Genomic DNA, 288,358 nt, shown 5'->3' with positions numbered 1-288,358 from the left:
TGCCCAACATTTCCAGCAGAAACTAGGGTTGGAAATTGTACAGTGGACAGAGGCGGAAGCAGAAAGTTCCTTGGCCATGCCAGGGTATTACAGCTCAGCTCCAATGCAAGTGAATGGGAACCAAGCTACAGTATATGGCACCTGAAACTTCATAGTGGATGGAGGCTTCTGCTTCTTACCCTGTCCACTGTATAGTGGTATAGTGGTGGTGCCGGTGGCTGCCCAAAACATCTGATCGATGGGCTCTCTGCTTGTTGGACTCCCACCAATCTGGTATTGATGACCTATCCTGATTATGGGTCATCAATATCTAAACCTTTTCAAATATATGCCCTCATGAAGCTCTGTCCAGCAATAACTGCTGATAACTGTTGGTTAGAGAAGCCAAGTTCCTGGCAATCAGCTGATTACCACCCTAAACTTTTTTTTTTAGCTGCACTACCAAAAACAGGATGGTGCTGCTTCTGAATAAAAAAAAAGCAAACTTATTTTCTAATCCTGAAGAACCAATTTAAAGAAAGCAGAAAACCTCTTATTTATCATTTGGGAGGATCCATGAACTTGTCCCTCAAAGGCCTTTTTGGGCATTCTTGGCATTATGCAACCTGTATCTTTTTGTTACACCTTATTTAGATAATTCTGGAAGCTTCCCATGGAACCAACCTCAGACCCTCCTATTTAAGGATAGAATCGGCATTGCTCTTGTACAGTCCCTCATCATCGTGTCACCAGGAGGGGTGGTTATGTTTTTTATAAATGGCAGCCATTGGATTCCCCCCTACCTTGCCCAATGGATCAAGTAGACATAATGAAGTACATAGAAACCCAACAGAGGCAAAAAAAAAAACTAGGATACGTCAGATGTTTGGGATTTGTGGATCACAGGTGATGAATAGCTGGAGAACCCTCTAAGCAATGCTTTTGATGTCGATTCCACCCATGTCATTCATATGTAGCGGAAAAGCCCTTCTGTTCGTCACTCTGATCTTTTTTTTTGTCTCGGACTCTATTATTACACATGTCGAATGTCTTAAAAGTAGGTCATTTTTGTGTTGTTTTTTTTTTAGTTTCCGTCTCTCTCTTTTTTTTCCCTCCTAATTATGGTCCCTACAGGTGTGCACCTGGAACAGGTCCACTTACTACCAGATTTTGAATGGAGCTAAACAAAGATATACCTAGGAAGCGTTATGGATTTTACTCGGCCGCTGTGTCAGAGAATTAAACTAATAAATATCCAATATTGGAACCAAACCCAAGGTTCTAAAACATGTGCGACACTCCTGCTCCAGCGGGAAACAGTTTCTTTTTCGGTTCATGTCGTTCCTGCCCTCACAGTGTTTGCTGTGCGTAGAAAAGCATGCACGGAGCAGTATACAATGCCATCAGTTGTCTGAGAAGCTGAATTTTGTAGTGGGTGGTAGGTAGGAATTACAAATCCGATCTGCTTGAGTTAATTCAAAACAAGGATTAGGGTTAAGTTCCAGAATCTGTTAATCTTTCTTTACAGAGGTAAACTTTATAGTGCTGCCATCCACCCTATGGTTTATAGTGAGTGGGAACAATGACCCAATTAAACTCCAGAAAGGAAGACGGGGGGAGGGGAGATGCACAAGTTTACTGATTGTTACCCAATACACAGGATTTCTTTCATTCTTAATGATTTGGCTTTGTGTCATAGATGCTGAGTAGACAACATGACCATTCATTAACGTGTGTCCTAAATAAGCCACTGATTGCAGGAACGGCGGGTCGGCTTATTTGCTTTCCTAATTGGCTGTTGGTGTTTTTGGAGGACTGTCAACATTTTTACATCTGCTTAGAGGTAACTGTTAGGTTAGATCTTGATTACTTGAGACACCGTCTCATGATTGTCATGTGGTTTTGCTTAGGAGTAGGGTTAACCTATTTCATCTTATAGGAGTTCTTCATTTTCACAATGAATTTTTTTTGTCCAGAGTACCCCCAAACACTGCATATTTTTGCCCCTATACCTGTTTTTCATGTCGGCTCTTTCCTTCCCCTGTTCTCGGCATCATTGCACCCTGGATGTTTACATGCAGAACTTCCTGCTTTCATCAGCTTCTTGCTGGGTTCTCTACCCAATTCCAGCATGGTTTGCTGCAACTGATGCACGGTACCCTCTGCGGTAGTCACACCACCTATGCCTCATCTCTCCATGTTAGGGTGGATCATGCTGGGTGCATAAAGCCCTGTGAAACATTAAAGCGCAAAGCATGCTGGGATTGGTTAGAAAATACAAAAGGAAGCTGATGAAAACAGGAAGTTCTGCTTGTAGACATTGAGAAACGGGAAGGAAATTGCTGTATATGGGGCAACAATATACAGTGTTTGGGCAAATAAAAATGACATTATGAAACTGGAGAACCCCTTTAAAGCGATTGTTTCACTATACAAAAATGATCACTTATCCACAGGATAGGTGATAAATATCTAATTGGTTGGGTGGTCATTTTTTATAGTGGAAAAAAAACTTTAAGGACAAATGCACATAGCCATAATATGGTGTGAATTTGTATGGAAATGTCTTCAGGATGCCGTAGACGTACATATTGTATAGGCTCTGCTGTATCTCCATATGAATTTGTGGCATGCTCCATTGGACACCATATGTACAGAGTTATTCTAACCTGCAAGAATTACTACAAGGGGAGACTCTCTCAGTCCATATAGCACTGTATGGCAGTAGCATGGAGGTGGTGAGGTTCTGTATTATCAAGCCGTATGAATGCACTGGATTCTACACTTTTTTTTGAGACTTATCACAAGTAATGAAGTTTCCAAGAATAAAATGCTGTCAGCTCTGCTCCGTGTGTGATATTTCCTTTAGGGTGGTTTATGCAAATAAAGCAATGTATGGGGATAGGGAGTCCTATGCATTGTATGGGCCACTTCTTCCCAGGATTAAAAGGTTATCTGATTGGTGAATGGACTGACATCAGAAGAATGCACCACGAATTAAAACTTTCCTTTTCAGACTTTCCAACCACCCAAGATGTGCATTATATAATCCCCTAGACTATAAAGACCCGCTGTGTGCTGTGGCTCTTTTAGACAAGAAAAAAAATAGCTAAGCCCTGAAGTAGGCTCATTAAAAATTGTGCGATAGAAAAAGCATTGTATGAAGTTTGGAAGTGACCCCTTAAAGATTAACCTTTGCATGATGACACCAGTGATAGGTCTTTTAAACATTGGGATGATGGATAGACAGATGATGTGAGCAATGGAGAGTGGTCATTTATACCTCTTGTCCAAATACCTGCATTGTCCTCCAGGGAATCACACGGCTGTTTTACACATGGTGGCAAAACGTGGAGATTACAAGTATGACATAGGTGTGCAGACCAGGTTACTCCAGACCAGGGTGCTTACAAAATTGTTTTGTTATCAAATGTTATGTCATTTTATGCCATGTATATTCCCAGTATGGATTATGCATGGAAGTGACGGAGTTAACCAACTCTGATAACACCCCTGCAGGAAGTTAAAGTGTGGATCCTGGATTCGATCCCAAGCTCAGGCTAGCGTGTTGAAAGAGTCTTTGGGAAGATAGAGAGGAAAGAGTACTATATTCTAGTTTGAATTGTTGGAACCGTGTTTTGATAACGTTGGATGTATTACAACTCCCATTCTGAACTTTAGTAAAGAGAGACTTTTGTTTGGCCTGATTACTGACTCCCACATCATACGCTGGCTATTGCACCTTATACCTCCTACATTGTACGCGCACCAAACCTGTAACATCAAGGGCACACCAATCACCATCAGATGGGAGCCCCGAGCATCAGGGGTGTGCTCCAAGGGAAGAACTGGGTGCACCCTCCTGGTCACTGCCTTGGCCCTAGGGAGCATGGGTGCAAGGATTGCCACAGCTGATTGACTGTTATAACCAGAGTCCACTACCTATTTCCATCTTCCCAGGCCATGACAGATGCTATAAATTTGTAAGCAAAAAATAAGATTTCAGCACACTACATATGGGCGTATTTTGGATCTGTAACATGTAGATCACATACAGTGAGGAGCAGAAGTATTTGAACACCCTGCAATTTTGCAAGTTCTCCCACTTAGAAATCATGGAGGGGTCTGAAATTCACATTGTAGGTGCATTCCCACTCAGAGACAGAATAAAAAAAAGAATTCAGGAAATCACATTGTATGATTTTTAAAGAATTTATTTGTCTTGCACTGCTGAACATAAGTATTTGAACACCTGGGAATCAGTGTTAATATTTGGTACAGAAGCCTTTGTTTGCAATTATAGAGGTCAAACGTTTCCTGTAGTTCTTGACCAGGCTTGCACACATTGCAACAGGGATTTTTGCCCACTCCTCCACACAGATCTCCTCTAGATCTGTTAGGTTTCGGGGCTGTCGCTGAGCAACACAGAGTTTCAGCTCCCTCCAAAGATGTTCTATTGGATTTAGGTCTGGAGACTGGCTAGGCCGCTCCAGAACCTTGATATGCTTCTTACGGAGCCACTCCTTGGTTATCCTGGATGTGTGCTTCAGGTCGTTGTCATGTTGGAAGACCCAGCCACGACCCATCTTCAATGCTCTGACTGAGGGAAGGAGGTTGTTGATCAAAATCTCACAATAAATGGCCCCATTCATCCTCTTCTTAATACAGTGCAGTTGTCCTGTCCCCTTCGCAGAAAAGCACCCCCAAAGCATGATGTTACCACCCCCATGCTTCACAATAGGGATGGTGTTCTTGGGATGCAACTCTTCCTTCTTTTTCCTCCAAACACGACGAGTGAAGTTTAGACAAAAAAGTTCTACTTTGGTCTCATCTGACCACATGACTTCCTCCCATGCCTCCTCTGGATCATCCAGATGGTCATTGGCAAACTTCATACGGGCCTGGACATGTGATGACTTGAGCAGGGGAGCCTTCTGTGCAATGCATGATTTGAAACCGTGACGGCATAGTGTTCTACCGACCGTGACCTTTGAAACTGTGGTCCCAGCTCTCTTCATGTCATTGACCAGCTCCTCCCTTGTAGTTCTGGGCTGATTCCTCACCTTTCTTATCATCAGTGATACCCCACGAGGTGAGACCTTGCATGGAGCCCCAGTCCGAGGGAGACTGACAGTCGTCTTTAGCCTCTTCCCTTTTCTAACAATTGCTCCAACAGTTGATATATTTTCACCAAGCTGCTTGGCAATTGCCCCGTAGCTTTTTTTTTTTCAGCCTTGTGGAGGTCCACAATTTTGTCTCTGGTGTCTTTTGACAGCTCTTTGGTCTTGCCTATGGTAGAAGTTGGCATCTGACTGACTGTGGAGTGGACAGGTGTCTTTAAAGAGCTCAGACAGGTGCTAAGTTAGATTAATGAGTGGAATAGAGGTGGACTATCTAAAGGCACTGTAACAGGTCTTTGAGAGACAGAATTCTTGCTGTTTCTCAGGTGTTCAAATACTTATGTTCAGCAGTGCAAGACAAATACATTCTTTAAAAATCATATAATGTGATTTCTTGATTTTTTTTTTATTCTGTCTCTCAGAGTGGGAATGCACCTACAATGTGAATTTCAGACCCCTCCATGATTTCTAAGTGGGAGAACTTGCAAAATCGCAGGGTGTTCAAATACTTCTGTTCCTCACTGTATACATTGCTTATCGAATTCTACAGACCCATATTGCTCCTCCAAAGATACCTTATGAGAATCCATAAATTGCTGCATTCTCCAACCTATGCACTTAGAATGATAAACTGGTCCATACAATGGGGACTGCCATGTACATGAGGCCATGAAATGAGAATACGGTTTTAATTGGAGCATTTGAGGCATGTCAGAAGATAGCGTAACCCTGGGTCTATGTACCAGGCGCCTCTCTAGCCTCCAGAATGGCTCACTACAGCTCCAATTCAATTGATCTTAATTGACAAAGTTGCAAAGATATGATAATTTTTTTCACAGAGATGAGTCAACAATTGAATATTTGCTTGGGAAACCTGTACAGGAATAGCACCCCACTGACAGTAATCTCCTGTAGAGAAAGGACTGATGGGTCATGGTTGCCATTGCCAGGAACTTTGTGCAGTGCAACTTGCAAGAAGTACCGCAGAGATCTCTGAAACTTTGGGAGAAGGTGGGTGCCAGACTGGACAAAAACTTGGTGTTGACCTCTCATCTTTTGCGTTGGGGCTGACGAGCTTCTAGTTGTTCCATTGTCTCCCCTCCATTATCACCCTCTCCATTAACTCTGGACAAATCCCCCACTCCATTGGTTGCTAACAATGTACGTTCTCGAAGAGAGCAGACCTGCAGAGATTCTAGCCCCCCCAATAGTAAATGAGTAGGGACCAACCATAGCTGGGACTCCCACTCTCCTAAGAACACATGGCAGCCAAAATAATCTTCCTTCTATGGTACATACAACCATGAGAGGATTAAAGAGGCTTTCCAACAAAAAAAAAAAATGTTGGCCATGGCTTGGAGAGGGTTGAAACAATGAAAATAACTGATAACTATCTCAGCAATCCTCCACCATGCCCATTCCATTGCTGCCTAGTTCCTTGTTGGTCTCTAGCTCAACAACAGGAAAGGTCCACTAAGCCAATCGCTGGGTGAGGTGGGTCACCAATAAAGCCAGTGATTGGCCGAGCAGGTATTTCTTGTGTGTTAAGATGGGACCAGGAAGTAGAGAGCAGCGAGGAACCGGGCAGCATCGGAATGGGAAAAACAGGTAATCATTGAGTTGTTTCCCCCACTGGAAAATCCATTTAAAGAGGTAGTCAAGATTTTTTTTTTTTACGTTGCCCCTTAGCCAGTGGTACCTACAGAGCAATCCATACATCCTGGACTGGGCTGTCTCCATTAGACTTCCTGTCCCTGACAGGGGAGCCCAACGTATCCTCTGTATTGCTAAATCTTATTTCCAGGGGCCGTGACCAGACATCGCAACTGCAAAATTCCAGACTGCAGCCAAAGAAAGTGCATTCCTTCTGGTGCTCACACTGAGTTATGGCCGACTCTACCGACTTGTTAGAACCCCTTGTACAACAATATAGATCAACATGTTCCTGGAGAAAGGAACAAAGTGTTCCCATGTCAATTCTTTCTGAGAATTCTTTGCTCAGCAGGTTCATTAAGCTGAAAGTGTTCAGTAATAGACCGGTGTGGTCCATGGTAGTGCTTCATTGATTGCCGTCTATTTTAATAACCACTGACAGCTTTATCAGCCTTCACCACATATACAAGCCTTTTATTATTTATGAAATTATCGCTGAAAAATAACATTTTTATGAACATTTTTTGCAAAGAGGGGAACGCTAACTAGTATGGTACTAGCAAGCGAGAGTCATTGGTATTTTAAAGATATAAGGACCTTAGCATCAACACATTCTTTCAGGCGTGGACTCCGAACTTAAAGTGGCCCTTCAAAAAAATTTCAAGGGCTATTCCCATCACAGACAATGGGGGCATATCGCTAGGATATGCCCCCATTGTCCGATAGGTGCGGGTCATATCCTAGAGATATTTCCCCATTTTCTTTGATGGGAATGCTTCTTTAAAAGTGGCCCCATGTTGTTTGTGAGCATGGGAGTAACTACCATAGCGGCAGACCAGGCGACTGCTATGGGGCCCAGGGCAAAGGGGGCCTAGTCTTAGTTGGGATCATCTCCTCTTCTACTGGGGGGGGGGGGGGGAACTTGGTCAGGACTCTACCCTCTAAAGGAACAACTTTTAGCAAATGAGGCAGTGGAAAAAAAGGCCCAAGGGTCACTGAAAGGTGTTTAGGAGGAAACCCTTCTGTCCTGTGTGGGGGGCCTGGTTGGATCCTTGCTATGGGGCCCTTACTTCTCTATGTACGCCACTGTTTGTCCAAATTGACAGAAGTATAACACGAGAGGGCCGAGACAACATAAGTAGGAAGGGCCAGCAATACCATAATGCAGCACACAACACCACCCCAGCAGAACCAAATACCACAATGCAGCACAAAATACCTCCACCCTTGTCACAGTATTCAACTGTATCGCTGTTCAGAAGACACCTGTGGCCAATGTACCTCATGCTCCTACATAAACTAATGATGAGCCCATCAGATTGTTATGTTTCTGGTTTTCTGGCTAGTGGCCATGAGGAGGGCTTAGGTGCCCCCCACACACACACACAGGGCATTGCCTCACCGGGAAATTTCCCTGTAGGGTCTATGCCCAGTCAAATCAATCCCCCAAATCAAATTTTCTGTTGGAAATACAATTTTTATAGGAATATAAGTCAACTATGGTATCAGCATGTTTTTGAAGCATGGAAGGACCATAATGCTGATCTTGTCCTTAGGTCGATTCAAATTTAGGACCCCGGTGCTGCACTGGCCTACATAGAAAATAATGCATATATGCTAAAATAAAGTGTCCCTATAGTGATACCATAGAATTCACTCATCCTACTCTGCACCTTTGTAAGATGAGGTTGTGTTTTTAGAAAACAAATTCAGTGCCAAAAATAGAGAATTCCACATTAATTTAAAGGGGACCCCTTTCAGGACCCTCCTCTTTAATGACACGTAGAGCAGCTGCAAAGATTGCCTTTTGTATTTTAGGACTCCACAGGCACAGTGGTGTGTCTTCAATGCAGGAAAAATGACTGGGCTCCACAGCAAATTTATGAACGCCCCCACCCCCCACACATCATGCTGTATTTCATTCTTATTCGGAATCCCTGTTACCAGGCTGTCAAGTGCACTACACACATTCCACCACTAGATGGGGATAGCACCACAGTATATATACTACAGTTCAGGCCTAGTGAGGGAGTGGGAGTTAGAGTGTGGAAGCAGGAGGAGATGGAGTAAGGGGGCAAGGGGGAAGGAGAGTACCCCCTCCTCTCAGCTCTCTCTTGGGCTCCACGGCCCAGAGGAGCACATTCATGGTCTAAGTGTCAAGCAAGGAAAGCAGGCAGAGGTGAAGTCTTTATTCTACAGTCTACTCTTCCGGAGTGCCAAGTGGATTTTACTAAGTTTATTGTGGAAAGACAAAGGAGGACAATAGCCATTATTCTAGGCTTTAGGCACCTTTGTAATAAGGTGAAGGTTTATTAGCTTCCGGCAGCCTCACCATCTGTTGTATCACTTGTGTGTAGAAGAAACGGACTTGGATCACCCTTACTGAGGATTGGAGAAAGGCAAAGAGCTGAATACCAGTGAGTACACAACTACCTACTAAAGCCTGAGACATAACCACATATACAGCCTGTTACTGGAATTTTGTCACATTCCACCTACATGTTCACAAGAAACTGTTTCATAACTGGATGTAAAATTGCTGCCAAGAACCTGGTTACAGTAAAGTTCTCAGTTGGATTCAACCCTGCCTTCTATCTCCATACTACAACCACCACCATCATCATTTTGCACTATCAAGGTGCTGGCGTCACGACATTACCTAAGTCAGGGGCCCAGCCACACAAGCACTCAGAAACCCAATCACTATCAAGGGCACCTCGATCACCACCTGGCCGGTGTCCCCTGTAATGGAGTGTGTCCCGGAGAATCCAGTGCTGTTCTCCCCTTCACTACACGGTTGGCCCAGGGGGGCATCTGCTAATCGTGAGTACCCGATAAACTGTTGTACCCTTCGGCCCACTGTGAACCTCACGTGGTCTCCCCTTGCGGACCGGCACGTTGCAAGAGCACTCTCTCAGACCAGGCCCGGCAGCCACTCCATCCGTTTCCTACAGTGTCACTGCTTATATTGTCATTGTATAATACTGTCCAGGTGGTCCCAACAATAAAATCTTTTAGTACTCCTCTTGGATGGGCCCCTTCTGAATTCGGGCCCCAAAGCAGCCGCTTCCCCTATAGCTATGCCCCTGGCCCAGTGCTGGACCTCTTCTCTTCCAGATAATAAGAACCTGCTTTTTCATGCACTCACCACTAGGAGGAGCTCAGTGCAAACAGATGATTACAGCTTCCATTTCAGAAAATAGCAACTACGCATTGAGCTCCCCCTAGTGGTGGCTACAGGCAGCCAACTTTGTAATAGATGGGAAGCAGGAGAGTTATCAATGTATTTATGCCAGTTATCTGGTATAAATACATTAATATGGTGGTCAGAAGCACCTGGTTCACTTTTTCAGACACAGAAGATGGATAAAGTGGGTGGTACCAAAGGTAGCTTTTTTATTACAATTTTTGAAATTAATATTTTGTCTGTCTGTGATTGATGACGCAGATGTCCTGGGAAACTGGGTGGGGTGTGGGAGGCCCATACTAAAATTTGCTATGGGGCCTTGGAGATCTGTGTATTCCTCTGGCCAGGCATTACAGGGATATCCCACTGATTTTAATTCTAATTTCATTTTCCCAGTGGTGGCACTGTACGACAACTGAGCAGCCAGATTCCCTCATAATTATAGCTGAATGTTGGGGGTCCCAGGAGCAGCACCAAAATGATGACAAGATGTATTCCTGATTTCACTGATGATGCCTCCATTGAAATGCCTGCAGATTGGACAGAGACATGTGAAATCTTCTCTATTGAAAATGGAAAAAAAAGTACATTGCATATATACTTATATACAGTATGTCTACACTTCTTATTTATATAATTTCCTAAGATAAGATATGAAGATATAGGAAGCATTAGCTAAAGTCTATGTCCACCTCTGCAGCAAATGTTCTACATGCTTCAATGCATGTAAAGTGAAAAATAGAACACATTTGCAACTGTTTTTAGAGATGAGCGAATTGATTCTGTTGATTTGGAATTCGTCTTGAATTTTTTAATTTTTTAATCAGATTCTGACAAACCGGAACTGAGAAGGAGAGAAGTGAAAATCAGTTTTCCTTCCAAAAGGAAAAGAAAATGGAGTCTCTCACACCAGTATATAGCTCACCCTTTACGAAAGCTGAGAAAATTGGTCTAACTAGCTGAGAGGCCTTTGTCGGGAGTCTGGGGGTACTCTTTCTCATTGTAGGCCAGCAAACTCTCTTCCGGGTTTCTTTTTTTCTCGCTCAAATCAAATTTTTGGGAAAAATTCAGCAAATCTGACCTGTAACGAATTTCAAGAAATTCGCTCATCTCTTGACTTCAAGGATGGAAGATTTCTCCTCAGGCTATACACTAAACCCCTTCCTTACCAATAACCACTCTGACACCTTCTTGCTTGGTAAAAATGACCCTTAGGCCAACTTTATTGTACATAAAAATAACATAATAACAATAATCACTTTAAATACATCCTTCAACATCATGAACCACAGTGCCGTAACAATGATCCTGGAGGGCAACCCAAACAAGCGGTATCTTCCGTAACCATCTCTCCTTATACTTCAAGATTACCCTTGGCTGCACTCACCAACCCAAGGGCACCAAATCCTTGAAGTATCCAAGTATCTCCTCCTGTAGACCTTTTAGCCCAAACAGGAGCCCCATCCTCGGCATTCACAAACCACATGAGATACAGGCTCCAACATGTCCTGCATCTCTTAAACCATTGTATTGCTCCCCCAGGATCTCATATCCATCAGCCACCAGAAGACCACTGGTGACACCTCACCTGTGGGCGTCCTGCCACACCCGAAGAGCCGTCTCCAGCCCCTCCTGGATACCTAAAGCCCACATATCAATACCTACATCATTCAAATGCACGCCATCAGATCTCAAGAATTGAGGCGACGCCGCCTCCAATTCCCGATGGCGAACAACCACACCACCTTGTCTGCGTACAAAACGCCCCACCTCCTTATTTAACTTTGCCCGGGCCTTGTTGATTCGTTCCACCGACCTCGCAAAACGCCAACTGCTCCTCGCAACCACCTCCGACCAAACCAACAGCAAGCCCGGAAAATCCGACACCAAACGCAATACGTCCAACTTGATGTCCCGAATCACATCTCGCGACCGACGTACCCCCAAATCATTGCCCCCCGCATGCAGAACCAAAATGTCTGGCGAGCGATCCAACAAGACATTCGTATGTATTTCCGGCAGGACCCGCCCCCAGAGAAGCCCCCTCACACCAATCCACCGGACTTGCAGCTCCTCCATTGGAAAACCCAACTGACGGCCGTCCCGCCAAACATACGCTCGCAAAGCCCCCCAGTAAACATACGAATGCCCAAAAATCCATGCAAGACAAGGTGCCGCCCCTGTAAAACAAACAAAATCGCACTCTTTCAGGATTGGGGCTGCGATTGAGGCTTCCAGGTGGGGGCTGGAAAACCCGCAGCCGACAAACACTTCCTAAAAACAGCCACAAACTGGAACCGAGACAAACACGAACCGTCCACATGAACCAGCAGCACACCCGCGCCACCCGGCCGCAATGCCAAAAATTCCCTGACACAACGCACTGGGCACACGACCGACTCAGCAAGCGGCCTCAGCCATACCACCACACCCTTACCAACCTGATCTGTTTTAGACTTGCGCAGCAAACATCTCAAAGCACCATCCACCAGCACAACGTCCTCCCACAACAAACCGCCCCCACCAGCTCAGAGATCCGAAAAGCCCCAAAAAAGGCCAATACAAACGCCGCCCTAAACAGACACACTTCATACACCGATTTACAAACCAACCCCGCTGCCTTCCACAGCAACTGTAATATCCCAAAAGAAACCGGCCTTCTAGTATCCTTCCTCACCACACTATGACGGTAACCCTTCAAGGCCTGCCGCACCAGGAAACACTTAGACACATCAGCCAAGCCCCTCAGGCGCAACCAGAAAGCAACAGCCGCTACCCTCTTAGACACCACCGAAAACGACAAACCTTCCGCAAAAGACCGACTTACCCAAAATATCAACAACAACCTAAAATCATCAAAAGAACTACAACCACCCGTCTGTCCAATCAAGTCCTCCCACAACGCCCAAACCGAGGAATAAGCCAACCACGTACCTCTGCTCAGAGATTGTCTAATCAGGCCCGCCGACACCCCAAGGCCACGCTCCAGAGCCACTGGGGGCAGGGCAACCCTCTGACCTCGGCACCCGGCGCCAGGCCGCGGAAACGATCCCACTGAAAGCGAGAAAGGGAATCAGCAAGTGAGTTATCCAATCCCGGCACATGCACCGCAACAAAACATGCATTCAACTGCAAACCACGTAAAACCAAATGCCGCAGCAAGTTCAAAACCGGGGGCGAATTCGCCGTCTGGCTGTTAATTGCCTGAACCACACCCATGTTATCACAATAGAAGCGAACCCGCCGATTCCTAAGCAAGTCCCCCCACAACTCAGTAGCCAAAACAATCGGAAAAAGCTCCAGCAATACCAAATTAGTAAGGAAACCGGCCTGCCTCCATTCCACCGGCCAAGCACCCGCACTCCACTGACCCGCACAAAAAACCCCATAGCCAAAGGAACCCGACGCATCAGAGAACAATTCCAGAACAGCACTATCAACCACCTCTCCCATCCACACAGACCGGCCATTATATTCCGACAAAAAATTCTCCCACACCACCAAATCCTCCTTCACCGCAGCAGGCAAACGCAAATAGTGAAAAGGTGCCGCAACGCCCGCAGTCGCCAGGGCCAAGCGACGACAAAACACCCGCCCCATCGGCAAGATCCGACAAGCGAAGTTCAATTTACCTAGAACTGACTGAACCCGCTTGAGCTGTACCTTCTTAGCCCTCCGCAAGAACTGCACCTCATTCAACAGATCCGACACCTTATCAACAGGCAGCCGGCACTCCATGGCCACACTGTCAATCTCAATCCCCAGAAACTTTATAACCGTGGAAGGGCCCTCCGTCTTATCCGCCGCCAACGGAATACAAAAACGAGCCGCCACCCTCTCCATAGTATGTAACAAAACCGAACACACCCTCGATCCAGCCGGACCCAAGAACAGAAAATCATCTAAGTAGTGCAAAACCGAACTCCAACTCGCTTCCTGCTTCACCACCCATTCCAAAAACGAACTAAACGCCTCAAACAAGGAGCACGAAATCGCACAACCCATCGGCAAACAACAATCAACGTAATAACAGCCATCCCACTGAAAACCCAATAAATGCAAGCTATCAGGGTGAATAGGCAACAACCGAAAGGCGGCCTCAATGTCCGTCTTCGCAAGTAGAGCGCCCTGCCCGAAACGTCGAACCCACCGCACTGCCTCATCAAAAGAAGTGTACGACACTGAGCACAACTCATCCGCTATACCATCATTCACCGAAGCCCCAAGCAGATAGGACAAATGATGAATTAGCCGAAACTTATTAGGCTCCTTCTTGGGCACCAAACCCAAAGGAGAAACCCACAAATCCGGCAACGGACACTCAGCAAAGGGGCCAACAACCCTGCCAGCAGCAATCTCCCCGGCAATCTTGTCCCTCACCACAGCGGGATAGCGCAATGCCGAAGACAGATTCCGCAAAGCCCGACTGACACCAGCCAAACCGCATGGAATAACAAAACCTTCAGTAAAACCTTTCAACAGCAACTGAGCCGCCTCCCTATTTGGATACATCCTTAAATACGGCTCCATCTCGTCCACCTTCACCGGCGTCACCCCTCTTCTGCACAACCTCGGATCCCTTACCCTTACCCCGCTTAAAGCATCGGGACAAGCTATGGGCACCGCCACACCCGGAACACTCATGTTTGTACCGGCAGTCGGACAAGAACCGGCAATGCCCCTCATTGTACTGCCAACAACAACAACCCCTCCTGCTACCCCCAGAAGACTCCGAGGCCGAGCCACCCCCGGCCCCCCCACGAAAGGGCTGAGGACCCCCTTTCGGTGCCGCCATCAATCGCATCCACAGACCAATATCCTTATGGTCCCAACGAATGCTAGGCCTGACCGCCTTCCGCTGCCGGAACTGCTCGTCATACCCAAGCCACGACACACCCCCATAAGTCCGATGTGCCTCACCTATAGCATCCATATAACAGAAGAGAGCCGAGCATTGCTCAGGCGCCTTCTCCCCAACCACACTAGCCAGAATCGCAAAGGCCTGAAGCCAATTCTGAAAAGTACGCGGAATCAGCCTGTACCGCCTCCTCTCCTCCTCCTCCTTCTTGCTCTCATCCGGCCTCCCCCTATCCAAATTAAATTTTTCCAAAGGAAGCAACGCAAAAATCTCCACATACTCATCCCTCCATATCTTATCCTTAATCTCCTGCTTCAAGTGAGACCCCAGCGGCCCCTCGAAACATACATAAATCTCCCCTTTCGCCGCATCGGCCAAGCGAACACCATCACCCACATCCTTCGCCACCGCTCCCGACCCAGATGCCTGAGTACCCCCTCCAATACCACCACCTGCCCCAACAGGCACCAGCGCCGCACTCTGCTCCCGCTCAACAGCCTGCACCGGAGCCCACACAGGTACTGGAGACCCCGCAGGCCCGGAACCTAACCGAGATAATAAAGACACCACCCCTGACAATACCTCCCGCACTAAAGCATCAGACCCCCCCACATTAACACCAACAGAACCCACATCCCCCCCAACATGACTTTGACCCGCCGGTCTCTCATCTGGCCGTCCCCGGACATCATCACCGGCAGCCGCAGAACTCATCACAGACGTCCTCAGTGGCGTAGACGAACAGCACGGCACCGCTAATTCCCTCAGAGGGACATCCATGGCGCCTGCCGCCAAATCTTCACCCGGCTCCACCTCTCCGTCCTCCAACGGCGACATATCCTCATCTCCCTGCTCCTGCAAGAGACCGTCGTCCTGGAATTCACACGCCGGACCGGCCGCAACACATGGCCGCACGCTTCCATCCTCCATCCTCCCCCTCAGCACCCGCTCTCCAGCCGGATTGCCGGAAGCCGCATCGCGCAACGACCGATCAGGGGACCAGGCAACCACCCTGTCCTCATCCATGCTGCCATGTCGCCGACCCACCGCCAGGGGCCGCGACGCGCTCACAATGCGCTCCCCTCTTCTGCGCACGTCAGTCCTCCCGCGCTCCAGCCGCCGACCGGAAGCCGCCGGCCGCGGCGCAGAAGACCTCGCAGACCCGCTCCCAGGAAGGCCCAGGCCGCCAGACCGCCCGACCGCACCATCCCTCCGGACCACAGGTAAGGCCGCCAGGGTACGCTCACCACTCCGGACCGCCTCCGTTGAGACGCCCGCTCGCCCGCGCTCCCTGCCTCTCGTCGCCTGGGAGACGGGACCAGGGTTAACCCGTCCCTCTCCCGCCGCTCCACCACGCACAGAAGCAGTCCTCCCGCTGCGCCTGGGAGCACTGCTGGGAACAGACACCGCAGGCTGCAGCGGAGGGTTCACAGTGGGACTCCGGAGACGCCGGCGCACACGTGGGGTAGATTCCGGGCTCAGCCGCTCCGGGGGAACCGACCTCCTAGCCCTGGAAGGCCGCTCTGACGCCACCGCCACAGGAGAAGGGGCAAGAGCCGCCTGAATGGTCTCATGCAGGCGCTCCGCACCATGTTCTTGCACTGCAGCCCTGACCGCTGCCAACAGATCCTCCAGAGACGACATCCTGCTGCTCAAACACTCTGCCTTGCACTGACCCTGCTTACTCAAACCACTCCCCCACAGCCTATATACTGCCCGCGAAAACCTCTCTCCTCCCCTTCAACCAGCTTCCAACCTTAACCCTTTCCTAGCCTGACGACTTCCACCCAAATCAAAGCGCACTCCGCTATATCTGCGCCTCGCTCCATTGCTATTCATCCTGTTGTTTTCTGTTTACTGCTTCTATGCAGACCTATGTATCTTTACGGTAACAGACTGCAAACAAACACTGTGTAGTCTGAGCCTGCAGTCCCCTACTCCTCGCTAACATACTGTACAATACATAGCTAGCAAAGAAATATAACATAATTGTTCTCAAAAATAATAAGTAAAATACAGCCCTACTGTCAGGGACGTAGGTATAGTGGAAGCAGGGGAAGAGGTTGCTATGGGGCCCAAACTTAGAAGGGGCCCACCTAGGAGGAGGACTGAAAGGTTTATTTTCATAGTCCCCTCAACAATATTAGGGCTTGTTCACACGACCGTGTGAAGCCCATGCCCGTGCTGTGGACCGCAAATCGCTGTCCGCTAAGCACGGGCACCTGCCGTGTGGCAGCCGCATAGGGATTGTGGCCCCATTCACTTGAATGGGTCCGCGATCTCTCTGTTCGGCAAAAAGATAGAGCAAGCTCTATCTTTTTGCGGTGTGGAAGCACGGAACGGAACCTCAGAAAGCACTCCGTAGTGCTTTCGTAATGTTCCGTTCCGTGGTTCCGTTCTGCATCTCCGGATTTGGGGACCCGTTGAAATAAATGGGTCCACATCCGTGATGCGGAATGGCCACGGAACGGGACCCGTGCATTCCGGATATACGCAAATGCGGTCCGCAATACGGGCTTCACACGGTCTTGTGAACGAGCCCTTATACAGTGACATTACACTCACCTAAAGAATTATTAGGAACACCTGTTCTTTTTTTCATTAATGCGATTATCTGGTCAACCAATCACATGACATTTGCTTCAATACATGTAGGGTTATGGTCCTGGTCAAGACAATCTCCTGAACTCCAAACTGAATGTCAGAATGGGAAAGAAAGGTGATTTAAGCAATTTTGAGCGTGGCATGGTTGTTGATGCCAGACGGGCCGGTCTGAGTATTTCACAATCTGCTCAGTTACTGGGATTTTCACACACAACCATTTCTAGGGTTTACAACGAATGGTGTGAAAAGGGAAAAACATCCAGTATGCGGCAGTCCTGTGGGCGAAAATGCCTTGTTGATGCTAGAGGTCAGAGGAGAATGGGCCGACTGATTCAAGCTGATAGAAGAGCAACGTTGACTGAAATAACCACTCGTTACAACCGAGGTATGCAGCAAAGCATTTGTGAAGCCACAACACGCACAACCTTGAGGCGGATGGGCTACAACAGCAGAAGACCCCACCGGGTACCACTCATCTCCACTCAAAATAGGAAAAAGAGGCTACAATTTGCACGAGCTCACCAAAATTGGACTGTTGAAGACTGGAAAAATGTTGCCTGGTCTGATGAGTCTCGATTTCTGTTGAGACATTCAAATGGTAGAGTCCGAATTTGGCGTAAACAGAATGAGAACATGTATCCATCATGCCTTGTTACCACTGTGCAGGCTGGTGATGGTGGTGTAATGGTGTGGGGGATGTTTTCTGGGCACACTTTAGACCCCTTAGTGCCAATTGGCCATCGTTTAAATGCCACGGGCTACCTGAGCATTGTTTCTGACCATGTCCATCCCTTCATGACCACCATGTACCCATCCTCTGATGGCTACTTCCAGCAGGATAATGCACCATGTCACAAAGCTTGAATCATTTCAAATTGGTTTCTTGAACATGACAATGAGTTCACTGTACTAAAATGGCCCCCACAGTCACCAGATCTCAACCCAATAGAGCATCTTTGGGATGTGGTGGAACGGGAGCTTCGTGCCCTGGATGTGCATCCCTCAAATCTCCATCAACTGCAAGATGCTATCCTATCAATATGGGCCAACATTTCTAAAGAATGTTATCAGCACCTTGTTGAATCAATGCCACGTAGAATTAAGGCAGTTCTGAAGGCAAAAGGGGGTCCAACACTGTATTAGTATGGTGTTCCTAACAATTCTTTAGGTGAGTGTATATTAAGTGACATGACACACAGAACATACGTGTAGAAAACGGATGGAGCAGCTGCTGGACCTGGTCTGAGAGAGAGAGCGATCTTGACTAGCCACGGGAGTGGGGGTTGCACGGGAAGGGCGGGTTGTGAAGAAGTTGCTGGGGGGAAGCCCATTAAAAAATTTGCTGTGGGGCCCAGTCAGCTCTAGTTACGCCACTGCTTACTGTGATAGCTTTTCAATGAAAAAAGTTAGACTGGGAGGAGGACTGAAGCAGTCACTGGAATTGGCAGGGTAGAAAAAGGGTTAAGCATAGCTTTTTTGGTTATTTTAGCACATTTTCAGGGGCTGCTTGAGTCTTTAACTCAGACAACAAGATTGTTTGCATATAAGTTGAAGATTCCTTTAAGTATTTTAATTGGAATTACCCTTTAAGCAATTAGGTGAGAGAGTGGCGTAACTAGAAATGACTGGGCCCCACAGCATATTTTTGAATGGGGCCCCCCTCCCCCAGTAATTTTTTCACAACCCCTTCCTTTAATGCCACCCCAATTCCTGTGGCTAGTAGAGATCGCTCTCTCAGACCAGGGCCGGCAGCTGTTCCATCTATTTTCTACACTGTCTATACTCTCACTGTATATAATTTCATTATGTAATACTGTTGAGGGGGCCCTGGCAAAATCTTTTAGTGCTCCTCCTCCTGGATGTGCCCCTTCGGGGTCAGGGCCCCAAAGCAGCCGCTTCCCCTGCTTCCCCTATAGTTACGCCCCTGAGGTGAGATCATTTCCAACCCAACTAACCACATAATGACTTGAACTCCACATACAATTTAGGCCTCTTCCACTTGAACGTTGTGCATCCATTCCGTGCATTGGGGACCACAATTTGCGGTCTCCAATGCACCGGCAACGTCCGTGGGGGGCACCGGGGGCGGATCAAGACCCATTCAACTTGAATGGGTCCGTGATTCGTCCGCACCGCAAAAAAATAGAACAAGTTCAAGCACACTCCGTAGTGCTTCCGTGTTGTTCCGATCCGTGCTTTTGTTCCGCATCTCCGTGATTGTGGACCTATTCAAGTGAATGGGTCCGCATCCGTGATACGGAGTGCACACAGGCCGGGCCACGGACACACAACGTTCGTGTGCAAGAGGCTTTAGGCAGAGGATCTCAATACCGAAAGCAAATGGATCTGTTTTGATTTTTCACATCAGGATGCATCTGTTCCGCTAGGATGTGGTCGTGTGAAATCAAAACAGAAAAGAAAACAGACCGGTCACTAAATACATTAAAAGTCAATGGGTGACGGATCCGTTTTTTAAGGCTCCTAAAAAAACAGATCCGTCACAACTGACTAAGGCCTCATGCACACGACCGTTGTTGTGTCCCGTGTCCGTTGTTCCGTTTTCCGTGATTTTCTGCGGACCCATTGACTTTCAATGGGTCCGTGGAAAATTCAGAAAATGCACCGTTTGTCATCCGTGTCCGTGATCCGTGTTTCCAGTCCGTGAAAAAAATATGACCTGTCCTATTTTTTTCACGGACAACGGTTCGCGGACCCATTCAAGTCAATGGGTCCGTGAAAAAACACGGATGCACACAAGATTGTCATCCGTGTCCGTGATCCTTGTCCGTTTTTTTCCTATCATTTGCAAGGCAAACTTGACTTTTTTTCACTTTCCTTCATGTCTGCTGATCCTCCAAAAATCAAGGAAGACACACGGAAACAAAAACGGAAACTGATCACGGAACCCCGTTTTGCGGACCGTGAAAAAATACTGTCGTGTGCATGAGGCCTAACATTGTTTTCATTGCCGGATCAGTTTTTTTTCAAGTTTTTATGACCGGACACAAAACCGCAGCTTGCATCAGTTTTGTGTCCGGTCACAAAATGGAATGCTGACGGAACGGAAGAGATCCTGATACCTCATGCAGAATGCATCAGGACTAAACGTAAAAGGTTTTTTTTCCGGTATTGAGGTCCTCTGGCAGATCTCAATACCGGAAAACAATAACGTACGTGTGAAAGTAGCCTTAAAAAAGTTCTCAATGGTCTTACAGCAACATGTGACAATATATCGCAGCTTCCTGGCTATCGCTGTATCAATATGCAAATGGCGTTATTATAAATTCCATCTCATTGAAATAGAAATGAAACAGCAACACAATTTCTTCAGCATGGTTCACTAACCCCGTTCACACTTAGTTACTGATGCTCAGTGGGAGGCTGCTTGTGCCAGCTCCAGTCAGCCCTTGATGATTATGGAGGATTTAATTATAATTGAAAAAGCAAAAAAAAAGCAAAAAAAAAAATCTAATCCAAAAATCAATTCTGCATACAATTTAATAATATATGGCAATTTAAATGATATATCATGTAAAGTGAAATGGGTGAATTATGAGCCATGTGTCACAAAAGAGAGCTTCGCGGTCAGTTACTTTTTTTTCAAGGGAACGTCCATTGTGATCAGAATATTAGCAGCAGTAATTGCTAGTCAGCGCAATGTTATATAATTGCCGGCCACATGGGATGAGCAATTTCATATTGTTTGTTGATTGATTTTCCTTATAGTTAGGATTCATGGAGATGAGGCGCCATAGCAAATTATTATCTCTAATATCATTTAAGTCATTTGCATTGAACTTTAGACGCATGAAAGTAAATTTTGTACTATTCATTGAACTGTTCTGTCCAGACCTTTTGCAAAATTGGCATCACAGCATCAAAGATAGATAGTACATGGCCCTAACAGGGCACCTAGAGAAGTCTATGTGGCCCCGTTGTTCTTTCATGTGCCTCCGTGTAGCCTTACAGTACCTCCATATGCCTCTGAGTTTGGATGTGCCAAAATCATGACATGTTCCATCTATGTTTGCTTGGGTTTCGATGAGTTTTTTGGCTACCAAAAAATTTGCCTCTAATGTATATGAGGTATAGACAGGGTTAATGTACAGACCATTGTGGAGTGAAATCAAGAAATTCAGACCTAGATGGGTATTACTATATGGGACATTGATGACATATTACTAGATTGTGCCATCAGTGTCAGATAGGTGCTTGTCCCACCTCTGGGTCCCACTCCAACAGGCCACCCGAAGTGAAGGCATAGAAACCTTTCTGACATTGATGAACTATCCAAACGAGTTTGGTTAAATGAGTGTCACTCTTGAAGACCTGGTACTTTGGTGCATTAGTTGAAAAGGCAAAGTGTAATTCTTAATTTCCACTGTGGTGGAGGTGCAGGGTACATTTAAGACTTTCTGAATGGTTCCACCATAGACTACACCTATATACAGTACCAGTGTCACGGCCTTTGTTGTGTGCGCCGTGACACGGGTGCCATGCTTGCTGCTGCCGGTGGCAACGTGTTGCTGTTATGGCATGTGGTGGCAGTGTCTTGGCTTTGGCTGTGTGCGCCGTGACATGGTTGCCACGCATGCTGTTGCCGGGGGCAACGTTGTGGCTGGTGTGTGCACTTCCCCTTTAAGTTGTAGCCTTCCCCTGTCTGGTGCAGTAAAGGTTAACTACCTTGCTGGGTGTGGTCACTAGGTGCTTCTTATACCTGTGGCTTAAGGTCAGGAGTCCGTTGTACTCCAGCCTTGGTGTGTGCTGGAGTTATGCTCCTTGTCTGGATGTTCCATCTTCCAGTGTGAGGGCCACCTAGTGGGACATCGATGTCTCCAGCGATGTCATCCCATTCTATCCTCCATGTTCCCCTACCTTACCTGTGTGGATGTTTGGTGTGGGTTTATGTTCAGGGTTTGGCGTCTCCTCTTGTTGTTGTTACATGTCTGGTAAGTTGGCGTTTTATGTCCAGCATGTATGCAAGTCGTACCCTGTTAGTTGTGCCTCCGGAAGGGGGCTCCATGGTTCCCCGGAGGGGTGAACCAGAAGCCAAGTCTGGGTGCTGTTGCTGGAATGCTGGTTCCTGTGTGTCAGTACGTACTGCATCCGCTTGGTGTTTGGTTTGCAGTATGCTTGTATGGGTTCCAGTTTACCTTGGTGTGGTGTTTATCTGTCATTCCACTTGGCTTCCTTTCCCTGCTGGTAGGCCATTTGAGACTCCTGTTCATCCGTGTCTGTGAAGAACAGGTTGTCTCTCCCCTACTCCTATGTGAGGGATTATCAGGGCGACTCAGGGCCAAAGGTATCCTGGGTATGAGCCGTCCTACCATCCAGGTCCGCTCATATGGTGAGGAGTTAGGGTGAGGATTAGGGGTGCTGTAGGAGGTGACCTGCTCCTAGCATTCTGGCCTAGCTGCTTCCCTATTATACCTTACATTGTACGGTGGGGGGTTTCCCCCACTCCCCACCGTGACAACAAGTGTTAGCCAAAGAGTAGCACCATCATAGTATCAAAGGGGTTGTCCAGAATTTTGATGTTGATGTCGGTGGGGGTTGAACACCCAGCCCTTCCCTCCTGACAGCTGTTTCATAGTAGCTCCAGCAAAAGAAGTCAGGGATGGAAAATCCATCCTTCGATCTCTCATTGAGTGTTGTATATAGGAATCAGAAAGCGGCAATGCGCTTCCTTCTCCAATCTCCTTCTCATGTGATCACTGGGGGCCAGGAGCCTGCAAGGGCTCTGCAGTGATGTACAACGTGTCAAAGGGCTGTATTCCCCCTGTAACTTGGGCTAAAATAGCTGACCCAGTTATAAGAGAAATCAGCAATAAAAAAAATATATATATCTAGTGTTCAGCAAAGTGAAGCATCCGAAGCAGATGTAGAGGAGACAAGCCCGGGAACGCGAGATCACCTATAATGCTGTATAGCCAGCCAATCTGCAGGTAGCCATCCCCTGTGATGTCACAGCTAGGCACAGCCCTATAAAACCCTCATCCTGTTCAGTTGCTGCCATTTTTCTGTGAGCTTAGCATAGGCAGAGAAGTGACAAGATGCTCATGCACTAGGGACAGTATTGCTGCAAACTCTTAACAGAGAGTGTAGGACAATATTGGAGAGGAAGAGTGCAGGGAGAGCGTAGGAGACTGCTGAACTACAGACTCTGCAACAATTTATCGCAGTGTACATACTGTAACGGTGCAGTGCACCAAGAGTCATATAGCTAATCCATTCTGTTAGCTGTAAAGTTACTGTGCCGTCAGTATTACAAGCAGGTCTAATTTATCACCATGTACATAACTATGTAGTGCACTAATATTCATAGCTAATCCATTCTGTGCGTCAGTATTACAGGTCACTGTTACCGTCGGGTCTAATTTATTGCCATGTACATAAATGTGCAGTACACCAACATCCATAGCTAATCCATTCTGTAAGCTGCAGAGTTACTGTGCGCAGGTCTAATTTATCATTGTGTACATACGGATGTAGCAGGGTTAACACACATGCTTTATGAGACATGTTAACTAAATGCAACTAAATGCGTTAAAGGGGTTGTCCAAGTTATATTTATTGATGACCTATCCTGAGGATAGGTCATCAATATCAGATCGGCTGGAGTCCAACACCCCCGCCGATCAGCAGTTTGAAGAGAAGGCGCGCGCCGTGCCAGCGCTGCCTTCCCTTCACTATTTACCTTCTAGTCGTGGCATCTGCAGCGGTGAGCAGGTGTAATTACACCCAAGCCGTCCCAATTATTTCAATGGTACGGATCGTTCCCATACACTTGTATAGAAGCGATCCGTACCATTAAAATGAATGGGACGGCTTGGGTGTAACAACACCTGCTCACCGCTGCAGATGCAACAGCTAGAAGGTAAACAGTGAAGGGGAGGCAGCGCTGGCACGGCGCACGCCTTCTCTTCAAACTGCTGATCGGCAGGGGTGCCGGGTGTCGGACCCCAGCCAATCTGATATTGATGACCTATCCTGAGGATAGATCTTCAATAAATATAACTTGGACAACCCCTTTAAGCAATTGCTTTTCAATGGCTTTTGTTTCAAGATAACGCTATGAGTTAAGAGATTTGAGTTAAGAGTGTGTGTGTTACCCCTGCTACATCTGTAAGTGTGCAGTGCACCAATATTCATTGCTAATCCATTCTGTTAGCTGTAGAGTTACTGTGAGTCAGTATTACATGTCACTGTGACCGTTAAGTCTAATTTATTGCCATGTACATGTGTGCAGTGCAGCAACATTCATAACTAATCCATTCTGTTAGCTGTAAAGTTACTGTGCGCAGGTCTAATTTATCGCCGTGTACATAACTGTGCAGTGCACCAATATTCATAGCGAATCTGTTTTGTTAGCGATACAGTTGTTGTACACTATGGCCAACAGACAGTTGCGTGGGCCCTTCAAAGGAAAAGGCAGTGGTAAAAATGATGCTGTATTCAGCAGAAGAAGGGGTGGTGGTAGCAGCTGCAGCAACAGGCCAGAGCTGTCATTGTCATCCAGCGGTCGTGTTTTGACCAATAATCCAACTGTACTGGAATGGTTGACTTGCTCTTCACAATCATCTCAAGTTACAACAGATACACACAGGAATCGGTGGGTTCCTCTGACACCATGCTTAGTTGGCATCGCCCAGGAACTGTCTCTATGCCCTCAACTGACTCTTGCTTTTGCTGCTCCGTCTGTTGGCCAAGTAATGGTAGCCACCGTCTCTGCTTTACAGCGACAATGATGACGTTTTTGAGGACAGTCAACAGTTACAGACCAGCACAGACTTGGAGAAGGGGTCCGCTGCGGACTCTTTTAGGCTTGCAACTACCGACCTTGACAGTCAGGATGGAGCACATTTTCTGAGAAGTCAGGGACGTGCGCAAGAGACAGGGGAGGGCGACTCAAGTGACTTGCAAACATGTGTAGATCATGATGTAGCCAATCGCATGTGGGAGTGAAGAGGGGGCATCATCTTCTTAAGGGGGCAAGGCTGGCAGCATGCCCATGAGACAGCAGGGTGGAAGCAAAGGGCGATCTGGAGCCAAATGCAGGAGGGGTACACCGTCTGCTACTCAGGAGACTACCTGTGAGGAACACACTGGCAGTACACGGGTTCAAAAAAGCAGCAGCACGCAGTGGTGGAGGGAGAATGCGATACTCGGCAGTGTGCGAATATTTCACACAGTCACTGGGGGACTTTAGCATGGCGCTATTCAGGATTAGTGATGGCCTTGCGGTTCGCCCGGAGGTCGGTTCGCGGCGAACTTTGCTCGTTTGCGATTCGCAGAACATGCAAACATATGGCGATATTCGCGCCCGCCATATTCTTTTACATTGTGAAGAACTTTGACCCATTACACATCCATCAGGTGGTACAGGACAGCCAATTGAAAAGTTTCAGCACATGGACCCGATCTGTCCGCCATTTTACATTCAGTCTTTTGTCAGTGTAGGGAAAGGTTGCTGTGTGGAGCAGGGACGGACTGTTAGGGACAAAAACGCTATCAAATAAGTCCACAAAAGTCCTTTTAAGGACTGGTATAGGTGTACTATTGATAGGTGGCAGTACGGAGGGGTGTAATACACTTATTTATATATATACACATTTGATCGCATTTGCGAACCGTCCTGGCAGATGTTCGTCCATCACTATTCAGGATGTGAGGCACGGCCAAGGTGCTAATGTGGGTACGACGGACCTGTGTCAACACATGGAGCGTCACCATAAAGAGGCGTAGGAAAACCGTGCCACCACCGCAATAAAATAATAGGACCTCTGCGCCTATGTCCTCCTCATCTTCCACCATGTCCTCACCGTCCCATCTAGGCACAGTTCTCAGTGGTCCTCCATCATATCACCTATGCGAAGCGCGGCTATGTCACGTTGTTCTGCACCTCGTCCGCCTGGGCGGACGGAGCCACACAGTGAAGAAATCGAATACTGGCTGTCTCCTCTCCAACTGAAGATAGGAACCATGGTTACTGATAACAGGAAGAACATTTTGTCTGTGCTGCATCAGGGAGGGCTGACCTATGCGCCCTACATGGCGCACGTCTTCAATCTTGTTGTCACCCGGTTCCTCAAGTCTTTCACTGGACCGCAAGAGCTGTTAAAAATGTCCAGGAAACTGTGCATGCACTTCAGCCACATGCACACGAACGTATTTTCTTTCCGTGGTCGTTCCGTTTCTTTTACGGACCGTATACAGAATGGGTCCGCAAAAAGAACGGAAGTTACTCCGTGTGTATTCCGTTTCCGTATGTCCGTATTTCCGTTCCGCAAAAAAATAGAACATGTCCTATTATTGTCCGCATTACAGACAAGGATAGCATTGTTCTATTAGGGGCCAGCTGTTCCGTTCTGCAAAATACGGAATGCACACGGATGTCACGCGGATCAGATTTTTTCGGACTGCAAAATACATACGGTCGTGTGCATGAGGCCTTACACGTCCTTGTTGAGCTGCAAAGGAAAAATGCTTTTTTCCAACATCACCTGATGTGCTAAGTTTCCACCCATTGGAACTCCACGTTCCAAATGTTAGACCACTTGTATGAGCAGAGGAAGGCGGGATGAATTATGTCATTCCACTCCTTCACATCCTGGAGGCGATACTGAGAAATATTATTGGCGGGGGAACAAAAGACGTGGTGCCTACATCTCACGGCCACCTGAGCCCTGAGAAGGATGAACTGGCAGTGGAGGAGGATGAGGACAAGGAGGAGGACATAAACACCCAGGAATTTTATACACACCTGGGTGGTTTATCTGCCCAAGAGACAGGAGAGGAGCAGGAGGATGACGACATAGACGACACAGATGACCCGACAGACCGTGGCAGTATGGAGTGAAGATAGAGGCAAGGAGGCCCTCCGAGTCCCTTGCGCAAATGGCCAGATGCACGCTGTCGCGTTTGCATAGTGACAACCGCGTTGTCAGGATTCGGCAGAGGGATGACTATTTGGCTATCCACATTGTTAGATCCTCGCTATAGGTCAAAAATTGGTGTATTTTTTAGACCTTCTGAGAGGGATGCAAAAATGAACTACTAGAGACATGCTGTGTAATCAGTTGGTCGCCACGTACGAGCGTCATCTGTCGTCCTTAGGAAAGTCTGACTCTGTTCTAACACTCCACTGCCATGACTGGTGTGGGAGGAAGGAAGGGGGCGCTCCATAAGCAGCAAGTTAAGTATGGAGTCTCTGATGACCAGTTTTCTTCAGCCGCCTTCTGAATAAAAGGAATATATAAAATAGAGGCAGCTTCTCTGAAGGGCTAATTTACAGGACCATATGAAATATCGGCCATATTGTTTCCAGAAAAAAAAGGGTATATTTAAATCTTTGTAGAGTTCCATAAATATGTTCATATTTGGTCAATACTGGATCTGTCTTTTTACATTCGTACAAATGCAAAAAATTGTCCTTTGCACTCCTAATACAGATGTTTTTTCTAATCTCTATTCAAGCTGGTGTTTTTAGGCATTTTTGAGGGGTTTGCAGTTTTTCATACTTTTTTTTTGTGCTTTTTTTTTACTTATGCCCTAAAAAGGGCATAAGTAAAAAAAAAAGCACAAAAAAAAAAGATGCCAGCTCCACATGTTGCATGTAAAATCTATGGGAAATATTAAATGCAGGACAAACAGGCATTATTTTTTTGTAGTCATCACCCATAAGGTGTGTTTTTGGGGGCAATGGCATTTTCTTCCAAATCACTGTATGCGCTAGCATTTTCTCCCCATATTGCCTGGTATTTTCCTTCCATATACTTCCACCATTTTTTGGGGGGTGAAGAGGGGGGGTTATTGCGTCAAAACCACTTTTTTTTATGATGGTTTTGTATAAAAAAAAATTATTCATCAATTTTTTCCAATACAGCCGTATAGAAGAAGTGACATCATGGGGAGGCACATGCTTGCATGCGAAAATGCCATTGAAAACGCTGTGTGGTAAAACACACTATATGGGTAGACAAAAATGCCTCAAAATCAGGGCTGGCTCCAGGATCATGTGGGCCCTTGGGCGATAAAGTCTCAGTGGGCCCCCTTACACAGTGGTAACTCTCTTGAATACAGATAATACAGTAGATATCACCTGCAGTCCTATGTAACAGCATAGATAACACAGTCATGGCTATCTGAGTACAGAAAATGTAGTAGTGTTACCTGCAGTCCTATGTAAAACCACAGATAACACTAGTGCTGATGATGTGATAGTGTTACCTGTAGTCCTATGTAAACCACAGATAACACTAGTGCTGATAATGTGATAGTGTTACCTGTAGTCCTATGTAAACCACAGATAACACTACAGCTGATAATGTGATAGTGTTACCTGTAGTCCTATGTAAAACCACAGATAACACTAGTGCTGATGATGTGATAGTGTTACCTGTAGTCCTATGTAAACCACAGATAACACTAGTGCTGATAATGTGATAGTGTTACCTGTAGTCCTATGTAAACCACAGATAACACTAGTTTAGATCATGTAGTAGTGTTACCTGCGTCCTTAGTGTGCCTCCCAGTGCCTCTACCACGGACTCCATGCTGGCGGTGCTGCCTCCTCTTCCTTCTTCATCTTGCCCCGCACAGAATGTCCTGATGCAGCTGCGTCAAGACAAAGGGAACACTGTGGGCATGGTAATGGTGTCACACACACAGGGACACACACACGGGGACAGACAGACACACACACGGGGACAGACAGACACACACACACACGGGGACAGACAGACACACACGGGGACAGACAGACACACACACACACACGGGGACAGACAGACACACACGGGACAGACAGACACACACGGGGACAGACAGACAGACACACGGGGACAGACAGACACACGGGGACAGACAGACACACACGGGGACAGACAGACACACACAGGGAAAGACAGACACACATGGGGACAGACAGACACACACACACGGGGACAGACACCTGTGCGATCATCAATCAACTTCTATCTAATGTGTGGTTACCTTAAGGGGGCATTAAAAGGGAATTCCACCTTTAGTTATGCTCCAACCTTTTGTTACCTTTATAATATGACTCCCACTGATTCCCAGTACTGAGGGGACATGGACTGGGGTTTAAAAGGGAATTATCAACATGTACAAAAAGGTGGTCTAAACCGTAACCCATTAGGCACTGGCTAGACTGTGGGATGGAGTCTAAGCAATGCCTCAGGCCTTATGCACACTGCCATTATGCGTCCGGTCCCCAATGCACTGGCAACGTCTGTGTGGCGGCCGGGACAGATTGAGACCCATTCAACCTGAATGGGTCCATGATCCGTCCACACCGCACAAAAAATAGAACATGTTCTATTTTTTTGCAGTGCGGAGGCATGGACAGAAACACCACGGAAGCGCTCCATAGTGCTTCCCATTGAGCGATTGAGGACCCATTCAAGTGAACAGGTCTGCATCCGTGATGCCCACGGCCGGTGTGCATGAGGCCATAGACACAGAAAGGGGCTCACACACAGGGACAGACAGACAGACTGACACACACAGGGACAGACAGACTGACACACACACAGGGACGGACAGACAGACAGACTGACACACACATCATGGCCCTCAGAATACACCCGGATCTGTATGATAAACCCCCTTAATTGCACCAGATTCCATTCCACTTGAACCCCACTGACCCCTCATATTTGTGTTCCACCTGCACACTCATATCTGAGCTCCATCTGCTTCCCCTCACTTTTAGTTCTATGTTCTCCAGCAGCACATCCTACCTTCCACACAGCCCCTCCTCCTTCCACAAGCTGCTGCTGCCGTCAGGGTTTGTCATGTGACTATGGAGGAGCATGTGACCAGTGATGTCACAGACCTCCTTCTAACAACTACATTCTAGCTTAGAATCGATCTACCGAAACTCCATCTACCCTGTTCTGAGTTCTGGGGCCGCTTACCCCAGCAGTGCACATGGCGAAAATTGTCTGCATTGCTGGGGTAAGCGGCCCTAGAATTCAAAAAGGGCAGGACACAGCTGCAGGAGTGAGCGGGCACAGTGGCCCCCCCAGGAGCAGGCATTTTTCAGGCTTTTTTGTGTGTGCAGGAACCCTGATAGTTGCAATTACTTTGGGTAATTCTCTGCTGCAGATAATGCATGATGCAATTTCATTTTTATGGATTGCAAATTTCTGACTATGTGTCTGTGCAGAAAAATGCCCATGTGACCTGAACCATTGATTATGATAGGGTCAGTATAAAAACCATATTGTTGTAGACTATGATGCCACATAGACATAAAAAAAAATGAGTCATGTGAATTAGAACTTCCAGCTGTATCCACTTCCAGCACATATTTAAAGGGGTAGGAACTTCTGAGGTATGTGCCCTGGGTGTTGATTGCAAGGGGGTGCACCAATTAGCCGCATAGATTGGGCTATGGTGCCAAACTAAATCTTTCCCAAGGGTTGGGGCTCATGCACACGACTGTTGTCGGACGGTGCCCGTATAGCGGCCCGCAAACAGCGAGTCCACAATGTATGGGCACCGGCCGTTTGTGCACTGCATCTGTTCACTTGAATGGGCCCGCAATCCGGAAGGTGCGGAGCGGAACGGAGGCACGGAACCTCACTAAAGCACTACCCATTGCTTCTGTGGTTTTCTGTCCATGCCCCTGCACCACACAAAAAATAGAACATGTTCTATATATTTTTTTTTGGCGGTATGGACGGATCATGGACCTATTCAAGTTGAATGGGTCTGCATCTGCCTGCGCCAGCCATACGGATGGCGCCCATGCATTGGGGACCGCAATTTGTCGTCCCATATGCACGGAACGGGTGGCATGAGCCCTTAAGGAAAGTCTGTCTCTGTCATCTCCTGTGTTTGTCTAAAAAAAATAAAATAAAAAAATAAACGTGCCAAAAACGACAGTAAAAACGACATCAAGACTGCACGTGTGAATAAAGCCTTAAGAGACGTGATAGGTTTTGTATCAAAGTTCCAACATCTGCAAACCAGATGGATCGGCATAACTACATGCAAGTAGAAAAGAAAAAAACAACATAAAAAATTATTTATTTTTATTCAAAATCATGGTAAATATTGATTTTAGAAGAAAAAAAATTCAGTTTTTTTTTTTAAAGCTTACACAATGACATATTTAGCAAAGCAATAAATTCAGTTTATTTTCTGGTAAGGTTTTGATGCGTTATAAATTCTTCTTGTTGGGATATGGCATACAGGCTCGGGAAAGGAATTCTTAAAATTGAATTTCATGCTTGCGTGTGTCTCTGTGATCTGCAGTGTGTATGATCTCTGAGTGGAAAACTCCTCTGAAAGTAAATGGATTACCCTTTTCACTTGCACTCTCTGATGTCTTCTCAGAAGATATCACTCCTGCACTCTGTGATCTTTAACCCACTGCAATCGACTTGACAAGCGTTGAAATGAGAGCCTCTGGGTGGCGCCCTACGCCTTTCTGGCCCCTTTTTAAAAAAAAAAAAAAGTGCAGCTCTGTAGATGGTGGGTGCAGCATTACAGCTGTGTAATGGCAGTATTGACAGTAAGCACAAGCTTTCTTTATGCCGACTGTACTGTAAATAGCATTTTATTGTGTATGATTATGTTTTTATTCCTCTGGCGTGATTCTTATTTCAATATGTATTTATATTTATTTTGGATGTGATTATAAAAAAAAAATTTGAAAATACTTCATTATTAAACAACTGTAAAATGTCAGTGTTATCACATTTTTTATCAGCATTTTTTTAGTGTATTTACTAGTTTCTGTTGCTCAATTAGATCCCTTGCACTGATTTACAAAAAAAATAGAAAAAATCACCAGATTGATAGTTTGCCTTCTAAACACATTTAAAGGGGTTGGTTCATCTGACGAATTGATGTCATATCGATAAGATATGCCATCAAATCACACTGCGGGTCCCACCTCCTCTGGCAGGGGCGTAGCTAATGGCTCATGGGCCCTGGTGCAAGAGTTCAGCTTGGGGCCACCCTTCCCTCAAGTGCTTTGTGGCCAGGGGCAGGAAGGGCACCCCCTTGAGCCAGAGGTGTAACTTGACCAGCAGTGCACTTTCTATAATACCTGGTGTCTTCTTATGCACCACAAGGGTCTTTGGGCCCCCTCAGGCTCCTGGGCCCGGTAGCGACTGCTACCTATGCACCCCCTATAGCTACACCCCTGCCTCTGCGGACTTGCTCCTATCTCCAGAACGGGGACACCCAAAGTAAAGGAGAGCATACCACACATGCGAAACATTCTCTCTATTATGGGAGTTTAGAAAATAGCCAAGCGACTATTTTCAGAAGTCCCATAGAAGGTGAATAGAGAGTCCACCAGGCAAGGTGGCCCACCACTGCATTCATCACAGGGGTAGCATGTTGGCCCAGTGGTTAGAACTAGTGCCTTGCAATGCTGGGGGCCTGGGTTCAAATATGACCAAGGACAACATCTGCATGGAGTTTGTAGGTCCTTCCTGTGTTTGCGTGGGTTTTCTCTGGTTCCCTCCCACACTCCAAAGACATATTGATGGGGAACTTAGATTGCGAGCCCGATGCAAAGCTCTGTGGAATATAGTAGCGCTATATAATAAATAAATAAATATGAGACTGCTGGAAATAGCCAAGCCAGTCTTTTTGACTCCCATAGCAGTGAGAAGAGGATGGCTTTGCATGCTCTGCTGCTCTTTGTTCACTTCAGGGGTCTTGTTCTGGAGAAAGGAGTGGGTCCCAATGTTTGAGATAATTTTTTCTACAGATTGTTATGTCTAAGATGAGAAAACCCCTTTAAGGTATGTTCCTACTATAATTTTTTTTTCTGCCTGGATTTTGGCACATAATCCACCCCCCATTGCACCGTAGTCAAACTTTAATGGGTCACAGAATTTTTCCAAAACTTTCCATAAGTCATAGCAACATATCAAAGGTTTTCATCAGACGGGGGCCGGAGTGCTGAGACTTCCCTACCTCTCCCGGATCATCACTAGAATGAGGAGAGAGAAGCGCTCTCTCTCCTCACTGCAGGAGATGGGCTCAATAGAAAGTCTATAGGCCTCTCTCGATTCCGTCTCCAATCAGCGAGAAGAGAACATACCATGCACACACTTCTCTCTCCTTGTTCTAGCGATTAGTGGGGGTCTCAGCACTCAGATCCCCACCGATCAAAACCTTCAATATATGACATATCAAACATTTTTGAAAGCTCAGTGACACTTTTCTGGATAATTCCTGGATGAAGGGAAGCCAACGTTTTTTAAACAGTGCAGAACATGTAATCCACCTATGCAGAAGGTTTAGTACAATAGTCCTATTAGAGGACAGATTTTTTTTTTCATAAATGAGCAGAAAGCAATAATTTTAGTTTAAAAGACGTTCATACACAAGAAAAAATTATTGATAAATATTCTTTGCTGTTTGCTCGTTATCGTTCTCCCCTAGATCATTTACACTAACAACTGGCAGATTTCTGATTAGATGAGATGATGTGGCAGCGACTAACAAGAATCTTTCAGTCGGGCAGCTTTGTCCAATCCATTGAAATGAAACAATTTTTCACTCAATGTTTGATTGCTGGCCGCAGGCCATTACATGCAATAATAATTTCTCAATTTAAAACAATTATACCAGAATTCAAATGACAGTCCATCCAGTGTTGGACTGTAGTCCCTTTGGCCCACCAGAGCAAATGAGGGACCACCCTCATATATGACCTAAGAACCCTGTTATAGTGGGTGTCCATTATTGTCAGAGCTTGGGCCCACCGGAGGATCCTCTGGTACCAGTCTGACCTGAGTCTAAATTTCCTGTAGGCTCTTTAGTCTTTTTGTTTATCTGCCAAAAAGTCTTAAAGGTGTTGTTTCAATAATACAACCTCTATTTAAAGGGAAGCCCTCCTGGTAATGAGCGGATTCCCACAGGAGCAGACTAGGAACTTGAAGTGGCTTTGGAAAAAAATCTAAAAGTGACCCCATGTTGTAGGCAGGTCCAAATTGACAGAAGGCTGTGGAAACAAGAAAGCATGGAAAGCAGTACCTTAGTGCAGCACAAAATACCAAATTGTGCTGCCCCCGCTGCACTATTCCACTGTATCACTGTCTTGAGAATGCCAATATAGTTGAATTCAGGAGGTGACCTATGGCCACCAGCCAGGTCTATAAGTACCTGATTTTTCTACCAATAACTAATGCTAAGAGTATCAGATTGGCAGCCGTGAGGAGGGCTTGGGTGGCCCCCTAGGCATCAGCCCACCGGCCAGTCCGCCTCTAAAACCAGCGCTTGAAAATCACATCAGTCACCTATTATCGCTAGGGAAGCTGTGGTCAGCCACAATTGCTTGTTTACTCTGGCTCATGTGGTTCCCCTCCATGTTATATAAGGAACATTGGCTCTATTGTGGCAACATCTAATAAGTTTAAGTCATGATTTGAAGTGATTCTCCAGTCCTTTTACGTTGAAAATGTCACTATATCTTGTGTCCTCCACTGGAAATATGGCTCCTCCATGGCTAAGATCTGGTCCCCTGATTCTATCTTTACAAAATGGCCACTGGAATCTTAGTTTGTTGATGATGAACCTGCTCTATGCAAGTCTAAAACATTCCCTCCTCCCTCCATTGCCCTGGCATAAACCAGCATTGATGTCATCTCAGGATATACTCAAATGTTAGCTCGGGACATGAGGGTCACTTTAATGCACTGGTCTCCAATTGTGGCTCTGCAGCTATTGCAAAACTACTACTCCCAGCGTTCACGAAGAAGCCACAGCTGGGAGACCTCTGATTTAAGGGACTGACCTGCCATAATTTTAGACATGATGCACACCAGTTGTTTACTGGTCCCCACAGTGTTTAATATCTTCAGTACTTTCTATGTCACGACTTCCAATGGTTTCTTGTATATCTGTATTCTCCGGGGCATCATCACTGCTGATGTACCATCTAGAGATGAGCGAATTGAAGTTTACGAAGTGGAATTTGATCCGAATTTCCTCACGAAAAAATTTGATTCGCACCAAATCCGAATTTCCTCACGCTTCGTGGTAACGAATCGCATTTTTTCCTAAAATGGCTGCTGCACGTGTTAGGCCAGAGCAAGGAACTCTGGGAACAAGGGATCACCCACGATGTCATGCATGCAGCCAATCAGCAGCCATCCAGCCCCTGTGATGTCACATCCCTATAAATGGCCTCAGCCATCTTGGATTCAGCCATTTTCCAGTGTACTTAGTGCAGGGAGAGACATCACCAGGCGCTAGGGACAGTGGTAGAGAAGACTTTCAAACTTTTATTTTGCTGTATAAAAGTTTAGGGAAAGGATAGGGAGGAATCATTCCACAGTATTGAAGCAGAACAGGGTTCAGTAGGGGGAGGTTACAGCCTGGGTAATAGGAACAATCCTATTACACCTTGCTGCACTGACTGAAGATCCAAATTGCCAGCATTTTTTTGGTTTGTATTAGTGGGGAAAAAATATATATTATTTGCCATTCAGCAGTGCAGTTATATGTTCTAAAGCTCTTTTTGGCGTGTATTAGTGGACAAAAAAAAAGAGCTTAGCCGTTGTGTGGTGAAGTGTGAAAATTACTGACTTTTTTTTAGGTATTTTAATTTCCCTTTTATTTATTTATTTGATCTAACAGTATGTCAGTGCCAGGCCCTGCACAGGGGAGTGGCAGAGGCCTAAATGTTTCTGGGGCAGGCACAGGTCGCAGCAGAATAAGGGGTCGTGGCAGTAGGAGTCACAGCGAGAGGCCTAAGCTCCCGGTGTCATCTAGCGGTCGTGTCATGACCAGCAACCCAGCGGTTGTCCCAAGTGACATCAGACACCCCCAGGCCAAGAGTTGGTGGGTTCGTCAGACACAACCCTTAGTTGGAATGCCCTGGGAGCAGGCCCTGTGACCTCCCCTGTCCTCAACCTGCTTCTGTCCTTTTCTGTTCCCTCAGCCATAGAAGTATTATATGCTGTGGGCTCAGCTCCACTATACAACGAAGACGAGCTACTAGAGGACAATCAGCAGCTACTGGCCAGCCAAGATGTGGAGGAGACATCCGCCACTTCCTCTAATAGGCGGGCAAATAGTGATGAGGAGAGTAGCGTGGGAGATGGTATTGCGAGTGGTCCAGAGACCGTTGAGGAGGACATCAGTGATGTGCAGACAGTACTTGATGATGATGATGTAGCAGATTGCACTTGGGAGCTGGGTGAATTAGGGGCTTCATCATCATCGGGAGAAGAGGGTGGCAGCTTGCCCTTGAGGCAAGGGCAGAGCCAGCAAGTCACTAGCGTGGCAGGGAGTCAGCAGGGTGCCAAGAGTTGGAGGTCGGGAGCCAAACGTGCCCAGGTTAGACCACCCGCTTCGCAGGAGCCTACCTGCCCAGAAAGTAGTGGTGCAGAGGTTCACGGAAGCAGCGGCGGTAGCAGTTAGTCAGTGCGGAGTGTTGGGGGTAAAATCACCTACTCGTCGGTGTGGCAGTTTTTTCAAGTGGTGGACTCTGCACCTTTCAGAGAACTGATGGCTTGTGTCGAGCCGAGGTGGAGAGTCCCAAGCCATCATTTCTTTGCCAAAAAGGCAGTACCAGCCCTGCACACATATGTAGAACAGAAGGTGGGCCAGTCCTTGAGCCTGTCAGTGTCTGTCAAAGTGCATGGCAGCGCTGACGTGTGGAGCTGTAACTTCGGTCAGGGACAATACATGTCCTTTACAGCCCACTGGGTGAATGTGGTTCCTGCCCAGCCACACCAGCAACTTGGCCAGGTGACGTCGCTTCTGCCTCCACGTTCTCACGCTGTTGGTCCTGCAACAATGTCCGCCTCTGCCTCCTCATCCTCCACTGTGTCCTCAGCCTCCACTGCAAAGACAATTCTGACAGTTCCTGAAGTCTTCCACCCATCTGAAAGACATCCTAAAAATGGGCAGGAAACTTTGCATGCACTTCAGCCACTCGTACACCGCAAAGCACATCCTCCTTGAGCTGCAGAGGCAGAACAGCATCCCCCAACATAGGCTGATATGCGATGTTTCCACCCGTTGGAATTCCACCCTCTATATGTTGGACCAACTATACGAACAGAGAAAGGCCATAAACGATTTCTTGATGATCCAAGCGGACAGGAGTACTCCCCTGTGTAACTTCAATGTCAGCCAGTGCCAGCTCATGCGTGACATCTGCCGTTTGCTCAGGCCCTTTGAGGAGGCCACATTATTTGTCAGTCGCCAGGACTACAGGATGAACAACGTCACTCTACTGCTTCATGTCCTGGAACAGATGCTGGTAAATCTGGCTGGTCAGGGAACTGTAGACGTGGCGCCTAGATCTCACGGCCACATGAGCCCTGTGGGGGCTGAACTGGAGGAAGGGGAGGATATTGGAGCACAGGCAATGTGTAACAAAATGGGTGTTTTTTTTACAAAGGTGACAGGAAAGGAGGAGCAGGAGCAGCCAGAGGAGCTACATGGCGATGAGGAAGATGAGGCAGAGGACACAGACACACCGTGGCAGTATGCAGTGGAGATGGAGGCAGGGAGTCTCTCCGAGTCACTTGTACAAATGGCCCGATGCATGCGCACTTGCTTGCGTAGTGACAGCCAAATTGTCACCATTCGGCAGAGGGATGACTTCTGGCTCCTTGTTGGACTCTCGCTACCAGTCCAAAATGGGGGGCTTTTTTTACACCCGCTGAGAGGGAGGACAAACTGAACTGCTATAGAGACATCCTATGTAGTCAGTTGGCCGCTGCCTATCTGCGCCATCGTCCATCCTCTCGCAGGTCTGACCGGGGGGCCCTCTGCACTCACGTTCCACTGCCATGGCTGCTGGGGAGGGGTGGGGTGGCAGGAGCAGTACCAGCTCTATCAGCAGCAACTTGAGTCTAGAGTTGATGATGAGCAGCTTTCTTCACCCGCATAGTGAAGAAACTACTCACCAGCAGGTAGACATAGAGCAGAACCTGAACCATCAGGTGGTGGCATACATGGACAGCACCCTGCCACCCAACAATGAAGATCCGCTAAACTACTGGGCAGCCAAACTGGATTTGTGGCCACAACTGGCCGATTTTGCCCTTGAAAAGCTGTCCTGCCCTGCCAGTAGTGTGGCATCAGAGCGGGTGTTTAGTGCGGCGGGGGCCATAGTTACCCCAAGAAGAACTCGCCTGTCAATCCAAAATGTGGAGAGAATGACCTTTGTCAAGATGAATCAGCCATGGATCAGCCAGGATTTCCACCAACCAATGCTTGATGCATCAGACTAAATCATCCATGGTGCCACACCAACACTTTGACAAAAGATACTGGTTTCTTCTGGATACCTGCCTCAGCTACTATTCTGATGCTGCCACCCACCTGATGCCACACATCTGATGCCAAGTGCTTCTTCTTTCACCCACCATCTTTAGCTGGGACTGTTATTGCCACCCACCTCCCCACTCTGTCACTGGGTTACTCTGTGGTCTCCTGATGCTGTTGCCACCTCCACACTATGTCACCTTGCCACTCTGTGGTGCTGCTGCTTCCACCTTCACACTGTCATTTTGCCACCCTGTGTCCTCCTCCTGATGCTGCTGCCACCACCGGCATACTCTGTCATTGTGCCACTCTGTGGTCTTCTCATGCTGCTGCCACCACCTCTACACTGTCATTCTGTGGCATCCTGATGCTGCTGCCACCTCCACACTGTCATTTTGCCATTCTGTGGCCTCCTGATGATGCTGCTGCCACCTCCACACTCTGTCATTGTGCCACTCTGTGGCCTCCTCCTGATGCTGTTGCTGCCGCCACCTCCACATTCTGTCATTGTGCTACTCTGTGGCCTCCTGATGCTGCTGCCACCTCCACACTGTCATTGTGCCACCCTGTGACTTCCTTCTGATGCTGTTGCTGCCGCCACCTCCACATTCTGTTATTGTGCCATTCTATGGCCTCCTGATGCTGCTGCTGCCACCTCCACACTGTCTGCCATTCTATGGCCTCCTGATGCTGCTGCTGCCACCTCCACACTGTCTGTCACAGTGTAGGGGGAGGAACACTAAAATGACAACAGTAGGGAAATGACCAGTAACTAGGCATTAAGGCTAGGGAAAGGGAAATGGTGACCACCTAAGGAAACCCTAAAACTAGCCTTGATTCCTGTCCGTATGGATAGACTCTGAAGGTGAGAATATTCATACATCGTAAACCTAGGCCCTAGTAACCCTGAAAAGCCCTTGGATTAGTGACAGGGTCTAAGACTACTGATTCCTTCCCAGATGAACGAACCAGCGTCTCCCTGAGGCCTAGTAAACAACAAGCAAATGGGAGCAACAAAATACCAAGAGAAGTACACTTATCTTCAATAGAAAATGGATGAGCAGGAACTCAGATGAGGACCACACACCAGCTCTTCCAACTACAGACTAAATAGAGTGACTCCAGACTAAATAGAGGAGCAGTAATGACCACAAGCTACACCTGATACAAGAGGTGTGATCATTACCAACAATAACACTGCAACAAGTGAAAACAGATAGGCTGTTAGATAACCTGTGCAGACAGTCTCTCAGATCTTCTAACCTCTGTCACTGGAGGGACCGTGACACTGTCATTGTGCCACTCTGTGGCCTCCGCCTGATGCTGCTGCAACCTCCAGACTCTGTCATTGGGCCACACTGTGGTCTCCTCATGCTGCTTCCACCTCACCACTATGTCATAAGGCCACTCTGTGGACTTCTCATGCTGTTCCCACCCTCCCCACTTTATGACTGGCCCAGTATTTTGCCTTTCGGCCTGGCGGACATCATCATTTATTTGACCCTTCTGCTGATCTTTCAGAAGAAAGGAAAAATAAGACGCACAATGGATCCGGTCCATGTAACAGCTGTAAGGCCTGCATGACATGTTCCCTATTTTGCATCAGAATTGGCTTGTAACTAAGGAGTAATTGGGTTGCTCCACCGAGGGTAGTGTGGTAAAAGTGCAACTGCTATTGGTACACCCAATCCAATAGCTAAAATTGTATAAAATATAAATATTAGCAGGCATACTTACAATTAGAGTAACGTATTATTGAATATATCAAATAAAATATTAATTAAAATATCTCACACAAATGGAAATAAATATGATAAATATGCACAAAGAACAATAATGCACGAAGAACAATAATTAGCAGCGTAGGGATTAAATAAGCAGCAAATAATTCATTAGCAGCATAAAGGAACAATTAGCAGCATAGAGATTCCATATAGCAGCATATATTCCTCCAGTTCCATATAGTTGAGTATTCAAATTAGCAGCATAACTGGATAAAAAACTTCCAGATCCAAGTGGATCAGTGATTCAAATAACAGGGTGTCAGTTCGATCCTTATAATATGGGACCACTAAAACGTGTTGTTGTCTGTAGTGATGGACGAACATCTGCCGGGACGGTTCGCGAACGCGATCAAATGTTCGCGAACCGCAAGTTCGGGGCGGGTCCCATTCATTTTAATGGCAGGCGAACCTGAAAAACCTTCAGCTCATATTTGCACCCAAGAAATAATTACTAGAAATGCACAAATAGTCCCATAACATGGACAGTGACATACCAGATGTATTATTCGAATTTACGATCTCCATTAAAAATAATAATTCAATGCAAAATATCGGCAATATAATTTTCACTTACGTGGATGCGCAAATGCAGTATACAGTACCCAAATGCACTATAAAGAAAGTATATTGGTATATAACACCCCGCTTCAATCAGTTTTTTGGGGGGACGACTGGTATATCACACCAGTAGAAATTATTTGTTCCAATAACGCTTGTCCCTCTATATACTTGTAGTATCGCAGCAGAACCGCACACAACTGCCGCACAATACAAATGCACTATAATATACTCTCTAACATAGAAAGTATATTATAACATTGTACAAGGGAGGCAAGCCTTTAGAAATTGCGGAACGGATGCGGACCCATTTTACGGACGTGTGAATGGAAAAGATATCCTTCAAAATGAAAATAAATTAAATTATTAAATTTAAGCAAAAAGCATAGATGTGGTAGGCAATAACAAGTGCTCGGCGGCACTAAATCAGGTGCTCGGCGGCACCAAATCAGAAACCATATGTCCTACCACAATCCGGGGGGTTCCAGTGCACATCCATGAATCCCGGAAGGAAAGCAAAAAACATCCATCCCTGGGCTAGATGATGATGTGGTATTGAAGGACAGGGTGGGCAAAGAACTGTCCCTGGTATTGCCCTACAGGGGTAGGCTATTCTGGCCCTGATAGCCTAACCACAGCCCACCCGCCCTGATGAGAGCGACCCCGTCCGGAACCTTACCCTATATAAAAATGGCCCTAGTAAGCCCCTAGGCCCTAACTTCCAGGTGATCACTATATAGATCTATATGTTTTTGACTCATTATAAAAGTATAAATATATCGCACCCCTCTGTGTATCACACATATAGATAGCACACCTATACTAGTGCTTAAAGGGACTTTTGTGGCCCTATTAGCTAGCATTTGGTGTCCCTAACAGCCTGTCCCTGCTCCACACAGCAACCTCTCCCTACACTGGCAAAACACTGATTGTAAAATGGCGGCCAGATCGGGTCTATTTATAAGGTAGGGGGTACGTCCATGTGCTGAAACGTCTCAATTGGCTGTCCTGTACCACCTGATGGATGTGTCATGGGTCAAAGTTCTTCATAATGTAAAAGAATATGGCGGGCGTGAATTTCTCCATATGTTTGCATGTTCGGCAAATCGCGAACGCGCAAAGTTCGCTGCGAAACGACCGCCGGGCGAACCGCAAGGCCATCTCTAGTGACAGGGTCCCGTTCTTGAGACAGCAGCAGGTGTCAGAGGTAGGAACCTAGACACTGTAACCTGGGGATGTGCCATAAATTTGGAATAGAGCGATCCGGAGACACTGTGTTAAGATGATTCTGCGAATCAATTCGCTTATGATTTGGTAGCCAAAAGCAGGAGTGGGTACAAAACACAGAAGACATGCAAATATTCCATTCACGTGTCATCTCTGTTTTGGATCCTGTCATCTCCTGTTTTTTTTTGGCATTAGCAATACTGATGGATTACTGACCAAATGCTGACCGAGTGAAGGCGGATGCTCCACAGACAGGATCCGTTTTTTGGGGGTTATTGTTCTGACGGATCAGAGGAAGGGCAAATTAATCAGTGACGTCAACACAAACTTACTGCTGACACCCTCTCCACTCTGTCGGGGGGGCTCTACTTGTATAAGCGTTTAATAGAACAGGTTCTGTAGACATCTATGTGGAATCAGCTGACGACGTTGTAAAAGGAGTGCGCTTCTTCTTGGCGCTAACATCGACCTGCAAGACTGAGTTCACACTTGAGTTATTTGGTCAGTTTTGGCCCCGTGGCTGCCCAAATAAGTGAAGTGTGCAGTGATTCTAAGAGCGACGCCTGTCATCTGCATGCCATACGGACTCACAGTATTGTTTCACTACCACAGCAGACTCCCTATGTGTGTTACTGCAAGGCACAGTGTGTTACACCACTATAAACGGTCTCTGCAGCCAGAAAATATACATTTTTAATGCGATTCGCCACAAATAAATTTGGATCGAACCAACTTTTTTCAAAAAATTAAGCGAAACAGCCGAATTGAATTTTTGGGAAATTCGCTCATCTCTAGTACCATCCTTTGTAGAATGTCCTTCATCATGAAAACCTATTGTGTGTCCCGTTCAGAACCTGATTATAACGCAATTCTAATTTAATTTAGATATTTAGCAAGTTCATAGTCTGCCATTATGAAGAAACGCATCTACATTGCTGTTGCTTACACCTGATACTGATGCTGGTTGAGGATTTTCACAGGAATAGTTTTCATTGCCAATGTCATACGTGAGGTGAGATAAGGAGCAACAGGCAACCAACAGCAGGAAACAATATGACTCAACATACAGATAATTTCTATGGAGACTGATGGGACCAGTAGCATGTGCAGGTGTTTAAACTGAGAAAGCTTCACAATATTAGATGCAAAAGCTGCCATTAAATGAAATTCATGGTCAGTCAACTGTAGGGGTTGTCTGGTTTCAAATACCCTATTACATCATCCTCAATTAATGTTTAAAATGCCCAAATTATCTTTTTCCAGTAAAGAAAGGAAAGCAGTGCCTCTGGTGCCACCAGTTAAAAGGTAGGGATCTGAATAACTTACGTTTATTATGGTGGTACAGTTCATCTTGATCTGGGGGATCTGACATGTCCTTGAGATACATGGATGCACCTTGAATTAAATGGACACCATTGCTACATTATCCCTGTGGTGGCACTGCAGGGCAATTGAACACTTCATGATGGGTTGCTTCAAAACTCATATGAGTAATGCTACTGATAATGAACATTTGCAAGGAATAAAAACATTACTTGTTGGGTTCCCCAACTCATAACAGATGAGTAATGGGATTCCCAGAAGTATGAAACAGTAATCAATTTATCGTTGGGGGAACCTTTTTTATAAAACTGGATTGTCCACATTGGACTGGACTATTTAGAAAAGTAAGATGCTCGGCACTTTTCCTACCAACTGTTCCCTGTGGAAAGAACAATCTACCCGTAAAGGTTAGGTTACTTTAGAAAATTCCACATGCATTGTGTAATGGGGCGCCGAAGGCGCACTCTGTCTCCCATCAGCCGCAGACCTGCTGCTTAGCTTCGGGAGCGAGGATCTGTGTTTGGCCTCGTTCCCAGGGCGGCTTTGCTTACTGGGAGGCTCCCTGCTCCTAGGTCTGCCTTGAGCGCCGAGCTGATCACTCAGTGCTCGACTTGCCTGGCCACGTCACATGACCCTCACTCCCCACTATAAATACAGGCAACCTGCTGGCTACAGGTCGCCTGTGATTTTGGTCCTTTAGGCTGTGTATTATTATTGTTATCTAGCTTACCTTTGGATTTGACCCTTGATCTGCTTCCTGACACTTCTTCTGCCTGCTCCCTGAACCCTGACGCTACCTCTCAGTTTTTGACCTCGGCTTGCTTTTGGATCTGTCTCTGTCTCCTCCCTCGTACTGACGTGACCTCCTAGACTGACCCCGGCTAGTTGACCCGCCTCTCCCTTCCGTTTTTGGTGGTACCTTGCTAGTTTCACCTCTCTGTCCGCTGTAGTGCTACCTCTCATTGGCTGTCCGTTCCCTGCTGTTTCTATCTCTCTGCTTGCACTTACTCAGGTCAGGGACTGTCGCCCAGTTGCGCCCCGTCACCTAGGGCGGGTGGTGCAAGTAGGCAGGGACAGGGGACCAGGTGGCAGCTCAGGGGGTGCACCTCCTTCTTAATCTTTATACCCATGACGCTACCCCGTGACACATTGCTGGTTTGACTTACGGTATTTCTACTTAACCTAAGTTCTGCATATATACAGACGTGGACAAAATTGTTGGTACCCTTTGGTCAATGAAAGAAAAAGTCACAATGGTCACAGAAATAACTTTAATCTGACAAAAGTAATAATAAATTAAAATTCTATAAATGTTAACCAATGAAAGTCAGACATTGTTTTTCAACCATGCTTCAACAGAATTATGTAAAAAAATAAACTCATGAAACAGGCATGGACAAAAATGATGGTACCCCTAACTTAATATTTTGTTGCGCAACCTTTTGAGGCAATCACTGCAATCAAACGCTTCCTGTAACTGTCAATGAGACATCTGCACCTCTCAGCAGGTATTTTGGCCCACTCCTCATGAGCAAACTGCTCCAGTTGTGTCCGGTTTGAAGGGTGCCTTTTCCAGACTGCATGTTTCAGCTCCTTCCAAAGATGCTCAATAGGATTGAGGTCAGGGCTCATAGAAGGCCACTTTAGAATAGTCCAATTTTTTCCTCTTAGCCATTCTTGGGTGTTTTTAGCGGTGTGTTTTGGGTCATTGTCCTGTTGCAAGACCCATGACCTGCGACTGAGACCAAGCTTTCTGACACTGGCTAGTACATTTCTCTCTAGAATTCCTTGATAGTCTTGAGATTTCATTGTACCCTGCACAGATTCAAGACACCCTGTGCCAGACGCAGCAAAGCAGCCCCAGAACATAACAGAGCCTCCTCCATGTTTCACAGTAGGGACAGTGTTCTTTTCTTGATATGCTTCATTTTTTCGTCTGTGAACATACAGCTGATGTGCCTTGGCAAAAACTTCGATTTTTGTCTCATCTGTCCACAGGACATTCTCCCAGAAGCTTTGTGGCTTGTCAACATGTAGTTTGGCATATTCCAGTCTTGCTTTTTTATGATTCGTTTTCAACAATGGTGTCCTCCTTGGTCGTCTCCCATGTAGTCCACTTTGGCTCAAACAACGACGGATGGTGCGATCTGACACTGATGTTCCTTGAGCATGAAGTTCACCTTGAATCTCTTTAGAAGTCTTTCTAGGCTCTTTTGTTACCATTCGGATTATCCGTCTCTTAGATTTGTCATCAATTTTCCTCCTGCGGCCACGTCCAGGGAGGTTGGCTACAGTCCCATGGATCTTAAACTTATGAATAATATGTGCAACTGTACTCACAGGAACATCTAGTTGCTTGGAGATGGTCTTATAGCCTTTACCTTTAACATGCTTGTCTATAATTTTCTTTCTGATCTCTTGAGACAGCTCTTTCCTTTGCTTCCTCTGGTCCATGTCGAGTGTGGTACACACCATATCACCAAACAACACAGTGATTACCTGGAGCCATATATATAGGCCCAATGGCTGATTACAAGGTTGTAGACACCTGTGATGCTAATTAGTGGACACACCTTGAATTAACATGTCCCTTTGGTCACATTATGTTCTGTGTTTTCTAGGGGTACCATCATTTTTGTCCATGCCTGTTTCATGAGTTTATTTTTTTACATAATTCTGTTGAAGCATGGTTGAAAAACAATGTCTGACTTTCATTGGTTAACATTTATAGAATTTTAATTTATTATTACTTTTGTCAGATTAAAGTTATTTCTGTGACCATTGTGACTTTTTCTTTCATTGACCAAAGGGTACCAACAATTTTGTCCACGTCTGTATAAGTTATATATATTTTTCTGCATTTATTTTAGAAATGCTCTTTAAATATATATATATATATGTACAGTATATATATATATATATATATATATGTAAAACTTTTTATGCAGGTTGATATTAGATTATTTTTTTATCTCCACATGGTAGTTACGGTAGTGAAACTGGCTGCCTAGATAGTGGGAGGTCTTTGATCCACCATATTTGTAAGGGAAGGTGCATGGCCCTGGCTCGTCAACTCAGGCACAGAAGTGTGTGGCAATGTGACCCACCTGGGAGGAATCCAGGGAGTGTTTATAAGGCGGGCCAATTACTGTTGACTACTGGCAACCGCACACAAGTTATGTTTTCTACAATTTGCGAGCCTCTATGTCTTATTCCACAAGCCTAATCTACCCGTGGTCGTACAAAGCACATTACTTGGCCCTAATGCAGGGGTCGCCATAGGTCTGGCACCACTAGGACATTTAGGCCCCACCAATCAGCCCACAAAGCATCAAATGCTTGATTCTTGATCATATGCTTTATGCACCCTTAAAAAATATTCATTTGTTTGCATCACTTTTCCCTCTGTAAATGCAATATCCCAGATAGGGTCTCTACAATTGTTTATTATATATTATATTGTCATATTATGTTTCTATACCATTCCTCCCTTCATGGTGGGAGTGGGCTGGTCCTACTGCCTTCCAGGAAGGCGAGCTCTAGAGAATTCTATGGAGAGTTAGTTTGGCAAGCCTGGAGTGAGGAAGCACATCCATCTTCTCATGCTCCAAGTGCCTTGGTACTAAAGACACAGCTTGACTGTAAGGACCACTGATCCAGGGAGACTGCAGGGTCCCGGGCCACAGAAGATCTTCAAGTTACAGTGATTACAGACAGCAGAGAGATCAGCACTGCAGCTATACAGATTATGCTGCAGGTGAGGGGATAACAAGTTAATACACCCATCACCACAGTTTAGGACAGGCACATGCAAAAGCCTGCATTTCACAAGTGGAGACCTATAGCCACAAGTGCCAGCTTATTAGTGTTAGCAAAGGGAAATCAGGAGAGTGAGAAGGACTACTCTAGAGTGCTATTGTCTGCCATCATACCTGCCACCATACCTCATCATCTGAAGATAGAGACATTGCATCTTGTACAATCATACAACAGCTGTATGTACTGTAACTCATCTTTCGCATTCAATAAAAAAAATGTATATGCAGTGACCCAGTGGATCACTGCAAAATAGTTAAAGTCATCAAAGAGTGCTTCTTAAGAGCTAACTGTATGCTGAAGAGTTAATGTTGAGATTTTTGTTAAAGTACTCATTTTCTTATGCACTATGTATCCCTAATGGTTGTCTTTTGGCAGTAAATAATTAAAACTAGCAGTCTTAGTCAAGTTGCCTGGGTGATGCGCTGGTCCAACCCCCTAATTAGTGAGCCTTTTTGCTGAGCAGGCCGAGAGTAGGGACTTGTATCTGTGAGCTACTAAAAAGTAGGCCTAAAGAGAAGCCTGGTGCAGGGAACCTCGATCCCTGAGACTACCCTCTGAGAGAAAAATACTTTTGTGGAAGGTTGAGAACCATTTCAAGGCTGTACTGAAAAAACTGTATAGTAATTGCTCGTTTATGGCAAAAGACTTTACTGCTTGTGAAAAGGGTATATTGCTTCGACTCCCACCACTCTTTGAAAACGGACTGGCCATCTGATCTAAGATCTGCCCCCCGCAGCCTGGGAATTGCAGAAAGAGTTAATGAGAACAGAATTGCATGCCTGTGATCATTTGGGAAGATTGCAAAGTGTTCTGAGAGTGAGATTCAGCGAGGATTACTACCATCATTGCTGACTCCTATACACAGCAATTGGGAAAAGACTACTCTCTGATATACTGTATCTCAGAACTGTGCTTTTTACTGCTACATGTACTGCAACTCCCATCATCTATTCAGTAAAGAGAGACTTTATTTATTCCAACCAAACTGTCATTGACTCCACCATTATTCACCAGCCCTCTGCTGTCCTACCTCGCACTGTGCAAATAATCCTCCATCAAGGGCCCCCCGGCCACCACCAATCAGCAGACCACAAAAGTCCAGGGTGTGCCCTGAGGGAAGAAAGAATGCTTCCTCACATTACTGCATAGTCGAGGGCAGGGATGCCCAACCTGCGACCCTCCAGCTGTTGCAAAACTAAAACTCCCAGCATTCTCTGATAGCCGAAAGGCTGTCCAGGCATAATGGAAGTTGTAGTTTTTTAAAAGTTGGAGGGCCGCAGGTTGGGCATCCCTGATCTAGGGCAAGGACGGACTGAGAACTTAAAGTGGTCCTAAAAAAAAGTTAAAAGTGGCCCATGTTGTAGGTGGGTTCAGATTGACAGGGAGAGGGCAGAAGAAGTAGTCAGGGCCAACACACGTGGGCAGGGGAAATAATACCATAATGCAATATAAAATACTGCCCCAGCAGAACCAAAAACCACAGTGCAGCACAAAATACCGCCACAGTATTCAACTGTATCACTGCCCACCAGGACAGCCATATGGATGAATTCAGAAGAGCGTCTCACCACCGGCCAGCTGCCTAAGTACCTTATGTTGCTTGCATTACTTAATGCTGAGAGTATCAGATCATTATGTACTCGGCACTGACCGTGAGGAGGGCGGCCCCCTGCGCATCAGCCCACCAGGAAATTTCCCTGTAGGGTCAATGGCCAGTCTGCCCCTGGCCTAGGGGGCACAAGAGTGAGGATAGCCACCGTGAGAGCTTCCAGCCCCATCATTGCCGCTACCACAACCTCTCTCTCCTCCTCCTCTCACTTCCTGGTCTCACTGCCAAAGGGGGCAAATGTCATCATAATGATTGTTCGTCCTTTATACAGTTTGCATCATCCTTTGTAATATCATCGATCCGTAGCTGTCATGGCCTTGCATTGGGCTTTGTAAAAAGGCCCTTATTTTTGCATTGCATGCTGCTGACTGCGCTGAATAGAAACATAGAATGTGTCGGCAGATAAGAACCATTTGGCCCATCTAGTCTGCCCAAGAATATCACTGTAATTTTGGCAACTGTATGAAATTCTATGGCCCAATGCAAGGCGATAAAAACTGATTGATGATATTACAAGGGATAATGCAAACTGTATAAAGGACGAACAATCCTCTGATATTTGCCCCCTATGGGCAACATATGGCACTATATTGTATAACCAATATGCGCCATACATGGGGGGCACAATCAGATGGTAGCACACAGGGCATTATATGTACGCCCAGCCATATTTTTATTAATCTTTCTAATACTGAAAAACAGATGATCACCTTAAGAACGGTGAGAAATCTTTTTTTGTCTTTACCTTTCTGAATAATTCTGTATTTCCACTCAGTCCTATGACAAATACTGTCGCAAGTAAAGAGGCAAACAGCAGACAGATGTAATTAAAATGTTATTTAGTTAACAGCTGGTAATAAAACATAGAATTTCCTCTCGCTGGATGAAAGAATTGTCCTACTTTATCAATCGCAGGCATAGAAGGTGCCTTTGAATGGAAGTTGAATAAGATATTTTTTTTTTACGACTGTAGCAAAGGTTTTAAAAGGACTGGGGGGGGGGGGCTAGTTACAATAAAATAAATTATGTTTTTTTCTGATAATTTGGGAAGCCTCCCCCTAGGTTAACCTGTGAAGTCATTGTCTGAAGCTGTTTATCAGAGTGGCGGGAGAGAGCAGGAAGTATCGGGAGGGCAGAGGGTGGCCAAGCATGTTGAGGCAATAAATGCACACACTTGAAAAAAAACATCAAACATCTGGAAAAAACGAGGGCTGGTTGGCTGATGGATAACATTGACTGCTTGTTAAAATCGAAATTCATGCTAAAGGATGAGGAATTACTGAGTATTTTATTTAACCTAAATGCAAACATTTATTAATCGATTGCTTGTGTATTTATCTTAATTGACCCCAATTTTTTATAGGAGTAGTAAGGTAGCATGGTGAGGGTGGTTGCCCAAGGCGCCAAGCTGCAGGGGGTGCCAGGCTGCCAGGACACTGTTAATAGGTAACAATGCCATTCACTCTGTGGCAGGTAGTGCACTGAGCGCATCTTGCCAAGGGGTGTAGCTATAGGGGGTGCAGAAGTAGCAGTCACTACCAGGCCCAGGAGCCTGAGGGGGCCCAAAGACCACTGTGTCACATAAGAAGACACCGGTATTATAGAAAGTGCATACTGGTAGAGTTACACCTCTGGAAGAGGTTAGGGAAAGAAGTTGGCTTGGGGGGCCTCAGGCAGCACGAAGGCTATGTGCTTTCCTGTCCCTGGTCATAAAGCACTGAGGGAAGGGGGCCCAAGCTAAACTCTTGCACCAGGGCCCATGATCCTTTAGCTACGCCCCTGGATCCTCCCGTTTCCATTCAGTGATCATTCAATGAAAGGTGCTGCCTCAGAGTGAATGGGATTCAGTCTGTTGGAAGCCACACATGGGCATGCATGCACATGCGCAGTGATGAGTCACCACACTGCGAGCACCTGGCTTTCTCATAGGCCACACCGCTGCCCCTTCTAGGCCAAGAAATCCAGTGCCGAGCAAGAAGAGCAGACATTAGGTACAATCTCCCAGCCCTGCTCAATGAGTGCAGATAGGTATTTTATAAGTTAAGGGGTACACCCACTGGCGGTGCCCAGAAGGGGAATTTTAGTGATGGAAGTGGGGGACTGTCGCCAGTGCCCAGTCATAGGAATTTTACATAAACTTTGAAGTATCAGTGGGGCTGGAAGGGGGCCATCTGGGCCTAAATAGGAATTTAGGGTGTGACTGGCTTATTAATAGAGGATTATTACTGTGGAGTCTGCATAGTTACTACTGTTGGGGCCTAAGTGAAGTCTGCACAGGGATTGGTATTAGTAAAATTCCCATGGGCCTGCTGTGAAGACTCCACTTAGGACCCCAACGGTAATAATTCTCCATATTAAGCCATTCCGCTTAATGAATGCCCCCGACCAGCCCAGGAAAATGGAGCCTAAATGAGGATTGGGAATAGAACCTCTTTCGCAACCTCAATCGTCAGCGGAGAAGGAGAGGTATATGGAAAGAAGCCATCAGTTGATACCACTCCATACACAGCTTGGACATGTGGGGCATGTTTCTATAAAAAGGGATGTATCCACAGGTTGGGGGGGGGACACAATACTTGGCTTTCCCTGGGCGCTGGCAATGCACGCTATGCCACTGCAGAGGAGCCATACAAAACATACTAAAATGTGCATTTGGACTTTGGCCTATATTCATCTCTGGGAACATTTTTGACATTGAGATCATTTTTGGCAGTCTTTCTACTTAGCAGTGTTGGACATGGCTGCTCCATTAACACTTCTGGTCCCATTTGCTGGGGCAAAAATCTTGCCAGCCAGGACACAGAACTTTACAGTGGCCGCTGCATATAATTGGATGCAGTGATCACACGATCACTAGGTGTCTCCTGGGACAGCAGAGCTGCTGAGTCCTAGTAGGCACGGATCAGCTCTGCCAGTCAGGCTCCTATCGATGAGACCCCACTTACAGTTCAAAACTGAACAATAAAACATTATTTTTTTAAATGATGTCTCCCAGAGGTATTTGCCTCTTGGGGACATATTATTTAACACAAATATAGACAAACGTTATGTTAAAAAATTTATAAAAAATGTACTAAAAAAACAACAACTCATATAGTCATGATACAGAAAAAATAAAAAATGTATGGCTGCTGGAATGCAGGAAGGCAGAATAATAAAACTGGTTAATAAGGGTAAAGGGGTTGTGTTATGTCAAACACTACTGGTGGCATATCGCTAGAATATGTCACCAATCTCATATAGGTGCAGGTACCACCTCTGGGACCTACTCCTATCTCCAGAACAGGGCCCCCGAAGCAAAGGAGATATCATTGCGCATGCATGGCACGGTCTCCATTCATTTCTAAGGGAGTTCCAATATTAGCAGAGCGAGCATACTCAGCTATTTTTGGAACTCCTAGAGAAGTGAGTGGAGAGCACACCACCCATGTACAGCCACGTCCCCATTCACTTCTTTGGGAGTGCCGGAAATAGTCAAGCCAGTGTTCGGCTGTTATCAGAACTCCCATAGAAGTGAATGTAGGGTGGCTGCACTCCTTTACTTTGTTGGGACTGTTTTTGAGATAGGAGCAGGTCCTAGAGGTGGGCTCGCACCTATCTGACATTGATGGCATATCCTAGCGATATGCCAACGATGTCTGAGATGAGAGAAGCCCTTTAATATGGATGACCTATTAAACACTCAGAAACCGATCAGTGGAAGATGTTGGATGCTTTATCCCATAAAGCAAATGTTATAATAATCTTTATAAGGATGCCTCAGTGGAGAATAGTTGTCAGCAATGCAAGCGAGGCCTCCGGCAACGTAAGAAATTAGAAGAACTTTAAAACGGGAGACTCAATTGTGGTCCTCCAGTGTGGAGGACAAGAATGCCATGGCCTGAAGGATAAACTATGGAATGCTGCATAAATATACATTAACTTAGCAAAGGTATGTATTACCAATTAAACCACCTTTCGATGCTAAGATTTTTAAGATTACGACTTCAAAAGGGTTGCCTGGGACCAACTTTTTAAAATATTTTTTTCCCAAAGCTATATTATCCCACTCTGTAATATAAGTTTAAATGTCCCTACCGATCCAGGTCTGTTTATTAGGACTGCCAAGCAGAAAATTGGAACTATTGGCAACTTTTTGCTTTATAAGATGCACTAACCCCCACCGAGACCGGCGCTGTCTAAAGCAGGAGAGGTAAGTTGTTTTAAAGATAAAGATTGGGGGTCTTATTGGGGCGGGGGTCTGATCTGAGGTCTAATAAAGATTGGGGGTCTGTGGAAGATTGGGGGATGAAACTGAGATCTGTTGAAGATCGGGAGTCTGAGTTAGGGGTCTGATGAAGATCAGATCTGAGGTCTGATAAAGATTGGGGGTCTGATTGTGGGGTATGATCTGAGGTCTGATAAAGATTGGGGGTCTGTGAAAGATTGGGGGATGAAACTGAGATCTGTTTAAGACCGGCAGTCTGAGTTAGGGGTCTGATGAAGATTGGGGATCTGAACTGAGGTCTGCTGAAGACTAAATGTCTGATTTGGGGGTCTGATGAAGATTGGGGGTCAGAACTGAGGTCTGTTGAAGACTAAGGGCCTAATTTGGGGGTCTGATGAAGATTGGGGATCTTATCTGAGGTTTGATGAAGATCAGGGGTCTGATTGTAGGGTCTGATCTTAGGTCTGATGAAGATTGGTTGGTCTGATCTGAGGTCCTGATGAAAAATATTTTTTCCCTATTTTACTCTATTAAAACCTAGGTGCGTCTTCTGATTAGGTGCATCTTATAAAGCAAAAAATGTGGTAATATTTACTTTGAAACGATTATTTATAATAAATCATAGCCCGAAATAAGTTGATGTTGACTCATCATCTGCAAAACCAACGCTACACCACGATGATGCATATAGCTCCAGCATATTCCACATCACGCACATCTTCCCTGTGCCCAGTGGGGTTCACAGCCTAATTTCCCTAGAGTCACTCTTAGGAAACCAGTTTAACTAAATACATTGGCAGGACGTATTCTGGTGAGCATTGGGTTTGCTCCCAAAATGGCTGCGTCCGCTGTGTAAAGCTGACGGCAGCATGTTAACATAATCTAGCAATTAAGGTGGGGTCGCTTACGCTTAGCACCTGATTTAAATGGTCGCTGCCCGATTCCTTCTTCCTGCCTTTCTATCTCCATCTACTGTATGTATCAAACCTTTAATATGTTTGTTGTTCTAAATTCCCTTCTAGATAACTGCTTGAAGGAACTGAGCCGCTGAATGACAGCGTCGTGCAATATGGAATTGTTCCTGGCTCTAATTATCCTTTTTCCTTCTTGACTTTAGTATCACATGTAGCCATGTGTAGAATCATAAAATAATTATGCAGTGTACAAGCTTTCTGGGAGCGTGTACCACTGTTTTCCTAATTCTTTATCGCTCTCATTGATCGTGGCGTGTGTGCATTGATCCAAGTCAGCCATCTGGTTAGGCAAGATAAGCATGGTAGTGTCTTTGCAATGTACTGTCACTCAGGGAGGGGGTACGTTTTGGCTGTAGGGAATTATAGGGGCAGGATTAGCCCTCTTCCTATGAGTAAACTGAATTTTAAATGCAACTTTGCAGCTGCGTGCACCATTTCGCTAACTTCTATTTTTACCCGTGGTGTTTATTTTCTTCTGCCAATAAATAGATCCAGATGTACGTAGGGTGGACTATAGGACCCCCAGCCCCGACGCTCTGTGATATGACCTGAAATGTCACCGATGGGACGGATAAAATGCATTATTGTGCGTGGAACAAAATAAATTCTATCAAATCAGTAGGAAGTTAACTCTTAAGTCTTCCGTCGCTCTTTCTTCTGGATTACTGGGGAATTATTTTCGGCTCTGAAATTCACCCAGTGATTTTTCCATTTATAGCAAAGCCAAGACGATGAGACATTGTTTTAGAAAATGTTTGTCTTTTTCAGGTCAATCATTTTTTTTTATTCTATCCTGCTATGCAAAACATGATTGCCTCCATTGTCTGGTTCTATGCTCGGAGTGTGTGTATGGGGGTGCGGGGAGGGGTGGGGGAGATCTTAAAGCTTTTCCACCAAAATCGAACAATTCTGTCAAAAAAGATTAGTTCTATTTTGTCTGCTGGGTACTGACTATTCATGAATGTAAAGAGAGAGGAAGGGTGTCATGGTAAGTCGCTAAGGTGCCCGGATTCTGGCTATTGATTTGAGGATCTGGAACTTACAAAAGAACAGCCGAAAGAAGAGGAGCAAAATGGTCCGCCATGTGTTGTGCTCTACCTACTTTGGTTGCCTATTTATTTCTTTTGTTATTGCAACTTTTATTGTCAAAGAGCCGGAAAAAAAAAAATGGTTAGACGGCGGCTCCAAGCTGCACAGAGCAGAAAAGGGGATTAGCCTATCACTGGGATCATCTTACACTGAATCAAATTCCTTTCACGATGTATAATTAGTAAGTACAGTCTTGAATCTCATGTATGAGAAGCATTAACATACTGTAGGACACCAGCAAAAATACAGAGTCAGATGAACATTATACTGCTGATAATGCAATGCTAAAAGTATTTATTTCTTTTTTCAAGTCTAAACGAAGAATGTAGTTGTATATGTGTGTGTTACTCAAGCCTTTCATATGGAAGAGGTCAATTTCTTACACTGCCCATTGCAGAAGCACAATCCAGATTAGTCATGTGTATAATAATTACAAAATACTTCCCATGCTCTATAGATGGGAACTGGGAACGGTTTGAAAGGTTCTTGTTAATTTTGACATGAATATTTGTAAATATAACAAAATAAATAAATAATTACATATTAGTGAAAATGCATTACAGCAATACTTATAGCAATTAGCATTTATTAGGAGAAAACAAACTCTCGAAATAGTCCACTAGTAGAACACAGGCTACCATAAATGGCAGCTTTAATCTGTTTCTAATGACACTTGGCTGCTGTCAAACTCCCTGTTTCCCTTCAAGGTTATCACAGACAAGGTTAGGCATTAGAAAATTGTTGGGGCAAACACAACTTCTCCCAGCCTCTCCATACACATGCACTTTTGCCTAGGCTGAGCATGCATGTGTCCTGAAGGAGGAGAAGGGTCTGGCAGGAGGACAAAAGGATTTGCAGTCAGAGGAAAATTGAGAGGTTCCCATACACATTCAGTGGTCAGCTGGTACTGCTAAAGTCCTCTTTACATGGGCTGATTTTGCAGGCAATTATCGGGAATTAACCATTCATTCCTGATATTTGCCTGCTTGTCATAAGAGGTGAAATTTGCATTTACATGCAACAACCATCTCCTCTGCGTGGGGCAAAATGATCGCTACTGCAGTCATTCATCACCCTCAAGAATCATTGTCTCTGGACAGCAGATCCCTCTTTACACAGGACAATCTGCTGCCCAGAAATGATGACTTTGGTGTCTGCATCGGCAATGCTTTCAAACGATGAATGAGCATTTGCTCATTCATTAGGTGATCAGAAGCATCTTTACACCAGACAATTATCAGGAACAAGCGTCAGTGAGGTGGACGGAGAAATAAGGCAAAGAACAAACAGCAGGTGGCGCTGTTTTATTGAATAACTTGGTGGATAGACTAATTGTTCAAATACATGTAATTAGAAAAGTATTCAGTTCTAGGTGCTGGTTTAAAAAAGGTAGATTATTTTTCATGGCACAACCCCTTTAAGTCAACATTTGTCTCATGTTTATGCCCAGCTTGCCATGTTCACAGAACAGTATTTTGGTCAGTATTTTGCATTGGTATTTGTAAGTCAAAACCAGGAATTCAAAAAACACACAAATATTTCTATTATAGGTCTCATACCTTGGCCAAACAAAAGCTGGTGCAAAATACAGATGAAAACACTGCCATGTGAAAGGTGCTTTCGGCTTGTTATGCTGCACTTTTTTGTGGTTGAAGAGTTCAATGTGATTTTTTTTTAGTATGAAGTGTTTATAGGTAGAGATCTTTTTTAAATTAAATGGGATCTCCCATAATTAATGTAAAAAATGAAAATCCGACATAATATAGTACACGACAATCTCTTTCTAACAAAGCTAGAACTGGCCCTGTACCTCACATGGATCCATAGTTTCTACCATTCATTGCTCCAATTGCTCTGCTAGATCCTCTTCAGGCTGGCAGCTCAGGGGGCATGTCCTTTCTCAGGACGTAAATCTTTTCTGCTGCAGCTCTCTTCTTATCACAGCCCAAGAGGTGTGTCCAGTCTTATGGAGTTTGTCCTTTCTGCTGTAGCTCTCTCCCTGTAGATGTCACAGCTTCTAACAGTAGATATGACTAGTAGCAGGTGAAGTATGGAACTGAGCATGTGCGACCATCTCAGTAGGTGGACATTGCACATTACTATACAGAAAAAACACTAGGAGGAGCCATTATAGTGAAGTAAAGCGAATATCTCACAACTCAAGCATTTTCGTAACAAAGTAAATGACAAAAGTAACTAGTTTTTCATCTTGAATTATATTAGAAAAACATTTAATAGTAGCACAATCCCTGTAAAAGCATTTTAGCATTGTAATTTTATACTTTTACCATTGTACAAACATGTTTACACATTATGACTGTTGCGTCCAATGAGAAACATTTTGCAAAACTAGTGATCACACTGATTATTACTAGAATCAAATATACACACTATGACGATCATAACCAGTTATTTTAGTTTGTCGATACCAGTGTGCAAGGTGTTCGTACAAAGGAGTGTGTAATTTCACCTGTTTATTCCCCCAAAAAACTGTTGCAAATTTGCTACCTTTTAAAAATCAGTATACCATTGACATTATTTCATTAAATTGGCCTCATAATAAAATGTCTGGTAAACTGCAGAGTGGAAAACGAAAGACCTGTACATTGTCATCAGTAAATGAGAATGTGAGTGGCTGTACTAGAGCAAACAGCACTAGCAGCACAGTCGGCACCACATGTCCAGCCAGTAGTAGTAATAGCAGCAGGCCACAGTTCTCCCTGGCTTCCGGTAGGTGCCAGATTATTATTGAGGACAAAGAGGATGACACTGTGGACTGAAAGGTCACATCCCAAGCCTATGGTGGCAAACAGTGTCTACACAAACCATCAGAAGGCGTTTGCACAACATTGAGCTAAAAGCCAGATACCCAGGTACAGCTCTTCCCTTGACCTCATGCCACCGTTCTCAAAGGCTATCATGGTGCACAGCAAGAGGGCAATGAAGGCTGGAATGGAGGTCTATCCTCTTCAGAAATGAGTCCGACTTTTGTCTTGGGTGCATTGATAGCTGGAGATTGGTCTGTAGACCACGTGGGCAATGCCATGAAGAGGCTTTCATAACGGAAAATGACATTGGTTCTACTCCTGTGATTATGGTGTGGGATGGCATAATGTATGGTAGCCTGACCCCTATAGTCTTCATTTCAGGTACACTAACAGCTCTGCATTACATTAATTTGGTCGTAGAACCAGTGGTCTGGCCATTTGTCCAAAGTGTCCCTTGAAGTCATTTTTCAACAGGACAACGCCAGGCTGCATGTTGCTCATGCTACTGTGAGCAGCCTGTGTAGCCTAAACATACTACCATGGCCTATAGCATCTCCGGACTGGTTTCCTATTGGTCGACAATTGCAAAGGAAGATGGATCTTCATGATTTGTGTGCCCAAGTGCATTCAGCGTGGCAGAGCATTCCTCAGACAATCATTAATTAAACACTCTGATAGCATGCCAAGGTGTATAAGTGCATGTATTTCTGCATGTGGGCTCATTCTCAATTACTGAATAAATCAAGATGCTTTTAATATTTTGTGTCTATTTTTTTTATCATTTGCATATCATTAACATGTCTATCAATCCTGTGATTTCCATAATTCCACAACTGGTCCTTCTTTGTGTTGCAATTTCAGTGTTGAGAAGTGAACATTAGAGGTGTGAAACTCTCCTGAGGAAAAAATGACTGTAGTAAAGGGATTGTGAAAGCAGAAATATTAAAGAGGTGCATGCTTACCCATGCATGTTATACAGAAGAATGCGAGTCTTGGGGCTGTTTTTGTAAACTAAAGGTTGACATTAAAAGAACTAAGTACATAAAAGCCACTGACTTATTTTTGCAAATTCTATAAAATTGTATTCATCTCCTGCAGCGTTCTCACAATAACCATACTATGCGGCTACGCTGAGATTTGTAGGAAGATTTTATACTCAGTTCCTATTACAATTGTGTTTGAAATAATGAATGAGTTTTATTTCAGGTCCCGTGATCCACAATCATGCCAGTCCCATCACAATCAGTGCATTTGGAAGACATGCATCCACTATGTACGGTCACATTAAGGCTTAAAATAAGCCATATTCTGCTGGCCAAGAGACTGAAATCAGCTACTGATATAAGTAATAAGTTGAGTCCAGCAATCCACGTTCCAAGTGATCCGAAACATTTTTGACGGAGTTGATGTCTGGACCCTATGAAGGTCAGTCCTGAAATTCAACAACCAGAAAACAAAATAAAAACTGGCCCAGATTTACTATCGAGGCACAGCTGTAGGGGTTGCAGAGGTAGCAGTCGCTACCAGGCCCAGATGCCTGAAGCGGGCCCAAAGATCCTTGTGCCGCATAAGAAGGGACGTTTCAATTTTTCCCTCAGGCAGCACAAAGGCTATGTGCTTCCCTGCCTCTGACCACAAAGCACTGAGGGAAGGGGGGCCACGCCGAACTCTTGCACCAGGGCCCATGAGCCTTTAGCTACGCCCCTGTCTACTATTGTGTATGCTCCTAGAATCTTACTAAAAAGAGGTGCAAATTGGCCCAATTTTGCACAACTATAGGGGTTTCTATACTTTTTCCAACTTGCGCGAATAGAAGGTCGGGCATAGTGTTAAGTGTGCGGAGCTTAGCTGGTTAGGGTCATGCCCTAAGATGTGCTGTGTGGCACAATTCTGGTGCAAAATTGTGTCTCAAAGAAAGCCAACTAATAGTTGGTAAAGAGCTTGACAAAAGTTTATATCCCAGCACCAAATGTATCATCCAGCCCGAGCCCCTGTGGTAAATCTGGTGCAGATCTACATAGCCAAACTTATACCATCTACAGGATCAGTACATCTAGACCATATGTGTAAATGGAAAGTCACATCTCCCATGTACTCACAGCAACAACATCTTCCCTGAGGTTGTTTACAAGAAAAAAGCCGATAGAATCCTACGTGAAATACCACCCAACCCCAAATACCACGTGTACACTCAGCCTAAGGTAAGAGAACCTGATGCTAATGCTACATAACACCTCTGAACAATCCTCTGCTTTTGGAAGTTTCTATATAATCTTGCAGTCCTGTGATGGAAGCAAGCACTTTTTTGGAGATAGATAGATAGATAGACACACAAAAATGGCAGCACTGGAGAAGAAAAACAAAAAAATCAAGTGCAAGCCAAAGGGGACAACTATATCCCAATAGGTGAAAAAGCAAAAAGGTAGCACAATCTCTCCTTAGATAGTTAATATGATATAGATCAGGGATGCTCAACCAGCGGCCCTCCAGCTGTTGTAAAACTACAACTCCCACCATGCCCTGCTGTAGGCTGATAGCCGTAGGCTGTTCAGGCATGCTGGGAGTTGTAGTTTTGCAACAGCTGGAGGGCCACAGGTTGAGCATGCCTGATATAGATAAATATGAGACAGATTTAGATTTAGATTTCCTTAACTTTGAATCTGTGAAAATGCTCGTACATGCCCTCATTATCTCCCGCCTAGACTACTGCAACATTCTCCTCCTTCCATTCAGCACTCTCGCACCCCTCCAATCTATCCTCAACTCTGCTGCCCGACTAATCCACCTCTCACCCTATTATTCCTCTGCCTCTCCCCTTTGCCAATCCCTTCACTGGCTCCCCATTGCCCAACGAATTCACTTCAAAGTACTTACAAACACATACAAGGCCGTCCATAACCTGTCCCCTCCCTACATCTCTGAGCTACTTTCCCGATACATCCCCACACGCACTCTCCGATCCTCACAAGACCTCCTTCTCTCCTCTCCTCTTATTGCCTCTTCCCACAATCTCCTCCAGGATTTCTCCCGTGCATCCCCCATACTCTGGAACTCGCTACCCCAACATATCAGACTCTCACCTACAGTGGAATCCTTCAAAAGAAACCTGAAAACCCACCTCTTCAGACAAGCCTACAACCAGTGACCCTGCTGCCTCTATACCACCGTGACCAGCTTTACCCTCTTCTACTGTGTCCTTCTCCCATACCATGTAGATTGTAAGCCCTCAGGGGCAGGGCCCTCTCTCCTTCTGTACCAGTTTGTAACTCATTTTGTTTATGATTAGTACAATTGTCTGTGTTATGTATGTGCACCGCTTATCATATGTACAGCGCTATGGAATGAATGGCGCTTTAATAATAAATAATAATAATAGATATAGATACATATGGGATAGATAGATTTGGATAGATACGATATGATATAGATATGATATAGATAAATATGAGATAGATAGACAGATAGATATAGATATAAGATAGATTGAAAGTATCTATCTATCTGTGAAGTTGCTCCAAGGAAAGCATCATTGCATGGCAGTGTGGCCGGTACATAACCGACAATCGTGACTGCAGTCGGGAGATAAAGCCAAGTTAGCACTACACAACGACACCCTAAGGTGAGTAGGATATTTACCTCCTACTATCTAAAGTTCTACCTTTCTCTAGAAAGGTATTGAGACAGATAGATAGATAGATAGATAGATAGATAGATAGATAGATAGATAGATAAAAAAAAAGAAATTCCACGGCACTTTCCAAAAGTAGATACGTGTTTATTTCACCCGATGCAACGTTTCGGTTCTCCCTTTTGAACCTTTCTCAAGCAGTGACAAATTCATGGTGCAAATAACATATATTTATACCACACATGTGATTATTGGATAATTAAAACAATCAAGTACAAAAATATAAAAAGTGCAGGATTATAATATTAAAAATACATATAAAACAGTGTATAATATGATACATATATTGTGTATACATTCTTATATGAAATATCCAAAATGTGCACAGAATTCATAAGTGATCCATAATTCATTAATTACAAACAAATGTGAATAACCCCTGGAAACGTTGCATCTGGTGAAATAAACACGTATCTATTTTTGGAAAGTGCCGTGGAATTTCCTTTTTTATTTATGGTTTGACGGGAGGATCACCGCCACAGCCGCTGGCACCCCTTTTTTCTACTTTGTTCTACTATTGTTTGCATTGCTGCCCGGCCGCTTTGACTGATAGATAGAAAGATAGATTCCAAAAATTCATAAAATCTTATAACACATCTTATGATAAAATGACCATATAGCCCCGTTATTAACAAGTCGGCCATTTATTAATTAATGCAAAGTTATTCTTAGCTTCTTTGTTGGAATCGCTATGTGTTCAGATTGAAGACGTCTCTATCTTTTTTTTAAAATGCAAACCATTTTATGGGCTCTATTGACTGCGACTAGAGATGAGCAAATTTAATATTTTAAAAATTCCATCACACTTCGTTTGTGGTTAAAGCAGAATTGCGTTATGGATTCCGTTACCACGGACCAAACTCAATTCTATGGCGGAATGCATAATGGAATGCCTTTAAAAGCATTCCGTTATCCATTCCGTCATAATAGAAGTCTATGGGCTGCAAAACGGATTCGTCCCGTTTCCGTTATGCAGGGGAGTCCTCTCCGGACAGATCCGTTTTGCAGGCCATAGACTTCTATTCCGACGGAATGAATAACGCATTCCATCATAGAATTGCGTTATAGGTCCGTGGTAACGGAATCCATAACGCAATTCTGCTTTTACCACCAAACAAAGTGTGAACAAATTTCATAACACGAAATTCGCTCATCTCTTAACTGCGACCAAAAATCCTTTATACTGTCAATTATTTTAATCTGTCGGTAGATTGCGAAAGGTAACGATTATATTTGAGGAATAAAAATATCATTCTATTTGAGTATGGTTCTAATTATACTTCATGACAGGTCAGACAATGAGACAAAAAAACAGCAATTATTTACCGGCACCGCAGAGCATCGCACTTAAAGGAGGGCTAGCCATTCACTAGAAATGCACTGTTAATTGGGTAAACAATGTTTTTATTTCATTGTATGTAAGTCCAATACCAGAAAGAAAAACTAATTTAAGTTTCTTTTAAAGGAGCCAGAGAACATTAGCGAAAATTAATTGAAGCGCATTGAAATTGCAGTGTCCATAAACAGAGGCTATTATCTCTTAACGAAAAGGGTGCTGTAGCTTAAGGATGTTTTATCTGTTGTTTATTGTGCTATTATAATGTGGCAATTTACCAGCATGGAGCAAATAGGTGCCATATGGAATTATATATTTTCTCAATTTATATTTCAATATCTATCTGCATATAAATGATGTACAAATCGGAGAAATAACCCTTGCACTGAAATCATTTTTTTTCCCAGAAATAAAATTACTTTTTTTCATATTAAGCCTCCTATTCTGTTCTGCATCATTTATTTGTACAAACTAAAATCTACTGCAGGATTTCCAGGGTGTTAATAATGATAATAAATGTGACAAACTGGATCATTCCCAAAAGTGTAGAAAATAAGGGGTTACCAGATGTTTGACTTCAGTCGGTGAGTTTCTTCTCCGAGGGGAAAAGATCAATTATAAGACTTAAGTTAACTAGAAACTGGTTAATATAATGATAGTATGGTATATGCTACTGTTACTACTTGTTTAAAGGGGTTGTGCAACAATTTCTTTCTTTTTTTTTGGCAAACCCTTGCACTTGGCTGGCCAAGCTTACATATTGGCTTTCCAGCATCTAGCTCCCCACTTCCTGGACTGCGATGCTCCACTGAGTTCCCTCACTAAAAACTTGCGGTTTGATGCCTCCTGCAGCCAATCACAGGTCACGTGACCCCTTGCATCATTTAACCATTTGTCATGACATAAGGGGAGTCGGTCCCTGCCGTGCCAAGATATTGGCTGCAGGAGGCGTCAAGGAGGCACTGGCCTGGAAAAGAAGCAGCGGGGAGCCAGCCCCAGGAAGCAGGTAAGTAAACTTTCCTTTACAGGTCCACCAAGTAGGGGGGTTTCCAAACCCTCCCCCATTCTTGCACAACCCCTTTAAAGGGGTTTTCTGAATGTTTTATACCGATAACCTATCTTCAGGATGGTGATTAATACCCGATTGGTTGAGGTCCGACTCTGGGGACCTCTGCCAATCAGATCCTCACAGCTTACCCTAGGTCAGTGACATCATGTTCATTGGTCACGTGGCCTATTCAAGTAACTGGGTCCGAGTTGCTATACCAAGCATCAAAGCGGCCTCCCTAAACAGCTAATCAGTGGGGGTGCTGGGTATTGGATCATCACCAATCATATACTGAGGACCTATCCTGAGGACAGGTCATCAGTATACAACACTCAGAAAACCCTTTAAGTTCTGGTGTATATGACCTAAGAGCTGTGGCACCCATAGAATTATATAGGGTGTTTCTGTACCTTTGTAGGTCTCCAATTTCATATAGAGTTAAATTAGGGTTTTCCATAAGGAATGCAATGAAAAAACTCGTCAGCATGGCATGCCCCATCAGATGCAAAACTGTTGTTTATTCACCAAGATAGCGTGATGTTTTGACCAGAGTTAGTCTTTTTCAAGAAAAAGTGACGCACGTGACTCCATCCATGTGGAAGTTGACAGACGGGACCAAAAGGCTGCAGAAGAGAATCAGGGAGTTGGAACACAGCTAGGGGGAGCAGGTGATTTCTCCACAGGTGATCCAGGCTGGGTGCAAATTTAAAAAAATCCTGGACAACCCTAAACCTCATAATATATTGGCCCATCATCTGATATTTCTTAGGAAAAAGAAGCATAATACGAATTGAAGGTCTACAAAGTTCTTGGCTGGCATCAAGCATAGCAACCAGATACCAAAGTATGACATGTGGAAGAGCTAGTTGTAACTTACTAATTGTATTATGGAGTTTTCCAGACATTTTTCTTATCTACTAATGCACTTAATTAACTAATTGTGATGGTAAATGAGTAATGAATGCTGAATTTCCCTGTTCGCAAAAGTAAAAGGAAGTCTTTATCTTATCTGTTATAGAACTGAATGAATGTCTCCTGGACTATCCAATTATAGAAGAACTTGTAGTGGAGGGGATTACTTTGGTGCAATTATGTTGGGTGGGGTGGTGGCAAGGAATGTGATAATGTGTTTAGAACTTTGTGTGGAGTGCTGGCTAAGTATGTGTTGGGATGGCCACCATTAAGTCCACACTAATTGCAAATGGTCTTACTTTGTTAGTTTATAGGAAGGGTCTTCGTAGTCTTGACTGCTCCTGTGCGGATCACTCTCACTGGCACCATTTGGTAGAGGGCCTCTTGGGTTAATTGATGGTTTGAAGTTCTCAGTAGCTTATTTACTTAAAGATATTCATGTCTGGATACAAAGAGAATTGGATAAACTGGTTTGGCACAATCAGTGCATTGCATGATCACGTGGTTGCCCTATAACCGCCAACAAGCAATTTTTGTAAATACATGGACTATTACTCATAGGGAGGGGATGGTAAGTGAAGAAATACAAGATGTGTACCTGCCGAGGATTGGAATGTTAAATAAAACTCAATCCTTTGGGATGGTGTAATCACTTAATAGGGTATCAATGTAATAGTACAGCAAGTGCAAGACTTTGGTTGGAGGACGACTTGAGTCTTGAGTCAATATTGTGAAGAAACCTAAAAAAACAACACACTTGTTGAAAATCTGTAAATACCCCTCAGTGAATTTGTTCATACACAATTGTCATAAACGATTAGGTAAGACCAACAACAGACATTAGAATATGGTGGTATGATGCGTTCCCTGCTTCATTAATCTTTAGACCAATTATAATGCAGTTAAAAAAAATATATTACATGATGTCCTATTAGTGTTTCCCTAAAGGGGTTATTCCATTAGGACACTCCTGTCCATGTGCTTACTAGGCTATATGGATGGCATAGAGGGGGTCCTCCGTTAGGTCCCCCTCTATTAGCCAGAGTGAGAGCTGCCATTTGTATCACATGGACAGCCGTTCTTCTAAATAGTATCTATATAATATTGCACTAGGCAACCCTCGTCTTCGGCCCCTGGTTTTTAAAAAATCAGTGGCTCTGAGATTAAAGGGGTGGCCAATGATGAGTCAGCCCATTTAATGATATCTGTTTCTAAAAAAAGCTGGTTAACATGCTTCTTTTACAGTTCTCACAGAGCTTTCCTAAAGTCCAGAAAAAGAGATTTGCATGGTTGCAAGATTTACTATTCAGGAGATTAGGAAAGGGTTTTAGAAGTCACATAACCCTTTCCACTTGTTACAGCCTTTGGAAACCAGTCATAAAAAAATAATAATTAGACATGACTACAATTATTATATTTCATCCTGTATCTGTTTGCATTTGTTGATCTTAAACCAAAAACTGTCATCTATAAGCATACTTGTATTCAAAAACTTTTATATTGAGACCTCTGGATGATGGAGACTCTAATCTAGCCCAAGGTTGCCTAGTAAAGCTGACCAATTACATCAGGTTAAAGTCACCCGGGTCTGCCGAATTCGAAATAGCCCCATGATCTAGTCCAGGATGGCCAACCTGCGGCTCTCAAGCTGTTGTAAAACTACAACTCCCACCATGCCCTGCTGTAGGCTCATAGCTGTAGGCAGTGTGGGTTTGCTGGGTGTTGTAGATTTTGCAACATCTGCAGAGCCTCAGGTTGGCCATCCCTGATCTAGTCTATATAGGTGCAGTGTGGTGGCAGATTTAGGAAAGAAGGAGAAGAAGGATCGAACATGTTGAATGTTAACAATTTCAATCCATTGTTTCTCTTGAAGACTCATTAAGCTCTAGTGTATTCCTAATTGGAAAAAAAAAACATGTGAGCAGCTTAAGCCTTCATGTTTACGTAGGGTTGAATGTTGATTTAGGTTACTTGCATCATCCATGGCAAAAATGTAACCCACCTTAGAGTACAAGAAGAAAAGAAATGAGCTGTGACCAGTACTAAGCAGACCCTATAACTAGAACCTACTCTTCTTCATGTGTCAGTTGAGGCACGGTGTCCTCTCAGGCTACAAACCCAATTAAAGATCTGACATGTTGAATTTTAATAATCATAGTCCATTGTTCCTCTCGAAGACCCACCAAGCTGTAGCTTATTACTCATTGGAAAAAGCCTGTGGCCATTAGTGATGAGCGGCAGGGGTCATATTCGAATTCGCGATATTTCGCAAATATTTTGTAGAAAATTTGGCGAATATTCGCGAATTTGAACATTCGTTATATTCTACGATTTTTTTTACTCGAAAAATTGACAAGGTATTGATCGCGTAATATGCAAATTTTCATAATGCGAATTTTCCAATTGCCGAGAAAAAACATGATTCCTACCTGCTTCTTGCTTGTGGGCCAATGAGTCATAGCACTAAATCGAATATATTTGTTTTTTCAAATATTCGTAATATTCTAAAACAAGAATATATAGCAATACAGCAAATATTCGAAAAAAAAACTAATGTAGAGCAATTTAGCTAATATAGTGCTATAATCTTTTTTTTAATAGTTGTAATTTTTTTCCAATCTGAACTTCAGATGAGAAAAAAATTACAACTATTAGTCAAAGAAGATTATAGCACTATATTAGCTAAATTGCTCTACATTAGTTTTTTTTGAATATTCGCTATATTGCTATATATTCTTGTTTTAGAATATTACGAATATTCGAAAAAACTAATCTATTCGATATAGTGCTATATATTAGTTTTTTAGAATATTCATTATTTTTCCCCATTTAAAGTCATGATTCCTCCCTGCTTCTTGCTTGTGGGCCAATGAGTCATTGGCCCACAAGCAAGAAGAAGTAAGGAATCATGTTTTTACTCGGCAATTGAAAAATTTGCGATAAAAATTTGCATTACGAAAATTCGCAATAAAAAACATGATTCCTCCCTGCTTCTTGCTTGTGGGCCAATGAGTCATTGGCCCACAAGCAAGAAGAAGGGAGGAATCATGTTTTTACTCGGCAATTGAAAAATTTGCATTATGAAAATTTGCAATAAAAAATCGCGAATATTCAAAATTACGTATATATCACACTATATTCTAAATATTCAAGAATTTTCGAATTACCTATATTCGTGATAAAAATTCAAAATTCGAATATTCGTGATCAACACTAGTGGCCATCTCAAGTATTCAAATTTACAGAGGGTAGAATGTTGATATAGGTCACTTGCATCATCTGTAACAAAAATGTAGCCCACGTTGGATGAGAAGAACTGAAATTTGCTGTAACCAACACTTAGCAGACCCTATTACTTACTTTACTTCATGGTACCCTCACTAAGGCTACAAACCTAATTCTAGATCCATAATAATGTAAGAATTGATGCTGTCTCCTGACCGAACACCACTCATGGAGATGGGAGTAGGTCATTAGCACTTAATGTATATGCTCTAGTCATAGTTTCTTTGTCTTTAGCACCTGTATAATCAAGCAGTTGTACTGGGCAAATATAATGGCTATCTATCAAAACACATGGGTGGGAAAAGGGACAGTTCTACTGTAAATCAGCATAACTGGGGGGAGGAGGACCAGTAGTGGCCTGTACACATTTACAGCATCTGATTACAAAATGGTTGGTGGCTTAAGCAATTGTTTGAGGCCCATTCCACAAACCTCTTGTTTACTGGTAACAGTTTGAGATGTGGACACTGTTACTTTAGCTGTTAATGGCTCTAAACATTAAGGCTAACAGATTAGGCCTTGCTAAACATTAAGAAAATTGTCCCAAACAGAGATAGGAGGGAATCCGTATTTCATTTGCATAAAGCCAATTGTCTACTGACAATACCTTTTGGGCAGTCTAAATCACTGGATATTGTGTGGAGGCTATTCAGTTTTCCAGAGGGCTCTCACATTATGCAAAATGAGACAAAAAGGCAGAAAAGGATAAACGGATACTTTTAATGCGTATGGTAATTAGATATATATTGAAAGTTAATTAGATGAAGTCTGAGTTTTATTATAAAAGAATAATATCCATCACTAGTGTAGATGCTAAAGGCTGGGATTGACACTTAAAGGGCTTTTCCAGCTTTGTGCACTTTAGTAAATTTCAACCCTATCCTGCTGTACCTGTTGCTAAAAACCATACTCCATGAACCAACAATCAGCCACCTGTACACACCATACAGAGTCCACGCTGGGAGCTTCAACTCTCCCTGGTGAAAGATGGCAAAAACCATACTCACCTGTTCTCCGCTGCTCCATTCCGGCTTCCTAGGTCCCTGATTCCCTTCTGTGGTCTTCCGATTCCCATCCGGTAAACTTGGGGTCATGAGCTGCCGCAGTCAATGACTGGCTGCAGTGTTGGCATATTCCTAAGTAACCCTATGTGACCCAGCAGTGAGATGCTGCTTGAGGACACATCACCCTTGACACTAGTCATTGGCTCCATGACACAAGTAGCCACATTTATCCAGAGAAATTTACAGGACAGGGGGGCAGAAGAGAAGACCACAGAAGAGAGCCAGGAAGCCAAAATAGAATGGGTGAGAACAGGCGAGTATGATTTTTTTTTTTCAACAGGTATAACTGGATGGGCTTGTGATTAACAAAAAAACTGCAAAAAGCTGGACAACCCCATTAAAGTTGTACACTGTAGTCTACCATGACTAATGAGAACACTGGAATAATGGTAATTATGAAACAATTCAGTTATTTTTGAGTAATAGTCATTGTTGTGTCACATATATTCTCATAATTTGGCCATCTGCTATGTCACTTTGCTTTGGTTGCAAATTTGGAATACATTTTGTTAATTTTTGCATTCCATTTGTCAGATTTTTCTGTCCAAATGGCATCATCTCATTCAATCAGTCAAAAAACAGAAGAATGCCCAAGATGCTCCAATTGGCCTGAAAATTAATGTTTGATATTCTGAGGTCTCATGGGAGTCATTTTTCACCTCTTGTTTCTCACTTAAAAAATAAAATAAAAATATTAATATTTTTCTTTTTTTTTTGCCAAAATTTGTTCCAAATCAAATTTCCTAAATTTCAGTTTCCGATACACCTTGAATTATTACAATATTCAGGTCAAATCTGATTAGTTTAGAATTGATTCACCCATCTCTAATCCCCACCCAACATTTCCTAGCAACCATCCCTAGAATACAGAGCGCATATTTGATGTGGGTTTTTCATGGACCCATTAATTTGAGTCTTGCATCAAAATCAGACCAAAATAGTGCATGCTATGATTTCTCTGCACAGACCAATGATCTGTGAATAAAATTGGATATGTGAGTTGGGCCATTGACTTTAACGTGTCAGAGTTTAATTTGTGTGCTGTCCTTTGAACAGCACACGGACATGAAAATTGGTTGCCCGAATGAGCCCTAACATTTTGTAGATTTCACATTAAAAATACTCAGGCCGGGAGACAAAAATACTTTTAATGGATATTTGACCTAGAAAAATGGTCTTCTATAGCTCCCCAGATGTACTTCATAAACCCCATGATTGGTGATATAAAGCAGGATGGAATGCATTGTATTTTTTATAGTTTCAACCCACTCCCAATTACTGATTATGGGGCACATATTGAATATTGAAAGGAATTAAGAAGGTTGTCTCATCGGGTCAACCTCAGTCTATTTATTATACAGGGAGTGCAGAATTATTAGGCAAGTTGTATTTTTGAGGATTAATTTTATTATTGAACAACAACCATGTTCTCAATGAACCCAAAAAACTCATTAATATCAAAGCTGAATATTTTTGGAAGTAGTTTTTAGTTTGTTTTTAGTTTTAGCTATTTTAGGGGGATATCTGTGTGTGCAGGTGACTATTACTGTGCATAATTATTAGGCAACTTAACAAAAAAACAAATATATACCCATTTCAATTATTTATTTTTACCAGTGAAACCAATATAACATGTCAACATTCACAAATATACATTTCTGACATTCAAAAACAAAACAAAAACAAATCAGTGACCAATATAGCCACCTTTCTTTGCAAGGACACTCAAAAGCCTGCCATCCATGGATTCTGTCAGTGTTTTGATCTGTTCACCATCAACATTGCGTGCAGCAGCAACCACAGCCTCCCAGACACTGTTCAGAGAGGTGTACTGTTTTCCCTCCTTGTAAATCTCACATTTGATGATGGACCACAGGTTCTCAATGGGGTTCAGATCAGGTGAACAAGGAGGCCATGTCATTAGATTTTCTTCTTTTATACCCTTTCTTGCCAGCCACGCTGTGGAGTACTTGGACGCGTGTGATGGAGCATTGTCCTGCATGAAAATCATGTTTTTCTTGAAGGATGCAGACTTCTTCCTGTACCACTGCTTGAAGAAGGTGTTTTCCAGAAACTGGCAGTAGGACTGGGAGTTGAGCTTGACTCCATCCTCAACCCGAAAAGGCCCCACAAGCTCATCTTTGATGATACCAGCCCAAACCAGTACTCCACCTCCACCTTGCTGGCGTCTGAGTCGGACTGGAGCTCTCTGCCCTTTACCAATCCAGCCACGGGCCCATCCATCTGGCCCATCAAGACTCACTCTCATTTCATCAGTCCATAAAACCTTAGAAAAATCAGTCTTGAGATATTTCTTGGCCCAGTCTTGACGTTTCAGCTTGTGTGTCTTGTTCAGTGGTGGTCGTCTTTCAGCCTTTCTTACCTTGGCCATGTCTCTGAGTATTGCACACCTTGTGCTTTTGGGCACTCCAGTGATGTTGCAGCTCTGAAATATGGCCAAACTGGTGGCAAGTGGCATCTTGGCAGCTGCACGCTTGACTTTTCTCAGTTCATGGGCAGTTATTTTGTGCCTTGGTTTTTCCACACGCTTCTTGCGACCCTGTTGACTATTTTGAATGAAACGCTTGATTGTTCGATGATCACGCTTCAGAAGCTTTGCAATTTTAAGAGTGCTGCATTCCTCTGCAAGATATCTCACTATTTTTGACTTTTCTGAGCCTGTCAAGTCCTTCTTTTGACCCATTTTGCCAAAGGAAAGGTAGTTGCCTAATAATTATGCACACCTGATATAGGGTGTTGATGTCATTAGACCACACCCCTTCTCATTACAGAGATGCACATCACCTAATATGCTTAATTGGTAGTGGGCTTTCGAGCCTATACAGCTTGGAGTAAGACAACATGCATAAAGAGGATGATGTGGTCAAAATATTCATTTGCCTAATAATTCTGCACTCCCTGTATTAAGGCATTAGGACTTTTCATAGGGAACTCTGCCCCCTGCCCCCCCTACATAGGATTCCCTTTTATTAAGGTGTCCATACCCAGTCAATAGCTGTCGGCCAACAGCCATCTTTCCCCATTCCCACATACATGTATCTCATACACATTAGATTTTTGGCTGAATCCACCATTCTTGGCCAGCTCAGCTGACTATACACCTGCATGCACTAATATGTATGGGGGCCTTTAGATAGAGAGGAGAGCTGCTGCAAAAGAATGCTCTTGTCCTGGAGGGCTCATTGTAACCATATATCACATTATTGCTTGGTTCTCCATTAATTTTAGGATAAATGTGGGTGTTACAGTCTACTAGGACATTTAAACTGTAGTGTGCGGTCTACTGCATTCTCTAGTAGCACCAGATGACTTTACTGCTGAGGCTCTTGGGGTTCTTCCTTCCAGCCAGTGACTCAACAGTCTCATCCTTTGCTCTCTATGGACCAAAGAAGACCCAAGAAGGAGATCCTGCTGACCAGGCAATGGGAGTCACAACATAAAGGGGATCAAGCAGGAATTTAAATAATGGGCCAAAGGAAAACACAAAAGCAACTTGCATTTTTTGTTATATTTGAATTTCTACTCCATATAAAAAATGAGAAACTAGTTTGTTTGGGATCTCAAAGGTGGTATGCTTGTTAAAGTAATGATTTTGGGCCAATTATCGGAAGCAAGCATTCATAGGAATGCTCATTCCTAATAATTGGCCCATATAGTTGGGCAGCTGATCCACCTACATTCATTTTGCATCGTCCTGTGAAAACGAACTCCGATGGAGGTGTTATCATCCATCGGTGCTCACAGTGCCCAAACATCAGGCAGTGTAATAAGACCTTAAAGAGGATGTGTCATCAGAAAGGGACCTATGGTTTAAATCACATTTTTATGTTAAACATATATATATATATATATATTTTTTTTTTTTGTGTTTGTTTGTTTTTTAATTTTCCCTGCCATCATCTATATTAAAACATGTATATAATCCTGCAATTTTCAGACTGGCCACTATGCCTAAAATATGTTAACACTTCCTGTCTTTTGAGAGCAGCTCCATCGGCCATAGACACAATGGACAGGAGCTGACCCCATTGACTTTTATGGGAGAGTTTTCTAGGCATGCTCTATTAGCTGTGCAGAGGTCAAGAAGGAGCAGTTAAGCTGTGATATCATCTATTGTGAATGGTGTGTCCTGTGTTATCTATACTGAGGTGTTACTTGTAATTGTAATTCTGTTTGGTTGCGATGTTTGTACAGAACAGGAAATCATAATCTGTTATTAGTCCTAGTGTCAGTGTGAAAATTGCAGTATTATATACATTTTTTAAAATATAGATACATTTTTAAAATGAAAAAAATATGCTTTACATAAAAAACGAGTTTAAACAATAAGTCATTTTTTGATGACACATTCTCTTTAAGACTACTACAATTTAGCCCCTTCTCTACTTTTGCTTCTCAATTATTTGAAATTATCAACCGTGTATTAGTGCAGTGCCTCTCCACTAGGGGCGCTGTTTCATTGGAGCCTGAGCTTATAGGGAGAGAGTCAGTTTCGAAAAGCTTGATCATGAATTCTTTCTCTACTTTCTACGACATCTCTTTTCTGAAGCAAGATTGAGGAATTTTTTGGAGACATTTTAAAAACAACAACATTGATAAATCTGCTTTCAATTAACTTGGCAGGCTAGCCGTGCACAATTTCCTATTCACTTTTCCAGATTGGAGAGGTGGAAAAATACTGCACCGATAAGAACAAAAATTAGCAAAGCCCCTAGCAGGATATTGTAAAATTCTACCCATATAATTGATGGACGGGCGCAGCACTCAGACCCCCACCCATCAAAACTTTTGGTATGTCCCTATGACATATGAATAGTTTTCCCAAAACTCTGTGACCCTTTAACACTTCAGGTACCTGGAAAAAAAAAAGCAAAAGGGAATTGCAAAGAAAAGGTTTGGAATATGGAACATAATTTGGTCAAATCCACAATATTTCCCAATGTTTCTATTTACGATAATTTCCTGCATAATCTAATCTATTGGTAAATAAAAATAATAATCCTAATGATAATAAAAGATAACAAGTTTTCTAAAATCTCTTGATATTTGTACAGCAAATCTCCATCATCCAATATTAGTGTAATCATTGCTGAGTTATGTCACACGAGAGATCATTACATCTGCTCACCACTCTGGTAATTCTATGCGAAGCATATGTGATTTTGGCATCCGAGAAGATAGTTTTCGACATCTCATTATTAAGGTACTGGTTTTAAGCCGTCCTTTTGAATTCTACAGTCTTTTTAATAGGATAACATTAGCTTAAGCGTTTAAACCCTGGATCATATAATTGGTGGGTCCTGTGGGTTCTGGACAGTGCAGTCAACTGGAAAACATGAAACAGTCCTAACATCTTCCCATGGTCTTCAGGAAGATCAATCATCGAAAAAAGAGGATAACGTCAGGGAATGTTTTATAGTACAAATCGGAATTATATAGTAAAATCCCAATGATTTTTTTACTATTAGGAAAAACCTGTCACAGTGAAAATACAGAGCAATCTGCGGGCATCATGTTATGGAGCAGGAGGAGCTGAGCAGATTGATAGATAGGTTGTGGCAAAAGATTCAGTCTAAGTTCTATTTGATGTATTTAAACCTCTGTTCTTTTTGGTCTTAGGAGTCCAGTGGGCAGTCCTACTCAGTGATTGGCAGTCTTCCCTGTATGACTGTGCAGTCAATCACTGAGCAGGACTGTCCACTGAGTTTATCAAAACTCAGTGAGCCTTTAAGAAATTGGGGGTATATGAAGATATTCTAGGGTCCCCTAGATATCTATGGTGGCCTTATTATGGCTATAGTTATGTGCATATGTAATATAGTATAGGTCGTACCTTAAGCTGACCATACACATTCAATAGCTGTTGACCGAACTATGGCTATATCTCCCGACTCCCTCCTGGATTCCCCACACATCTCCATCGCTGAGCCAAACGTGTATTCTATGAGAAGATTGGAGAAAGACACTGCCAGAAACCTCTGGTGGTGGCAACCCCTCGGAAGAACAAAAGGATCGGGTGTAAAATATTAATTTCCCCCAATCCTTATCTCCCTCAACATCAACTTTGGGGGAGTATCGGGAGCTCCCCACACACTTTAGTGCGTCAGCTGAACCCACCATTTACGGTGAGTTCAGATGACAAAAGACTAATGTGTATGGTTAGCTTAAAGGGGCTATCTGACCCCTGAAATGCCCCAGCCCCTCACAGACAATGTACTTACCCCGCTCCCCGTCACCCGCGTCACTTCTGAAGGTCGCACAGCCACAGCTGCATCTCCCTGTCGCACGGATGAAAACATCCGGCATCGGGGGGGGCAAACAATGGCAGGCGGTGATGGGGACGAGTCTCCCTACCGTCACCCGCGATGCTAGGGAGGCTCATTCCCGTCACCGCCTGCCATTGGCTGCCCCCCCAGCGTCGGATGTTTTCATCCGCTTGACAGCAAGATGCAGCGGAGGCCGTGCGGGCTTCAGAAGTGTTGCGGGTGCCGGGGAGTTAAAAAAAAGGACAAAATACTGCTACATGTAGCGATAAATTCTCCAACCAAATGCTAGTATTCTCAATGGACACCCATTAGTGTATGGGATCTGTCAGGCCCTGGCATTGTCCAGTATATGTTGGATCTGCAGTTTCCAGTATTCTGTTCCTATGCTGAATGGAATACCGGAATTGTGTTATAAGTGTACGTTTAGCTAGTGGAGGCAGACCAAACAACTGGTATGGGGACCGGGGAAAGGGGTCCTGACACTGAACTTTTTTTTCCGATGTGAAAACACTGCATTTTCATGCACTTACCACTAGGGAAAGCTTAGTGCAGACAGATGATTACAGCTTCCATCTCAGTCAATCGTAACTGCATAAATTCCTATTCACTGAGCTCCCCCTAGTGGTGGCTGCAGGCAGACAGCTTTGTAATAGATGGGTAGCAGGATATTTATCAATGTACTTATGCCAGCTGTCTGGCCTAAATACATGGAGAAATATGGTGTCCAAAACGAGTGTCATATTTATGAAGTAGCTGTTCTACTTTACTGACATCAGAGGTCAGATGAAGGGGGTGAGGGCAAGGGTGACTCTTTTCATGAATTTTTTTTTCAATTCAAACTTTGTCCACGTTTTTATCAGAAATCAGAATTCTGCATGGCCTAGGAAACTGGGTGGGTCAAGACTAAGGGCTGTATTACACCAACAGATTATCTGACAGATTTTCTGCCCAATCATTGGTCAGATGGCCGTTTACGCAAACAGATCTTTTGTTATACACATCAACTATTGGTCTGATTGGACAGAAATTGGTCAAATAATCTATTGGTGTAATGCAGCCCTAAATTTTGCTATGGGACCCTATGAGATTAGTCTATGCCACTGTACATAGTCTTTATGTACATTTATGGAAAAAAAATGGTAACATAAGAATTGTCTGCTCTATTATTCTCATGTTTCGTTATTTTAAGCCTCTACTAAAATACGCCATCCTTCATAAAAGATTTTTTTTTTTTTACATATATAAATGATAGAATTCATTTAAAAGAGAAAGGCGCTGAGGACACAATAGCTGGCAGGCTGCTGATATTTGCTAATTTTCACTTGCTGTCCCACTAATCAACTTTAACCATGCAAAAAGATTTGCAGCTCATTCAAGAAAGCCTTGTTCAAATGCATTAGAATTGGAAATGTATCCGGGAAATAAGAAGAAAGGGATGTTCGCTAGACACAGGGGCCTCATGCTGCTATGAAACAATACAATAGTCTAATTTTCTGAGTTTTAGGACAAACTGCTATGCGGATAATGTGAATGTGAGAAGTGAACTAAATGTAGCTGTTATAAATTGTAGAATGGAATCTTTTGAATTCTTTTCAAGAGATCCAGGGGGTTATTTATTATGTTTGCAAAGCATAAAATCTTCACAAACTCACAGACGCTTTTCTACATGGAAGAATATGGTGTATTAATTGGCTAATTTAGGCTACTTTCACACTTGCGCTTGTAATTCCGGTATTGAGATCTGATCTCAATATCGGAATTAAACGGATGCGTTTTGATTTTGCACATCAGGATGCATCCGTTCCGTTAGGATGCGGTTGTGTGAAATCAAATCGGGGAAAAAAAACGGATCCGTCACTAAATAGATTGAAAGTCAATGGGTGACGAATCAATTTTTTCAGGCTCCTAAAAAAACGGATCCGTCACCATTGACTTACATTGTTTTCAGTGCAGTATCCGTTTTTTCCCGTTTTTATGACCAGACACAAAACCGCAGCTGACGGAATGGAAGACATCCTGATGCATCCCAAACGGATCTCTTTTCATTCAGAGGGCATGGGGACAAAACATAACCGTTTTTTTTTTTTTTCCCGGTATTGAGATCTTCTGCAGGATCTCAATACAGGAAAAACACAATTCAAGTGTGAAAGTAGCCTTAGTATGCATGAAAAGTAACATAAGTAAATATTACTTTCTTTCTCCATGTGTGTAATGGTCATGGCTTTATACATGGCATATACAGTAATGGGAACTCTCATGTACACTAAAGACTTCTGTCGTAACTATTCAATAAATGGGTTGTCCCATGAAAAATATTAAGCTTTTTTCAAACCAGCACTTCGATCTGAATACTTTGGTAAATGCATGTATTTAAAAGTTTCATATAGACACAGATTTATTCAATACATAAATGTATCTGTATAGCACCAACTACAGTTTTTTTATTTTCCTTATTTCTCTGTCCACCTAAGTTAACATTGCTGAGGAGGTCGCACATGCTCAGTTCCATCCTTCAACTGCCACAAGCTATATCTACTGTTAGAAGCTGTGACAGGACACACTCTTTCACCCTGGGTTCACAGCTGAGCGTTCGCGATGGAGCGCTCTGTATGCGCGATTGTACGGGCGTTTGCAATCGCGCATACAGAGACAAGCGAACGCCTATTGTCGCGCATTCCCGGAAGTCTATGTACGGGAACGCGTGACAAGACGCCCCAAAGAAGCTCATGTACTTCTTGGGGCGTCGGGCGTTTTACAGCACGATCGTTTGCGCTGTAAAACGCCCAGGTGAGAACCATTCCCATAGGGAAGCATTGGTTTCTCCTTGTTGAGCGTTTTACAGCGCGTAGGAACGCGCTGTAAAACGCTCAGGTGTGAACCCAGCCTCAGTTGCCAGCCTGAAATAAGTCTAACAGAGCAATTAGGGCAATGAATGAGGAGACCTCTGGATCTATATGAGGTACAGGGCTGGTTCTAGCTTTGTTAGAAAGAAATTGTCATGTACTATATTATGTCTCATGTTATTTTTTACGTTAATCATGGGAAAACCCAGGGACATATCTGCCATGAGGAGAGATGAGCATTTCACCTCAGGCAGCGAACGACCTTCCTCTGAGGGGGTGTCAAATTACTGCAGGGCACAGGAGCCTATAGCTTCCACCCCTGCTGTTTAGCCTCATAGACCAGAGGCCACTAGGCCTGAAGCCTAAGAGGCAGTGGTATGGTGCAGGAGGTCACAATGACAGCTATGACCTCCTGTGCTGGGTCAGTTCTGATGTGGGCATTCAAAATAACTCTATTGCACTGCCTGTGACCCAACGCAGGTGGTCGTGGTGATGTCATCACGATGGCTTGCGCCAGGACGAAGCAACTCAGGCCACAGGCTGGAAGAGGCCTGTGGCCTGCATCTCAGACAGCTGTGAGGAATAGGAGTCAGGTCAGTATATATAGGCACTACTTCAGGACATTGATACATACTGGAGCATTACAGGATGGGCATTATAATACAAGGGGGACTCTATGGGGGCAGTAACACAGACCAGAGCACTGCAGGATGGACATTATAATACATGAGGCACTACAAGAGGTATTAATACAGGCCAAGGCACCACAGGGGTCATTATTTTATAGGGGCATTACAGAGAGGGACATTATAACAATGAGGACTCTGCAAGGGGGCATTATAATACATGGGGCTCTACAGGGCTCCATACCACTGCAGGTGAGGTTAACTGCAGGACAGTGTTATAACTACAGGGGACATTATAAATTCAGAGGACATTGCAGATGGAATTATAACTACAAAAGGCACTGCCAGGGGAATTATAAATACTGGGGGTACTACTGGAGTTTTATAAATACTGGGCTTACTAGAATGGGCATTATAACAATTAGAGCTACTACAGGGAGCATTATAAATAACGGGGCCACTATAGGGGGCATTATAACTACTGAAGACACTATAGGGGCCTTATTATTACTGTGGGCTTTATTGGGATGCCTAATAGATCAGCCTTATTACAACTAGGGGCTATAAATGGGTGCTTTATAGAGGGGCCTTATTTCTACTGGTGGTATTATTACTACTGAGAGTACCGTGGGGGCATTATTTTTATTGGGCACAATATAGGTGGCATTGCTACTAATTGGGGCACTCTTGGGAAGCATTATAACAAGGGGGGTACTGTAGGGGGCTTTATTACTATTGAGGGTAGTCTGGAAGTACTATTACTATCGGAAGGACTATCTGTATGGCACTATGTGTTATGAACCAGCGGGTGTGAACCCACTGGGCCACGTGTCCTCCCTCCTCTAGGGGCATTGTCTAAGTAAACCCCTGGATCTTCACAATACCCCTGATGGTGGGGACAGACTTTTCCGAGGGGAACACCAGGTCGCTACCTCATGAGGAGGATAGGTGTAAGAAACAGTCATGTAATGTCTCTAAGTTTCATTATCCTGGTAAACTGTGTTAAAATGTAATGTATAATGCTATTTCAGTAATACAGATAAATGTAAATGCCTGCAGTGTTCGTTTGGTCAGTAGATGGCAGCATAGGACCAATTTGCATTGAAGTTTACCATAGAGAAAATGTATTAATGTGATACTGGCTCTTTAAGGCAGCAGTTAAGTGTTGAAGTGACACGCCCCTTATGATGTCAGCCTGCCTCAGTGTGAGCAGGAAGAAAGAGGAAGAGAGACTGGAACTATAACGGCTGCCATCTTGGCAAGAAAGAAAACAAGTTCTGTGCTGTGTAAGACGTGTGTGGAGATACTAAAGGACGTTCCTGTGCAGCCAACCTGTGTGAACTTCAGTCTAGAGACGGATGGAGTATAAAGAGACCGTGCATTTAGTGAAGCCAAGTTAAAAGGACTGTGTGCAGCAACTAACCTGTGGAGCCGACATTGGGCTGAGTGGATTGCTCCAAACAGTAAAGAGACTCACAGTGCTATCGAGGTACCGGACAGTAACTGTAAAATTCTGGATTATATTCATCTGGTTTTCCGGCCTGCTGAGGAGGACTTCTTTGTTGCGGATCCTGCGCTGGTTAAAGGAAAAGGACGACATCGGGCCCCACCGTGCACTTCCACAAACTGTAAGAGGTCCACTTGGACCACTGGGATAAGGGGGGTGCGCACCCGCTTGAAAGTTAGGGTCAGTTAGGGATAGTTCCTGGGACTGTTATTTCTTAGTGTCTGCACTGCGAATACGGACACAGCAAAGGTGAAAATTGTTGCAGTATCTGACTTGTATTGTTTATACTGTTTTGAATATTTTGCTTGTCTTTATCTCTGTAACTTCACTGTTAACCTGCTTTTATTAATTTATAGTAAATGCAATTTTCTTAATCTTGACCTCTGCGTACGCACTCTTTTCTGGTTGCGGAGTCAAACCACCTGCCTTGCTCTCGGTTCACATAGGCACACGAGACAGCTGGTTCAGGCAGACCAGGATGTACCTGAGATAGGTACCAGAGGTGCAGGACTGAAGGATGAGACAGAGGCGTAGTGAGACAGGCAAAAGGTCAGTACAGGCGGCACAGGTCAGGCAATCCGGTTTGGTAACAGGAGAGTCAAGGCAAACAGGCAGGGATCTAACAGGTAGCAGAGTCCAGGAATACAAATACGAGTCAGGAACACAGGCGAGAATCAGGAACCTTAGCAGGACAAAAGGACCTTGACACTGAGGCTTCTGGGAAGGGGGGGGGCTGAGCCACTTATATATGCGCAGGAGGGCTAGGATTGGTCAGCGAGGTCACATGACCTAACCCATAAAGCCCAGGAAGTGACGCGCACCGGCCCTTAAGGAAGTGCTGCCAAGGCTAAGAAGAAACTGTGGAGCGGATCCCAGAACAACAGCACCCACACAGACAGAGCCCAGGACTGCAGCAGTGAATGGGAAGCACCGGCCGCAGATCACCGCTGAACACGGCGCCTGGGACCGCGGCGGTAAGCAGCGGAACAGCGGCGCACCGCAGCCGCTGTTACAAGATATCTGTGTGCCAAACTCTGCAGAGGCAATACATGACTGAAAGAAGTTATCAAGGTGGTCTGGTCCAAATGGAGAAGATGAGGAAATAGAACATCTATATCAGAGGAGCTGTCACTACATGTAAGAGGTATGTAATATCCATCCAAATATGTCTTTAACAATAGGGCTGGAGGGGGGGTTGGACTAGGTGCAGCAATGGATAGCCCCCTTAAAGAAGTTGTCTAGCAAAAACTAGAAACAGCACCACTCCTTGTGCATGGTTTGTGTCTGGTCAGTGTGTCAATCAAACAGAACTGCAATGCCCAAGCCATCCTATGGACTCATGTGGTGCTGTTTATGGAAAAAAGAGCATATGCTTCTCCTGTACTGCAGTTCTGCCCCTTTCAAGTGAATAGGAAAAAGCTGCAATGCCAGACAAGCCATCGGCAAAAGTAGGGTAGTTTCTGGGGAAAAAAATGATGCTTTTTTAACCTCAAAAGCTCTTTTAGTACACATTAGTCACTGGGTTCTCTTTTTTTCTTTTGTGCAACGGCACCTTCACAAATATTAGGGGACTGTCATGTACGGGAGGAGTGTGTGCCACCCTGAGCTCCACCCCCATCTCTCTCCGTGCCTACTTGCATGGTCCGCCCTAGGCGACGGTGTACAACTTGACGGCGGTCCCTGATCTGAGTGCGTGCAGGGCCTTAAAGGTAAGAATACAATAAAGAAGAAAACAACAAACAAAGTCACAGGCAGGCACTGAGCGGTTAATCAAATATCAAAGTCAATACGAGCCAAGGTCAGGAGCCAGGAGGAACAACAATACAAAAGGGAAAAGCAAGATCAAGTCAGACTAGATGGGCCAAATCGGCAGACTAGATGGGCCAAATGGTTCTTATCTGCCGACACATTCTATGTTTCTAAGTCAAACTCACGCAGGGGTCAAAGCCAAGAGGTCACATCAAATGCATGAGGTAGCAAGAGCGAGGTCAAAATACGGAGCCAAGGTCAAAACATAACAAACACTAACAGACGATATGCTGGTGAATGAAATAGGACCAATCACAGGCAACCTGTGGCCAGCAGGCTGCCTGTTTAAATAGCCCTGGCTGGTGAGTCACATGACGTGGCCAGCGTCACGTGACTCACAGTACACAGCCCAACACAGCTGAGCACCGATCATCATTATCGGCGCTCAGCTCCTCTGCTGCTCGCCTGCTGCCATGGAGACGAGGATGCAGGCTGCGTTCTTGATCCTCTCCTTGCGCAGGGCGCCGGCGGCGCTGCGAAGGAAGCACGCGTCACCGGCCCCTTGTTACAGGGACAGATGGAAGAGACGGTGCCTGCACAGGGTTTAATTGTAGCTTGTTGCCATGAAGACACATAGTTATGCTTAGGTGCTGTATGTATTTTTAACCACGATTGTTTACAGGGTTGTTGTTTTTTATTTCCACTGCATTGAAGCAAAAAGGTCATAGCAGGATATGGAGCAGCAGAAAAAACCCATCTCATGCCATGTATATGTGATATCTGCTCTTAAGTGTTCAGTATTTAAGGCTCCCATGTAAATTATTAAGAAGACTCCTGTTTCATCGTCGTTGCCAGCTCTTGCAGCTCTTATTTAGTGGCACAGAGCAAACATAGCTTGAAGTGAGAGAGAAGCGCTAGCAGCTACGGTACAACATTAGCTGAATCCCTTCCCCCCGCTCTTGTCACTTTTTCTAATGGCCTTCAAGATATATTTTAAATGCAGATCATAAACGCCATATCCGCGCCACAGGCTGTTTAATTTAATGCGGAGAACATGGAGCAGGAGTGTTTCATGTGCACGCAGATCTCCTGCCTACAGAAAGCTTTTATAGGCATGCAGAATTGTGCAAAACACAAGCTGATTACGCTGTGGGGGCCATTCAATGCATATCCACTACATTGGAGATTTACATTACAGATGGGCACCATTGCCTATAATAGAATATTATGACATGACAAGGGTCTTTTAGGCTCATCAGCATGGTGCTTTTCTTGCAGGGTAATTACCATATCACAGCTTCAGTTATTGGACAAGTGGAGCTATGTCTACCGAAGGATAAAGGTGGCCATACACATTAGATAGAAGCTGGTTGATGGTCGGACAGCAGTTGAACAAACAAACATCTGGTGAACGATTGTTTCGAAGACATGGCCATACACATTTTAGTCCATATTGGCTATTACAGTTGTTCGAACTGGCCATACACTTTCAATGAAACTGGACAATGGATGAAAGACCTTTCTGGGAACGTTCTTTCAAAGGAACACGTGGTTTCCCAAATTGACTTGTGTTCACACCTGAGCGACAGGGCAGGCTGGGTCTTGCTCATCCGCATTAGACCAGCTGGTGCTGTGTTATCTGTTTCCCTGCATTGGTGTGGATATATGTTTGCCAGTTGGGAGGTCTTATATTAGGTAGAGTTTTCCCTCCTGTTCACATTTCAATCAAGTTTCAATAAAGATGTAGTTTTACTATTTCCTTTTACAACGTTCCTTTGGTCAGTAAATGATAATTGAAAAAGGTGGAACGTAAACCGCTATTTATTTGTCAGTGAACGTTCTTTCAAACTTGAATCTGACCATCGGATGAAAATATTGAACATGCCAAACTTCTTTTCAGACAATAATGGTCTTAAATTTCATCCTGACAAACCTTTATTTTGGTTAAAATAGTACATTTTGATCAACTTTAGACTAATGTGTATGTCTACCTTAATAAAGGCATTGCTGGTTGGAGGGCACAGTATCTCAATGCAAAAGCTCTTCTCATCTGATCCTCAGACAAGGAGCTGCCTCTTTTCATACACAAATGAATGCAAGATGAGCGATCCTACAACGGAAACTGTAGACCAAGCACCATTGGCCATAGATGGGAAGGTAGGATACAAACACAACTAAATGCTGGGCAATCTCTTACACCAGGAAAAGAGCTGGAGGAATGCTCTCATGGTAACCTTACCAATGCAAACAGTGCCATGAGAAATTAAACACATGTAGTATTGTGATTTTGGTCCACTGCAGAATGTATTGACTTCCTCCACCCAGAAAATTGAAAAGATTGTGGTCCATATCATATTAATGTTCCTGTTCCCGAGGCTATCTTAGAAGCCTAGAAGAACTGCCCTACTTCATCTAGATGTGGGATCACTGTCTGGATATCCAGATCTTCAAGATGTTTAGGAGTAGAGCCCAAAAATTACCAAGATATCGTAAAGCTGGACAGCCTCAAAAAAGAAATGTGGTTTGGCTTAGTGCTAGTCAGGGAGAGCTGTTTTAGATGGTCAGCTCCGCAGCAGGCCCTCGACAATAATTTTTTTCCATGGTCAGATCAGAAGCAGGCCCTCGCCCCTAATGTTTTAGATGGTCGGCTCAGCAGCAGGTCCTTGCCCGTAATGTTTTAGATGGTCAGCTCAGCAGCAGACCCTCACCCCTAATGTGAGGTCTGCTGCTGATCTGACCTTCTAATACATTAGGGGTGAGGGTCTGCTGCTGAGCTGACCATCTAAAAAAAATTAGGGGTAAGGGTCTGCTGCTAATCTGACCTTCTAAAACATTACGGGTGAGGGTCTGCTGCTGAGCTGACCATCTAAAAAATTAGGGGTGAGGGTCTGCTACTGAGCTGATCATCTAAAAAACTAGGGGTGAGGGTCTGCTGCCGAGCTGACTCTCTAAAACATTAGGGGTGAGGGTCTGCTGCTGATCTGACCTTCTAAAACATTAGGAGTATGGGTTTGCTGCTGAGCTGACCATCTAAAATGTTATGGGCGAGGGCCTGCTGCTGATCTGACCATGGAAAAAAATATCTACTCTGCCTATAGTCCATGGCGCTGCTGTAAAGCATATATCTACATGTCGTTAGCAGTATCTTAGGCAAGATGGCTTGCCCCATAGTGCTCAGGTGCTCGAGTAGAGCACCTCGGGATGCTCGGGTGCTCTACCTGAGCACAATGGAAGTCAATGGGAGATCCCGAGTATCCCTCAGTGTTCTACTCGAGCACCTGAGCACTTTGGTGCTCGATCAACACTACTCAAAACCCAACCGATCAATGTCTTTGATATGTCTCTGTGACAAATCAAAAGTTTGCTGAAAGCTGAGTGACCCTTTATTAACCAAAGTTCTATTTAAGTTTATCACCTACATTTTTTTGCAAACCATATACTGTTAGATTTTTTATCTCAGATTTTTGCAGATTGTAGATTTATTTTTTGTTCTATCGTCTGTGTCTGATTATGGGGCCAGCCATCTTGGCTAAGATACTGCTAACGACATGTAGATATATGCTTTACAGCAGCCCCATGAACTATAGGCAGCGTAGATAAGAGATTTTCACTGACGTCTATGGGAGAGTTTCTAGACATACTCAGTGACCTGTGCAGAGGTCCTTGTGTAGGGAGGGGGAGGAGATGAGCTGTGACCATCAGTAATTGTGAATGGTGGATTCGGTATTATTTACATATAGGTGAAACCTGTCTGTGATGATAATGAGATGACTGCTGAGAAGTGAACAGGTAGTATTTTTTTGCCCTATAAGACGCACCCCCCCCCCCCCATGGGGGTGGGGGGAGTTAGTGCGTCTTATGTGGTGACTATATTAAAAAATGTCCGCCACTTTGCATGTGGCCTCTGATGTTACCTGGCTGCCACTGTGGATGCTGGGAGGCAGGGATCGGTCCCCGCTGCAGATGGTGGGATGCAGGGGCTGGTCGCCTCTGCGGGTGCTCTGTGATAGGGACCAGCCGGCCGCAGCAAGTGCTGGGTGGTATGAACCGGCCAGCCAGAAGATGCGCTGTTATGGAGGAGGAGGAAAGTTGATGGGAGTGTAGGAGCAGGCAGATGAGGGGTGGAGAAGACTTCTCTGTCACACATAACTGCTCCGTCTCTCAGTATTCACACGAGCCTGCTCCTGACTATGTGCACTCAGAGCTGTGCCCTGAGAGCTGTGCCCTGCCAGAAAGTCATCCCTAAGGTACTGTACCCCTAATGACCCCACTCCTAATAAGGTGACCCCCCAGAAATTTCTGTCAGCGGCAGATTCCCCCATAAGTTTGTCAGCAGCAGATCCCCCCATAAGTTTGTCAGCAGAAGATCCCCCATTTTTAACACACCTTTTGTTCAACATATATTTTTTCCTATTTTCACCCTCTAAAACCTAGGTGCGTCTTATGGACAGGTGCGAAAAATATGGTATTAACCTCATAAATCTGACTCTCACTTCCTTCTGGGATTCTCGTCCCCACCTATCCCTTGGTTGAACTTGATGGACTTATGTCTTTTTTCAACCGTATTAACTATGTGAACTATTATGGCCAGAGTGAAGACTACAGTATTTGAGATTTTTTATTTTTTTTATAGACAGTGAAAAGGAAAAGAAGAAAAAAAAAATACCAAAATTAAAAAATAAAAACACAAGGACGATTTCTGATGACATGTTCTCTTTAACTTGGCTAACAATTCAGAGGTCTCTGCAAATTCTGCTTGTAAGTTAAACAAATGATAAAGAAAGCGGAACGGTAATTGAATCAAAGGATTGGATTATATTTATGGGGCAACACTTGACTAGGTCAAAATGACTTGTAAGTAGAAATATACATTTTACAGAGCACTTCACATTGATTAGGTAATGTGTGAAAAGAAAAACAAAAGAATCTGAATGTTAATAACTGTCATTTGCATTATATAAACATTGAGTTTCCGGGAGAGGAGCACATTATAAAAACCCACTGTCTGTTTTGGTTGCATCAATGAGCAAAGTAGCTGTCTGAATATGTGTGTCAACAGTGTAAAATTATTATTGATGTAGTCTCCGTGTCTTCAGCTCCTCAAAGCAAATGAGATTGCTCAGGCCTGAGCAGTGTGACACTTCACTTGGGAAATCTAAGTGGGTCACTTAACCTCCCGAGTTACAAAGCCACAGTTCCCTTGTTAAACTAGTTATTTTTTTTGAGGGTTGCACAATTACAGAGGCGATGGATGGGCGCTTTTGTCTTTTCTGTGCGGGCACAGCAAATGTAATTGTTTTACTTAGAACTTATTCACTGTTCTATATATACAGTCAGGTCCATAAATATTGGGACATCGACACAATTCTAACATTTTTGGCTCTATACACCACCACAATGGATTTGAAATAAAACAAACAAGATGTGCTTTACCTGCAGACTGTCAGCTTTAATTTGAGGGTATTTACATCCAAATCAGGTAAACAGTGTAGGAATTACAACAGTTTGCATATATGCCTCCCACTTGTTAAGGGACCAAAAGTAATGGGACAGAATAATAATCATAAATCAAACTTTCACTTTTTAATACTTGGTTGCAAAGTTAATTACAGACATCACCTGACGCTGGGTTTCATCCCTGGTGATGCTCTGCCAGGCCTCTACTGCAACTGTCTTCAGTTCCTGCTTGTTCTTGGGGCATTTTCCCTTCAGTTTTGTCTTCAGCAAGTGAAATGCATGCTCAATCGGATTCAGGTCCGGTGATTGACTTGGCCATTGCATAACATTCCACTTCTTTCCCTTAAAAAACTCTTTGGTTGCTTTTGCAGTATGCTTTGGGTCATTGTCCATCTGCACTGTGAAGCGCCGTCCAATGAGTTCTGAAGCATTTGGCTGAATATGAGCAGATAATATTGCCCGAAACACTTCAGAATTCATCCTGCTGCTTTTGTCATCAGTCACATCATCAATAAATACAAGAGAACCAGTTCCATTGGCAGCCATACATGCCCACGCCATGACACTACCACCACCATGCTTCACTGATGAGGTGGCATGCTTAGGATCATGAGCAGTTCCTTTCCTTCTCCATACTCTTCTCTTCCCATCACTCTAGTACAAGTTGATCTTGGTCTCATCTGTCCATAGGATGTTGTTCCAGAACCGTGAAAGCATTTTTAGATGTCGTTTGGCAAACTCTAATCTGGCCTTCCTGTTTTTGAGGCTCACCAATGGTTTACATCTTGTGGAGAACCCTCTGTATTCACTCTGGTGAAGTCTTCTCTTGATTGTTGACTTTGACACACATACACCTACCTCCTGGAGAGTGTTCTTGATCTGGCCAACTGTTGTGAAGGGTGTTTTCTTCTCCAGGGAAATAATTCTTCGGTCATCCACCACAGTTGTTTTCCGTGGTCTTCCGGGTCTTTTGGTGTTGCTGAGCTCACCGGTGTGTTCCTTCTTTTTAAGAATGTTCAAAACTGTTGTTTTGGCCACGCCTAATGTTTTTGCGATCTCTCTGATGGGTTTGTTTTGTTTGTGCAGCCTAATGATGGCTTGCTTCACTGATAGTGACAGCTCTTTGGATTTCATCTTGAGGTTGACAGCAACAGATTCCAAATGCAAATGGCAGACTTGAAATTAACTCTGGACCTTTTTTCTGCTCATTGTAATTGGAATAATGAGAGAATAACACAGACCTGGTTATGGAACAGCTGAGAAGCCAATTGTCCCATTACTTTTGGGCCCTTAACAAGTGGGAAGCACATATGCAAACTGTTGTAATTCCTACACCGTTCACCTGATTTGGATGTAAATACCCTCAAATTAAAGCTGACAGTCTGCAGGTAAAGCACATCTTGTTTGTTTCATTTCAAATCCATTGTGGTGGTGTATAGAGCCAAAAATGTTAGAATTGTGTTGATGTCCCAATATTTATGAACCTGACCTATATTTCTATGTGAAAAATATTTCATGCATATTTTAGTTAATGGAGTTTTCAAAGATTTAGAGGATAGGTCCTCAGTATCTGATTGGTGGGAGTCCTGACACCTGGGACCTCCGTTGATCAGCTGTTTGAGAAGGCATCGTTGCTCGTAGTACCGCCAAAGCTTTCTCTCAGCTCACAAGGCACAGTGCTATACATTGTATAGTGGCTGTGCTTGGTATTGCAGCTCTGCCCCCTAGACCAAGGATCAGCAACCTTCGGCACTCCAGCTGCTGTGAAACTTACAACTCCCAGCATGCAAATATACTTTGCTGTTCTTCTAACTTCCACAGAAGTGAATGGAGGATTCTGGGAGCTGTAGTTTCAGAACAACTGGAGTGCCAGAGGTTGCTGATCCCTGCCCTAGACCATGTGACAGATGAACGTGATGTCGCATGGCCTAGGCACTGCTGCGAGAAGGCTACTGGAGGCAACAGTGCCTTCTCAAACAGCTGATCAACAGGGTTCCTGGGTTTCGGACCCCCACGGATCAGATACTGATGACCTATCCAGAGCATAGATCATCAGTTTAAAAAAAATCTCAAAACACCCCTTTAACTGAGCCCGACTAATCATGTTATAATGTTTTAGTTTTTTTTATAATTTGACCATACATATTAAAAATTCAGGTATACAAATGGGCCACTGAAGCTCACAAAGAAAGCTGGCATTTCCTGTTTTCTTCAGCTCACTTTTCATTGTACTGTGTAGACAGGGATAGGGTTAGCGGAGTCATCTCATTTTAATTAGAATCTAGAGGGATTAATGATAAAAGACTGCTCTATTGTACCACTATAAGCCTATATAAACTAGGATAATAACACTGTACAAACAGATAAGCATCTGTATGCAGCTCCCCTGTTACTCCCTGGTCTCTGGGGAAATACTCTGGGACTGTCACTTCCTGGATACTGTATTAATCTATGGAAACTTTCCTTGTTACAACCATGTTCCAGTGCTGTACTCCAGTTACACAGTCATATTGCCATTACATCCTCATGGCTTATTTAACTTTGTTCCTCCTTTGGTAACCTGGTGCCTACTATATTATCATATCAAGCAGGTACTGCTATGGCCTCATGCACACAATTATGGATCTGAGTCTGATGGGCATTTTTTGCAGATCGCACATGGATCCATTAGTTTCCATGGGTCTGCAAAATAAAATATAAAAATAGTAAATGGATGTGATTCGTAATCCAACATCTAGACTGTTTATTGGACTTGCCTCTATTTTTCCTTCTTGTCAAAAGGGAGTCTGCTGTGGTAGTAAAATAATACTGTGAGTCACTATGACATGCCGATGACAGGCGTCGCTCTTAGAATCACTGCACCTCACTTATTTGGGCAGTCACGGGGCCAAAACTGACCAAATAACTCAAGTATGAACTCAGCCTTACAGGTCGATGTTAGCGCCAAGAAGAGCGCACTTCTTTTACACCGTCGACAGCTGATTCCACATAAATGTCTACAGAACCTGTTCTATTAAACGCTTATACAAGTAGAGCCCCCCGACAGAGTGGAGATGGTGTCAGCAGTAAGTTTGTGTTGACGTCACTTGACGCCCTTTTTTTGCCACTAATACACAACAAAAAGGGCTTTAGAACATATAACTGCACCACTGAATGGCAAATATATTTTTTCTTTTGCCACTAATACACGCCACAAAAGGCTTTAGAACATATAACTGCACCGTTGAGCGGCAAATATATATTTTTATTTTCCGCTAATACAAGCCACAGAAGGCTTTACGATAGATAGCTGCACCGCTGAACGGCAAATATATATTTTCTTTTTCCAATAATACATGCCGCAAAAGGCTTTACAACAGATAACTGCACCGCTGAGCGGCAAATATATTTTACTTTAGCCATTAAAAACATGACAAAAAGGGCTGTAATTTTAGCACTTTACCACACAACAGCTAATAAGCCCTTTTTTTCCCCACTAATACAAGCCAAAAAATGCTTTAGAACATATAACTGCACCGCACAAGGGCAAATAAGACGTAGAAATATTTCCTTGTAATAAACCCTGTTAATGGCTGTATCAAACAGCACTTGCACCCCAATAACAAGAACGGTTTGCTGGATTTACAGAGCTGTATAATAGCAATTTGGATCCGCAGTCAGTGCAGCAAGGTGTAATCGGATTGTTCCTATTACCCAGGCTGTAACCTCCCCCTACTGAACCCTGTTCTGCTCCAATACTGTGGAATTATTCCTCTCTATCCGTTCCCTACAAAATTGAATAATCTTTCCCTGCACTTGTAAATCGTTTTTTTAGCACAATGACGTTTTTTCTAACACTGTCCCTAGCGCCTGCTGATGTCTCTCCCTGCACTAAGTACACTGGTAAATGGCAGACTCTAATATGGCTGCCGCTATTTATAGGGCTAGGGCTCTAGCTGCTGATTGGCTGCATGCATGGCATTATGGGTGATCCCGCGCTCCGTTCCCAGAGTTCCTTTCTCCATAACCTCACACGCGCAGCAGCCATTTTAGGTGCGAATCAAATTTCGAATTCCACTTCATCAGCTTCGATTCGCTCATCTCTAATCTAGAACAATAATTCCCATTCATTGCATTGGCCATAAAGCACACACACTGTGCTGCATTGCCAACAAATTGTGGGTCCTCAATATGGGCAGCGAATTGATTCTACAGATTCAGAATTCAACCCAAATTTTTTTAATAATTTGAATTCTATAGAATCAGAAGTGATTCTGCAGCCTCTCACTACTAGGGTAGTGGCATACCACAAAAGGGTTAAAATGTATTTTTATGAGACATATGTATGTAATGTGTTTTTGGTGCATAAGGTGTTAGTAGGCCGTTCATTGGTATCACTAGGTAGGGCTGCTCTCCCTATAAAGTGGTTAAAATTCAGTATTAGAAGACTTATGTATATATGATAATGAGACCAAATGCAACGTCACAGCCCTGATCAAGAGAGAAGCAAAGGTAAAATAACAACAGATATATTTTAAAGGCATTCCAGAGTTAAGTGGAGGTAATGTAGAAGCTCTGTGGAGGTAAACTGCCTGAAAGTAATTACAGGCTCTACAGCAACTTGTTCAGGAGATAATAATCTTATGGTGCCTCGACATACATTGGAAAGCAGCCTGGAAAGCTGTAAGAAGAATACCATATTCCAGTGATGACATTGCAGAAAGCATAACTGTGAGCAGGGCAACTTGTACACAAGGTTCAGAATTTAGTCTGACATTGGGGGGCTGCCCCATAGTTGCCTCAAGTGAGGTGTTGCACACCTAATTCTGGATGGTTGTTCCTAAGTCAGCTACAACCATGCAGTTTGAGAAAAATTGCTTTGAAGAGACATCTTGAAATCTTGGCCTATTAATTACATTTGCAGCTGTCTAACCTGTGAAAACTCTGGAAATTGCATATTATGTAAGAACTGCCAGTCAATGCATGCTGAGAACTGTGACTAATGAATCTGAACTTAATTCTTCAATAAATAACAGTTTTACTGCAAAATTGCCTCATCATTGGCTCTACTGCTGCAGGGAACCCTACTTTGCACCTCACAATTCCTCACCATCAAGGGTACCCCAAACCATTATCAGGCAGGAGAACCCCAAGACCAGGATGTACCCTGAAAGGAAGAAAGGTGCTCCCTTCCTATCACAGCATGGCCCAGGGGAACGTCAGAGTAACAATTACAACCACCATTCTTGCTACTATCACTCCTTATCCTCTCATCTCCTGGGCTCACTAATCTATAGAATCACTTCTGAGAGAGAGATAGAGTGAGGGAGAGAGAGTGATGGACTTTTGATTCAGGTCAAATTGATTCGGGTCTGAATCAATTTAGACACAAATCAAGCTTACAGAAATTTGCTCATCTCTAGTGGCCAACCCAGGGAAGTTTTTACACATACAAAATAACTAACTGCATAATGTGAAAAAAAAAATTAATTCCATAAAAAAGTGGATAAGAAAAACAAGGAGGGGCTCTACCAAAAAGGGAAAGGAACATCCACATAATAAAAGCAAACAGGGACCATTGGAACTACTAATGCACCAATTTTCTGGCATAATTTTTTTGGGGGACTTTTTGCAAACGTACACATTTTGCATAAGAGTGGGTGAGACGTTAAGCTAGAAAATTATAGCACAAATCTACGCTGGTATAGATTGTGTTTGCGTCTTTACAGTTTGCAACATTTCACTCCAACGCTCATCGAGTTTGGACTGGCAAACGAAATGCAAGAGCTTTCTGCGACACATATCTCTACACACTGAGCATTTTGAGTAAGTAATTGGAAATAGACTTCAAACTGCTTGGTGTAAATGCTGTTTCTCTCAAGTGTCTCCTCTAGCTCCATAACGAAGTGAAAGAAAAATGTTTGGTTTCCTCTGAAATGGACTCGACTTGCAGAATGAATGCAAAGGGAGAGCAAATGGCAGCAGATGGACGGACAGTAAATATCGCTCTCGCATTGCAGGAATTCCATTAAGGATTTTTCTCCAGCAGCAAATATTTTAAGTTGAGAGCATAATGCTGCCATTACCTTTAAGATAGTAATTGTGTCTTCGCAGTAACCATGTGACAATTCAGTCTTCTTTTTATGTCCTCACTTGAAAGGAAAATCTTCTCTGGTCCATGATAATCCCTGCACTTTAAATGTGAGGAGGACCCGGTTTCTCATAAGAAGTGCCCTAGAGAGAAAGGACTTCAAGTGCCGAAGAGAATGATGTGAAAACAACACTGAATCCTTCATATTGTAGTGCAGGCAACGCTGGAACATCACCATCGCTGACTCTTATTTTATTATCATCACTTGCATTTCCAAGAAAATGTACTGTAGATATGCAGTAAAATAGAAAAATAAAATTTGTACTGCCCCTTGTAAGCCCCAAATGACATTGAACAACTGTGTATTGCAGCTTTAGCCCACTTAAAGGAGTATTTTGGTAGCAAGAATTGATATCTTATGCATTGGATAGGAGATAACTGTTAGACCTGTGGAGGTCCGACTACTGGGACCCCCAATGATCACAAAAACAGGGTCACATTTCCCTAATTTAAATGGAATGATGGTAGAACATGTGCACCACAGCTCCATTTAAACTCTACGGGACTGCTAGAGATGACCGAGTGCTCTACTCGGCTATATGAAAAGTACAGCATTCTGAGTACGACCAGCCTGCAACTGGTTGTAAAGATTTACCAGGCTGCAGCACTCTCACGAGTGCCACTGCTACTTCAAACAGGTGATGGGCAGCAGTGCCAAGAGTCAGATCCCAATGATCTAACATTGATGGACTGCCCTAAAGAGAGGGCATTAATTTTGTAAACCTGGATAACACATTTAAGGTCTCCAATAGGATGTTTTCTGTTCAATTTCAACTTTCCCATCCAGTAGTGGTGTCCATGTCGACTTGCTGTGCCTTCAACGCAAAATAAATTACAGTAAACAGTTATGGCCCCTAAGTGGAGATCAGTTAAGACCAGCATTGCATACACCGATCTTAAGTTGTGCTGACATGAGATGCCCAGAAATGTCAAGAGGTGCATATGTGCTACGGAACTGCGCCAGACTACCTCCCATCGGTGCTCAGTCCACTTTGCAAAAAAATGGCTAGGGTGTCAGAAAAAGCTAAACAGTCACAAATTTTGTCACAAACGCAACTTGCACTAAAATTTGCGACTTTCCTATACCAGAAAACTGGCATAGAAGCTTGAGAAATCTCCATCAGAATGGGGGAACGGGACCCTTGTTCTTGTGATTGGTGGAGGTCCCAGCAGTCGGACCCCCAGTGACAGGGGCGTAGCTAAAAGCTCATGGGCCCTGGTGCAAGAGTTCAGCTTAAGCCCCCATCCCTCAGTGCTTGTTGGCAAGGGGCAGGGGAGCACATAGCCTTCCTGCTGCCTGAGGCAAACGTTGAAAGGGCACCCCCTCATGCCAAATTCTTAACCTAGCCCCTTCCCTCCAGCCAGAGGTGTAAATTGACCAGTATGCACTTTCTATAATGCCAGTGTCCTATGTGGCACAAGGGTCTTTGGGCCCCCTCAGGCTCCTGGGCCCGGTAGCGACTGCTACCTTTGCACCCCCTATAGCTACACCCCTGCCCAGTGATCAGTTAGTTATCCCCTATTCTGTGCATAGGGGATAACTTAAAAACTTAGCACAACCCCTTTAACTATTGCTATGGTCCTCTATACATGAACTTACTATGAGCCTCACAACACTTTCTGCTGATATCCATATCGGAGACCTAATATGCAGTCAAACCATGGCTTTAATCCTTAAGTAAGCTGGAGTTTTATACATCAAATTAACCGGACTTTGCATAAGGCTTCTAGGCTCAATGGTAACGCGGCGATGTGCTATTGGAAAGACTATCAGATAAATTCCCTCTTATACAGTGTAAAGTCTTTAAAATATCAGATTATCTGATTGTCACAGTGTGGCAAGGATTGAATGGATTAATTGATTTGCTTACATATGCTGTCCTTTGATTGCAAATGAAAATGCTGTTATATCAGTCAAAGTTTTCTAATGACACATTCAGCTGTGTCGCCTTTAGCAAGAAAATACTGAGATACAGTAGATCAGTTACTGCCATATTGTGTAAGGATTTTGTACTGAAAATCTGAGACAATTCATAGCATAATGGAGGTTTCAGATCTGCAGCATACCCATTACAGAACTGCTGTGGATATTCACAAAGGGAGAAATCTGTGGCAAATCTGCAGCAAAATCTCTGTGTAATTCAAGGAAATTTTGGCTGAATTTGCACAGCAGAATACCTGTGCCATGTCCAGGGGCGGACTGCCCATAAACCCTACAGGGAAATTTCCCAGTGGGCCGATGCCTAGACGGCCACCTAAGCCCTCCTCTTGGCCAAAGGCCAGGTACATAAAGATCTGATGCTCTCAGCATTAAATAATTTAGGCAGCATATTGTGCTGCACTGTGGTACCTGGTTCTGCTGAGGTAGTATTTTGTGCTGCACTGTGGTGTCTGGGGACACTTTTAGTTTTTTTTCCATGGTCACTTTAAGTTCCCAGTCTGTTCCTGGACATGTCTGAACCCAGCCTTAAGCCTCAGGCACATAACCATATACGTTTAGCTCTCCACAAACTGTGGATCTGCAAAATACGGATACCGCCCGTATGCATGCCGCAATGTTTCAAGGGAACAGTCTATTCTTGTCTGCAAAATGGACAAGCATAGGACATGTTCTATAATTTGTAGAATGGCCACATGGATGCTGGCCACATTGTTTGCGGACCCATAGAAATGAATGGGTCTGCTTAGATCCGCAATGGATCGGACATTGACCCAAAATACGGTCGTGTTGCATGAGCCCTTAAGCTTCTCTCTCGGGAGTCAGGAGATCACCATGAACTAATACGTATGGGGGCCTTTAGACTGGCCATACACATTAGATAGCTGTTGCTGAAACCCATTTCTCCCAATCTGACCAGAGTGTGCATGGGTTCTGAATTAGAACACCTCTGATGGTGGATTATCTCCTCTATGAACAAAATGATTGGGGATATTGACATACAACAACCCTATCCTTCTGTCCCCTGACATCAGGGAAAGTTGAGACACCCTCATACACAATAGATAGTTCACAAAACTTGACATTACTGGCCCAAAGCACTATTGAGAGATTCTGATAATATGTCCTCATGTTGTTTGATTTGTCTCATATTCATTATTGACCTTGTGTGGATTCAAATCCCCAATTAGAACAAGTTCCACTTCCAACCTGACTTCCAGGTCTATGCCAATGATGGAAACAACTGCGGCTCCATTCAGACTCTTCCTAGCCATGGCTTTGGGGCTTGAAATAAGGTAGATCGTCTGTTCTCGAGATCAGTTGGTGTCCAACTAGTTGGACATCCATCAATCTAGCATTTCTCACCTGCCCAGAAGACAGATGATACATTTTTCTAGCTGGAATACCCCTTTCATTTAGTAAAAGGTTATGGAAACTTTATTTTAATGAAAAACAAAGAATTTTACATATGTTGGTGGTTACTCTAAATTAAAAAAGTTGCATTAGGTTTCAGTTTGCAATCTTCATTCCCTCATTAATTTTCAGACCCCCTAATTTTCAGTTTGCAACCTTTTCTTAGTTTCAGACTTTTCACATGTGGATGTGTCCCTCCCAGTAGGTAAGAGCCATGAAAAACAGTAGCTCTGACAAATTTATGTTAGGTTATGCAACACCATCACACACTCTACAGAAGCAAAGTTTTTTTATGAAGACTATTTAGAAAGTTTCTTAAAGAGAATCTGTCAGCTCTGAAATACCCCCCAAACTAGAGTAAGTGGTAGAGTAATTGATACCAAATCTGGTTTTGTAATTGTTATCTTCATACTACTTGCATTTAAATGCTGTGTTCCAACAAACCAGTAGTAAAATACATTGTGAGGACTCCTCTTTAAGTCCTCTCCATTATGTGCATGAGCATGGGAGTCCTCTCAATGCATTTTACTGCTGGTTTGTGGGAGCACAGCATCAGAACACAAGTGAGTACGAAGATAACAAATACAATTGTACAATCAGTACAACTTGCACTATACACTGCTTACTCTAGTTTGGGGGTGTTTCAGAGCTAACCGATTCCCTTTAAAGGGGTTGTACACCTTTTCAGGGAGTTTTTGCAACTCCCCCTTACTGGTCAGACCTGCAAAGGTGTTATCCTCAGCTGCCACACTGGGGTCCACCAATGTTAACTTACGGTTTGACGCCGCTGCAGCCAATCGCTGGCTTTAGCTGTGACCTGCTCCCTTGAGTCACGTGACCAATTGACATGAAGCAAGGGTAACAGATCTCCACAAAGGGAGCAGATCACCATTGCTGTCAATCCAGTGATTGGCTTAAGTGGTGTCAAAGTGAAAATTGACATCAGGGGACACAAGCAAGGCAGCCGAGGCTGAGGAGTAAAGTAGCTGGAACCCAGTAGTGGGGAGCAAGTAAGTATACATCCCTTTGCAGGTCTGTCCAAGAGGTCGGATTTGCCAAAACCCCCTAAAAGGTAGGCCAACCCCTTTAATTTTACATTTAAGAAGCAAATATTTAAACATCAGTCTAAAGAGGTCCATAGCCTTTAATTGTGAGAACAAAAAGTTTTTTTTTTGTCAATTTTACTAGGTTCTGCTGTGAACCTCCGAACTTTGTGGATCTAATGGAAGATAGTTGGGTTCAAAGCTAATGCTTTACGTTTGTGTTTATAGAATATATAGTACTAGGGCCTAAAGAGTCAGAATAAGGTTTTATTGTATTAGATTGAATGATAACTTTATAGCTCGAAAACTGGTTTTGTGTCGCTGAATAAAATTTGCACACATAAAATACAATCAGAAAAATTCAATTATGTAGCCACGTACCGGTAAGTAATTTCACTCAGCAAACTTGATTTATACAGTTATTTTTTTGTTGCTTCGTAGCTTATTTATCATAACTAATAAATCCACAATTTATAAATCATGTTTAGAGAACCCCATAGTTAGAGTTTGAAAGTTCTGAAAAATAAAAATCAGTTTTCATTTCACTTCCCAGAATCTGCTCTGCTCTGCTCTTGGCTCTTCCCTGACGCCATTTGGAAATCAACAACAGTTGCCTCCAACAACTCTGTAACCAAAGCCAAGAGGAACTGAACTGAAAACAGTATTCACAAACTAATCATATAGGGACATGAAATGAATGATACCAGTGATACTAAATGGCACATGAATTATTAAATGTACATTTAAAGACTATATATAATTATTATTATTATTATTATTATTATTGAATCCAGACACATTTGTAAACTTTTCTATAGATTAACCAAAATGCCATTAAAAGTATCAATGAGGTTGTCTTCTTTAGAAATCTCATATTTAAAAACCCTATTATACAAGGATAAGAAGAAATATAGAGGATACCCCATCCAGGATTTGTTATAAAAATAGCTCATTAATTTCAATGGTACCTGTGTAATTCCTTCAGTTCAGTTGTGGTGGCATTGTAGGGGAATGGAATACCTAGTGCTTGGCTCCAAGCTGATCACCGGGGTTCCAAGCAGCAGTTCATCTTAAAAAAACGCTTACCATCTGGTGATTCTTCAAATAAAAGGGGATTGTCCAAAGTGGTGACTTTTGGTTTCACAATAGTCAAAGTAAAATCTTTTTTAGGTGGGGCAAAAGTTGTGTAGGCAATTGCAAGAATCCTGACATAGTAAAAGGAAATATTGTGGTTCATGCAATGAATGCAATGTAACATTGTATCAGGGCTAGTTTAGGGGGTGGACAGTTTTCTACAGGGAGCCCCATGGTACATGGTTCCAAGCATGGATACCACAGAAGCAAACTCAAACAATACATTCTTATTAGAGATGAGCGAATCGAAGTTGACAAAGTGGAATTTGATCCGAATTTCTGGAAAAATTAGATTCGCACCGAATCCGAATTTCCTCACGCTTCGTGGTGAAGAATCACATTTTTTCCTAAAATGGCTGCTGCACGTGTTAGAACAGTGTAGCAAGGGACTCTGGGAACGAGGGCTCACCCACAATACAATGCATGCAGCCAATCAGCAGCCAGCCAGCCCTGTGATTTCACAGCCCTATAAATAGAATCAGCCATCTTGGATTCAGCCATTTTCCAGTGTACTTAGTGCAGGGAGAGATGTCAGCAGGCGCTAGGGACAGTGGTAGAAAAGACTTTAAAACTTTTATTTAGCTGTATAGAAGTTCAGGGAAAGGATAGGGAGGAATCATTCCACAGTATTGGAGCAGAACAGGGTTCAGTAGGGGAGGTTACAGCCTGGGATAATAGGAACAATCCTATTAGACCTTGCTGCACTGACTGGGGACCCAAATTGCCATTATACAGCTCTGTAATTCCAGCAAACCGTTCTTGTTATTGGGGGGCAATTGATGTTTGATACAGCCATTAACAGGGTTTATTACAAGGAAATATTTCTACATCTTATTTGCCCTTGTGCGGTGCAGTTATATGTTCTAAAGTATTTTTGGCTTGTATTAGTGGGAAAAAAGGGCTTATTAGCCGTTGTGTGGTGCAGTGGGAAAATTACAGCCCTTTTTGGCGTGTATTACTGGCCAAAAATATATATATTTGCCGTTCAGTGGTGCAGTTATATGTTCTAAAGCATTTTTGGTGTGTATTAGTGGCAAAAAAAAAATATTATTTGCTGCTCAGCGGTGCAGTTATATGTTCTAAAGCCCTTTTTGGCATGTATTAGTTGCACAAAAAAAAGTTTTTGCCGTTGTGGGAAGTGAGAAAATGACAGCCCTTTTTGGCGTGTATTAGTGGCAAAACATATATATATTTGCCATTCAACAGTGCAGTTATATGTTCTAAAGCCCTTTTTGACGTGTATTAGTGGCAAACAAATATATATATGCCATTCAGCGGTGCAGTTATATGTTCTAAAGCCTTTTGTGGCGTGCATAAGTGGAAAAAAGTAAGGGCCTATTTGCCTTTCAGCAGTGCAGTTATATGTTCTAAAGCCTTCTTTGGCGTGTATTAGTGGAGAAAAAAGGGCGTGTGTGGTGAAATGAGAAAATTACAGACTTTTTTGGGGGTATTAATTTCCTTTTTATTTATTTATTTGATCTAACAGTATTTCAGACAGAGAAGTGCCAGGCCCTGCACAGGGGAGTGGCAGGGACCTAAATGTTACTGGGGCAGGCACAGGTCGCAGCAGAGTAAGGGGGCGTGGCAGCAGGAGTCGCAGTGAGAGGCCTGAGCTCTCGGTGTCATCTAGCGGACCAGCAACCCAGCTGTTCTTCAATGGTTGACTCGGTGATCCACAACGTCCAAAGTGAAATCAGACACCCCAACCAAGAGTCGGTGAGTTCGTCAGACACAACCCTTATTTGGCATGGCCCGGGAGCAGGCCCTGTGCCCTCAACTGTCCTCAACCTGCCTCTGTCCTTTTCTGTTCCCTCAGCCAGAGAAGTATTATATGCTGTGGGCTCAGCTCCACTATACAGTGAGGACGAACTACTAAAGGACAGTCAGCAGCTACTGGCCAGCCAAGATGTGAAGGAGACATCCACTGCTTCCTTCGCTAGGCGGGCAAGTAGTGATGAGGAGAGTGGTGTGGGAGATGGTGTTGTGAGTGGTCAGGCTCCTGACCCAGAGACCATTGAGGAGGACATCAGTGACGTGCAGATAGTACTCGATGATGTAGCTGATCATACTGTGAATTAGGGGCTTCATCATCATTGGGAGAAGAGGGTGGCAGCTTGCCTGTGAGGCAGCAACGGCGCCAGCAAGTCACTATTGTGGCATGGTGGCAGCAGTGGGAGGTCGGGAGCCAAACGTGCTGGGGTAGACAACCCACCCGCTTCGCAGGAGCCTACCTGCCCGGAAAGTAATGGTGCAGGGGTTCACGGAAGCAGCAGCGGTAGCAGTCAGTCAGTGCGGAGTGTTGGGGGTAAAATCACCTACTCAGTGGTGTGGCAGTTTTTTGTTAAGCTGGAGGAGGTGCCAGAGGGGGTAAACATGGCCATTTGTAGAATCTGTGGGCAGAAGATGAAGCGTGGCCACGGTGCCAATGTTGGCACCAAGACCCTGCGTCAATATATGCAGCATCACTATAAAGTGGCCTGGGAGATCCGTGGCTCCGATGTGGTGGTCCAGCCTGCCGCAGCAACCGCTGCATCACCCAGTGGCACGCCGGGATTTCAGGCAGTCAACGCTCCACCACCTCAGCCGAAGTGAGATGTCTGTCCTTCCCATCATTTGCTAGTCCTAATACTCCCATACCTCCTCCTACTCCTCATCAGTCATTCTGTCCGCAATCGATCACCGAAGCAATTGCCAAGAGACAACAGTATGCGTGCACTCATCCAATGGTGCAGAAGCTGAATGTGCTCCTGGCCCAGTTTCCGGTGCTGCAGTCCCTTCCTTTCCAAGTGGTGGACTCTGCACTTTTCAGAGAACTGATGGCTTGTGCCGAGCCGAGGTGGAGGGTCCTAAGCCTTCACTTTCTTTGCCAAAAAGGCAGTACCAGCCCTGCACATGTATATAGAACAGAAGGTGGGCCAGTCTTTGAGCCTGTCGGTGTCTGCCAAAGTGCACGGCAGTGCCGACATGTGGAGCTGTAACTAGTCAGGGACAATACATGTCCTTTACGGCCCACTGGGTGAATGTGGTTCCTGCACACTCACACCAGCTACTTGGCCAGGTGACGCTGCCTCTGCCTCAACATTCTCACGCCGTTGGTCCTGCGACAACGTCCGGCTCTGCCTCCTCATCCTCCACTGTGTCCTCAGCCTCCACTGCAGGGACAAGTCTCAGTGCCCTTTCAGCATACCACATGTGCAGGGCACAACGGTGTCGCGCTGTTCTGCACCTCGTTTGCCTGGGCGAACGGAGTCACGCAGGGGAAGAACTGCTCCGTGTATTTCATCAAGAAATTGAATCCTGGCTTTCTCTGTGACAACTCAAAATCGGAACCATGGTGACCGACAAGGGGAAGAACATGGTATCGGGGCTGCATCAAGGAGGGCTGGGCCATGCGCCCTGCATGGCACACGTGCTCAATCTGGTTGTCAAGCGGTTCCTGAAGTCTTCCACCCATCTGCAAGACATCCTAAAAATGGCCAGGAAACTTTGCATGCAGTTCAGCCACTCGTACACCGCAAAGCACAACCTCCTTGAGCTGCAGCGCAGAATGGCATCCCCGAACATAGGCTAATATGTGATGTTTCCACCCGTTTCAATTCCATCCTCCATATTTTGGACCGACTATACGAACAGAGAAAGGCCATAAACGATTTCTTGATGATCCAAGCGGACAGGAGCACTCCCCTGTGTAACTTTGATGTCAGCCAGTGGCAGCTCATGCATGACACCTTCCGTTTGCCAGGACTACAGGATTAACAATGTCATTCCACTGCTTCATGTCCTGGAACAGATGCTGGTAAATCTGGCTGGTCAGAGGACTGGAGATGTGGTGCCTAGATCTTACAGCCACATGAGCCCTGTGGGGGCTGAACTGGAGGAGGAGGACATTAGAGCACATGCAATGTGTAGCAAAATGTGTGGTTTTTATACACAGGTGACAGGATAAGAGGAGAGGAGCAGACACACCATAACAGTATGCAGTGGAGATGGAGGTAGGGAGTCCCTCCGAGTCACTTGCACAAATAGCCCGATGCATGCTCACTTGCTTGCGTAGTGACAGCCGAATTGTCAGCATTCGGCATAGGGGTGACTTCTGGCTCTCCACCTTGTTGGACCCTCACTAGCATCCAAAATTGGGGCCTTTTTTACACCCGCAGAGAGGGAGGACAAATTAACTACTATAGAGACATCCTATGTAGTCAGTTGGCCGCTGCCTATCTGCGCCATAGTCCATCCTCTCACAGGTCTGACTGGAGGGGCCCTCTGCGCTCACGTTCCTGTGCCATGGCAGCTGTGGCCGGGTGATGGGGTAGGAGCAGTTCCAGCCCCATCAGCAGCAACTTGAGTTTAGAGTCACTGATGAGCAGCTTTCTTCACCCGCCTAGTGAATAAACTACTCTCCATCAGCAGCAGCTAGACCTGGAGCAGGTCAGAACCATCAGGTGGTGGCTTACTTGGACAGCACCCTGCCACCCCACATTGAAGATCCGCTGGACTACTGGGCAGCCAAACCTGATTTGTGGCCGCAACTACCCGAGTTTTCTCTGGAAAAGCCTTCCTGTCTGGCCAGTAGTGGGGCATGAGAGAGGGTGTTTAGTGCGGTGGGGGCCATAGTTACCCCAAGAAGAACTCGCCTGTCCACCCAAAATGTGGAGAGACTGACCTTTGTCAAGATGAATCAGGTGTGGATCAGCCAGGATTTCCACCCAACAATGTCTGATGCATCAGACTAGATCATCCATGGTGCCACAGCAACAAAAGAGACCAGTTTCTTCTCGGCTACCTGCCTCAGCTACTATAATGATGCTGCCACCCGCCTGATGCCACATATCTGATGCCAAGGGCTCCTTCTTTCACCCACCATCTCCAACTGTTACTGGTATTGCCATCTACCTCCCCACTCTGGTAGCGGGTCACACTGTGGTCTCCTGATGCTGTTGCCACCTCACCACTCAGGTCTCTTGATGCTGATGCTGCCACCTCCACACTGTCATTGTGCCACCCTGTCTTCTCCTCCTGATGTTGCTGCTGCTGCCACCTCCACACTGTCATTGTCACGGTGCTGCATTGTCTGATGCTGCTGCAAACTCCACACTGTCATTGTGCCACCCTGTGCCCTCCTCCTGATGCTGCTGCTGCTGACACCTCCACACTGTCATTGTGCCACCCTATGGCCTCCTCCTGATGCTGCTGCTGCCGCTACCTCCACACTGTCATTGTGCCACTCAGTGGCCTCCTCCTGGTGCTGCTGCCACCTCCAGACTCCACCTCACCACTATGTCATAGAGCCACTCTGTGGACTTCTCATGCTGTTCCCACCCTTCCCACTTCATGACTGGGCCACTATTTTGGCTTTCGGCCTAGCTGACATCATTATTTATTTGACCCTTATTCTGATCTGTCAGAAGGAAGGAAAAATGAGATGCACAACGGATCCTGTCTATGTAACAGCTGTAAGGCCTGCATGACATAGTCCCTATTTTGCATCAGAATTGGCTTATGATTTCGTAGCCAAAAGCAGCAGTGGGTACAAAACACGAAGACATGCAAATATTCCATTCACATGTCATCTCTGTTTTGGATCCACTCCAGTTTTTTTTTTGCTTTAGCAATACTGATGGATTACTGACCGGATGCTCCCTGGACAGGATCTGTTTTTTGGGGGTTATTGTTCTGACGGATCAGAGGAAGGGCAAAATAATCAGTGAAGTCAACATAAACTTACTGCTGACACCCTCTCCACTCTGTAGGAGGGCTCTACCTGTATAAATGTTTAATAGAACAGGTTCTGTAGAAATCTATGTGGAATCAGTGAATTGGTGTAAAAGGAGTGCACTCTATCACTCTATAGTAGGGTCTTGGGCCTCTGCGCAGTTCGTTATATCTGGCGCTAACATTGACCTGTAAGGCTAAGTTCACACTTGGGTCATCTGGTCAGTTTTGGCCCAGTAACTGCCCATATAAGTGAAGTGTGCAGTGATTCTAAGAGCTACGCCTGTCATCTACATGTCATACTGACTCGCAGTATTGTTTCACTATCACAGCAGATTCCGTGTGCGTGTTACTGCAAGGCACAGTGTTCTACACCACTAAAAAGGCTCTCTGCAGCCACGAAATAGCAATTTTTTTACGCGATTCACCTTGAATAAATTGAGATTGAACCAAATTTTGGGGAAAATTCTACAAAACGGCCGCTCATCGAATTATTATGGTGGTGTACGGTGGAATTTATTGGAATATGAACTGCAGAATTATGTAAGAGCTATAGGGCAGTATTATGAGCATTCTTTAAGGAATAATTATGTGGATACTGCATATTTGGGCACATATATGGTAGTCTAATGTGGGCTGTATAGAGCCGTGTAGCTGGCCAGCTAAGACATGTCCTAGGTTGCTAACATAGCTTATATGTTTATATAGCTAGACCTGCCAATAACCTTATTATAGTTCCTATGTTTGTGTGTTAAAGACAAAAGCTAAATTATTTACAGTGCCTTTATGTTTGGATGTCATGTAATAGTTATATTTTGTGTCTACAGAAGCAGAAAAAGATAATGTAAGGTAAGCTCAATGACACAGCAGACATAACAGAAAGCATAGAGTTAAACTTGTTGCTAAGCAGGAGTCTTGGCCAATCCTAGCTAGCTTCACACAGCCCAGGAGTTTTGACCAATTACAGCCAGCCTCACACACAGCTTGTGTGGGGAAACTCCCCTAGCAGGAGCTGCTGGAATCATTATTCACCAGAGAGAGGAGCTGAACAAACACCCACTCCACTAAGAGCTGTGTTTTATGGAAGCTTGAGGCCAAAATAGGTATTTAAAACAGTTATATAAGTTCATATTGTTAATATAGTGATTAGAACTGTATACCGAACTGGTTACATGTATGTTTACTTACAGTTCCACCATACAAACGAACTACTGAGCCATACAATCATACAATCCAAACTAATTGCATACAAATGCAAACGGCTCATACCAGATCATAAGCAATTGTATAGAGCAAACTGCAAACCAAGTAGAGCAAGTGAACTATTGGTTAACCTCAGATATACCTCTCAGAGAGATCATAAAGTGCCTAAATAACTTAAGTGAGAGTACAGATACTGACGAGAGAAATATATCCACCATTTTATGTTGAATGACAAGATTGAACAGTTGAACCACCATCTTATGCATACCGCCATTTTGTGATATCTTTTCAACACGTGTTATGTACATGGACTATCTGCTGCTGAAGCGGCAGTGTTATATATGAAGAAAAGTGGAAGTTAATAAAGAAGTTATTTAAAGCATTTGGTGTGCTCTTTAAACCTACTGTTTCCATAGAACGGAGCTAGAGGAATTACAGAGTAATAGACAGTTTGGTTAGACTCAAAGTCAGAAATATAAACATTCTTCTAATGCCACAGCCCAAAAGGCACTTCATACAGTTTTATGTGTCCTGCAATTAAAGAAATAACTGTTAAAAATTGCAAAAGACAGGTGGTGCTACTTTGTTTGTGACCATGAAATAAGGGATATTCTCAGCTCAGGCATTGATGGTATATCACTAGGATATGCTATCAATGTCAGATATGTGTGAGGTATCTCCAGAACAGGGTTACTACAAAATAATAATTAATGTAATGTTGTATTGTTAAATGAAAATTTGTATACCTAATTCCATTATAAGGACAATTTATGGTTAACACCTTGGCTCATCCTCTTAGGTTGCCAGAAGATGGATCTGGGTCCACCCCCTGGTTAGTCAGTGGGAAGTGTGAGTCAAGCTGTGCTACAGACAGGACCTAGATGTGTAAGGTCCTCAGAACTAGGCCCAATCTCAGAGAACATTCATCTCTAAGACTTCTACAGCCAAGGAAGCTACTTTGTCACCAAAAGTGCTTCAAAGAGAAGGAAATCAATAGAACCAGTAGAATCTTTAAGGCCATCCAATGGAGTCAGTCAGCAAGGTATTGTGCATGTTTGAGGCAGAGAGACCTTAATGCTGTAAAAGGGGGAACATTGCTAACATACCCTTTCACACTTTGAGATAGTTTGGCTAGCTGTATCTGAAATCTGCACCCCTCAGCCCAGGAATTTGCAGAAGCATTTAACATGAACCTCGTTGCATGCCTCAGGTTCTGCAGAGAGACTTTAGAAACAGAGAGAGAGAAGAGTTCAGAAACCTCCAATCATTGTTGCTGTCCATATATTGCTATTGGGAGAAATTGCACTGTGATCTACTTGAAACTGTGCCTCGTTATTGTTTTATGTACTACTACTCCTATTCTGCACTTTAGTAAAAAGTAAGATTTATTTACACCAACTGGCCTGGTTACTGACTCTACCATTCGCCGGCCACTGCACCTCCTTTCCTGCCTTGCACACAGACTAAAACCTAACAATAGGACACCCCAGCTACCACCAGACAGGATCCCCAGTACCAGGGCATATATACCTCAAGGGAAGAAAGGGGGTGACTCTTATGACACTGCAAAGCCCTAGGGGGAGCTAGAGGGAGAGACTGCCACAATGAACCATGAGTACTACTGTTATCCTCAAGGCCACAACTACCCATTCTCCTTGATGCTCCTCACTGCAAATGTCCCCACCCCTTGAAGTTAAGAAGAGCTCACTGCTCTCAATGTCAATGTCTGAGATGGGTAAACCCTTTAAATCAAGCCTGCATTATATACAAACCAACTTTGCCAGAATTCAGAATTTTCATGTACCCATTTACCTAAAATGGTAGAAGAGTTAAACAAGGTTCATGATGTCTGGTGATCTGAGATGATTTCTATCTTGATGAAGCATTGAAAGATTTAATTTAATTTTTTTAAATATTCACTCATCTATATTATGCAGTAGAATACAAAAAATATGGAATTTTTTACTTTATTGTTTCATAAATCGTGCAGTACACATGGATAAGCACATTCTGGGAGCATGGACTCTAAGATGATACTTTGGCTACGTAAATGGCGGGATAAGATTACAAGAACATAGTGAATTTATTTCAGTTCCTAACACAGTTGGTGCAAACCTCCATCTTCCCTTTGCAGTGTCCATATCTTATCCCTTTCAGACTTCTATTGTGTTCCATGCAAAGATCTAAGAAGTAAGACAGTCTTTTTTTTCCCCCACCAGTATGCATCAAAGTTGGGACTTAGTTAGGGATTCCTGCTATAGGCATCTGCTACCCCATTTCACAGGGGGCTCAAGAGGAGAGGGCTGCTGTGTGGCTGAAAAAGACTCTCATTCACTTTGGAACTGCCAGCCTTTACTTCGCTGTCACACTGTCAAGCTCAATCAGAAGGCAATGAAAGTGATATAGCAGCTAAGCTTTGCAGTCTAGCCTTAGAACAAAAGGAGTCTCGGAGCCTGGTACAGATTTCACATTCAATTTAACTCTTTGGAAAAGGATTTCGGGAGATACATAGTCAAGAGTTGAAAAAATAAGAGTTGGGACTACTATAAAAGCTAAAAGTATTATCCTGGCTTAGATAAGCTACAAAGATAGGTTGATACTATTTTCTACCATAAACCACATTAGCCGGCATTACACGTTGAGCTTTCTTTCCTCGTTAAGTTGCAAGGAGATTTGAGAGGAGTTTAACAGCTACATGAAATGACTCTTTCATGATTTTAGCTTCAACAGTCATTTAAGTCGAACAAGGTGCATGAATAGCAAAGACCCAAATCATGTTCAACAAATCTGGAATTAGAGGGTTAGTCTCAGTTTACTTATTAAGAATTTAGTTGAGTAAAGGATTTTAAGGCTCAGCCCTTTGTGTAGGTGACAATGAAGCACATCACCACTAGAATTTTTTCTTGTTGAAGTTCAAAAACAGTAAGATGTGTTTTTACTACGGTCTTAAGCCAAGCAATATGTTTTTGGTTTACTGCTCTATTTTTTATGGACAAAACCATGTATACGGTTTCTTTAGCAGTGGTAGATCACTTATATAAATAATATTGTCACATAGCTTTTAAATCTTAGTGAAAACTCTGTGGTAGGAAAATTGTAATTTACCAAAAAGTTCTGAAACATTATTAAGACTACTTGTAACAGTATTATTAGGCTGTATCCACACTGGGGTTCCACCAAGCTTTCCAGGACTTTTAAATCTTTGAATAGTGGCAAGTCAACAGACTCAATCGGTGATGCTTTAGGTTCATCAGACAACAGACCCATCAGGGTGTTATGATGGGTGCCATGGGGGTAGCATGGACAGAGTCTTAGTAATTTACTCACTAAAACGCTATCTAAGCCAACATGTATACAAGAATTCAAGGTATTCTAGTGTGAGTGTTACCACAACATAATCCCACCAAATTATATTATGCAGTGTGAGTCAAAAGTCAGGGACCACCCAAATATCTGTAGGCACTTTAATGCTAGATTTGTATTCATCTGGTACTTTTCACTCACATTTTCAATTTCTTCATAATCTTAAAAGCTGCTACTTTTAATATAACTTCATTTTTATTTTTAAGATTTTCAGGCAGTTCTTGATTTTTATACACAAATTTATTTTTATTTTATATCTATTGTACAGTTGTTCCAGCTTTTTTAAGCACCAAAAAACATCACAGTATAGAACTGTTCCTTTGAAGCCTGAGACTCCAGATTTTGAATTTGAAAATGGACTTTGTATATTCTTGCTATGCTTGTGTAGATTTATACCGTGTACTACAGCTGCATGCAAAAAATAACTGCAATTCGCTTACCGCCTTTGCCAGTCCTTGATGCACAGATCCTTAGGAGAAGCAAATCCACTGTAGAAACAAAGTAGTGGGTCCAGCACTCGGGTCTTGAATATAACCATACATTTTTTATTTTAAATATTTTTTTAAAAAAGGCCAAAAGACTGGCACACTGCAGGACATCTGCCCAGACCAGTCTGATGTGGGGACATGTCCTGCTGTGTGCAATTATTGGACTTTTTTTATATTTGAAATAAAAAATGTATGGTTTTATTCAAGACCCAAGTGCTAGACCCACTACTTTGTTCTACAGTGGGTACTACAGCTGGCCACAAAACTATCAACTAAAATTGTTCATTGTTTCACTATTAATTTGGACCCAGTAATATATGTGCAAGCAAAAAGAACCTAAAAAAATTGAAAAACTTAAGGTTGGTTTAGAAAATCAGTATGTAGATATATGTATCTCTTCATTTTTCTCACAAACAATTCAAAAATAAATAACTGATTGTGGACTTTTATGGCTCTGGTATAAGATATTTGTCTCGGATGGACGTTTCTACAGTGTATTTTTTAGATTGAGGCAGGAGAATAAGTGTCACATACCCTTGAAGGCTCCTCTACTGACTGTTTTTGTGGTCAAAATAACCCTATAAAAGTCTGACAGGGCTGCTCATGATACCCTCAAATTTAAGGTAGAACATATGACCAGTTTCTTATTATCCCCAGTTTCATGAATAACCTGTTTAATGTACCTTTTAGCTATCCTTATCAAGGTCCTAGATGTACAGAAAGTAATTTACGACAAGAAGGTTATTGCTACAAATGACTCTTGTAAGCCCCTGTGTGAAAATTACCCTCTGGAGTTATAGCATAACAAAAACAACCCTATACTATAAATGCTTTATTGATTACAGTATATAGCCTCAAGGAGAAATCCTGAATACAGATTATGTTTTATTTTCACATTATCACCACAATGCAGAATGGAAGACCATAGACCATTATTACATTTGTTTCTTAAAAATATTTGAACCCAAAATGATCCACCCACCCATGCTTTCCCCACCAAGAACCAGAGTATTGCTTATCATTGAGATATCTCTGGGTCAGTCAAACATTTTTTAGTTACTATCACTAAATATTGAGACCCTGGTTCAGGGATCAGCTAATGGAGGATGCTCAGTTTTTTCTTGAATAGTCCATTCCATTAATTAGGACTCCAATTGTTATCACCATCTTCATAATTTATAAGGGGTTTATAGCTGCTCTGTACCCCCTACTTCTGGGGGTCGCTCTCCCAATCTGTCATATATGGACTTTCTCACAGTAGAGTACTTTGATGTTGTTTCCAATTATGTTATTGCCATCAGCGTTTTGGGAATGGATTTTTTGTTCTTCCGACCCATACTCAATGCTTGCAAAAATAAATGTGGATCAATGCGTAGATATATACTGTGTGATATCGTTCCAGACATGGATCCCAACTAGAAATAGCTTATTCTTTAGATGATACCCAAGGTCTGGATCTATATCATATGTTTCTCAAAATGTTACAATTTTAAAGCGTTTAGGTTAACAAAAGTATTGTATTATATATAGATATTATTAAAAAAAAACAGGTATATAGCGGAATCTTCACAAAGCTATGATAGGCATCATAGTGTTGACTTAGGCTCTAGAATACGTCAATGTGAGCCATATCTCAGGATGTGTCTATAGCATCCTAAAACCTGCGTGTGTTTGCATATGTCTGTGTGTGTCTATAGGATTAGGAAAATATGTTAACTGAATCCACAGTCGCCAATACAAAATAGCAAAAAAATTAAACAATTCAAAATTTCCCCACCAACATAAAATGCACCTAAAAAGAAAAGTAAAAATCAGAGCAACATTAAGCACATTTGGCAAATAGGAACATAAAACAGTCACATAGTTAATCCCCGTGCTAATTATTTGTCCCAATTTTTTGTTGTGTTTTTTATTTTTTATATTTTTTTTAGTTAATACAAATGAAATGTTTCTCTTGGTTAATGACAAGTTTGATCAAACAGTTCATAAACTGATGGATTGTCTTTGAAATGAATTCAGAATAGAGAAAAAAAAATGACATGATATGAAGTTGGCAGAAGGCTGTCTCTAGTGGGAACAGATGCCCAACAAATTTGGCGAGTAGTTTTGTTCTTTCTATCTGTTGCAGTTCACAATCCTAATGAATGTAATGTTTAAATAACATGAATAAAGATCGAGGGAAAATGAATTCAACTCCGGTTTGAGCAGCAGAATAAAAATGAGCAAACTGTATTATCTACTGCCACCTAATCTGGGTTGAATTTCCTCTGTATCGTTTATTGTTTGTTGAAGATTCCCTTTCTTCGTTCTCCTTCGCCCATTGACAAGGTCTTTTGAGATGAATATGAAAAGATAGATTTAAAGGTTATGGTCAGGGTCAGATGGTTGCAGATGTTTTGTGTGAGATTGTTTGGTTCTCGTCCTGACTCAAGCGTACCATGCGAATTACCACATGGGCAGCAACTGTCTGTGGTTTTTTTGGTTTTCTTTTTTTTCTTCTTATTTATAACTCTATCGATCCTTGAGAACACAAACAAACAGGGGACTTAGGATCTTCGTTCTTGCCGGACGCACTAATTTGCTTCTGCAAACAGGTATATAAACCTTGCTAAGCTGGCACGGTATTTTACCAAAACTTGTCTATATGCATGGATTGTCCACACGTGGAAGTAACCTAGGAACTGTATCCTAGTCAAACACAATTTGCAAGGACATGGTAATAGTTACATGCTTATTTCATCTTAATTCCACTTTAAACAAAAAAAATTATCTTATTGTAATTTTTTTATGGCCAAGCATACAATACCAGCCACAGTAAAAAAAAAAAAAAATAGACACAAATACTGGGATTTTGGGCAACTGTGCGCTACCATCTGTGCCTTATAGAATGGTAATTTTCGACTGCTGGCATGTAATTCAGTGAGAAGGGAACAGAACGCTAAAAGCTCTTGAAGTGTTTACAAGAACCTGAAAAAAAAGTGGTTCGAAAACTTTCATTTGATAAAATTCTTCATTTAGAAATTAAAATCGCGTTACTCTTAGGGATCTGCATTTCTTTTCATAAAGCATTAATATCATTACTTTCTTGTCATTTCTTTCTCTATGGCGCTATATCATTAGTCGGTTATTAGAAAATTACAGAGTGTTGCGGCAGCCCAATAGGAATGCTTTTTAGATACTGTGTATTAATGTCTAGTACATGATAAGCAAGCACTTTCTTTAAAACATGGTGATTTTGCAATACTAGTTTGGTTAATGGCCTGTCTACAGCGTCGCTGATCAGCTAAGTTCCCTAAGCGATTCTCTGTCTTGAGTTGACCTATAATTAGTTAGATTTGCTATGTTGATTACTAAGCAATGGGATTATGAATAGTGCCTAATTAGACGATCCAGAGGGGCTTTGTACTGGAGGAGGACTAGATAGTCCTGCGTCACAATGCTGTAGGAGTGGCAACATAAAAGATGTTATGCGATCAAATTGTCATTATTAGAATAATTCTAGGATTAAACAGTTGTATAATCATGGATAATGGATTATGGATCATGGTTGTGTAGATCTGGTATGGTTCCATACTTTAGGAAATTAATTAAATGAGTTTTCTCGGGGGATACATTAATTTTAAAAGGGCCAGAGTGGGTTAAAAATAAAAAACAAGAATTGGTCACTCTCAACAATGCCCCGCCACAGCCATTTTCATACTGCTCAGGTCCCCGTTGCTCTCTACTTCCTGGTCGCGGAATTAGAGATGGCCTTGCGGTTGCTCGTTCCCGATTCGCCGAATATGTGAACATATGGCGATGTCCGCCGGCACCATATTCTTTTGCATTGCGCCAAACTTTGACCCATAACACATCCATCAGGTGGGACAGGACAGTCAATTGAGATTTTTCAGCACATGGAAACACCCCCACTCTATCACAGAACTCTATCTGGCACCCATTTTACATTCTGTGTTTTGCCAGTGTAGGGAGAGGTTGCTTTGTGGAGCAGGGGCAGACTGTTAGGGACTCCAAACGCTAGCTAATTGGGCCATAAAAGTCCTTTTAAGGACTGGTATAGGTGTGCTATCGATAGGTGTGATATACTGAGGGGTGTGATATATTTATAATATACTTTCTAACATAGAAAGTATATTATAGTGCATTTGTATTGTGCAGCAGTTGTATGCGGTTCTGCTGTGATGCCGCAGCTATATAGAGGGACGAACGCTATAGGAATAACTAATTGCAACTGGTGTGATATACCTGTTGCCCCAAAAAAAAACTGATTGAGGGGTGTGATATACCTATAATATACTTTTTAACAAAGAAAGTATATTATAGTGCATTTGTATTGTGCAGCAGTTGTGTACGGTTCTGCTGCGATACCACAGGGATATAGAGGGACAAGCGTTATTGGAACAACTATTTGCAATGGGTGTGATATACCTGTTGCCCTAAAAAAACTGATTGAGGGGTGCGATATACTTGCTTCCACAAAATAATGATTAAGGGGTTCTAGATACATGCTTCCACAAAATACTGATTGAGGGGTGCGCTATACCTGCTTCCACCAAATATTGGTAGAGGCCTGCGATGCACCGGCTTTCACAAAATACTGATTGAGGGGTGCGATATACCTGCTTCCACCAAATATTGATTCATGGGTATTATATACCTGTTTCCTCAAAATACTGATTAAGGGGTGCGATATACCTGCTTCTACTAAATACTGATTAAGAGGTTCTATATACCTGCTTCCACAAAATACTGATTGAGGGGTGCAATATAGCTTCTAACACCAAATATTGATTCAGGGGTTCTATATACCTGTTTCTGCAAAAAACAGATTGAGGGGTGCGATATACCTGCTTCTACAAAATACTTATTGAGTGGTTCTATATACCTGCTTCTACAAAATACTGATTAAGGGGAGCGATATACCTGCTTTCACAAAATATAGATTGAGCGGTGCGATATTCCTGCTTCCACCAAATATTTATTGAGACCTGCGATTCACCGGCTTCCACAAAATACTGATTGAGGGGTGTGATATACCAGCTTCCTACAAATATTGATTCAGGTGTTCTATATATCTGTTTCCACAAAATGCTGATTGAGGGGTGCGATATACCTGCTTCTACAAAATACTGATTAAGGGGTTCTATATACCTGCTTCCACAAAATACTGATTGAGGGGTGTGATATACCTACTTCCACCAAGTATTGATTGAGGCCTGCTATACATCAGCTTCCACAAAATACTGATTGAGGGGTGCGATATACCTGCTTCCACCAAATATTGATTCAGGTGTTTTATATACCTGTTTCCACTAAATACTGATTTGGAGTGCAAAATACCTGCTTCTACAAAATATTGATTAGGGGTTCTATATACCTGCTTCCACCAAATACCGATTGAGAGGTGGCTAACCCCGCTCAATTTGACAGTTGGCAAAGTGGTGTGCAACAACGGTGCCAATCTGCTGAGCGCGCTGAAACAGGGCAAAATGACACAGGTGCCGTGCATGGCACACGTCCTGAACTTAGTCGTGCAGCAATTCGTTGCCAAATACCCTGGGGTCCAGGACGTCTTGCGGCAGGCCAGGAAAATCTCTGGCCATTTTAGAAGATCTTACACGGCCATGGCTCGCCTTGCTGACGTTCAGCAGTGACACCACTTGCCTGTCAGATGTCTGATTTGTGACAACCCGACGCGCTGGAACTCTTCCTTGTATATGCTTGATAGGCTGCTCCGGCAGCAATGTGCCATTAACGACTACCTGTACAAAGCGTGCATTGTGTTGTGCTATTGATCAAGCCGCCGAGGAGCAGGAGCTGGAAGATGAGGAAGTCTCAATCAGGGCCATTTTTAACGCAGGACAAAAGGGGCAGCTGACCTGGGCCCAGTTGCTCCTGGGGGGCCCAAGGCAGCTGCCTCTTGAGCCCCGCTGGCCACTGCCCACAAGTCCGTACTAGTACATGGGTGTTGTAGTGTATGTAGCAAGAGCCGGAGAGGCAGCTCACTGGCGCTTGTAATGATAAAAGCGGCAGCCATTTCCCGCATCCTCAGCACCGCATCCAGTCACATGCAGGGCTCTGCTTCTGAGGGGATTCTTCAGCCTCCAGAAACTTTCCGTCAAGACTGGGAATTTACAATAAGGAAGTGTGAAAGAAGAGAAATGACAGCCCAGGACAGCCAATCAGAGACAGGGAAGGGTTGTGAGAACCACTGGAGGAGCAGAAGGGGCGGGGTGGGAAAGTCTCAACTTGTGACAGAAAGGAGAACTATGCACATTGGACTGAGGAGTGTGTATAGCTGCCCTGTGATGACTGAGGAGTGTGTATAGCTGTCCTGTGATGACTGAGGAGTGTGTATATGTCCTGTGTGTACTGTATCATATGTATATAGCTGTCCTGTGTTCTGAGGAATGTATATATGTCCTGTGTGTACTGTATCATATGTATATAGCTGTCCTGTGTGGACTGTATCATATGTGTATATCTGTCCTGTGTGTACTGAGGAGTGTGTATAGCTGTCCTGTGTGCAGGGCCGTCTTTACCAAGGGGCAAAAGGGGCAGCTGCCCTGGGCCCAGTTGCTCCTGGGGGGCCCAAGGCAGCTGCCTCTTGAGCCCTGCTAGCCACTGCCCCGGGTGTCAGGCTGTCAGCTCTACCAGGAGTCCAGGCATCATGATCGTACTGTGTTAAAGTTGTGATCTAGGACCTAGCAATTACTGGTCACATGGCTATGAGGTCATCACAGGTCCTATCAGGAGTGCTGCAGAAGTTAACTGTGGAGCTTTTTTGTGTGAAGATTACATCAGAAAAAGGTGACAGGGGCTGTTATGTTAATATACTGTAAACTACTGTATAGTGGGGTGCTGTATACTGTGGGGGGCTGTATACTGTGTGGGACTGTATACTGTGTGGGGCCTGTATACTGTGGGGGGCTGTATACTGTGTGGGACTGTATACTGTGTGGGGGCTGTATACTGTGTGGGGGCTGTATACTGTGTGGTGGGCTGTATACTGTGTGGTGGGCTGTATACTGTGGGGGGCTGTATACTGTGTGGGACTGTATACTGTGTGGGGTGCTGTATACTGTGTGGGGGGCTGTATACTGTGTGGGGGCTGTATACTGTGTGGTGGGCTGTATACTGTGTGGTTGGCTGTATACTGTGGGGTGGGCTGTATACTGTGGGGGGCTGTATACTGTGTGGGACTGTATACTGTGTGGGACTGTATACTGTGTGGTGGGCTGTATACTGTGTGGGACTGTATACTGTGTGGGACTGTATACTGTGTGGTGGGCTGTATACTGTGTGGTGGGCTATATACTGTGTGGTGGGCTGTATACTGTGTGGGGGCTGTATACTGTGTGGGGGTAGTATACTGTGTGGTGGGCTGTATACTGTGGGGGGGCTGTATGCTGTGTGGTGGGCTTTATACTGTGTGGTGGGCTGTATACTGTGTGGGGGCCTGTATACTGTGTGGGAGCCTGTATACTGTGTGGGGGCCTGTATACTGTGGGGGGGGGGGCTGTATAGTGTGGGGGCCTGTATACTGTGGGGGGGCCTGTATACTGTGGGGGGCTGTATAGTGTGGGGGGGCTGTATAGTGGGGGGGCTATACTGCTGTACTGTATACTGTGGGGGTCTGTATAGTGGAGTGCTGTACTGTATAGTGTGGGGTGCTGTATCGTGTATTGTTTGGGGTGCTGTATACTGTGAGGTGTTGTATACTGTGGGGTGCTGTATACTGTGGGCTGCTATACTGCTCTACTATATACTGTGGGGTACTGTATAGTGTGGGGTGCTAAACTGCATACTGTGTGGTGCTGTATACTATAGGGTGCTATACTGCATACTGTGGGTTGCTGTATACTATAGGGTGCTATACTGCATACTGTGGGGTGCTGGGGTGCACTGTAACACTAGTGTGAGCTGAGCCCTGGTCTCCTTCCTGCAGAGCGGTGCCCACTTCCAGCCTGAGCTCATCTGCCCAGAGCACTGATCCTGAGCCGCTGGAGTCTTCAGAACTGGAAGTATTTACAGTAATTCACTGGACTCTACCAGATGTGTGGATTTTTTGTGTGTGTGTTGTGGTGGAGTGCGTGATTGCCTGCTAAGGTGTGGGAAGGCGGGATCCAGGGGGCCCAAGTAAATATTTGCCCAGGGTCCAATCAATATTAAAGACGGCCCTGCCTGTGTGTACTGAGGAGTGTGTATATATCCTTTATGTACTGTATTATATTTATATAGCTGTCCTGTGTGGACTGTATTACATGTACAGTGAGGAGCAGATGTATTTGAACACCCTGCGATTTTTTTGTAGGTGCATTCCCACTCTGAGAGACAGAATAAAATTAAAAAAACAGGAACCCTAAAGCACAAACACACACGCCCCGCGCACGTCTGTATGTATGTATGTATGTATGTATATATATATATATTATATACACACACACATACACAGGCTGGGCCTCACCCTAGCGTTGCCGTGACTCCGCCTCTGCGCCTAGGAACAATATATAGGGGGGAGGGCACATAATATACCAGAGTCAAAAATGGGGGGGGGGGGACACTAATAATTTTCACCATTTAATCATACTACTGACAAAAAACTAAATTAGTATATATAAATAAGATTACAAAATATGAGAGCATTGCGGTATGCAGGGATACCTTTTTATTGTACTAACCTAATACTTAAAAGACAAGCTTTCAAGAGTTTTCCTTTGTTCCTCGGTATTGCTTCAGACCTGAGAAAGAGAGAAACATTCTCCAAAACTTTTCTTTGGAATTTAAAGCAGTTTCAGCACTATAATAAAAATAGATTACTTACAAAAGAAGCTATTCAGTCGTCTGCTGTGCCGTCCTCTGCTTGCTTCCGCGGATCTTCCCCTCCTTTCAGTCTCCTCAGTGCACAGGTGCACTGTTATGGGGGATCTGTGGATGACACAGTGTTATGGGGGATCTGTGGATGACACACTTATGGGGATCTGTGGATGACACAGTGTTATGGAGGATCTGTGGATGACACACTGTTATGGGGGATCTGTGGATGACACACTGTTATGGGGATCTGTGGATGACACAGTGTTATGGAGGATCTGTGGATGACACACTTATGGGGATCTGTGGATGACACATTGTTATCGGGGAACTGTGGATGACACACTTATGGGGGATCTGTGGATGATACATTGTTATGCGGGATCTGTGGATGACACATTGTTATGTGGGATCTGTGGATGACACACTGTTATGGGGGATCTGTGGATGACACATTGTTATGGGGGATCTGTGGATGACACACTGTTATGGGGATCTGTGGATGACACACTGTTATGGGGGATCTGTGGATGACACATTGTTATGGGGGATCGGTGGATGACACATTATTATGGGGGATATGCGGATGACACATTGTTATGGGAGATCTGTGGATGACACACTTATGGGGGATCTGTGGATGACACATTGTTATGGGAGATCTGTGGATGTCACTGTTATGGGGGATCTGTGGATGGCACGCTGTTATGGGGGATCTGTGGATGGCACGCTGTTATGGGGGATCTGTGGATGACATATGACTGAGGAGGGCTATCAGGGGACATTATACAGGGGTAATATAACTGAGGGGCATCAGGGTAAATTATACAGGGGGTAATATAACTAAGGGGTATCAGGGTACACTATACAGGGGTAATATAACTGAGGAGGGCTATCAAGGACATTATACAGGGGTAATATAAGTTATATTACCCCTGTATAATAATGTCCCCTGATACCCCTTAGTTATATTACCCCTGTATAATAATGTACACTGATACCCCTTAGTTATATTACCCCGCCCTGTATAATTTAACCTGATACCCCTCAGGTTATATTATATAACTGAGGGGTATCAGGGTACATTATTATACAGGGGTAATATAACTAAGGGGTATCAGGGGACATTATTATACAGGGGTAATATAACTTAGGAGGGGTATCAGGGGACATTATTATACAGGGGTAATATAACTTAGGAGGGCTATCAGTGGACATTATACAGGGGTAATATAACTTATATTACCCCTGTATAATGTCCTTGATAGCCCTCCTCATGTTATATTACCCCTCATGTACCCTAATACCCCTAGTTATATTACCCCCTGTATAATTTACCCTGATACCCCTCAGATATATTATATAACAGAGGGGTATCAGGGTAATACAGGGGACAACAGAGGAGGCGTAGCACTGTTGGACAGGGGGGGTACATACTTCTTTTTTTATATGCCCTCACCTCACCAGCTAGCAGGCGGCCAGGCGCGAAGGGTACTCAGATGCAGCATGACGTGACGTCAACTCAGCCTTCGCCGCACAGCACGCACTACCTCTCCGCCCCCCTATGTGAATACTAGCCACCGCCCGCTGGCAGCCCACAGCCAGGTATTGTAAATGAAGTGACAGATGTGACGGGCGGCGGCAGCCAGCAAAACAGACCGGGGAATCAGCTGGGGGGCAGTGAGCACGGAGGTGACGAGCCTATTAGGGTATGCCCAGCCACCCAGCATACACCGTGCGCACGCCTATGGTTCTTGACCAGGTTTGCACACACTGCAAGAGGGATTTTGGCCCACTCCTCCACACAGATCTCCTCTAGATCTGTCAGGTTTCGGGGCTGTCGCTGAGCAACACAGGAGTTTCAGCTCCCTCCAAAGATGTTCTATTGGATTTAGGTCTGGAGACTGGCTAGGCCACTCCAGATCCTTGATATGCTTCTTACGGAGCCACTCCTTGGTTATCCTGGATGTGTGCTTTGGGTCGTTGTCATGTTGGAAGACCCAGCCACGACCCATCTTCAATGCTCAGGGAAGGAGGTTGTTGCTCAAAATCTGTCACGGCTGAGGATGGGGGAAACCCTCAGCCAGTGCGATGTCAGAAGATGGATGGTAGCTGCTAGGCCAGGACCACAGGATCAGGGAGCAGGCCACCTCCTATTGCGTCCCTAATGCTGACCCTGACTCCTATCTGTATGAGACAACCCAGATGGTAGGAGGGCTCATACTCTGGAATCTAGGGTCCCTATTAGCCCTAAGGAAATCCCTGGACTTAGGAGCAGGGTAAGACGACCTGTTCCTCTAGGACACGGACGAACAGGAGTCTCACTGGCCAAGCTGCAAGGAAGGGGGAACATATACAGACATATGGATAGGGCAGGTGAACTACACCAGTTCCAAACCTAACTGCCACAGCCTCGCTGACTGGAACCCATGCAACAGTACTGGACACAGCACACCACAAGGACATCCTTGGACACAGCACACCACAAAACACACAGGTAACCAGGACATCCAAAGCTGCAAAAACATAGAAAGGATAACAACATCAACTTAACATCATGCATAAACTTTTATGACCACAAGGGTGGCCCTCACTGGCAGATGGTATAAGACCAGGAGGATGACTCCAGCTTACAAACAAGGCTGGAGTACCCCTCAGCTACAGGTCTCAACTGAGGCTAAATAGCCCAGTAGCCATACCCACACACAGACACACCCAGTGTTCACACAATAAGAAGGGAGTTAACCCTTCCTACACCAGGCAAGGGAAGACAGGCACTAAAAGGGGAAGTGTACAAACAACTATCACACTGCAGCTGTTACCGCCGGCAACGACATGCATAGCAACCATAATACAGTGCAGTCGTCCTGTCTCCTTTGCAGAAAAGCACCCCCAAAGCATGATGTTACTACTCCCATGCTTCACAGTAGGGATGGTGTTCTTGGGATGCAACTCATCCCTCTTTTTCTTCCAAACACGACAAGTGAAGTTTAGACCAAAAAGTTCTACTTTGGTCTCATCTGACCACATGACTTTCTCCCATACCTCCTCTGGATCATCCAGATGGTCATTGGCAAACTTCAGAAGGGCCTGGACATGTGATGACTTGAGCAGGGGAACCTCCCGTTCAATGCATGATTTGAAACCATGACGGCGTAGTGTTCTACCGATAGTGACCTTTAAAACTGTGGTCCCAGCTCTCTTCATGTCATTGACCAGCTCCTCCCTTGTAGTTCTGGGCTGATTCTTCACCTTTCTTATCATCAGTGATTCCCCACGAGGTGAGATTTTGCATGGAGCCCTAGTCCGAGGGAGACTGACAGTCGTCTTTAGCCTCTTCCATTTTCTAACAATTGCTCCAACAGTTGATCTATTTTCACCAAGCTGCTTAGCAATTGCCCCGTAGCCCTTTCCAGCCTTGTCTCTGGTGTCTTTTGACAGCTCTTTGGTCCTGTCCATGGTAGTAGTTGGCGTCTGACTGACTGTGGGGTGGGCAGGTGTCTTTAAAGAGCTCAGACAGGTGCTATTAAGTTAGATTAATGATGAGTGGAGTAGAGGTGGACTTTTTAAAGGCGCAGTAACAGGTCTTTGATAGCCAGAATTCTTGCTGTTTCTCAGGTGTTCAAATACTTATGTTCAGCAGTGCAAGACAAATATTTATTTATTTATTATGTTTCTCAGAGAGGGAATGCACCTACAATATGAATTTCAGACCCCTTCATGATTTCTAAGTGGGAGAATTTGCAAAATCGCAGGGTTTTCAAATGCTTCTGCTCATCACTTGTATATAGCTGTCCTGTGTGTACTGAGGAGTGTGTATAGCTGTCCTGTGTGGACTTTATCATATGTATATAGCTGTCCTATGTGTACTGGGGAGTGTGTATATGTCCTGTGTGTACTGTATCATATTTATATAGCTGTCCTGTGTGGACTGTATCATATATATATAGCTGTCCTGTGTGTACTGAGGATTGTGTGTAGCTGTCCTGATATATTATACATATTACTTGTTTTATGTGAGTAAGGGTGCTGGGTGGTTGAAGAGGGGGGGGGGGGGTTGTTCTGTGTTGTGGTGGAGGGCGTGATTGCATGCTAGGGTGTGGAAAGGCGGGATCCAGGGGGCCCAAGAAAATTCTTGCCCAGAGCTCAATCAATATTAAAGACGGCGCCCTGGTCACAATGATGAATGAAATCCCAGGGAGGGCTACTCCATCTGAGACAAGTCAGCAGGAGTCTGAAGAGGAGTCATAGGAGGATGGTGGCTGTGGGGGGGAGGAGGAGGAGCAAGAAGAGCAAGCTTTGAGGGAGACTTTAAACTTTTTGAGGATCCCTGATGTTGTCCATGGCTGGGGGAGGTGACCTGAGGACGAAATTCTACTGGGCGATGAGCAGGAGCCAGGGCGCTACACCGCTTCCAATTTAGTGCAAATGGGGGCCTTCATGCTCCAGTGTTTGAAGAGGAACCCCCGTATAAAAAGTATTAAGGGCAAGGACAATTTTTCAGGTGGCAAAGTACTTAGAACCCAGGTACAAACACAAAATGGCGGACATGTTACAAGCATCACAGAGGGCTGTCAGAATGCAGCATTTCCAGGCCTTGCTGCGAGAGATGCTGCATTCTGATGTTGCGGGCGCTGGCAGAGGAATTTCCACCCACAGCGAAAACAGGTGCGGGTACCAATCCTACCGTGTCCTGCAAGAAGAGGGCGGTTTGAAGATGTGTTGGTCACTTCGGATATGAGATGATCATTCTTGCAACCTAACCTGTCACTGGCGGCGGTAGGGAAGCATGCACCCCTGACTGCCACCCATGCCTCTGCCCCTACCTACTTGCACGATCTGTCCTAGGTAACGGGGCGCAACTGGACAGCAGTCCCTAACTTAAGTAAGCGCAGGGGAAAACAAAAGACAGGACAAACAGAACACAAAGCAAGTCAAACTAGCCAAAGTCAAATACCAGGAAGTCAAATGAGTACAAGGGAACAACAAGAGTGAGTCCAAACACAAGCCGGAAGTCAGTACCAGGAGATCACGACAAGCAATCGGGGATGAGCAGAAGCGAGGTCAAACGAGCAGAGCCGAGGTCAGGAATCAGGAACACAATACCAGGAATACAGATAAAGACCATAATCACAGGCAATCTGTGGCCAGCAAGCTGCCTGGTTAAATAGGCCTGGCTGGTGAGTCACTATGATGTCGCCAGCATCACGTAACTCACAGCAGCCCAACTCAGCCAAGCACCGATCATCATTATCGGCGCTCGACTCCCCTGTTGCTCTCCTGCTGCCATGGAGACGAGGATGAAGGCTACGCCTTGCCATTCTCCTTGCAGAGGTTGCCAGCGGTGCTGCGAAGGAAGCACGCGCCGCCTGCCCCTTGTTACACAACCCATCGACAGCCGCCCTTCGGATCCAGCCTCAGAGAACGCCTAGACCGACAAGTGTCTGACTACATTGGGTTAACACGGAGGAACCCCTGGACTACTGGGTGTGCAGACTTGACCTGTGGCCAGAGCTGGCACAATTTGCCATGGAACTCTTGCCCCTTGTCGAGTGTCCTGTCCGAAAGAACGTTTAGCGCAGCGAGGGGATTGTGACCGATAAGCGCACTCACCTAGCTCACAACAGTGTGGACTACCTCACATTTCTAAAAATGAATGAGGCATGGATCTCGGAGGAATTCAACACCTGTGACGACCACGTGTAATTGAATTTCCTCATACCAGCCCACACATATGCACCACCACCCAGAACAAAGAATGGTCCTTGTCTTATGTATATACAGCGGCATAAAAAGCCTTTTCTGTCAGGTGAATGCCTAATTCTTGGGGCCTGTACTCCACTAGCCTACAGTAAAATTGTTATTTAGTGACCGCCTAATGTACCTCCAGCCACATAATCACTTGTTCTTTTTGTTCGGTAAATGCCTAATGTTTGGGGCCTGTACTCCACTGGCCTGTAGTTAAATTGTTATCCACTGACCGTCTAATATACCTCCAGCCACATAATCACTAGTTTTTTTCTGTCTGGTGAATGCCTAATGATTGGGGCCCATACTCCACTGGCCTGCAGTAAAATTGTTATCCACTGACCGTCTAATATACCTCCAGCCACATAATCACTTGTTTTTTTCTGTCAGGTGAATGCCTAATTTGTGGGGCCTGTATTGGCCTACAGTAAAATTGTTATCCAGTGAGCCGACTAATGTACCTCCAGCCACATAATCACTTGTTCTTTTTGGCCGGTGAATGCCTAATTTTTGGGGCCTGCACTCCACTAGCCTGCAGTTAAATTGTTATCCACTGACCGTCTAATATACTTCCAGACACATAATCACTTGTTCTTCTCTGTCTGGTGAATGCCTAATGTTTGGGGCCTATACTCCAATGGCCTACAGTAAAATTATTAATCAGTGACCGCCTAATGTACCTCCAGCCACATAATCGCTTGTTCTTTTCTGTCCGGTGAATGCCTAATGTTTGGGGCCTGTATTGGCCTACTGTAAAATTGTTATCCAGTGACTGACTAATGTACCTCCAGCCACATAATCACTTGTTCTTTTATGTCAGGTGAATGCCTAATTTTTAGGGCCTGTACTCCACTGGCCTACAGTAAAGTTGTTATTCAGTGACCGCCTAATGTACCTCCAGCCATATAATCACTTACTCTTTTCTGTCAGGATGAATGCCTAATTTTTGGGGCCTATACTGGCCTACAGTAAAATTGTTATCCACCGACTGTCTATATCTCCAGCCACATAATCACTTGTTCTTTTCTGTCCGGTGAATACCTAATGTTTGGGGCCTGTACTGGCCTGCAGTAAAATTGTTATCCACTGACCGTCAAATATACCTACAGCCGCAAAATTACTTGTTTTCTATCAGGTGAATGCCTTATTTTTGGGGCCTGTACTCCACTGACCTACAGTAAAATTGTTATGCAGTGACCGTCTGATGTACCTCCAGCCACATAATCACTTGTTCGTTTCTGTCAGGTGAATCCCTAATTTTTGGGGCCTGTACTGGCCTACAGTAAAATTGTTATTCAGTCACCGCCTAATGTACCTCCAGCCACATGATCACTTGTTCTTTTCTTTCCGGTGAATGCTTAATGTTTGGGGCCTGTACTCCACTGGCCTGCAGTAAAATTGTTATCCACTGACCATCTAATATACCTCCAGTCACATAATCCCTTGTTATTTTCTGTCCGGTGAATGCCTATTTTTTGGGGGCCTGTACTCAACTGACCTACAGTAAAATTGTTATTCAGTGACCGCCTAATGTACCTCCAGCCACATAATCACTTGTTCTTTTCTGTCAGGTGAATGCCTAATTTTTAGGTGGTGTACTGGCCTACAGTAAAATTGTTATTCAGTGACCGCCTAATGTACCTCCAGCCACATAATCGCTTGTTCTTTTCTGTCCGGTGAATGCCTAATTTTAAGGGCCTGTACTCCACTGGCCTACAGTAAAATTATTAATCAGTGACCGCCTAATGTACCTCCAGCCACATAATCACTTGTTCTTTTCTCTCAGGTGAATGCCTAATTTTAGGGGCCTGTACTCCACTGGCCTACAGTAAAATTATTAATCAGTGACCGCCTAATGTACCTCCAGCCACATAATCACTTGTTCTTTTCTCTCAGGTGAATGCCTAATTTTAGGGGCCTGTACTGGCCTACTGTAAAATTGTTATCCAGTTACCGTCTAATGTACCTCCAGCCACATAATCACTTGTTCTTTTCTGTTCGGTAAATGCCTAATGTTTGGGGCCTGTACTCCAATGGCCTGCAGTTAAATTGTTATCCAGTGACCGTCTAATATACCTCCAGCCACATAATCACTTGTTCTTTTATGTCCGGTTCGCGAACATTTAATCACGAAAGTGCGTTCGCGAAACGTCCCGGCAGATGTTCGTCCATCACTACCTGGCATGACACACAGGAAGTAGCAGGAAATACTTGCTCTGTCAATCACTGGATGAGGTGGTTCACCACTGTGGCCAGTGATTGGCTGAGCATGCATTCCAACAATTTCCTGTGTGCCAATATTGGACAGGAAGTTCAAAGAAATGTGTTTATTCCCTACCTCTGACGAAGCCCTTTCCTGGCGAAATGCGCGTCGAGGTGCAGCTTTGGTCAGACACTTGGTGCCTCCACATATTATGGGTAACACCTTCTTACACATGCCACTGTTGCTCTTTTATGATTTCATCATCCATTGTGACCTGGTTTTCTGCTCTACCATATAGGCAGGCCACGGCCGCCACTCATTGTGGTGGGCGACCATGGTATGTGTGATTAGGTGATTCCATGTACACCTGCGGTATGCATGTATCTACATGTTATTTTGGGTGAATCTACATCTCACCCACTTGTCAGTACGGTATATGTGAGGGTGGGGGTTTACGGCTCCGATACACGGGGCGTCCCATCCCCCCATTGCCTTGTGCCTTTGTCATTGTATGTTTACTTTATGTCTTAATAAACTACATATATTTTATATCAGTGTTTTCCTAATTTTTTGTGGGGTTATTGGTTTGGTTCTTTTTGGTTATAGTAATTTATGCTAGACCCCAGTGTATTGTATGCACTATATTAGAGTTTTTCTTATCGGTTGGGCTGGTGAGTACTACCTATTTTTTTATTCTTAACCCATTTTCCTCCCTTGGAAAACCCTTTTAATTCTCAAGTAGTATAAAGCATCGCCTGGTATCACCATGCTGTGGCACACAGAGTGTCTACAGATCTATAATACACATTTATAGAGACTCTATATACTGTCATACATGATCCATGTGCATGGACCATACTATCCAAACTTGCTATTTGCTAATAAATATGGTAGCAAAGACCAAGTGTTGCGTGGTCAAATGCATTAATAGCGGCATCTTAAAGTGCAATATATTGTAACACATGTGCTGTACCCCGGAAGGAACAGAGAGGAAAGGTGGGAGTTGGAGTGGCTCTGGCTGCAATAAATATTCACAGTGCAAATTATCACAGTGATGCTTTCTAGGGCTGGGCATAGGAAGCTACACCCTCTCTTTTCTTTGGGGCACACTCTGATGTTGGACCTCCTGCCTGCTGATAGTTGTTGCACCCTTGGTGTTGTGGGTTTGATGCAGGTGTAAGGCAGGAAATGTAGGTGCAATGGTGCTGGAGTTAGTAACGAGGCCAGTTGTAAAAAATAGTCATCTCTCTATTGCTAAAGTGCAGAATGGGAGTTGTAGTACATCTAACAGTATCAAAGCACAGTTCCAAACAATACTCAATGCAAATCTTTTCAGATAGCAATGTATGGGTATAGACCAAGATGGAAATTGTAGTACTCCTTCCCTCTATCTCTCCAAAGTCTCCTTCTGTAGAATCTATGGCTGGCAATATTATTCTTGCAATGGTAGCTGTATCTCCCAGCTGAGGGGTACTGAATTAATATATGGGGTCCCAGACCGTGTCCGAGAGTGAAGGATGTTTTAAAGATGTCTCTCTCACCAAAGTAAAGTCTTTATCAGCCTTAAACAGCAAATACCTTACTGACTGACTCCAATGCATGGCCATGATGATTTTGGACCTTCTAGTAGACATGTTTTTTTCTCAGAGTTAATGGTTCTCTGGAGTTCAGGCCTAGAACTCTGAGGAGTGAGCACATGTAGCTTCCTCTCACTTCCTCCCACTAGCACTCCAGTAAGCGAGGGGCAGATCTAACTCCCTCTCCTAGTTTTCCACAGGGGCAGAGTCAGGATTATTAATCCCAACTAATCCATGCAAACCTCTACTGATGTATCACAAGGCATTAACATATTAAATAACATTACATAACAAAAACAGTTACCTAATCTGGGGTACTGCACATGATTTTTCAAGAGGTCCCTTACTGGGTTGGTGTGATTATGGAGTGTGTAACGCAAGAAGATGGCCCTTGTTAACCTGTCATCTTATGTTCTTGTTGTCAGGTCTATGAAACTTTTACAGTTTGACTACGAGTGGCCACATTGGATTTTGGCCTTATTATAGACATACTGTATCTCTCTAAAGAGCAACCAGCCTAAACCTCTATGCAAATTTGATACAGTAGGAGGTCACTGCAACCCCTATTTCAATTAACCTATATCAATCCCCAGTTAGCTTATTTCCTCTTCAAGCTGAGACCTGAGATTGTGTTCAGCCTAGAAAAACTAACTTAGACCATTTTCTGTAGACCATTGCACCTTTTCATGAAACAAACAAACAAACATGGCAGATGTAAACCAAAGGCAGATATCTACAGAGAAGTTAAGTTCCCATGTTGGAGTTTGTCACTTGTTGTTGGGTGCAGATCTGCATCTTATGGCACTGATGTCCAGAATGGTCAATGGTCAATAACAATTAGTTTGGAAAACAACTGTCAGAAGTCTCTGTGTGACTTGCTTCTGTTCTTTCCATTTTTCAAAAATATTGTTCTACTGCAAACAAGTAGGTGGTCTGTTCAATTGTAGGATTATTACAGGAAATAAATGTCTATATGTAACAGCTACACAATAGATTTGTGTTGCAGGCTTAAAAAAATCCTTAATGAGGCTAAAGGTGACACATGAGGAACTTAAAGGGGTTGTCCAGTGGGATACATTGCAGAATTGTTTAATAAAAAAGAGCAAACTCATCCTCAATGATTCCCCGTCAATACTTTTCAGACACTTAGTGAGTCTTTGCTGGTTTCCACTTCCTAGCACCAACTCGATAGAAAGGAAATGGCAAGTCACCGCTGCACATCTAACCGTCTGGTAAATCTGCTCCCCAAACAGGGTTTGTGCTCTGTGTGTCTCCTATGTCGGGGCAATAAGAGGGCATAACTACAATGTAGTGGTGCTAAGGGGGCATACCTATTATGTGGGGGCAATAAGGGGGATTTCTACCGTGTGGAGGCACTAAGGAGGCATTTTACTGTGTGGGAGCACTTAGGGGGCATAACTACTGAGTGGGGGGGGGGGGGGGTTGTATGGTGAGCGTGGGTGGTCTTGACTAACCATGAGACAGGGGGTTGCAGGGAAGTTTCTCTTGGGGGGGAATTACTAAATTTACCATGAGGCCTAGTCTTTTTTAGTTACGCTCCTGGTCTAGGGCTCCACCTTCTTGCACCACTAAACTCCTCTCCATCACCATGCTAACCTCTGCCATGTCAGCCCACTAAGCCCAACTCGCATACTAGCATGGGCACTTCTGCTATTATTCTAAAGCTGGGAAGGGCACCTTGTCCCACTGTAAAGCTCTGATGTCTGCCTCTGGTTTAGATGATTTTAATTTTATTTATTTTTTTCCAAAAAAACACTATTGGCCAGCATGGGTCCCCCTAATCTATGCGGTCTAAAGCATTTGTTTGGTTTGTATGGTGGTAAATATAGTTACATAGGTACACAGGTAATTTAGTAAGTAATAGACAGCAGTCATAAAATGTGATCTTGGGTCAGTGTAGTCCAATTGTGGGGCAGGGGGGTGTAGAGATGGTTAGTTCTTCCCATATTTGAGTTAAACACTGCATCTGAGCAATCACTATTTTATACCAAACATACACCCAACGCAATAAAGAAAGAAATCCCTCAACACATTTCAATCACACCGCACAAGAATTGTCTTATTTATTTGACTTCTTTCCCTGTCCTTCTCCTCAGAACAATTACAACACAGGATTACTGTAACCGAGAGGCGGATATGAAATGTATTATCAATAGACTTATTATTTGACTTTATTATCATTAAGGAAATTATTCAGAGTGTCTAGAGGTTGAAGAGAGCACGAGAGTGTTTCCATTTAAATATGACAGCTCCGCTCAGGTTATTTCAGCTCATGACAATAGCTTTCTCTCGCTTTATCTTCAGAGGAAGCTGCCTTGAGCTCACAATCAGAAGTGAATGGAGGTGTCATGACACAGGATTAGCAGTAACCAGATACTAAATCAAATGTTCTTGATGGGAAAAAAAAAAGAAATAAGGAATGTGACAAGCATCCTTATTGTGATCCAGCAGCATTTTCTGTAGGAAGTCATTTATGGAAACCCATTGATGGGATTTATAGCTGATTATAACTTGAATTTGACAACTGATCCCGGGTTATCAAGAGAACCTTCTCCCTTACTGAATCTGTCTCATTTCCCAGGGATAAAGAAGTCACCAGGTTATAAATGAGGGTTACCAATACCAAGGATATGCGGGGCGTCTTTTTTGTGTTTAGCCATTTTTGTTCTACAACAAATGCATGTAGACCTATCTTGGGTTTCCTCAATAGGTTCTCTTAGATTAAAAAACATGGATATTTTTAGGTGCATTTATTTTTGGGCATTTCAAGTGATGGGCTTTGGCAGCTTATTCTCGAATCATAAAACTAATGTTAGGTTAAGATGAGAAAGACCCAACCCTGGGAAAACACATCTTCAGTAAAGCTAGATCTTGACTGCCAGGGGTGGACTGAAAGCTTAAATTGGCCCTGGAAAAAAAAACTAAAAAAAGGCCCCCCGTTGTTGGTGGGTGCAAATTGACATAACCTGGGGCAACACAAGTAGGCAGAGACAACAGAAGTAGTCGGGACCAGCAATACCATAGTGGAGCACAAAATGCCACCCCAGCAGAACAAAATATCACAGTGCAGCATAAAATGCTACAGATCAATTTGGGAGGGCACCTGTAGCCACAGCCAGGCACATAAGTACCTGATGCACCTAGAATTAAATGCTACTGAGAGCATTAGATCGTTAGGTATCCAGCTGGCAGACATGATAGAGGGCTTGGGTGGCCCCCTGGGCATCGGCCATCTGAGAAATTACCCTGTAGGGTCTATGGCCAGCCCATACCTATTGACTGCTATTTCCTATACTCCCTATAAGACAATATACCGTACATATAGCATTACTGTCTCAGTACTTAAGAAGTTGGCATACACAAACATAGGGGCAGCATACAAGCTCCATGCAGATATTGTCTTTGGTTACATTCAAACCAGAGTCAAACAAGCAGGGCCACCATGTTTGGAAAGGTCAGAAGATCAAAAGAAAGTAGTGAGCTGGTGGGCACTGCTACCTGTTTATTTATCTGCCCATGTGGAAAGCCAGGAGAGTTAGCGGGCGATGACAGCATTAAATAGGAAATTATTTTCTAGGTAAGGTGCTGTATAGTATTAGCAAGTCACGTTATCTCCATCCCAATTCAAGCACACATCCATTCCATTGCCATGGCCTTCCACAACTAGTTTTGTGGCTTCTTGCTTTACTGCTGTTCAATATACTGTTAAAAGGGGGACGGGGCCCAGCCTTCTCTTTTCTATGTGGTCCTTAAAGGGGTTGTGCCTTTTCTACATTTTTCAAACCAGCACCTGGATTGGAATACTTTTGTAATTGCATGTAATTAAAAATTCTGTATAGCTACTGAGCTATTCAATAAAATGTATTTGTATGGTGCCACCTGCTGTTTGTTCTTTTCCTTATTTCTCCGTCCACCTCACTAAGGTGGTCAAACTCTCTCAGTTTAAACCTTCAACAGCCACCAGCTACTGTTAGAAGCTGTGGCAATTACAGGGAAAGAGTTACTGCAGAGTTGCCAGCCTGATATACAGTCAGGTCTATAAATATTGGGACAACTACACAAATCTAACATTTTGGGCTTTATACACCACCACAATGGATTTGAAATGAAACAAACAAGATGTGCTTTAACTGCAGACTGTCAGCTTTAATTTGAGGGTATTTACATCTGAATCAGGTGAACGGTGTAGGAATTACAACAGTTTGCATATGTGCCTCCCACTTGTTAAGGGACCAAAAGTTATGGGACAATTGGCTTCTCAGCTGTTCCATGGCCAGGTGTCTGTTGTTCCCTCATTATCCCAATTACAATAAGCAGATAAAAGGTCCATAGTTCAGAGCACAAGTGTGCTATTTGCATTTGGAATCTGTTGCTGTCAACTCTCAAGATGAGATCCAAAGAGCTGTCACCATCTGTGAAGCAAGCCATCATTAGGCTGCAAAAACAAAACAAACCCACCAGAGAGATAGCAAAAACATTAGGCGTGGCCAAAACAACTGTTTGGAACATTCTTAAAAAGAAGGAACGCACCGGTGAGCTCAGCAACACCAAAAGACCCGGAAAACCACGGAAAACAACTGTGGTGGATGACCGAATAATTATTTCCCTGGTGAAGAAAACACCCTTCACAACAGTTGGCCAGATCAAGAACACTCTCAAGGAGGTAGGTGTATGTGTGTCAAAGTCAACAATCAAGAGAAGACTTCACCACAGTAAATACAGAGGGTTCACCACAAGATGTAAACCATTGGTGAGCCTCAAAAACAAGAAGGCCAGATTAGAGTTTGCCAAACGACATCTAAAAAAGCCTTCACAGTTCTGGAACAACATCCTATGGACAGACGAGGCCAAGATCAACTTGTACCAGAATGATGGGAAGAGAAGAGTATGGAGAAGGAAAGGAACTGCTCATGATCCTAGCATACCACCTCATCCGTGGAGCATGGTGGTGGTAGTGTCATGGTGTGGGCATGTATGGCTGCCAATAGAACTGGTTCTCTTGTATTTATTGATGATGTGACTGCTGACAAAAGCAGCAGGATGAATTCTAAAGTGTTTCTGGCAATATTATCTGCTCATATTCAGCCAAATGCTTCAGAACTCATTGGACGGCGCTTCACAGTGCAGATGGACAATGACCCAAAGCATACTGCAAAAGCAACCAAAGAGTTTTTTAAGGAAAAGAAGTGGAATGTTATGCAATGGCCAAGTCAATCACCTGACCTGAATCCGATTGAGCCTGCATTTCACTTGCTGAAGACAAAACTGAAGGGAAAATGCCCCAAGAACAAGCAGGAACTGAAGACAGTTGCAGTAGAGGCCTGGCAGAGCATCACCAGGGATGAAACCCAGTGTCTGGTGATGTCTATGCGTTCCAGACTTCAGGCTGTAATTGACTGCAAAGGATTTGCAACCAAGTATTAAAAAGTGAAAGTTTGGTTTATGATTATTATTCTGTCCTATTACTTTTGGTCCCTTAACAAGTGGGAGGCGCATATGCAAACTGTTGTAATTCCTGCACCGTTCATCTGATTTGGATGTAAATACCCTCATATTAAAGCTGACGGTCTGCAGTTAAAGCACAACTTGTTCGTTTCATTTCAAATCCATTGTGGTGGTGTATAGAGCAAAAAATGTTAGAATTGTGTCAATGTCCCAATATTTATGGACCTGACTGTAAATCTAGCAGAACAATTTAATTTCTAGTCATACCATGGAAGTCCTCTGTGAATGCATGTTATAGGGAAGAATTCAATGCAGAGTTATTCCATGCTATTTGGATATTGACCCATGTTTTGTAAAATAAATAGTGAATGAATTGACATCCTAAATCTGTGCTAATGACTGTGTCAAGTGGCATAAACTGCAATTATCTTCCCATTATATGTCATAAAAAAGCTTGCAGGATATGTCTACTGACTGGAATACAAGGGTGAGGATTTTCACATACTTATCTATATGCCGACAGACTGTTCAAATGTAAGTGATCTATAACCCAAAACAATTCACTCGCCCCGAGGTATTTAGGTGTTTTGTGAACTTTGAGCTTTGAAATTTGTCAGTTTTTGTCATTATTTGCAGGTCCAGTATATTTTGCTTCCACCCTTACATGGCTTGTCTGGTTCTACATGGAATCTTGCAATGCCTAATTTGTCTGCATATCAATTCCTTGCTGTTCAGAAGTCAGGACACAAATGTATGGATTCAGCACAGAGACTCACTTCACTGATGGGGTAGAAGATATATAATCAACTTACCCCTTCCTGGTCAGCATTTAAAATAATAGGTTCAGGTTTTGGACTGGAAAGGGTCTCAGTCTTGGAAAAAGCCAAATCTCATCTAATTGTAGAAAATGTGTTTCGGAGGGAACATAAAGGGTTGTCCCATTTTGCTGCTTACCCGGTCCCCGAGGGTCTCATCTCTACATGCAGAAAATGCCTGGAGATGCCAGCACAGCCAATCATTGGCTGAGGTAGGTCCCCACTGTGTCCAGTGATTGGCTTGGCAGGATTTTCTGCATGTTGAGCTATGACCAGGAAGCGGTGACCAGTATGTAAGCATTGAAATGGGTCAACCCCTTTAAATAAGAAAGGGCGAGAGTTGAGTTTAACAGATTTATATCAATTTTAACCCAATAACTTTGTTACTAGGTAAGTACTATTGTTACGGCAGCAGTCGGTGCCCACCAACACTCCACTCCTTACAGTGGGCATTGCTCAGCCATTTCCCCACTTCAGGTTTCTGGCAGTTCAGACCCACTGGCTCTCCTTCTGCCCGGTAGGCTGGTTGTCTGGCTTTGAATCGCACAAACTCTGCCTTCCCTGACCTCAGCCTGTCCCTAACTACAGTTGTGCCATACCCCTCAATGTTTGGCACCCTTGTCTCTTGACCCCCGTAGGTCAGCAGTCTATTCAACATGGACTAATCCAAGAGGTGGCAGCAAGGTGGCTCCCCTGCAGTGGAGTCCAGGACCTTGTATAAGGGTTAAAGGGTGAAGATTGGGGAGACCACTTAGATAACACCCTTAGGAGTAGCCTCAAGTCAAGTCTATTCAGTAGACACATAGGATCCACATCTACTTTGTAACAACTATGACATTTCACAGAATTCTTCTTGGATTTGGACTATGTGATATATTGTAGCTAGTTTCATTTATAATCCAGAAGCACATAGAACCTGTTCATTGTTTACATTTATATGGTGCTTAAGTTGAAAATATTATTCCAGCGCAACACTTCATGCAGTCCAGTAGGGCTCCCTCAAACAAGCTGCTCCAAGATCAGTATCAAATTAATCATCTTACTCAGAGCATGAAACAATTATAAATTATGGATGAATGACCATTTCAAATAGATAACTGCATTTCTTTGAATGATTACATAGAGCACAGTCATAGCTATAGCCATGGTATGAAGCAAGAAAGTGAAATGAAATTCTAAGCAACATGTATATGGATATATAAAGTTCTGACCCTAGAAGGGTCTACTGAAAATTTTCTGTTAAAAAAAATCTAAATTGAATGGGGTTGTTCAATTTAAACAACACTTGTCCAATGGTGGTTTCTTATGCTAATCGAGTTAGGTTGACAATACTGTTGACCAAATGCTTGTGTGGCCGGTATTATTCTTGACTCCTAAATACACATACATGCTCGGCTTTGGCAAGAGTGCACGTGTTCTGAATGGGAAAATGGGAGTAAACCACTGCCAGACACCACTGGTGGCAGCTGATCTTCCTTGAGAAAAAGGATTGATGCATCTTTCTACATTTTTATATGTTGAGGAGAGTCTACCATACACATAAGATAATCAACCAATCATGCTAAAAAGGTTGGATTTGATTGACTTTGATCGAATATGTAAGAAGGTCTGAAAAAACATTACATGGTGTTTATTGAAATAAGCAGGCTGTGCAAGTAATGCATGAAAACAATAGCCCTTATAGAAAGAAAAGCTTTCTTCATAACATCTCTATTCTTTAGACAAAAGAAAGGACTCCCTTTCTACTACCCAAAAGTAGCCTACCCTGATAATACTAAAAAGGGTTGCACAGAGTAGATAAAGGACATAGTTTGGGAAGGTGGCTTGCTTTGGTGGTTGGGGACTTATGAATTGTACTATGACATCCACAAAACTCTATGGAGCCCTACTGTGTTATGGAACAGGGAGTGTGGATCCAGTCTGCCAACTAACTGGTTTGGCTTTGGGCTAAACCTTAAGGTTATTCCAGTGCTCCCCTGCTATTCAGCCTTTAACCCCTGTACTGGGATATGGATTTCACTGCAGGGGAGCAACCAGACCTCTACTTTTGGGATAGTCCCAGTATAGTTGGGTGCTTTAGGCACACAAAGCACATCAAAGCAGCACCAAAAATGCAGGTATGGTCTGAATGGTGACTGAGGCTTTAATGCTGGTTCTGGGGTCCGGGTGTCACCGCCAGACATCTGAGAAGCTCTGACAGACGTTCTTCAGAACCTCCTGCTTGAGGTTCTTTTGTTTTGCTTTCATTTTGTCATCTAGTTTCCCTCTCTCAGCTGTCATCTAGTTGCACTGATTGCATCCCTTTAAATCCCCTCCCATACTGCATCACTTTGCAGTTTATACAACTTCCTGGAGTGTGTACATGCTGGATGCTACAACTGATGCTTCTACAGATAAGTCTGTTCATTCATTTGTGTTTTCCTGTTTGCTTGATCCTAGGTGACCCTGACTCCCTCCGTATTTAGTGTAGGGAGCCGGTGGTCGTGTCCCCTCACTATTATAGGGTGTTCAGGTGCCATACAGTCGAGGAACGAGGGTATGCAATCATCTACCATAGAGATTTTTGCATAGGCTGAGCAGTAAGGGAGAGAGCTAGGGCTGTTACAGGGCTTACCTTTTGGTTCCTTAGTTTTGGATCAATTCAGTTGGATCTTGATTTGTGTCTTCTAGTTTTCTGTAACACCTTCCATGACATTGGGAAGCACACTGGAAGTGTAGATGAATGCAGACACAGGAAAGGCTGTCCGGCAGGGTAGTAGTGCAGACAAAGGCAGGGCAGGCTGGGAGATAACACAAGATAAATGCAGATAAATCACAGAGGCAAAAGATTTCTCAACACCTTAGCTGGTCACCAGGAACCTAATGCTCAGGTATCCCCCAGCTGTAAAGGGTGACTTAAAAGCCCAAGGAAGGTTGGGGAAGATTTAATAGTGTGCTCTGTCCCTTTAAGAGGCCAGGGATGAGTGTGCTCCCTAAAGAGACTGGAGCACAGGGCAGAAGCATGGGGGACGCAGAATGGTTAGTAGTGTTGGTATCATGCCCGCAGGGGAGAACAGGGTAGCAGCAAACATAACCTAACACTGTACATTCTTGTAATGTATAAATGTATGCATATTGTAACACAGTGGGTGTGGAGCCACTGTTTCAGTGAATGTATTTGGATTCTGGCTACTCCACATTAACTAAAGTACCCCCTCTGGTTTTCACCCTTTAGCCCTATACAGGAATCTGTTCTTTGCTGAAGGGGAACTACCAGGCAACTACTTCTTAGGCTAGTCTCTGTTTAGTGATTGCTGACCCAGGCAGCCAAAGAAAGCGATGCAAGGCACTAAGCAGACAGGCAAAATTGTAAACAAGAGGTGCAGGGCAGGCAGTTTGTTCAATCCAGGTAACAGGCAGAGAACAGGGCAGGAGAAAAACAGGAGAAACTCTTTAAAGAGGCAGAGTTCAGGCACCAAAGATCAGACAACATAATGCACCATTTCAGGGCTAGACTAGCTAGGAACCTTAATGCTCAAGTACCTCCCCATAGGGGAACCTACCTTAAATAACCCAGGACATACAGCCATGGGCTGGGGATGGATTTGGCCAAGCATATGCCATCCCTTTAAGCCACTATGAGAAAGCCGTAAAGAAGCAGAAAATGGCAGGCAAGAGGAGGAAAGGTTGAAAGAGCTGAGCAGACAGAACCTGAGAACTCAAGAAGCCATGGCCATCCCAGAAAGTCATGCCAGCAGGCATGGACCATTAATATGTTGGCGCTGAAGGAGGGGTGAGTGTTCCAGTGGCTGCACCTTCTGGGAGTTTGGGAATACTGGTGGGCACGGACTGCCAACATTACACTTATTCTCAATGCTATTGATACTATCAAAGCAATTTGTTCATCCATAACATCAGAAATAGATATGGTTACCACTTTGTATAAGAACTGTGCTAGTAGTTCACATATACAATCTTCCATATGCTTCCTCGACAACCAAATTTTTTGTTCTCTAGTCACGGATGGTGCTGTTTCACTTGAAGAACCACTTAAGTCCTTAGTTTAATTGTTTTTCAGAAAAATAACTACAAATAGCTCTCTGTATTAAACTGCAATTTCATCCAGGCACAGATAATGCAGCTAAAAGAATACATCCACTATAAAACTTAAAAAAATAGCACAAAAATATGTCTCCGAACATTCAGTAAACTCTATTTCCTGAAACCAAAGTAATTAAAGATGCAAACTTTAATATATGTTCCCAAGTAACAAACATACTGCTAGATAACACATCCACAAATGTGAATGGCTAATTATATTTTGCATACTTTCAGCAAAGACAATTAGCAAATAGCTTTTATATGCAAAATAAATGAAAAAGTAATTAAGATTCACTAACCAGTGCCACAATATCAAGTCTGTTGTCTTGTGATTCGTCCCTAACAAACATAATAATTATGCATTAATTGTCATATAATTAAAACAGCTCTGTCCTTTAGGAAACTGTCGACTGTAACCTGACAAGAGGCAAAAGTTCCTTGTATTTGTAGACGGGATAATTACTAATATTCATTCAGGAAATACGGACTTGTTTTGATTACAAATATTGTTCTTTTCTCTCGCTTTTAATTGTTGGAGTGATCAAATAATGCAGAATTTTGCATAAAATTGCAAGGACTATATTTGTCTTTCCTTCATTAGTTTCGGCTGATGTTGCAAACCAGCACATCTGTTCTTTGTTGGTAAACCTCGTAATTTGTCTCTGATATGGAATAACAAAAAAGGAGCAATCCAAACAACTAGGAATTGTGCATACATCGATATGGCTTTTTGTATTCAAATGATTTGTCAAGAATAATACAGTAAAAAAAAGGAAAGAAATGGGTAAAAAAATTTGTTGGATGAAGTCATAGTGTTTTAGTGCATTCCTGTGATATTTAAAGGGCATCTGTCAGCAGTTTTGTACCTATGACACTGGCTGACCCGTTACATGTGCACTTGGCAGCTGAAGGCATCTGTGTTGGTCCCATGGTCATATGTGCCCGCACTGCTGAGAAAAATGATGTTTTAATGCATGCAAATGAGCCTCTAGGAGCAACTGGGGCGTTGCCATTGCACCTAGAGGCTCTGCTCTCCACTTTGATTGTCAGGGCCAGGCAGTGAAAACATAATTACACCTGCTTAGCCCTGTCAATGAAAATTCAGAGCGTGAAGCAGTTGCAGAGAGAAAGCAGAGCCTCTAGGTCCTGCATTTACTGGTCCTGTCTCGCACCCAACCAATCCATCTACCATCAAGGGCACCCCAACTACTATCAGGATTGAGTACCATTACCATGGTGTCCCCCAAGATAAGAAAGGGTGTGTCATCCATTCACTTCACGGCCCTAGGGAGCGCCACCACCCTCAGAGCCACGACTACCACTCCCATCCTTCACATACTCTTCCTGGACCAATGCACTTCAAGTGGCTCCCTGGGGAAAGCGGGCATTTGCTGGCCTGCTTCTGTGCCAAAAGTCAATTGGGACACCTGATGCATCTATAATAATAAACTGGGTAGTTTGTTAAAGAAGTTGCCCCATGAAAACTATTCTACAGTTTTCAAACCAGCACCTGGATCTGAATACTTTTGTAATTGCATATAATTAAAAATATAGCATAGCCGCTGAGTTATTCAATAAAATGTATCTGTATATCGCCACCTGCTGTTTGTTTGTTTTATTATTTCTTTGTCCGGCTCATTGATAGGGAGAGAGCTGCAGGAGAAAGGACACGTTCCATGAGCTGCAGCAGAAAGGACACTCGATTGAGCTGCCAGCTTGATATAAATCTTGCAGAACAATTGGAGCAATGAATGGGAAGATCTCTGGATGCATATGAGACACAGGACCATTAGAAAGAGACTGTCATGTACTATATGATATCTGATTTACATTTTTTAAATTAATCACGGGATAACCCCTTTCAATTTCCTACCCAGTTTTTAATATGGACGTATAGGCTGGATGAGATGCTGTATACCGCCTATTTGTATGTAGTACAGTCTATTTGTGCAGGGGGTGGGGGCCTATTTTTGCTTAGAGACCCATCCTTGCTCAAAGGCACACCCTTGCTCAGAGGCCCACCCTTGCTCAGAGGCCCAACCTTGCTTGAGGGCCCACCTGGGAAGTCACCTGTTCTCTTGTGGACTAGTCTGAGCCTGGCTGGTTCTCTTGAGCAAGCATAATGCAGCACATATAGGGCATAAAGAGGAATCGTTTCACGCCAGTAGCAATGTAAAGTGATAAAAGGCAATAGATTTATGAGCGTGCAGAATGTCACAGTGAAGGTTACTTACAGCGCACATTATGTAAAAGAGACAGGATCAAATGAGTGTCCATTGTACGCTATGAATATTACATTATAATCAATATTCACCTGGGTTCTGAGCCAGGCTCATGTCAGTCACAGCAAGTGATATATAAGGAAAGGATCTTTACATTTAATGCTCTCATCTGCAGACTACACGCTACCCTGACCAATGATGAGGTGCAGAGGTGTAACTTCAAGATCTTGGGCCGCAATGTAATATCTGCAACAGTGGCAAAGGATTTTGGAGCTGGGGCCTGGATAAAACTGCTAACTCTGCACCCCCATAGTTACACCCCTGAGGCTTCTCTCTACGTCGGCAAATTGTGAAAAATGCCATATTTTAATATTGAAAAAGAATTCTAGTTCTTTGTCAAAAAAAATTCCCTTGTCCCTCAGAAAACAACGTTTTAGGAATGTTTAACTAGGATAAGAGTTTTAAAAAGATGGTAAAGAAATTAAAGGGGTTTTCCAGGAGTTTAATATTGATGGCCTGTCCTAAGGATAGGTCATCAGTATATGATCGGTGGGGGTCTGACCCCTGGCACGCCTGCTGTGAGCACTGCTGCCTCTTCCTTGACCACTTACACCTCCTTCATCAATCACAAGTGCAGTGACCTAGAGGGGAGGTGAGGGAAGGAGGAATGGTATTGGCTATGATGATGGTAGTGGTACTCATAGTTCACTCCAAAAAGACCTGAAATCGACTGCTGCAGTCAGATTTGCAATATCTCTTGTGGTTCAAATGTTTTCAACACAGAAAGTTAAAAACTTTTGAGCCTTCAGTTCTGTGTTTAGCACCAGGGACAACACATTGAACATGTCAAATAGCTGTGCATCACAGGGAACATCCCCAGTTGTTGTTGCAACTTTCTGGTCTTCTTTTATATGCTACATGACCCCCTTCCCATTAGAAAAATTTGCCCTTGATTCAATATGGCGGCTTTCAAAATGGCGGCCATGTTCCGGGCATAGCCTAAAAGATAGGCCTCCTCATCCATTACTTGCTGGGGTATTCAGATATTTCATTTTCCCTTTCATTTCTGAAATAAAAGTGTATCCTGTGTGTGACGAAAGCACCTTCGTCACTGGGAGTTGCCACCCTCTTGCCCTGTGACTATGGCCCCTGGGACACTACTTGGGCATATTGGATTTCAAAGGCTCTGTTTCTGCCCCGTGGACTTTTTACTGGAACTATTTGGGGCATGTGACCATGTGCACGGTGGGGCAAAAATAAGACTTCCAGGAAATATCTGAACCCCTGAACCAATCTGGGTTATTTTTGGATAGGTTGTTCACCCAGATCGAGGCTATCAGAGGATGTAACTTTTGTGGGGTTTTGAAGTGTTTTCTGTGTTTTGGGGGAAAATGTGTTTTCTGCCTGTGAGTGATTAAGTTAGCCCATTATGTTTGGTAATTGTATCACAGGCAAAGCCTATTGTGTTTTGGTAATTGTATTTTGTTGATTGCGTCAAAGACAATGCCTATTGTATTTTGTTGAATGCGTTATAGACAGAGGGAAGGGGGTTTTGTGTGCAATTGCTGGGAAGGTTTCAATACTGTAAATGCATGTGATTGGCTAATATATAAACTGTCACAGTATTCTACAAGGTCCCCAGGGGGAGTGTCCCTTGCTAGGAGAGCTGCAAAAAAGGCTGGAAAATAACCCATTAAAGAGTTCCTGTTTTACATTCAACATAGAGCCTCGTCTCATGTGTGTGGGGATTGCTATATGCTGTACACTCCCCTGGCTATAACTCCTAGTTCTTGTAAGAGCTGTACCTGGTTCCTGTGGTGGTTACAGTGTCGAGCAGAGTGCTTGGAGCCCTTGGGAAGCACTAGGAGCATCCATCAACGAAGGTACCCAGTCGGGGTGCCAGGAGATCTATTACACTGTGAGTTTTAACTCACCCTGTACATCTTGTGTTGAAAGTAGTGACCTACTATGCTGTGCAATACCTTCCAAAAATTTGGTTGGACATTTAAGGCTTATTATATGGAAGATCCACTTGGTTCATGCATTTCTATATTCTTCAACAGTCATACAAAAAAAAATGGACAAGTATAAGAAATAACTAGAAAAGCTACAATTTCTGGGGAAATTGTGTGAAGTTTTCTTGCCTCCACCACTAGTCTGCAACTGGAGTGGGCGGAGTAACTGGGTGGAGTGGCTTGAGTAACTGTTGTGTGGTTGGAGTTGGTGGAGTAACTGTGGAAAGGTTGGACTGGGCAGAGTAACTTTATGGAGTGGGCAGAGTAACTGTGTGGAGAGTTTCGAGTGAGTAAAGATAGTAAACATTACACTAACCAATTGATTGATAAAATTTAAAAAGTGCACATGGCAAGCTTGATAGAGTGAGAAATGCATTTCAACTTTTATTTATTTATATAGCACATTTAAAATGTTGTTGCCCAAAGTGCTTCACAGTTACATTAAAACATTAATTTATAAAAACATTAGCAGCTGATTTGTGTAGGTGGGCTTGAAAATGAGGGAGTGGTGGCAGTTTAGAAATCATGTCCTGATTTTTCAGCTTACACTCTAGCTTTTGTCACTCTGCTGGCTGCTCACACACCTGGGTTTCTATGGCAACTCACTCTACAGCAAGGGCAGAGAAGAGCGGTTAAAAACAAACGGTTCCAACTTGCTCACTTCACTGGCGGTTGCCATCTTCAAACGGTTGTAGTTTAAAATATATATAAATATTATAAATCCTACAGTGAAGAGCTTTATATTGTGAGAATCACAAGACCCAGACCTACCTTTTAATGCATAGTATGTCTCTAAAATATTAAAAATGAAGGCACAGTCGCAGTTTAGAAATTGCCCTTCAAATTTGAGGTGGCTAGAGTGGAGTTTCAATGAATGTCAATGGGCGACGTGAGCTGCAAATATTGTGAAAACTATCAGGACTATGGCTTAGCCGTGGACATTTTTAGTGGCAGCAGGGATAGCTGAACGTTTTGATATAAGATTTGTGTAGGTGGGCTTAAAAATAATGGAGTGGTAGCAGTTTAGAAATCATGTCCTGATTTTTCAGCTCACACTCTAGCTTTTGTCAGCTCCCACTCTAGTTTAAAACATTCCGCCATTCATTCCTAAAGGACCAATTTTGCCACAAAAACGCAGATATTTTGTGAACCACTCAGCAAAGCGTTCCACAAAGTAATAGCATACCAATCCTGAACAATCTGCACATTTCGGTAAATTACTGTCTATGCAGTGTAAAAACTGTGGGAGGAGTTAGGGTGGTAAATTTGGCTATAATAATAAGAATATATATGTGAGATAACAGTAAGTGGTCTTGCCATGCAAGAACACTTATTAAATAATGAACAGGGGCAGACTGGCCATAGACCCTACAGGGAATTTTCCTAGTGCCCATAGGTCCACCTGAGCCCTCCTCACTGCCGCTGGCTGGGTACATACTACTGGGAGAATTCTAGGGGGTCATTATTAGTGGAAGTCCAGGCAGCATGCTGAAGGTAGGGCTGGCTTGATGTTGTGGCCCACATCTCACCTCCTAAGCCCCCTACTCCATATCCATATTAGAGTCAATTAGAGGAACAGGAGGACAGAACATTACAGCTATTGATGGCCACCAAAGAGGGAAAAGGTTCTGGGGGGGGGGGGGGGTATTTTGTTCAGCCCTGTGACATATATTTCTGTTGGATGGTATTCTGTGCTGCCCTATGGTATGTATTGACCCCATCTATTTGTATTGCTCTACCTGCTCTCAATTTGGACCCACCTACAACATTGGGGCCACTTTTAGATTTTTTCAAGGCCAGTTTAAGTTCCCAGTCCATCCCTGATCATGAGGCAATCTACAAAACTAACATGGAGGGAGGAACCACATAGATGATTTCTGTAGATTATAACAAGCCTTAATTCACACGATGTTTGAAGTATAACTTTGGTGCGCACACCTTAACAATGTTGCTATATACTGTATATACTCCAAAAGTATGCCTGCCAATACAGTTGCATAATTTGGCCATTGACTCCCATTAAAGAACATATTGTGCATTAGACATGTTTTCTGTCAACTGAAAAGTGTTGCCAAAAAGGTAGGGGAACGTAAACCAGAGAAATGCATGCCAATGGGATAGGCCTATGGCATATGTCTGGGCACTTAATGTCAGTGGCACATTAGACATCTACAATGGAAGCATCAAAAGTAAATGCAAATGTAAATGTAAATTTTAGTCTAAAATAATACAAATGCCCATTGTAAAGAGGGATATTTCACAAGTAAAGGGGTCAAAGGAATTTGGGGTCAAAAGTAGGGGCACATAGAAGGTATGCTATACACTTCCACCAAGAAAAATTCATGTTCATAGTATTTATAGTCAACATTAGTTTCATCCCATTGCATGCTTGCCTGATGCTTTCAGCAAACACATAGAACTGAATGTCTCAGGCATTATGCAGTTGTACTTAAAGTGTAATTGTTGTTTCAGTATAGTTTTTATATAGTATAGGGACAGGGATGTTAAACATTTTTTGTAATATACTTTATTAGGGAAAGATTGTTCTTTGTACTAGAAAACTGTTTATAAAGAGTCTTCTTAGCAAAGCTCTGAGCCACTTCGAGAATTCGTGAAGATTTAGAATATAGTGCTATATATTTGTATTCGGGAATATTCTAGATTTAATTTAATCTGAACCCATGATCCCTCCCTGCTTATTGCTTGTGGGCCAATGAGAAGGCTGCAATGTCTTTGTCTGAGCTTAGCAACATCCCTAGCCACCAATAGGAAAGTTGCCGACCCCTTACTATATAAGAAACTCCCCAGCAGCCATTGTATGCAGTATTTTGCAGTTCTGAGAGAGACAACAGTGTCATTGCTGTGCTCTGTGCTTTGCTGTGTCATTACCTTAGATAGTTAGTTAGCTCATATATATAATACAGATAGTTAGTGGGGGATAGTCAGTCTAGGTTAGATTGTGATATAGTGTAGCTGATCGGTTCCAGTGCAGGGTTGTAGGTAGTGTGATTAGGTTCTGCTGTCCATACATACATGTTACAGACATAGTGCTGGGATGTCGTGAGTTCACAACAATACTTAGTGCACCAATCAATAATATGTAGTCAGACCTGCTAAAATGTGAAGTTGCACGTATTGCGCCAAAATATGCGCATCATTAATTGCCGATTTGCACAATCTCGAATATATACTCTGCATATAAAGCTATTGTAATGTTCTGCCGTGCTAACCATTTTCTCCAGTCTCAGGAAACTTCTAGCAGCTTGAAAAATGTGGCAAAAGTGACCCATTCCTGTATTGCGCGTGCAATACGCGCATATTACATTGCCGATTTTCTCAATCAATAAAATAATGGCAAATTCGCAAATTTGCAAATTTATGAAGCTTTTTCGCCAAAATATTCGCACATATTGCAAATTCAAATATTGCCCCTGCCGCTCATCACTAGTCTTCAGTTCTACTGAGCACTGAAGACACCTGTATGTAAAAAGTCAGACAGGGTAATAGGCAGAGAGAGTTAGGGAACGTGTCAGAGTCAGGGACTGAAGGAGCAGGCTGGAAGCCTCTGTATGTAACACTCGGGCATCTTTAGCACTCAGTGGAACTCTGAAGACTGAAGAAAGACTCTATTAGGCACCACTCAAAAATTTGCTAAGGAGACTGTTTACACTTTGTTTTCTAGTACAAAGCAACATCTTTCCCTAATAAAGTATATTACAAAAGTTTTTAACATCCCTGTCCCTACACTACAGGTCCTTCTAAAAAAATTAGCATATTGTGATAAAGTTCATTATTATCTGTAATGTATTGATAAACATTAGACTTTCATATATTTTAGATTCATTACACACAACTGAAGTAGTTCAAGCCTTTTATTGTTTTAATATTGATGATTTTGGCATACAGCTCATGAAAACCCAAATTTCCTATCTAAAAAAATTAGCATATTTCATCCGACCAATAAAAGAAAAGTGTTTTTAATACAAAAAAAGTCAACCTTCAAATAATTATGTTCAGTTCTGCACTCAATACTTGGTCGGGAATCCTTTTGCAGAAATGACTGCTTCAATGCGGCGTGGCATGGAGGCAATCAGCCTGTGGCACTGCTGAGGTGTTATGGAGGCCCAGGATGCTTCGATAGCGGCCTTAAGCTCATCCAGAGTGTTGGGTCTTGCGTCTCTCAACTTTCTCTTCCCAATATCCCACAGATTCTCTATGGGGTTCAGGTCAGGAGAGTTGGCAGGCCAATTGAGCACAGTAATACCATGGTCAGTAAACCATTTACCAGTGGTTTTGGCACTGTGAGCAGGTGCCAGGTCGTGCTGAAAAATGAAATCTTCATCTCCATAAAGCTTTTCAGCAGATGGAAGCATGAAGTGCTCCAAAATCTCCTGATAGCTAGCTGCATTGACCCTGCCCTTGATAAAACACAGTGGACCAACACCAGCAGCTGACATGGCACCCCAGACCATCACTGACTGTGGGTACTTGACACTGGACTTCAGGCATTTGGGCATTTCCCTCTCCCCAGTCTTCCTCCAGACTCTGGCACCTTGATTTCCGAATGACATGCAACAGTCCAGTGCTGCTTCTCTGTAGCCCAGGTCAGGCGCTTCTGCCGCTGTTTCTGGTTCAAAAGTGGCTTGACCTGGGGAATGCGGCACCTGTAGCCCATTTCCTGCACACGCCTGGACACGGTGGCTCTGGATGTTTCTACTCCAGACTCCGTCCACTGCTTCCGCAGGTCCCCCAAGGTCTGGAATCGGTCCTTCTCCACAATCTTCCTCAGGGTCCGGTCACCTCTTCTCGTTGTGCAGTGTTTTCTGCCACACTTTTTCCTTCCCACAGACTTCCCACTGAGGTGCCTTGATACAGCACTCTGGGAACAGCCTATTCGTTCAGAAATTTCTTTCTGTGTCTTACCCTCTTGCTTGAGGGTGTCAATGATGGCCTTCTGGACAGCAGTCAGGTCGGCAGTCTTACCCATGATTGCGGTTTTGAGTAATGAACCAGGCTGGGAGTTTTTAAAAGCCTCAGGAATCTTTTGCAGGTGTTTAGAGTTAATTAGTTGATTCAGATGATTAGGTTAATAGCTCGTTTAGAGAACCTTTTCATGATATGCTAATTTTTTTAGATAGGAAATTTGGGTTTTCATGAGCTGTATGCCAAAATCATCAATATTAAAACAATAAAAGGCTTGAACTACTTCAGTTGGTGTGTAATGAATCTAAAATATATGAAAGTCTAATGTTTATCAGTACATTACAGAAAATAATGAACTTTATCACAATATGCAAATTTTTTGAGAAGGACCTGTATATTAAAAATAAATTGAAACAACAGTTACACTTTATTGGCTGTTCAATGTAGCCAGTAGTGGCCACTGCAACTTGGTGGTATTTATGAAATCCTAACATGAGATAGTACCCAAGAAGGACAATCAATCACAAAGCTGTGCCATCTGAAAAAGTCTCTACTTACTGCTCCCCATTGTGACCTGCTCCCCAATTACTGGTCACAGTGGTGACCCACTCCAGCCAGTGTCACATGTTTGTGTTGAGAGGGAGCAGGAAGTAAAGGATGGCGGCCGACCCATGAAGCATTGTAACTGGGTTGACAAGAAATTGGTCAGGGGAGTATTACCTCTTCTGTTATTTTAGAACATTCTAAACTGTTTTATAACTTTTTCCTGGCTGGACAATCCTTTAAACACTTAAATTTTGGTTTTATTTTAAGAATCATGGGGGGTCTAACAGATGTGTAACCTGTGCGAATGGACTTGAACCCAAGGCTTTTGGGTCAATATGAATATTAATAGACAATGCTTATCACTGATATTAGATTACTTTATGGAGCTGTTATTTGGGCACTGTATGGTGCTGATGCCTAGGCACCACATAGTATATTATGTTTTCAGTGTATGGTAGTAGGAGGCAATGTATAGCATATTTAGTCAACCATAATTTGCCAATATACGGCATTCTTGTTAGGCAATATTCTGTATATAGGCACAATATGGTGGAGTTATTTATACAATGTATGTCAATACTCTATACAGAGGAAAGGGGTCACCAACAGAAAGTACTGCAAAGAGCATCATCCAACTTAAGGCAGGCAATGGCAAGAATATCTAAAGGTTTACACTCATATGCTTGAGTTTGTGATAGCTATAGGGAAGAGTATGAGATCTTGTAAACCCTTAAACCAATTATATACTCTGAGGCTACTGGTGCATTGACAGCAGGGTGCATAAAGAGCCTGTCTAGGTTGCAGACTCATCCATATTACTTAGCTGAGTAAATTATTGGAGAACTGTCAACATTCAGAGGTAACCATCATTTCCTGAGAACACAGAGCAATTGTAACAGCCCTGGAAAGGTGAGAACTTGCATTTCATTGCCTCCTGTTGCTTCTGCCTCACTTCTCAATGTTGTTTAGCTTTACTTAGCAGGGAAACAAACACCAAAATGAGTTCCTTAACTGATGCCCTCTCTGACAAATTAAATAAAACAGTGCCTGCTGGGAAGGAATCCATCCCGCGGGGTTCATGTCCCCCTCCTATAACTATTGTATTTAAGATTCTCTAGACGGATGTGCATAAAACTGTTGCAGAGAAGGGTGCAAAATTGTGATCTATGCATCATGTCTAATAAAACTGGCCAGTGAAAATGAGTTCTTATGCAGAGGACCATATTATTGCTTCATACAATCTGAGTATAGAGCCATTATATGATGCCTGTAGAAGTCTATGGAGTCTAACAATCTACAGTGTTCAGCTGTGAGCCTGAGGTCCAGGTTCCTATGTTGGGTGGGTGTTGGTTAAACTCCTAAATGGCATTCACTGCATTTATTATATTTTGGCAGATTTCGCAAGAATTTTGATTTCCTTCCTATGTGATGTTGAAAGGGTCATAAAAAAACCCTCAATGGATGGTGGCCTGGCAGACATTACAAAAAAAGTGCTCTAGAGGTAAAGATTCTTCTGTCTACTTCCTGCCAAACTTGATGACTTGGGACAATACCTATCAAGCAATCATCCTAAGGTACCTTAAACAGGTTATCCAACCCCTATAATGACCTCCCAATGCCCGGACCCCTTGTATCAAAACATCCAGCCACGGGGGGAGCAGTCAATGGCAGGCCACGATGGGAGTAAGACAGTGTTGATATTTCTACTTTAGTTTCTCCAATAGTGAAGAATTTGTAGAAATTCTTGAAAAGTTAGGACACAATGGCTTCCACCAGTCTGCACAACAACTGTGGTACCGTTAAAGAAGCCATGGCATAATGGCTTCCACCACTCTGCATAGGATACAAGTCCACTCAAAGAATGATGATACAGAGAATACTACCACTCTTCATAAGGTATGTGTACACTTTAAAAAGCTTCTCCAGGAATTAAGAAAAGGGAAATACTTAAATTACTTTATTATAAATATATTCAAAAATACCTTTCATTAGTTATAATGGCTTGTTTTGTCTAGGGAGAATCATTAGGACAAAAAAATTGCAGTTGTCCTAATGTCCTAATCACACAGGAAGACAAGTTACTTCACAACACTGAGCTAAAGAGCTGCCTCATCCCCTTCTCTGCTCTGCTTGTCAGGAATTATGATCCTGAATACAGCTGATAAGATCTTCAGCTGAATCTCTGTAGGAATGGAGTACATGAGGAAACATAAAGTACAGAGAGGACGGACAGGACAGACTAGGGAAATGTGGGGCTGTGGTAATGGAGACTGCATACAAGAGCTGCTGCTCATTATCCACATCCCTACCTCCTCTCTGTACTACATGTCTCCTCATGAACTCCATTACCACAGAGATTCAGCTGAAGATCATATTAAACTGTGATCAGGAGTCATAACCCCTGACAAGTAGGAGAGGAGAAAGGGCAGCTCTTTAGCTCAGTGTTGTGAAGTAACTTGTCCTTCTGTGTGATTGGGACAGATTCTGTGTGTACTAATAGGACGGCATCCATTTTATTTCCCCTGATTATTGCTCCCCAGACAAAACGAGACAAGACATTATAATTAATGAAAGGTATTTGGGAATATATTTATAAAAAAAGTAATATTTAAGTATTTTAATCTACTTAATTCCTGGAGAACCCCTTTAAGAACCATGACACAATGGCTTCCACCACTCTGGATAAGGAACATCCAATACTAACACATTTCAAATTAGCTGAATATGTGCGACACCATATAACGTAATGAAATTTTAATAATAGAAATAAATACAACATAAATCAAACATCATATTAAAATATATCAGCAAATGCATAAAGTGCTATGACAGAAAAGAACTCTCATGCAGGTAAAATAGGTCAGATATCATGACTCTGCTATAGATATGAATATGCTAAATAAATAACCCAGGCCAGACTTGGCAATAATATTTAATCCACAGCCTACTTCTACAATAATATATATTCTCCTCATAAGATGCCCAAACTTGGTGTAAATAAATCACATGAACAAGGAGGAAAACATAATCCAATCCATAAGCATCCACTTAGTTAGCCACCAGACACACATAGGCAAAACATTAGTGTATATACAGTCCTGATCAAAAGTTTAAGACCACTTGACAAATGGCAAAAAATCATATTCAGCATGGCTGGATCTTAACAAGGTTCCAAGTAGAGCTTCAACATGCAACAAGAAGAAATGAGAGTGAGACAAAACATTTTTTGAGCATTTAATTAATTGAAAATAACGATTAAACTGAAACAGGCTGTTTTTCAGCTGATCCAAATTTTAGGACCACATGCCTTAAAAGGCCAAATCTGTGCAAAGATGTGGATTCATTGTCATTTTCTGTCAGGTAGTCACACGTTGTTATGGCAAAGGCAAAAAAAACTCTCCCTTTTTGAACGTGGTCAGGTTGTTGAACTGCATATGCAGGGTCTCTCACAGCGCGCCATCGCTGCTGAGGTGGGACGCAGTAGGACAGTCATTTGGAATTTCTTAAATGATCCTGAGGGTTATGGAACAAAAAAGTAAAGTGGAAGGACCCAAAAAATGTCATCAGCATTGAGACAGAGGATCCAATTGGCTGTCTGTCAAGAGACTGGACAATCCTGGACCCAAATTAAGGCCCTTACTGGTGCTGACTGCAGCCCCATAACCATCAGACGGCATCTGAGACTGAAGGGCTTCAAAAACAAAAAATGTCTTCAAAGACCTCATCTCCTTGAACGCCACAGAACTGCTCGTTTGGACTTTGCAAGAGAGCACCAAACATGGGACATTCGAAGGTGGAAGAAAGTTTTATTCTCTGATGATAATTTTTTTTACCTTGATGGTCCTGATGGTTTCCAACGTTACTGGCATGACAAGCAGATCTCACCTGAGATGTTTTCTACGCGCCACAGTGGAGGGGGCGCAATAATGGTCTGGGGTGCTTTTTCCTTCAGTGGAACAATGGAGCTTCAGGAAGTGCAGGGGCGTCAAACGGTTGCTGGCCATGTCCAGATGTTGCAGAGAGCATTCCTCATGATTGAGGGCACTCGTCTGTGTGGTAACGACTGGGTTTTTCAACAGGACAACGCTAAAGTACACAATGCCCGCAGGACAAGGGACTTCTTCCAGGAGAATAACATCACTCTTTTGGCCCATCCTGCGTGTTGCCCTGATCTAAATCCAATTGAGAACCTTTGGGGATGGATGGCAAGGGAAGTTTACAAAAATGGACAACAGTTCCAGAGAGTAGATGGCCTTCGTGCGGCCGTCTTCACCACTTGGAGAAATGTTCCCACTCACCTCATGGAAACGCTTGCATCAAGCATGCCGAAACTAATTTTTGAAGTGATAAACAATAACAGCGGAGCTACTCATTACTGTGTTCATGTTTGGAAGTTGGATTTCTGTTTTGTGGGGGTTTCGTGTTTTTTTTTTTGGAGGTGTGGTCCTAAACTTTTGATCAGCTGAAAAACAGCCTGTTTCGGTTTATTCGTTGTTTCCATTAAATTGAATGCTCAAAAAATGTTTTGTCTCACTCCCATTACTTCTTGTTGCATGTTGAAGCTCTACTTGGAACCTTGTTAAGATCCAGCCATGCTAAATATGATTTTTTGCCATTTTTCAAGTGGTCTTAAACTTTTGATCAGGACTGTACATGTAGAAGGGAGATCAGAAACTCACCAAAACCTGCAGGGAGCAACCACCCCGACGCAACTCGCTTCCTCTTGTGATTTATTTACACCAAGTTTGGGCATCTCATGAGGAGAATATATATTATTGTAGAAGTAGGCTGTGGATTAAATATTATTGCCAAGTCTGGCCTGGGTTATTTATTTTGCATATTCATATCTATAGCAGAGTCAGTATATCTGACCTAGTTTACCTGCATGGGAGTTCTTTTCTGTCATAGCACTTTATGCATTTGCTGATAGATTTTAATATGATGTTTGATTTAGGTTGTATTTATTTCTATTACTAAAATGTCATTACATTATATGTGCGTTGGTGATTGTTTGGTAATTCTTCACTCTGGATAAGGGACAGGTGCACTTGAAGATCTATTGTACGACAGCTTTCACAACTCTCTGAAGAACCATCACACAATGGCTTCCATCAGGGGTCAGCAACCCCCGGAACGTGTGCCAGAGATGGCACGCAGGCCATAGTATTCCCTTCATAAGATGCACTGCATCTTATAAAGGGAAAAGCAGTGGCATAGGAGTAGTAGTGGCATAGGTGACAGCAGGGGATGGTGGAAGGTTGATAGTGAGCTTGTGGAATGGGGGAAGCTTTGTGACTAAATCGGGGTGGGTTTAGGATGGTCAGCCTGCATGTGACTGCTGGGGGTTTGAAGGGACAATGTGGAGCAAGCTTCTGACATCTTTGGGGTGTGGGAGAATGGTGAGCCTGCATGTAACTGCTGGGGAAAATGGGGGGGGGGGACAAGGTGGAACAAGCTTATGAACAAGCTTCTGACAACTTTAGGGGGTGTGGAGGATAGTGAGCCAGGGGGACCTAAAAGTCTCTTCATATGAACTAAAGCTGGATCGTCTTTGCAAAGAAAGTCAGGAACAAGGGTCGCATTGAGTGGTAAGTTAAACTGATTATTTGTTTTTTGTCACGTACAGTGTTATATGACTTTTCTGTACTGCCTGGCACGCTGAGCGCTTCAACTTAGATTTTTTTTCTTAAATTGGCACTCCATCCGATAAAAGGGTTGCCGACCCTTGCGTTACATAATCAGCTACCTTGCTTTATGATCCATGGCACAATGACTTCCACCACTTTGTAAAAGGGACAGGTGCACTTCAAGAATCATGAAACAATAGCTTCCACCGCTTTGCACAAGGGACAAGTGCACTTCAAGAATCATGAAACAATGGTTTGCACTATTCTGAATAAGAAAGGAGAGAATTTGAAGAATAACTACTAGTGTTGAGCGAACCTGTGTTTTAAGTTCGGCGTCTAAAGTTCGGGTTATCGAAGAATCGCGTTATGAATTCTAAATTCCGTTATGGTCCGTGGTAGCGGAATCCATATTGCGATTCTTCGATAACCCGAACTTTAGACGCCGAACTTAAAACACAAGTTCGCTCAACACTAACAACGACACAATGACTTCCTCCTCTCTTCACAAGGGACAGGTACAATTCAAAGGAGTTCTCGGGGATTTTAATATCGAAGGCCTATCCTCAATACTGGTCATTAATATTAGATCTGACCCCCCGCCGATCAGCTGTATGAAGAGGTCATTTTTTACACAATTAGCAGTGTTATTGCACAATTAAATGTCTTGACCTGAGAAATTCAGGGATTGTAAGGAGAAGATGGATCGTCCTTTGATCCTCTCTTTCGAGTTATTGTTTCATTAATAAATGAGCGTGTCATTTGCTTCACCAGAGGGAACACATGCCTTACAGGCTTTTTTTCCCCCTCTCTCTCTCTTTTTTTTGTTTAGGTTTTATAAAGATGAATTTCCAGAGCTCAGAAATAGCCATGGATTAAGAACTTAAGCCTGACAGCACTTCAGGGAGTTGTGGGCTTAAAGTGGTTCATACAGGTCTCCAAAGCACTTGTTTACCAATACGGAGAATCAGCGACCGTCTGCAGCTGCTGATATCGCATTACCAGTTGCAGAGACAGTAGCAGAGATAAGAAATCGCACAGTTTCAATAATTACTCCTACATTTCTTTTTTTTTTTTTCTTTTTTTTGTTTCCCCATATAACGGCAATGTCTGGATCTCTTCCAAATAAACAGATAAGACCAGTATGAAACTTTTATCTTTTAATGATGACAACATTCATCTGTGTTTTGCTGAAAGTTCCCTGCTGTCAATTTTTAACCCATATTTTTGGTATTCCAATAAAGTGTAATTATACACTAATAATTGAGCTTAGTTTTAATCTTCAGTTCAGGAAAGCGGAGCAGTAAGTGGTTTCTGTTGCAGTTGGTGGGTAGATAGTAAATTATCGCAAGAGTAATAATTAGGTTCAGCAAGGAATTAGATATGGGTGGGTATTCTTCACAAACTGATAAAATCTGAAGAACTTAGCACGATTCTCTTCAAATGTAGAATATCTATCTATATATAAATAAATCTAAATTCTAAAAAATCTGAATTCAAGCAGCACAAAAAACATACAAAAGATGGTGTGCAAGCAGCCACGGATATGACCTCAGTCCAGAACAATAAAATGAAGAAATTCTGCAGTAGTTCAAATGTGTTGTCCTTTATTCACCAGAAAATCTATCTATCTATCTATCTAGAGAAAAACTTGAAAATGGTATAAGCAGCACAGCAGTCAAATAGATACGGTGTGCCATCGGCTGAAGAGGCAATCCACCATTATCCCATTATTATCTGTTGATCTAGCATCTCATTCGGTTCCCCCACTATACTGTTAATGAACTTGGATTTCTCTTGTATTGTTTCAATGGCAAGCTATACATAGTCTCTGTTACACATAGTCACATCATGTGACTGCATCACTAGGGTGATGCTTGCGGTTCAGAGTGTGTTCCATGTGGGGCGGGATCACGTGACCCAACAGCGCGCAGTCGCATGCGGGTATTGCTGGGCCGCTGGGTAATGCGCTCCTCAGGAAAACACTGGTAACCTGAGAGCATGCGCAGCACACAGTATATGACGCTGAATATAGAAACATAGAATGTGTCGGCAGATAAGAACCATTTGGCCCAATATACTGAATACTATGGATAGCCCCTGGCCCTATCTTATATGAAGGATGGCCTTATGCCTATCCCATGCATGCTTAAACTCCTCCACTGTATTTGCAGCTACCACTTCTGCAGGAAGGCTATTCCATGCATCCACTACTCTCTCGGTAAAGTAATACTTCCTGATATTACTTTTAAACCTTTGCCCCTCTAATTTAAAACTATGTCCTCTTGTAGGAGTTTTTCTTCATTTAAATATTCTCTCCTCTTTTACCTTGTTGATTCTCCTTTATGTATTTAAAAGTTTCTATCATATCCCCTCTGTCTCGTCTTTCTTCCAAGCTATACATGTTAAGGTCCTTTAATCTTTCCTGGTAAGTTTTATCCTGCAATCCATGTACTAGTTTAGTAGCTCTTCTCTGAACTCTCTCCAAAGTATCAATATCCTTCTGGAGATATGGTCTCCAGTACTGAGCACAATACTCCACATGAGGTCTCACTAGTGCTCTGTAGAGCGGGATGAACACCTCCCTCTGTCTACTGGTAATGCCTCTCCCTATACACCCCAGCATTCTGCTAGCATTTCCTGCTGCTCTGTGACATTGTCTGCCTACCTCTAAGTCTTCTGAAATAATGACCCCTAAATCCCTTTCCTCAGATACTGAGGTTAGGACTGTATCACTGATTGTATATTCTGCTCTTGGGTTTTTACGCCCCAGGTGCATTATCTTGCACTTATCACATTACATTTTAGTTGCCAGATTTTTGACCATTCCTCTAGTTTTCCTAAATCATTTTCCATTTGGTGTATCCCTCCAGGAACATCAACCCTGTTACAAATCTTTGTGTCATCAGCAAAAAGACACACCTTACCATCGAGGCCTTCTGCAACTTCGCTGATAAAGATATTAAACAATATGGGTCCCAGAACAGATCCCTGAGGTACCCCACTGGTAACAAGACCTTGGGACCTTGGAATACATGTGCAGTGGGTCCATGCCGGTATGTGGTTTCCTTATCTATTTTGTTTTTAACTTACACCTGTGTCCACACAACTGTGAGATATTTTAATTATCACTAATCTTGTATAAGCCATGGGATATGTTGATTATCACTAATTATGTAGAAGACATGGAAACAAATAAATTATGAATTTTTTTTTTTTTTATCTTTCACATATGGATTCACTATAATGATTATGATGAATTTTGATGATAGTACATGAATTGTGTTTTATTCACCAATTATGCTTAATGATCAATTACTATGGAGATGTTTATATGCTTGCACATTGCACCATTGTATGTTGTCACTGCTTGAGAAAAGTCCCAGTAAGAGGACTGAAACGTCGCTGTCTGGTGATTAAAGAACATCCTTTTTCATTTACTGTTTTGGGAGTGCCGTGGAATTTTTTCTTTTTTATCTATCGATCTATCTATCTATTTATCTATCTCTCTATCTATTCATCATAGGACCAAAATATTCAGTCTAGGTTCACATCAGTCCTAGATGGGTTCCCATATTTCATATCGATCCATCTATCTCATATCTATCTGGTATAATTTCCTAGGAGGCCAGTTAACCTAAGACTTCCTTCAAATGGCCATAACGCAGCCGCATATTAGTAGATAAAACTCAGACCCTTGTGGTTCGAATAACCCTATGGTGATCTACGTTCAGTTCGCTAGAATCTTAAAGGAGTGTTTGAGCTTTAAAGGGAACCTGTCACCAGGATTTTGCGCATAGAGCTGGGGACATGGGCTGCTAGATGGCCGCTAGCACATCTGCAGTACCCAGTCCCCATAGCTCTCTGTGCCTTTATTGTGTTAAAAAACAGTTTTGATCCATATGCAAATGAACCTGATATGTGTCCTGTATCCGGAGATCAGTCCAGCGGAAAGGAGCCCAGCACCGGCCCGCGTCCTCCGAATCTCCTCCTTGCTGGCTGACGTCACAGAGCTGGAGCGCCGAAATCTCGCGATGCGCGAACTAGCGCATGCGCAGTGTCGGCATCATGTTCATTCCCTGTGCTGGCATCAGCACAGGGAACGAACTACGCATGCGCTAGCTCGCGCATCGCGAGATTTCGGCGCTCCAGCTCTGTGACGTCAGCCAGCAAGGAGGAGATTCGGAGGACATGGGGCGGTGCTGGGCTCCTTTCCGCTGGACTCATCTCCGGATACAGGACTCATATCAGGTTCATTTGCATATCAATCAAAACGGTTTTTTAACACAATAAAGGCACACAGAGCTATGGGGACTGGGTATTGCAGATGTGCTAGCGGCCATCTAGCAGCCCATGTCCCCAGCTCTATGCGCAAAATCCTGGTGACAGGTTCCCTTTAAGGGTATGGCAATTTTGGGAGTAAAATGTGTTGCACGCCCAAGTATTGTGTCGCAGGGCTACCATAGTAATAAATGGAGTCACAGCACGGCTTGCACATTTGCCTGCAACTGCGACACATGAATCGCAAAAAATCCAGCAGTGTTCGTTTTTTTTTTTCCCTCTTTACCCCTAAATATTAATGAGCAATCCTCCCAAAAAGTCATGAATATCACATTGGTGCGGGTTCAACAATCAATTAGCTGTTTTTAACAACCACCGGTGTTGGAAATTAAACAGTGAATGGGACCTACTGCGTCTGGCTCTGTCCACTACGTTGTTTCTGGTGGCTGTTAAAAACAGCAGATCTGTGGGGATGATGGACCTGCACCAAACTGATATTCTTGACTGAGCTGGAGAATTAGTCATCAATATTTATAAGATGGATTACCCCTTTAAGGGGTCAGGGTGTTCCCAGGTGTAATATAGACATTTTTCATTCTGGGATGAACTTTATATGCTTGGATATGAACCTAGGTTTCCTGTTATTGAAGGCAGCAGGGATAAGCACTGGACAATAAAAAAAGCAAAGATTCTCACTCTGCTATTTAAAATTCATGATACTGATTAATAATAATAAGAATAGTCTGGCCATGTCAAAATGGGGCATTCAGCCTATATTTATCTTATAGGTATGGCTAGCTTTATGCCCTTATACATATTAGGCTGATAACTGAATATTTCTTCAGGTAATTACAATGATCTGATGTATTTGAAGCTACAGCGCAACTTCGGGCACCTGCTCAGGAGTGATACAGCTGAATATAGAGATTGGGCATCAAATATTGGTTCAATGAAGGCCTTACTCTCAGATATACATTATGAATCAACATTTTATAGCTCTGTAAGAAGGCCCTCATAGCTTGCCAATTCTGTATGTCTGTGTGCCCCCAGTTTTTTTTAATGAATCACAGGTAGGTTTTTGTCGAATTCAGTGAAAATCCATGAGAAAACACTTGCGGTATGCAGTTTTACATGCTCTTATATGGAGGTACCATGTAATTGCACACAGAGCCCCTACCAGTCTATAATGTGGACTTAAGTGCTGTCATTTAGTCTCCATGCACACACATGGCCATGAGAATGGGGTCTAAATATTAGACGTTTGGCCAAATTTTTATTTGCCATGGGGTCTCCTTTGTGACCATTTCCTTTGTGACCATTGTCTTCATTTCTGCAGAACACAATAGATTTACTGTAGAAACTCTGGGAACTCAACCCGTTTGGGAGCTGTTTTAACAAGAATTCAAAATATTGGAGAATAAATTAGCTTAAACAGGCTAAGTGAATAAATATAGTCAATATATTTATTCACCTAGCCTTTGTAAGCTTATTTATTCTCTAATCTTTTGAATTCACATTAAAACAGAAGCTATAATGGTGACCAGTGTCACAAACCAGTGGATGTGATCCCACTGTGCCATGTATCCTACCTCCTCTAAGGAAATTGTCTAAGTGAACCCTTCGATTCTTCACAGTAACCCTGATGGTAGGGATAGACTTTCCCAAGGGGAACACCAGGTTGCTACCTCTTGAGGAGGAATAGGCACACGAGGCATCTGGTCCAGGCTGACCAGGAGATACCTGAGAAAGGTACCAGAAGTACAAGCGATGTCAGCAGGCGGGGTCATTACCAGGAGCAACAGTGCAGGACTGAAGGATGAGGCAGAGGCGTAGTCAGAGAGGCAAAAGGTCAGGGCAGGTGGCACAGGTACAGGTCAGGCAACAGGAGAGTCAAGGCAAAAAGGCAGGGATCAGACTGGTAGAAGAATCCAGGAACACAATACAAGTCAGGAACACAAGTGGTTATCCGGAACTTGGAAGCTGAGTAGGGATGAGCGAACTCGAACTGTATAGTTCGGGTTCGTACCGAATTTTGGGGTGTCCGTGACACGGACCCGAACCCGGACATTTTCGTAAAAGTCCGGGTTCGGGTTCGGTGTTCGTCGCTTTCTTCGCGCTTTTGTGACGCTTTCTTGGCGCTTTTTGAAAGGCTGCAAAGCAGCCAATCAACAAGCGTCATACTACTTGCCCCAAGAGGCCATCACAGCCATGCCTACTATTGGCATGGCTGTGATTGGCCAGAGCACCATGTGACCCAGCCTCTATTTAAGCTGGAGTCACATAGCGCCGCCCGTCACTCTGCTCTGATTAGCGTAGGGAGAGGTTGCGGCTGCGACAGTAGGGCGAGATTAGGCAGATTAACTCCTCCAAAGGACTTGATTAACTGATCGATCTGCAGCTGTGGATCATTGAGCTGCTGATCCTCAATTGCTCACTGTTTTTAGGCTGCACAGACCGTTTGTCAGTCTCATTTTTCTGGGGTGATCGGCGGCCATTTTGTGTCTTGTGGTGCGCCAGCACAAGCTGCGACCAAGTGCATTTAACCCTCAATGGTGTGGTTGTTTTTTGGCTAAAGCCTACATCAGGGTGAAGCTGTCACACCAAGTGCATTTAACCAGCAATAGTCTGTTTATTTTTTGGCCATATCCCAGTCTAATTCTGTCACTAAATCCATACCGGTCACCCAGCGCCTAAATACTAGGCCTCAAATTTATATCCAGCTAAATCTGTCCCTAGTGCTGTAGCTGGGCGAGTTATTTAGTGTCCGTTCAAGCACATTTCTTGTTCTGGGTTGAAATACAATTCCCAATTTAGCAATTTCATAATTTAGTGGTTCCTGCTATATCAGAGCTATTTGAAATCTATCCCAAAAAGGGTATATAATATTGAAGGTGCACATTGGGTCATTCAGAATAACTTCACACACACCCGCTACTGTGTATTTCCAAGTCTAATTCTGTCACTAAACCCATACCTGTCACCCAGCGCCTAAATACTAGGCCTCAAATTTAAATCCCTCTAAATCTCTCGTTACCGCTGTACTGTTGTTGCTGGGCAAGATATTTAGTGTCCGTCAAAGCACATTTTTTGTTCTGGGTTGAAGTACAATTCCCAATTTAGCAATTTCATAATTTAGTGGTTTCTGCTATATCAGAGCTATTTGAAATCTATCCCTAAAAGGGTATATAATATTGAAGGTGCACATAGGGTCATTCAGAATAACTTCACACACACGCTTCTGTGCATTTCCAAGTCTAATTCTGTCACTAAATCCATACCGGTGACCCAGCGCCTAAATACTAGGCCTCAAATTTAAATCCCTCTAAATCTCTCGTTACCCACCGCTGTACTGTTGTTGCTGGGCAAGATATTTAGTGTCCGTCAAAGCACATTTTTTGTTCTGGGTTGAAGTACAATTCCCAATTTAGCAATTTCATAATTTAGTGGTTTCTGCTATATCAGAGCTATTTGAAATCTATCCCTAAAAGGGTATATAATATTGAAGGTGCACATAGGGTCATTCAGAATAACTTCACACACACGCTTCTGTGCATTTCCAAGTCTAATTCTGTCACTAAATCCATACCGGTGACCCAGCGCCTAAATACTAGGCCTCAAATTTAAATCCCTCTAAATCTCTCGTTACCCACCGCTGTACTGTTGTTGCTGGGCAAGATATTTAGTGTCCCTCTAAGCACATTTTTTGTTCTGGGTTGAAGTACAATTCCCAATTTAGCAATTTCATAATTTAGTGGTTTCTGCTATATCAGAGCTATTTGAAATCTATCCCTAAAAGGGTATATAATATTGAAGGTGCACATAGGGTCATTCAGAATAACTTCACACACACGCTTCTGTGCATTTCCAAGTCTAATTCTGTCACTAAATCCATACCGGTGACCCAGCGCCTAAATACTAGGCCTCAAATTTAAATCCCTCTAAATCTCTCGTTACCCACCGCTGTACTGTTGTTGCTGGGCAAGATATTTAGTGTCCCTCTAAGCACATTTTTTGTTCTGGGTTGAAGTACAATTCCCAATTTAGCAATTTCATAATTTAGTGGTTTCTGCTATATCAGAGCTATTTGAAATCTATCCCTAAAAGGGTATATAATATTGAAGGTGCACATAGGGTCATTCAGAATAACTTCACACACACGCTTCTGTGCATTTCCAAGTCTAATTCTGTCACTAAATCCATACCGGTGACCCAGCGCCTAAATACTAGGCCTCAAATTTAAATCCCTCTAAATCTCTCGTTACCCACCGCTGTACTGTTGTTGCTGGGCAAGATATTTAGTGTCCCTCTAAGCACATTTTTTGTTCTGGGTTGAAGTACAATTCCCAATTTAGCAATTTCATAATTTAGTGGTTTCTGCTATATCAGAGCTATTTGAAATCTATCCCTAAAAGGGTATATAATATTGAAGGTGCACATAGGGTCATTCAGAATAACTTCACACACACGCTTCTGTGCATTTCCAAGTCTAATTCTGTCACTAAATCCATACCGGTGACCCAGCGCCTAAATACTAGGCCTCAAATTTAAATCCCTCTAAATCTCTCGTTACCCACCGCTGTACTGTTGTTGCTGGGCAAGATATTTAGTGTCCCTCTAAGCACATTTTTTGTTCTGGGTTGAAGTACAATTCCCAATTTAGCAATTTCATAATTTAGTGGTTTCTGCTATATCAGAGCTATTTGAAATCTATCCCTAAAAGGGTATATAATATTGAAGGTGCACATAGGGTCATTCAGAATAACTTCACACACACGCTTCTGTGCATTTCCAAGTCTAATTCTGTCACTAAATCCATACCGGTGACCCAGCGCCTAAATACTAGGCCTCAAATTTAAATCCCTCTAAATCTCTCGTTACCCACCGCTGTACTGTTGTTGCTGGGCAAGATATTTAGTGTCCGTCAAAGCACATTTTTTGTTCTGGGTTGAAGTACAATTCCCAATTTAGCAATTTCATAATTTAGTGGTTTCTGCTATATCAGAGCTATTTGAAATCTATCCCTAAAAGGGTATATAATATTGAAGGTGCACATAGGGTCATTCAGAATAACTTCACACACACGCTTCTGTGCATTTCCAAGTCTAATTCTGTCACTAAATCCATACCGGTCACCCAGCGCCTAAATACTAGGCCTCAAATTTATATCCCGCTGAATTTGAATACAATACATTGGGCCAAATAATATATTTGTTGTTGTGGTGAACCATAACAATGAGAAAAACATCTAGTAAGGGACGCGGACGTGGACATGGTCGTGGTGGTGTTAGTGGACCCTCTGGTGCTGGGAGAGGACGTGGCCGTTCTGCCACATCCACACGTCCTAGTGTACCAACTACCTCAGGTCCCAGTAGCCGCCAGAATTTACAGCGATATATGGTGGGGCCCAATGCCGTTCTAAGGATGGTAAGGCCTGAGCAGGTACAGGCATTAGTCAATTGGGTGGCCGACAGTGGATCCAGCACGTTCACATTATCTCCCACCCAGTCTTCTGCAGAAAGCGCACAGATGGCGCCTGAAAACCAACCCCATCAGTCTGTCACATCACCCCCATGCATACCAGGGAAACTGTCTCAGCCTCAAGTTATGCAGCAGTCTCTTATGCTGTTTGAAGACTCCGCTGGCAGGGTTTCCCAAGGGCATCCACCTAGCCCTTCCCCAGCGGTGAAAGACATAGAATGCACTGACGCACAACCACTTATGTTTCCTGATGATGAGGACATGGGAATACCACCTCAGCATGTCTCTGATGATGACGAAACACAGGTGCCAACTGCTGCGTCTTTCTGCAGTGTGCAGACTGAACAGGAGGTCAGGGATCAAGACTGGGTGGAAGACGATGCAGGGGACGATGAGGTCCTAGACCCCACATGGAATGAAGGTCGTGCCACTGACTTTCACAGTTCGGAGGAAGAGGCAGTGGTGAGACCGAGCCAACAGCGTAGCAAAAGAGGGAGCAGTGGGCAAAAGCAGAACACCCGCCGCCAAGAGACTCCGCCTGCTACTGACCGCCGCCATCTGGGACCGAGCACCCCAAAGGCAGCTTCAAGGAGTTCCCTGGCATGGCACTTCTTCAAACAATGTGCTGACGACAAGACCCGAGTGGTTTGCACGCTGTGCCATCAGAGCCTGAAGCGAGGCATTAACGTTCTGAACCTGAGCACAACCTGCATGACCAGGCACCTGCATGCAAAGCATGAACTGCAGTGGAGTAAACACCTTAAAACCAAGGAAGTCACTCAGGCTCCCCCTGCTACCTCTTCTGCTGCTGCCGCCTCGGCCTATTCTGCTGCTGCCGCCTCGGCCTCTTCCTCCGCCTCTGGAGGAACGTTGGCACCTGCCGCCCAGCAAACAGGGGATGTACCACCAACACCACCACCACCACCTCCGTCACCAAGCGTCTCAACCATGTCACACGCCAGCGTTCAGCTCTCCATCTCACAAACATTTGATAGAAAGCGTAAATTCCCACCTAGCCACCCTCGATCCCTGGCCCTGAATGCCAGCATTTCTAAACTACTGGCCTATGAAATGCTGTCATTTAGGCTGGTGGACACAGACAGCTTCAAACAGCTCATGTCGCTTGCTGTCCCACAGTATGTTGTTCCCAGCCGGCACTACTTCTCCAAGAGAGCCGTGCCTTCCCTGCACAACCAAGTATCCGATAAAATCAAGTGTGCACTGCGCAACGCCATCTGTAGCAAGGTCCACCTAACCACAGATACGTGGACCAGTAAGCACGGCCAGGGACGCTATATCTCCCTAACTGCACACTGGGTAAATGTAGTGGCAGCTGGGCCCCAGGCGGAGAGCTGTTTGGCGCACGTCCTTCCGCCGCCAAGGATCGCAGGGCAACATTCTTTGCCTCCTGTTGCCACCTCCTCCTTCTCGGCTTCCTCCTCCTCTTCTTCCACCTGCTCATCCAGTCAGCCACACACCTTCACCACCAACTTCAGCACAGCCCGGGGTAAACGTCAGCAGGCCATTCTGAAACTCATATGTTTGGGGGACAGGCCCCACACCGCACAGGAGTTGTGGCGGGGTATAGAACAACAGACCGACGAGTGGTTGCTGCCGGTGAGCCTCAAGCCCGGCCTGGTGGTGTGTGATAATGGGCGAAATCTCGTTGCAGCTCTGGGACTAGCCAATTTGACGCACATCCCTTGCTTGGCGCATGTGCTGAATTTGGTGGTGCAGAAGTTCATTCACAACTACCCCGACATGTCAGAGCTGCTGCATAAAGTGCGGGCCGTCTGTTCGCGCTTCCGGCGTTCACATCCTGCCGCTGCTCGCCTGTCTGCGCTACAGCGTAACTTCGGCCTTCCCGCTCACCGCCTCATATGCGACGTGCCCACCAGGTGGAACTCCACCTTGCACATGCTGGACAGACTGTGCGAGCAGCAGCAGGCCATAGTGGAGTTTCAGCTGCAGCACGCACGGGTCAGTCGCACTACAGAACAGCACCACTTCACCACCAATGACTGGGCCTCCATGCGAGACCTGTGTGCCCTGTTGCGCTGTTTCGAGTACTCCACCAACATGGCCAGTGGCGATGACACCGTTATCAGCGTTACAATACCACTTCTATGTCTCCTTGAGAAAACACTTAGGGCGATGATGGAAGAGGAGGTGGCCCAGGAGGAGGAGGAGGAGGAGGAGGAAGAGGGGTCATTTTTAGCACTTTCAGGCCAGTCTCTTCGAAGTGACTCAGAGGGAGGTTTTTTGGCAACAGCAGAGGCCAGGTACAAATGTGGCCAGCCAGGGCCCACTACTGGAGGACGAGGAGGACGAGGATGAGGAGGAGGTGGAGGAGGATGAGGATGAAGCATGGTCACAGCGGGGTGGCACCCAACGCAGCTCGGGTCCATCACTGGTGCGTGGCTGGGGGGAAAGGCAGGACGATGACGATACGCCTCCCACAGAGGACAGCTTGTCCTTATCCCTGGGCAGCCTGGCACACATGAGCGACTACATGCTGCAGTGCCTGCGCAACGACAGCAGAGTTGCCCACATTTTAACCTGTGCGGACTACTGGGTTGCCACCCTGCTGGATCCACGCTACAAAGACAATGTGCCCACCTTACTTCCTGCACTGGAGCGTGATAGGAAGATGCGCGAGTACAAGCGCACGTTGGTAGACGCGCTACTGAGAGCATTCCCAAATGTCACAGGGGAACAAGTGGAAGCCCAAGGCCAAGGCAGAGGAGGAGCAAGAGGTCGCCAAGGCAGCTGTGTCACGGCCAGCTCCTCTGAGGGCAGGGTTAGCATGGCAGAGATGTGGAAAACTTTTGTCAACACGCCACAGCTAACTGCACCACCACCTGATACGCAACGTGTTAGCAGGAGGCAACATTTCACTAACATGGTGGAACAGTACGTGTGCACACCCCTCCACGTACTGACTGATGGTTCGGCCCCATTCAACTTCTGGGTCTCTAAATTGTCCACGTGGCCAGAGCTAGCCTTTTATGCCTTGGAGGTGCTGGCCTGCCCGGCAGCCAGCGTTTTGTCTGAACGTGTATTCAGCACGGCAGGGGGCGTCATTACAGACAAACGCAGCCGCCTGTCTACAGCCAATGTGGACAAGCTGACGTTCATAAAAATGAACCAGGCATGGATCCCACAGGACCTGTCCGTCCCTTGTCCAGATTAGACATTAACTACCTCCCCATAACCATATATTATTGGACTCCAGGGCACTTCCTCATTCAATCCTATTTTTATTTTCATTTTACCATTATATTGCGATGCTACCCAAAGTTGAATGAACCTCTCCTCTGCCTGTGTGCTAGGCCTAAATATATGCCAATGGACTGTTGCAGTGGTGGCTGACATGAAGCCTGATTCTCTGCTATGACATGCAGACTAATTCTCTGCTGACATGAAGCCAGATTGTCTGTTACGGGACCTCTCTCCTCTGCCTGGGTGCTGGGCCTAAATTTATGACAATGGACTGTTGCAGTGGTGGCTGACGTGAAGCCTGATTCTCTGCTATGACATGCAGACTGATTCTCTGCTGACATGAAGCCAGATCCTCTGTTACGGGACCTCTCTCCTCTGCCTGGGTGCTGGGCCTAAATTTATGACAATGGACTGTTGCAGTGGTGGCTGACGTGAAGCCTGATTCTCTGCTATGACATGCAGACTGATTCTCTGCTGACATGAAGCCAGATCCTCTTTTACGGGACCTCTCTCCTCTGCCTGGGTGCTGGGCCTAAATTTATGACAATGGACTGTTGCAGTGGTGGCTGACGTGAAGCCTGATTCTCTGCTATGACATGCAGACTGATTCTCTGCTGACATGAAGCCAGATCCTCTTTTACGGGACCTCTCTCCTCTGCCTGGGTGCTGGGCCTAAATTTATGACAATGGACTGTTGCAGTGGTGGCTGACGTGAAGCCTCATTCTCTGCTATGACATGCAGACTGATTCTCTGCTGACATGAAGCCAGATCCTCTGTTACGGGACCTCTCTCCTCTGCCTGGGTGCTGGGCCTGAATATATGCCAATGGACTGTTGCAGTGGTGGGTGACGTGAAGCCTCATTCTCTGCTATGACATGCAGACTAATTCTCTGCTGACATGAAGCCAGATTGTCTGTTACGGGACCTCTCTCCTCTGCCTGTGTGTGCTGGGCCTAAATATATGCCAATGGACTGTTGCAGTGGTGGCTGACGTGAAGCCTCATTCTCTGCTATGACATGCAGACTGATTCTCTGCTGACATGAAGCCAGATCCTCTGTTACGGGACCTCTCTCCTCTGCCTGGGTGCTGGGCCTAAATTTATGACAATGGACTGTTGCAGTGGTGGCTGACGTGAAGCCTGATTCTCTGCTATGACATGCAGACTGATTCTCTGCTGTCATGAAGCCAGATTGTCTGTTACGGGACCTTTCTCCTCTACCTGGGTTCTGGGCCTAAATTTATGAAAATTGACTCTTACAGTGGTGGGTGACGTGAAGCCTGATTCTCTGCTATGATATGAAGACTGATTCTCTGCTGACATGAAGCCAGATTGTCTGTTACGGGACCTTTCTCCTCTGCCTGGGTTCTGGGCCTAAATTTATGAAAATTGACTCTTACAGTGGTGGGTGACGTGAAGCCTGATTCTCTGCTATGATATGAAGACTGATTCTCTGCTGACATGAAGCCAGATTGTCTGTTACGGGACCTTTCTCCTCTGCCTGGGTTCTGGGCCTAAATTTATGAAAATTGACTCTTACAGTGGTGGGTGACGTGAAGCCTGATTCTCTGCTATGATATGAAGACTGATTCTCTGCTGACATGAAGCCAGATTGTCTGTTACGGGACCTTTCTCCTCTGCCTGGGTTCTGGGCCTAAATTTATGAAAATTGACTCTTACAGTGGTGGGTGACGTGAAGCCTGATTCTCTGCTATGATATGAAGACTGATTCTCTGCTGACATGAAGCCAGATTGTCTGTTACGGGACCTTTCTCCTCTGCCTGGGTTCTGGGCCTAAATTTATGAAAATTGACTCTTACAGTGGTGGGTGACGTGAAGCCTGATTCTCTGCTATGATATGAAGACTGATTCTCTGCTGACATGAAGCCAGATTGTCTGTTACGGGACCTTTCTCCTCTGCCTGGGTTCTGGGCCTAAATTTATGAAAATTGACTCTTACAGTGGTGGGTGACGTGAAGCCTGATTCTCTGCTATGATATGAAGACTGATTCTCTGCTGACATGAAGCCAGATTGTCTGTTACGGGACCTTTCTCCTCTGCCTGGGTTCTGGGCCTAAATTTATGAAAATTGACTCTTACAGTGGTGGGTGACGTGAAGCCTGATTCTCTGCTATGATATGAAGACTGATTCTCTGCTGACATGAAGCCAGATTCTCTGTTACGGGACCTCTCTCCTCTGCCTGGGTGCTGGGCCTAAATTTATGACAATGGACTGTTGCAGTGGTGGCTGACGTGAAGCCTGATTCTCTGCTATGACATGCAGACTGATTCTCTGCTGACATGAAGCCAGATTCTCTGTTACGGGACCTCTCTCCTCTGCCTGTGTGTGTGCTGGGCCTAAATATATGCCAATGGACTGTTGCAGTGGTGGCTGACGTGAAGCCTCATTCTCTGCTATGACATGCAGACTAATTCTCTGCTGACATGAAGACAGATTCTCTGTTACGGGACCTCTCTCCTCTGCCTGGGTGCCGGGGCCTAAATATCTGAGAATGGACTGTTCCAGTGGTGGGTGACGGGAAGCCAGATTCTCTGCTATGGAACCTCTCTCCAATTGATTTTGGTTAATTTTTATTTATTTAATTTTTATTTTAATTCATTTCCCTATCCACATTTGTTTGCAGGGGATTTACCTACATGTTGCTGCCTTTTGCAGCCCTCTAGCTCTTTCCTGGGCTGTTTTACAGCCTTTTTAGTGCCGAAAAGTTCGGGTCCCCATTGACTTCAATGGGGTTCGGGTTCGGGACGAAGTTCGGATCGGGTTCGGATCCCGAACCCGAACATTTCCGGGATGTTCGGCCGAACTTCTCGAACCCGAACATCCAGGTGTTCGCTCAACTCTAAAGCTGAGGCATCTGGGAAGGGGGCTCAGCCACTTATATATGTGCAGGAGGTCTAGGATTGGTTAGCGAGGTCACATGATCTAACCCATAAAGCCCAGGAAGTGATGCTGTGGCCAGTGCTGAGAGAAAGCTATGGAGCGGATTCCAGAACAATAGTAGCTACACAGACAGAGCCCAGGACTGCAGCGGTGAATGGGAAGCTGCTGAACACGGCGCCTGGGACTGCGGCATCAAGTAGGGGAACAGCGGCGCACAGCAGCCGCTGTTACAACCAGATTTATTGCCTCCCTTCTGTTTCATAGATCTAGAAACCTCTGAATAGGATTTCCACGCAACTCGCAGAAGAGGACGACTGGAGGATTTTTATTTACTGGTGATTTTTGTTTGTGTTGTACTTTTATTATTTTCTAATATTTTAGTCTATTATTTTCTAGTCAGTGTTGAAACTGTATATTTACCATTGTGAGTAACAGCAGGTGGAAGATGAATTTTTGAAAAGAATTAAAATATAACACATCGCTTTATGACAAGAAAAGGTCTAGTTGAGCAGCGAGCAAACATTAGCGGTGTATGCAAATACAGGTACCTCGCATACCAATCAGCAGAGGGTGTAATTTAAATATAAATGAAGTCTATTTATGTTGAAACTAAAACATTCATTAGACAATGAACTAATGTGTAAGAGATCCCAGAGGAGCTGAAAAACCAACGGGCGACAAGCATTAGGAACACATTCTAATTGAGAGATGCTCATATTTTAAATATATATAGGTGTCATTTTGTAATATTTATTGCAAACTGGAAAGTGGCGACAGCACTTGGCTCTTATAATGTGTGCAAAGCCTTTCATTAATAGAAGGAGTAGGCAAGTGTGATGATGAAAAGATAGAAAGCAATGATGACAATAAAAAGGTGAATTACTCAAATCGGTGTTAAAGGAGACCTGTCAGTTATATTGTACGTGCAATGCAATTCCAGTTTATTGTGCACTGTATACTAAGAAAAAAAGAACATGCATATAGGTTAGAGTAACCTGAAGAGCATCTGTCTTCATGATCAACTCTATTAAACTAGGCATGGTGACTAAAATGAGCCCATTTTCTCTGTAGTCGGTATTACTGAGGTAGAGGAATTCTCATTTTTACTTATATGTGAATGAGATGCTTGGATCACCAGGGGGCAGCTTGCCTAGTCCCTTGGAGCAGTGCTCCCCCTCCCGGTAAGATTGACAAGGCCAGACATCCTCCCTCCTTCAATGCCTGGCCCTGAAATCTCATTTGCATGTCCAGTGAAGATCTCAGAGTGGGGATGACCGCTTTGAGATCTTCACTGCTCCAACACATGTGCAAGCTTTCAGGGTCAAGCATCGGAAGAGTAAGGATGCCTGGCCCTGTCAACCTGGGAGGGGGATTGGCAACATGGAAAGGCAGAGGTAAACCAGTGCTCCAAGGAGCTAGGCCAGCCCTTCGGTGCTCCAAGTACCTCATTTACTTATACCAATTTTTATTTTATTTCTCTGAATAAGTAATACCAATCACAGAGTAAAAGGGCTCATTTTAGCCATGGTGATCAACCCTTACAGGCAGTAACCCTGGTTTAATAGGTTTAATGATGGTGACAGATGCTTTTTGAAGGGATTTTCCTGGATTTTACGGTATATTGATGGCTGATAGCAGTTCCTAAGAAGCTTTGGTGCCAGGAATAACACTGTGTAGTGGATAGAGCTGGCTACGTGCATATCCTTATGAACTATCCTTAATATAAAAATCCTGGAAAACCGCTTTAGCATGAAATTGGTTCACGTGTATGTATTTAAAGTAGGGAATGTGGCTTAAGGATGGATGGTCGAAGTAGTTGGAACCTACCAAAAGTGGTTTAAGGGAGGACAACCGGTCATGGACATGAATGGGTCATTGATGTGTGTGGGGAATGAAGGCTAACCCATCTTGTGTGATCCCACAGAATACCAGCTATGGGGATACAAAGCCTCAGACCAGTCAGAGTGCCCATGATATTGATTCACTAGCAACTAGCACCCATAATGGACATAGGAGCATCAAAACTTGACCATTGAGCAATAGAAGTTAGTAGCCTTGTCTGATGAATCACATTTTCTTTGACATCAAGTGGAAGGTCATCAAGTGTGTCACTAACCAGGGACAAAGATGACACCAGAATGCACTATGGGAAGAAGGTAAACCAAAGGGGGCTAGTTTCATTCTCTAGGCAATTCATCGCATCCTCGCATTCATGAGGATTTTACATTGTCATGTGCTACCCACCTAAACATTATACAGACCAAGTACTTCCCTTCACGGTGGAAATATTCCCTAATCATTCCTCATTCAGCATAATAATATGTCCTATCACTCTGCAAAAATTGTTTGCGGAACATGGCAAGGAGTTCAACGTAGTACAATATGTGATCTAAGTAACTCCCCTCCTTCGAGCTTTTAAGCCCGATCCTCTCTTTTTTTCTTTTTTGATAATCCATCAAATTAAAACCAATCTCAGAAACAGTTAAACCTTTTTTTCCATTCCAGACCTTCTTATTAGCTAATTTCCAGCCCCATGATTATAATAAGGAGTGAATTCTCTTTGAGTCATCTCCAGCATTGAGATACTATTGAGCTGTCAATCAGAAGAACTCTCCCCAAGTATTTCAGATTTCTAAGTAGCTATTGTTCCATTGAGTAATTAAAGAAAAAAGCTCTTTTCCACTTGGTATAACCTTAGAACGATATTAATTGGTAGAAGGTTGAGCCCTCTGCAATGATGGAGGAATACGGTTGAATGGCCTTTTCAAGTCACATGAAAGTTGAAAGTTTGCTTGGTTGAATGTACAATAATTAGATTAATAAGTAGCTTAATTTATCACAGCTCTGGATTTCAACAGCCACACATTAGAAAAGGGTGAAAGATTAGGCTGATTCTGGAAATTCTACAAAAAAAAAAATCACTAAATATGTATCCATTAAGGCTAGATATCCACTGCAAAAATGCAGCAGTTTACCAAGAATTCGAGTTTCTTGGCATCCGTTTTTTTCGACAGGATCCTGTTTTGCTTTTTTTCTGTTCTTCTGACAGATCACATGAACGGAAAAAGAAAAGGTGATGTAAAACCTGTAATTACCTGCTTATTTGTCATTTTAATCCTGCCTGTAATGATATCACCTCTGTGTATAGATAAGACAGGATCCGCCATTCACAATAGGTGACTGTCAGAGCAAGATGGCCGCCCCAATAATCATGTTCGTAAAATAGAAATTATACAATCAGAAAGTTAAAGCAGATAAAAAAAAGGATGTATCTCTATCTTGTTTTAAGTGGCAGAAAAAAATACAGGTTCATCGGATAATGGGGATCTTTAGACATGTTAAACAATCCTGGTTTGCTGGCGGTAGATCGCGCCGTGTAATAGGCGATCTGCTGCCGGCAAACAATGAGATAGTATAGTGATGAGTGATGCATTAGCGATTGCTCGTCCCTATACTGATGAGGAGATCGCTGCATGTAATAGCAGCTGTCTCCTCCTCTAGCGAGCAGGCCATTGATGTGGGGGAACGCTTCCCTCCCAACATTGATCTGCTCTATCTGCCCGTGGAATAGGGCCTTTATACAGTTTAAATATGGCCCATATTTATCACAGTGGCTGATGTTGGGTACATTTGGTGCATCTTTAGACTAGTTTATACCACCTAGTAGATGGCTTACTTTGTGCCAGAACTTTGTGCCAGATTTTTTGCACACAATGTTGCAACTTAAAGGCTATGTACATCTTCAGAGGCAATTTTTGTTTCTGATTGCATTTTACTCATTTTTGGCTAAAAATCACATTTTTAACTGGCCTTTATTAAAAATATTGAGCCTTTCTGACGCAAAGGGTTAACTGTTTTTCTAACTATGTGACTGGTACTTTTACTTTCACTTTGTGCCAATCAATCTTATCTTTAAACTACAAAGAGGTCCACCAACAATCCCCATCCAACCTGAGAGAGCTTGAGAGGATCTGCATAAAAGAATGGTAGAAACTCCCTAAATCCACGTGTGTAAACCTTGTGGCATCATACCCAAGAAGACTGGAGGCTGTAATCACTGCCAAAGGGGCTTCAACTGAGTCCGGAATAAAGGGTCTGAATACTTATGTCAATGCAAGATTTAATTTTTTTATTTTCAATAATTTTTTTTATTTTTATTTACTTAAATCCCTCTCCGCATTATCCGTATGTCTGGAGTGTGCGAGGAAACCAGAGCCCCTGGGGAAAACAAAGCAATAACATGGGGAGAACATACAAAACTCTATGCAGATGTTGGCCATGGTTGAATCTGTCCCTAAAACCCCAGTGCTGCAAGGCACCAGTCCTAACCACTAAGCCACAGTGCTGCAAAGATTTTGAATATCTTTCTCATTATGTGATATTAAGTGCAGAATGATGGAGAAAACCTTGATTTTTTTTTTTATTGCAGCACAAGGTTGCACGATAACAAAATAAAAAAAAAGTTAAAAAGATCTGAAGATCTTCCAAATGCATTATACAGTATAGGCAATAGAGAAACGTGACTACATTGAGACTCGTGGAGAATGAGAGCCCAAAATACGGTTGAACTTTCTTAATTTTCCATGGGCAGTGCACTGGCTACTATTTCTAAGTGATGTCGGCAAACAAAGGTGAGGTGGACAATGCAGTAGGTCGCTCTATAATTTTGTCCTAAAAGGCTTGGGTTGAAGGAGGAAAAAGCACAAGGATCGCTTGAACCAGAATCTTGAACCCATAAGGGAGTCCTATAGGACATCTTCTGCTTTTTGCATACCACTGGACCGTCGATGCAGATACGAACCAATCATTATGAAGTTAAATAAATAAATCATTACAAGCACTTGAATATTATACAAATTAATAAGAATATAATACAGAAACCGGCACAAAGAAGTGATAGCAAATTCCATGACCACATACAGCATTTTATCATTGTGTGCCTTTAACCTTTTCACTCCATAATCCGCTGCAGTGCCCCTGGCATCAATAATGCTAAGTTGACTTGTATTTCATTACCTGATTTTAAAGGTTTTCTTATCAATTTTAAACTCTAGGGAATTTTTGTACGACCTATAAAAAAAAATGCACATAATTATACTTTGCACAAAACATATGTGTCCTTTAATGACAAATCTTGAAAATCACCCAAAATGGTACAAACATTTTTTTTCTTTTAGTCTCAAGAAAAGGTAAATTACATGTTTCTGTTATTTATCACTACTAATGTCAAACGGAATTAATATAGCTTCTTAATCCCTGTATTAGTATAAACAAAATGGACAGCACTATAATTAAGAGGACTTTTGGCAGGCAACTTAGCATCCAGTGAAAAGACTACATTACACTAACATGGCTCCCATTAGCGACGAACACAAGGGTAAGAAAATCTGTTGACAGTCCAGCAGTATAAACCAATGTAAAAGACAAGTACAAGAATGAACAAAAGTAAAATATTTCAGGAAAGCAGCTCCGCCTTTGTAGAGAAGATGCAACTTTTTAACATTTCTAATCCAATTCTATATTTTCTTGTTAGATAGGACCATTTACAGGTAATCTATTGTCTAAAGAGTTAGCTATTATTTAAATCAATTTCTCCTGTAAAACATATTTTAAAAAATAAATTGGAGCTATTTGTTTTATTTTCCACATAAATGTCACAGAGTCTCCACCAAACAAAAAATAGGGGGTCATTTATTAAGACCAGTGTTTTAGACTCCCGTCTTAATACCCCTTTGGCTGGTGGTGGATGCACCAAATTCATGTAAAGGCTCCGTCCTCTACATAACTTTGGCGTATTCACCACCTGTCTAAACTTCTCTGTAAGATAACCCCCCCCAAAAAATTTAATATCGGGCTACAGGAGTATGTCGGCCATGAGAGGGAGACTCACCCTATAGACTCTCCCTGTCCTATAAAGCCCTACCATAAAATGGAATTGCTGCCCCAATAAAAGTGATCCCATCTCAGGAACCTTTTAAACAACCTTAGATGGCCCTGACCAGGGATAGAAACCACCACCAAGTCAACATTAGTTGTCCAAAAATTTGTAGTGCCAAGCAACAATTAAAAAGAATATAAATGTAAATGATACCGATCACATACAGTACAGACCAAAAGTTTGGACACACCTTCTCATTCAAAGAGTTTTCTTTATTTTCATGACTATGAAAATTGTAGATTCACACTGAAGGCATCAAAACTATGAATTAACACATGTGGAATTATATACATAACAAAAAAGTGTAAAACAACTGAAAATATGTCATATTCTAGGTTCTTCAAAGTAGCCACCTTTTGCTTTGATTACTGCTTTGCACACTCTTGGCATTCTCTTGATGAGCTTTAAGAGGTAGTCACCTGAAATGGTCTTCCAACAGTCTTGAAGGAGTTCCCAGAGATGCTTAGCACTTGTTGGTCCTTTTGCCTTCACTCTGCGGTCCAGCTCACCCCAAACCATCTCGATTGGGTTTAGGTCCGGTGACTGTGGAGGCCAGGTCATCTGGCGCAGCACCCCATCACTCTCCTTCATGGTCAAATAGCCCTTACACAGCCTGGAGGTGTGTTTGGGGTCATTGTCCTGTTGACAAATAAATGATGGTCCAACTAAAAGCAAACTGGATGGAATAGCATCCCGCTGCAAAATGCTGTGGTAGCCATGCTTGTTCAGTATGCCTTCAATTTAGAATAAATCCCCAACAGTGTCACCAGCAAAGCACCCCCACACCATCACACCTCTTCCTCCATGCTTCACGGTGGGAACCAGGCATGTAGAGTCCGTCCGTTCACCTTTTCTGCGTCGCACAAAGACACGGTGGTTGGAACCAAAGATCTCAAATTTGGACTCATCAGACCAAAGCACAGATTTCCACTGGTTTAATGTCCATTCCTTGTGTTCTTTAGCCCAAACAAGTCTCTTCTGCTTGTTGCCTGTCTTTAGCAGTGGTTTCCTAGCAGATATTCTACCATGAAGGCCTGATTCACACAGTCTCCTCTTAACAGTTGTTCTAGAGATGTGTCTGCTGCTAGAACTCTGTGTGGCATTGACCTGGTCTCTAATCTGAGCTGCTGTTAACCTGCTATTTCTGAGGCTGGTGACTCGGATGAACTTATCCTCCGCAGCAGAGGTGACTCTTGGTCTTCCTTTCCTGGGGCATGTGAGCCAGTTTCTTTGTAGCGCTTGATGGCTTTTGTGACTGCACTTGGGGACACTTTCAAAGTTTTCCCAATTTTTCGGACTGACTGACCTTCATTTCTTAAAGTAATGATGGCCACTAGTTTTTCTTTACTTAGCTGCTTTTTTCTTGCCATAATACAAATTCTAACAGTCTATTCAGTAGAACTATCAGCTGTGTATCCACCTGACTTCTCCACAACGCAACTGATGGTCCCAACCCCATTTATAAGGCAAGAAATCCCACTTATTAAACCTGACAGGGCACACCTGCGAAGTGAAAACCATTTCAGGTGACTACCTCTTGAAGCTCATCAAGAGAATGCCAAGAGTGTGCAAAGCAGTAATCAAAGCAAAAGGTGGCTACTTTGAAGAACCTAGAATATGACATATTTTCAGTTGTTTCACACTTTTTTGTTAATTCATAGTTTTGATGCCTTCAGTGTGAATCTACAATTTTCATAAAGAAAACTCTTTGAATGAGAAGGTGTGTCCAAACTTCTGGTCTGTACTGTATATTGTAGACATTTTCCACTTTTAAACCAATCTCCAAATATTACCATTTTCAAACGGCCTGCTAAGCACTCACCATAGGCTCACATTTCCTGTTTTGGAAAAATGACTTCTCAGCTAGTGCATTGTACATTTGCAGTTGAATCAACAGTCATCTCATTATTATCAGAGAGCAGGATTAAATGAAGAGATCACACAACTGAATAGTTAATGGATAGTGCAGGAAAGGAAGAGACCCACGTTTGGTCCTAAAAAACTTGGCCAACTTTATCTCATAGATAACAACTGATGATACTTACTCTCCTTTCTTTTACTCTGATCTGAAGTCTGAATTTAGGGATCTGGTCTGGGTCTGCAAATAATTAGGGGGGCTCATCTGGAGGTCTTTATTTATGTGTCTTGTCTGGGGTCTAAATACATTTTAAGGTCTTGTCTGGGGCCTGAGATGTGATTGGGGGTCCGAATTATTTTAGGGGTAGGGTATAGGGTCTAAATTAATTTAGAGGTTTTTGCAGTTAAATAAGTGGTCTGTGGTCTGACTTTCTAAAGTGTGTAGGAATTAAAGGATCTGATTTGTCGGCTGAATTTATTTAAGGGTCTGGCTTGGGGTCTGAATAACTTTTGGGGTTGTGATATGGGTTTTAAACATATTTAGTAGTGTGGAGCCTGCAATTAATTGAGGGGTCTGGCCTATGGACTGAATTTGCTTAGGGTTGTGAACACGTGTTTTAATTAATAACTGGCACATAGATTTATTAAGGGTCAAGAGGCATAAATTAATTTATAGATGGCACATACAAAAGCACTACGACTTGAAAGCAAATGGACAAGAAAGAATCAAGTAAAATGGGTGGTGTGCATGATGTTCACTGTTAGGTAATTTACAGAAAACATTATGCTTCATCTGCAAAAAACAAAGTTGTAATTAGTAGTAATCCATGTAATATTGTTTACATAATTTTTACATACTGTGCTTGGGTAGAGTGAGGGATTATAGGTCTATACTTCGCTCAGTGTCACCACCAGATCTTTGAGAAGTTCTGTTAGATGTTCTTCAGTACCTTCTGCATGATCTTCTTTTGTTTTGCTTTCGTTTTGACATCTCTCCTCCCTCTCCCAGCTGTCAACTATTAGCAGTGATTGCCTCCCTATATATCTTCTCCCCATACTGCCTCACTTTGCGGTTTATACAACTTCCTGGAGTGTGCTGATGCTAGAAGCTGTTACTGCTGCATCCACAAGATAAGTCTGTTTCTTTATTTCTGTTTTCCTGTGGGCTTGATTCTAGGTGACCCGGACTCCCTCCGTATTAAGTGTAGGGAGCCGGTGGTCGTGTCCCCTCACTATTATAGGGTGTTCAGGTGTCATACAGTCGAGGAACGAGGGTATGCAATTTTCTACCATTGAGATTTTTGCATAGGCTGAGCAGTAAGGGAGAGAGCTAGGGCTGTTACAGGGCTTACCCTCTTGTTCCTTAGTTTTGGATCAAGTCAGTCGGATCTTCATTTGTGTCTTCTAGTTCTCTGTAACACCATCCGTGACACTCAGGTGCCCATAGGATTCAAGTTACAACACTGGTAATGGAAACTGGTCAGCTCCTCTCTCCTTCCTCTCTGTATAGTGATCTTCATGCATGACACAAAGCATGCCAACAACATTCATCAAATAATATTTTTTTTACTTCTCTAAAGCAAATATCTGGAAATATGGAGTAAAGACGATGGCTGCCCACTTAATCAAGTAAAGAAAATAGAATAAAAATGATATAATCAAAACATAAAAACAGACTAGAAAAAAAATAAGTTAATTGCAGTACATATTTTGATTAGGGTCAGAGCCTTTTCCTTCTACAAAGCAAAAATACTAATCTGTCATTTGTGTGATCTTTATTCTTGTAGAACTTGCTCATTTCTGGATAGCTTTTCGATATGTTGCAGAAAAAATAATAATAAAATGACAGCAGGTGCTATTGTTTGCTTTGATTCAACCATCACAGGTTCTGCAAGGTCAAACGTAAACCTGATGCTTTTGACTCCCTGGGAAATCGAGATTATGCCGGACAAACAACATACTTAAAACTTTGCCCAACACAGCTGAAATGTGACAATCATCAATGGATTTAGATGTGTGGCCGGGGAAATAAATGCAGGTCAAGTCTCCGGTTTCCATTGATACAGAGCATAAATGCTTAAGGGACATATGTAGCAAAAACAGCATCGACCCCCAAAAGAGTTTACAGTTAGGACTATTGCCTGGGCAAGTATTCAATCATTCAAGCCAGGCAAGCACAGAGCATATATAGTGTATATATACTGTTTATTTTATTAGTACAGATGTAAATCTTTAAAACACATATAACTATGTCACTAGTTGGGGGCGTTTCCAGCATGGGCAGCCTTTTTTTTAAATCAAAGCAGGTCCAATATAATGTGATGATCAAATTCCTAACATATACGGTAGTATATCAATTAGACTCAAAACTGTTTTCTGGGACAAAGCTTTAAATCCCATGCACAAAGTTTAATAATCAAATTCTGACTGTCGCCACTAGAGGGAGCTTAGAAACATTTTGCATACTGTCTCTATATTGAACTCAATAATAGACCACTATACAACAGAGGCGGACAAACATAAAAAGGTGTGGACCTGCCCTTGTAACTTGGGAGAATCTTGAGATCTGCTCAGTACCAAATTGTGACAGGACCATGGAGAGAATGGTGTAAGTGGCTGTAAGGGTATGGTCCCATGTAGCTGCTTCTGGGCAGTCAAGATGCGTCTGCAATGTAGCTGTCAAGCAAGCCTGCACAGTCTCAAGCAGATTTGCAAGAAGACTTGGTTTTAGTCACCAGGTAGGACTATACCATCATACAGCTGTGTGAAACTGGCTTCATACCAGATTTTGGGAAGCATAACCCCAAGGCCTTTCTTGTTAGTCTTCATTTTTTGTTTTTTTATAGAGGTATGATATATTGGCTTAAATTGACCTACTACAGCACTCTCATCACAGCCCTCACCAGCAGGTTATTTTCTAGAGTACCAAGGAACTCTTGTATATACATTCACATCATATCTTTGGTCCCTATTATTTCATTAGCACCACCAGAGCTCACCGTGCGGTACAGAATGTAGCCCTGCATATCACTTTGCGCCCCTGAAAGGGCTCAACAACACCAGGCAAACAAGGGCATTTATAGACAAAGAAGATCATTCTTTGGAAAGAATGTTCCCAAAAGATCTTTTTTGCATAGTCTGGTTTCATTGAACATGTATGGCCAGCTTGAGCAATGAAAACGGCCAATAAGGACTACAACACGTACGGCTGTGTCTGTGAAATGGTCTTTCACCAGATAATAATTTTTTCAACTGCTGTTCAAGCATCAAGCAACTTCTAGGTAATGTGTATGGCCAGTTTAACAGTCAGTCTACTGTAACTGCCTGTAGCTGCCCTTAGCCCTGGGACACACAACCTTATTTCCCTATGTTAGTCAAACGCACAGAAACCACTTTTATCAGAATCTATGAGCATGTTTTTAAAGTGTAGGAGAAATCTGAAAAAACTCCTCACAATTTTGTAGAGAACATTCAAACTCATTGTAGATTTTGCCCTGATCAAATTTGAACCTGGAAACCATAAATATTTAAAGTGACTCTCCAGGTCAAGAAAAATAATTTACCTACTAATTTAACTGAACATTTACATGGTGACCTCCTACTTGCCATTGTTTAGCTGCAGATCCACTAATTCCCCTAATTCTGAGGCTCCTCTTCTGCCATCCAAGATGGCCGCACCCTTTCTCAGACTACCTGACACACACTGTGCATCGGTAGTCCAAGGCACTTCCTGCTTGTCCTTGCATTTACATTTTCCAGAATTGTTCGAGTGGCCAATTCAAAGACAGCAGGAAGTGTCTTGGGCTACCAAATACACAGTATGTAGTCTGAGAAGCAGTACAGCCAGAAGAGGAGTATGGGAATTGGCAGATCTACAGCTAAAAAGATGCAAAGGAGGGCAAAAGGTAAGTGTTTTGTTTGTTCCCAAGTTAATGTAAAAAAAAATTCTTGAGCTGGAATCTCGTTTTAAGCATAAATTTTTCAAGCACGTTTTTCTATATTAAAACCATACTACACCGACTGTAATAATATTCATTCCTTTCGGACATTGGGTTGAAATGTTTTTCAACAAAAAACAAAAACCATTAGTAAAAACTTGGACTTTTACAGTTGTTTTTTTTTTTCTAATTTCATTCACAGCTGTGGCCATTAGAAAGCGTATTTAATGGAGTGTCATGTTAATTGTTTTCGGAGTTAACCAATTTCTCTGTTTAATTGTCAATTGATTAACCTATTGAAATGTTAAGTGAGTCAGTTTCCTTCCAGTGCAAACAGCAGTACCATATTGTAGATCCATCGGCTGAAGGGGCAATCATTTGGCAGGTTGCATGTGCTGGTATTTTTTTTTTTTCTCTCTCTCTACAACCTCCCCGAGCTTTTAATTAGATAAAGCAATTGTAGATGCATTTGTCAGTCTGCTGCAAAGGTTATCAGCGCTGTGGCTGACCTGCGGAGGCTAGGCCAAGAATGGATTTTACAGCAAGGACTGTTGTACTTGATTGCATTGAAATGGTAATTAACTTAAGACTTGCTGTTGTTTTTCTTAACTATGCAATCAGATGTTTGCTCTGCTGTATAGATGCACTTATTGGCTCTTAATATACATGTGAAAGGGACTCTGTTAAAGCCACAGTACACTATGTAGATCATGGGGCTATTAAATCATTAATAGGATGTTACCTGAAGCCAAAAATATTCAAACCAATTTTTTTTCTGATACGAGTCGCCTTATCGGAGGCTTTTAACACTCTGTCTACCAGAATATTACACTAACAGACTATGCCATTAGCTATGTTGGATTATCGGCCTGCCTTGACAGGCGGCAACAGCATGGAAATCTTTGCCTCGAGTCTGAAAATACTGAAAAGGAAAGGAGAAGAAAAAAAGAAACAAAGAAAAAGAAATGGTCATTTGCCACCCACTCTGATCTTGGAAAATCTCTTAAGGGATTTTATTGCTAATGTGTTTCCCCTTATTCAGGGCTAAATCGCCACGTTGGGTCTGCTAAAAGGAGGCATACTTTGGAAGAGTTTGTGCGCACTTTAATAACTCTTAAAATAGTGTCCTGCATTGTGAGTCCACGTTTTAGCAGTTGTGTGGTGCCTTTTTTGTGACTGCCAATCTGCCGCTTTGGCCCAGTTGGTAAACAGCTTAAATCCGGACGCCCATTCACCCTCTGCACAGTGAATTGAAATTAGGTTTAAAAAAAAAATGCTTATTTAAGCTGTGGCGACTAACTGGCACTGGGCGCACAAAAGCTTCTAACACTATGCAAGGGTATTTACATAGGAATCAGACCGCCATAAAGAGTAGTGTCATTAATGGAATGGTCACACATTTAAGGAAATGTTTGTCCAGTTTGCTTTCTCTACAGGGCACCGTTAAAGGCTGATTCCTACCTTCCAGCCGTAAGGCTAAGCCTGTGATTCTAGGATTTATACCAGGTTTTTATGAAAATACATGGGACTAAATATAAATTTAAGGAAAATTTAAGGAACATTTTCTCTGCTGCCTCGTATGGTCTCTAAGTGGTCTGAACATGAAATACATTCTGGGCCAGATTTATCATTAGCTCAGGTCAGAATAATGGAGTGAAAAAGTCTCAAAAAAGTCCCAAAGGCTAAAACTGCGCACAAATTTGCGACTTTTTTCTGCTCTGCACTATGCTCGCCAGTTTTCTGAAAGTGGGCGTGTTTTCTTATGTAAATGAATCTCTAGACAGATTTACTATTGGGACTTTTTTTAAAAGTCGCAAAAAAGTCGCAAAAAAGTCGCAATTTCACTCCAGTGAGGACCATGCTTATCTTATGAGACTTTTTAATAGAACATGCGACTTTTTCATAAAACGTGCGACTTTTTCATAAAACGTGCGACTTTTTCATAAAACGTGCGACTTTTTCATAAAGATGTGCGACTTTTGTAAAGCTGCTTACTGACGGATAAACTGCTACCGTCAAACCACATTTATTACAGTCTTAAAAGGCCGATCATAAATCTGACTTGGCTAAAACTGACTTTAGCCATATGTGAAAGTGGAGTGAGCTGTCAGAGTCATGATAAATCTGGCCCTCTGTCTCTACTGAGTGAAGTCAGTTTTTGTATGTTTGCAATAAAGTTTGACTAAACAATACAAAACAAAAATAGTGAGAACAGGGTTGGACTGGGGTTCCTTGGGCCCGCACCAGAGGAATTTATTCTCAGGGCCCAACCCGCATATCATCAATAAAGTCTAATAGGGTTTCATTCAAAGCAATAGACCTAGGAGCAAGTTATTGGCTCCAATTTTTTTTCTCCTGGACCTTTGGGGCCCACTATGGTATCAGAGCCTGGGCCCACCAGAGGATCCTCTGGTACTCTAGTGGGCCAGTCTAACGCTGAGTGAGAACTATATGGGATTTCAGAAATTTTTCTCCTGGACAGTGACTACAGAGGACCCAGGGGGCAGTACAAGGAAGGAAAGATTCTGAGAACTGCATCCCCCTGCCATATAGTTCTCAAGATGGGAACCTCATACATTGCTTATATGTAGGGAACTCCTCTTCAGAGTGCCATGTAGCAGGACTAATCAACTCTTTCGTCGAGGCATCATCAAAAAAATTAAGTGAGTTCTCGGTTAAGTCAGGAACACCCCCTTTGCCTGAACTATATTTCATAGGCGTAATGTTTACCATCTCCTGGACTGTTTCCTCCTCCAACATTCTTTCTTCATTTTCCTCTCCACTCTTTTCTTTTTTTTTTTATCCGCCTTGATCTCGTTTAGAGTGCTGTATGACCCAATGCGATCTTGAATGCAATATTATGCTCTTGTGAGTAGTTTCCACTCTCCCACCAATTTTACCCTCCTTCCCTTGGTTGCAGGAAGAAAGGTTGCCTACGTTGAATTGCTGTTTTCCAGCAAACTCATCTTTATTATAGTGTTTGAACAGTTTATATTTTGCAGTTACTGTCAGGCACCGAACCTTCCTGATTGAATTTACACAGATTATGCCATTCCTCATCATATCTGTATTTCCTCTTTGAAAACTGAAAACTTAATAAAAATGTGCGTGTTGAAAGAAAAAAAAATATCAAGTGAGTTCTTTAAGGCACAGCCTATTAAAAATACACCCTAGAGACAAGTGGTTGGATGTCAAGTTATCTTTCAGTAGGGTTATCTTCCACTAGATATTTGTGGTCCAGTTCTAGTGGACATTATTATTGTGTCAGAACTATGGCCCACCAGAGGAACCCATGATCTCCAGATGAGCCAGTCCAATCCTGAATTCAATAGTATAACATCCTAAGAATACCATTTGCTTACTGTCCGGGATCTGGTGAAAGTTCTACTGCACTTGATAACTAAAACGATAGATTATCCTGCATTATCAGTCCAGATAGATGGTCTTAAAACGGCCACTCTCATTAGATTAATATTGGATGAACTTGCCAATTTTGGCAGGACTGGCTGACCACCTCATGTGTTCTTGGGTCTCCCATCCCTCCCCCCAAAACATATTTCACTGGAGAGATGGATTGGGCTGTTGGACTTCAGAATCCCAATCTTTTTGTTCTCAGGGAGAGAAGCTGCCATCAGAGGCGTCTAAAGGCAGCTTACTTTGCACACCCCATTTTGAAGACATGCATTCTTAGCCATACTAATCATGCATTATTATAGGGCGGTCAGAAAGAATAGCTGCCAGCTATCTAAAAAGTATGGTCAGCTTTATGGTCATTGTGGTCTAATGAAATACATAATCCTTTTACTATAATATACATATACTAGAAAACAAACTGCCATTATACAGGAAAAGAATGTGTACTATAGTGCAACAGAAATTTCCATCTAAAATAATGTGATTAGACAATAGTTTTTTGTTTTATATTTTTCTCTTTTTTATACTTATTTTCACTGTTGCATTTATTAAAGGTTTCATTCTTCCGTCATCTCATATAATGTGAAGTCCCCACGCACATAACATGTTCTAGACTCTCCAAGGTTATATTGACTGCACAAATATTTGACTCTGCCCTAGAATATTGATACTACAAATATCTGTAGAGGTGAAATTGACATGACTCGAGGTAGAATCCTATTATGAACTTGTTTTAGACACAGAGGTTGTCATGCATAAAAGATGGCAGAGATGTGAATTAGCAGATGGGCGGCTGGGAAGATGGTGTAGAGACATTTGCCATGTTTATTGAGGGAAATGCTAACATATTCAACTAGTAGCAGTATTGAAAAGGGTCAGGTTACTACTCCATAACTCTTGCAGAATATCTTTTACAAAGCCATTTTTTATTAGTGACACCAAAATGTTTTTGTATGAGGAACAAAATATGTAGTATAATTTGGGTGGCCACTGGCTTTACCCAAGAAAGCTGGACCAGCCACACCTAATTCGATGAAGCCACGCCCTCGCATCAGTGAAGCCACGCGCCCATAGCCACCGGCGAAAAAAACATGTCAGTTGCTGCAGCTCATGCTCACACAGCGCAATGCTGCTGTCTGATCGTGAGCTACTGAAAGGGTGGACATCCCTGTGTGCGTCCAGGCTCTGCGCCGGACGGAGGACAGGGAGCCCGAAAACCAGACTGTCCAGTCCTAAAACCGGTCAAAAGTTGTCCCATTGTTGATTCCCACAATGATCTCCTGTAATCTTTGTGGCAAACTCACAGCAAGAGTTCAATTTTCCTGCAGTGCCACCACAGAACAAATGATGAATTACAAGCTTCTCATTAAACTCAATAGGCTACCCTTGTAATACATGGATATGCTGGGTCCTCCATAGAGAGATGCTCTATGTAGCCACTCTCAATGGTTAATAAATAGTCTTCCTGAACTGGGACCACCATTTCAATTCTTACTTTTTTTTACTTTACTCTTTAATTCTTACTTTATCACATTAGTGTATGGTAGAAATGTAATGAGCAGTATTGACCAATAGTATGTCACTGAAGCAGTTATACATTTTCTACAAGTCCAAAGCAAAATATATTTCTGTAACGATTGCCATTACTAGTTGTCACTAGAGATGACCGAATTTCCCAAAATTTGCTTCGAGACTGATTTGGTAAAATTTTCAGATTTGATCCGAATTGATAGTGTCCCAATTTGTCCAGAAAAATTGTCTATGATATTCCAAGTTCTCCTTGGACTGTATCCAACCCCAAGCTCGTTAACACAAATACAGCATTAGTATTGTCAAAGTGCCAGTGACATACAGTTTATGGCTATGGGTACACTGATGATAGTCAGTGGTAATGAACAGTCCGTTTAATCCCTCATTATCGTTAACATGTTGTATGTAGTGAGCTCACATCCTTAGCTCCCTCAAAACATGGTGGGTGCCAGGTACATTCATTTAGCCTCTCAGATGTCGTAACAGAAAAAAAAATCCATGATTCACCATTTTTTGGTCACCTTGTCCCTCCCCAAAAATTTAATAAAAAGTGATCAAAAAGTTGGACATACCCCAAAATGGTAAAAAAAAATATATAGTTTACCCTGCAAAAAAACAAGCCCTCCATTCAGCTTTGTAGACAGAAATATAAAAAAAAGTTCTAAGTGTCTGAAAATGGAAAATAAAATGTTATTTTTTTCAAAGGTTTTTATTTTTTAAAAAGGAGTGAAACAAAATAAAATCTATGCAAATCTGGCATAGCCAAAGTCATACTGACCCGCAGAATAAGAATGTGATGTCATTTTTAGCAGGCAGTGAAAACCATAATATCAAAACCCCAAAAACCTTGTTGGAATTGTGTGTTTTTTTTTCTCCATTTCACCCCGCAAAGTTTATTTTTTTTCCTGTTTTCCGAGACAAGATATGTATGGTAAATGAATTAATGCCGTTAAAAAATACAACTTGTTCGGCAAAAATTTGTCCTAAAAAGTTCCTGGAATGTGAGGGAAAAAAAACTAAAATGCAAAATGAAAATGGGCCAGTTCTTTAAAGGGCATCTGTCAGCAGATTTGTACCTATGACACTGGCTGACCTGTTACATGTGCGCTTGGCAGCTGCAAGCATCTGTGTTGGTCCCATGTTCATATGTGCCCGCATTGCTGAGAAAAATTATGTTTTATTATATGCAAATGAGCCTCTAGGAGCAACGGGGGCGTTACCATTACACCTAGAGGCTCTGCTCTCTCTGCAACTGCCATGCCCTCTGCACTTTGATTGACAGAGTCTGGCAGACAAAACGGCATCACGGCTGGTCCTGTCAATCAAAGTGCAATTATTATGTGATTATTGTCATTTTGTATTTCTTTGTATTATATCATTATGTTGTATCAGAATTTCTCTGTAAATTCTTAGTATAGGATTTTTTTTTCCCCTCCTGATTGTTGTATTCCCCTCCCCAAAGATACAGTTCAACTATCCATGAAGAGCAAATAAGAGCATATTGTTATTGGAACAGGGCTATTATGTATTCAGAAATGTGTGCTTGAATTCATCCATCTTGAAGTGGAACTTGTTGGATGGCTATAACTGGCAACGGATACTGAATATATTTCATGCGTTCGGTCACCCACTCTCCACCGCTTGTATCCATAAAATATAATTTTGGCACAAAAGAAATTCATTAAATGCAGTTAAATACATCTGGAGATGTGAAATGCACAGATGAAATGTGCATTTTTTTTTTTTTTTTGTTAAAAGAATGAAGGTAATTTAACCTCAACCCCTTTAAATCTGCAAAAATCAATGCCTCATTCAAGTCTATTGATCAGCAGAAAATTAATTAGACTTCAATGCTTATGGCGGTTGATAAGACAACTTGTTAATTTAGTAAGTGATAGTGCGTTCCCTAAAGCATCAAATATCCTCCTTGCTGGAAGAGACATCTTCGGCGCTTGTCATTCTCCTCTGCGCAATCTTTATGTTTTATTTATAACGAGATTATAGCGGGTCCTTACATTAAAAAACATTCTGTTTGCATATTGCTTGGTCAAACAGAATCGATACGCCAGCGAGCACACAGAGACTGTTTATTTCATTTTCAGAGAAATGTTTTGTTTTTTTTCCTCCTCCTTTTAATCCGCTTAAGTATTTTTTAAACATTGTTGTTGGTAGCACAAGTCTTAATCTGGAAAATGAGGACGAAATGGAGTTACCCCCAGAATGTTTCAGACAAGGAGTGTGGTGGAGGGGGGGGGCTGTTCCTGCTGGTTTCTAAGGACAAAAGGGACAAAAGGGTCCTCCCAACAGTTTTAGGTTCCAGCAGCAGAACACCAGCCCTGTGAAAATGCTAATGAGCCGGTAAAGAGGCCCAGTTCTCCTGCCATAATTCTATAGTAGACTTGAGGACCCCATGGTGTTCACTAAATCAAGGCAACTAATTGAGATTTTTTTTTTTTTTTTTTTAATGCACACTTTCTTCATTGGCTTCATTGAGTTTTAACTCATTGACGAGAATGTGCCTTTTGTGACAATAGGTCCCCATTGTTTTTGGCAGGCTCCATTCCTTAATTGCTAACATGGAAGGTATGACAACAATTTTTAATTTTGATTTTTGAACATTTCAGGTGAATCAGCAGCTTGGGTATTAAGAGCGCTTAAGAAATTGACTATAAGAAATAAGAAGATGGCGAGTCAGCTTTGCTTAATGCCCTTGCTCCTAGGCCATATGGATGGATATCATATTATTATATTCCGGCGAGCCTTTCTGTGAGCGCAGGTGACACTTTGATTGAAACCATAATTAATAAATCAGCCCTAGCTCTCACACCTACAGCTCACAGCGGGGCCTGGAAAACACGTCTATAAAGGAACCTCTATGTCCTTGTGTTAAAAAAAAAAAAAAAAAAGGGAATGAATGACAGAAGCACTTGTTGCCCTCGGACTTGGATTTGCTGTCTGGTATCTCACTTTTGGCGCTGGTTGTTAATGAACAGGTCTCTTGTAGCTGCAGCAGGTGACATTGCCATTAATCTCTTACTTGACCATCGCGGCATAATAATGAGATGGATTTGTGCTTGTGACTCCACGTCCCGCGTTAAGAATCAGTTCATTAGGGACACGTTTAACCTTAGTTGTCTGCTATTTAGTCAGACTGTAGGGCAAACCACAGCTGAGTTTTTTAATGTCTTGTTAAGTGCTATAGACTACTATACATACCGAGCCGTTTTCCTGAAGCCAGAACCCCAGCCAAATGCATTAGTAACGTTAAATTATCCCTGTTGCCTATACGCAGTGGAGGCAGCCATTTAGTGGCCTGAACCATTATTCATGAGATTGCAGACTATGATTTCACTAGGAACCGGTGATATTACTGAGGTAAGGGGCGCCTTGTGCCCTTAAATAGCTGCTGTCACCGGGTATGGGCAATGGATACAATTTAACAGCATGATTCGTGATATATTGTAGTAACTAACGGGAAAGGCTACAATGAAAGTGATTTTTTTTTTGTCAAAAGTTCTAGCCCCTAAGGACTGATATTGAATGAGAGTTAACTATTAGGTTAAGCACAGACATTCTGCTAAACAGTGGCGGCGGTATGTTTTTTTTTTTTTAATACTTATTGAAAACATATGTTTTTGAAAAATAAAGGACAATTGTGTAACCTGGTTAGGTTTCTTGAAAGGAAAGTAGAGTTACAGCCCAACTTTTACAGTTGTAGGTATGAGCCCTGATTAGCATGTCTGTATTAAAGCCTGTATTACACTGGTAGATATTCTGCCAGATGATCGCTAAAAAGCATTCATAATAATGCTTGTTAGCGATCATCTGGCAGTCTAATACTGCCGATGATAACCTGATTAACGAGCAAATGCTTGTTTATCGGGCAATCGTGATCACGATCTGCTGCCGGCAAATAACTAGACAGCATGTGGACAAGCGATGGCATAGCGATCGCTCCTCCCCATGTTGTTGAGGAGATCGAAGCATGTAATGGCAGCCGTCTCCTTCTCTAGCAAGCAGGCGATTGCCAGGAAAGAACGGTTCCCAACAATCACCTGCAGAATCGTCTGGTGTAATACAGACTTAAGGCTCTGCTCATATCATAATTAGTGTGCATAGTCATTTCATATACCCCAAAAATCTGATAGCTAAGGTTCTCTGATGATCTAAGTTTGGTTCAGTTAAACAGCGGGTTGCCTAGGTGTTGTATCTACAAAATGGACACTAATATGTGGCCACATTTTTGTGTCCATATTACAACCGTTGTCTGAATTATTCGGAATGAGGTGGCCACTGGCTGCCATTTCCTGGGCCAGGAAAAAATGGAGAGGTGAATGGCCAAAGTCTATGTTGGAAATTTTTGTGGGCAGGGATCAAGACTGCACTGTAGGGGAGCCACCAGGCCACTGCCTCTTGGCATAGTCCTGATGTGATTGGCAGCGGTGCAAAGAGCAGAGGAATCAGGCAATACCCGTCAGGAAATAGTCCAACGTCAGGGCAAGAAGAGGGTGTGCAAATCCCTGAAACTAATCTGAGGTCACGGCAGGTAGCAACGGTAAACAGGCTATAGTCTAGGTAGTCAGCAGAGGGTCAGAGTTGGTAAACAGACAGAGAGGGGTACACAGTGAGACAATAGGATGCCGGCAGTCGGACCACTCTCAACAGTCAGAGGAAACCAAGTGGGTCCAGGCCACCAGAAAGCAAAAGAACCGGCCTCAGAGGAGCGGGGCAATGATGGGCATAAGCCACCAGCATAACAGGAGTACTCTTTTAATGGGAAATGCTAACTTGTGAAATACAGCTTTAAGGCCTTATATTTAGAGATGAGCAGATTTTTGAAAAGTTTGATTCGGCTTATTCGCCGAATATTACAAAAGAATTTGCTTTTGTGACAAATTACTTCGTCATGAAGCACAAGTAGAGGGTGCAATAGTGCCGCCCCTGTTATTGTACCCCTCAGATGCCACATTCATACATGATTGCGGCATCTGAGTCGGAAAACAGTGTAAGATTAATTAGCATTGAAAAAGATTTTGCGCGGCGCGAGATTACATCATCATGCCGGATGGATTTCGGCCGAGATCATGAATCAATCGAAATGGAGGAGGTAAGTATGATTGTTTTTTGGTTTTTTTACACTATTTCAGGTTAAATCGATTCACTAAAACGAAGCACGAGGAAATTCGGCTTCGAGGCAAATCTAAATTTGGATCGAATTCCACTTTGTGGGATTCGATTCGCTCATCTCTACTTCTGAATTCTTTCACAACCCATTTTTAATTGCTCCCTGGAAATGCAATCTGCAGGCAGCATGTTATAGAGCAGGATTTGCTTAGCAATTTGATGAGTTTTATGGGAAATGGTTCAGTAACACTTGTGATTTATTCATTTATATTCCTGCTCATTCTGGGCTTTGAAGTCAGGGAGGCGGTCCTATCAGTGATTGACAGCTCTCTGTATACACAGTCATAGAGGGAAGGCTGTCATCACTGATAGGAAAGATCTAACTGTCTCCATGGTTACAGACTACAAATAAACCCTGTGTAGTCAGACCTTGCAATTATGTATTGCTCCCTTTCTTATGCTTTGTTTATAGAACCTGTAGGTTTGCAGTAAGAGTGGACAAATGAAGGGAGGTGACATAAGAGACTTCACTATTGAAGGTATGTAGTCAACTTTATAACTATGGGATGGGGCACAGGAGGAAAAGCTATCAGGGCACAAGTGTTCGGCCTACAATTAAGGGTGTATGACCACTTTTATAATTCACAAAGAACCTTCTTCCATGATAAGCCAATAGCACTGTTAGAGACCTAGAGTTATGACGATCTTTTTCTAGAAGCTTCTGTAAGCTAGCAAGCTAGGCTTGCCCCAAAACTATGATAGGGCAGTGACTAGTATTGTGCACTAAATGCAACTGTTTGTAGTAACTAGTAACCATGTGGTCCCACAGCAAAACCTAGAATAGGGCTCAGCTCCGTCAAGACTTCCAAAGCTTCCAACTTTTCTTGGTCTCTCAGTAATGTACAATTATTTCCCCATTCTCATCTTCCAGAGTTATTGCTAATTGCGCCTTATCTGGAGATACCTCCACTCAATTACTGGGCCCCATAGAAGCTGCTATTTCCGCTACCCTCATAGTTACATCCATAAGGATTTCCCTGGTTGGATAAATAAATCTAACTCTACCAATGGTGGGTGAATAGCTAAGAAAGAGACCAAAAGGGAAAAACAAAGTATGAAGTAAATGTTGTAGAAGTGTGCGAATAAACCAATTATTGAAAGTAGTACAAGGGTGAAGAAACTCTTTTAGAGAATTCTTTTTTTAACTATATTTAACTGGCAGGAAAATGGATACAAAGTGTTTTTATGAAAGGACATGTTACACTGAGAAATCTTATGTTCTGTACTTTTGAACATAGGCTCTTTTTATTGAATTTTGGATTCATTTGTATGGAAGTGTAATTATTTCACACATTTGTTAATTCACTGGAAGCTTCCACAATATAAAAAAGAGAACGGAAATTACAGCCCCTTTTCACGATAATGCAGAAATTTGCCCATTCATTACTACTCAGACCTACTTCAAACCCAAGGTTCCAGCTCTCAGTTATTTCTTTTCTATTCACAACTCGGCAACATCAGTTTTATTTCTACATGAATATGCAGATTTTACCTCGTGTTATGTCCTCTAATGAGCTTTCACTTAATCAATTTGACAGACGCCTTTCTTCCTTTTTCCATCTACAAACCAGACATCAAGAGGAATGTGAAAAATACTTCAAGAGCTCTCACCAGAATTAAATCGCTGCACAGGGAAATGAACTTTTCTACTCTGCAAGAGGCATTTGCAGAAAAATCTGTGCTTAAGCGTAGGGCCAGATTAATATTTTGGGCCCCACCATTTTTTTCTATGATGCCATACACTTAGTATAATATTAAAGACATAGGCCTGGCATATATATATATATATATATAATAAATGTAAATAAGTATAATGGAATGCATAAAAGTATGGTTATAAGTGGTGTGCCCCAAGGTTCAGTACTAGGTCCTCTATTATTAAATTTATTTATTAATGATATCGAGGATGGGATTAATAGCACCATTTCTATTTTTGCAGATGACACTAAGCTATGTAGAACTGTACAGTCTATGGAAGATGTCCATAAACTACAAGCTGACTTGAACACTGAGTGATTGGGCATCAACTTGACAATGTGAATAAATGTAAAGTTATGCATTTTGGTAGTAATAATCTCTGTGCTTCATATGTCCTAGGGGATGTAATACTGGGATAGTCACTTATAGAGAAGGATATGGGTGCACTTGTAGATCATAGATTAAATAACAGCATACAATGTCAATTAGCTGCTTCTAAGACCACCACGATATTGTCATGTATTAAAGGAGGCATGGACTCGCAGGGCAGGGATGTAATACTACCACTATACAAAGCTTTGGTGCGGCCTCATCTGGAATATGCAGTATAGTTCTGGGCACCAGAAAGGATGTCCTGGAGCTGGAAAAAGAACAAAGGAGAGTGACTAAACTGATAAGGGGCCGGAAGGGTCTTAGTTATGAGAAGATTATAAAAATGTATTTAGTCTTGAGAAGAGATGACTAAGGGGAGACATGATTAACCTAGAAAAATATATAAATGGGCCATACAAAAATATGGTGAAATCTGTTCCATGTAAAATGCCCTCAAAAGACAAGGGGTCAATGCCTCCAACTGGAGAAGAAAAAGTTCAGTCTCCAGAATCGTCAAGGCTTCTTTACTGTAAGAACTGTGAATCTGTGGAATAGACTTCCTCAGGATGTTAAAAGTTACATTAAGGCTTATGAAAATGTGTCAAAATCTGAGTCTCCATTACTTTCTGAGATTCGCATCCCCACCTATCCCCCACCTATTTTTTTACCGTATTAACTATGTAAGTATGTATTTAGTTTAGGCAACACCCCTGTAAGACCTGCAACATCAGCCCTTTCCATAAATTTGGAATTGGGAGCAATGAATGGAGTACAGGGCTACAAATATCCTTTTATAGCCTAGTGTTGTAGCTAGGTTTCCCTTCATCTTGTGCAAAGATTCAGTTCTCTGCTCTACTACTATATCTTAACCACTTAAAGGAGTTGTCTCGTTTCAGCAAATGCATTTATTATGTAGAAAAGGTAAATATAAGACAATTACTAATCACATAGAAAGTAAAAGGCAGCTCTCACCTGCTCCTCTTTGCCGCGAGCACAGAATCAGCTCCTGGACACGGCTGACTTGTAAACTCCAAAACAAAAATGCAAGATCCAGCTCAATCTTGTAGCAAAGAGGAATACTTTATTGAAGCGATAAAAACTTCCAATACAGGACAGTCTCATCTACGCGTTTCAGACCTTATGTTTTTTTGGTCCTTACTCATGACCAATTACTCACAGTCATGAAAAAGGACCAGAAAACCTAAGGTCTGAAACGCGTAGACGAGACTGTCCTGTATTGGAAGTTTTTATTGCTTCAATAAAGTATTCCTCTTTGCTACAAGATTGAGCTGGATCTTATGTTTTTGTTTTGAAGACAATTACTAATGTATTGTGATTGTCCTTATTGCCTTCTTTGCTGGCTGGATTCATTTTTCCATCACATTATACACTGCTCATATCCTAGGGTTATGACCACCCTGCAATCCTTCAGTGGTGGACATGCTTGCACACTATAGGAAAAAGCAGTAGCCTATGTGTGCTCCCATGGCCCGGTCACTAGAGAGGCCGGCACTTTTTCCTATAGTGTGCAAGTATGTCCACTTTTGCTGGATTGCAGGGTGGTCATAACCCATGGAAACGAGCAGTGTATAATGTGATGGAAAAATGAATCAAGCCAGAAAAGGAGACAATATGGACAATAACAATACATTAGTAAGAGCCTTGTATTACCTTTGCGTGCATGATAAGTGCCACTTGCTGAAGTTAGACAATCTATTCAAGGATGACCTGCTGCATATTTACAGTGGGCAATCCTAATACATAAACCCATGCCATAGCATATTTATAGCCAGACCCAGAGGCTGCTGTAAACCCAGGTGAGAAGACAGATGCAAATTTAACCACTTCTGCTTTCTCTGATTTCCAAAATAAATTGCTCAATGAATCCAGCGTATAAAATAGAAACAGTGGTCGTGCTGCTTTTTCTATTGGTCTTATTGATCATGTGACTAGAGGCGGATTGGCTATAGACCTTACAGGGAAATTTCCCTGTGGGCCGATGGCCAAGAGGCTGCCAAAAACTTTTCAAGAGGCAGTGTCGTTGCGAGGGGGGTGCGGTGGGTGTGGGCTGCACCGGGTGACAACAGTCTGATGGGGTGTCACCTGCCGGCCGCCGGAGTTCTCCTTATTCACTAACAAGCACGTCGGCCCGGTGGTGTAGGGGGTGTGACTGCCTGGTAAGTGGCGCTGCGAGGGCTGCACTGCAGGAGCAGCCAGCAGGCCCAGGACTGGAGTCTGGAGCTAATGGATTGGGCGGTGGGATGGCGCAAACTACATAATGGAGGGCAGTGTGGGGGCAAATTACTTAGTGGGGGAAAATTACATAATGGAGGGCAGTGTGGGGGGCAAATTACTTAATGTGAGGCAGTGTGGGTCACTAGGCCTGCGGTAAACAGTGAGAAGGCCGCGGCGCTGCTGGAGCGCCGCTGCCTTCTCAAACAGCTGATCAGCGGGGGTCCCGGGTGTCAGACCCCCGCCGATCAGATGCTGATGATCTATCCAGAGGATAGATCATCAGTTAAAACAAAGTGCAGAACCCCTTTAATGTGGGGCAGTGTGGGGGGGGGCATATTACTTTATGTGGGGCAGTGTAGTGGGCAGTATTACTAATTATGGCACTCTAGAAGGGAATTACTATTGGTAGGACTATGAGGAGCACTATTACTATGGGGGCAGTATTATTTCTTCAGGATAGTATTTGGGGGTATTGGGGAGCACAGCGAGCCACAGGATAACACTGTGGGGACTCCAGGTTGGGGGATGATGATAGAAAAGTGAGGACACTAAGATGTCCATGTGAAACACTCTGCAGAGACGAGACGTGGCTGAAAGAAGTGTCTGGACCAAATGGAGAAGATGATGACAGAGAAGATCTACATCGGAGGAGACGTCACCTGTAGGCCCTGGATGTGAGAGGTACGTGCTGCTGTATAGTATAGTGTATCTATGTATGTGTACCATGTATATGGTGTATTTATGTGTATGTGTGTTGGATATACACTCACCTAAAGAATTATTAGGAACACCATACTAATACGGTGTTGGACCCCCTTTTGCCTTCAGAACTGCCTTAATTCTACTTGGCATTGATTTAACAAGGTGCTGATAGCATTCTTTAGAAATGTTGGCCCATATTGATAGGATAGCATCTTGCAGTTGATGGAGATTTGAGGGATGCACATCCAGGGCACGAAGCTCCCATTCCACCACATCCCAAAGATGCTCTATTGGGTTGAGATCTGGTTCTGTTTACGCCAAATTCGGACTCTACCATTTGAATGTCTCAACAGAAATCGAGACTCATCAGACCAGGCAACATTTTTCCAGTCTTCAACAGTCCAATTTTGGTGAGCTCGTGCAAATTGTAGCCTTTTTATTTGTAGTGGAGAGGAGTGGTACCCGGTGGGGTCTTCTGCTGTTGTAGCCCATCCGCCTCAAGGTTGTGCGTGTTGTGGCTTCACAAATGCTTTGCTGCATACCTCGGTTGTAATGAGTGGTTATTTCAGTCAATGTTGCTCTTCTATCAGCTTGAATCAGTCGGCCCATTCTCCTCTGACCTCTAGCATCAACAAGGCATTTTCGCCCACAGGATTGCCGCATACTGGATGTTTTTACCTTTTCACACCATTCTTTGTAAACCCTAGAAATGGTTGTGCGTGAAAATCCCAGTAACTGAGCAGATTGTGAAATACTCAGACCGGCCCGTCTGGCACCAACAACCATGCCATGCTCAAAATTGCTTAAATCACCTTTCTTTCAAATTTTGACATTCAGTTTGGAGTTCAGGAGATTGTCTTGACCAGGACCACAACCCTACATGCATTGAAGCAACTGCCATGTGATTGGTTGACTAGATAATCGCATTAATGAGAAATAGAACAGGTGTTCCTAATAATTCTTTAGGTGAGTGTATATGGTGTACGTGTCGTGACGCCGCGCGTCCGCCGTTGAGTAGGGAACCTGTTCTCAAAAATTTGAATACGACTCCCCCATTGTCGATCTGCCTGCTAGCACCCCCAACCCCCCCCCAAAAAAATCCCCTCCCTGTTGGCAAACTGTCTGTTTACTATCCAAACCTTCCCCCCGCGTTACCACTTGGGTCGGTCGGCAGGCTCAGTGAAGGACGTGAAGGGATGTCAGCGGCACCGCGGCGGAAGGGCGGAGCTTGATGGACGTCCCCTGCGCGACTCGTCCCAGGGGGGTGACACCATTTTCTACCGCACTGGGTGACACCAGCCTTAGCGACGCCACTGTCAAGAGGCCGGTGAAAGTTTTTGGGGATGTATTTTGTGCTGCTGGCGGCAGTATCTTGTGATGGACTGCAGTATTTGCCTCTGTTGGGGTGATATAACCCAACTTTAAAACGGGGCCACATTTAGTATTTTTTCAAGGGCCAGTTAAAGTTCCCAGTCCGCCCCTGCATGTGACTGATCATTGATCGCCAAGATCCCAGTACACAGAGACAGCTCCTGACCCTAGATCTAGCAAAGCCTTAGCAGCGACAATTGTAACAATAACAGGACAGATGTTACTGCAGTGGGAAAGCAGGTGCTAAAAAAAATTAAAATAATACAATCCTTCAATACTGTTTTCTTAAACAAAGTGACGTTAAAAGAAACTGATACATGGTTTTCAAATTTTTTTATAACTGAAAATCTGAAAATCACAGAGTGCATTTGTATTCAGCCTTCAGTATTCTGACACCCCTAAATAAAATTCAGTAGACAAAATTGCCTTCAAAAGTCACCTAATTAGTAAATAGAGTCCACCTATGTGTAATTTATTCTCAGTATAACTACAGCTGTTCTAAGAAGGCCTCAGAGGTTTGTTAGTGAACATCAGTGATCAAAGAGCATCATGAAAACCAAGGAACACAAACCAAGGAACACACCAGACACCAAAAGAAGTCCTATTTGCAGTTTGCCACAAGCCATGTAGGGGACACAGCAAACATGTAGAAGAAGGTGCTCTGGTCAGATGAGACCAACGTTGAACATTTTGGCATACATACAAAATGCTACATGTAATAGAAAACTAACACTGCCCATCACCCTGAACACACCATCCCCACCGTGAAACTTGGTGGTGGCAGCATCATGCTATAGGCATGCTTTTCTTCAGCAGGGACAGCAAAGTCAGGGTCAGAGTCGATAGAAAGATGTATGGAGCTAAATACAGGACAATCATGGAGGAAAACCTAGTATAGGCTGCAAAAGACTTGAGACTGGGACGGAGGTTCACCTACCAGCAGGACAATGACCCTAAACATACAACCAGAGCTACAATGGAATGGTTTAGATCAAAGCATATTCATGTGTTAGAATAGTCCAGACCTAAATCCTATGGAGAATCTGTGTCAAAACTTGAAAATTGCTGTTCACTGATTTTCTCCATCCAATCTGACTGACCTTGAGCTATTTTGCAAAGAAAAATGAGCAAAAATCTATGTATGCAAAGCTAGTAGAGACATACCCTCACCCTGGGTTCACACCTGAGCGTTTTACAGCGCGTTCAAACGCGCTGTAAAACGCTCAAGACATGAAATCCAATGCTTCCCTATGGGAATGGTTCACACCTGGGCGTTTTACAGCGCGTACGAACGCGCTGTAAAACGCCCGACGCTCAAACAAGTACTTGAGCTTCTTTGGGGCGTTTTGACGCGCGTTTGTGGCCATAGGACACTGCAGTCAATGACACAAACGCGCGTCAAACGCGCGTTCACTATTACAAAAACGCGCGTCAGAAACGCGCGTTTGACGCGCGTTTGGGAAACGCTCAGGTGTGAACCCAGGGTCAGAGACTTGCAGCTGTAATTGCAGCAAAAGGTGGTCCTACAAGGGATTGACTCAGGGGGGTTGAATACAAATGCATGCCACACTTTCCATATTTTTATTTATTAAAATTGTTGAAAACCATGTATCATTTTCTTTTCACATCACACATACTTGCTACTTTGTGTTTGTCTATGACATAAAATCCCAATAAAATACATTTTAGTTTGTGGGTGCAACGTGAAAAATGTGGAAAAGTTCAAGGGGTTTGAATAGTTTTTCAAGGCACTGTAGGTGCGTGTTGTGCGCATTAGAAAATAGATCTGGTGTGACCTTGAATTTGAATCTAAGTTAGAAGTTTCGAAGTGGTAGAAGCAAAACTGAACCCTTCCATTCACAGCTAAAAGGCAAATATGTGTTTGATCCTGAAGGATACCCTGGGCCAATGAAGGAGCTTCTTGGCACCCACCCCCCCAGGACACAAGCCCCCTGACTATACCCCTGATTAACGAGACACAGTATATTACTATATGAGCAGTGCACTGCGGACTGTGTAATGCTAATAATTCCAATAACATGCACCAACTCTTCCAGTGTCAAAAATTAGCAGATGCAATACATTTTAACACTATGTACACTGGACAAAATGTATATATTTAACTCATTTATTATTTATTTGTTTAAAATATCTCCAGTTTTTAAAGACTGTCCATGGACCTAGGTATGAAAGGACTATCCAACCTCCAAGCAAAGGCACTGAAGACATGCAGTAAATGCCCGGACAGTATGCCTGGCAATCCATAAGCGTTTTGGGAAAAAACAAAAACAATTTTGTCACCAAATGTAAATCTGGCCCAATTGTCAGATACAGTTCTCAGCAGGTGGTTGGTATTGTTATACTATGTCCAGGAGTGTAACAAGTAACCATGGAGCCCCATAGGAAAACTTTGTAAAGGGCTTCAGTCCCCCATGACCATCTTCAGGAGACAGTTCTGAATATTAAAATATTTGGATTATTTTGGTCTCACTAATGCACACAGTAATGTCACAGTCTAGGAAGCCACATTGTGATATCACAATAGAGGGATAATGAACACAGTGATGTCACAGTACAGGGATAATGAACACGGTGATATCACAGTACATGGATAATACACACAGTGATGTCACAGTACAGGGATTATGAACATGGTGATGTCACAGTACAGGGATAGTGCACACAGTGATGTCACAGTACAGTGATTATGAACACAGTGATGTCACAGTACAGGGTTAAAGAACACGGTTATGTCACAGTACAGGATAATTAACACAGTGGTGTCACAGTACAGGGATTATGAACACGGTGATGTCACAGTTCAGGGATAATGAACAGGGTGATGTCACAGTTCAGGGATAGTGAACACTGTGATGTCACAGTATAGGAATAAGGCAAACCATTAGATTATTGTAAAGAGATAATGCTGAAGTCACAGTACAGGAATTATGAACACTTTGATGTCACAGTACAGGGATTATGAACACGGTGATGTCACAGTACAGGGTTAATGAACACGGTGATGTCACAGTATAGGGATAATGAACAGGGTGATGTCACAGTTCAGGGATAATGAACACTGTGTTGTCAAGGTACAGGATAATGAACACAGTGATGTCACAGTACAGGGATTATGAACACGGTGATTGCACAGTACAGGATAATGAACACAGTGATGTCACAGTACAGGGATTATGAACACGGTGATGTCACAGTACAGGGTTAATGAACACGGTGATGTCACGGTACAGGATAATGAACACAGTGATGTCACAGTACAGGGATTATGAACACAGTGATGTCACAGTACAGGGATTATGAACACGGTGATGTCACAGTACAGGGATAATGAACAGGGTGATGTCACAGTTCAAGGATAATGAACACTGTGATGTCACAGTATAGGAATAAGGCAAACCATTAGATCATAGAGATAATGCTGAAGTCACAGTACAGGAATTATGCACACAGTAGTATGACAATGCAGAGAAAATACATTCCAAAAAGTTACCAACCGTATATCTGTGACTAGTGTTGAGCGAATCAAAGCCAAACGGATTTGCACAGGCAGCGCACTGAATGTAGGCAGCTATTATAGCTAAATGATAAAGTACATGAAAGATATACTATACTGGACTGTAGTATTCAGGGTAACTTGCTGTGTTGGCACTTTGCAATAAATAAGTGGGTTTTGGGTTGCAGTTTGGGCGCTCGGCCTTTAAACGGTTTGCCATCTCTGGTATATGCTGTAGTATATTTCCCCAGTAACTGCTATGCAAGCTATTGGTATACAGAGATGTTCGGTTATTTGGTCGATAATGAATGCAGAGTGAACGGCTCACTGTTTCATTGTGGCTGGTGCCAGTAGTAGTTCCAACGTTTCTGATCATGGATTGACCTGAAAAAAGTGGAATAGATATTGCTGATGGTATACTCTTGGGTAATACCATTTTACTTCTGTCATCCTCTAGATACTAAAGGCCACAAATACTAGATAGATAGATTTTACTTTTGTGTTGTATATGTGGATATGTGGTGTCCCCTGTGCACTCCTACCCAACTACCTGGTGCTTTTAATCAGAATATCTCATAGCTGGATCCTACTTTGCCCTGAAACTAACTGACTGTTAGAGTAGGTCCCATCTGTTATAAGCAACCTTGTCGCTGGTAGATGGGCCAGACATATTCTTGATAAAAAATATGTAGAAAGAACTTCTACTTTTCATAAAGTAAGTATAGCAGTAATGCAGTTTACACTTTCATGTATTTACCATTCACCTGTGTCTTTGTGCATTAAGCAATATGCTGCTACTTGTAGCCCCTGTGCCCCTGTTTTATATATATATATATATATATATATATATATATTTATTGAAGTTGCTGGCTTAATTTTATTTTGAGATAGATAGAGAAAGAGATAGATAGATAGATAAATAGATAGATAGATACGGTCCTGATCAAAAGTTTAAGACCACTTGAAAAATGGCAAAAAAATCATATTTTACATTGTTGGATCTTAACAAGGGTCCAGGTAGAGCTTCAACATACAACAAGAAGAAATGAGAGTGAGACAAAACATTTTTTGGGCATTCAATTAATTGAAAATAACGATTAAACTGAACCAGGCTGTTTGTCAGCTTATCAAAATTTTAGGACCACATGCCTTTAAAAGGCCAAATCTGTGCAAAGATGTGGATTTATTGTAATTTTCTGTCAGGTAGTCACACGTTGTTATGGCAAAGGCAAAAAAACTCTCCCTTTTTGAACGTGGTCGGGTTGTTGAACTGCATAAGCAGGGTCTCTCACAGCGCGCCATCGCTGCTGAGGTGGGACGCAGTAAGACAGTCATTTGGAATTTCTTAAATGATCCAGAGGCTTATGGAACAAAAAAGTCAAGTGGAAGACTCATTAGATGGCATCTGAGACTGAAGGGCTTCAAAAACAAAAAATGTCTTCAAAGACCTCATCTCCTTGAACGCCACAGAACTGCTCGTTTGGACTTTGCAAGAGAGCACCAAACATGGGACATTCAAAGGTGGAAGAACGTTTTATTCTCTGATGTAAAAAATGTAACCTTGATGGTCCTGATAGTTTCCAACGTTACTGGCATGACAAGCAGATCCCACCTGAGATGTTTTCTACGCGCCACAGTGGAGGGGGCGCCTTAATGGTCTGGGTGCTTTTTCCTTCAGTGGAACAATGGAGCTTCAGGAAGTGCAGAGGTGTCAAACGGCCGCTGGCTATGTCCAGATGTTGCAGAGAGCATTCCTTATGACTGAGGGCCCTCGTCTGTGTGGCAACGACTGGGGTTTTCAACAGGACAACGCTACAGTACACAATGCCCGGAGGACAAGGGACTTCTTCCAGGAGAATAACATCACTCTTTTGGCCCATCCTGCGTGTTCCCCTGATCTAAATCCAATTGAGAACCTTTTGGGATGGATGGCAAGGGAAGTTTACAAAAATGGACAACAGTTCCAGACAGTAGATGGCCTTCGTGCGGCCATCTTTACCACTTGGAGAAATGTTCCCACTCACCTCATGGAAACGCCTAAACTTTTGATCAGCTGAAAAACAGCCTGTTTCAGTTTATTCGTTGTTTTCATAAATTAAATGTTCAAAAAATGTTTTGTCTCACTCTCATTTCTTCTTGTTGCATGTTGAAGCTCTACTTGGAACCTTGTTAAGATCCAGCCATGCTAAATATGATTTTTTGCCATTTTTCAAGTGGTCTAAAACTTTTGATCCGGACTGTAGATAAATGGATAGATAAAAATGCATGTGGATGCGACGTTTCGGCTCAATGTTAGAGCCTTTTTCATGCTGAAACGTCACATCCACATGGGTGAACAAACTTTTTTCATTTTTTTCAATTAGTACTGCCTGTTTGCATTTTTACTTTTTGGGCAATAGTCTAGTCCCCTCAGGCATGCACCTGTTCCATTTTTTTATTCTTTGTCTGATTCTGGTGCTGTCATTTTTCGGCTTTGATAGATTGATGATAGATAGATCGATAGATAGATGATTCTACATTTAAAGAGAATAATTGTGTTAAGTTCTTCAGATTTTATCAGTTTGCAAAGAAAACCCACCATATCTATTTCCGTGCAATTCTAATCACTATTCTTTCTATAATTTACCATCTACCAACCAGCTGCATCCGCTTGATACTAAAGGTGATAGATAGATAGATATACAGATAGATAGATAGATAATTCATTTAACCCTTAGCATGAATTGCTTACCCATTGTAGGAAGTCTCCCTAAAGTTCTTGAAAGTTCTATGCATCTAAACCTTTCTTTAAACTTCTGCTGTAGCCAATAGAAACCAATCAAACATTCCCATTTGCCAGTATAACTTGTACGGGACGATCCCAGTTAATCTCTTACTGCTTGCCATAGGTTACAGTGCACTTCTGCCCAGTGAATAGGGTCCCGTCTATGGCTTGAAGCTTACATTCTCTCCCTCTTAATCCACAATTAATGAAGTTTTCAGCTTGAAACCCTTGCGGTTACCCCCTGAATTAGCCACTTTTTAAAATATTATTTCATTAATTTCCCATTTCTGCTCAATATGAGGCACTAAAGCCTTAGTCGTAGAATACAATCTTAATATCATTGGCCTTTCTGTTTTCCCTCCTGTCATCAGTGTTTTGGCTATTTTAAGAATGTGGGATGGGGTAAGGGATTAGTGGCGGCATTTCTTTTTCTTTCTTGCTATCAGAGCTGCTTAGCAGTAATTAATCAGGACGTTGGGTTTTGTACACTGGGCTCAAGTCATTTGCCTATGAGCACTCTGCGGCTTTCTACCAGACATAATGCATATGTTTTGGGGTACCTTTATACAAGAAGAAATAAATTAGCCAGATGAATAATAATAGTCCGCCACAAGTGTTTTGCCGTAGGCGACGCTTTTTTTTGTCATCATGCGTCCATTGCCTGGAGCTGCCACCCTTGGGCAGGATGCGAGAGGAGTTACTTTGTCACATGACAATGATGTAAGAGCAGCCTCTGTGTGTCAGGCAAATCTGGATTTAAGGGAATTACAGCAGATGTTGCAAAATGGCAACAGTTTAGTGAGTTCTTTTTATCCCCCTATTGGGAGGCAGGTCCGCTAAGTGTAAAAGACAGAAAGGAATGTTTTCTTTGATCCTTTACACTCCAGGGTAGAGAGACAGAAAGAGAGAGAGAGAGAGAGAGAGAGAGCTCTCCGCTCAGAGTTATATTACCAATCTGCAAACACAATAAAAAAGGGAATCTGAAGCAGCAGCCTCTAAACGTTGCGTTATCGCTGATCCTGGGAGACATACATCTGTCACTAGAAATTACACTGAACTGTATGCTTTTCTGAATGGAGAACCACAGTCGTTAAATGCAGCGAGAAGTAATTTATTAATGTGTTATGAATGTGATATTCCCTGCAGGTACAGAATTTTTTGCATGATGACGGATTATTTAATTCATTGGTTCAGGGACAGTACCGCATCTGTGATGATGAGGGTGATGATGAAAGAATGCCATGGGGGAAATAATATGCTGATAAAAACACGGTAGAGAAGAAGACAGATAAATAAATAGAGAGATAAACAAATAGGTAGGTTGATAGTTATAGTTTGATAATAGATACATACATACGAGAGATGATAGATAGATAGATAGACAGACAGACAGACAGATAGATAGATAGATAGATAGATAGATAGAGATATGAGATAGACAGACAGATAAATAGATAGATAGATAGATAGATAGATAGATAGATAAATTGGTAGGTAGATAGTTATAGTTTGATAATAGATACATACATAGAAGAGATAATAGATAGATAGATAGATAGATAGATAGATAGATAGATACGAGAGATAGATAGATAGATATAAAATGGTAGAATAAGGCAGCAATCCAAAATAACGTGAAAGGTTATTTTGGAGTGCTGCCTCATTCTACCATCATACATCCTTTGGCTTACAACACACGGCCTGGAAGGAATGCACCCACTATATTTGCTTTTTTGACTGGTGCTGCAGTTTTCTTTGCGATAGATAGATAGATAGATAGATAGATAGATACAGTAGATAGATAGATAGATAGATACAGTAGATAGATAGATAGAGATAGATAGATACAGTAGATAGATAGATAGATAGATAGATAGATAGATAGATAGATAGAAAAATACTGTAAATAGGTGGATATGAGTTAGGCAGATAGAATGCTCGTTAGCAATTATCTGGCAGTGTGATGCTGCCCCTGATTAACCGATGAATGAGCAAACAATCTATTAGCATGTTAAAAAAAATCCTGGTTTGCCGGCGGCAGATTGTGGCGTGTAATCAACACTCTGCTGCCGGCAACCAATGACAAATTATAGGGGCGAGCAATGCATTAGCAATCGCTCGCCCTATACTGAGGAGAAGATCGCTGCATGTAATAGCAGCGATTTCCTCCTCTAGCGAGCAGGCGATTGATAGGAGGGAATGCTTCCCTGCCGACAATTTTCTGCTGTATCTGCCCATGTAATAGGGCCCTAACAGTCATGCTTTTTCTGGGCTTTTGGCCCATAGATAGATAGATAGACAGATAGACAGAGACAGACAGCTAGATAGATAGATATGAGAAGATAGATATGAGAAGATAGATATGAGAAGATAGACAGATAGATAGAGTTACACTTGATATGCAAATATATGACTGCATGCTAAATGTCATACTTGTATAATAAAAACTTATAGCAAACATGAGCTGTGAACATTTCAATTTGGAAAGCATGTGAGTTTCATCACAGAGTTCACCAGAAGCAGATATCATACGACATCGCATGTACATTTCCAAGTGATAACGGAAATATCATCACCTTTATTGTGAGGGTAAATAAAGTAACCAGAAATTGATTTGTGGAGGAAAATGGAATAATCCTTATGACAAATAATGCATTCAGTGAGCCACCTCCAAGTGGGCTCCAGATAGCTCCACATCATGCACCTGCGGAGATGACAATACCACATCCTTTTTCTACAAGTATTAAAACCGTATTTTATTAAACTATTCTTCAAGCTACTGTAAATGGTTTGAGCTGCTCCCGGAGCACTGCGTTAGTCAAAGAAAAAACCTCACTAAATTGTGCCCCCAGGGCTTAAATGATGAAGTATTTCCAGCGCCGTGGTCTATCTCACATTGTCCAAAGTTTTTAATTTTAAGTAACGCAAAATGACAGGAATTTGATGAAAACTATTTCCTTTATTGTTTGGGTATAAAAAGCCTGTAAATATCTTGTGTGACTTATTCCCGCTCTGCCCTCGATTATATTCTTATGTACAGTCCTTTATGGTCATATCCCGCCTCGCAGAATTATGGTAAAGATTGGAGCGTAGAAGTTAATGAGCAAATCTTTTTGGAACGGAGTGCTTTGGAATAAGAAAATGAAACATTTGGATATCTTGTTTTGATAAATGTTCAGGAAATTAAAGGGGTGTGTTTTTTGGAGCTGATTTTGAAGCTCTTTCCACCTGAAAAAGCCCCCAAAACACCTCAAATTTGCCTCAAATTAATTTTAATAGTAGTAAGTGTCATGTTCTAAACATCGCAGTTTTTTTTTCCAGCAAGCTGAAAGGAGCATCATGCTGTATCTTTGGTTAGTACCTATTTGATCTATGGGAGGAAGGGAAAAAAAAACATCAGCCTCAAAATCTGCTTCAAAAACTTGTACTACAAAAAATTGCCAAACAAATTGATTCTGAGGTAGATTCAGCTCTTGATTTTTTTTTTTACTTCAAAATCTGCTCCAAATAAAAAGCTCTGTGTAGACATACCCTTATAGATTAAGTTGCAAAAATATTCCAAAAGGGTAACAAAAAATTCAATGTTGAGTGTTCCTATAATTTTCTGAATGAAAAATAAATGGGTCATGGCCACAAAAAAGGTACTGTAGGTTTTGGAGCCTGAGGACGCCCAACGGCCCCTCTGTCACTTAAGAAGACACCACAATTATAAGCATTGCATGGTCAATGAGATGGTTCTGTTACAGATTTTGGGTTGGCTTAGAAGAGCCATCAGTCCTTCAGAACGTTACTTTGTGAATAAATTAATGGATATGGCCTATGGGGAACACTATTTTCCCTTTCATACAAAGCAATAGTCAACCCCAAGATTGTCTCATTGGCCACAGCATCGGATGTTCACATTATTTTTTTCAATTTAGTTCAGAAAATTAAACTTTTTGATCTCAAAGGGGTTATCTACGAATTTATATTGATGACCTAGCCTCTGGTCATCAATATTAGATTGTGGGGGTACAACACCCGGGACCCCCACCAATCAGCTGTTAGAAGAGGACAGCGGGCCGTGCGCACCGCCGCCTCTTCCTAGGCCATGTGATGTCACCTTACATAAGTCATGTGGCCTAGTTGCAGCTCAGTCCTATTCAAGTCAATGGGACTGAGCTGCAATACCAAGCTACTATACAATGTAGGCACTGCAAGCACTGATTCGGCCAGGACCAGCTAATGTGTATGGCGGCTAAACCCACTGATCTCATCAGGACCAGCTAAAATCTCATCAGGACCAGCTAAAGTGTATGGAGGCAAAACCCCTCTGATTTCATCAGGACCAGCTAAAGTGTATGGAGGCAAAACCCACTGATTTCATCAGGACCAGGTAATGTGTATGGGAGCTAAACCCACTGATATCATCAGGACCAGCTAATGTGTATAAGGGCCTCCACAATGGTAGATATCAAAGAGAGAAGGATAGTGCAGTTGGATTTAATATTACTGTAGATCCTTAGGCGAGCCTAAGGTCAGCTTTTGTCTGAGATTTTTTTATTTTATTTTTTATTTAGTTGTTGTTGTTTTTTTTTTTTGGGGGGGGGGGGTAGGTTATATATTTCTGCAATGATTCAATCCCTGGGAATATAGACTGAAATTAGAGAAGCTGTGCAATATGTACATGTAACTCATAGACTGACATAGAAAAACCTCACAGTTATCAAGTGGAACACTTGCCTATAGGTTAGTGCGCTTTTACCATTCTGTAGCCCGAGTGCTTGCTATAGGCAGGAGCTTACCTTTTTGACTACAGTAGTTTTTATATCAGCTCTTGGGGCAATAAACCATAAACGCTAGGGCAGATTTAATACGTAAAAATGCACCCAAATTCTAGAAATCTGCTATACATGTAGTATGCCAGATGGTTTATGCATTTTAGACACTGTTTCGTAATATGTCTAGAAATGGGGGTGTGGGTTAGGGAATTCCTAAAAGGCACCAGATTTATTATTGGCATATACCTCATTTTGAGACCAAATTACTGGTCTAAAATAAACCAACCACAAGGTAACGTGAAGAAAAGCGTCTAACATGCCTATCAAGATGTACTAATTCTGTGATGAACTTGGCGCATCTTGGGCCTCCTCGGTTTTAAATCTATATTTACAACCGCAATAGTACATTTCCCCCATTGGGTGATTATTGGAGTAAATATTATTTCTTTAAAAAAAAATAAAGAAGTTAATTAAAAAAGCAAACATTTTTCAGCTAGACTTTAATTTTCTTAGTTGCTTCCACCACGTATTTTTTTTATCCCTTGAGATTTAATGCTATACATACAGAGAAATAATTCCCACTTAAAGGGGTATTCTCATCTTTGACAGTGATCATTTTTCTAAATACATTTTATTACCTAATTCCCACTCTTTTTTTAGAAAATAAGTCCCCTCTTACCTGATGTTGTCTTTGGTCTCCCCTGGTTACGGCCACCTCTCCTGTCGGATCCTGCCAGGACATTGCGCGGCCCGGCCGGGAGAAAATCTTCAGTCTTCTGCGCAAGCGCGGCCTGGCCGGGAGAAGAATCCAGGAAGTGAACGTCGCGCTCAAGGAAGGTAAGTATAAAAAGGGAAGCTGAGAATACCCCTTTAAGGGCCAGTTAGCACAGGGTTTCTGGTGCTCATTTTGGAGCCTCAGTCAGCTGCAAAAAATGCCTCAAAACATTCTCCTATTCACTGCAAAGAAAAACAGCACTTATTTTTTTCCACGGGGAAAAAAGAGTGGAAAAAAGAAGCAGCATGGCCGATCTTGGGCGGATATGGGAAAATTAATGGGAAGCATTTAAAAACAGCTCTGTAAGTGTCCATGTAGTTTTTGCGCCTTTTTAGACAGATCCGGGTTAAAAATTCACAAGCTGAAAATGCAAGTTTTGCATTGAAGTAAACACCCATTGGGTAAAAAAAAGTGTAAAAAAAACCGCATGAAAACTACATAAAAAATTGCACAAAAACCCATTGTATGGACATACCCTGTCTATCATCTGACCCTGGCATTCTTTACCAGGGTCTCTCTGGCACCGAAAGCAAATTTTTACATCTTTCATTTAATTTTACATTAATTTTTCTTTTAAATATGTTTTCAGTATTTGTAAACTGGATTTATAGTCATTTATTAAAACTGACAATGCTATACGTTATATTTATTTCATTAGGAACAATGACTCAGAAGACTTTAATTAATTTACAGTAAATAATAAAAACAACATAACATTATTTATTTTAAATGAGGTCCTATTAAAATTTTTAACCCCCGTCAATATTCAAAGAAGCATTCAACATGTCTAATATATACTATCAGCTTAGCATAGGGACCATCCCCCCAAAAAATTTGACCCATAGGTTAAGAAAAAATGTAAACATGTTTTTGGTCCCGGCAGATATTGTGATTATTATTTCAATATTCATTCACTGGTTCTGCAACTTTTTTTTATTTTTTTTTGTGAAACAAATGGAAAAAAATTGAAACATAAATATGCAGTTGTGGGAGGAAATTTGAAATTACATGGTTGAATATGGAACAGTCATTGGTATTTTACTTTCAGTTTCTAATGTATGATATTAATATAATTGCGCCTGTGTGCAATACAATACAAGCTGCAGCAAGTACAACCGAAAAACAGGTTTACAGCGGCAGTAACCTTGATTAGGAGCCATGTAGGTCACAGTTATCCCATACTGGGAGATTATGCGTTATGATATAACGGCACATACATGGCACAATGCACATCTTATGGAATTGTATTAGCTAGTCTCTATTATGACAGCATAGAGGAAAGACCCTGAGAGAAGAGAACAATTGAGACCGACCCTCGAGTAAAAGCATGTTTCAGAAAATCCCATATCCCATATGAATGGTACAATTGATCTCCATTGGCGGTATTATACCATTCAAATGCAGTAACTAGTGTTGAGCGAAGTTTGGGAAAAATTCGATTTGGCTGTTTCACCGAATTTCACAAAGAAATTCGCTTTGCATTTCTATGTAAGTAGCGGACGCAATAGTGATTGCGTCAAATCATTGAACCCCTCAGATGCTGCGTTTATCGCTGATCGTGGCATCTCAAAATAATAGTGATGGCTTTCAGGGGTTAATCCGGTAAAAATATAAAATAATACTCATCTTATCCATTTGATCACGAAGAGGCTGTCGCAGCCATCTTGATTGAAGAACACCACCAGGTGCGTGAATCACGCTGGCCAGCATGGTGATTTCATATGAGATTTGCGCGGGATCTTCAATCAAGATTGGCCGCGGCGGCCTCTTCACGCTCAAATGGAGGTGAGGTCTTTTTTCTTTTCACTGTTCATTTCAGGAAAATTGATTCGTTACCACGAAGCATGAGGAAATTCAGCATCAGCGGCAAAATTTTCCTGAAATTCAGATCGAAGTCCTCTTCGGATGATTCGCTCTAACATAAGAAATACTGTACTCTATACATTCCTCAGCACTGTATACAGAGCATTATCACAGTCCTGACCCTCGCAAAACCCACAGCGTTGGGCGCTTTGAACAAGTCTTTCCATAATATTCTGGGGGGTAAGTAGAAGGATAACTATGTAACAATATAGGATTTCTGAGCACACGGCGGTCTCCAATCTCCATCCCTGTACAGTGCATGTACCAATCTCGCTCCCGCGAGACTTCAAGGCCTGGCCTGACAGTCTTAGAGGTGGGGGGCGCGTCACATGAAACAGGGAGCGTAGCCTCTGCAATTCCCTCATTGCACCCAGGGGCTCATTTACCTATTATGAAACATTGATTGAGGCCACAGAAAGAAATGGGACATTCAGCTGGCATGGGCACATCTCACATGTCAGCCGGATTAAAGCTGTTAAATCTGGTGATAGATGCCCTTTAAAATTTGCCATGTTTCATATATAACATTTTAATAGGTTCTATGAATTGTAAATATATATTTGGAAGCACTTTACATCGTTGTATTTCTATAACTGATTTTAGAGTGTTGCCATGGACACAAGGATTGGGATATTACAGCTGAAAACTATGCTGAGAGCGAAAATATAAATTTTTAGTATTTTTTAACAGTGAAATATTAATCATGAGTCTTGGGTCCATCCTAAAAAAAATCCATAAAATTTTCGTACCCATTGATTCCCAGACGGTCACCTGACTCCTATTAATGGCTGTTTTTTTTTTTTAAGCAACCTGTCACTCCAGCTAAGCATCTCCAGAACAAAAAGATTACCCCCAAGTCTCTGTCTTTTGACTTTTCCCCCGTAATTCAACTCATTATTATTTGCCTATATTTTTCTTACCTGACTATTTTCTCAACTTCTTCAGCATTTAGATTTTTTCCTCATGGTTAGTTGTTTCTTGGTTTGGTTCACAGAATACATGGACTTAGGGACTCATTCAGACGGCCATATGTTTTTTGCAGTCCGTAAAAATGTGGAATCCGTATTTTTGCAGTCAGTTCAGCATGCCCGCAAAAAACTTCAATGGGGCCACGTGCCGATTTTTACCGACAAGTATAGGCCATGTTTTATTTGTTTTGCAGGGCCTTGGAACAGAATAAAAGATGCGGACAGCACATGGAATGCTGTTCGCATCTTTTGGGGCCCCGTAGAAGTGAATAGGTCCGCATCTAATCTGCAAAATTGCGGATCAGTTGCAAAAAGCAACATACGGCCGTCTGAATGAGCGCTTCTGTATATTAAAATCTCTTTACATATCTGTTAGGCTAGATGATAGCATTGGGATTGCATTAATTACAGTTTGACAATGCTTACCAAAATTTTCAATAACATTTCTGAACCCAAAAAGTCTCCATTGGTGTCAGTTGTAAAGATGGGATTTTGATACACGAGCATGTAAGATTTTTGGTATTCGTTTGAACATTGCTGTAGTAATTGGAAATGCAACAATTGTTTAAAAGTTGTATTGTCCATGAAAAGATTTAGTGAGGGATAAAGAAATTTCTTGAACTTAAAGACATAATCTGGTGATCCAATTCTCCCCACTGTGTCCATTACTGTGAAAGTTCATTTACTTTCTCCTATCCACCAGTAACTCCCCGCATCCCACCTAACCAATCCTCTAGGTTTCCCACATTGTTCCATCTTTTGTCTTCCTATTCTAAGCTGAAGAACAACAGATAGGGTTCTGAAGGCAGGGAGCATCAGGAGGAGCTGCAAGAGAATAGTTAAGAGATGAGGCTCATACGGACTCCACCACTGCCAGCAGTTAGTAGGGTTTGTGCTGCCCGGTTGAACACTGTTCAAAGACTTTGCGGAGCTTTGTTCCACTGTGTAAGGATTAGGTCTGGCGGTCTGAGAATTTGCCTTCTAATTAAAAAGGATAAAAGATAGAAGTAGCATTAGGCTAAAACGTAGCAGTGACACTTCACAGGCTGCTACTTAGTCACAAGACAACGTAAGATGTTATGTCAGATGCTTTCAATGCTCAGGTTTTTCTCTCCTAACCACCCCAAAAATGCATAAGTATGCACAAAAATATGCAAAGATAGTTTTTTGGGGAGAGGAATGGGGGATGGGATCGGAAAGCCAAGATATACAGTAAATTGCAAACAAAAAGAACTAAGTTGGCAATTTTTGGCAACATCATATCTAAAAAATATATTACGACTGCCTGTATGATTAATAGAAATTATAGACAGTAGGGAGCAAAAGTATGTATGATGTCAATAATCTTATACCGCCCAGTTTTAGGTAAAGGGACCCTTTGGATAATTGAATTCATATTGAATCACACAATTCCAAACCTAATCATTTTTCATACTTGTCACGTTATTCCTTCTTGATCTCACATTTGTCTTAGTGACTACTCCCATTGGTTTATTCAGAAATATAAAAACATGAGCACGCATGTACTGCACCCTAGTGTGTCCAGTGCTTTAATATTTTGTTTTTACTCCCTGTATTTTATTTAAAAAAAGGTGTTGTGCCAACATTTAAACTTATCTCCTATCCAAAAAAAAGCCTGATTGGTGGAGGGACAACTGCTGAAACCCATACTGATAAGGAGAACAGGGTCCCTGTGTCCAATACAAAAAACAATCCTGACTGGTGGGGGTCCAACTGCTGAAACTCATATTGATAAGGAGAACAGGGTTCCTGTGTCCTATCCCCCTCCCCCCCCCCCCCCCCAAAAAAGCCTGACTGGTGGGGGTCCAAATGCTGAAACCCATACTGATAAGGAGAACAGGATTCCTGTGCCCTATCCCAGAAAAATCCTGATTGATGGGAGTCCAACTGTTGAACCCTAGACTGATCAGGAGAACAGGGTTCCTGTGTCCTATAAAAAAAAAAGCCTGACTGGGGGGTGGTCCAACTGCTGAAACCCACACATCAGGAGAACAGGGTTCCTGTGTCCTATCCCCCCCAAAAAAAGCCTGATTGGTGGGGGTCCAACTGCTGAAACCCATACTGATCAGGAGAACAGGGTTCCTGTGTCCTATCAAAAATAAAGCCCGATTGGTGGGGGTCTAACAGCTGAAACCCACACTGATGAGGACAACAGGATTCCTGTGTCCTATCCCAAAGAAAAGCCTGATTGGTGGGGGTCCAACTACTGAAACCCATTCTGATTAGGATAACAGGTTTCCTGTGTCCTATAAAAAATAAAACTGATTGGGCGTCAAACTGCTAAAATCTACACTGATCAGGAGAACGGTTCATGTGTCCGCCAACTTTTACCCCCTTAAGGACACAGATTTTCAGTTTTTGCATTTTCTTTTTTACTTCCTGGAACCATAACATTTTTATTTTTCTGTTTACACAGCCATATGAGGGCTTGTTGTTTTTTTTGCAGGACAAATTATATTTTCTAATGGCTCCATTTTACAGTATTTTGCATACAATGTAGTAGGAAGCTAGTAAGAATGCCAATATCACCATAGTTTTATGGGTTTTGTTTTACACCGTTCTCTATGCAGTAAAACTGACCTGTTACCCTCATTTTCCGGGTCAGTACGATTACAGAAATATCCAATTTTTATGGATTTTCTTGTGTTTTAATTCTTAAAAATAAAAAAAAATTGCATTTTTTTTCCCCATTGCATTCTCAATTTCTGACCACCATAACTTTTTTTAGATTATATATTATGTCAATGGATTTTTGCAAGGGCTCGATTTGTGTGGGGCAACCTGTATTTTTTATTGATACCAGTGATATTTGAAGTGTGTATGATCACTTTTATTCAATTATTTGGGACGTAATGTGACAAAAAAAGGGTGAATCGATCATTTTGCTTTTGTTATGGCATTTGCAATACGAGATAAGAACATTTATATTTTAACAGTTTGGGGCATTTTGGGATGTGGCAATGTCAATGATCTTAATTTTTTAATTATAATTTTTTTATTGTTTATTTTAAATATGGGGAAATCGGGGGAATTGAATGTATATATCTTGTAATTTTTTATATTTTTTAAAACTTTTTTTTACTATTTTCACTTAATTTAAGTCTCTTTAAGGGACTTTAACATGCGACCATCTGATGGCTTCTCCAATAGACCAATGATTTCATATTGCAGTCTATGGGAGATTTGCTATGTACTTATGGTCTCAGAGTCTTCAGAAGGCCTGAGGCTGCATAGCAACCAAATGGCTCCTTGATCTCAGTAGTGAGCCAAGGAAGGGGACTGGTGGGTAGAGATACCCCTCAGATCTCGCCTATTTGGAATATACCCTTTTGAGCGCCAATAGTGGTTGATTGTTACTGATTGGTATTTGGGCTTTGTGTTGGTGTAAGGAGCAAGTTTTTTGGATGTAGGGGTGTGTATATATGTCTCGAGCTGTGAGATAAAAGCACATATATGTTTACACATATATAAACGCGTATAAAAACCTGCAAAAAAAGGTCAAAAGATTGTATCTATATAAAAAGTCTAAAACATTTTTACACGGGTAGGATTACTGCAAACTGTCTCAGGTGCTTAAGAGACTGTGTTCTGCAGCATCGTGCGCTGTATGGTATGGTACAGTAGGTAAATCAATGGGTTAAAAATCTGTGTCCAAGTATGCCATTATACATATATTTAAAATATATATAATAAACAATATTTAAAAAATAAAAATAAAAAATTAAACAAAAAAATAAATAAATAAATAAATAAAATAAATAAAAATTTTTAAAAATGTAGTAACGTGGGTTCAGTTACTCACTTCACGAGGGGGGCGGTTTATCAGGATAAGCATAAAACACCTGTAAACCAAGTACCCCCCCAGCCTGGATCGCTTCTAGAGTATTAACCGATGAAGGCAGCAAATCACACGGGTGCTTCTCTTCAAAGGTCTTTATTTGCATATGTAGGTAAATCCGGCTCAACGCGTTTCGGGACAGGCACGTCCCTTCATCAGGAGCAATATTGTCCATGTCTATATTCCTGGGTATATATACCCTCAATGTCTTGTTTAATTGTTTGTTAAAATGGCCCCTAATTGGCAAAAGGGCGCCAAAAGACGAAAAAATGGCGCCAAGATAACTTAAACCCTTAGCCAAAGATTCCTACAAAAAAATTACCCCCCACAACTCATAAAAAATTCGAAAAAGAAAATCTTCCAAATAGATCAGGAAGAAAGCCTTCAGCCAAGAAAAAAAGCAAATAAAGAAACCCCCTTCATACCAGGACTAATCACAAGGTATAACAAAAACCATCAGACAATCAGACAGATCTTAACAAAACATTGGTCAGTACTACTTAAAGACCCCATTTTAGGTAAAGAAATCCCAAAAACACCAAAACTCACCTTTCGAAGAGCAAAAACCCTTAAAAACATCCTAGCCCCATCATGCCCAAACAAACACAATCAAAAAACGACGAAACAAACAAAAATCCACAAACAAACATCAGAATTCAAGGGTTCCTCAAAATGCGGCGTAAAAAAATGCAAATGCTGCAAAATGATCAAAACAGCAAACAGGGAAATAGACATCCCACACCCCATAAACAAGATCGTATTCCTACAACAAATGACCTGTGCTAGTAGAAATGTCATCTACCTACTCCAATGCCCCTGCAACATCTATTACGTTGGCCGCACGACACAAACTCTGAGAGAACGAATGAATGAACACAGATCAAACATAAAGAGGAAAATCACGACACACAGCGTTTCACGCCACTTTACACTAGTACACGAAGGCAACCCCCTCGATCTAAAAGTTATCCCCCTAGAACAAACCACTTCCTATCAACAACTCTGTAGAAAAGAAATGTTCTGGATCTTTAAACTCAACACCCTTACCCCATTTGGACTCAACGAAGCACTTGAACACGCCAACTATTAAATCATCAAGTACCACTAATCATCAACTTCCACTAATCATCAACTACCGCACCCAATACAACCACCCGTCACTACTCAATTAACATGTACATTTGACCTTTTAAACCACTAGAAAGACCAAAACCAAAACATCCAAGCACTTTCCCTAAGAAAAAACCTGAAAAAGAATATATAAACACAAAACACATAAGAAGTTCTTCAAAAAAACGGTTTTAACCAAGAACGATGAAAGCAAATTATACATGGAGAGGATGCGCGCGTGTCCATACGAGTGTATGTGTATATATATGTGTATATGTATATATGTGCACGTGTGTATATGTATATGCACACACAAGAATCAAGGAAACAACGACACAAATAGAACAAACTAATTCCACATTTATTTATTACCACATTTTAATACATATGTCTTTGACCGCCGAACCCGAACCCAAACCCCCCCCCCTTACCCCAAGAAATATAATCCCACCATCAGTACCTTTTTCAAGTGATACAACACCCTGTCCTCATCTTATATATTTTTTCCTCATCTTACATATTTTTAATGGTTTATTATCTATTATGTAATATTATTTCCATATAATATATGTTATGTATTTTACATATTCTTTACTATTTATTTGAGATATATAATAACATTTAATCCCTCTTACTACCATCTGAATAGAACCGGCCCTACATATCTACAAATTATTATACACCCTAATAAATATTAACCCCCCCCCCTTCTCCTCTTCAATACCACTGACACTCACCATACAATAGCCCCACATGTTTCCACCCTGAACCACATAAAAAGAGCCAGAACGAAGGAAGACAGATTCTATAGGACTTTTACACTTGGCATACCACTCTTTGCCATTAGAAAAGACCTCTCTTCTCCCTTTTTTAATTTAACCCCTACACGAATTCTAACCCAAAAGTCCAACCGATTCACCCCAGGTATAAGCCCACCCCACCAAATACACTAAATCATCACAAGTATCCTCTTAAAAAACAAACGCCCCCATGTAGCCTTAACAGCAAAAGACTTGGGACCAGAAGGATCGCAAATACCGGAAGCAGAACATGCGTTCCAGCTTGGAACGTAAGGCTGAACTTCCGGACATGCGCAGCGCACAAAATAGAAGAAGAAGAAAATCACTGACTAGACCGGACGTTCCGATGCGCTCCAGCGTGGAACGCACCCACTTCCGGTCATGCACATGAGCGCAGCCGGTCACCCTCACTTTCGGCCGATTGCACGGATAGGCTGAAAAATGCCTTCTCCCACACATGGGCGATCCCCCAAAGTTATCTTGGCGCCATTTTTTCGTCTTTTGGCGCCCTTTTGCCAATTAGGGGCCATTTTAACAAACAATTAAACAAGACATTGAGGGTATATATACCCAGGAATATAGACATGGACAATATTGCTCCTGATGAAGGGACGTGCCTGTCCCGAAACGCGTTGAGCCGGATTTACCTACATATGCAAATAAAGACCTTTGAAGAGAAGCACCCGTGTGATTTGCTGCCTTCATCGGTTAATACTCTAGAAGCGATCCAGGCTGGGGGGGTACTTGGTTTACAGGTGTTTTATGCTTATCCTGATAAACCGCCCCCCTCGTGAAGTGAGTAACTGAACCCACGTTACTACATTTAAAAAAAAAAAAAATTTATTTTATTTATTTATTTATTTATTTATTTTTTTGTTTAATTTATTTTTATTTTTTAAATATTGTTTATTATATATATTTTAAATATATGTATAATGGCATACTTGGACACAGATTTTTAACCCATTTATTTACCTACTGTACCATACCATACAGCGCACGATGCTGCAGAACACAGTCTCTTAAGCACCTGAGACAGTTTGCAGTAATCCTACCCGTGTAAAAATGTTTTAGACTTTTTATATAGATACAATCTTTTGACCTTTTTTTGCAGGTTTTTATACGCGTTTATATATGCGTAAACATATATGTGCTTTTATCTCACAGCTCGAGACATATATACACACCCCTACATCCAAAAAACTTGCTCCTTACACCAACACAAAGCCCAAATACCAATCAGTAACAATCAACCACTATTGGCGCTCAAAAGGGTATATTCCAAATAGGCGAGATCTGAGGGGTATCTCTACCCACCAGTCCCCTTCCTTGGCTCACTACTGTATTCTCTACAGGCAGACATCTTGTCGACCTGACTATACCCGGAGCAGCCTTTAGTTTTCAACACCCAACCTTCTCTCCATTTCCACTCCTATAAACCCGAGGCGCCTCAAGTCTTTCAGATCTAGTGGAACCCCTTTCCAACAGATCAGTCTGACCCTCACACTTTCTTTCTCTCTCTCTTATATCCTTGATCTCAGCACAGGAGAGCCATTCGGTTGCTCAGAGTGCAATTGGCCACGGCATCTGAGGGGTTAAAAGTTGGCTATTAGCATTATTGCCAATCGCAGACAATGCCTCTGAGTGTCTCCTGTGTTTAATACCAGGCACTAGGCGGCAATGGCACCCGTCCAGCTTTGAAGCGGGAGCCATCTTTAAAGTGAGGACTTCCGCTGTACATATATGGTGAGGTTCTTAACTGTTCAATAGAGCAGCAGTCGAGCTACTCTATTCATGATGCATACTCCCCAAAAGAGTACTTGTGGCAAGAGCAGCACTATGAAGTGCCTTTTGCGCTGTGGCATTAGAAGAATTTTGATATCTCAGATTGTCTATTACTCTGTAATTCCTCTAGCGCCGTTCTATGGAAACAGTAGCTTTAAAGAGCACACCAAATGCTTCAAATATCTTCTTTATTAACTTCAACTTTTCTTCATATATAACACTGCCGCCTCCGCAGCAGATAGTCCATGTACAAAACAAGTGTTGAAAAGATATCACAAAATGGAGGTATGCATAAGATGGTGGTTCAACTGTTCAATCTTGTCATTCAACATAAAATGGTGGATATACTTCTCTCTTGAGTATCTGTACTCTCACTTTAAGTTATTTAAGCACTTTATGATCTCTCTGAGAGGTATATCTGAGGTCTAACTAATAGTTCTACTTGCTCAACTTGGTTTGAACTGATATGAGCAGTTCGCAGTTTGGGTTGTAATATGGAATCTGAATGCTTGCAATTTGTAGCTTGCAACTTGTATTTGGCAATTTGTATTTGCTATTGTTGCAATTGGTGGAACTGTAAGTAAACACATATATATCTAGTTCAGTATACAGTTCTAAACACAATACTAACAATATGAACATTATATAACTGTCTTAAATACCTATACTGGCCTCTTGTTCCCAAAAATGTCTCTTCAGCTCCTGTCTCTTGTGAATAATGATTCTAGCAGCAGGAGCTGGGGGAATTCCCAGACAGGTTGTCTGTGAGGCTGGCTGTGATTGGTGAAAACTCTTGCTGTATGAGAAGCTGGCTATGATTGGTCTAGACTTCTGCCCAGTAACAACAGATTAACACTATGCTTTCTGCTCTTTCTGCTGAGTCACTGAGTTTACCTTACATTACAAAATGAATCTTAAAGGCATATTATCTTTTTCTGCTTCTGTGAACACAAAATATAACAGTAATATGACATCCAAAACATGATGTCACAGTAAAAAACTTTGCTTTTGTCTTTAACACACAAACATAGGAACTGTATTAAGGCTATTGGCAGATTTAGCTGTATACTCATATAAGCTTTACTAGCAACCTAGGACAAGTCCTAGCTGGCAAGCTACACTCCCACCAAAATTACCTATAATTCTATGTTCTTAGTGGTAGGACTTGAACATGAATTTTCCATCAGGTTCTCAACTTTCAAGTGACTTTTATCACTCTCAAGTAGAACAACTAACTTCTGTATAGGACGTTCCAACTTGAGTAGAGTAGTGAGACATTTTCCTTTTTTGTCAAGTTTTGAGTCTCCTAGTAGTAACAACTCTCTCTTACTTGTTTGTCTTCATTCTTTTGAACTTCTAGAACTTTGGCCAATTTCCATTGACTTCTAGGTAAATCTTCTTCTTTCACTAACACTAAGTCACCAACTTGGACATTTCTTCTGGGTGTTTGCCATTTACTTCTTAGCATAAGATTGGCTAAGTACTCTTTCCTCCATCTATTCCAAAACTGTTCTAATAGATATTGAACTCTTCGCAATCTCCTTCTGGCATATAAATCCTCTTTGGTGAACTTGCCAGGCGGTGGCTGTATGTAATCCAACTTAAGATGAAGTAGATGGTTGGGAGTTAAAGGGTCCAAACTTGTTGGATTGTTGATGTTATCAACTTTAAGTGGACGACTGTTAACAATAGACATTACTTCATAGAATAGGGTCCTAAGTGAAGCATCATCTATTCTTCCAGTGTTCTTTTTCACCTCTGAACTTAACACATTTCTCACAGTTCTGATTTGTCTTTCCCAAACTCCTTCTGTATGGCTTGCATGTGGAGCATTCATGTGAAATTCACACTGTTTCTCTAACAAATACTCAGTTACTTTTTCTTTATCGATCTCTATTAGAGCTTTCTTCAATTCATTCTTTGCTCCAACAAAATTAAATCCTTGGTCAGATCTAAGCTCTTTGACGGTACCTTTAATGGCTATGAAACATCTTGAGGCGTTGATAAATGCGTCAGTTGACATATCTTCTAACATTTCCAGGTGAATTGCTCTAGAGCTCAGACATGTAAATATTAGTCCATATCTCTTGTACTCCTTTCGGTTCTGTTTGGTGATGAATGGGCCAAAACAATCCATTCCGCTATAAAGAATAGTGTTAAGCACGAATATTCGAATAGCGAATTTTTTTAGCGAATATCGGCACTTCGCTAATTTGCGAATATTTCGAATATAGCACTATAAATTCGCTATTTCGAATATCCTTATTTTTTTTATTTTTTTATTGTTATATTTTTTTCTTTCCCACTTCCCAAAAGTAGTTCTTACCTGTTCTGAGGATTCCTGGCTTCCTGGCTGCTCCAGTCAGTGCCCGTTGCCGCTTCTGGCGCCTTCCGTGCTCATGGAGCGTCCCCATCACCATGGGAACGCCTCCATACTAGAATGTACTGTCGGATGTGAGAATTAAGTTAAAATCGCAATGCGATTAATATAACTTGAAGTAATCGCATTGCGATTTCAACTTAGAGCTGGGTTTCTAATGGGTCAGCTTGCTAGAATTAACGAAGTTAACGAATATGGAATATAGTAGTGCTAAGTTGAAATCGCAATGCTATTACTTCAAGTTATATTAATCGCATTACGATTTCAACTTAGCACTCCTATATTCCATATTCGTTAACTTCGTTAATTCTAGCAAGCTGACCCATTAGAAACACAGCTCTAAGTTGAAATCGCAATGCACTTAAAGAGGACCTTTCACCTGAAAAAACATTGTGAACTAAGTATCCTGACATATACAGCGGCGCCCAGGGATCTCACTGCACTTACTATTATCCCTGGGCGCTGCTCCGTTCTCCCGTTATGTCCTCCGGTATCTTTGCTCAGTGAGTTATAGTAGGCGGAGACTGCCCTTGTTCTGCTGGGCGTCTCCTCCTCCTAGGCTGTTTTTTCTCCCAGGCTGTGAGCTGTGCGCTGTGATTGGCCAGAGCTACAGCCTAGGAGGAGGAGACGCCCAGCAGAACAAGGGCAGACTCCGCCTACTATAACCAAGAGTCCTACGTCTCTGCTATATAACTTAGTCTCCGCTATATAACTTACTTACCGCTATATAACTTACTCCGCTACTATAACTTACTGAGCAAAGATACCGGAGGACATAACAGGAGAACGGAGCGGCGCCCAGGGATAATAGTAAGTGCAGTGAGATCCCTGGGCGCCGCTGTATATGTCAGGATACTTAGTTCACAATGTTTTTCCAGGTGTAAGTTCCTCTTTAACCTCCTCCCGTCACACTAACGCCGAAAGGCGTCATCTCTGCGGCGCTCCCAGGTCACACTAACGCCAATAGGCGTCATCTCGCGAGACGCGAGATTTCCTGTGAACGCGCGCACACAGGCGCGCGCGCTCACAGGAACGGAAGGTAAGCGAGTGGATCTCCAGCATGCCAGCGGCGATCGTTCGCTGGCAGGCTGGAGATCCGAATTTTTTAACCCCTAACAGGTATATTAGACACTGTTTTCATAACAGCGTCTAATATACCTCCTACCTGGTCCTCTGGTGGTCCCTTTTGTTAGGATCGACCACCAGAGGACACAGGTAGGTCAGTAAAGTCGCACCAAACACTACACTACACTACACACACCCCCCCGTCACTTATTAACCCCTTATAAACCCCTGATCACCCATGATCACCCCATATAAACTCCCTGATCACCCCCCTGTCATTGATCACCCCCCTGTCAGGCTCCGTTCAGACGTCCGTATGATTTTTACGGATCCACGGATACATGGATCGGATCCGCAAAAAGCATACGGACGTCTGAATGGAGCCTTACAGGGGGGTGATCAATGACAGGCGGGTGATCACCTATATACACTCCCTGATCACCCCCTGTCATTGATCACCCCCCTGTCATTGATCACTCCCCTGTAAGGCTCCATTCAGACGTCCGCATGATTTTTACGGATCCATGGATACATGGATCGGATCCGCAAAACACATGCGGACGTCTGAATGGAGCCTTACAGGGGGTGATCAATGACAGGCGGGTGATCACCCATATACACTCCCTGATCACCCCCCTGTCATTGATAACCCCCCTGTAAGGCTCCATTCAGACGTCCGCATGCGTTTTGTGGATCCGATCCATGTATCCATGGATCCGTAAAAAATCATGCGGATGTCTGAATGGAGCCTTACAGGGGGGGTGATCAGTGACAGGGGGGTGATTACCCTGATCACCCCCTGTCATTGATAACCCCCCTGTAAGGCTCCATTCAGACGTCAGCATGCGTTTTGTGGATCCGATCCATGGATCCGTAAAAAATCATGCGGATGTCTGAATGGAGCCTTACAGGGGGGGTGATCAGTGACAGGGGGGTGATTACCCTGATCACCCCCTGTCATTGATAACCCCCCTGTAAGGCTCCATTCAGACGTCCGCATGCGTTTTGTGGATCCGATCCATGTATCCATGGATCCGTAAAAAATCATGCGGATGTCTGAATGGAGCCTTACAGGGGGGGTGATCAGTGACAGGGGGGTGATTACCCTGATCACCCCCTGTCATTGATAACCCCCCTGTAAGGCTCCATTCAGACGTCAGCATGCGTTTTGTGGATCCGATCCATGGATCCGTAAAAAATCATGCGGATGTCTGAATGGAGCCTTACAGGGGGGGTGATCAGTGACAGAGGGGTGATCACCCTGATTACCCTGATCACCCCCTGTCATTGATAACCCCCCTGTAAGGCTCCATTCAGACGTCCGCATGCGTTTTGTGGATCCGATCCATGTATCCATGGATCCGTAAAAAATCATGCGGATGTCTGAATGGAGCCTTACAGGGGGGGTGATCAGTGACAGGGGAGTGATCACCCTGATTACCCTGATCACCCCTGTCATTGATAACCCCCCTGTAAGGCTCCATTCAGACGTCCGCATGCGTTTTGTGGATCCGATCCATGTATCCATGGATCCGTAAAAAATCATGCGGATGTCTGAATGGAGCCTTACAGGGGGGGTGATCAGTGACAGGGGGGTGATCACCCTGATTACCCTGATCACCCCCTGTCATTGATAACCCCCCTGTAAGGCTCCATTCAGACGTCCACATGCGTTTTGTGGATCCGATCCATGTATCCATGGATCCGTAAAAAATCATGCAGATGTCTGAATGGAGCCTTACAGGGGGGGTGATCAGTGACAGGGGGGTGATCACCCTGATTACCCTGATCACCCCCTGTCATTGATAACCCCCCTGTAAGGCTCCATTCAGACGTCCGCATGCGTTTTGTGGATCCGATACATGTATCCATGGATCCGTAAAAAATCATGCGGATGTCTGAATGGAGCCTTACAGGGGGGGTGATCAATGACAGGGGGGTGATCAGGGAGTCTATATGGGTGATCACCCCCCTGTCATTGATCCCCCCCCTGTCATTGATCACCCCCCTGTCATTGATCACCCCCCCCCCCCCCTGGTAAGGCTCCATTCAGACATTTTTTTTTGGCACAAGTTAGCGGAAATTTTTTGTTTGTTTTTGTTTTTGTTTTTTCTTACTAAGTCTCATATTCCACTAACTTGTGTCAAAAAATAAAATCTCACATGGACGCACCATACCCCTCACGGAATCCAAATGCGTAAACATTTTTAGACATTTATATTCCAGACTTCTTCTCACGCTTTAGGGCCCCTAAAAAGCCAGGGCAGTATAAATACCCCACATGTGACCCCATTTCGGAAAGAAGACACCCCAAGGTATTCCGTGAGGGGCATATTGAGCCCATGAAAGATTGAAATTTTTGTCCTAAGTTAGCGGAAAGTGAGACTTTGTGAGAAAAAAACAAAAAAAAATCAATATCCGCTAACTTATGCAAAAAAAAAAAAAATTCTAGGAACTCGCCATGCCCCTCATTGAATACCTTGGGGTGTCTTCTTTCCAAAGTGGGGTCACATGTGGGGTATTTATACTGCCCTGGCTTTTTAGGGGCCCGAAAGTGTGAGAAGAAGTCTGGGATCCAAATGTCTAAAAATGCCCTCCTAAAAGGAATTTGGGCCCCTTTGCGCATCTAGGCTGCAAAAAAGTGTCACACATGTGGTATCGCCGTACTCAGGAGAAGTTGGGGAATGTGTTTTGGGGTGTCATTTTACATATACCCGTGCTGGGTGAGAAAAATATCTTGGTCAAATGCCAACTTTGTATAAAAAAATTGGAAAAGTTGTCTTTTGCCAAGATATTTCTCTCACCCAGCATGGGTATATGTAAAATGACACCCCAAAACACATTGCCCAACTTCTCCTGAGTACGGCGATACCAGATGTGTGACACTTTTTTGCAGCCAAGGTGGGCAAAGGGGCACATATTCCAAAGTGCACCTTTCGGATTTCGCAGGCCATTTTTTACACATTTTGATTGCAAGGTACTTCTTACACATTTGGGCCCCTAAATTGCCAGGGCAGTATAACTACGCCACAAGTGACCCCATTTTGGAAAGAAGACACCCCAAGGTATTCCGTGAGGGGCACGGCGAGTTCCTAGAATTTTTTATTTTTTGTCACAAGTTAGCGGAAAATGATGATTTTTCATTTTTTTTTCTTTTTTCCTTACAAAGTCTCATATTCCAGTAACTTGCGACAAAAAATAAAAAATTCTAGGAACTCGCCATGCCCCTCACGGAATACCTTGGGGTGTCTTCTTTCCAAAATGGGGTCACTTGTGGCGTAGTTATACTGCCCTGGCAATTTAGGGGCCCAAATGTGTGAGAAGAACTTTGCAATCAAAATGTGTAAAAAATGGCCGGTGAAATCCGAAAGGTGCACTTTGGAATATGTGCCCCTTTGCCCACCTTGGCAGCAAAAAAGTGTGACACATCTGGTATCGCCGTACTCAGGAGAAGTTGGGGAATGTGTTTTGGGGTGCCATTTTACATATACCCATGCTGGGTGAGAAAAATATCTTGGTCAAATGCCAACTTTGTATAAAAAAATGGGAAAAGTTGTCTTTTGCTAAGATATTTCTCTCACCCAGCATGGGTATATGTAAAATGACACCCCAAAACACATTCCCCAACTTCTCCTGAGTACGGCGATACCAGATGTGTCACACTTTTTTGCTGCCAAGGTGGGCAAAGGGGCACATATTCCAAAGTGCACCTTTTGGATTTCACCGGTCATTTTTTACACATTTTGATTGCAAAGTTCTTCTCACACATTTGGGCCCCTAAATTGCCAGGGCAGTATAACTACCCCACAAGTGACCCCATTTTGGAAAGAAGACACCCCAAGGTATTCCGTGAGGGGCATGGCAAGTTTTTAGAATTTTTTATTTTTTGTCGCAAGTTAGTGGAATATGAGACTTTGTAAGAAAAAATAAAAAAAATAAAATCATCATCATTTTCCGCTAACTTGTGACAAAAAATAAAAAGTTCTATGAACTCACTATGCCCATCAGTGAATACCTTAGGGTGTCTACTTTCCGAAATGGGGTCATTTGTGGGGGTTTTCTACTGTTTGGGCATTGTAGAACCTCAGAAAACATGACAGGTGCTCAGAAAGTCAGAGCTGCTTCAAAAAGCGGAAATTCACATTTTTGTACCATAGTTTGTAAATGCTATAACTTTTACCCAAACCATTTTTTTTTTTTGCCCAAACATTTTTTTTTTATCAAAGACATGTAGAACAATAAATTTGGCGAAAAATGTATATATGGATGTCGTTTTTTTTGCAAAATTTTACAGCTGAAAGTGAAAAATGTCATTTTTTTGCAAAAAAATCGTTAAATTTCGATTAATAACAAAAAAAGTAAAAATGTCAGCGGCAATGAAATACCACCAAATGAAAGCTCTATTAGTGAGAAGAAAAGGAGGTAAAATTCATTTGGGTGGTAAGTTGCATGACCGAGCAATAAACCGCTAAAGTTGTGGAGTGCCGATTTGTAAAAAAGGGCCTGGTCACTAGGGGGGTATAAACCTGTGGTCCTTAAGTGGTTAATATAACTTATAGTAATCGCATTGCGATTTCAACTTAGATTTAGTTCACTTTGGTTGGTTTGGTAGAATTAGCGAAGATGACGAATATATTCGTCATATTCCTCAAAACGAAGATAACTAAATATTCTCCATCTTCGTTTTAGCTCCATATTCGTCAAATTCTAGCAATCAAATAGGAAAGTTGACTATAGAGACAGCTGTGTTTAATTCGCTATGCGATTATATTACTTTGCTTTTTTTAAATAAATAGAATAATTATAATTATCAAGTATTATAATTATTCAATTTATAAAAAAAAAAAAGAAAAGTAATATTATCGCATAGCGAAATTAAAAACTTAGCTGTCTCTAGTCAACTTTCCTATTTGATTGCTAGAATTAGCGAAGTTGACGAATATTGAGCTATGCGAACTTTTGTGGAGCATTAAAACATAGGGAGATAAATCGCCTTACTCGATAATTACATAGTTGTCATTATCGCTTAATGCGATAATAACTTAAATTGAGGAAGATGTAGAATACTTCGCTATCTTCGTTGATGTAGATTCTACATCAACGAAGATAGCAAAGTATTTAACATCAACGAAGATAGCGAAGTATTCTACATCAGCAAAGATAGCAAAGTATTCTACATCAGCGAAGATAGCGAAGTATTCTACATCTACGAAGATAGCAAAGTATTCTACATTGTAGAATACTTCGCTATCTTCGTTGATGTAGAATACTTCGCTATCTTCGTTGATGTAGAATAAAGAATACTTAGATATCTTGATTTTTTTATTAATATAAAGACATAGAATATAGTGCTATATTCATGTTAAATCTAGATCTCCAAAATTAAAGAATAGGAAAGTTGCCTTATTATTAAGTTATAAGGCAATTAGAAGTTATAATTTTTCTAACTTCTAATTCTAAGCTTAAAAATTGCAATATGTGAATTATTGAATTGCATATTAATCGCGATAAATGCAAAAATGACGAATATTCAATTTTGACGAATATAAGACGAATATTCAAGTGAATATTTGTGAATATTCGCAAAATCGAATATGGCACCTCCCACTCAACACTAATAAAGAAATGGTGGTGAGAGGTTTACACGATCTGCTGGTAAATCTGCCATTCTTTGCTCTTCGGTAGGTCTACGTGCCTTTCTGCAGACTACACATTTACTTATATACTTTGCTATAACTTTGCTTCCTTTCACAATCCACTAACCACCTTCTCTCAAACAGCATTGCATAAAGCTTCTTCCTTGATGCAAGGATATGTTGTGGTAGTGATCAATAATCAATCTTGTGAAGGTAAAGTTTTTGGATAGAATTGCTGGATTCTTCACTCTGCTAGATAACGATGCATTTTCCAGTATCCCTCCCACCTTCAGTATACCATCCTGCAGAACAAGATTATACTTGTACAATGGGTGGTTGTTTGGAAACCTTTTAGGTTCTTAACTAAGTCTCTTCAACTCTTCACTGTAGAATCTCTGTTGAATGAGTCTTATGACTGTTTCTTCAGCTTTCATTCTTTCTTCTACATTCAACAATTCCTTCTTTCTGATTCCCTTTGCCAAACGTTGAATTCGAGCTGCTACGTTATAACTGTATTCCATTTTGAACATCTGGCTAGTCTTTCAAGTATGTAATCTTGCCACTTGGCAGCAGTGCTCAATGTTTGTACCACTTTTACTTCTGGATCACCCATAGACAATTCTGTGTAACCTTTATTGGGCGTGATTTCCTTTTCCCAAAGGAACTGTGGACTGGTGAAACAGTTTGAATTTTTTTATTCAGTTACATTCAGAATTTTCTCAACTCTGTTGGCGACAAAGATATGGAATCTTTGGGCTTCGTTGTTTATGTATCCTAGGACAACTTTTGAGTCTGTCCAAAAATATTCTTCATCTATTTTCAATTCCTATTCTTCTCTCAGAAACTTGCTTACTGGTGCTGAAACAACAGCTGCTGTCAGTTCAAGTTTTGGTATTGTCTGAATACTGGTAGATGAAACTCTGGCCTTCCCCATAACCAGGGCACAGTGTATCTTTTCTTCTCCTATTACTCTGATGTAGGAGCATTGACCATAACCATAACTACTGGCATCTGAAAAGTGATGACGTTATATTTTCTTTACTTTCCAAAATCATGAGGTACAAAACATCTGGGTATCCGAACTTCTCTCAAATTTTGCAAGTCTCTTATCCAACTCTCCCACCTTGGCTTTAAATTTTCAGGTATGGGTTCATCCCATCCCAACTTCTGTCAGCATAATTCTTGCAGTATTTCTTTTACTCTGAGGATTACTGGGGCCAAGAATCCTAATGGATCATATATAGAAGCCATTGCGGAAAGAATGGTTCGTCTAGTTGAAACTTTCTCTTCAATAGGTACTTCGAAGAAGAACTTGTCATTCTCTACATTCCATCCCAATCCAAGTACGTTCTGAACTGGAAGATGATCATAATTGAGAACTACATTCTTCATTGTTGCTGCACATTCAAAGTCACTGATGGATTCCAGCACCTCTCTGTTGTTTGAGATAAATTTGTGAAGACGCAGGTTTCCTCTTGAGCATAACTCTTGGCTTTCTTTTACTAGTTTGATTGCAGATTCTGTAGACTGTAGACTTATGAGACCATTATCTACATAAAAGTTTTTCTTCAGAAAATTTGCTGCTGATGGGCAATCCTTTTCATTCTGATTAGCCAGGTACTTCATACCATAATTGGTGCAACCTGGAGATGATGCTGCTCCAAACAAGTGTACTCTCATTCTGTATTCTACTGGCTCTGTATCTGTATCTCCATGCTCCCACCATAGAAAACTCAGGAAGTCTCTATCTTCATTCTTCACATGAAACTGGTGGAACATCTTTTCAACGTCACACATTACCACTACGGGATACTTTGTGAATCTACAGAGTACTCCAGGCAGAGCGTTTGTAAGATCTGGTCCTTTTAGTAGATGATCATTTAATGTAACACCATTGTACTTTGCTGAGCAATCAAATACTACTCTAATCTTATCTGGTTTCTTTGAGTGGTAAACATCTTGATGTGGTATGTACCACACTTCTCCTTCTTTAGGTTGGTTAATAACTTTCTCTGCATGTCCTTCTTCGAGGATGCCTTCCATGAATTTCAAATAATCCTGCTTGAATTTGAGATCTCTTACCATATTTTTCTTCAAACATTTCAATATTGCTAGGGCAAGATTTATTTTATTTGGCAGATGAGGTCGTTCTCTAAAAGGTAAGGGCATTTCAAGATGACCTTGTTGATTCTGCTGAATATTTTCTTCTAGAGTGTGTACAAACTTCATGCCTTCTTGAGATACACTCTTTTCTTTAGAACTTATATCTGCAAAGTCGGATTCAAGGATCCTGATTACTTTTGCTGGACTTACAGTTGGTAACTAGAGTTGAGCGGACACCTGGATGTTTGGGTTCGACGGGTTTGGCCGAACTTCACAAAAAAGGGGACCCGAACTTGACCAGAACTTGACCCCGAACCCCATTGAAGTCAAAAGGGACCCGAACTTTTGAGCACTAAAATGGCTCTAAAAAAAGTCATGTAAAGGGCTAGAGGGCTGCAAATGGAAGCAACATGTGGTTAAGAGCATGGCAAGTGCTCTGCAAACAAATGTGGATAGGGAAATGAAATGACTTAACATAACATAAAATACATAAAAATAAAAAATGATAATCTTGATCTAGGAGGAGGAGGTCCATATGGAGTAGGAGGTTGAGGAGGCGGTGGATGTGGCAGTGTAGGTGGAAGCGGCGGAGGTGGCCAACCCTGGTTTTTTATTTTATTTTATTATTATTTTTTGTTTTTGTTTGAATTTGGGTAGACCCCAAAACATTGGGAAAAATAACCTGTGATGACCCCCTCCAGCCGTGCTAAACAAACGTTCAGACAATACGCTGGCTGCAGGGCAGGCCAGCACCTCCAATGTGTAAAGGGCAATCTCAGGCCATATGCCCAATTTGGAGACCCAGAAGTTGAAGGGGGCAGACGCATCATTCAGTACTTGTAGGCACACAGGGCTCACATAAAGGCCCACTCATTGGTGGTGAAGTAATGCTGTTCTGCAGAGCAACTCACCCGTGCGCACTGCAGCTGAAACTCCACTATCACCTGCTGCTGCTCGCACAGTCTGGCCAGCATGTGCAAGGTGGAGTTCCACCTTTTGGGCACGTCGCATATGAGACGGTGATGGGAAGGCTGAAGTTACGCTGCAGCGCTGACATGCCAGCAGCAGCAGGGTGAGAAGGCCAAAAGCGCACACAGACAGCCCGCACTTTCTGCAGCAGCTCTGAGATATCGAGGTAATTTTTAAGGAACCTCTGAACCACCAAATTCAGCACATGTGCCAGGCAAGGGATGTGCGTCAAACCAGCTAGTCCCAGAGCTGCTACGAGATTTCGCCCATTATCGCACACCACCAGGCCGGGCTTGAGGCTCACTGGCACCAACCACTCATCGATCTGTTGTTCCATGCCCTTCCACAGCTCCTGCACGGTGGGGGGTTTGTCCCCCAAACAGATACGTTTTTAAACTGTCGTTTACCCCTGGCTGTGCTGAAGTTGGTGGTGAAGGTGTTACGCTGATCAGATGAGGAGGTGGTAGAGGATGAGGAAGCGGAGTAGGAGGAGGAAGCAACAGGAGGCAAAGAGAAGTGCCCTGCAATCCTCGGTGGTGGAAGGACATGTTCCAAACTGCTATCTGCTTCAGGCCTAGCCGCCACTGCATTTACCCAGTGTGCTGTTAGGGAGATATAACGTCCCTGACCGTGCTTACTGGTCCACGTATCCGTAGTTAGGTGGACCTTGACACAGATGGCGTTGCGCAGTGCACACCTGATTTTGTCCCCCTCTTGGTTGTGCAGGGAAGGGATGGCTTGCCTGGAAAAGTAGTGGCGGCTGGGCACGACTTACTGTGGGACAGCAACCGCCATAAGGCTTTTAAAACGCTGTCTCCACCAGACGGAATGACAGCATTTAAAAGGCCAGTAATTTTGAAATGCTGGCATTCAGGGCCAGGGATCGCAGGTGGGTAGGGGAGTACTTCCTCTTTTGCTCCAGTGTTTGAGAGATAGACAGCTGAACGCTTCCATGGGACATTGTGGTGATGCTCGGTGACCCAGGTGTTGGCGTTGCTGGCAGATCCTCTGTTTGCGGGGTGGCAGGTGCCACTGTCATTCCAGAGGTGGATTAAGAGGCCGACACTGCAGCATAAGAGGAAGTAGGAGGAGCCTCAGACCTTTCTTGGTTTTTGAGATGTCAACTCCACTGCAGCTTGTGCTTTGCACTTAGATGCCTGGTCATGTAGGTTGTGCTCAGGTTGAGAATGTTTATGCCTCGCTTCAGGCTCTGATTGCACTCGTGTCTTGTCATCAGCACATTGTCTGAAGAACTGCCACGCCAGGGAACTCCTTGGAGCTGGCTTTGGTGTGCTCGGTCCTTTGGTGAGGTGGGCAGTAGCAGGCGTACTGTCTAGGGGACGGACGCTCCACTTTTTCACCCTGTTCCCTCTTCTGCTGCGCTGGTGCCTCTGTGCGACCACCACCTCTTCCTCCGAACTACACAGGTCACTCGCATGACCTTGATTCCATGTGGGGTAAAGGACCTCATCGTCCTCCACATCATCTTCCACCCAGTCTTCACCCCTGCCCTCCTTGTCAGTCTGCACACTGCAGAAAGCCACAGCAGTTGGCACCTGTGTTTCGTCATCATCCGAGACGTGCTGCGGTGGTCCTCTCATGTACTCATCCTGAAACATAAGTGGTTGGGCATCAGTGCATCTCTTCCACTTCTGGAGCAGGGCTATGTGGATGGCCCTGGGAAACCCTGCTAGCAGAGTCATCAAAAAGCAGAAAAGACTGCTCCATGACTTGGAGCTCAGACTGCTTGGCTGATTTGCAAGGGGGTGAGGCGAAGGACTGATGGACATGGGCTGCAGGTGCCAACTCTGATCTTTCAGCAGGAGACTGGGTGGGAGACAATGTGAAGGAACTGGAGGCACTGTCAGTCACCCAATCTACTATTGCCTGTACTTGTTCTGGCCTCACCATTCGTAGAGCCGCATTCGGCCCTACCAAATACCCCTGAAGGTTCTGTCGCCTACTCGCACCTGATGAAGGGGTTTCACTGGTGCGTGTAGCTGGCACAGATCAACCATGTCCTCTCCCTGCAACAGGAGCTCCACCAGCAGCACCATGACTAGGGCCACGTCCCTTATTTGACACTCTCCTCATTATTTGCGTTCACCCACCAAACTAACAGATGGTTTATGTCAGGCAACAATGTAACCACCAATAGTCAACAATTAAGTTCACTGAGTGTAAGGCAGTGCCGGTGTCATAAAGAGGAAACATTTCTTCACTTAGTATAGATTTGAACCTATAACTACTCTGACTCATCCTCCTCATGTATTCTGAGTCTGGCTTCTATGATCTTTTTGCCTTTCCAGACTTTTCAATTCAGCTTCCATTTGATGGCACTGTGCCTCTATTTCAGCTTCAATTTGATGGCGCTGTGCCTCCATTTTAGCTTCCATTTGATGTTGCTGTGCATCCATTTCAGCTTCCATCTGAACTGCATTGTGCATCCTTTACAGCTTGTTTTTCAGCCATCAGTTGACGCTGCGCCTCGATGGCAGCTTCCATCTCAATTTCTGCTTTCTTGACAGCAAGTTGTTCAGCTAATTCCTTTCTTTTGGCTAAAGTATTATTATTATTATTATTTATTATTATTAAAGCGCCATTCATTCCATAGCGCTGTACATAAGATAAGGGGTGCACATACATGATACAGACAATTGCACTAATCAAACAAAATGAGTTACAAACTGGTACAGAAGGAGAGAGGGCCCTGCCCGTGAGGGCTTACAATCTACATGGTATGGGAGAAGGACACAGTAGGTGCGGGTTAAGTTGGTCATGGCGGTATAGAGGCAGCAGGGTCATTGGTTGTAGGCTTGTCTGAAATGGTGGGTTTTCAGGTTTCTTTTGAAGGAGAGAAGGAGGTCTTGTGAGGATCGGAGAGTGCGTGTGGGGGTGTATCGGGAAAGTAGCTCAGAGATGTAGGGAGGGGACAGGTTATGGACGGCCTTGTATGTATTTGTAAGTACTTTGAAGTGAATTCGTTGGGCAATGGGGAGCCAGTGAAGGGATTGGCAAAGGGGAGAGGCAGAGGAATAATAGGGTGAGAGGTGGATTAGTCGGGCAGCAGAGTTGAGGATAGATTGGAGGGGTGCGAGAGTGCTAGATGGAAGGCCACAGAGGAGAATGTTGCAGTAGTCTAGGAGGGAGATAATGAGGGCATGTACAAGTATTTTCGCAGATTCAAAGTTAAGGAAAGCGCGGATGCGGGAGATGTTTTTGAGTTGAAGACGGCAGGTGGTGGAAAGGGCTTGGATGTGCGGTCGGAAGGAAAGGGCAGAATCCAAGATCACTCCAAGGCAGCGGGCTTTGTTGACTGGGGATAATGTGCAGCCATTGATCGTGATAGATAGGTCTGTTGGGGGGGTTGAACAAGATGGGGGAAAGATTATGAATTCTGTCTTATCCATGTTAAGTTTAAGAAAGCGAGAGGCGAAGAAGGATGATATAGAAGATAGACATTGTGGGATTCTAGATAGTAAGGTGGTGATGTCTGGACCAGAGAGGTAGATTTGTGTGTCGTCAGCGTAGGAGTGATACTGAAAGCCATAGGACTCTATGAGCTGTCCCAGGCCAAAAGTGTAGATAGAGAAGAGCAGGGGTCCTAGGACAGAGCCTTGCGGGACACCAACAGAGAGGGAATGAGACGAGGAGGTGGTGCGGGAGTGGGAGACGCTAAACGTCCGGTCTGTGAGGTATGATGTGATCCAGGAGAGGGCCAGGTCAGTGATGCCAAGAGATGAGAGAGTTTGCAACAGAAGGGAGTGGTCAACAGTGTCGAAGGCAGAGGACAGGTCAAGGAGAAGGAGGACAGAGTATTGTTTCTTGGTTTTGGCTGTGAGTAGGTCATTGGTGACTTTGGTAAGGGCAGTCTCGGTCAAGTGGTGGGGTCGGAAGCCAGATTGTAAGCGGTCAAAGAGAGAGCAGGAGGAGAGGTGGGAGGACATTTCTGAATGGACATGTTGTTCAAGTAGCTTTGAGGCATACAGAAGAAGTGATATGGGGCGATAACTGGACAAGGAAGATGGGTCAAGTGAAGGCTTTTTGAGGATTGGTGTAATGGTAGCATGTTTAAAAGCAGAGGGGAAGACACCAGAGTTTAGTGATAGGTTGAAGAGATGAGTTAGGGCTGGGATAAACACTGCAGTGAGGTTAGGGATGAGGTGGGATGGGATAGGGTCAAGTGCACAGGTGGTCAGATTTGAGGACTCTCATATGTGGGTGGCACTTCTGCTAGCGAAGGAAGTCACACTTAAGATTGTGGTTCCCCCTAAGGACCTAGCATAGTCTCTCATAAAAAGCTTGTTCATTCTACTTCTTGCTTTAACTTCATCATAGTTTGCTGCAGATGATAGTTCTCTCATGAGTTTTACTAAATCTTTAGTGACCGCAGTACATGTGTCCATGTTCCTTACAATATCCTGGGAAGGTGTCGTAAATGACTGCAGGTTGACATATGCTGCCATCAGCTCTGATTCAGATTCTTTTACCGTCTCTACCATATCACTCAAGTTCCCTTTTATACTTTCTTGCTTTAGCTTCTTACGAATGTCCTTAATGTATAATTTTCATTTATCATACATTCTGGCAAACTTTTTTCCTTTCAGTGCTGCTTCTTCCTCCAAATTTTCCAGCATCTTTGGAGTCAGTTTTCTGGCACGTGATAAACGTCTTAGTTCATCTGTTTGGGCTATATTTGTTTGAGGCAAGACTAATGCTGCATCAGACTCTTCTAACTCAGACAGGTTACCTTGCTCTTCCCCCTCTACTCTATCTTTGTATCCTCTAACAGTGGCATGGTAATACTAGGTTCAGAAATTTTACTTTAAATGCAATACTGACAATCAATACGAATATTAAAAGTCCTTTCACTTTAAATGCAATACTGACAAATGCAGAAATAAATGACTGTCACTTTAAATACAACAGCGATAAATGCAGGCAATAAATTACTTTAGAGTCCGTGTACTACAAACTGTCCTTTGGTTTTATTTAAGTCTCTTATTTCTTAACACAAAAATGTCTCTTTATGCTAAAGCCCATATGCAATGATAAGTAATAAATGAAAACTCTGACCTTATTCTGAAAAGCAGGATACTGCGATCTGAAGGTTGCTTGAACAAATGTCTGTCTTTAAGGAGACTTTTTTTGATGTGATGGGATGCTCTGGGCTGACTTGCGATGCTCTGTGCAGACTTGCGATGCTCTGCGCTGAGTTGCCATGCTCTGTGCAGACTTGCGATGCTTTGTGATGACTTGCGATGCGCTGGCTTGAATACGCTGCTGCAGGCTCTGGGCCTAGTGGCGGGAAACTAGCTGACTGCAGTACGTGGTCTCTCCATAGATAGCAGTGCAGGCACTCTAGCTGTGGACTTTGGCCTCCCACCATGCGTCTCTTTCTCTCTCTAGGGATTGCAGGAGGGTTGGCACTCTCTCTATTTTGCCTTTGCCGTTCTGCCACTTTAAGAGTCGGCTGCAGTTTCACTAATGCACACATTCTATGGCCTTATGGTAGCTCCGCTGGGGAGTCTTTGCTTGCTCACTCAGGGAACAGTTGCTGCACGATGGTATATGCTGGTGCTCTGCTGCTGTAATGCACTCTTTACTGTGCAAGTTGAGGAACGTTATCGCTTCGCCCTCTGAGGGCTATAGTTCCACTGTGGTAGGCGCAGCACTATGAAGTGCCTTTTGCGCTGTGGCATTAGAAGAATTTTGATATCTCTGACTTTTAGTCTAACCAGACTTTCTATTATTCTGTAATTCCTCTAGCGCCGTTCTATGCAAACAGTAGGTTTAAAGAGCACACCAAATGCTTCAAATAACTTTGTTATTAACTTCAACTTTTTTTTCATATATAACACTGTCACCTCCGCAGCAGATAGTTCATGTACAAAACACGTGTTGAAAAGATATCACAAAATGGCGGTATGCATAAGATCGTGGTTAAACTGTTCAATCTTGTCATTCAACATAAAATGGTGGATATATTTCTCTCTTGAGTATCTGTACTGTCACTTTAAGTTATTTAAGCACTTTATGATCTCTCTGAGAGGTATATCTGAGTTTTAACTAATAGTTCTGCATGCTCAACTTGGTTTGCAGTTTGCAGTATGCAATTGTTTATGATCTAGTATGAGCAGTTTGGGTTGCAATATGGAATCTGAATGCTTGCAATTTGTAGCTTGCAATTTGTATTTGGCAATTTTTATTTGCTATTGTTGCAATTGGTGGAACTGTAAGTAAAAACATATATATCTAGTTCAGTATACAGTTCTAAACACAATACTAACAATATGAACATTATATAACTGTTTTAAATACCTATATTGGCCTCTTGTTCATATAAAACTCAGTGGAGTGAATTGTCTCTTCAGCTCCTGTCTCTGGTAAATAATTATTCTAGCAGCAGGAGCTGGGGGAATTCCCAGACAGTCTGTGATTGGTGAAAACTCTTGCTGTATGAGAAGCTGGCTGTGATTGGTCTAGACTTCTGCCCAGCAACAACAGATTAACACTATGCTTTCTGTTCTTTCTGCTGTGTCACTGAGTTTACCTTACATTACAAAATGAATCTTAAAAGGCATATTATCTTTTTCTGCTTCTGTGAACACAAAATATAACAGTTATATGACATCCAAAACATGATGTCACAGTAAATAGCTTTGCTTTTGTCTTTAACACATAAACATAGGAACTGTATTAAGGCTATTGGCAAGTTTAGCTGTATACACATATAAGCTATACTAGCAACCTAGGACAGGTCCTAGCTGGCCAGCTACAGTGCTCATTTGGTGAGAGTGGACTTTTAAATAAGTTTAGTATGTATGCCAAATGTACACTGTGTAAACAGAATTTAATATTTAAGCATCGTTTCAATACTAATGTATTAGTTTCCATATTAATGTAAAATTAACTTTCCAAACTCTGCAGGGCTGTCCTCAGTTGGATCAGTTCCAGGTCCATTCGGCTCACATTCCGTTCTCCTTATTAGAATACCTGTGATCAGTGAGCATCTCAGAGGTAGGATCCCCAGCAATCCCACTTTTAAAAACCTATGCTGCAGATAGATGGAATATGTTTTTTTTTGTGGGCAAAATCAATTACAAGGCAGTGTGTCACCAGGTAATTCACTGTTGAACCAGGCACTTGTAGGACTATCTCAGCTGTATGTAATGATGCCCTTCATTTAGAGGTCTTTTCCTTCATTTTGGAGAAAAAGTACCTTTAATCCATATGCAGATGAGAAGTTAAGTACACCTAGGGCGGGTCCAAGACTCTTGCTTCTTCTTCCAATGCCTCCATTTCCTTCTTGATTTACAAGTCCAGGTTCCTGCATAGGCATTGTCCTGGTGGTAATTGGTGTTGGAAGAAGCAGGAGTCTTGGACCCGCCCTAGGTGGCATAAATTTAGCTAATGAATAAGTGGTATAATCGTAGACTAGACAGTCTAAAGCCGGACATACATGTAAGATAGCTGTCAACCAATTGCATTTTTGGCTAACAGTCATCACTCCTGACCCCCTCGTGCACAGGACTGCTTGTTTCAGCCAAGCAAATATGTGTTTTCAGTAGGAAGTTGTCACACCTGTGAAAGGCGTGAAAGACTGACTGCACATGAGTGATCTGACAGCCTCTTTTGGTTTCACTTTGTGTGTTGATGGTATGTCCACACCTTCTTCTCAGGTGTGGATCATGTGACCTTTACCTCTCTCTATTTAGTCTGAATTTACCCATCACTCCTTGCTCTGGAGAGCTTCATTTGGTTTTGGAAGAACTGGAGTGTGGTTCTTGTTGAAGTCCTGTTCATTCATCATCCTCAAAAGTTCAGTGTTCTGCTTGTTGTGTTTTGTATTCCCATCTCACCCCCCCCCCCCCCCCCCTTCCTTACTAGGCATGCCGAGACGCTGGTTCCTTCACCAGGGAAGGAACAGGTTGTCTCTGCCCTGTCATTACTTTTAGGGTATTCAAGGGTCACCAGGGTTTTCTCTACCATCGAGAGGTGCCCATATGGATAGGAGTTAAGGCCAATCAGGGTTTTATAGGTGGTGACCCTTTTCCTTCCCTAGCGGTGAGGCCTAGTGTCTTTCCTCTTCCTTCTTGTTGTCTTTTGGTGTTCTCCCCTACTACATCCATGACAGAAGTGGGGGAGAAAGCAGTCTCTAGATATCTCTGGCTTATCTCCCCCAAGGACAAAAGGATTGGACACTTGGAGTCCAACTGCAGATCCTTAGCTCCGATGACAACTGCATGTAGGGATGAGTTGGGAAGCTCCTATGCAGATTAGGGGGTTGGCTGGTCCTGCCAAAATCAGCAAGTTCTGCCGACATACACATAAAATGTTTGACCAGCTTAAGTTTGCATTGTCTAAATCTTAGACAGTATAAGGCCTCTTGCAGCCGACCACATCCATTTTGTTCTGCAAATCATGGATCCGCAAAATAGGGATGTGGCCTGTGTTAAAAACTGCATTTTTTTGCACACCCATTGACTTAAATGCTTTTGCAGACAAGTATAGGACGTGTTCTATCTTTTGCAGAATGGACATATGGATGCAGAAAGTACACAGATCCTCCATGAGCTTTCCACATCGGAATGTCAGTTCTGCAAAAAGATAGACTATGCCCGCAAAATGCAGACCATGCACTCATTGAAAACAATGGGTCCACAAATAAAATTAGGATGGTACACACACACCGCATCCCTATTTTGCAGATCTGCAAATTGCGGACTGCCAAATGGATATGGCTGTGTGCCTTAGTAAACCTGCGTCAATGTTTGTGATCAGGTTGTTTGCAATGACCACCATCACCATGGTTGTTCTTTGCACTAATCTTTGTAAAGTAAGACGTCTAGTAGAAGCCATGCTTTTGGAAGGATCTGTCATTTTCATCCCACTGTATCATGATGCCTTAAGGTAACTGTTTGTGCAAGAGCTGATAGGATTAGAGCAATCACCTTTTCTTCGGGATGTAGAAGGAGGTTGGTGCAGGAGAAGACTTCAGAGCATTTAAAGCCTCCTTTAGCTCAAATTGCAGTCAAATATAAAGGAATGTCTTGTAGTTCCCACACGTCTCCAGTTACGCAGCTATTTTTTCCTATTCTTCCTATGTATTTGTTCTGTTCTGTAATGATATGTGGCTACTCTTATACAACAATGAAAATTCACTCAGATTCATATACAGTCATTGGTTTAAGAACTCTGTAGAATAACTTGATTTACATAATACCTGCACTGTATACATAATGTGCAAAGGGGTTTTCCATCTCAACATGTAATGGCATATTGGCGTTGGTAGAGGGCTAAGATTTAAGTGAAAGGAGCAGAATTGAAGTAGAGAAGAACGTCTCTCAGACCTTCTCACAGAACTGGCGGTGACACCTTCATTCGGAAGTAATCTTTTTTTTAGTACTTGATTGAGAGTTATTTAAGCTGCTATAGTGGCCCCATAGATGCATGAATGCTATATTGGCCCCATAGATGCTGCTATAGTGGCCCCATAAGTGGCTGAATAAAATGCTCTACAACTGGACAGCTCAAGATTTGTTTAATATTTCTGGGACAAATGCTCTTTTATGTAAATGTCTACTTTTGACAAGGTCTGTACAACTATAATTCCAATTATCCAGACTGAAAACAATTTGTTCCCCTTGTGTGGTATTGAGTAATAGACATTAAAGGGAAGATGCAACAAGAAAGAGGTGTTTACTTTAGATACAATAAACCTCTCAAGTTGGCCAGAGGTGTTAGAGGTTAGTCATCTGCCTTAGATGTCTGGCCATTGCCTAACAGCCCCAACAACATGTCGGTCTATTACTGCCCATTAAATTGCAAGTTATTACACTAATGTAGAGGAATAAAATGGTCAACATTATGTAGCCTACCAATAAATAGTCTTCGCAATTCTTTTCAGTTTATTTTCTTTTTTTTGTAGAAGGTAGATGGATCCTTGGGTATATGAATTCAAAGATTTGGAATAAACAGGCTTTCACGGGCTAAGTGATCAAAATATTTACTAAGTGAGAATTTATATATATATATATATATATATATATATATATATATATATATACATACACAGATAAATCATATACTGAATAGTTAAAGGTAAATAATAATCACCAACCCATTGGGGGAGCCTTTATCACCACGCTTCCCATGGCCGAGACCCCATGGTAATATAAGAGAGAGATAGTGACCTACAATATCCTACCTGGATGATGTTCTCATTAAAGAAGTTATTTGTGCACAAAGATGTCTTTGTGCACAAAGGTTTATATCTTTCTGCCCCTCCGCCTAAGGAGGTCCGGTGTGGAGTATGCATGTTGTGTGAGTAAACTAACACAGGTCATCTGATACAGAACAATGGATTTGTGTATGGTAACTATTTCTAACTCGCTACATTATAGGAAGTATAGAAGGTAATGCAATAATTAAAGGAGAAAGAACCAATCAGTATTTTATAAAACAAAACTCTTCTGCACCGTTGGTGAACTCATCACCCACATATTATTTAACAGTCTTAAAGGTGTATTATAGCCAAAAGAATTCATCACCTATCCATTGGATCAGTGGGTGGTTAGACAACCAGTGCCCCATTTATCTCAGCCACAAGACTATAGCTAGGAGGAGTTTGCACCATGCCAATCCATAAAAAGTCTATGACATTGACTGCAACAGCTTGGCAAAGTGGTTGCAGTCAGGGAGAACAGGGGGCCACCCTTGGGGATCATGGTGGTCCCAAAGTTCTGATTTCCATGAATACAGCATTTATCACCTATTGAGTGAATAAGTGATACATGCTGCTAGCTAAAATACCCCTTTAAGGGACTACTAGACCTAGAATATCCTCAAAAACACCCCAGGGCTTCCTTCCCCCTCTGTCCTGTCTGCAGTGCTGCATAAAAATAGCTAAGCCTTAGCTCTTGGCTAAGCCCTACCCTGCAGACATTGACCAGCCAAAAATGGAGCAGCTCAGCAAAAGATTAATCCCTGAGTTTTCTTACTGATTTTTGTAAGGTAAGTTTGGTTTGGGAACATAAAGAAATGTGTAAGCTTCATGGGAATTTTTAGATGAATCCAGAAAATATGGGGGGATTCATTTCTAGTCATGATCCAAATGGTGAGTGCCCAGTAACTACTACAAAACTTTTGGAATATTTTGCACCGTGTTTTTATGGAAAATGATGAGTTTTGTTTTCCATTTGGCAAATATAATCTAATATATAAAGCTGAGTGTATGTGTGTGTGTATGTCCGCTAAAGGATTCCATACTGTCACATTTACATTTACGAAATTTGGCACACAGGTACATCAGGTGTCCGTGAAGGTTTTAGACCAGGTCTCAGCTCTCTAGGATGTGCCTGTCCTGAGATATTCCCCAAAAATGCATTAGCCAATAGAAGCTTGGTCACATGACCCTTATCAGCCAATAGAATTCTCCACATACACAGTTTTACTCCAGGTTTCAATAACAACCCAGCCATTTTTCTTCACTGCTGTAGGATAATCGCTATTGAAGTAAAGCCATGGCCTAATAGCACTTAGTACCTTATTTCAAGATGTGCCTTTGTTCCAGCAATAGATGTTTTTATTCTCTGAAATTCCAGTTTATTTGGTATGCAAATGAGCCAGTAAGGTGCCCAGAGAGGCGTCACTCTTGCAGAAAGGAGCCCAGACATGCCCCCTGCCACAATGTGTCCACCCTCTAAAGACTTAAAACCCTGCCCCAGGTCCCACTAAGCTACGCCCCTGATCTGGTCAGGTCACGCCCATCCCCCTCCTGAGACAGCGGGGATTAAAAAAATGAAGGTAAAAATCTACTTCTGACAGCTGCAGTGGAGGGAGGCTGACTTTCTTCATGCAGCTTACACTTAGACAGCACAGTGCTGCTGTATTAGAGTAATCTGTTCAAAAGGACACGTCCCAAAATTCCAGTTAGGCCATGACCCATCCCACTCAGCTGACTGAGATTGAAAAAATGAAGTTAAAAATCAACTTCTAGGTCCTGCTAAGCCACGCCCAGATCTGGCTAGGACACCCCCCTCCCACTCCTGAGCCGACGAGGTTTGAAATAAGTAAGGTAAAAATCAACTTCTGTCAGCTGCAGGGGTGGGAGGGAGGGTGACTTTCTCCCTGCAGCTCACACTCAGACAGCACAGTGCTGCTGTATTAGAGTGAGCTGTTCAAAAAGACACGCCCACGATCCGGTTAGGCTATGGCCCCCTCCCATTTCTCAGCTGACTGAGACTGACAAAATGAAGTTAAAAATAAACTTCTAGGTCGTGCTAAGCCATGCCCCGATCTGGTTAGATCATGCCCCTCCACTCCTCAGGCGACAGGGATTAAAAAAATGAAGGTAAAAATGAACTTCTGTGAGCTGCAGAGGTGGGAGAGAGGGTGACTTTCTCCTTGCAGCTCACACTCAGACAGTATAGTGCTGCTGTCTTAGAGTGAGCTGTTCAAAAGGACACCCCCCCCCCCGATCCAGTAAAGGCCACTGTTAAGGGGGTGGGCCCCTGTGGAGGTCACTGTCAAGGGGGTGGTATGCTATGAAAGTCACTGTTAAAGGGAAAGGCTGCTGTAAAGGTCAAAGTTAAGGGGGTGGGCTGCTGTGGAGGTCCAATTTTAAGGGACGGGGCACTGTGGGGGGGTTCAGTGTTAAGGGCTGGGGGGCTGTGGAGGTCACTGTTTTGGGGGCGGGGTGCTGTAGATGTCACTTATAGTGGATAGTGTTGATATCTTTTAACGACACAAACAAATGTTAAATGAAATAGATTAAATATATCCGAGCGAAGCCGGGTCCTTCAGCTAGTGAAATATAAAATGCACTATAAACAGCGCTGTTTTGTTTGTGGCATTTGTCCTTTTTTGTGCATTTTTGGATCCTTTTTTGAGTCAAAATGCATGCTGTAAATGTAATCATAGCAATTTTTTGGGCATTTTCCCATAGACTTTTCCATAGTACAAGAACTCTGGAAAAAAAATGTACCTTAACCACTTAATGAATTAGGGCGTACCGGTATGCCCTATTTCCCGAATCCTTAAGGACTCAGGCCGTACCGGTACGTCCTAAGTTTAAATCGCGATTGCAGCGCTGTGGGGGTTAATCCGAACAGGATGCCAGCTGAAATCATTCGGCCGGCATCCTGTCACGATGCCAGGGGGGGTCATGTGACTCAATTCAGACCTGCAGTTTGCAGCGCTTTCTGCTCAGAAATGCCCAAAATTTAGATTTTTCACCCCCTAAACCCCTGAATGATTTTATGCCGGCGGGTGGTGCAGGGGGGGGTTGTGGGCGGTGCGGGAGGCGGGCGGTGCGGTAGGCATGATCCCCCGGCCACCTCCTCATAAAAATTCATTGGTGTTCAGTGGTTATACCAGAGTGTCAGCACATTGCTGACACTTTGGTATAAACGGCTGACATCTGTGCAGATGTCAGCCATTTAACCCTTTTCATACCGCGGTCCGTACGGACCGCTGTATGGAAAAGGTTAACAGTCAGGGAGCTCCCTCCCTCTCCCATAGGGGGGCTGCTGTGCCTTTGCAGCCCCCAGACAGGATGGAGTCAGAGGAAGGGAGCCCCCCTCCTTACCCTTCCCCGTCTTCTCAGGCATTCTGCTGTCCATGGTGCTGAACAGATCTGTGCTAAAGGCATAGATCTGTTCAGACAAAGTGTAAGTAAAATACAGTACAATACACTATATAGTGTACTGTACTGTATTATACAGACATCAGACCTACTGGATCTTCAAGAACCAAGTAGGTCTGGGTCAAAAAAAGTTTAAAAAAAAGAGTGCAAAAAAAGTAAAAATCAAAAAACACATTTATCACTGATTGAAAATGAAAAAAATAAAATTCACTACACATATTAGGTATCGCCGCGTCTGTAACGACCTGATCTATAAAACAGTCATGTTACTTTACCCGCACGGTGAACGCCATAAAAATAAAAATATAAAAACTATGAGAAAATTGAAATTTTTTCCCACCTTACTTCCCAAAAAAGGTAATAAAAGTGATCAAAAAAGTCGCATGTACGCCAAAATAGTACCAATCAAACCGCCATCTCATCCCGCAAAAATCATACCCTACCCAAGATAATCGCCCAAAAACTTAAAAAACTATGGCTCTTAGACTATGGAAACACTAAAATATGATTTTTTTTGTTTTAAAAATGAAATCATTGTGTAAAACTTACATAAATAAAAAAAAGTATACATATTAGGTATCTCCGCGTCCGTATCGACCGGCTCTATAAAAATATCACATTACCTAACACATCAGGTGACCACCGTAAAAAAATTAAAATAAAAATGGTGTAAAAAAAGCAATTTTGTCATCTTATGTCACAAAAAGTGTAATAGCAAGCGATCAAAAAGTCATATGCAACCCAAAATAGTGCCAATAAAACCGTCATCTCATCCCACAAAAAATTAGACCCTACCTAAGATAATTGCCCAAAAACTGAAAAAACTATGGCTCTCAGACTATGGAGACACTAAAACATGATTTTTTTGTTTCAAAAATGAAATCATTGTGTAAAACTTACATAAATAAAAAAAATTGTATACATATTAGGTATCGCCGCGTCCGTGACAACCTGCTCTATAAAAATACCACATGATCTAACCTGTCAGATGAATGTTGTAAATAACAAAAAAATAAAACGGTAGCAAAAAAGCTATTTCTTGTTATCTTGCCTCACAAAAGGTGTAATATAGAGCAACGAAAAATCATATGTACCCTAAACTAGTACCAACAAAACTGCCACCCTATCATGTAGTTTCTAAAATGGGGTCACTTTTTTGGAGTTTCTACTCTAGGGGTGCATCAGGGGGGCTTCAAATGGGACATGGTGTCAAAAAAAACAGTCCAGCAAAATCTGCCTTCCAAAAACCATATGGCATTCCTTTCCTTCTGCGCCCTGCCGTGTGCCCATACAGCAGTTTACAACCACATATGGGGTGTTTCTGTAAACTACTGAATCAGGGCCATAAATAATGAGTTTTTTTGGGCTGTTAACCCTTGCTTTGTAACTGGAAAAAAAAATATTAAAATGGAAAATATGCCAAAAAAGTGAAATTTGGAAATTGTATCTCTATTTCCCATTCAATCTTGTGCAACACTTAAAGGGTTACCAAAGTTTGTAAAATCAGTTTTGAATACCTTGAGGGGTGTAGTTTCTTAGATGGGGTCACATTTATGGAGTTTCTACTTTGGGGGTGCATCAGGGGGCTTCAAATGGAACATGGTGTAAAAAAAACCAGTCTAGCAAAATCTGCCTTCTAAAAACCATACGGCGCACCTTTCCCTCTACGCCCTACTGTGTGCCCGTACAGTAGTTTACGGCCACATATGGGGTGTTTCTGCAAACTACAGAATTAGGGCAATAAATATAGCATTTTGTTTGGCTGTTAACTCTTGCTATGTTACTGGAAAAAATGGATTAAAATTGAATATTTCCCCAAAAATCTAAATTCTGAAATTTTAACACTATTTGCCATTAAGGCCTCTTTCACACTTGCGTTGTCCGGATCCGGCGTGTACTCCACTTGCCGGAATTACACGCCGGATCCGGAAAAACGCAAGTGTACTGAAAGCATTTGAAGACGGATCCGTCTTCAAAATGCTTTCAGTGTTACTATGGCACCCAGGACGCTATTAAAGTCCTGGGTGCCATAGTAGTAGTGGGGAGCGGGGGAGCAGCATACTTACCATCCGTGCGGCTCCCGGGGCGCTCCAGAATGACGTCAGAGCGCCCCATGCGCATGGATCATGTGATCCATGCGATCACGTCATCCATGCGCCTGGGGCGCCCTGACGTCACTCTGGAGCGCCCCGGGAGCCGCACGGACGGTAAGTATGCTGCTCCCCCGCTCCCCACTACAGTTTACCATGGCTGCCAGGACTTTAGCGTCCCGGCAGCCATGGTAACCATTGAGAAAAAGCTAAACGTCGCATCCGGCAATGCGCCGAAACGACGTTTAGCTTAAGGCCGGATCCGGATCAATGCCTTTCAATGGGCATTCATTCCGGATCCGGCCTTGCGGCAAGTGTTCCGGATTTTTGGCCGGAGCAAAAAGCGCAGCATGCTGCGCTATTTGCTGCGGCCAAAAAACGTTCCGTTCCGGAACTGAAGACATCCTGATGCATCCTGAAGGACGGACTGTCCATTCAGAATGCATTAGGAAAATCCTGATCAGTATTCTTCCGGCATAGAGCCCCGACGACGGAACTCTATGCCGGAAGACCTAAAGGGTTAAAAAAAAGTTTGTAAAATCAGTTTTGAATACCTTGAGGGGTGTAGTTTATAGAATGGGGTCATTTTTGGGTGGTTTCTATTATGTAAGCCTCGCAAAGTGACTTCAAACCTAAACTGGTCCCTAAAAATTGGGTTTTTGAAAATTTATGAAAAATTTCAAGATTTGCTTCTAAACTTCTAAGCCTTGTAACATCCCTAAAAAATAAAATATCATTCCCAAAATGATCCAAACATGAAGTAGACATATGGGGAATGTAAAGTAATAACTATTTTTGGAGGTATTACTATGTATTATAGAAGTAGAGAAATTGAAACTTGGAAATTTGCCATTTTTAAAAGAATTTGGGTAAATTTAGTATTTTTTTATAAATAAAAATGATTTTTTTTTTTTACTTCATTTTACCAGTTTCATGAAGCACAATATGTGACAAAAAAAACTATCCCAGAATGGCCTGGATAAGTCAAAGCGTTTTAAAGTTATCAGCACTTAAAGTGACACTGGTCATATTTGCAAAAAATGGCCAAGTCCTTAAGGGGTTAAAGATTGTCTGAATTACAAAATAACAGCATCCGAAAACACCATAAAAAATGAAGTTATAGAAAGTTTATTTGTAAAGATCTCAAAATCATACCCAAAAGACTAATCATGATTATTGTATCTGTGAAACCTTCACTTCACCTCCCTTTCACCCCCACTCAAAAAAATGTGGGACAATGAGGACGGAAAATATCAAATACAGCAAAGAGGTCCATTTATCTCTGATTAAAAAAACATTTAAAAAAATGTTATTCCAGAAGAAACTAATGGCTTGAAACATGTTTAGGTAAACATTACTAATTATTTCTGATCAGCTCATTCATGAAAGAGTTAAAAGTGAACGTTCTACATTTTCTTGCAGGTAGAATGCAAAAGATTCCTAAGCTTTTAACCTCATTTAAATCTCAGGATTACAAGTGACAATCCTCCTGGATTAAACGGATTCATAAGTGACCCCAAGTTCAGTCGCTACTTGCATTATAATTATCTATTTCTGACAGAGCTGAAGTTCTTACATATCAAGTTTAATTCGTCCAGAATAATTCATAGTGTTTATATTGGCTGTGACTAATAGGGGGAATTTTCGCCTGATCCCTCGGCTATCTGGGCAGATACCTCTACCTTGTTCCTGAGCAGCTGTGCAAGTGGAAATCATTCCCCTGAACTAGTTAAATCCGCAGTCCTCTCCAACTCTGGCCAATTTGCATTCAACTGCTATTGAGCCTTTCAGATACTTACTGCAGCCTTACATCGACTGAACAAGACCACCAGAAATCAGTCTTCTGGACCTCGACCAAGAGCGTGGACCACAGAGTCAATGGTCTCTTTTATAGCAGAATATTGAGGAGAGATTTGCAAATTGAAAACTGTTTCCAAGGCAAGGATATAATTTACGTAAATATATTGATCTGGGGGACTGGTTAGAATTTGGACGGAGTTGATACTTTGGATAGAATTTACAGGTGTCAATGGCGGTAGTGACATTTTATCCACCACCATGGATCATATGAACTTCCTAATTTATGGTGCTTGGGACATCAGGTTCTTCGATATCTCCACCTATATCACTAGACTCTGGGCTTACTAAATTAATCACTAAATCAAGTCAATATATTTCGAAACTGATAACATTTTGAGCGCATTCAACTACTGAGCCAGTATATTGAATCCAACCATTTGTTGGCTTCAATGGACACAATGGATGTAATTTATCAAAGACCAGCTTTTTTTGCCGGTTTTGATAACCCCTGCACTCCCTGAAAGATGCACATAATCTATGAGGCACCTGCTTCGTTATAAATTAGGAGCATCCTCCTGTAGTCCATGCACCTAGACTGAAATCTACTAAATGATAGTGAATGTGCCACGGTGGATGGCCCCGTTCACACCATGCCCCTTGGTCATTCCCCATTGTAAGAAAGAGGCTAAAACCGCATAGAAATTACGCTTGCGCCTAAATTTCATGGCATTAAAAAAGAAACTAGGAAGTTTCAACTTTCTTAAACCAGTTTCTGGCATAGAGAGTCATGATAAGTGACCTCCAGTGAGCCAAGAAGACGAGTTTGTGATATAAAAAAAAATTAACCTACAATAATTTTTTATTTAAATTGACCTTTCTGAAATTATTTTATTCCATTAAACGCAGCTTGAACCCGCACCAATCACAATAATAGGTGTCCAGTGTGCCTCATTTTAATAGGACAGAGGTCAAGCACTCATGCACTCTGCCACTTAATCACAGTCTATGAGACTGATAGAGAAAGTCAAGTGCTGTGCCTGGGAGACAGGTGACACCCGTACTCTTGATCAGTGGGCATCCCAGTGGTGGCATCACCAGTAAATAGACACTTATCACCTATCCAGTGGAAAACCCCTTTAATATACTGGTATAGATGCATTTTGTACAAATTTGAAATAGATAGATAGATATAAATTGACTGAACTCCACGGCACTTCCAAAAATCAAACGTGTGTTTATTCACCAAGTGACCGCGACGTTTCGGTACACTCAATGAAACCTTTCTTAAGCAGTGGTTGGTGGATCGCCTCTACAGCCGCTGGCACTCCGTTTTTACTCTTCTTACTGCTATGCTACCTGCCTTTTTGCTTAGACAGACAGACAGATAGATAGATAGTCACGGGGCGCCAAAGGCGCACTCGGTCTCCCATCAGCCGCAGACCTGCTGCTTAGCTTCAGGAGCGAGGATCTGTGTTTGGCCTCGTTCCCAGGGCGGCTTTGCTAGCTGGGAGGCTCCCTGCTCATAGGTCTGCCTTGAGCGCCGAGCTGATCACTCGGTGCTCGACTTGTCTGTCTGTCGGTCATGTGACGCTGGCTACGTCACATGACCCTCAGACCCCACTATAAATACAGGCAGCCTGCTGGACACAGGTTGCCTGTTAATTCTAGGTTCCTGGCTATTTGTTGGACTACTGAATACTCACCTGATCCTGTTCCCTGACGATCCTTTGCCTGCTCCTCCTGTACTGCGCATCCGTCCTGGTATTGTGACCCCGGCTTCCACCTGACGATTCTTTGCAGACTCCTGTTGTACTTTGTTTCTCTCCTGGTATTTGACCTCGGCTTTTCCTGACTATTCGCTGCTCATTCCTTAGTACTGCGTAGCACTCTAGGTATTGACCCGGTCCGTTCACGTTCCGTTATTTGTCTTGTCTGTCTTCCCAGCACGTATCCTAAGTTAGGGACTGTCGTCCAGTTGTCCCCTGTCATTAGGACTTGCAAGGCAAGTAGGCAGGGCCAGGGGTGAGGGTGGAGCGCAGTGGTCACTATCCTCCCCCTGTGTGTAGTGTACGTGACCGTCACATAGATAGATAGATACGAGAGATAGATAGATAGATAGATACGAAAGATAGATACGAAAGATAGATAGATAGATAGATAGATAGATAGATAGATAGATAGATAGATAATTTAAAAGCAAATTGGTTTTCACCATCTACCAACTATTCCATATTTCGCCATATAAACCCACCAGCCATTACAATGCAGAGTAATACACGACACTCTTCTACGCAGTTTCCTATGAAGTCGCTCTGAATTTTCTAAGCTTGTCTGTAAAGATTTGTCAGTGTGCTGGAATTATGCTTGTTGAGAGATGCTAAGCTCTTTCAAGAACCACATTGAAAGAAGCAATCAGTACAACACTGCCACTTGTGAACAGGGAATTTGTCCTACAAAGATTTGTCAGCAATTCATAACCATTTGGATTTTAATACTCCATCATGTTTTTCAGCAGTGAAAGACAAGGCTGAGCTGTGCACGTGCATATCTAACTTAGAGCTTTTACAGTCCTTGTCAGATAGACAGAGACTTGCAATCTACATATTAAAGTGTGGCATATATATATATATATATATACGTCCTGGTATACGATCTAGGAATGTACACAGTAAAACAGATGAAGGTCATCTTCAGAAACAGTCAGCAAGTTTGCTGTCATACAGCTACAGAGTGGGACCATGAGAAAACTGGAGTCCATATTAGGCTAGTTTCAGACGGTCGTGTGTCCGGTCTAGGGGAAACGGTCAGTGGGGTGGTTACTATGTCTGACCCGAACTCATTGTCTCATAGTGATTTGTGATGCTGTGAGTTCCTGCCCAACAGCAGGTTTACTGTGAGCTGTGAGTTTAGGTCCAGCGAGCCACAGTCCAGGAAATGCATCTGTTGCATGGACCGTTTATTCCCAGACCCCACACAGCCATCTGAGACTTAACCCGTTAGGCTACTCACATAGACATGCGCTACTTATAGTTGTTTTATGGATAATTCGGGATCTGGAAGGTAGATGAGTGTCGAGTCAATTAGACCATCCCACAGTATACTGTTAACAATGCTCTTCTGTGGGCAGCTTTATCTTGGTCTATCAAGAGAACAACAGAGCTGTCATACTGTTATCCCAATTCTAGAATCTACTATTATACTAACAGATAACACCTCTCCTCACAGCAGTAGTGAACTGACAAAGGATTACCTATTTATATAGGAGTTTTATCTCTCTGTGCTGAATCCTATAGGAGGACAATATTAAAATTTTATTTTCAATGGTATAGTACTGCCAAAATGAAAAAGAAAAACAGACAAAAATATTGACAAAAGTGTCCCTTTAAATACACCAAATCCATTTTTTTATACTATCTAGTCCAGGGCTACAGCCATGGATGTGTTTCAAACAGTGGTAACACCTGATTAAATTTAACCAATAATTACATGTACACATTCCGTCAGGCCCTGTATGAACTTAAAGGGGTTGTGCAGCCAGTACATATTGATGATCTATGCTCAGGAAAGGTTATCAATATCTGTTTGACGGGGGTCCAACTCCCGGCACCCCGTGATCAGCTGTTTGAAGAGGAGGTGGCGCGAGTGCGACTGCTACTTCCTCTTCAAGATTACACTGCGCGTCGTCTCAGAAGTTTCAACGGCGCAGTCCAATTACAAGTCGGACCTCCACCGATCAGGTATTGATGACCTATCCTGAGGATAGGTCATCAATATGTACTGGCTGCACAACCCCTTTAGAAGTAGCACCAATATCATAAACCAGGCATCTGATAAGGGAGTTCGTGAAGAACATTTGCAACTTTTAGATTTCACATTAAAGCAATCAGACTATATGCTGGTGGGCTTTCCCAAATGCCCTAATTTTTAGACATTACCTAAATCGCACAAAAATCTATTTCGCCCACTACCTCATCCGATTATTTCAGAAATGGGCTCATAGATGGAAATAATTTTTAGTCACTGGACAACCTTTTACAGCCACTGTTGTGTATAACACCAGGTTACATAAAATATAGTACCAGAATTCTCAAAACTGTATCCATTTTAGGCTACATGCACACAACCTCGCTGTGTTTTGAGGTTCGCAAAACATGGATGCCGCCCGTGTGCGCTCCACAATTTGCAGAATGGAATGGGCCGCCCATACTAGAAATTATTGTCTGCAAAACAGATAGCAATAAGTCATGTTCTATTGTTTTGTGGGGCCACAGAACGGAGCAACTCCGTGTGCTGTTTGCCTCTTTTTCGGCCCCATTGAAGAGAATGGGTCCGCATTCGAGCCGCAAAAAATGTGACTCAGATGCGGACCCAAACAACGGTCACGTGATTGAGGCCTTAGACTGGAAAGAACAAAGTACAGTGGGGGACTGGCCATAGACCCTACAGAGAAATTTCTCAGTAGGCCGTTGGCCAGGGGCCCGCCCAAGACCTCCTCACAGCCGCCAGTCAGGTATATAGCGATCTGATGCTCTCAGCATTAATTAATGCTAGGAGCATCTGGTACTTATGCACCTGGCAGGTATAAGAAAGTGTCCTCCTACATTCAACTGTATCACCGTCCTCAGCTCTACAGCACTGTGTATTTGGTTCTGTTAGGTCGGTATTTTGTGCTGAACTACAGTGTTGCTGGCCCCGCCTACTTATGTTGACCCTGCCTTCTCTCAATTTGGACCCGCCTACAACATGGGGACACTTTTAGGTTTCGTTTCCATGGTCACAAGTTCCAAGTCAACCCCTGACAATAAACATGGTTTACATGTGACGTGACAACTTTGCACATGTCAATATCCCATAAGAAAGCTATTCAAGTAATCACATACCACACAGATACAGCAATTATACAGCAGAATTAAAATAATTTACATTGGCTCATGTATATTTTTTTATTGTCCCACAATTGTTTGCTTCAATAACAATTTATTTTTTTGCAAAAACAAGACAACCCAATGGGGCCAGAATTCGCCCTCTCATTGGCCAGTCTATACCTGACACTATGGAAGGGGTTTTCAATATTCACTCAGAATCCATCCGTGCACCACATTTGTTGGTATGGAAGACGAATCGAGAACTGTTTGATTATTGGCAGGACAGCACAGAGTATATCAATTGTAAATCCTCGGCTGCCATCATGACCCGATGGACATTTCATTCCTAGACATTGCTTTGAAAGGTAATTCAGCTGCTTATAGAATTGAGACCCAATTATTCAGGAGACTGATATCAGGTAAACAGTAGTCCGCGGGTCTACTGAACGGTACTCGCGGGGTACCATAAAGGTAGACCCGCGGTCAGGCAGGCACACACAGCACAAATAATTATTATGATGCTGTGGCTTGGGTCAAAGGAGCGGTGTTCGGTCATGGAAATTTGGTCATCACTCACACAATCACGTGAAAGAGGCCTGAAAGTGTATTAACAGAGGACTTATTTTGACCACATGGTAAAAATGTCATAAAAAAATACAAGTTCCCGTGTATTTGCAGTGCATTTTACCAACCCTTGCAATCGCGCGAAATTTTCTGATCTTCAAGCAAGAGGGTGGCGGCTGGCCCATCGCGAGCAAATGGATCATGTAACTGTCATTTTTTAGTTTTTTTTTAACTTTACACTGTTATTTATATCAGATGTCGCAATCATGTATGAACGCAGCATCTTAAGGGGTACAATGATGGAGAGCAGCACCTACTACTTGCACAAAGTGACAAAGCAGATTTTTTTGTAAAATTCGGCAAAGCAGCCAATTCGAATTTTTCAATAATTTTCTCATCACTAATTATCATGAAACTGCATACAAATGCCATAATTTTGCGGAAATTTGAATAAATGTGGCATCTTGATTGCAATTTGACAGTAAATAGTAGAAAAACGCAACCGCCTGAAAAAATGTAGTCTTACTCACTGTTTTATTGTTTGTTTTTTGCCCAAAAATGCTACTGCCAAAAGTTGCATGAAAATATAAAATGAACTACAATTTATTTTGTGTCAGTTGCATTTGACCATAGAGGAGATTTATTTTATTACGTCTGTATGTAGAAAAGACTCTCCCCACTGGACGGAAGGAGGCGGCCCATGGGCTGGACCTCCATGGCCCAACTTGGCAACATGTGCACCAGAAAACTGGTCACCTTACACCAGAAATTGACTCTCACTACTGACTGGAGAAGATTTCAGTTGTGGTGACAACTGTGCCACAATTATTAAGAGGTATGTGTCTCACACCAGTGTACACAATGCCAGTTTTAATAATTCTCCCCCTATAGGCTCTTGGTATGGCATTTTTTCTGGCGCTTTTTTTTTTCCAGTCGGCTTCTCTATAGGAGATGAAATAGATCTGAAAAAATGCCTGTTTCAAATGTCTTTAAAAAAAAAACACACCAAAACTTTTGTTAGAAAAATGTAATTAGAAGCACTTGTAATTCCTGGCATTTTCACAAGCAAAAAAAAATAAAAAAAAATTAAAAATGCTGAAAAAGTATGTGTACCTTTAAGGCTGGTATCACACCTATGTTTTGTTTTTTGTTTTTTTTTTGCTGCCATTTTTTAATAGGTTTTTGTACACAAAAAACGTGAGGTCAAGATGTTGAAAGGACGTTTTTTCAGGGAAAATTTTACACACAAAGAAACAATTTTTTTGTAGTGGAATTATTTCACCCTAAAGATATAGGGCCAGATTTATCATGACTCTGACAGCTCACTCCACTTTCACATATGGCTAAAGTCAGTTTTAGCCAAGTCAGATTTATGATCGCCCCTTTAAGACTGTAATAAATGTGGTTTGACGGTAGCAGTTTATCCGTCAGTAAGCAGCTTTACAAAAGTCGCACGTTTTTATGAAAAAGTTGCATGTTCTATTAAAAAGTCTCATAAGATAAGCATGGTCCCCACTGGAGTGAAGTTGCGACTTTTTTGCGACTTTTTAAAGAAGTCCCAATAGTAAATCTGTCTAGAGATTCATTTACATAAGAAAACACGCCCACTTTCAGAAAACTGGCGAGCATAGTGCAGAGCAGAAAAAAGTCGCAAATTTGTGCGCAGTTTTAGCCTTTGGGACTTTTTTGCGACTTTTCCACTCCACAAAAGTGACTTTGCCTAATGATATATCTGGCCCATAGTGTTTTTTTTTAGCCAAAGCCAGAATTAGTTTAGTAGAGAATAAGAACTATAGAGGACTTCTGATTCTCCTTCCTGCTGGACCCACTTCTGGATTTGGCTAAAAAAAAAAACTGAATCAAAAACAGTCATAAAAAGCTGTGTGTGACACAACCCTTAGCGGATGGATTCACAAATAGATATTTTGTTGGGGGGGGGTTCTGTACTTTTGTGTTTTCACTGGTATTTCTGTACCTGCTTTTTTGCTTAGTTTTTTGCTGAAGAAAAGTTAAACAACTTTTAGCTTAATGTCTATGGAAAATATGAAATGCGGGAACCCAAGCTTGTTTTTTTGTTAATAAATGGTGGAGTTTTTTTTTCATTTCTCTGGCTTTTTTTAGGCAGCATTTTCAAGCAATGGCATTTGTCATCTCTATCTCTATAGGAAAAAAATTACTGGAAAAAAAAACACCAACCACACCTTTTGTTTGAAAAAAAAAAACACTGGCCTGAACAGTTTCTAGTGGTCAAAGAACGCCAGGCTAAATACATGCGTCCACGGGCACTAATCTTTCACACATAGTTTTGTAGAAAAATCACAGTTTTGTGGCCATTTTTTATGCTGTTTTTTGAGAAAAAAACAGAAGCGTATTCAAAAGGTAGAGAAAATATAAAGGAAGCATTTCTACTTTTCCATCCGTCTGAGACGGATCCGCTCATATAATGCAGACGATGGATCCGTTCAAAACGGATCCGTCTGCATTATATTGTAAACTATAAGGCTACTTTCACACTAGCGTTCGGGGCTCCGCTTGTGAGTTCCGTTTGAAGGCTCTCACAAGCGGCCCCGAACGCATCCGTCCAGCCCTAATGCATTCTGAGTGGATGCGGATCCGCTCAGAATGCATCAGTCTGGCAGCGTTTGGGATCCGCTCCGCTCAGCAGGCGGACACCTGAACGCTGCTTGCAGCGTTCGGGATGTCCGCCTGGCTGTGCAGAGGCAAACGGATCAATGGAAGTCAATGGGGGGGATCCGTTTGAAGGTGACACAATATGGTGCAATTTTCAAACGGATCCGTCCCCCATTGACTTTCAATGTAAAGTCTGGACGGATCCGTCTGCTGCTACTTTCACACTTAGAATTTATTTTACAATATAATGCAGACGAATCCGTTCTGAACGGATCCATCGTCTGCATTATATGAGCGGATCCGTCTCAGACGGATCCGCTCTGAACGCAAGTGTGAAAGTAGCCTAAATTCTAAGTGTGAAAGTAGCCGCAGACGGATCCGTCCAGACTTTACATTGAAAGTCAATGGGGGACGGATCCATTTGAAAATTGCACCATATTGTGTCACCTTCAAACGGATCCGCCCCTATTGACTTCCATTGTAAGTCTGGACGGATCCGTTTGCCTCCGCACGGCCAGGCGGACACCCGAACGCTAGCAAGCTGCGTTCGGGTGTCCGCCTGCTGAGCGGAGCGGATCCCAAACGCTGCCAGACTGATGCATTCTGAGCGGATCCGCATCCACTCAGAATGCATTAGGGCTGGATGGATGCGATCGGGGCCGCTTGTGAGAGCCTTCAAACGGAACTCACAAGCGAAGCCCCGAACGCTAGTGTGAAAGTAGCCTTGAACTGGTGTAAAGGAAAATTAGCTTAGTTGCCAATAGCAACCAATCAATTTCCACCTTTCATTTTTTAGAGCTCCTTGGAGAAATAAAAGGTGGAATCTGATTGGTTGCTATGGGTAACTAAGCCAGTTGTACTTTACACCAGTTTTGGTAAATCTCCCCCACTATTTTCTGCCTTAAAACTAAAACTGACTGTACATCATTAATTAGAAATCATGTTCAGCAATAGTTTATAGAGGTAGATTCAGGAAATCTGTCTAAAAGAAAATCCTAACTGTTGCCCATAGCAACCAATCACAGCGCTGCTTTCATTTTTCAAGAGCACTGTGAGAAATGAGAGCTCTGTTCTGATTGGTTGCTTTAAAAAACAAAGATGGTTTCTCTTTCAGTCAGTTCATAACTCTCCTCAGTATGTTGTCTGACCAGCAGTTCTGTCATGTGGACGTTTTATATTCATCACTACATAACACCATGAAAATTTTCCCTCATTTCAGCTATCAAAATATCCAGATACCACACTGGTCACAGTTTTGTGGTGTTTTGCAATTTTTGTTGCATTTTTTGCTGGCTTATATATAGTGTTTTTCTCCATGGATTTCAATAGGGTCGTTAACCTAAACAGGAAAGCTAAATAAAAACCACACAGAATAACGCACAAAATCCGCAATAAATAGTGTAAAAAAATGTTGATGTGGTTTTCATGCATATTTTCTATTTAAGTATAGAGCAGCATGTGTACTGCACACAACGTCAATTTGTATACAGAAAAACAGTCACATAACTCTGCTCTATTTATCACGGTCTATTTTGTGCGTTTTTTAGTGCAGATTTGCTGTATATTTAAAAATCCGTTAGGAAAGTAAATCAGCCGCGGACCCTAACAAACAATCGACATGCTGCAAATTTTAAGGGTACCTACACACGGGTGCAGCTTAAAGGCTCATGTACACAAATGTAAGGGCCCCTTACCCATGCTGCAGACCGTAAATGTACAGGCACCGGCCGTGTGCACTCCGTGCTGCAGATGCGGACCCATTGACTTAAATGTGTCCACTATCCACAAGTCCTATCTTTAGCCGTATTTTGCGGATCGCTGACCCATTCAAGTTAATGGGTCTGCATCCACAGCACAGAGTGCACACGGCCAGTCCTCATATATTGTGGACCCGCCATTTGCGTATGCATGAGCTCTAAGGGTACGTTCACACGACCGTATGTAATTTTGAAGTTCGCAAAACACGGATCCACAAAAACGGATAAGAATAGGACACGTTCTATCTTTTTTTGCATGACTGTGGAACGCACATACAGTATAGATACAGACAGTGTGCGGCATTTTTTGCGGACCCATTGTAATGAATAGTTCTGCATTCAATTTGCAAAAAACGTGTCTCGGATGCAGAGCAAAAATATGGTCGTGTGAGGCTGCAAAAGATGCGGACAGGTCGTGTGCTGTCCGCATTCGTATTACTGTTAAGCGGCTCCACAATAAAATAGATGTCCTATTCTCGTTCGTGTTGTGGATGAGAATAGTCATTTCTAACAGAGGGCAGGACGTACCGATCCGCAAAATCCTGAACGCGCGCAGCCGGTATTTGTGTTTTGTGAATCTGCGGCCGAAAAAAAGGACACAGGTCATGTGCAGGAGACCTAAAGAGCATGATGAGAAAAGATAGCTCTGCTAAAATCGGTCACCATGGGCTTCTCTTTCGGTCAGTCGGTATATAGGGGCCTTTCATATTCATCGCTATTTAACACTGCGCAACTTTATTTTCTCCTCAGCTATTAAAATCTTCAAATTCCACCCTGTCTGGTTAAAACTGACATACTGGCATGTGCGTGACTGAAACGCTGTGAGGTTTCTAATGTCAGCCGTGCCTAACCTTTGCCTAAGTATTAGCGCCCTGCAAATTCTCCTCATCTACTTCCCCGAGTGCTGTGTAGCAGCAAGCACATTCCTCAGCACTGCTTGCAGTAGGCATGGTGACCAGATACTACTCGCTGGCTGTGACTCCTATGCGCCGCTGCTGTTTGGTTTTTCTTTTTTGTGCATGAGCAGAACCTATGTTATTTGCGTTAAATTGCTTCTATAATTGAGGCGGCGGTGCATTGAGTGAGCAGGGTTGATCACGCCTGGAATTCGGCACTGTTGCTGCAGGTAGCTCAGGGCTATTTTACTGATTGCTGTGTTGACTTTGCTTAATTGCAGGGGAGGAGCAAAGGACGGATTTGATGGGCGGCATTAAGAACAGTGGGTGGCTGGTGGGGGTTTTGGCATAGGCACTCAGAGCTCAATAAACTGGCTGTCAGTATAGCCGTCATGTTAATAAAAAAAAAAATTAATACTCGTGACAAGACCTCAGCAAAAAGTCAGCTACAGAAACAAAAAACATAAGGAAATAATAGGCAAAATAAAAAGACCAGAGCTAATGCAAATATAATCTAAAGCCTTGTCCATTAAAAAAAAAAAAAAAGAGTACGTGAAGGATCCGTGGATAGAGATGGCCTTGCGGTCGTTTCGCGGCGAACTTTTCGCGTTTTGCGATTTGCCGATCATGCGAACATATGGCGATGTCCGCCGGCGCCATATTCTTTTGCATTGCGCTGAACTTTGACCCATGACACATCCATCAGGTGGGAGAGGACAGCTAATTGAGATGTTTCAGCACATGGACACCCCCACCCTATAAAAGAACCCGATCTGGCAGCCATTTTACATTCTGTTTTTTGCCAGTGTAGGGAGAGGTTGCTTTGTGGAGCAGGGACAGGCTGTTAGGGACACCAAACGCTAGCTAATAGGGCCACAAAAGTCTTTTTAAGGACTGGTATAGGTGTGCTATCGATAGATCTGATATACTGAGGGGTGTGATATACTTATAATATAGTTTCTAAGGGTATTTTCACACTTGCGTTGAAAGATTAAGGGGTTTGATATACCCGCTTCCACAAAATATTGATTGAGGGTTGCAATATACCTGTTTCCATAAAATACTGATTAAGGGGTTAGATATACCTGTTTCCACCAAATATTGATTGAGGGCTGCGATATACCTGCTTCCCCAAAATACTGATTATGGGGTTTAATATACCTGCTTCCACCAAATATTGATTGAGGCCTGCGATATACCTGCTTCCACAAAATGCGCCGATGCGCAGCCATTCTTGACATGGGATGAGGAAGAGGAGGTAGCAACGGCCGCCACCCATCGGTCTGACGACAGTACCCAGATCAGCTCAAGGAGGGTGATCCCCATTGTTGCTGCCTACTCCGAGATCATAAATGTCAGTGGTGGTGAAGGTGACAATGATCACGTTATGTGGGTGCCCACAAGAGAGGAAGAGGAGGGGAGTTCAGAGGGAGAGACGGAACAGCAGAGAGGGAGGAGAAGCAGGCCGAGCTTGCCAGGCACAGTAGGCAAAAAGCAGACTGCAAATGTATCTGGAGCGAACCATCCACCATGTACGGTCACTTCTGGCGCTCCCAGGATGCCGGCACAAGGCTCCGCAGTGTGGGCTTTTTTTAACGTGTCAGCTGCTGACAGTAGTGTTGCCATCTGCAGTCTGTGCTGTCAACGCATAAGTCGCGGTAAGCCCTACACTCACCTAGGGATGACCGCCTTAAGAAGGCACATGGCCTCCCATCACCGAGCCCAGTGGGAGCAACGCCGTCAGAACCCACAAAGCCACACTCCCGGCGCTCCACGTCCTGCCTCTTCTCCTCTTTCCTCCCATTTGTGCTCCACTCCACCTTCCACCGTGCCATTGTCGCATTCATCTGGAAGAAGGCAGGCTTCCATGGCTCAATGTTCGAGCGTAAAAAGTTGATGATGCCGGACAACCCTCTTGCCCAACAGCTGACCGCTGGCTTGTCAGAACTGCTAGCCCGCAAACTACTGCCATATAAACTGGTGGACTCGGAGGCCTTTAGAAAATTTGCGGCCATTAGCACACCGCAATGGAAGGTCCCTGGAAGGAAATATTTCACCCAGAAGGGCATCCCAGAGCTATATGGCCATGTTCAGCGGCAAGTGAATATATTTCTGGCACGCAGTGTCAGTGCCATGATACATCTGACAACAGACACGTGGGAAGGTACATAACTTTTACTGCCCACTGGGTGAACCTTCTGATGGCTGTCAAGCATGTAACCCGTTGCTCCCGTGTGGATTTGGTGTTACCGCCACGGATTGCATGCAGGCATGCCTCTTCTTTTCCTCCTCCTACTCCATCCTCCGTCCCTCCTCGGCTGACTCCTCCTTTTCCACTGCTACCGCCTCTTCTACAGCGTCCCCCAAGCTCCCCAGAACCTATTCGATGTCCCTAATGAGACGTTGCCATGCTGTGCTGCGGCTGTTGTGCCTGGAAGCCAAGAGCCACACCGGTCTTGCACTATTTTCAGCTCTGCGGTCAGAGTCCAATCAGTGGCTAACCCCGATCAATTTGACAGTTGGTAAAGTGGTGCGCAACAACAGCGCCAATCTGCTGAGCATGCTGAAACAGGGCAAAATGACATACGTGCAGTGCATGGCACACGTCCTGAACTTAGTCATGCAGCGATTTGTTGCCAAATACCCTGGGGTCCAGGACATCTTTCAGAAGGCCATGAAAATCTCTGGCCATTTTGGAAGATCTTACACGGCCATAGCTCACCTTGCTGACGTTCAGCGGAAACACCACTTGCCCATCAAACGTTTGATTTGTGACAGCCTAACGCTCTGGAACTCCACCTACCTGTACGAACTCTGCAGCAGGACAGGTTCTGGAGACTTGGTTTCTTTTCAATGCGCCAGTGGCTGATCATGCGCAACGCATGCAGACTTCTGTGGCCATTTGATGAGATCACCAAACTGGTCAGTCGCAGCCAAGGCGCCATCAGTGACACCGTACCTTATGCCTGGAGTGTGCATTGCGTCATGTCATTGATCAAGCCATCGAGGAGCAGGAGCAGGAAGATGAGGAAGTCGCAATGCTGGATGAATTCCCAGGGGGGGGGCTACTCCATCTGAGACAAGTCAGCAGGAGTCTAAAGAGGAGTCAGAGGAGGATGGTGGCTGGGGGGAGGAGGAGGAGGAGCAAGAAGAGCATGGTTTGAGGGGGACTTTAAACTTTTTGGGGATCCCTGGTGTTGTCCGTGGATGGGGGGAGGAGACCGAGGATGACATTCTCCTGGGCGATGAGCAGGAGCCAGGGCGCTCTACCGCTTCTAATTTAGTGCAAATGGGGGCCTTCATGCTCCAGGGTTTGAAGAGGGACCCCCTTATAAAAAGCATATAGGGCAAGGACCACTACTGGGTGGCAACGTACTTATACCCCGGTACAAATACAAAATGGTGGACATGTTACCAGTATCACAGAGGGCTGTCAGAATGCAGCATTTCCAGGCCTTGCTGCGAGAGATGCTGCATTATACTGTTGTGGTCGCTGGCAGAGGAATTTCCACCCACAGCGCCACTGGGACTTGGATGGTCTAATATATACCTTTGCCAAACTCTCGGTGATATACTCTCGCATAGCCTTTCTTTCTGGTTCTGAAAGATTATACAACCAAGATTTGGGCAATTTAGCTCTGGGAATAAGATTGACGGGACAGTCATACTCCCGGTGCGGAGGCAACTCCTGATTACCACTCCCAGAAAACACATCAGAAAATTCTGAAATGAACGAGGGTACAGTTTTAGTGGTAACCATAGAGAACGATGCATTAAGACAGTTGTCCATGCAAAAATCACTCCAATCGAGAATCTGTCTCTCTTGCCAATCGATGTTAGGGGTATGTTTGCTTAACCATGGTAAGCCCAACACCAACGGAGCAGGCAGACCCTCCAACACATACCAGGAGATAGATTCCTGATGCAAATCACCCACTCTTAAATGAATGTCATTTACTACCTGCGACAGGCATTTTTGGGCAAGAGGTCAATTGCAAAGACAGAAATACTATTCTCTAATGCATTAGTAGTCAACCCGTGAATGCGTACAAACTGTCCATCAATCAAGTTAACTCTTGCCCCACTGTCGATAAATGCTTTGATTTTCACAGTTTTGGACTCTAGCGCCACCTTGGCAGACAGGAGAAAATGGGTACTACCAGTAAAAGACAAAAGTAAGTTTTATTGCTCCCCACCCACACTACCAATAGTAATTTGGGGATTAAACTTTTTTTTCTTTTTGTTTACCTTGATGCTACAAGTACAGACAAATATTAACAAAATGACCCTTCTTCCCACAACAAAAGCAGACTCCTTTCACATGGCTCATCACAAGGCACAACCACCCGTGTCTCTCCACCATAAGTGTCAAAGGAAGCAGTACCCTTATTTGACAGTACGTCCTGAAGGTGAGGACTCCTCGATCTCTCCCTCAGGCGTCTATCAAGACGTACAGCAAGGGACATAGCTGCTTCCAATGACTCAGGATTTTTCTGAAAAGCCAATGCGTCCTGCAGTCTCTCAGAGAGACCCTGGCAGAATTGGCTACGGAGAGCAGAATCGTTCCACTCTGTATCCGTATCCCATCTCCTAAATTCAGAGCAATAGGTCTCCGCAGAACGTTCTCCCAGCCGCAAACCCCGTAACTTGGTCTCGGCCTGAGAGATCCGATCCGGGTCATCATAGATAAGACCCAAGGCTCTAAAGAATTCATCTACCGACCGGGGGGACGGTGATCCGGTCGGCAGAGAAAAAGCCCAAGATTTATGGACGCAGCCTAAAGTATAATTTACATGACTCCCTGAACCGGATGAAATGGTCACTACCCCCGGAAACCCTGTCCAGGAGAGCTACCTTCGGTTCAGGGCAGGCCTGGAACCCACCACCGGAACCAGCAGCCTGTGGGCTCTGAATCTGCAAAACAATCGCACGGAGGTCTGCTACCTCCAAAGTCAGATTCTGCAGCTATTCGACCAGTGCAGTCATAGCATCCATAGCTGCACAGATCAGAACAAAAAATGGCGGTATGGGCTCTGGATAATATTACGGATATAGTAGGGGAGAACACCAAAAGACAACAAGAAGGAAGGGAAAAGACACTAGGCCTCACCACTAGGGAAGGAAAAGCGTCACCACCTATAAAACCCTGCTCCTGGCCCTAACTTCTATCTGTATGGGCACCTGCCAATGGTAGAGATGCCCATACACAGGAACCTAGAAAACCCTGGTGGCCCTCGGATTCCCTAATGGTAATGACAGGGCAGAGACAACCCGCTCCTTCCCTGGTGAAGGAACCAGCGTCTCGCTGAGGCCTAGCAAACAACAAAGATGGGGGAGAATACAAAATACAACAAGCAGAACACTTAACTTCTGAGGATGATGGATGATTGATGGATGATGGATGATGGATGATGGATGGATGAACAGGACTTCAACTAGAACCACACTCCAGCTCTTCCAAAAACCAAATTAAGCTATCCAGAGCAAGGAGTGATGGGTAAACTCAGACTAAATAGGGGGAAGTAAAGGTCACATGATCCACACCTGAACAGGAGGTGTGGACATACAAGCAACACACAGACAAAGTGAAACCAAAACCAAAAGAGGCTTTACTGGCCTACAGTAAAATTTGTATCCAGTGACCGCCTAATGTACCTCCAGCCACATCATCACAAGTTCTTTTGTGTCAGGTGAATGCCTAATTTTTGGGGCCTGTACTCCAGTGGCTTACAGTAAAATTTTTATCCAGTGACCGCCTAATGAACCTCCAGCCAATCGCTGTCACAATCTGCCACAATAGAAAACGGGTACATCCCCCATTGACTTTCAATGGAGTTCATGACAGATCCGTCCGGATCCAGTAAAAACGCTAGTGTGAAAGTAGCCTAAGTCAATGGGTACGTGCACTGTCTGTGGAAAATGCAGACAGCACATGTAAGTGAAAAACGGAAACGTGGACGAGGCCTAAGGCTACATGCATGTGGTGAATATTACGTGCAGAAAGCCTGCAGTATTGTACAGTACTAGCTAAGTAGATAATGCACATAGTGAGGAAATTTTCCGCATAGAAATTGACCTGCGATTTGATTATTGAAATTCCCATTTTGCGACTTTCATAAATTTTCATGCACGGGCACTTTTATGCCATCCTCCGCACTGGGGGTGGAGGAAGTGGTGTGGACTGGGGCGGTATAATGGCTCCAGCTAATTTACTAACAGTTATGCCTGAAAACATTCACTTCAATGGGGCCGAAAAAAATAAATTTATGACTCTGTGTGCATTCCGTGTGTCCGTATGTCTGCATGGCCTTTCCGCAAAAAAACAGAACATGTCCTATTGTCCACATTACTGACAAGGATAGTACTGTTCTATTAGGGGCCAGCTGTTCCGTTCCGCAAAATGAGGAATGCATGCGGCCGGTATCCTTGTTTTGCAGATCCACAATTTGTGAACCGCAAAACACCAACAGTCATGTGCATAAGCCCTTAGGGCTCATGCACACGATTATTTGTATTTTGCGGTCCACAAAAAACGGATCTGCCAAAAATACGGATGACGTCCGTGTGCATTCCGTATTTTGCAGAACAGAACAGCTGGCCCCTAATAGAACAGTACTATCCTTGTCCGTAATGCGCACAATTATAGGACATGTTCTAATTTTTTGCGGAACGGAAATACGGACATACGGAAACGGAATGCACACGGAGTAACTTCCATTTTTCTTGCGGACCTATTGAAATGAATGGTTCCGCATATGGTCCGCAAAAAAACTGAATGGACACGGAAAGAAAATACGTTCGTGTGCATGAGCCCTAAAACAGGCGTAGAAAATGATAAATGAGATGGGCTGCCAGCCCTCCCCCTTCGCCGCCCACGCCATGCCCCCTTTTTAAGACTTGGCGTGAGCAGGGGGAAAAGTCGCAGATGGGCATCATAATGGAAAAAAATCATGCACACGACCATATGCATTTTGTGGTCCGCAAAAAAAAGACCTGCTAAAAATACAGGATGACGTCCGTGTGCATTCCGTATTTTGCGGAACGGAACAGCTGGCCCCTAATAGAACAGTACTATCTATGTCCGTAATGCGGACAATAATAGGGCATGTTCTATTTTTTTGCGGAACATAAATACGGACATACAGAAACGGAATGCACACGGAGTAACTTCTGTTTTTTTTGCAGACCCATTGAAATTAATGGTTCCGTATACGGTCCACAAAAAAAAAACGGAATGGACACGAAAGAAAATACGTTCGCTGAATGAGGCCTAAGAAGTGACCAAAAGATTATACACACCCCAAAATGGTATCAATGAAAATTTCAAATCTCCCCACAAAAAAGAGTACTCACAGAGTGCGGTATACATAAAAATATAAATATTATGGGGGTCAGAATATGGCGCTTCAAAGAAAAAAATTGTTTTCTCCAAAGTTTTTATTTTTTTCTCAGTATTAAAACACAAAAAAATAAATATATGTGGTATCGTTGTAATCGTACTGACCCAGAGAATGAAAGTAACTCTGGAAAAAAACTAAATCCATAAAATTGTGGTGGAATTGTGTTTTTTTTTATAATTTCACCCCATTTGTAATTTTTTTTCCTGCTACATTGTATGCAACCGTAAAGTACAACTTGTCCCGCAAAAAACAAGCTCTTATACGGCTATGTGAATGGAAGAATACAAAGGTTATCGCTTTGGGAAGAATGAGAGTAGAAAAACAAAAATGAAAAAATTGAAAATCCCCTGGTCTTGAAAGGGTTAATAGATGACAATTCCCCCCCTCCCCATTGTGTTACTAATAAAAAGCTACCCCCAAAAAAACGCTTGTATAAAATGCGCACATTTCAAGTCAAAAAATGTTCCCCCAAAAAACATGTAGTGTGGCAGCAGCCTGAGGCTATCGGACATCACAGTTGAGGTGTGGTCAACAAATGTGTTTCACCAGTTAAAAATGTGGGGCCAGTTGCCAGCCTTAAGGGCTCATGCCGTATTGCGGACCGCATTTGCACACCATTCCATGTGTGGATTAACGGATGCGGGCCCATTCACTTCAATGGGTCTGCAAATCCGGAGATGCGGAACAGAATCACGGAACAGAACGCTACGGAAGCACTACGGAGTGCTTCCGTGGGGTTCTGTTCCATACTTTGGTTCCGCAAAAAGATAGAACTTGCTCTATCTTTTTGCGGAATGGACGAATGCAGACCCATTCAAGTTGAATGGGTCTGGATTCATCCCGGCGGCCATACGGAGGTTGCCCGTGCATTGGCCGTGTGAACGAGCCCTTAGGTTCATGCAGACATTGGCGCGAATTATGATTTCCAATTGATATCTATGGAGAAATTAGGTCTCAAGGTTTTGGGTTTTTTTGCAACAGAACTTAGCAGACAAATAGGAATACACAAGGAACTATTTATGATGCCGATTTTTCCGCAAATGCACCTTCCACCCACGTGTGAAGGCAACCAGTCCTTTCTTTCTATTTCCCATTCTTTTTGGGTCCACTCCTGGCTTCGGCTCAAAAACTGCATCAAACACTGCACGTGTGATTCAAGTTCAAAATGGAGCTTCAGATCCCAGCAGGGACTTATTAACCACATGTATCACTTGCTGCTTTAGACAATTGCACAATTACAGTTTGTTCGAATCGGTTTGGTGTTTTGTTCGCTATAATGGTTCCTGTTAGAAAGTGTTGATTTTTAGGGAGTAGATCAACAACCACGGTGTTAATGTACGCACCAAGCGATACGTTCCCCTTTCTGTATGTTACAATGCGTTAATGGCAGTTGCAAAGTGATTGTTGATATCTCTCTTTGTAGGTGATTTACCCTGCTGTGGGTATTTAATGGTTAACTCTTTGTTCCTTGAGAAGGCGCCAATTTAAATCTAAGCCTCCCTGGCAGCAGCTGAAGGCGTCTTTTTTTTTCTTTTTTTTTTCTTTTTCAGGTTTTGTTTATTGCAGCTGAAAACTCTACAGTGATGAACTGACACCCTACTGGTTTTGTTTGCTCACTGGGAACAATTGACTCACATACTGTAGTTTACCACCTATTTTATCTAGAGGAGTCTAAGATGCAGGTGCCAGCAAATCAATGCCTTCCTGACTGTATGTAAGCAGACGCTGCACCCCTGTGACCGGCCCCACAGCGAGTATTGTTCATTTAAATTAGGGTACGTAATGCGTATGTATAATTTTATTTGTGATGATCACCACTGATGTAAGGAGAGGTTCAGTAGAACTGAAATGGTTTCGGGTATTGTAGCCAAAATACAGATGCTAACCAGCTCAAGACCAGGCCATTTGCTCCCCCTTCCTGAACAGAAGCATTTTCAGCTTTTTATCATGCGTCTGAAAGCCATACATTTTTTTTATTATTATTATTATTTCTCCTTTTTTCATTGATATCCGGGGCTTCATTTTTATGTCTTTTTTATTTTAGTTTTTATTGTTTTCATTATTTTTTTTTTTTTCTCATTCAAGGTTTTATTAAATTTTCCAAGGTAAATAGGACAAAAGCAAAAAAGCGTATCTGAACATACAGCATGTGGCAATAAGTCGAGAACAGTCAAATATCAGTTTCAAAAACGGAAAACATCAGGGGGTCTGCCCCTGTACCAAGAACATATTCAGTAAAGAAAAGGCATTGGGAGGAGGAGCATACAATGAAGTTTTATTTTTGAAAATGTTTAAAAAAAAAGGGAAAAAGTCTGTTTTTAATTTTTTTTATTAATAGGACAACATACAGCTAAAATATTTTTTAAACTATGTCCCCTTTCCATAATGATCATTTTGATACTGTATATCAGAAACTTTCGACACTCCTGCGCTGTTAAACTACAACTCCCAGTATGCACACATATTCGGCTGTTCTTGTGACTCCCATAGAAGTGAAAGGAGGATTCTGGAAGTTATAGTTTCAGAAGAGTTGGAGGTGAGGCTAGATGCTGCGGAGTGGTATGTGGCAGGAGTTTTCATTTTTTATATATATATTTTGTTATTTGGTCTTTACCATTTTTTTAAATCTTGCACTTATACACCTTTTGGGGACATTTAACATTACATTTTTCATGGCTGATTTCTCCTGTAACTGGGGTTGATATATTAGCCCCAGTTACAGGGGAAATGCAGCCCCCACAGAGGCAGTATAGGGGTGTATAACTTCACTGCAGAGCTGATCTGGATCTGCTAAGACCCAGCAGCTTGTGTAAATAACCTCCCAAACACACACAATCACATGATCGCTAGTCCAGAGCAGGAAGCAGCGTAGCCGCTTAGCATGCAGCTGTGAACTCTGCACAAGTGGTTAAAGAAGCAGAACCTGATGTATATTTTTGATTCCAGATATAGTGCACCCCATTCTATATGTTCGGTATTGCTTCTCAGCCTCATTTACTTAAAGGGATTTTCCGGGAGTTTTAGGTCAACAGTATCTGATTGGTAGGGGTCCATCACCAGGACCCCTTCCGATCAGTTGGTTGAGAAGGAAGTGGGGCTTCTAGTAGCGCCGTAAACCTTCTCCAGCTTTTCTTAGGCCAAGTGACGTCATGTTCATTGGTCACATAGCATAGGCGCTAGCTCAGTCCCCTTGGAAGTAAATGGGTCTGAGCTGCAATACCAAACACAGTCACTATACAGTGTACAGCACTGTGTTTGGTTTGCTGAGAGAAGGCCGTGGCTCTACTGTGAGCACTGATGCCTTCTCAAACAGCTAATAGCTGCTCCCAGGATTCGAACTCCCACCGGTCAAATACTGATGATCTATCTAGAGAACATGTCATCAGTATAAAACTCCTAGAAAACCTCTAAATGGGGTGAGTTGCAATACCTGACATGGCCAATAGAGTGGCACTGTTTCTGGAATAAAAGCAGAATCAGACCCTTTATTCTGATCTCAGACAATATTGTTAAAATACCTCTATATTATGGCAGTGTGAAAATGGCCAAAAGAAGCAGTCTTTTAGAGTATGAGATGTAGGGGCATGACTACAGGGGGCAGTGGTAGAAATCACACCTGAACCTTGGAGAGTAAGGAGACCCAAAAATTCCCACAGCACCATAATAATATACCAATATTATAAATGCTACATAGTGTGTAGCCGGGTACTCCTAGGGTGGAGTAGGGGGTTGGTACTAGTGAAGTAGGGAAATTAGAAGGGTAGAAAGAATATGAAGATGGGGCTATGAGTCCAACTACGGAATATATAAGAGAAAGGAATGGCAGAATTATATGGTTAAATTTACTGTAACATAAGCAAGTAAGCAAAATTATATTGGTCCAAGTGTTAGCAGGTCTCTTCTTAGATAGTCTTCTTCAAAGTGTTGCATGGCGTCTCCATTGTACCTCTATATGGTCCCGATATGATGCAGAGGCAATCGTTTTTTTTTTCTATTAGACTCCATAAGAAACAAAAATGTGGTATTTTCCATCAAACTCTGTACGTGTGAAAATATTCTCACTTATCTACGCAACTGCTCTGGAGCTACAGGGCCAGTTCTCGTTGCTGCTATTCTTTTGCTACTAGGTGACAAAAATCAGTGCAAGTCTCCTCTTTCCAGAGGATCTATATTGTTAGCAAACAGGAGAGTTGAGAATTGACACAATGGTAAAGTTTCCCATACATCTTCAGTAGCTCTGAGCCAAACATTCAGTTGACAAATTCCTCCCAACTTCCCTGCACACATGCATGCTCGACTTGGGCCGGAATGTATGTGTTGCCAAGGGGGAGAGAGGAGTAATTCGCTGCCAGATACCTCTGACATGGGCTTATCTTCTCTGAGAACAAAAGGATCAGCTTTAAATTCAACATGCCTAAACATTTGTCGGGGGGAAATTGGGAAGTCCCCACATACAAGACAGTCAACTGGTCCAACCAAAATCAATGTGTTTAGCCAAATTTTCCTATTATGTGTTGCATGACCTTAATTAAAAGGGTGAGGAGAAGCATCAAACAGGCGCTTCTGGCCTGGGTGCCCACTTTAATCTTTGGTATAATTTTGTCTTCACACACCCGACCACGTAAAATTTGTATGGGTTGAGACGTCCACCAGAATGAGAGCTGCTAGATCATATAAAGGTCAGGACGAGCAGGTAACTCTCTGGCCACATAACCTAATAGGACACTTGAGAAGGGATGTATGTGTCAATGAGATGACCCCTTTAATATATTCCTGCTGAAAACTAATACAATGAAATTAAATTTACACAAAGAAATTACACAAATTTGCTCATTGGGTGATCTATACCAAGGGAGAAGAAGACTATGTTCAGTCGATGTCATACATTGTCAATACACTCATCTCTCAACATTATAAAGGCTCATTTCTTCTTTGGCCATGTCGATATTGTGTTTGCTAATGACATAGTGTAGTCGTCTCTAGTTAACACTCACCAGCAGGGTCCCTCGTCTACTTATGAGGTCCCTGAATTATTGACAACTGTTTAAAAATTCAAATGGTAGCATGTAGGTGTGTAAGAGAGCGAGCGGGAGGTCTGGGCCACCACCTTTGATAATCATCCCCTTCTTCTCCTTCTCCTTATACAATAAGGTTTGAGTGTCAGACCAGCACAGAAAGTAATATTTGTCATACTTATATTTCCAGCGTAACCTCCTCAATACAGGGAAAAGCAAGGCAGGGAACGATGTAATATGATTCATGATATTGTATTGACTGAAGCTAAGGACCAAATGTGCCCATACACCTTTAATAGCCTATCTCTTCCGACTCCTCAATACACATACGTGCTCAGTCCGAGTGTATGTGTTTTCAGTGGGGAGAGGGGGAAAAAGCTGCTGTCAGACACTTTAATTCCTGAGCAAACACAAGGTTTTTGGTGTTGAAAATCAATGCACCAATCCTTCTCTCCCCTGACATCATCTGGAGATTAGGAGAGCTACCCATACACATTAAATTGTCAGTGGGTCCCACCCAAAAAGATATTGCTACATGCAATGGATGTGGATCCACTGTGCCTACTAACCGGTTTGACTTTGGACTATTTCTGAGGGGGTTATCTTGGCAGTCCCCTGGTTTCACCTAATAAACCCTATCCAGGAATCTGGCCTTCACTGCAGGAGAGCCACCAGGCTCCTACCTTTGGAATCGTGCCAGTGTCGGGTTGGTTGCTGACCAATAGGGATCAGAGACACCAGTGTGTGGCACTGATGGATCAGGCAAAATACCTAGTCAGGAAACAGGCAAGGGTCAGGGCTGGTAGAGTACATGCGAATCCATGAAGCAATCCAAATGTCAGGGCAGGCAGCACAGAATCTGAATTCAGGAATCAGGCAAAGCTTAGTACACAGGCAGACAAATGGATTATATCTCTTAAATATATGAGACACTTAACAAATATATTTAGATAAAAATTATTTGCGCCCATCCACCAGAGCAAGGTGACATTAACCTGGATGGGAACCTACTCTATGATACCTTTCTCTGTGCCATCCGGCCTCTTAATTCAGTATAAGCAGGTTCCACACTGTGTCTGTTCCATTTGGTACCTATCTCTGTGCCAGTCAGCCTCAGAATTCAGGGAGAGCAGACTTACACCGTACCTTTATACAGGCAGATTATCGAGAATGAGCGTTTGTACGAACATTCGTCCCCGTAAATGTGCCCGACAATCGAGCCATGTAAATCCACCTTTAGGATTCCTGGGTTCCATTCCGTCCAAGGGCAACATCTGCGTGACATTTGCATGTCCTCTCTCTGTTTGATACAGGTAATTTGTTTTTTTTTTAACTCATGAAAAATAGATAAGAATACAATACTTATGGAACATATGAAAGGATAGCAGCTGCCTGTATTATCCAGCCATACTTAGCATATTGACTGTGGCCTGCATGATACAGTACATACCCTCTATGCAGTATTACATGCAGTGTTTACTGGAGCTACAGTTCCTTACCTTTGAGGTTTGAGTTTCCTTTTCAGGATTTAGTTGAGTATCCTACCGGTCAATAAACACATTTGTGATTCACCTGATTTCCCGAGAGGTAATATCCTTTGTGTAAATGCCACAAATCCATTTTAATGATTTCCTCAAGTACGTGTCCTTCTATAAAGTCATCTTTAGTTGTATACTGTCTGTCATGAGCTACAGGTCTTGATGATTGAAATGCACATTGGATATATCTGTCTTAGGCCTCTTTCACACGAGCGTTGCGGGAAAAGGTGTGGGTGCGTTGCGGGAACATGCACGATTTTTCCTACCCGAGTGCAAAACATTGTAATGCGTTTTGCACGCGTGTGAGAAAAATCAGGCATGTTTGGTACCTAAACCCGAACTTCTTCACAGAAGTTCGGGCTTGGGATCAGTGTTCTGTAGATTGTATTATTTTCCCTTATAACATGGTTATAAGGGAAAATAATAGCATTCTGAATACAGAATGCATAGTACAATAGCGCTGGAGGGGTTAAATTTTGGTTTAATTTTTTTTTAACTCACCTTAATCCACTTGATCGCGCAGCCCGGCTTCTCTTCTGTCTTCATCTTTGCTGTGTGCAGGAAAAGGACCTGTGGTGACGTCACTCCGGTCATCACATGGTCCGTCACATGATCTTTTACCATGGTGATGGATCATGTGATGATCGGAGTGACATCACCACAGGTCCTTTTCCTGCACACAGCAAAGAAGAAGACATGGGCATGTGGGCATTGCGTGTTTCCTATGTGTGATTGGCGTGTGCTATATATGATCTATGTATCAGTGGTGTATGTGCAGTATGTGACCCATGTATAAGTGTCTTATGTCCCACATCTGTCCAGTGAGTGATTGGAGTGCACTGCATGTGTCTTGTTTCTGACTGACATAAGTGCAGGATATCCATATATGTGTAAATTCTGCCACATGTATGTTTGTGCATTTTGCTGTGCGTGTCTGCCATCATATTTAATCTTTAATATTTCTATTATCACTGTAAGTGCTCATGAACTCGACCGTTGGATGTTTTGCAGTCTGCAAATTGCAGATCCGCAAAACATGGATACCGGGTGTGTGCATTCCACATTATGCGGAACAGAATAGCCGGCCTCCAATAGAACCGTCCTATCCTTGTCTGTAATGCGGACAATAATAGTAGATGTTCTATCATTTTGCACAACGGTCATGCGGACATACAGACAGAGAATGCACATGGAGTCTTTTTTTTTGCGGCCCCTTTGAAGTGAAGGGAACGGTAAGGACATAGAAAAAAAATAAGTCTGTGTGCAGGAGCCCTAAGGTGGGCACCCAGAATCAGTTACACTGGTGGGCCCTAAGTACCCCAGTCCGACACTGCTTATAGTTGCCGGTAGTGGCCTGGTCCCATGATCCCCTGGTTAGTTAGATGGTAGTCTGCTGCACAGGCAACAGACAAGACCTGTTTTGTGTGTGGTGCTGAAAAGTAAGCCTACACAGAAGTTATCTAGGGAAACACCATTCCTGATAATAAAAAGCCAGAAAAGCAATTTAGCAAAAGATTATCATTTGAGAGAAAGAAACTCTGAATATTCATAGAAGGCTAAGGACCATTAAAAAGAGGCCGTGCTGGACTGAGACAGTAAGGTAAATGCACGTATATGGCCATAGACTTTACTGCCCTTTGTCTGAGTTTATTGCCTCTGGCCCACAACACTTCTGAGACATACTGGCCATCCAATCTAGGAATGCATCCTGCAACTGGGTACTGCAGAAAGCATATTAAGAGTATTTGAACTTCTTTGGTCAATTTGGGTGGATTCCTAGAACCTATAGAAAGAGACCCAGCGTGGACCATCATTACAGCTACCTCCTATATAGAGCATTTGGGAAAAGCCTACTCTTGTCAATACCTGAGAACTGTGCATGCTGTTTGCATTTATACTGTAACTCCCATCATGTATTCAGTAAAGAGAGACTTTATGTATTTCCAACTATCATGGCCTCCACCATCCACTGGCCCCATCATCCTGCCCTCCTGTCTTGCACCCCGTTGTCCAGCCACCACCAGGTAGGAGCCCTTAAAACTCCAAACGTACAGGAGCCCCCAAAAGTCTACCACCAGGCAGAAGTCCCCAAAAGTCCATGGTCCAAATGGAAGAAGGGTTCCACCCCTCAATTCACTGACCACGTGGCCAAGGGAGAGCAGGAGCAGTATTAGCCACCATAAGGACTACGACCACCATTATTGCTGCAGCCCCACCTCTACACCTAATACTTCCCTCAGCAGGCGGCGTGCAGAACTTTGACATTCGTATCATCGTAGCAGGCTATGCAGCTACAATGAGACCCCTGTAGAAAAGTGACCAAGCCCTGGTTAGCTGCATCCCTTGAGTGGTGGAAATGTGTACAGGGGACTCATCTTGGTCTTCTCTTGTGCTGCACCTGGACTGGAATGCTCTGCCTAGATAATTCACACTGAAAATGTAAAATTTTAGGAACAGATATCTAATTTACTAACTTGTCTTAACCCATCTTCTCTGTCAGAATCCTGAGGATAGTGGAATAATATAAATCTATGATAAGATTGCCACCTGAAACTCATTTATTTCAAGTCCATACTGCAATATATGATCATTCTGAAGTGGCAAAAGTATTACTTAAAAAAAAAATAATAAGATTTGGTAGTGGATCTCAACTCTGTCTTCCAAGCATCTTCCTATCCTTGGCCAGAAATCACAGTACTGGGACTTCAAGCTGAGGAAGGGACATTTTTCCCATAAAATAGCATCTGGCTTCTTGGCAAATTGAACAAGCAGTTGTACTGGTGACGTTTGTAGTTGCCTCTAGGTTCCTTGCATGGCTGTGCTGAACACAGGCATCCGATGTCTGACATATGTACAGCTGGTCCCCTTTCAATTTTTTTATTTTTTTTCATGAGTGCAAAAACCAAACCAGAAGGAACGAGGCAAATAACAAAACAATCGGATGGAGACAGTGGTGACAAAAAAGACTTAGATGTTGTGTTTATTCCATTTCTTCTGAGTCTTTTGTCTAAGAGATTAAGAAAAAAAAACATTAAAGAAATATGGACTATATAGGAACAGGCTCTCATTGTGACTCAATTATGGTATTAAAGCTCATGTTCTACAATAACGCCATCGGTGCTGCCAGTGACAAATGGATGAGTAGAATTTGTATAGGACTGACTGAGATGAGACATCCTGGATGTATCACATTCGTTGTCTTGTGCCTGTATTATATTCCGCATAACTCTATAAGCTTCAGACCTGAAATCTTCCGGTATTCATTGCTGGTTTACGGCACACAGTTGTAAAACAAAAAAAAAGTCCCATTGCAACAGCCATGTTGGATAATTTCAATGGCAACCAGCAGAACTGTGAATACAGCTCTGGACTATAATATAGGGTGTAACATACAAATAATACAAATATATCTACATATAGCCTATCATGACTGATATACATACCCATTAATGGGAATGTGTCACTGAAAAGTGAAAACCAGTTAAAACCAGATAGCAACCCATATCCTTTCCTTTTTTTTTTCAAATCAGTTTTTCATTTCTGATTGCAGATTTTTTTCTTTATTCTGTTTCCTGGACATAATTGTGGGGACGGCCATCCTGTCTAAACCGTGCTTTACAGCAGCCTCTGTAGGCCATAGATACAATGGTCAGGAGGGTCCTCATTGACTTCTATTGCAGAGTTTTCTAGGCTAGCTCTGTGAGCTGTACAGAAATTCTGAGGGAGCTGATAAGCTGTGAGTGATGTCACCTACTGTGAATGGTGGATTCTGGGTTATCTAGATATAGGTGGTACCTGTCATTGTAATCCTTCATGTAATGATAAGCAGATTACAGTAAGTGATCTGTACAGATCAAGAAGTGGTACATATTATTACGCTTAATGGCCAGTGCAAAAACTGCATTTTTTCTTTTTTTCTTTAATATGAATATTGAAATGGAAAATGAAATATAACGTCACCCAAACATTTTTAAATATATGTTTGAAGGGGTATTCCAGTAGGTACAAATTATCTCCTATCCACAGGATAGGGGAAAATAATCAGATAGGTGGGGGTCCTACCACTGGGACCCCCACTGATCATAAGAACGGGGGCCCTAAAATGACTGCAGAGGCCGGTCGCACATGTGTGTGGCCACTCCGTTCATTTCTATAGGAGTTCCAAAGATAGCTGAGCGCCGTACTTGGCTATCTCTGGAACTCCAATAGAAATTAATGGAGCGGCTGCGCACATGTGCGACCTGCTGCTCCGGTCCTTTGAGGGGAGCAGCAAGGGGCCGGCAGGGGGTATGCGGCCCCCATTCTCGTGATCATGGGAGTCCCAATGGTAGGACTACCCCTTTAACATAAAATCATGGTTTAAACAAAAGGTCATTTTCTGATGACATATTCCCTTTAAGTATTACAACACACATTGTATTGTACTGTGTATTCTCTCTATGTAAGATGCTTATTGTATCTCATACACACGACCATATTTTTCATCCATGTGCTATCCGTATTTTTTGCGGCTAGCAGACTGACTCATTCATTTCTATAGGGCCAAGCTCACGTCTGAATAATTTGCGAATCTGTGTGGCTTTTCTGCAAATTATAGAACATGTTCCAGTCTAGTCCGTATTGGGGCCGAGAATATCTATTTCTACTGATAGGAGTAAGAAAAAAGTGGAATGCACACAGAAAGTGTCCATATTGTGCGGATCCATGGTTTGTGGACCAAAATACGGATACAGTCATGTGCATGAAGCCTTATTCTGGATTCAGTTCAACGGTATCTTCACGTATCTTATCTAGAGCATTGTGCAGTTATTCCGTTATTGACTGTGTGAAGGATTTATACACTAGATCAAGATACAGTATATAGCTTTGCAACACATTTCTAAATCTTAATAGGATTTTTTATGTCCTACCGCTACTTGCAAGCAATAAATCTGTTGGATCTCATGGGGAAACGAACAAATTCAAGATACTATGGACGTGTTCTTCAATAAAAGGATTGCCACCATATGGTCATACACAGAGTGCTTGTGGCTCAGTTATACCGACTCACGAGCACTCTGTTTACTGACGTATGATGTCTCTATAGCTGAACATACTTCAAAATTATTCTTCAATGGAAGCATTGGTTCCTGAGGAGAATATGATGCCTCATTATATGTCCACACATGAAGTGCCAGTCCCTCAATAATCCACACCTGTAAGGGCTCTCTTTACCGCCATAAGGTATCTCTGGATTCCACAATATTGCATAGCTATTTTACCAATGAAACATTGCTTTAGGTGACAACCAAACATGGAGTATTTATAGGGCTCCATAATACAGATCTATATAGACTCTGTGCCCCACCATATTGTGCCTCTGTATGGCACCATCTTATTGAGGCATTCTTGGAAATACAATGTCTTATGGAGGTCCCATTTGGCCATACATATAGTAGAGATTGAGGCACTCAGACCATTCAGTTTTGCATTTAAGAAAGGATTTTTTTATTATTCAAAAATTAGTTTCATAATCCATTTGCCCAATTTTCACATCAAAATTAAAGGAAAATTACCGGACGTTTCGGTCTCAATGGACCTTCCTCAGCGGTCAGATTTTATCTGTAGAGCATGTGTGATGGCCGCCAGGGCGTTTGGTATCCAAATGCCCTGGCAGCCATCACACATGCTCTACAGATAAAATCTGACCGCTGAGGAAGGTCCATTGACACCGAAACATCCGGTCTTTTTCCTTTAATTTTGATGTGAAAATTGGATTATGAAACTAATGTCTGAATAATCAATAAAAAAATCCTTTCTTAAATGCAAAACTGAATGGTCTGAGTGCCTCAATCTCTACTATATGTAACGTGGCTATGTCAGCCCTTGTTGGCCATACAGGCAGTGGCTTCACAATACAGACCTTTAAGGACTGCGTATACAAGGTCCTGGAGAATAGTCTCCAGACTATTAGACAAAAATCAGTGTGTGCCAACGGATTCACATAATACAGAGTGCGTAATGAAGCTATATTAGGGAATAGCAACCTATGCAATTCTGATACATTTTGACAGGTTTTAACCCATCTCACTTGCTGGAGTATGAAATTAGGTTACTGAAGAGAAGTCCGTGGAACATGCACAATATTTCTGTGTCTTTAGAAGGTTGGCTTTGGCAATATTAAAGAAAACATTGCTAATTATTATTACTACCTCAATGGGTTAGATGACCGAGAGAGTAACCAAGATAGTACGAGATCATAAGTTACCCATAATGTACAATTTCCTTAGCTCCGTTTCATACCGTAGGTGAAAATCTTTACAGCCCAATGACGGGTTTACTTATTTTCTGAGACAATATTGGCACACACATTATGCAGAGCTTGGCAGATAGACGCCAATGTTATGTAACAGTCTCTGTGATAAACGTGTCCCTGTTGCATCTGCCAACATTCACCAGCCATTTCATCTGGCACACAGTTAGGAGTCCATACATCAAAGGAAAGCCTTTTGTTTGTCTCATGCCGCAGAATCATTTCATTAAACACTCTGCAGAAAACTCACACATTTCAGACGGGAAGAAATACAAAATCATAGGGCCAACTACAATCATTTTATTAATATGAATAGACGTCTCTTAGGAATACATACCAAAGTAAATATGTAGGTATTGTAAATAGTGTGCAATTAATTGCAATAATCTATAAGAGTTTACATGGTCTACATTAGTGAAGCCTGGTTGTACATTTTGGACACCAAAGGGCACAGAGTTTCCCTGCTGTGTGACCCCTAACAATAAGCTGTCAAACTGTGTGTACATCTAGAATCAAGTATTTAATTCCATTATAGTACCAGCACTGGGGAAAAATTGACAATATCAACGGACTATCCTTGTAACCCGTGGATGTGCCAGTTACTCCAGATGAAGAGAAACTCCTAGTAAAGCATAATTGTGAGAGAAATATGAATGTTTTTTATGAGCTGCATTAATGCTTACCGATCATGCCGTTGATAAAGATCAATTTTAATGGTAGCATGAAAAATTAATATACTAATTAATCATGAGAAATTGTCTGAAATAATTAAAGGGGTTCTCGGTCCCATAATGAATTTTTTTTATCTGCTCAGAGTACCAGAAACCCTGCATATTTATGCCCCATGTACCTTTTTTTTATGTCCACACTTTCCTCCCCCTGTTCTCAGCATCACTGCATCCTGGCAGGATGTTTACATGCAGAACTTCCTGTTTTCATCAGCTTCCCACTGAGTTTGCTAACCAAACCTAGCATCCTTTGCGCTGTTTCTCAGGGTTCTATTTACAGATGCCTAAACAGGCAATGAAACCTATCTTGGCCCGGGTACAAACTAATACTTCACTTTTATTATGGTATTCATTAAAATGTGTCACTAAATTTGAATGTGAATGACTACTTATTGAACTACAAACAAAGAAACAAAAAAAGGCTCCTAAGGTGTTAAAAACACAGTCTGTAATCCACTGTTAGAAATGGTAATATAGTCATTTAGAGGCGATGTGCACAATCGTCACTCTAAAAACTATAAAGGCAACCTTTTACCGTGCCAAGTCTGCAAAATTACTTGCCAACTCAGTCTGATTGTCAGCTAAATTTAATTTGGTGTCAATATATGGTGGGGGCTGTTACCCTCAACCCACAATACGACTTAAAGTCCTACTTGACAACCCACAGTTGCTGCAGACAATGGCAACGCAGTTGCAACTACTGTAAATGCCACCTTCTGATGGTGCCAACAGGTAACAGTAAAACAGCGGTACTATTGTTTAGACTCTAACAGTGGAAACATGACCGCTTAATAAAACCTAAGGCTGCCCCCCGACATGTTTCGCCAGGATCTCTGGCTTCTTCAGGGGTAACGGGCAGCGATGCCCGTTTCTCAGGGTTTGCTCCTCCTGCCACATTGTTCCCTCTGTGATAGTCATGCCGCCTAGACCTTCCCTCTCCATGTAAGTTAGACAGAGTGATCTCTGTGAACATTACAAAGCAGAACATGCTGGGATTGGTTAGCAAATCCATCAGGAAACGGATGAAAACAGGAAGTTGTACATGTAAACTTACTGCCAGGATGAAGTGATACTGAGACCAGGGGAAAGAAGGTGCTGATATGAAAAGTAGGTATATGGAGGGAAAAATATACTGTGTTTGGGTTACTCTAGATAGGTAAATAAACTAATTATTGTGGGACTGTAGTACCCCTTTTAGGCTGGCCGTCGTCATAGGATTTCATCTAGTGGTCAAAAATATCAAAAGGAATTAGAGAGAAGAACCCCAAAAAATGGCCAATTGTACCATAAAACTGTAGGTTATGGTGGACTACCAACATGCCCTGACAGATTGTGTTTGGCAGCTGGAGATACTATCATGACAGGTTTTATTAGCTGTTATACCATGAAAAATATCGGGGCAGATTTATCATTGTTTTTACACCACTTTGATGGTGCACAAAGGTTGCAAATTGTATGGCATGCACAGTATTTGCTTGAACGTTTGCAACTTTTTATGCTTTGTTCCAATTTTAAAAAGTGGCAAGAAAAGAGGCCATAGCAGATGCTGGGAGCATAGGGAATTGTTAATAAATGTATTCAAATGTGTCGCTTGTATAGCCAGAATAAAAGTTATCAGAGTACTGCATTGATAAATCCTGTATCTAAAAAAAATCATATAGTCAGCTATTATTAAACATACAATATATTACCCGAGAGGTCTGGACATTTTAATCTATGTAGGACATTTCTTCATGTTACATTTGCCTTCCGAGAATAACTTCCTGATTAGACAGCACAGAAATTGTTTGTGACTACATACACCAGGCCAAGGGTAGGCAGCTACTGTAGACTCACACCAACATTGCCCCAAGCGTTACAGAAATACCTACAGTGCATATTAGATAATTTTAATTGCACATGACCTATAAAGTGAATTACAAATTGTCATTTAGTTACAGAACAGTTGGCAGCTGTTATATGGTTAAAGGCATACATATAGCCTATTCCTAATGCATTTCGTAGGTCACTTTGGCCATTCCCTTCCTGTAGCAGTATTAGCCGTGATCCACCTTTCAAGTCGTGCATATACAAAATCAACTTTATTGTTGTCATTGGTTTGCTTTGACCTGCAAAATATTTCTATTCCTGTTGTTCTAATTAGCTATAGCTTTTGAGGGGGAATTGCCCGAAATTGTGAAACCATAATATATCTAGACTAAAGCCGGTGTTTCCTTTGTTAGTTAATATCCCAGAACTTACCATTAATGTGCTAATTAACATTCGGCTTGGCTTAACATGTACTTTAATCCCTAGAAACATGTCAAGAAATAGGTGTTGCTAGATACCTCTGGCATAAACAACAGCAGTAAAACCATATGATTTCTCCATTTTGTACATTTCCATAATAAGGCACATGTAGAGGTCCATGGAACTGTAACGTACCACTGATTTTAAAGGGCAATTGTCAGCAGATTTATACTAATGAAACTAGCCGGCGTCTTGTATGTGCCTTTGGCAGCTGAAGGCATTTGTGTTGGTCCCATGGTCATATGTGCCCGCATTGCTGCGAAAAATGATGTTTTAATACATGCAAATGAGCTTCTGGGAGCAACGGAGGCGTTGCCATTACTCCTAGAGGGTCTGCTCTCTCTGCAACAGCCAATCAATCGTGTCAATCAAGGTAGCCTCCTCTAGGAGTAAAGGCAATGCCCCCATTGCTCTTAGAGGCTAATTTGCATAGATTAAAACATAATTTTTCTCGACAATGAAGGCACATATGAACATGGGACCAACACAGATATTTTCAGGTGGCAGGTCAGATCAGCCAGTTTCATAGGTACAAATCTGCTGACAGCTGCCCTTTAAATGGAGACATATAGAGGTTTTTTTTAAGGTTCCATATGCATTGTTGCATGTTCCATTAAATATTCTGCCATCAAAAATACTGTAACCCAGACATGAATCTGATGGAACCCATTATGTCAAAGGGATCCAACAGGGTTCATTGGGATCTGTTCAAACACTGATCTTTGATAGTGGTCTTGGTTTCAGTATTCAGAAACTATGATGCTCAGGTGAACCCTATTTAATGAGGGAGCTAATCAATAAGGCTGTTGATGGAACCCACAACAATCAGCAGTTTTCACTAGGTAAATTGCCAGGAAATGCAGTAATATATTTGAAGCAAACACTTCCATGATAACTCTTTACCCTAATAAGGTGTATAACAGAAATTGTCCTAATGGGACAGCCCCTATAAGCACTTTTCTACACCACAGACTATCCCAAGTGGAGCTTTGCTTTACATTTCTCTATATGATTGAGTTGGTTAAAACCATACAGTATATTTTTGCAGTCGTCATTATAACTTTTATTGACAGATCTTATTTCTGCAACCGTATGGTCTACAAAGCCGCTTGTCTTCACTGATTCATTTCTCTTCCATCAGCTGATTTTGGCGGAAATGTTACAAGTGATTAGTTCACGGTTTTGAGTACCAGTGACCAAAATTAGATTTTCTTGCCTTACAGTTCACATGTAGCAGTACCTCTAGTCCTTCTTTTGTTTCCATTTCATCCATAGCTTCGGACGGTAGTGTTGTCCTTCCAACCATTTAGAAGTTTTCTTCTGTACCCATCCGAGTCAAAAGCATTTACCTGATATCACAATGGGTTGTTACAACACCAGATGGATTCTGGCCAAGGGATGGCTTACTATGAGCAACATATAAGTTAGGCCACCGCATAGCATCTTTAATTCTGCAATTAAACCGTTAACAAACTATCACTATCTGATTGGATAACAGAAGGTGCCCTGAATATTCAAAAGATGCCTAACAATAGTCTTCATAAACCATGATGAATTAAAGCTGACCAATAGGCTGTATGTCTCCACCTGGTATCAACTTTCCATCTCTGAGAACTTGGCTGGTTTGACTACAATGTTTTTCTTTTTGAGGGCTAAGCATCTTCTTGGGGAACAACAGAACCACTTTCTGAGTCATTTTAGGTCATTTGTAGCTCTGCAAGCATCCTGTCCTTTCAGTCCATACCATGTGTTTGTGTGAGCTTCATGCATCATGGTATACATATCCTCATTGTTATGTAGTACTTAACTGTAGTACTAGTTTAAGACAATGGACCAATAAGCTTCTCCTCACCAACAACACGACAGGTCTGAAATCTTTTCAAATTGCGGTAGGAAAGCGATTACTTTTTTGTCTCCGGTTAGGCAATTTCCACCTGCTCAGTTATTTCACTGTACTTTTCAGTTGTCGGATGCTTGGAACTAACTTTTTTCAGAAAAAAACTTTGAAAACAGTCAGAGAAGAGCTGCTTATCTACAACTGACATTATGAAGCCAACCTGAACGTGACGATGTTGCTTTCAATCCAAAATTTCTCAACACTGTACCTGTAAGAAATAAAAGCCAGTTTAATGGTTCATGTGTTTAAAATTGCTCAGGTTCACACAGTTGTAGTGATTAATTGATTAATTTCTGTATAAAATGTACACCATGAGAAAAAAAAATTGAGAAATGTAGAGATCTTCTATATGTGTCCAAAGATAATTTCCACCTATCTTTTTGCACAAACCTCATATCAGTCTTGTCTCTGGCTGCAAGGCAACTGACTGCAATAGGAGACCTCCTCAACTCTTTTAGCCAGGAAAGTCCTACCCCCTTTAGCCATCCAAAAATGTATGGATGAGGAGAAAATTAACACCTTCATTCTCTGCAAGATTTCTACATGAGGTGTATAAAATCATCTGAACTAACAAACACAAGTTTTAGTGTTCCTTTAGGAAATATTCGAATGTGCAACCCTCTCATTCATCTTAATGGGGCATGCAGAAATCTATGCACTTGCCACCAAAGCAATTCCATTCAGAAGAATTAAACCAATTAATTCCCAGAAATCGCTGCAACCAATCTGTTGTGTGTGAATTCATCAGTGGGTTGTCTGTGTGATGTAATATAGGACAAGAAAGGTCCTCCAGAAAGACTGTTCACTCTGGCCAAGAGATGAAGATCATGAACAGAGGATTAGGAATTAAGACATAGGACAACTGGTTTCCTAAACTAGACAACCCCTCTAGTGACCATGTACATTTTTCAACCATTTTTATTGCTGTAATGCATATAAAATAAAAATGAAGAAGCTTTCGAAGTAGTCTTGATGAAAAATATCCGACCCTTTGGTTTATACAGTTCTTATGCAGATTTATTTGTCTCCATGGTTACAGACTACAAATACGCCCAGTGTGTAGTCTGATCCTGCAATTATGTGCTACTCCAGTCCATCTGTCTCCACACCCTCTCAGTTTGTTAGTCTATGGGGGTTGTTTTTTAATTATTTTAAAGTGCACATATACTTTAGGTGAGGGCACCAGGTGACAGGCTGTGGTGAAATCCGGTCCAACATTCTATACTGATTCATTTCCTAATCTAGTTGGAGCTTCACTCTGACACAGCGCTCCAAATACCTCATATATACATGCAATAAAATGATAAAATCTGGGCTTCATGCAGCTGCCACTATGCAGAGATTATAAGTTCCTACATACTGTTCTTATATTGAACTAAATAATAAAACAATATGCAGCAAGCTCCTAACTTCCCCCCATGGAGGCTTAAAGGGGTTATCTGGAAATCTGATAACGATGACCTATCCTCAGAATATGCCATCAATATCCAAATATCCAACTGCCAGCACCCACGCCGATAAGCTGTTTAAAGGGGCTGTTGCACTCCGGTGAGTGCTGTGTTCTCTTTACTGCTTACCAAGCACAACGCCATACACTGGATAGCGGCTGTGCTTGGTATTTTTGCTCAGTCCCATTCACTTGAAATGGGACTGAGGGGCACCTAGGCTATGTGACCGATGTTTGTTGACGTCACTGGCCTAGGAAGAGGCCTAAGTGCTCACGGGCCTCTTTGAACAGCTGATCGGCAGTGGTGCCAAGAATCGTACTCCCACTGATCTGATAATAATGATCTACCCTGAGGATAGGCCATCAATTTCAAGTTCCCGGATAACCCCTTTAAGGCAGCCAGAATTGTATCAATTAACTCAGGGCATTAGAAGAGCAGTATCAGTAATACAGAGCTCTAACTACTATAAATATATATTTTAAAAAAATAAGGTTATCTGGTAATTAAATATTGTTAAGCTGTCCTCAAGATAAGTCATTTTTATCAGATTGGTGGGGGTCTGACTCCCGGAAACGCCAGATGATCAGCTGTTTGAAGAGACCGATGCTCTACATCAGTAGGCCTCTTTCTAGGCCAGTGATGTCACCGTACATCGGTAACGAGACCGATCATCTATTGCATAACTCGTCCAAGCGCAGCAGCTTCTTCATAGTATACTAAGCGCAA

Source organism: Bufo gargarizans, chromosome 11, assembly GCF_014858855.1.
Source record: "Bufo gargarizans isolate SCDJY-AF-19 chromosome 11, ASM1485885v1, whole genome shotgun sequence".
NCBI lineage: Eukaryota > Metazoa > Chordata > Amphibia > Anura > Bufonidae > Bufo > Bufo gargarizans.
Note: the sequence above shows the minus strand (reverse complement) of the source record.